Here is a 288,358-nt window from a genome sequence, read left to right on the forward strand (position 1 = left end):
ATCCCACATGGTCCCCTGAACATCGTCAGGAGTAATTCCTGAATGCATGAGCCAGGAGTCATCCCTGTGCATTGCCGAGTATGCCCCAAAATGCAAAAAAAAACCCCAAAAAACAAAAAATCTCCCCCAAAAAAGTGAAAAAAGTATTTTCCCTTTCCCTGTATTTCTTGGGATTTCCTTTAATTATTTAATTAATTATGTTTGAAGTCAAGTCCATATATCACATATCTACTTAAAATTTTCTATTGCCTGGTAGAGTGGAAACCCTTCATGCATGAGGTACAAAATTCAATCACTGTCACCAACCCCCCCCCCCCAACTAGTGACACTTCCACTATCATGGTTGGATCTCCAGCACCCCTAGGAGCAATGCTCTTAGCACAGAGCCAGAGAGCCAGGAGTAAGTCCTCAAGTCCTGAGTACCGCTTGGTGTACTCTTCTGCAAAAAAAAAAAAAAGTGCACTTCCCCAAAACTAAACTTTACATCTCTAAGAAGAGTTGGTTCTTTGACCGTTATGTTGGTGATATTATCTGGGCGCTTGCAGGCACCTAATTGTCATTGAATGAATGCACTATAGAAAGATGCCAAGAGGTTGAAGAGAATTCAGTGGGCTGGAGTGCATGCTTTGCATGTCAAAATCCAGGTTCAAGCCCTAGAACCACCTGTGATTAGATAATCCTGACTATAACCTGAGCAGAGTTAAACATAACCCCTGAGCACCACAATGTGTAGCCCCCCAAAAAACAACATACACACACACTCAAACTAAAGCTGCTGCCTCTCTTCTCCCCACTTCATATAAGTCACCCGGGTTCTAAAATTTGTGGTTTGTAGAACCATAAGTTTCTGAAAAACTTTGTAGTGTATTCTAGTGCTATAGACATAATACAGAGGTTAAGGTTAAGGGTTGAATAGACTCCCAGCACCACCAGGAACCACCCCTGGTTTTATGTAACCCCCACACAAAAAGTTCTATATTTTATTATTTTAATTATTACTAAATCACAATGAACTAAAACCCCCGAAGTTACATATTTGATCAGATTTTTTGTTTGTTTATTTTGTTTTTGGGAACATACCCAGTTGTGCTCAGGGCTTATTCCTGGTGGTGTTCAGGGGACCCTGTGCAGTGCCAAGAACTGAACCAGGGTCAGCTGCAAGGGAGGCAAGCACCTTAACCCCTGGGCTATCTTTCGAGCCCAACCCACAAGCGGTGAGGATGCCCCACATCCATCCTGTCCTGGCATTCTGCCCCACCTGCAGCCACCATGTGTCTGACTCAGACTAAAGAGTTCAAGGAAAGTGGGAGGAAAAAGTTGGTGAGGGCAACAACAATCATTCAGCTACTTTCTGGGGCAAGCTCACAGGGATACGGACATTGACAGTGATGCCAGTGACATCCCCGGGTGACATGTGAAATGAGGAGGAGAGAACAGTAGCCTCAAGAAGGGAATCTGCGATTTTCTCTCTTTCTACCTCTGCCACCAAGGAACAGCTGGGGAAATCTGGGACTGTGAGCCTTGCTCCTTGCAGGAAAGGAAAGTCAGTCCAAGACCTTGCTGGGTTCTTCGCCTTTCCCTCAAAGAAAATAATTTCAGGAGATGAGCGATGAAGTTACAACAGGATCTTTCAGACGTTCTGAGGAAGGCAAGGGGGGGAGGGAAAGGGAAAGGGAGAGAAAGAGAGAGAGAGAGAGAGAGAGAGAGAGAGAGAGAGAGAGAGAGAGAGAGAGAATAACTTGCTCAAGAGAGACGTGGCTTCTCTAGAATGGAGAGGGAGCCCCACTACACATCCCAGCTTTAGATATGAAAGTACCCATCTCAAGAGTGGACATGCGGGCCACACATGTGCTCAGACACCACATGCACTCAGCAGCAACACAGGGGCACAGGTATCACATGGGCTCTGGCAGCATATGTGCGCACATCCCTGCTTAATGTTGGCTTTTAAAGAGTTTCTCCCAAGCTGCCCCACATGGGGCTTCTGACCTAAGTCAGAGCCTATTGCTAGGGTGGTTGACAAGGAAGTAGAGTAGTGGGTGGTCTTTGATATTACGTTCCTGGGCTTTGTTCCTACTGGAGTTCTTTTGGAGGGGGCGACCAGCCTTCTCTGTGCTGGCTTCAGATAAATGTATTATCTGGCCTCAGTTCCAGTGCTCACAAGGTGAATTTTTGCAGCCTTGGGGTTAGTTGGTTTTATTTCTTCCCTGGAATTCATTGCCAGGGGGCTGGACAGGGCTTCACTACCTGCTTCCACAGTGTCTGTGAACGCTGCCACTCAGAACCATAACATTCTCCCTGCTGCCACTGATTTGGAAAAAAAAGAAAAGAAAAGAGAAGAGAAGAGAAGAGAAGAGAAGAGAAGAGAAGAGAAGAGAAGAGAAGAGAAGAGAAGAGAAAAGAAAAGAAAAGAAAAGAAAAGAAAAAAAAGATGTTTCTGACTTGAGCCTGAAATAAAATCTGGGTCAGTGCATGCTCTTAGATCTTGCAGACTTTGCATGGAGAGGAAGGACAGCCCGTCTCCCATGTCTGCGAGGAGAGGTGTGAGCCTGGCAGCTGCTACATTTTCAGTCTCGTGGAAGCAGCTGACCTGACAGAATGAGGCTGATACAAAGACAAGAGTAGAGAAAAATGAGGAAGAATCCAGCCCCGCAAGTCTCTGGTTTGGGGGGTCTTTGAGGCTCATTTCCCCCCCAAGCTTTTACTTGACACACACCAGTCAATTAATTTCTTCTCCCTGTCCCTCCTCCCTGCTGTGTGGGAGACCAGGAGCTCACACACTAGGTCAAGGTACTCGTGTCTGCTCTGATTGCAGGACTCGCTGTGGTGCACAGACACATGTTTGCAGGGTGCTCGCAAGCCCGGCTGAGGAGGCAGTGGGGCTGGGGGTGGGGCTACACATTTCTGTTGTGATGCTCAAACATGCATCCAGGGCTGTGTTGCGGAGATTGCACGTTTCTGTCTAAAGTCAATCAGATTGGCAATTTCGACCTTGTGTGGGTCTCAGAGAATGAGACAAATAGAAACATAAGGAGACAAACACACAAGGACCATCCCAGCCTTAGGGTCTCCTGGGCATCACCAGGGAGCTCACAGGCTGGCCAGTGGTTCATTATGATAGCTATGAGGCATCGTTTAGTTGACTGAAGCACTAAGCAAAGTTAGGAAACACATCAACATTCAACACGCATCTGAAGAGCAGAGGATGGGGCATTTCCCAGAGCCAATCAGTGGGCACCCTTAAAGTATAAAGGTGTAAAATTTTCCTATTCTGTTTTTGCCTATGTTGCCCTCTACTGCATAGTTTTATTCGCTTCTATCCTGGGTGCATTTTTGCTTGCCTGGATTATATTCTAAAAGACCTACCTGTTTTGCCCAAAGGACTATCTCAACCTTGGGGTTGTGGTGAGGAGGACCATCTCCCACCGTTTCAGACAGTAGGGCTGCCCGTACAGTGCTCAGTTGCTGTGGATGGCACTTAGAATTAAACTCATGGCTTCAGGCTTCCTAGGCAGGTGCTTCTAGCCATTGAGACATCTCTGGGAAACCCCAATTTTGTTAGGTTGGTTTTTGGTTTGGTTGGTTTTTGGTTTCTGGGTCACACCAGCTGATGCTCGGGGCAACTCCAAGCTCGTTGCTCTGTACTCCCAATAGTGTTCAGGGGCTGGAGATCCAATCCACAGAGCATTCAGTCTATTGAGTTACCTCTCAAACTGTTAGAAGGATATTATGGAGGACCAGAGAGATAGTATAGTATGTAAGGAACTTACCTGGAATGTGGCAGACTCTGATTCGATACCCAGCACTCCATATGCTTCCCTGAGCCCTGAGTCCTGCCAGGAATGATCCTGAGTGCAGAGCCTGGAGTAAGCCCTGAACACTGCTGGGTGTGTGGCCCAAAATTGTGTGTGTGTGTGATGATGATGATGATTTATCATATTAAATTAGGCTTTTATCATAAATAAAAGGAATTCAGGCTGTCACTTCTCTGGAAGTTGGTTTGATAGGAACACAGCTGCACCCACTTGTTTACAAACTTTCAATGCCTCCTTTTGTGTTTTAACCTATCACTTGACTCTTTACAGAATTTTATCCAACCATGGTAATATATTGACCTTTAGAAAACTTGTGTCTGTTGCCTTAAATTATGTTCTAAGAATGTTCTACTAGGTGTTAATGCCCAATTAATTTAAACAAGATTTTCTTCATATTATGTATTATGCTACTTAACATAATTATTTTCCATTAGAAGTTGAATTCTCTTCCATCTTTTTTTGTTTGGGGGGGTGTTGGGGTCACACCTGGCAGTGCTGGGGGCATTATTTCCTCTCTGTGCTCAGGAATGACCCGTGGCAGTGCTTGGGGGGCCAGACGCAGTGCTAAGGATTGCACAGACATGAGCTTCATGCAAGGCAAGTCCCTTACCCCTTGTACTATCTCTCTGTCCTCAATTCCCTTACATCTGATAGAAAATTATTGCTGAAATTTCCTTTCTATATTTATTGATTTCTATAAATTACAGGAAAATATATTAAAATACAAACTAAATAAACTGTAAGTTCAAAAATGACTTTCATGTGGTTAAGCAGGAAAAAAATTGATTCACAGACATTAAAATCATATATAGCTAAACCTTGGAGAGGAGAGTTTTTTTTTAACTTTTTAGCTTGCACCATCTAGAGGTGAAAAAAATAATTCCTCATGAAACTCAAAAGTAGTTCATCCCCATTGATAGTTGGAAATGATCACTACGGACAAGAACTGCGTGCTGAAAATAGGTAAAGGAATATTCACAATAACTTTTCAGCACCTGTATTGCAAACCACAGTGCCCAGAAGGGGAGAGAGAGAGAGAGAGAGAGAGAGAGAGAGAGAGAGAGAGAGAGAGAGAGAGAGAGAGAGTTAAGAAAAGTGCCTGCCATAGAGACAGGCTAGGAAGGAGCCACTGATGAGGGAAACTGGGGACTTTGGTGGTGGGAAGTGAAATGAATGTACACTGGTGAAGTGATGGATGGATGTTGGTACATTGTATGATTGAAAGCCAATCATGGACAACTTTGTAACTGTGTATCTAATGGTGAGTCAATTAAAAAATTATTTTTTAAATGTTCATATCCTCCTTTAATAGTGCAGGAGGTGACTAAGTCCTTGATAAATGGGATATTAGAGATATACTCTTCTCCCACAAGTGTTGGGATCAGACCCCTGCCTCTCACATACCCAGCATTTAGTCAGGAGCACCTGTCTTTCTGCTGTGTGGGGTCCTCTGAGAGCCTTATCAGTGGATCACTGCAGTATGGTGCCTCATTCATTTGACCTCTGCTTTGCATCTGCTAAAAAGGATTGGAGAGCAAGTGATGTTTAAGAATAAAGGTTTCAAGGCTGGAGCGATAGCACAGCAGGGTAGGGCGTTTGCCTTGCATGCGGCTCGACCCGGGTTCGATTCCCAGCACCCCATATGGTCCCCCAAGCACCGCCAGGAGTAATTCCTGAGTGAATGAGCCAGGAGTAACCCCTGAGCATCTCTGGGTGTGACCCAAAAAGCAAAAAATAAATAAATAAAAATAAAGTTTTCAGGGCTGGAGCAATAGCACAGCAGGTAGGGTATTTGCCTTGCACATGGCCAACCCAGGTTCGATTCCCAGCATCCCATATGGTCTCCCGAGCACTGCCAGGAGTGATTTCTGAGTGTATGAACCAGGACTAACTCCTGTGCATTGCCAGGTGTGACCCAAAAAAGAAAAATAAGTAAATAAATAAAGTTTTCTCTTTTCTGTATATATAAACCAAACATCTTTTAAAAGTTAACACAGGCCACGGGGGGGGGGGGGGGGGGGCTCCACAGCTCCCTCAGAAGGCACCAGGTCCCAAAAAGAGCCGAGATCACCGGGAAGTCCCAGCTGGGGTAGGTGCCGCATCCCGCCTCCTCCAGATGGAACCCCGGTGACCAGAAGCCTCTACAAGCATAGCTCGAGTATGCGGGAACTAGGACTTTTCCTCCAAACCGCGCTGCCGCTTATGTGGCCGCGCAACATCTCCGTATATACAAAGTGATCAATGGGAAGTAAATCATCCAACGTTTCTCCCTGAAAATCAGGCTTAACTCTTATACAAACCACAACACCCAATAGGAGAGAGAGAACAAAAGGGAATGCCCTGCCACAGAGACAAGGTGGGTTGGGGGGGTGGGGGTGGGAGGGATACTGGGATCCGCGGTGGTGGGAAATGGTCGCTGGTGGAGGGATGGGTATTCAAAATAAATAAATAAATTATTTTTTAAAAATTTAAAAAAAATAAAAGTTAACACAAACACAAAAATTAAATAAATAATGCATTCTTTAAAATAACAATATAAAGTTTCTTTTACTTGAATTTCTCCTTTTAGCTCATTGGAGGCTATAAGTTTTAGTCAGCTTATTAATTTTTATCTTACTTTTACGAAGGAACTATAATTTACGTTACAGAATTGCAGAATTACAGCATTAGTCTATTTGGGGGGGATTCTTAGGCATCCCTGGGTTTCTGCATGTGGACGTGCTAGTCTAACCTTCACCAGCACCCTCAATCTGACATGTCACTTGTGTTTGCCTTCGCCAAATTAATCAGTATTTGAATCTTCCCTTTGTTAATATATCTCTACACAAATAGGAAGATCATTACTACAATTAAAAAGATCAACCATCTCTGTAAACTACCTTAAACTTTCTTTGTGACTTCATTGACAATCAAAAGAAAATTTTGAAAATATTCAATTTTATTGTTTTAAACTTATTTCCTTATTTATACAACTAAGAAGCAAATTCAAATCTTATGTTATATTAGATTATTTTCCTTTAATTTCCTTGGTTTTTATTACACAATTTTAAGTGCAAAGCAAGAAACAAAACACTCTAGATACCCTCCCTAGTTGTTATTGTATTATCATTATTACTATTCTTTTTCTAATATACTACTGTTATTCTCCTATAATACTGAAATATCTCTGACTTTGCTTTGCTTTTGTTATTGTATATTATTTTTTGTACCAAATATATATTGTGTAAAGTGAATTTTGTAGAGGAAAAACTTTTTTCTCTTTTCTAGATTCCTCGGGTGTGTGTGTGAGTGTGTGGGTGTGTGTATGTGTGTTTGATGGGTTTACCCCTTATAGGTCTATTAATTGGTCTATTAATAATACTTACACAAGGGCTGGAGAGATAGTACAGCAGGTAAAGCATATGACTGAGCATGGCTCAATCTCTGGCATTCCACTGGATCCGCTGAGTCCTACCAGGAGTGATCCCTGAGCACAGCCAAGTGTGATCTCATACCTAACCCCCAAATAATGATAGTAATGCTTACACAAGACAAACAGGAGCAAAAAAAAATTATTTCTTCCTTGTAAAGGTCTCCCCCACAAAAACAGCACTTTTAAAAATACTAGAGTATTTTATGTCCTTTTAGATAAAGAAGAGCTAAGAAGGAAAAGGCTAGTAGATTAGTAAAAAAGTAACAGAGGGCTGGAGACATGGGGTGGGATGACTTTCTTGCACATGGCCAACCTGGGTTCCATCCCAGACACGCCATTTGGTCCCCAAGGTTTCACCAGGAATGATCCCTATACACTGAGCCAGGAGTAAGTCATGAGCACGGCCAGATGTGCACTCCTCCCCACAAAAAAAATAAATGTACTTCTCAAACTCTTTGGTAAAAATACGTTATTTCCCATGAAGGAATGTATCTGAAGCTGAACAGTCACAAGTTCACTTTCAGTTTTAAATGAAGATTTTTTTTCTCTATATAAAAGTTATAATATTCATTTAAGTGTATTGGGCTGGAGCGATAGCACAGCGGGTAGGGCATTTGCCTTGCACGCAGCCGACATGGCTAACCCGAGTTTGATTCCTCCACCCCTCTCGGAGAGCCCAGCAAGCTACCAAGAATATCTTGCCCGCACGGCAAAGCCTGGCAAGCTCTCCGTGAGGTATTTGATATGACAAGCACAGTAACAAGTCTCACGATGTTACTGGCCCCACTCGAGCAAATCGATGAACAACGGGAGGACAGTGACAGTGGTTATTAATACCGTGAGACTCAGACCAAGCCAGAGTGCAGCCATGACAGGCAGCAGAAATGAGAAAAATCAGATGGGCCTCAGTTTCGGTTATGGGAACTAAAACAGCTTCAATTTCCCAGCAATGAAACAATATGTAACTAACCAACCTGAACCTGCCTGGGAAAGTTCCTGGGCTCAGCAACTGGGCTCAATCAATCAATTCTCACAATGCCCCAGAAGTTGTTTTTTGTTAACCCTAAAAGAATGAGTAGCCTATGTAATCATAGAACTGGTAATGTTACTGGAAAGTTATTGTTTACCTGACCAATGTTACCCTAGATGCTTGCCAAAACACCTTTGTTCAGTAACTAAGATTCTTTTTTCTTTTTTATGTAGGAGTACTGCTATTTATCCAGCCATTGATTAGGCTGATTGAATTGGGCATGAACTCCACCTTACTTTTTCCCCCCTCTTTTTATAATTTTATTTATTGAATCACTTTGTAATTGTGAGAGCAATTACAAAGCTTTCAGGTTTAAATCTCGGTCATATCCAATGGAACAGGGTTGAATATACTGACATCTCCTTCAAACATATGATCATCTAATCTTTGACAAGGGAGCAAGAAATGTGAAGTGGAGTAAGGAAAGCCTCTTTAACAAATTGTGCTGGCATCACTGGACGGCTACATGCAAAAAAATGGGCTTAGATCTCTTCCTAACCCCATGTACAAAAGTAAGATCAAAATGGATTAAAGACCTCAACATCAGACAGGAATCCATAAGGTACATTGAAGACAAAGTTGGCAAAACCCTCCATGACTTTGAAGCTAATGGTATCTTCAAACATGTCACGCCACTGGCCAAGCAAGTGAAAACAGAGATAGACAAATGGGACTATCTTAAACTAAGAAGCTTCTGCAACTCAAAAGAAACAGTGACCAAAACACAAAGACAGTCTACAGAATGGGGAAGGATATTCGCCCAATACACATCTGACAAGGGGTTGATATCAAGGATATACAAAGTACTGGTTGAACTCCACAAGAAGAAAACATCCAACCCCATCAAAAAATGGGGCGACAAAATGAAAAGAAGCTTTCTCAAAGAAGAAATCTGAATGGCAAAAAGGCACATGAGAAAATGCTCTACATCACTAATAATCAGGGAAATGCAGATCAAAACCAAAATGAGATATCATCTCACACCACAGAGACTGACCCACATCCAAAAAAACAAAAGCATCTGGTGTTGGCACAGATGTGGTGAGAAAGGGACCCTCCTTCACTGCTGGTGGGAATGCCGACTGGTTCAGCCCTTTTGGAAAACAGTATGGTCGATTCTCAAAAAAATTAGAAATTGAGCTCCCATATGACCCAGCAATACCACTCCTGGGAATATACCCCAGAGAGGCAAAAAAGTATAGTCGAAGTGACATCTGCACTTGTTTGTTCGTTGCAGCACTGTTTACAATAACCTGAATCTGGAAAAAACCTGAGTGCCCGAGAACAGATGACTGGTTAAAGAAACTTTGTTACATCTACACAATAGAGTACTATGTAGCCGTTAGAAAAGATGAAGTCATGATATTTACATATAAGTGGTACTACATAGAAAGTATCATGCTAAGCGAAATGAGTCAGAGCGGAACAGACAGAAAGATTGCATTCATCTGGGGGACATAAAGTAACAAAATAGGAGATTAATACCCAAGAATAGCCGAGATAAGTACCAGGAGGATCACTCCATGCTGGAGGCCAGCTGCACATGCTAAAGGAAAAGGCAGCTCAGATAGAGAAGGGAGCACCAAATAAAGGGAGTTGGGAGGATCCTTCCAGGATGGAAGATGCATGCTGAAAGTAGACTATGGACTGAACATGTTTGCCACTCAATGCCTCTTTTGCAAACCACAGCACACAAAAGGAGAGAGAGAACAAAAAGGAATGCCCTGCCACAGAGGCAGGGTGGGATGGGGGCATTGGGTGGTGGGATGGATACTTGGATCAGTGGTGGCAGAGAATGGGCACTACTGTAGGGATGGGTACTCAATCATTGTATAATTGAAACCCAAGCACAAAAATTTGTAAGTCTATAACTGTACCTCATGGTGTTTCACTAATAAAAATTTTTTTAAAAAATCTTGGTCATGCAATGAAACACCCGTCCCTTCACCAGTGCCCATTTTCTACCACCCAAACCCCCAGTATACCCCCATCCCACACCCTCCCCTACCTGTGGGGCAGATGATTACTCTTCCACATTACTCTCTCTCTACTTTGATTACATTTAATATTTTGATACCAGACCCACCATTTGGGATTTTACCCCAACACTCAGATCTGTCAAAAAGGCAATGGTAGACAATTTGTTTTCTATTGCTGGTTATGAATAACATATGATATTGAGCGGCTTCAGTAGTGAGCATGCGATTTTGAAATCTTAACAATTAAATCTGGAGGGATTTCTGCCAAAACCTGCTGGGTTCCAAGATTTGTTCTTGAGTCTCTTGGATCATGGCTGTTAAGCAGCTTGATCAGGAGCTAGAGAGGCCGTTCATGGGCGGTGACTCGGGATCTTGTTGGGGCGGGGAGGAAAGGGCCAGCTCCACCCCCACCCCATAAGGCCCCACGTGTCACTGCAGGCCCAAACCTGACTGCCCAATGGCTTCTGGAGGATGGAGGCCAACGAGCCGCCAAGGGGGAGCAGGTGGGGAGACAACCCCTTTCCCTTCTGGGGTGGTCCAGCGGTGGTAACCCATTGCAGGGACTGGACGTGTCTGCCAAAAGCCGCTGGGTTCCGAGATTTGTCTCTGAGTCTGTGGGATCATGGACGTTAAGCAATTCAATCAGGAACCAGAGAGGACTTGCCTCCAATTATATAGCTGAGCCGGAGGTGGTTTGTGGGTGTGTCTCCCACATACCTAACTTTTGGCCATTTACTTTCTTGGTAAACTTTGCCCCAAGTGTTTGGGGTCTGGCCAAAGTCACAGCAGCAATTTGGGGGTATCTGGAAATCTGAAGGTACCATCAGGCTGCTGATGCACTCGCCTCACAGGTACAGATTGACCTGCTGGCAGCACCCAGCAACTAAGATTCCCAGTAACTAAGATTCTTTTCTGAAACAGTAAGGCATATACTGCTTATGTAATCAAACCTTATATAAACTGCTTGCACTTGAAGGTTGGGGTCGCTATCAAGAGACCACTCTATGGATGAGACAGTTGACTCCAGTATACTGGAATAAAACTCCTATTGCTTTTGCATTATTGAGTGTGTCTATCCGTCTTGCTGCTTGGGAACCCATAGTCCCGGGCTTAACAGAACTATACTAACATAAAAATATTTCCAAAACATGCAATTAAAACAAGCTAGTTTCATTTATTTATTTTAGGGGGTTATTATTATTATTTTAAACTCTGTTTTATTTTACTTTAGGCACGGTGATTTGCTGTACTATTAATAATAACACAATGTTCTAACTCCACACCCTCCACCAGAGCATCCCTCATCAACTTACCCGCCCCATTTTGTCCCCCTACTCTGATTTGTTCATTTCTGTAGACCAAAAAGACTAGTTTTACAAATATGTATATAAAATTTGTGGTTGCAAGCTTAAGATATAAAGATTAAAGTATTGTTTTACAATTAAAAATATATTCATACTACTTTAAAAATGGGCTGGAGCGATAGCACAGCGGGTAGGGCGTTCGCCTTACAAGCGGCCAACATGGCCGACCCGAGTTCGATTCCTCCGCCCCTCTCGGAGAGCCCGGCAAGCTACTGAGAGTATTTGATATGCCAGACACAGTAACAACAGTAACAGTAACTTTAAAAATAATGGTCATTTGGGGCTGGAGAGATAGCACAGCGGGTAAGGCGTTCGCCTTGCACGCGGCCGACCCGGGTTCGACTCCCAGCATCCCATGTGGTCCCCTGAGCACCGCCAGGAGTAACTCCTGAGTGCAAAGCCAGGAGTAACCCCTGTGCATCGCCAGGTGTGACCCAAAAAGCAAAAAAAAAAAATGGTCATTGTCTAAATTTGATAAATAAAAGTTAATGAAGGAAAATTGAAAATGAATCTTAATATTTCCCCACAGAAATAATTTCCTTTACCATTTGATAGATTTTCTTACACCATCTCCCTTTCCTTCCTTCCTTTCTTTCTCATTTGATAGTTTTCTTTCTTTTTCACTTTATTTCTCTCATTTGTCTGCTATGTGTACATGTGTGTTATTAAATTTTTAATTTTACTGTACTCTCAATATTGTATTCTTTCAGTTAAATGAAATTTGACCAAAGAAGATATACAGATGGTAGATAGACATATGAAAACCATTTCTCATATCACTTATTATCAGAGTAATATAAATTAAGGCTACAGTAGAAATTACTTAATAGCACTAGTTTCTGTTCACAAAAGTGCTCATGTTCATTAATGCCTTATGTATAATCCTACTAAGCCTATGGAAATGCCTATTTCCTTCATCTCAAAGCTGGGTATAACATTTTTTAAAATCTCCTTTAATTTAAATGTTTTTCATTACTACATTTTATACATTTAAAACATTTTTAGTTTAACTTAAATACATTTAATTTAAATGTATCTCATTACATACACATCTTTGAATTGTATTTAATTACAAGAAATATTTTAAATGTTTTTTACAAAAGAGAAAAGAGCTGTATTTTACATTTTAGATATTCAACGTTGGTCCTTTTGCCCCCAAAACAAAAACAAGTATTACAGTCCTGAGAATGTGTGTCCATTTGATTTCTAGGTGTTGAGCGAGTAGATAACAGATAACCACAAGAGGTCGCTAGCACATAGATTATAGCTCAACTGACAGCCACTAGGAGCCTCACTAGATTTGCTAATTCTGATTTTAAGAGCTTCAGAATATTGTTGGCCAGAGGGAAGTTGATGAAAAGGCCCACTTAGACAGAACATTATAATGAATATAAAAAGGAGACAAAGCAAATTTCTTCTATAGGGAGGAGAGGTGTCAACAGAATCTCTGTTGTTGGGAACAGATTTGCATGCCAGTCAGCAAAAATCACTGGTTGTTCATGGTTTTTAGCACTTCGGGTAATTTTTTTTTTAAGTTTTAACTTATATTTTATTTATTTATTTATTTTTTGTTATATTTATTTATTGAATCACTGTGGGAAAAGTTACAAAGCTTTCAGATTTAAGTCTCGTTCATACAATGTTCAAACACCTTTGCCTTCACCAGTACTCATTTTTCACCACCAAGAATCCCAAAATATCCCCCCTACCACCCCTCCCAATTCCTGTGAGGCAGATGATTTCTACTTAACTCTCTCTCTACTTTGATTACATTCATCATTTCGACAAAAGATGTACCATTATTGTTTAGAATTTCCACCCAACAATCGAACTGCTGAAAAGGCATTGTGAAATAATTTATTTTCTGTAGCTGGTTATGAGATCCATATGATGTTGCACAGCCTCAATAGTGGTCATGTGATTTTGGATTTCTGATGTTTTACTAATTAAGTCTGGAGGGATTTCTGCCAAGAGCCAGATAAGTACGAGATTGGTTTCTGTGCATCTGGAGCCATGGCCGGGCTGGAGAGCTGCTCGTGGGGGGCAACTCATGGCCTCGGTAGGGCGTGAAGGATGAGCCGTTCTGCCCCCCTTCCCATGAGGCTGCAGTTGCCCCGTCACTGCTGGCTCATACCTGGCTTTCCAAAAAGCTTGCTGCCGGGGGGGGGGGGGGGGGGGGGGGGGGGGGATGCGGAAGGGAGAGACACTCTTTCCCTCCCTGGGAGGCATGGCACTGTAGTTTAACTCATAGTTCATTCACTTTTCTGCCACAAGCTGCCGGGCTAAAGTTTAAGTCCTTGTGCCTCTGGAGCCATGGCCGGGCTGGAGAACCACTCATGGGGGGCAACTCGTGGACTCGGTAGGGTGTGAAGGAGATGGGTATTTTTTAAAGCCTTTTTATGCATTGTGAAGGCTCTCCCATAGAGTCAGCAACAAAAGCTGGAAGGATGTGCTATGGTTAGCTACGGAAGCTCATACTTTCGCTACACACACACACACACACACACACACACACACACTGAAGTGGTTTGGTTCCACAATATGAATCTACTTTGTCTGCACAGTCCTTGGTTTGGTTCTGCTTGGACTGCATCATCAGGTAGAGGCCCGATGTTTCTTTTCATCTTTTTCCAGTATACTGGCATACAACTCCTATTGCTTTTGCGGGGAGTGGGGGTGGGGGACACCCAGCTATGCTCAGGGGTTATTCTTTTTTTTATTGAATCGCCATGAGAAACAGTTACAGACTTACAAACTTTCATGATTACATTTTAGTCATAAAATGTTTGAGCATCCTTCCCTCCACCAGTGCCCATTCTCCATCACCAATGTTCCCAGTATATCTCCTGCCACTCCCACCCCTTCCCACCCCCTGCCTGTGTGGAAAGCACATTCTCTCTTACTCTCTCTCTCCTTTTGGGTGTTGTGGTTTGCAACATAGGTACTAAGAGGCCATCATGTTTGGTCCAAAGTGTACTTTCAGCACATATCTCTCAAGGGTTACCCTTATCTCCGAACTAAGGAATTACTTCTGGCATTGCATATGGGCCCATATAGGATGCTGGGTTGGGAACATGCAAGGCAAGAGCCTTACCCGCTGTACTCTACTGAAACATCATACTCACCTATTGGCAGTAGCACGATACAAAATGCCTTTTCTAGGACTTTCTGTTTTATTTAAACAGCTACTGAGGAAGAACCTGATTACTTGTTTTAAGGATACAATTTAGTGATGGGAGTAAGTTTACAAAGCTGGGCATCCATCACTGTGGTCCAGCTTTAGAATATTGTTGTGAACCCAAAGAGAACCATCATGTTCATTTGTAGGTCATTCCTCTTCCCATTCCAGCCCTGAGAAATCACAAGGAAACATATGACCCTGCAAGTCTGTCCTATCTAGACATTTCTGTCCAAAAAATCCAGGAGCCACAACCATTGTATAACAGGGAGGGTGCTTGCCTTGCATGTGGCCAACTTGAGTTCAACCCCCAGCACCCCATATGGTCCCAGAGCCCCCTCAGGAGGAATCCCTAAGCACAGAGCCAGGAGTAAGCCCTTGAGCACTACCAGGCGTGGCCCTAAAACAAAGTAAGTGAATTTTCTAGAACTAATAAGGGAAAACTTGAACTCATTATTAGTGAATTAGTCTAATCATGTTTTGAATCGGTTTTGCTTAACTGATGTTGCTGTTGTCCCAAAATTCCAAACGGGATCAGACCACCGTCTTCTTCGTGCAAAATTCTACCTCACAGAACGAGGAGAAAAGAATGCAAGGTTTAAGAAGAGGACTCCCAGAACGACCACCAACTGGGAGCTCTTTGGCTCTGATGTGGCAACATGGGAAGATGCCGTCACTGACAACATTGATGAGGAATACGATCGAATGATTCAGCACCTCCATGATTGTGTGAGGAATGCCAAGAGAGAGATAACCACAAAAAACCACCTTTCTTCGAACACTCTTGAACTTATTCGCCAACGTGGCTTGTCACATGCCTCAGGCAACCACAAGCGAACATCCGAACTGGCAAAACAGTGCAGAGAAGCCATCAAGGATGACCTCAAAAACAGGAGAGCAGCAGTACTGGTAGATGCGGCAGAAGCTGGGAAAAGCATTCGTAATGCCCACCTGTCCTTCACCAACTACAAAACCAAGATGACTGCCCTCCGACATCATGATGGATCTATCACATCTTCCAGAAGGGCAATGGAGAAGATTATTCATGACTTCTACTCAGATCTCTTTAATAGCCACGTCCACTTGCCCACATACCACATACCACATGATGAATATGTCGTTCCCAATGTTCTCCCTTCCGAAATCCAACATGCCATCTCGTCAGTAAAGAAACAAAGAGCACCTGACCCAGACAAGATCAGACCTGAACACCTGAAGAACTTACCATCAGTACTCATCAATACTTTGGCTCGGCTCTTCACACGCTACCTGTCTGAATGCAAGGTTCCATCCCAATGGAAAACCAGCAAGACTGTACTACTATACAAGAAGGAAGACATCCACGACATTGGCAACTATCGCCCAATCTGCCTATTGTCTGTCATCTACAAACTGTTCACTCAAGTCATCCTGAATAGGATTAGCAGAACACTAGATGAAGGACAACCATGTGAACAAGCCGGATTCCGAAAAGGATTCAGTACCATCGACCATATCCACACGATTACTAAGCTCATTGAGGTTTCTCGGGAGTTCAAGATGCCGCTCTGTCTAACATTCATTGATTTAAAGAAGGCCTTTGATTCTGTTGAGATGGAAGCAGTCATGGAAGCCCTAGCCAATCAGGGCGTACAAACTCAATACATCAGGATCCTTCGTGAACTCTATTGCGGATTCACTACCAAGATCTCACCATTCTACAAAGAAGTAATCATCCATATCAAGAGAGGGGTTCGGCAGGGTGATACCATTTCACCAAAACTCTTCAGTGCCACCCTCGAGAACATCATGCGATGACTGGAATGGGAAAGCATGGGAGTGAGGATAGATGGTCGGCAACTACACCACCTCCGCTTTGCTGATGACATCGTTCTAATAACACCAAACATCAGCCAAGCGGCACAAATGCTGAACGACTTTGACCGTGAATGTGGAAAGGTCGGACTACAGCTGAATCTTACGAAGACAATGTTTATGACAAACAGCCTTGTTCCTGACGCTCCATTTGCTCTCAACGGAACCACCATCTCCGAATGCAACAGTTATATATACCTAGGTCGAGAAATCAACATGATGAATGACCTGGCACCTGAGTTGCACAGGAGGAAGAGAGCGGCTTGGAATGCCTTCAAGAACGTTGAAGAAATAGCTAAAAGGACAAAGAATCTCCAGCTACGAGCACATCTCTTTGATTCCACTGTTCTTCCTGCATTAACATATGCCTCAGAGACCTGGACCCTAGGAAAACAGGATGAGAATGCTATTCGGGTCTCTCAAAGAGGAATCGAAAGAGCTATGCTTGGAATATCACGATTCACTCAAATGAGAGATAGAATCTGGAGTTCTGATCTTCGTCAATGCTCAAGAATCAGGGACGCTGTCTCATTTGCCAAGACATCAAAAATCAGATGGGCTGGACACGTAATGAGGTTTACAGACAACCGCTGGACTAGAGCCAATACTGATTGGATTCCACGGGACATCAAAAGATCACGTGGACACCCACCTACAAGATGGTCAGACTTCTTCGTCAAGACCCTGAATGATCGGTTTGAGGCTCTGCATGTTCCTAGAACGAACAGATACCATTGGGCTACGCTAGCAGGCAACCGGGATGAATGAAGACGTTACTGGCACCCGCACGAGTAAATCGATGAATAACAGGGATTAAGTGATTAAGTAAATGATTAAGTGATGTTTTGAAAAAAACATAACCTTTTATTGACTCTTTTAAATTTGTTGTATTAAGAAGTTAGGAGATGGCTCAGTGGCTTAAGCACCTGCCTTGTAAGCACAAGACTGAGAGTTTGAGTTCCAGTGCCACCCACATGAGCAGAGCAATCTGAGCAAACGCAACACACAAACACAATCTGCAGTCCCTGCTTCCAGGTGGAGCCACAAGTGAACTCTGGCTGCATTTTGCAACTGAACTAATTAATCTTAAATAAAGTCTTCTTCTTAAATAAAAACTCCCTCAGGCTGGAGCAATAGCACAGTGGGTAGGGTGTTTGCCTTGCACGCAACCAACCCGGGTTCGATTCCTCCATCCTTCTCAGAAAGCCCAGCAAGCTACCGAGAGTATCCCGCCCACATGGCAGAGCCTGGCAAGCTCCCTGTGGTGTATTCGATATGCCAAAAACAGTAACAACAAGTCTCACAGTGGAGACGTTACTGGTGTCCACTCAAGCAAATTGATGAACAACAGGAGGACAGTGCTACAGTGCTAGAGTCTCCTTAATTAATAAAGTTATGTTATTTTTCATGTGAAAAATGAAAAATGGGGGAGGTACATGGTGGTGCTTGAGGATCTCTCAGTTTGGGAAACCCATATGGTGCTGGGGAATGAACCCTGGGCTCCAGCATGCAAAGTACATGCTCTCTCACTTCCTCCTCCCTCCCCTTTTTCTTACCCTCCTCCCTCTCCTCCTCCCCCACTCCCCTCTAGCCCACTAAACTCTTATCTGATAGAACTTCATCCAGTCAAAAGTTCCCTCAAACAAAACAATAAAAACAAAATTAGTGACAACATTACTAACATTATTAATTATATATTGGTAAAAATCTATTTCTTTTTTAATTAATCATTTTTTAAAAGTCTGTGCTCTGTGGACCCATCTTAAATGTTTTCCCAAATAGTCCATCTGTTCTGCCAAATATTCTCAGCAGATTTTTTTTCTTTAAAGGAATCACGTGTATTGGCCCATCTATCCAATTACTTCTGTTATTTTTCCCTTGGAGGCGCCTTTCTACAGCCATCCACCCTCTCTGTGTACTCTGGACATGCTGTCTTCAAGTCTGCCTGCATAGGGCCCGGCAATGCTCAGAGGACTGGCTGCAGCACATGCTTGGCACATGGGGAACATACAATCCTGAGCATCATTGGGGACATGCAGCCCCCAAACCAAAATACAGCAGCCCTACTGCACAGCTGCCATTCTGAGAATTTTCCTCCCTGTCTAACATTTCTCTTTTTCATTTGCATGCTGTTGCCCCTGTTAGGATGTAGGGTACACACTGAGGTAGTCATGGGTCCTAGATACCTGAGCCCCAGGACTTTACACACGAAAGATCCCTGTTCTAGACCTTGATCCAGACCCTCACACCCCAGTCCCAAACTCTTTCTGTGTCCCACTTTCCTTTCCCTGAATCCAGCAATGAATGATTCTGACCTTGGCTACTTGTCTGTTTGCTGAAGCACAGCTCCTAATAAGTACTAAAACAGGAGACTGTCCTCATCTACCTGTCCAATGATTCATGGTTTGGCAGAATAAGTTTTATCTTATATTTATTTCTTAAAGGGTAGCATTAATATTCTATTTTCCCTTATAATCAATAGCAGCTGGATCTTGATCCATGAACCAGGACAGAGCCATAAGTGCATAGTCAAAAACATTGACTTGCTTTGGTCCTGAACTTTTATCCTGGAGGAGAAGGAGAAAGGGAGTGGGAGGGAGAAATGAAACAGAACTAACCTTCATCTTCTTAAGAGGAAGTAATGATTTCAAATGAAAGGATTAAGAAATATCAGGGAATATATGTCACTAAAAACATAAAGACAGGACCAGAGAGACAGCTCCAAAGAGTGAACAGTTGCCTGGACTGTCAGGGCACTGAGTTTAATCTCTGGTACTTCATGCCCCCCTTACCCCAGCATGCCAGAGGTGACCCTGTTGGCTCCCAACACTGGCATTCCCAAGCAACACATCTCCTTCCCAACACCAAACTGTCCACTCATTGCTAAGATGAGCATTGCCGTAAATTGAGTGGCACAATAAATTCCCCAGCACCCCTTCAACAAGAATCCAACACCCAGCCCAATTATAAAGGTAAATGTCAAGTTGGGTGTGGGAGCTAAATTACTTGAAAACTGTTACCTCTAGATAATGAGGATATATCTATTCATTAGCACAATTTCAGGGTTGTGAGAGCAGCTCAATGATAAAGCACCTTCTTTGAGTGTGTGAGGCTCTGGATTTGATCCCAGACACTGGAAGGGAAAATGAGAGACCTTTTAACACTTTGCTCACAGCCTATTCTATTCCAGAATTATATTTCTTTATATTCAAGACCCCCACTTGAGGCCAGAAAGATACCTCAGGGAATAAAGGCTTATGACCCAGGTAATCCCCAGTACCTCAGGGCCTAACCAATACCACATATTTGTGTGGTGGTATTGAACCATTAGCCTGTTTGGTCAAGAATCACTGGAAGTGGCCCCTAGATTTCCTAAGCACCACTTGGGAGCCCCCCACTCCTACAAAGACTTCAATCTGCTCTCTCTCCAAGAGCCATATGGGGGCTCATTAATTTTCACCCCAAGACCCTAGTTCCAGCTATTACTGTTTCTTTCATTCCCATCATCTGTCGATCTTTCCCTTGCCACTGGCTTTTTTCCTTTTGCTTATAACTGTGTCCAAGAACTTCTAGCTTGGCAGGCAGACTGACCAATGTTGGCTTTATTCCCTGGATCCTGATCTCATTTCTTGGCACACAATGCTGCTGGAATGATATCTGCTACTAATGAGCTTTCATTGGGCCCAGCTCCAGGACCTCCCACATATAAGTACTTATCAGGTACTCTGCAGACTGTGGGTTGGATCACGTACAGCCAGTCCCACCAGCAGTGGTGGACATTTAGAAACCAGGATTGCAATCACTGGAAATAACTGGAAATAAAGGAGAAAAAGAAGAGTCAAGGTGATCCCCTCAAATTACAGATCCTTTACTGATGCTGGGAACTCAAGAACAGGATATTTGGGGAGGGGAAAAAGGAAGAGAAGAAATCCAACTTTTAAATAATCAAATTTGAAGCTCAAAGAGTTGGATAGTCATCAGGATAAAGTTGACAGATTAATTTCAATTCAGACATTAAGAGTTAATATATCCTAGATTCAAATGTCTTCTGGCTTCACATGCTACTAGGTAAAAGACCACTGCCAACATGTTTACCTTCTCTTGACCTCCGTTTTCTCATCTGCAATATGGTGACTGTTTCATTTGGGAGTGGGGAAGCACATATGGTGGTGCTTACTCCTGACTCTGTGCTCAAGGATTGCTCCTGGTGAGGCTCAGGGGACCTTATGGGGTGCCAGGGATGAAACCCAGGTTGACTGCACGTGTACAAGGCCAACACCCTCCCTGCTGTGCTGTCTCACCTGTTCTCAGGGACTGTTTTTTGATCAGAAAGTCAGCATGACAAGTCAGAGATGTGGCTAGAGTAGAGATATCCTGGCCTTCATTCTTATCTGATGGCAACGGTGCAGAGAGTCATGGGAACCCTGAGAACAGGGGCAGAGAGAAAGTAGATAATGTAGAAAATACTTGGCAGAGAGAACAGTGGGAAGCTGTGGTTCCTTGGTTTGGGGGCTGTGACCATGGATGCCCTCATGCCCCCTGTCTGCATACCTCTAGATCCTTTTGCCACTCTCCTGCTCTACCTTCACTTCCAGCAGACAACAGGGAGAGCCCCCAAACCTGGGGTGTCCATCTTTCTGGGGAGAGCCCAAGAAAACATCTCCTGGAGCAGGAGCATTGGTACTGCAGCTTCCTTGCCTGGTGACACTGCCCTGAGGTATGACTAGCTCCAGAGTTCCATGGAGGGGCTATAGCTGGTACAGAGGGTAGTGTCCTTGTCTTCACACTGCTGACCTGGGTTCGATTCCGGGCACCACAGAGAGTCTCCAAGCCCCACCCAGAGTGACCCCAGAACACAGAAGCAGGACTAAGCCCTGAGCACAGTTGAATGTGGCCCCTCCAACACACACACACACACAAAGACAACCAGAATCTTTTTTTTTTAATTTTTATTAGTGAAACACCATGAGGTACAGTTGTAGACTTACAAATTTTTGTGCTTGGGTTTTGATTATACAATGATCAAGTACCCATCCCTCCACCAGTGCCCATTTTCCATCACCATGGATCCCAGCATCCCTCCCACCCCCATCCCCCCATCCCACCCTGCCTCTGTGGCAGGGCATTCCCTTTTGTTCTCTCTCTCCTTTTGGGTGTTGTGGTCTGCAAAAGAGGCATTGAGTGGCAATCATGTTCAGTCCATAGTCTACTTTCAACATGTATCTCCCCTCCTAGGAGGGTCCTCCAAACACCCTTTATTTGGTGCTCCCTTCTCTATCTGAGCTGCCCTTTCCCCTAGAGTGCCCGGCTGGCCTCTAAGCCATGGAGTAATCCTCCTGGTACTGATCTCAGCTATTCTTGGGTATTAATCTCCTATTTTGTTACTTTATGTTCCCCAGATGAATGCAATCTTTCTATGTCTAGCCCTCTCTTTCTGACTCATTTCGCTTAGCATGATACTTTCCATGTTGTACCACTTGTATGTAAATTTCATGACTTCATCTTTTCTAACTGCTACATAGTACTCCATTGTGTAGATGTACCAACGTTTCTTTAACCAGTCATCTGTTCTTGGGCACTCAGGTTTTTTCCAGATTCTGGCTATTGTAAAGAGTGCTGCAATGAACAAACAAGTGCAGATGTCACTTCGACTATACATTTTTGCCTCTCTGGGGTATATTCCCAGGAGTGGTATTGCTGGGTCAAATGGGAGCTCAATTTCTAATTTCTTGAGAATGGTCCATACTGTTTTCCAAAAGGGCTGAGCCAGTAGACATTCCCATCAGCAGTGAAGGAGTGTCCCTTTCTCGCCACATCTGCGACAGCATCGGTTGCTTTTGGACAACCAGAATCTTGATGCAATTGAGCCTTTCTTTTCATGCAGGGGACTTTGACATGGGATCCTTGCTTCTCTTCCCAGTTGTCCTAACTCTCTCCCCCAGATCCGTACTGTCTTTTTCTGGCAGCACTTTCCAATTTATCATTTTGCATGAACCTCATCTGAGGGTCTGCTTGGAGGGAATCCATCCTAGAACAGTGTAGGAGGGGCTGAAGAAATAGTACAGCAGGTAGGATATTTGCCTTGCATGCATTCTATTGGGTTTGATCCCCGGCATGGTCCCCTGATCATTGCCAGGAGGGATTCCTGAGTGTATAACCAGGAGTAGCCCCTGAGCATCACCAGGTATAGCCCAAACACAAATAAAAATGATGGTGTTGGAGTCTTTAATGTTGCTTGTTCATTTTGCTACTCACTGTCTTCTATGTGGTATGTTTATACTTCCTGGCTTCCCTGTGAGTGGGTGATGGACCAAATTATCGGCTCTAGAAGAGGGGTTGGGTGTGGCTTCTAGGCTGAGGATCAAAGGGAGTTGGGGAGGGATAGGGAAATAGCTCAAAGTCAGGATCACGTCTTGCACATGCAAGGCCCTGAGTTTTATCCCTGGATACCACATGAATCCTCACCCGCTCCCACCTTTAGCACCACCAGGTATAACCTTCAAGGCCTCCCTGAGCATCTCTGGGTTTGAGCAGTATTACATCACAGCCAGAGCACTGAACTAGATGATCCTCATTCACTGAGTATTGTTGAAAGTGACCCCGGAGCTCCTTGAGTATTGACTGGGAGCCCCCCCCCCCCCGCCAAATTGCCAGTATGAAGCTCTTCAGACTTTCTTTCTCTGTGTCATAGTGACCGAGTAGTGCCCAACAGTGACTACTCCGTCAACCTGTAAGGGGAACCAAGCCCAAGCTCTACCCAGTAGGAGCAGGAAATAAACTTTTGTTTGTTAGATCACTGGGACTTGGGGGTCCATTTGATCTATGGCAATATAACCTTGCATATTCTGATAGATGTAAGGGATGAGGAAAAGAGAAGAAGTATGAATAATTAAGGTTTCTGACTTGGACTTTGTATTGATGGGGTTAAAGGGGGTTTAACCCTATTTGGAGGTGGGAAAAGGCAAAGAGAAGGATGTTTTTGGGTTTTTAGATGGGGGATGAAGCAGCTGTGGACACTTTGGGCTAGAGATTCTTTATTTGAAATCCAAGTTGGGAGGTTGAAAAGACAGTTGGATTTGAATCTCTGGAAAGTGATTTGTACTTGAGACGGGTAACTTGACACTTACCTAGGAAATCAGGACCAGAAAACCAAGTGATCCTGCCATGTGGATCCTTAACCCACCCCAGGGTCACCCCAGCCACTGCCTGGACTCCTCACTTCTGATCTCATAGGACATGATTTGGGAAAAACTCATTTTTACAGAAGAAATCAAGGTTGAATCTTGTTGCCGATTTTGTGTTTACAGACTAGATTTCATTTTTAAAGGCCTTTCCCGAAGAATTTATTGATCTGTGCTGATTAATCTGTGTTTCAGTCATTGGAATAGTCCTTATTTTCTGTGTTTTCAAAATCTGTAAGAAAGGCAGAATTTGATCAACATTTTGAAGTCAGGGATTGTGTAAAACCCTACCCGCAGGGCTGTGTAAATCCCATGCTCGGGCTGTATAAGCCCCTCACTCACGCGGGGATTACACATGAAAGGGTGCTTTCGGGCTCTCCAAGTGACTTTCTCTTTCAGCCCACATTCAGTGCTCTGGAGCCGCTTCTCCACCCGGGACGACTTGTTGCCTTGGATGGACGAAGGAAGAACGAGGGCCAAACTGATTGCTGATTAATTGCCGTTTATCAACCAATCCATTCCTTTCTCCCCACAGCCTCTCTTTTTTATCCTCTCACCACACCTCCCCACCATACTTCCCCACGGGAAGCATAATCAAAAATGTTTTTCCCGTCTTCCCAACCACCTTCAGCCCACGGAGGCAAAACAGCCCCCCTTTTTTTTTGGCTTTTTGGGTCACACCTGGCAATGCACAGGGGTTAGTCCTGGCTCTGCACTCAGGAATTACTCCTGGCGGTGCTCAGGGGACCATATGGGATGCTGGGAATTGAACCCGGGTTGGCTGCGTGCAAGGCAAACGCCCTACCCGCTGTGCTATCACTCCAGCCCCCAAAACAGCCCTTTTTAAGGTGTGTTTCTTCTCTCCTTAGACCTGCAACTTAATTAACATCTTTAATTTCCTAATATTTACCATTCTGTATGGACACAGTAATATACACCTTTCCGCTTGTAGGGTGACTCTCCTGGGGACATCTCACCACAGACTCAGACTATAGTGCTCAGGCTGCATCAATCATTCCTAACTCCAGCAGGGTTCAAATCTAGTTATTAGATTTGAATCATGATAGAATTTGTCCATAATCATGCTCTTAATGTATAGTTAAGCATTATGGCACTTTGGCCAGGCCTATTTCGATGCCAGGGTAGCCTAGCTCACCACTTGCGGTGGGCTCATCCAGCCCCTCATCGGGATCCTGCTTTTGGGAATTTAGGAAGTAAGGGCAACTGAGGCTTAAGTTGAGAGAGTAGATGTCCAGGAGGTAATATTATCTGGAGTCAATCAACTCCCAAGCCAACAGGTTTGTCTTTTTAACTGTCTTCCTGCATCCGTACAAAAAGCAATTGCTCTGAAATAGTTAACCATGCAAAGGACAGTAAGGAGAAGAGAAAGACAATATTTACAAGTCAGAGCCTGATCAAGAAAAACAGGTAATTGACAGGTTGAGAGGCAATCAACAAACACAAGCTCCCAGTGGCCAGGGAGGAAGGGCAAACCACATTATCCTACAAGGAATAACCCAAATTGTGTTCTTTGCAAGAATGGAAGAATCCTGGGGCTGGAGCAATCGCACAGTGGGCAGGGTGTTTGCCTTGCCCGCGGCCAACCCGGGTTCGATTCCCAGCATCCCATATGGTCCCCCGAGCACCACCAGGAGTAATTCCTGAGTGCAGAGCCAGGAATAGCCCCTGTGCACTGCCAGGTGTGACCCAAAAAGAAAAAAAAATGGAAGAATCCTGAAGGGAAAAAAAAAAGCATCCAGTTTTCCTCTTGTTGGAGCAGTCATAAACTGAATAAAAGAGGAAAGAAAGAAAGGAAGGAAGGAAGGAAGGAAGGAAGGAAGGAAGGAAGGAAGGAAGAAAAAAAGAAAGAAAGAAAGAGAAAGGAAAAAATACAAGTGAAAAAACAGGAGGCATATATTAACACAGATAGTAGCACTGTCCTCCCGTTGTTCATCAATTTGCTCAAGCGGGCACCAGTAACGTCTCCATTGTGAGACTTGTTGTTACTGTGTTTGGCATATAGAATACGCCACAGGCAGCTTGCCAGGCTTTGCCGTGCGGGCATTTGCCTTGCACGGGGCCGACCCGGTCTTCCACCCCTCTCGGAGAACCCGGCAAGCTACCAAGAGTATCTCGCCTGCAACACAGATAGTTTCATTTCATTTCATCATCCTGTTATTCGTCGATTGCCTCGAGCAGGCCCCAGTAACGTCTCTTTCATCCTAGCCCTGAGATTATATTCAAGGCTCTTTAGGAGAATGAGACCCATCATTGTTACTGGTATTTGGCATATTTGGTACGCCACAGGGAGTTTGCCAGACTCTGCCCTGTGGGCAGGCTACATTCGATAGCCTGCCAGTTTGTCCAAAGTAGGAATGAGATAATAAGATGTCATAAAAAGATGTCCTGATAAGATGTCGCGCGGCCGCAAATGCAGCCGCGCAGTTCCAGGAGCTGGATTTTATAGTCTCTGAGTCTTGGCCGTTGATGGGATTACACGGCGCCAGGGGGCCAGGTGGTGGGTGTGACCCCCGCCTACTGGAATTTGGAGGATCTGGGTGGAAGATGCTCGACTCCAATCCGATTAGGCTTGGAGATCTCGGCCCCGGAACCTGCGTGGCTTTGTCCCTCTGCCAGTACCTTCATGTGTGCGGAGAGTGGTCTCAGCATGGTGGTGGCTGGTCCTGGAGGTCTTCGGCTGCCGTAGCCCTGGTCGGGGCGGAGAGGAAAGCTCAACCCGCTCCCCTCCAAGGGGCCCCAGTGAGGAACAGCCAGGCGCGGGGGCAGCAGACTGCACTGTTCTCGTCCGGGAGCTGGATTTTATTGTCTCTGAGTCTTGGCCGTTGATGGGATTACACGGCGCCAGGGGGCCAGGTGGTGAGTGTGACCCCCGCCTACTGAATTTGGAGGATCTGGGTGGAAGATGCTCGACTCCAATCCGAGTAGGCTTGGAGATCTCGGCCCCGGAACCCGCGTGGCTTTGTCCCTCTGCCAGTACATTCATGTGTGCGGAGAGTGGTCTCAGCATGGTGGTGGCTGGTCCTGGAGGTCTTCGGCTGCCGGAGCCCTGGTCGGGGCGGGGAGGAAAGCTCAACCCGCTTCCCTCCAAGGGGCCTCAGCAAGGAACAGCCAGGCGCAGGGGCAGAAGACTGATAGTATGATCAGAATTTAAATTGGGTGTAAAGCTTCTTGAAAGGAGAAAGAGGCGCATAGGCATATGGCTCTTACCATTGGAAGGAAGGAAATATATGGTTCAAGTAACAAAAGTTCCCAGTAGGTAGGGCACTTGCCTTGCAAACAGCCAACCCTGGTTCAATCCCCAGCACCCCATATGGTTCCCTAGGAGTGATCCCTAGGAGAGAGCCAGGAGCAATCCCTGTATACTGCAGAGTGTGGTCCAAAAACAGAGGGGAAAAGGAAACTAAAGTTCTAAATGTCCCCTTTTTCCCTTCAACCAGAGTAGATTCTGAATAGAACTGTCTAGAGAAAGAATTTCACGACTCCAAGCTCCTTGAACATTTTTAGTGGCCCTCCTTGAGTAACACTTTGGCTAGGTGAATCTGATACAAACTGAATGGCAGAAAATCCTATCTATATTCTTGGGGGAACTACTGATGGAAGAGACTCCCAGGGGGATCCTGGAATTTTGCCCAGGAAGAAGCTTTGGAGGTTCCCAGAATTAACTTTAGTTACCTAGGTGGTTGTGTGGAGTTGAACTTTGTAGTTTACAGCCTGTCATGAGCTCTCGGAAGATGGACAGTAGAGCTTTGTATTTGCTATAATACCCACTGAATAGGGACTGTGGCTGTTTTTATAGCCAGGAAACTTTCCCAAGTATCATGATGTCTTCAATAGAGCAGGGAAAAAATAACCCACTGCAGAGGGGTCTAAAAGTGATTTTAAAGTAAAGTAAAAGTAAAGTAAAGGCCCTCCCGTTGATCATCGATTTGCTCGAGCGGGCCCAGTAACGTCTCCATTGGAGACTTTGTTGTTACTGTGTCTGGCATATCCAATACGTCACGGGGAGCTTGCCAGGCTCTGCCATGCGGGTGAGATACTCTCGGTAGCTTGCCGGGCTCTCCGAGAGGGGCGGAGGAATTGAACTCGGGTCGGCCATGTTGGCTGCGTGCAAGGCAAACTTTTAATCTCAAGGAATGACAGGGCAAGAGAACCACAATATTTACCTAATGTGACATATCACATTTATTTCACACAGTAACATAACTACATCAGTGGCCTGAACAGCCGTGATCTTAAGTAAATATGCACTTGTGGGGTCTAAAAAGTTGTATAAGACTGAAAGAACAATTGGCTCAGGAACATATTGCAGAGGAAGGGATCAAATCTGGGGCCTCCAGTAAGCTAATTTACTCTATCGGCTGTTGGACTAACTCTCTGTTTAGTGGAGATTTTTAATTCTTCATTCACATACTTAGGCACAATGGCTTATATTTCCTTCTCCAGTAGGTTTCTGACCCATGGTGCATGTGGTTTGCTTGTTTCACTCAGCAGTCTTGCATGTGTCTGGCTCTGGTTGGTCCCTGGCACTAAATCTAGCCCCTGAGAACCTTTGGGTATGCCCAACACCACCCCCCCCTTAAAAAAAATGGAAATGAAAGCAAAAAAGCAAAAAGGAAATGAAAGAACTTTCTGAGGAACTCCATAAACTCTTTTTAACACTATTAAAAGAATGAGGGGCTGGAGCGATAGCACAGTGGGTAGGGCGTTTGCCTTGCATGCGGCCAACCTGGGTTCGATGCCCAGCATCCCATATGGTCCCCTGAGCACCACCAGGAGTAACTCCTGAGTGCAGAGCCAGGAGTAACCCCTGTGCATCACCTGGTGTGACCCAAAAAGAAAAAAAAAGAATGAAACTACAGACTAGTAAAAGGCATTTGCAACAATGTTGCCCTCAAAGGACTTGTATTTAAACTATATAAAGAACAACCAACCAAAAAGGAAAAGGTAGGGCTGAAGGATAGTACAGCAGGTAGAGCATTTGCCTTGCATGCAGCAGACCTGGTTTGATCCTCAGCATTCCATATGGTCCCCTGAGCAATCCAGAAGTGATTTTTGAGTGCAGAGCCAGGAATAACCCCTGAGCGTTACAGGGTGTGATCCAAAAAGATTAAAAAAGGAAAATAAAAATAACACATAGACAAAGACTTGGACAGACACAGAAAAGTACATTCAAGTGACATATATATATATGTATATATATTCACCAAAGACAACTAGGTTTGTTTAGTGTTGCCACTGTTTCATTTTATAAGAGTGTGATATATTTTGGTCAATGCCAGGGTGTAGCTTTAGCAACATCTGGTGCTTGACTGCTTCAGCCGAACAGCGACCTGTCATCATATAAAATTATTTTATCAGTATACTTTTCTATTTAAATTATTATATATTTACTACGTATAATTAAAATTATATTTTCACCACTATACATAATTACCAACTGGGTTTCTCCAAAAGATAGCAAGATGTGTTCAATAAAGGAAAATCACAGAGGCATATCAATAGATGGAGAAAATATTTGCCAAAGTCCCAATTGATTGTAAATTGATTATAAATGCTAATAAAATAGGATAGAAAAGAACTTCCTCAATCATATACAAGATACCATGAAAAACACACAACTAAAATCTTATTTAATGATAAAAGACTGAAAATTATTTCACTGAGATTAGGGATATGACACAGGTACTTGATCACTTGACATCCCTTTACTCATCAATTTGCTTGAGCGGGCACCAGTAACGTCTCCATTCATCCCTGTTGCATGCTAGTGTAGCCCAATGGCGTCTGCTCGTTCTACGAACACGAAGAGCCTCAAACCGAACGTTCAGGGTCTTGACGAAGAAGTCTGACCATCTCGTAAGATGGGCGGCCATGCACTCTTTTGACGTCCCGTGGAATCCAGTCGGTAACAGCTCTAGTCCAGCGGTCATCTCCAAATCTCATTATGTGTCTAGCCCATCTGATTTTTGAAGCTTTGGCAAACGAGAAAGCATCCCTGATTCTTGATCATCGACGGAGGTCGGAACTCTTGATACTTTCTCTCATTTGAGTGAAGTGGGTTACTCCAAGCATAGCTCTTTTGATTCCTCTTTGGGAGACCCGAATAGCGTTCTCATCCTGTTTTCTCATCCTGTTTGTAGGGCCAAGCTCTCTGAGGCATATGTTAGTGCAGGAAGAACAGTGGAATCGAAGAGATGTGCCCAGAGCTGGAGGTTCTTCATCCTCTTAGCTATTTCTTCGACGCTTTTGAAGGCGTTCCAAGCTGCTCTCTTCTTACTGCGTAACTCAGGTGCCAGATCATTCATCATGTTCACTTTTCGACCTAAGTACACATAACTGGTGCATTCGGAGATGTTTGTCCCATTGAGAGCGAATGGAACGTCAAGAACAGAACAGTTTCTCATAAACATTGTCTTCATGAGATTCAGCTACAGTCCGACCTTTCAATACTCATGGTCAAAGTCGGCCAGCATTTGTGTCACTTGGCTAATGTTTGGTGTTATTAGAATGATGTCATCAGCAAAGTGGAGGTGGTGTAGTTGCCAACCGTCTATCTTCACTCCCATTCCTTCCCATTCTAGTCCTTGCATGACGTTCTCGAGGGTGGCACTGAAGAGTTTCGGTGAAATGGTATTGCCCTGCCGAACTCCTCTCTTGATGTCAATGATCACTTCCCTGTAGAATGGTGAGATCTTGGTAGTGAATCCGTAATACAGCATTGAGGATTACGGAGGATCCTGATGTATTGAGTTTGAACGCCCTGTTTGGCTAGAGCTTCAGTGACTGCTTCCATCTTAACAGAATCAAAGGTCTTCTTTAAATCAATAAATGTTAGACAGAGCGGCATCTTGAACTCCCGAGAAACCTCAATGAGCTTGGTTATCGTGTGGATATGGTTGATGTTGCTGAATCCTTTGCAGAACCCACCTTGCTCGCATGGTTGTCCTTCATCTAGTGTTCTGCCAATCCTATTCAGGATGACTTGAGTGAACAGCTTATAGATGACAGACAACAGGCAGATCGGGCGATAGTTGCCAATGTCATGAATGTCTCCCTTCTTGTACAGTAGTACAGTCCTGCTGATTTTCCACTGGAACAGAACCTTACATTCAGACAGGTAGTATGTGAAGATGAAAAGACGAGCCACTGTATTGATGAGTACTGACGGTAGGTTCTTCAGGTGTTCAAGTCTGACCTTCTCTGGGCCTGGTGCTTTTCACTTCTTTACCAACAAAATGGCATGTCAGATTTCAGAAGGGAGAACATTGGAAATGATATATCCATCCTGCGGAATTTGGTATGTGGGCAGGTGGAAATGGCTATTGAAGAGATCCGAGTAGAAGTCATGGGTAATCTTCTCCGTTGCCCTTCTGGAAGATGTGATGGATCCATCAGGACATCGGAGGGCAGTCATCTTGGTCTTGTAGTTGGTGAAGGACAGGCGGGTGTTGCGAATGCTTTTCCCGGCTTTTGCGCATCTGCCAGCACTTCTGCTCTTCTCTGTTTGAGGTCTTCCTTTATCGCTTCTCTGCACTGTTTTGCGAGTTCAGATGTTTGCCTGTGGTTGCCTGAGGCTTGTGCCAAGCCACATTGCCGAATAAGCTCAAGAATTTTCAAAGACAGGCGTCTTTTTGTGTCTATCTCTCTCTTGGCGTTCTTTGCACAATCTTGGAGGTGCTGAACCAGTCGACCGTATTCCTCGTCAATGCTGTCAACCAACAATGGCATCTTCCCATGTTGCCGCAATAGTGCCAAAAAGCTCCCAGTTGGTGGTAATTCTGGGAGTTCTCTTCTTAAACTTTGCAGCCCTTTCTCCCCGTTCCGAGAAGTAGAATTTTGCACGAAGGAGACGGTGATCCGATCCCTTTTGGAATTTTGGGACAACAGCAACATCAGTCAGGCAAAACCGTCAATTGAATATGATGTGGTCAATTTCATTGTGGAACGGTCCACCGGGAGACTCCCATGTCTAACGTTTAGATTCGGTCTTCTGGAATCTTGAATTACCATGGATGGTCTTGGTCGACATGATGAACTCAGACAGTCTTTCACCCTGTTGGTTCCATTGTATGCCATGGGTCCCAATGTGAAGTTCTTCGGCTGATCTTCTCGGTCCTATCTTGGCATTAAAATCACCAACAATGATCTTGTAGAAGGTGTGGTCTTTATAGAACTTCTCCAGCTCCATGTAGAACTTCTCAATTTCTCCTTCATTATAATTGGATGTTGGTGCGTAGACAACGAAGATAGAAACTGCCGGCAGTGAGCCACATCTATTCAAGTGTAATCATCTGACTCGGGTTGTTAGGCATTCTAATGAATGAATGCTTATGGCCAAGTTCGTGTTGACAAGGACACTGACACCACCGACGTCTCTTCTGTTGCATGTTCCGAGGAACAGTTCTTCTCCAGTGTCAAAAATGGCATGATGTGATTAATGCCTTCCTGTCTTGGTCAGATCAATGATGTCGTACTTGATTTCTCGTATTTGTACCATCAGGTTCTCAATGGATGCATCCAATGCCAGCGTACGTGCATTGAAAGTACAGACAGTCATTTTTGTCTTTCTTCTTTTTGGCAGACTAGTTAGGCCTTGAGATTTTATCAGCCTCTCCTTTCTCATGCTTCTTAATGCTGCCGTATTGGTAGCTCTTTCAGGTCAGGGGAATGAGACCCATTGTAATTACTGGTTTTGGCATATCGAATACACCACGAATAGCTTGCCAGGCTCTGCCGTGCGGGTGGGATACTCTCGGTAGCTTGCCATGCTCTCCGAGAGGGATAGAGGCTTTTAGGGTGACCTCTAATTGCCCTTGCAGGTGTTCCCCTGGTTTAAATCATATTTGAACCCTATCAAATATGGTACTGCAAGATGGGTATTAACTGTCTTATGATGTGTCGCACGGCCGAGAAGCACAGGTACATAAGTGTCTATTTTTACAACTTCTATTCAACATAGTAATGGAGGTTTTAGTTAGAGCATAAAGGCAAGAAAAAGGAACCAAGACTGAAAGGAGTGCAACTATTTTTATTTGTTGATGATCTGATCTTGTATACAGAAATTACTAAAGAATACACCAAAAAAACTAGTAGACCTGACAAATAAATAAATCCATGTATCAAGAATACAAGTACTACTAAAAATAAATAAAAATAAAAATAATAATTAATAAATAAAATGATAATACATTAATTAAAATACATTAAAAAATAAAGAATACAACAAGTATTATTAAAAAAGTTAGTTGAATTTTCTATAGACTGAATAATCTGACATGTTAATTAAGAAAATGATTTCCCAGATGATAGCTCAGATAGAATAAAATAGAAATAGTTCCCATATGATAGTATCATATCACTTATCACTTAATCACTTAATCCCCGTTTTTCATCGATTTACTCGAGTGGGTGCCAGTAACGTCTCCATTCATCCCGGTTACGTGCTAGCATAGCCCAGTGGTATCTGTTCGTTCTAGGAACATGCAGAGCCTCAAACCGATCATTCAGGGTCTTGACGAAGAAGTCTGACCATCTTGTAGGTGGGCGTCCACGTGATCTTTTGATGTCCCGTGGAATCCAATCAGTAATGGCTCTAGTCCAGAGGTTGTCTGTAAACCTCATTACGTGTCCAGCCCATCTGATTTTTGATGTCTTGGCAAATGAGACAGCGTCCCTGATTCTTGAGTGTTGACGAAGATCAGAACTCCGGATTCTATCTCTCATTTGAGTGAATCGTGATATTCCAAGCATAGCTCTTTCGATTCCTCTTTGAGAGACCCGAATAGCGTTCTCATCCTGTTTTCGTTGGGCCCAGGTCTCTGAGGTATATGTTAATGCAGGAAGAACAGTGGAATCAAAGAGATGTGCTCGTAGCTGGAGGTTCTTTGTCCTTTTAGTTATTTCTTCAACGTTCTTGAAGGCATTCCAAGCCGCTCTCTTCCTCCTGCGCAACTCAGGTGCCAGGTCATTCATCATGTTGATTTCTCGACCTAGGTATATATAACTGTTGCATTCGGAGATGGTGGTTTCCATTGAGAGCGAATGGAGCGTCAGGAACAAGGCTCATAAACATTGTCTTCGTAAGATTCAGCTGTAGTCCGACCTTTCCACATTCACGGTCAAAGTCATTCAGCATTTGTGCCGCTTGGCTGATGTTTGGTGTTATTAGAACGATGTCATCAGCAAAGCGAAGGTGGTGTAGTTGCCGACCATCTATCTTCACTCCCATGCTTTCCCATTCCAGTGGTCACATGATGTTCTCGAGGGTGGCACTGAAGAGTTTTGGTGAAATGGTATCACCCTGCCGAACCCCTCTCTTGATATGGATGATTACTTCTTTGTAGAATGGTGAGATCTTGGTAGTGAATCCGCAATAGAGCTCACGAAGGATCCTGATGTATTGAGTTTGTACGCCCTGATTGGCTAGGGCTTCTATGACCGCTTCCATCTCAACAAAATCAAAGGCCTTCTTTAAATCAATGAAAGTTAGACAGAGCGGCAACTTGAACTCCCGAGAAACCTCAATGAGCTTAGTAATCGTGTGGATATGGTCGATGGTACTGAATCCTTTTCGGAATCCGGCTTGTTCACATGGTTGTCCTTCATCTAGTGTTCTGCTAATCCTATTCAGGATGACTCGAGTGAACAGTTTGTAGATGACAGACAATAGGCAGATTGGGCGATAGTTGCCAATGTCGTGGATGTCTCCCTTCTTGTATAGTAGTACAGTCCTGCTGGTTTTCCACTGGGATGGAACCTTGCATTCAGACAGGTAGCGTGTGAAAAGCTGAGCCAATGTATTGATGAGTACTGATGGTAAGTTCTTCAGGTGTTCAGGTCTGATCTTGTCTGGGTCAGGTGCTCTTTGTTTCTTTACCAACGAGATGGCATGTTGGATTTCGGAAGGGATAACATTGGGAACGACATATCCATCATGTGGTATGTGGTATGTGGGCAAGTGGACGTGGCTATTAAAGAGATCTGAGTAGAAGTCATGAATAATCTTCTCCATTGCCCTTCTGGAAGATGTGATAGATCCATCATGATGTCGGAGGGCAGTCATCTTGGTTTTGTAGTTGCTGAAGGACAGGCGGGCATTACGAATGCTTTTCCCAGCTTCTGCCGCATCTACCAGTACTGCTGCTCTCCTGTTTTTGTGGTCATCCTTGATGGCTTCTCTGCACTGTTTTGCCAGTTCGGATGTTCACTTGTGGATGCCTGAGGCATGTGCCAAGCCACGTTGGCGAATAAGTTCAAGAGTGCTCGAAGAAAGGCGGTTTTTTGTGGTTATCTCTCTCTTGGCATTCCTCACACAATCATGGAGGTGCTGAATCATTCTATCGTATTCCTCATCAATGTTGTCAATGACGGCATCTTCCCATGTTGCCGCAACAGAGCCAAAGAGCTCCCAGTTGGTGGTTGTTCTGGGAGTCCTCTTCTTAAACCTTGCATTCTTTTCTCCTCGTTCTGTGAGGTAGAATTTTGCACGAAGAAGACGGTGGTCTGATCCCGTTTGGAATTTTGGGACAACAGCAACATCGGTTAGGCAAAACCGCCGATTGAATATGATGTGGTCTATTTCATTGTGGAACTGTCCATCGGGAGACTCCCATGTCCAACGTTTAGATTCAGCCTTTTGGAACTGTGAGTTACCATGGAAGGTTTTGGTTGACATGATGAACTCAGACAGTCTGTCACCCTGTTCGTTCCATTCTAGGCCATGGGTCCCGATGTGGAGTTCATCGACCGATCTTCTTGGTCCTATCTTGGCATTAAAATCACCAACAATGATCTTGTAGAAGGTGTGATCTTCTTTATAGAACTTCTCCAGCTCCATGTAGAACTTCTCAGTTTCTCTTTCACCATAACTGGATGTTGGTGCATAGACAACAAAGATAGAAACTGCCGGTAGTGAGCCACATCTATTCAAGTGTAATCGTCCGATTCGGGTTGTTAGACATTTGAATGAATCAATGCTCGTGGCTAAGTTTGTGTTAACAAGGATACCGACACCGACGCCTCTTTTATCACATGTTCCAAGGAACAATTCTTCTCCAGTGTCGAAAACGGCATGATGTGATTGATGTCTTCTCGTTTCGGTCAGACCAATGATGTCGTACTTGATCTTTCACGCTTGTACCATAAGGTCTTCAATGGATGCAGCAGATGCCAGCGTAAGAGCATTATAGTATTCTATAGTATCATATAGAATAAATAAATGTATCTAAGAAAATAATTAAACTTGCATGTGGAAAATTACAATATGTTTTAAAAAGTAAAAATTGAAATAAATGAGACTTCAGAGTTTATGTATTAGAAGACATTATGTTAGGCTGTTATGATTATAATAGAACCCAAATTGTTATGATTATAATAGAACCCAAATTGTTTCACAGAACTAAGGGAATTCATACAAGAATAGCACTGCACTGCACTGCACTGTCCTCCCTTGGTTATCGATTTCCTCAAGCGGGCACCAGAAACGTCTCCATTGTGAGAATTGTTGTTACTGTTTTGGGCATATTGAATAGGTCATGGGTAGTTTGCCAGGCTTTGCTGTGCGGGTGGGATACTCTCGGTGGCTTGCCGGGCTCTCCAAGAGGCGTGGAAAAATCGAACCCAGGTCGGCTCCATGCAAGGCAAATACTCTACCCGCTGTGCTATCACTTCAGCCCCATACAAGAATACACACAAAAAAACTACTAGACCTGACAAATAAAAAAATTCATGTATCAAGAATACAACAATACTACTAAAAATAAATTTAAAAAATTAAAAAATAATAAATAAATAAATAAAAATAAATACATAGAATACACAGTCTTTTTTGCAGAAATGAAGAGCTTTTCTTAAAATTCATGTGGAGATGCTTAAAAATATTGAAATTACTAATTTTCATGAATTGAAGAAGAGAAAAATAAATTGTGACAGTTTTACAATGGAATATTACACAGCAATAAAAAGGAATAAGCTACATCCACACTGAGCACCATGGATGAGTATTACATAATATTGAGTAAAAGAAGCCAGATGCAAAAGAGTTATTACCATGTAACCTCATTTCCATGAAGTTCAAAAACAGGTACACGTGTGTTGTTAGATGTCAGAAGGTTACCTCTGGTCAAGACAGTCACTGGGAAGGGAAGCAAGGGAAGCTGTATTCTTGTTTGGAAATGCTCCACATCTTGATTTGGGTGATAGTTATCCCAGTGTCTATCTAATACAATTTACAAATCACTTTATTTAACAAACAATTTAATTGTGTCTAATAAAATTGAACTGTATATTTAATGCCAAATATCATCCACACTTTTCTGTAAGTGTTAGATCTTGTTCCAAAGTTAAATACCAGATTTTAGATGGCAGAGAGATAATGCAGCAGGTAAGGTGCTTGCCTTGTACTCGACCAACCTGGGTTCTATTTCCAACATCCCACATGGTCCCCTAAGCCCACCAGGAGTGGCAAAACGAGGAGTAATTCTGAGCAACACCAGGTATGGCCCCAAAACAACAACAACAAAAAACAACAACAACAACAACAAACCAAACACTTACATTTCACTTGGCCACAGACTGGGCATTCTGCCTCAGATCCCTTTCTTTATTGTCCTCGCTGTGTGCCGCTCTCTAATTTGGATGAAAACAGTGCGTGTGGTCCTTACTTTAAATGCAGGTTCTTTGGTCTCTCTGCAGATATACCGGATTAGAGTCTCTCAAGGGAAGATACTCAGGAGGACTCTGCATTTTCCACTGTGAAACTCAAGATCTACCCCAATATGGGGAGAACAAGAGAGCCCGCCTGGCATTGAAGGTCTAGTTCCGCCCCACCCCGGGCTGGGGGACGGGCGCTAATCAGTTTCACTGTAGCATTTTGAAAGCAAGGCCGGGCTGAAAAATTGAGAGACATTGTGTATTGTTTCCGCCTTGATGTGGGGGAAGCAGAAGACTGTCTCTCTTTTAAGCTTTGACAGGACATGCCTTTCCCAGCTCCATGTGTCTTTGTTTGAGTTGAAAGTTCATCGGTTTTTGTTGTTGTTCCTTTCCAATAGAAAAGAATTCGAATCTTTTGCTTGATCTGTTCCTCCCCTGGTAATGAAGCTTAGCTAGAGTACACGGTTTCACAGGTCTTTTCATTTGATGCTTGGTTTTGAATTTGGAGTAAAAGAATCTTTTAAGTATTTCTTGATTATATCATCCACTGCTTCGATAAGCAGTTCTTTCATTTGACTTTTCCCCCATTTTTTCCTTTTCTTTCTACATTTTTTAATCAAAGTGCCACGACTTACAAAGCTGAGTTTCAGACATACAATACTGCTGCACGGATCCCACCATCAGTGCCAACTTCCCTCCTCCAATGTTCCCAGGTTCCCTCCCATACCCATATCCTCTTCCCCACTCCCAGCCCCACCCGACCACCTCTACCCCCCGCCTGCCCTCTTGGCAGGTGTCTTTCTAAGTTTGGTTGTTAAAGTTTGATCTCTTGATTTCAATTCGGTTTGGATATGTGGCTCTGTCATTCTTCAAAAACATCTTAACACTCCCCTGTCCTGACCCCTGTTGCTTCTCATCTGTCTCTTCTTCCCCTGCCCTCCACTCCTTTCTTCTCTTCTCCTTTTCTTGGAACATTTATTTAAAATTTTAGAAAACAGGGGGCTGGAGAGATAGCACAGTTCGTAGGGTGTTTGCCTTGCACGCGGCCAACCTGGGTTCGATTCCCAGCATCCCATATGGCCCCCTGAGCACTGCCAGGAGTAACTTCTGAGTACAGAGCCAGGAGTAATACCTGTACATCCCCAGGTGTGACCCAAAAAAGCAAAAAAAAAAAAAATTAAATAAATAAAAAATAAAAAAAAAATTTTAGAAAACAAAACAAAAAACCTTGGAGCCAGAGAGATAGTACAGCGGGTAGGGCACTTGCCAAGCATGTGGACTACCCAGGTTCAATCTCCAGCACTGTATATGGTCCCTGGGGTCCTGCAAGGGGTGACCCCTGAGTGCAGAGCAAAAAGCTAGCCCTGAGCACCACTTTGGGTGTGATCCAAAGACAAACAAAACTAAACCAAACCAAACCCTCATAATTGTAAATCCTTTCTCTCTTCTAGTTAGATATATCAATGTACCTCCTTCAACTCAGAAGTGTCTTTTTCAAAGATGAAAAACCTTTCCCTTAGAATACAATCTTCAATTAGAATAAGGCCAATGCCCGCAGTCACAGAACGGTAGAAGCCTCTCTCGAAAGTCAGTGAACAGACACATACAACCTAACTACATTGACATCAATACACCTTTCGTAACTTCACTTCTCTCATTCTGCTGAAGCCTCTTACACCTTGCACTCTCTCATTCTCTTTTTATATTCTCCAGAGTTTCTACATCAATCAGAATTGAGCCCATACTTTTCTCTCTTGCAGCAGTTGCTGAATGAAACCTGTCTTAACCTTCTTTAACTAGTATATGATTTTTATCTAGGACAGTTCTACCCATTTCTTTAAGTTGCTTCTCTCTATACAAGTAATCTAATTTGTTATAGCATTGATTTAGCACACATAGTTTAAGGCTGATACTACAAGTATATTTAATCACTGCATATTATAAATTATAAGTTATGGGCTATAATTCAATTTCTTTCTTTCTTCCTCTTTCTTTTCTTTTTTTCCTTTCTTTCTTTTTTTCTTTCTCTCCTTGCTTTTTGGGTCACACCCAGTGATGCTGAGGTGTTACTCCTGGTTCTGTACTCAGGAATTACTCCTGGTGGTGCTCGAGGGTCCATATGGGATGCTAGAGACCAAACCTGGGTTGGCCACATGCAAGGCAAATGCCTATTGTGCTGTGGTGAGTATTAACCTTAATTGTTTTAGGCTTCATCAGTGAATTGCCCCTTTTCCTCCTTCTAGAGAAGCTTACCATGCTCTTGCTAGTATCCCTAACTTAGTTAAAGTTTATCTTTAGCCTTTTCTTTGTGTTTTACCTCTGTCTTAGCTCCCCAAGTCAATCTTGATTACTTATAAGCCCAACTTTCTGGTAATTCTGAACTTTGTATTTGTAATGCTTTGTATTTGAAGTGCTATTTATTTGTACCTGCTTTTCTATTTCCCCTGTAACTTTTTTATATTTTACTATAGAGCAATATTCTTTGGTTAAACACAGAAAGACCACTAATGCTATACTCAATATTTGGGAGTTGATTGACTCTGAAATATATCTATTCCTGGGAATTGGTCGCTCCTGGAGCGATAGCACAGCGGGTAGGGCGTTCGCCTTACAAGCGGCCAACATGGCCAACCCAAGTTCGATTCCTCCGCCCCTCTCGGAGAGCCCGGCAAGCTACCAAGAGTATTGGATATGCCAGACACAGTAACAACAAAGTCTCCAATGGAGACGTTACTGGGCCCGCTCGAGCAAATCGACGATCAACGGGAGGGCCTTTACCTTTAGGGCTGGAGCGATAGCACAGCCGGTAGGGCGTTCGCCTTACACGCGGCCAACATGGCCGACCCGAGTTCGATTCCTCCGCCCCTCTCGGAGAGCCCGGCAAGCTACCGAGAGTATTCGATATGCCAGACACAGTAACACCAAAGTCTCCAATGGAGACGTTACTGGGCCCGCTCGAGCAAATCGACGATCAACGGGAGGGCCTGGGAATTGGTCAAAATTACTGAACTACAAGCTTCAGTTGCTGTGGTTCCTAACACCCCAAAAGGGAAGTTCCCCCCGTGGGACTGGGATGGACTGTATTGGCACAAAAATGGGTGGTACAAAGGACTACTTCCGGCAGTACTTGAGGACCATATATGGTGTCAGGGATAGAAATGGGGTTAGCCACATGCAAGTTAAGCACCTTAATCCCTATACTAATCTCTCTGGCCCCATTTCTTAATATAAAAGGAATCTATAGATAGCACGAGATAGCACAGAAAATGAGAAAAATATTGTCAGCAGACTAAAATTCACCAGTAATCCTCCTAACCTGGTTTGCTTCTTTCTAAGCCATTTTTCGATTTGGGGTATTAACATTTGTTGTTGTTGGGTTTTTGGATATTTTTTTTGCAGGAAAACTTTTTACAAGATCTAATGTTTATTTGTGATAAAAATTCCCAACTAACCGAAATAGATAACATACAAGTAAATGTAATAAAGGCCAAACACAAAATGCATATTCAATATCAACAAAATGAAAACTTTCCTCTGGATCAGGCACAAAGCAAAGGTGTTCACTTTTTCCACTATTATTCAACATCATATTGAAAGTCCTTACAAATAGCAGTGAGGCATTATAATGCTCAGGACATTTAGTACTCCGGGGCTAACAGGGTCATATGTGGCAGAATTCTCGGGACAATGCAATTCTAGAAACCAAATGCATTATCTCAGACATACTAAAAAGACATGTGCTCTACTAATTGAGCTACTTCTCTGGCCTGAACATTTGGATATTTATTTGAAGGCCTATGTATTCTCTGACTATTAATCATACTTTTTAAAGAAAATAGAATAATCTTTTTAAACAGATATGTAGCATTTTTACTTAACATTTCTCCATGTATTAAAATATTCCTCAGATCTGTCATCTTTAGGAATGGGATACAACATCCCAATGTTGCACCAACAATTTTCTTTTGTTTTGTGATGTTGTGACACCTGCAAGAAAACCAGCAAACATGATTTTTTCATCAGTGATACCAAAAACATTATTTCTAACTAAATTTAGGAAATATTATTTTTTAAATTATTTAATTTTGTGGCTTTTTTTTTCTTTTTGGGACACACCTGGTGATACTCAGGGGTTACTCCTGGCTCTGCACTCAGGAATCACCCCTGGCGGTGCTCAGGGGACCACATGGGATGCTGGGAATAGATCCCGGCCACGTGCAAGGCAAACTCCCTACCCACTGTGCTATTGCTCCAGCCCCAATTTAGGAAATATTCTGTCCTTAAACTTTCATCTCCTATTAGACCAAATTAGAAGAAACAATTGCAACAGTCCTTCTCAAACCTGTTACTCTCTTGTTCTTCAGGTTCTTCTTCTTTCTTTTAATACATGGTATCACTCAGGAATTTGAAATATGCAGAGAGTAGTAATGTTTGACAAAGAAAGGGTCATTAGGATATTTGCTTTTTTGAAAAGTTAAATTACCAACATACAATTGCAAAGTTGTTCATGATTGATTTCAATCATGCAATGCTCCAACTGCCACATTTCCCACCACCAATGTCCCCAGTCTCCCATCCCCCACCCTCTGCCTTGTCCCCCACCCCCTGCCTCCTCCCCTACAGTGGGCCCTGATGGGCACATTTCTCCTCCTCCTCCTCCTCCTCCTCCTCCTCCTCCTCCTCCTCCTCCTCCTCCTCTTTCTCCTTCTCCTTCTTCTCCTCCTCCTCCTCCTTTCTCTCTCTCTCTCTCTCTCTCTCTCTCTCTCTCTCTCCCCCCTTCTCTCTCTCTGTCTTTCTCTCTCTCTCTCTTCTTTCACTCCTGAAAACACTCCTGCGACACATTTTCTATACCTGGGGGAAAAATAATTAGGTGTTTGTTTTACTTCCAGTCTCAGTAAGAAAAACCACTTCTCCTTTGTCATTGCCATGTCTTACATTATTAGAAACTAGTTAAAGACTAATGTTTGAGATCTGAAAATCGCTATTCTCTGCAAGTTATAAAAACTTTCTCACTATGATTGTATGAACTTAAAACATCTATAATGGATTCTGATTCTACCCAGTTCGGTCATAATGGAGGGCCAATGATGGCAAGGAATGCTTTGAGGACATATTTTATTGATTCACTGAATAAAACTTAAAAATGTGCTCTCCAATCTGAAAACATTTGAAGAACATTACCTTTTAATCATGTTAAGAAAAAGAATAAAGAAATTTTCAAAAATGAACTGATTATGCAATTTAGTAAAATGTTCAGATACATTTTGAAACTTTTCCTTCTTATTACGAGTAGATGTATATATCTCCGGGCAGCCAGGGAGAGGCCTCCTTGGCTCTTCCCCTAGCTGCCCAGGATGGGGGCGGGGGGGGGGGGCCAGGGACACTTGCCCAGCCAGGATAGCCTGGGTCATGGGGTAGACGGTGGACGAAGTGAGGGCCAAGCCGGTTGATTGATCAGATGCCGTTTACCCCATTCTCCCCACGCGCCTGTCCGAGTCTCTCTGAGCCCCCCATTCTAGTCCTACACTGCTCCTCATGTTAGGACCCACTTAGCCGGAGAACTGCCATGACAGGCTCTGAATGGCTTAGGCCTCTTTCAGGAACAAGAAAAGCAGAAACAACAGATGCTTTTGTCAAAGATTACAGATCTTCAGAATAAGATTAGTTCTTTGGAATGTGACTGTCAGAGAGTTGGGCTGGATGTTGCGGTCCAAAACAACAAAATATGTGTAGGTAACAGAAAATTGCTAAGTAATGCTGACTTGACAAAATGAAAGTATAAGAACATGCTGAACCTAGTGCTCGGGGTCCGGGGTCCTTCTTGAAACCCACCGCATCAGATAGATACTTGGACCCCATCTAGGTGGAACAATAAACCTCGCTATGTGATTTGCATTTTCAGCTCTGTTCTTTGTCCTTGAGGAGTGGTTGACCCCCACACACTCTAACACTCATTCGGGTCTCCTCCTGTCTCTCCTGCTCATCTCTCCGTGCTCCATCTCGCAGCCTGGGCTCTCTCTCTCCACGCGACTGCTCCTGTATTGTTCTACATTCTTCTCCCTCCGTCCCCCTTGCTAGTCTCTGGGCAATCTCGCCGCCCTGCTCTCTCTATCACCTCTCCAGCTCTCTTGATTCCCCAACTCCCCAGCACACTAGGCTGACACTGCATCCAGTCAGGTAGCAAAATCAACATAAGAAAGCCCTTCCTGACTACCAGGCTACTTAGTAATAAGTTGTATTGAATTAGGCTCAGATGTCAGCCTGACAATTTGAAGCCATAGCATTGCTTGTCTAGTGCTTGAAAGTGCATGCTATTATTTTGATAATTTTATTTTATGCCAAGCTTTATCTCCAGGTATCAACCTAGCCCTGACCTGAGATGCTTTCTGTTTCATGGTAATATATGAGTGTTTTAATCTTTTTGTATTTTTGTTTTCCTGTAAATCAGAATTTTAAGATGTCTCCTGGTTAATTTCTAATGTAAAGTGATCTTTTGCCCAGTGGATATACCTTGTAAAAGCTTTAATTGTGAGCATTTTTAAGGCATTTTGAATATCTATGGAACTGATCTAATGCTTTTGAAATAGTACTGCAGAGTACAGTTTTGTCATGTTAAGTAAGATGGTTGGTAACTTGTGTCTAAATTTGGGAGATCACATTGTACATTGTACTACTATAGATGTATGCCATAAATCAGAAAGATAATGGATGGAGATATCGTCAGTGGGAAGAAAGGAAAGGAATTCTGTTAAAATGAAGTTGATTTTTAAATGAATGAAAGTTACAGAATGTATGTAAAGGAATGTGTAGAAGGTTTGAGGTTCTAAAGAAAAGGAATTGGTCAAACTGTTATAAGAAACGCTTTAAATCACATGCAGAATTCTTCTAGCACCTTTGTGGTAAGATCTATGGAAAAGATGATTGATGGATTATCTGGACTCCTGTTACAGTGCTCTTAAGATCATTGAATTTTTCGAAAGTTGCAGGAAATCAAGGGTTTTGACATGGGATTAAAAACATGTTAAACGGTATGCTTTATCTCTACAGATTTTAGCTTCTCTGACTAGGACCCACAGCAAACAGGTGTATTACATCTCTGTGAGTAAAGTGAAATGCTTGCTTTTCTCTTCTTTTTTACCTTCAGATGTTTTTGATGCATCATGGCACTACGTTGGTTTGCATAAATACAGACAAGTCTTTCCTCTCTGTAATAGGGTCTACCCCTCATGCAGACAGGAAAAAACCAGCCATGGGACCCCAAAGCCCTCTTCCAGGGAAATAGTCAGGGGATCTGTCTAAATGACAGGAGCAGGGATTTAACAGGTACTGTTTCAAGAACCCTACAAACCTCAGGGCGACCCTAGAGGCAGGCTGGCTCGAGAAAAGACTGGAAACCATCACTGCTATGGAGAATGAGGAATCTAGGACTCTGCAATGACTATCTCAGTCTGGGTCTACTCTCAGTGTCAAGGAAAAACCTGGAAATCAGGATTTCTCCCAGCCCTGAAGAAGGGATGGGATGGATTCCTTTCTGCCAGGACATCTCTGTGGAAAACGAGGACCAAAGCCACAACCCGAAGGCTCGAGGCCATCCATACAGTTCATCGCGGGACATCTTCTGGCGAGGCCTGGGTAGCTCTGACGTGCCAGATAAGATTAATGCCACTTTTGGTGTGTCTCCTGTCTTTAGCCGATCCCCAGGACTTCTCAGTAAATAATGGGGTATCCCAAAAGGAGAGTTCTCCAATCTTACTGTGTTTATGCAAAAGAACAAGCCAGGTTTGTTAAACTATCTTGCAAAGTTTTAAAATGAAGGTGGAGAGAAAACCATGTTTCTGCAACTCGTTTTTTGTAAGAACCAGATTCTAATTCTACAGAGGTGATTGAATAAATGTATTTAATCTTGATCTAAAAGGTACCCCTCTTTGGGAAATTTAGATAAAAACTTGGTTTACTGACTATAGGTAAACAGCCTAATCTATAAAGGAACTCAATGTTATACATGCTGTCACTAGTCTGATATGAGCATTGAAAGCCAGAGCTTTACTAGGGTGAAGCTCATCTCAAAGTGCAGAATTGCTTTCCCCCGGTCTGAATTGGCCAAAGTGTCGAGAAAGGCATCTAAACTGGTTAAATTAGAGTAGATTAATATCTAGTTCTAAAATACTGTGAATTTTCTTTCTATACTTTATTGCATCTCATTTTCTGTGAACAGTCATTTGGAGAGAACAAGAATATTATCAGCTCTTAATTTCTGTTTATCATGGGATTAACAACTCCTGGACCAATGCAATGGAATATTATTAAAGGGTTATGTTTTAACACTAGTGAGAACCATCTTCCATGGGGAGGAACTGAACAGCAAGTAAGATAGAAGTAATTCAGAACTGTACTTTCTGTGCCATTAATGAACCTAGTGGAAATCCTGAGCCTCCTTTCCTAACACCTGTTCAGCATCAAGGAACTTAGAGGTGAATCGGCAGCTTGACCTTATACAAATGATCAAATGTTCATATGTTCAAGGTATAAATATCTGTTGGTTCTCATTGATAGCTTCAGTGTATGGGCAGAAGCTTTTCCAATCTGTACTGAGAAAGCCAGAGAAGGGTTTGGTGTTTCTGTGTCCATTAGAAAAATCTGAACACAGGAAGTTATATTATCAACCAAACCTGTTTGTAGAGTTAATCCTTTTCATTGTTTTAATGATAGTGATGGGTATGGCATTATGTTGCTTTGGTTTCTGTTGCTTTAACTCTTTTTAAGACCTCATCGAGAAATCTCTCACATCCCTGTTCAAGATAGTCTCCCAAAACCTGAGAGGACTCGGCCTTTGACCTGTTGTTCCTCAAGAAAAGAGGGCTCTGCTCTGATCTGGTGGAGGGAGACTGTTTCTACGCAGACCACACTGAGGTTGTCAGAGACTCTATGGCCAAGCAACGGGAAGGCCTTGAACGACGTCGGAGAAGCCTGGGAGAATTGGTTTGAGTCTTGAAGATCCTCCTAATTCGGGGCAACAATACCAGACTCTACCCACTGAGGGAAGCTACTCTTAACCACGGGTCCTTGAATTAGGCCCCGACCCCCCCACGATCTCTAGGATTAGAGATGCTCATTAAAAGAAGTGGGGAATGAAAGAATCCATATTAGGGCATCAAATTTTTGTGTACTTCAGCTAACTTGCAACATTGCTTTCTGTAAAACTGCTTGGCTGCTTTGCACCTGGGGGAGAGGGGACTTGGAAAGTGAACAGGGCATAACTTCTTTCTAAACCAAGTGTGACAGGATTCAGGTGTATTTACTGTTCCTGAAATGTATTGTCTCAGTAAAGCACCCTGCAGATTTGGGTAAAGGATAACTCAGGATGCTGGTGGTTGGGGGAAATATATATAATATATTCAAATATAGATTCAAAGATCAGCATTTACGTATATCGATTGTCAGCACAAGCAAGGTTATAGCTGGAATCATTAAGCCTTAGGTAATCTCCCTTGACCATCCTCGTTTTGTGTTACCCAAGTCTGCAGGGTGCTTTAGTGAGACAATACATTCCAGGAAAGGGCAATTTCCCCCAACCACCAGCATCCTGAGTTAGCCTTTACCCAAATCTGCAGGGTGCTTTACTGAGACAATACATTTCAGGGACAGTAAATACACCTGAATCTTGTAGAAAGAAGTTATGCCCTGTTCACTTTGCAAGTCCCCTCTCCCCCAGGTGCAAAGCAGCCAAGCAGTTTTACAGAAAGCAATGTTGCAAGTTAGCTAAAGTACACAAAAATTTGATGCCCTAATATGGATTCTTTCATTCCCCACTTCTTTTCATGAGCATCTCTAATCCTAGAGATCGTGGGGGGGTCGGGGCCTAATTCAAGGACCCGTGGTTAAGAGTAGCTTCCCTCAGTGGGTAGAGTCCGGTATTGTTGCCCCGAATTAGGAGGATCTTCAAGACTCAAACCAATTCTCCCAGGCTTCTCCGACGTCGTTCAAGGCCTTCCCGTAGCTTGGCTATAGAGTCTCTGACAACCTCAGTGTGGTCTGCGTAGAAACAGCATCCCTCCACCAGATCAGAGCAAAGCCCTCTGTTCTTGAGGAACAACAGGTCGAAGGTCGAGTCCTCTCAGGTTTTGGGAGACTATCTCGAACAGGGATGTGAGAGATTTCTCGATGAGGTCTTAAAAAGAGTTAAAGCAACAGAAACCAAAGCAACATAATGCCATACCCATCTCTATCATTAAAACAATGAAAAGGATTAACTCTACAAACAGGTTTGGTTGATAATATAACTTCCTGTGTTCAGATTTTTCTAATGGTCACAGAAACACCAAGCCATTCTCTGGCTTTCTCAGTACAGACTGGAAAAGCTTCTGCCCATATACTGAAGCTATCAATGAGAACCAACATATATTTATACCTTGAACATATGAACATTTGATCATTTGTATAAGGTCAAGCTGCCGATTCACCTCTAAGTTCCTTGATGCTGAACAGGTGTTAGGAGAGGAGGCTCAGGATTTCCACTAGGTTCATTAATGGCACAGAAAGCACAGTTCTGAATTACTTCTATCTTACTTGCTGTTCAGTTCCTCCCCATGGAAGATGGTTCTCACTAGTGTTAAAACATAACCCTTTAATAATATTCCATTGCATTGGTTCAGGAGTTGTTAATCCCATGATGCAACAGAAATTAAGAGCTGATAATATTCTTGTTCTCTCCAAATGACTGTTCACAGAAAATGAGATGCAATAAAGTATAGAAAGAAAATTCACAGTATTTTAGAACTAGATATTAATCTACTCTAATTTGACCAGTTTAGATGCCTTTCTCGACACTTTGGCCAATTCAGACCGGGGGAAAGCAATTCTGCACTTTGAGATGAGCTTCACCCTAGTAAAGCTCTGGCTTTCAATGCTCGTATCAGACTAGTGACAGCATGTATAATATTGAGTTCCCTTTACAGATTAGGCTGTTTTACCTACAGACAGTAAACTAAGTTTTATCTAAATTTCCCCAAAGGGGGTACCTTTTAGATCAAGATTAGAATACATTTATTCAATCACCTCTGTAGAATTAGAATCTGATTCTTACAAAAAGCAAGTTACAGAAACATGGTTTTCTCTCCACCTTCATTTTAAAACGTTGCAAGATAGTTTAACAAACCTGGCTTGTTCTTTTGCATAAACACAGTAAGATTAGAGAACTCTCCATTTGGGATATCCAATTATTTACTGAGAAGTCCTGGGGATCAGCTAAAGACAGGAGACACAACAATAGTGGCATTAATCTTCATTAATCTTATCTGGCACGTCAGAGCTACCCAGGCCTGGCCAGAAGATGTCCCGCGATGTCTCGAGCCCTTGGGTTGTGACTTTGGTCCTCGTTTTCCACAGAGATGTCCTGGCAGAAAGGAATCCATCCCATCCCTTCTTCAGGGCTGGGAGAAATCCTGGTTTCCAGGTTTTTCCTTGACGCTGAGAGTAGGCCCAGACTGAGTTAGTCATTGCAGAGTCCTAGATTCCTCATTCTCCATAGCAGTGATGGTTTCCAGTCTTTTCTCGAGCCAGCCTGCCTCTAGGGTCGCTCTGAGGTTTGTAGGGTTCTTGAAACAGTACCTGTTAAATCCCTGCTCCTGTCATTTAGACAGATCCCCTGACTGTTCCCTGGAAGAGGGCTTTGGGGTCCCATAGTTGGTTTTTCCTGTCTGCATGAGGGGTAGACCCTATTACAGAGAGGAAAGACTTATCTGGATTTATGCAAACCAACATAGTGCCATGAAACATCAAAAAACATACTGAAGGTACAAAAGAAGAGAAAAGCAAGTATTTCACTTTACTCACAGAGATGTAATACACCTGTTTGCTGTGGGTCCTAGTCAGAGAAGCTAAAATCTGTAGAGATAAAGCATACCGTTTAACATGTTTTTAATCCCATGTCAAAACCCTTGATTTCTGCAACTTTTGAAAAATTCAATGATCTTAAGAGCACTGTAACAGGAGTCCAGATAATCCATCAATCATCTTTACCATAGATCTTACCACAAAGGTGCTAGAAGAATTCTGCATGTGATTTAAAGCGTTTCTTATAACAGTTTGACCAGTTCCTTTTCTTTAGAACAACCTCAAACCTTCTACACATTCCTTTACATACATTCTGTAACTTTCATTCATTTAAAAATCAATTTCACTTTAACAGAATTCCTTTCCTTTCTTCCCACTGACGATATCTCCATCCATTATCTTTCTGACTTATGGCATACATCTATAGTAGTACAATGTACAATGTGATCTCCCAAATTTAGACACAAGTTACCAACCATCTCACTTAACATGACAAAACTGTACTCTGCAGTACTATTTCAAAAGCATTAGATCAGTTCCATAGATATTCAAAATGCTTAAAAATGCTCACAATTAAAGCTTTTACAAGGTATATCCACTGGGCAAAAGATCACTTTACATTAGAAACTAACCAGGAGACATCTTAAAATTCTGATTTAGAGGAAAACACAAATACAAAAAGATTAAAACACTCATATATTACCATGAAACAGAAAGCATCTCAGGTCAGGGCTAGGTTGATACCTGGAGACAAACCTTGGCATAAAATAAAATTATCAAAATAATAGCATGCACTTTCAAGCACTAGACAAGCAATGCTATGGCTTCAAATTGTCAGGCTGACATCTGAGACTAATTCAATACAACTTATTACTAAGTAGCCCTAGAAATTTTAGTTACCAAGAGTCTCAGAGATCAGATAGAGCACTGGTAGGACAAACTTTGTAACCAATTTTATAACTCTAGAAACTCATGATTAAACTAAACCATTACTTTTAAACCAGTTTTAATGTGTCATAGTTATTTTAACTCTTTCTAGGTCAAATATTCTAATCCAATGCAGATACAAATATGTACATTAACATAACAGCATAAGACCTATAAACAATCAATTTTTATAAAACATGATAAAACCTTCTTTGGCTTAATTTCAATAGTTCTTGTACCTTAATTATTTAAAATCATGAGCTTTCTACACCAGATACTTTTTAACAATTCCACAGAAATACAAACATGCTTTCAGACACAGAAAAAGCCCTTTGGATTTTTTTTTAACCAAACTTTGATATCAGCATAAGAAAATATTTGAATTGTTGTGTGAGCACAAAAAGGATGGCAACAATCTATCTTTCCCACCGCCAGCGTTCTGTAGTTTCCCCCACTCCAGGGAGGTAGATGGAGATGGGCAGGAAAAGGAAGGAAACCTTATGGCCAGGCTGCTTGATCTTAGTTGCAGTTTATTCCAATCCTCTCTCCACTCTCGTACCAAAGACTAGCCTGCCTAGAGCTGGGAATCTGCAACCCAAAGATCAGGCCTGGCTAGCACCTGAGATTTCCGTATCTAAGACCTGCTAGGTTCTGTGAGAAAAAGGGAAACTGCCTCTTACAAATTTTTCATAAAAGTTAGCTGAGGCTTGTAAGACAAGTTCTTGCTTTCTCTGAACTCTTATTTCACTTTAGTTTCAGGCTCTAGTTCCATAGCTCTTCTAGACAGTACAAGATTCTTAAGTTCAAAAAGGATTTCAACTATTAATAATATAATCAATGTTCTTCTAACAAGAAATTTAGATTGAGAATTCTGCTTTCTCTGTAGGCTCAACCTTCTGATAAGGTTAACCCTTGTCTAACAGGTTCCTAAAACAACTGCATTTCTTAAATCACTGGGTTGCATGTCACTAACTTCTCTAAAATTTCTACTTCTGATTTCAGCCTGGTTCCAACACTCAAGTGTTCCACACAGACACAGAGACAGACAGACAGTCAGACACAGACAGACGGACACAGACAGACAGACAGTGAACTGACGAAAACACCACACGTACATGTGCACATATCTGTAGTTGATCGATCAATCTGACCCTTCAAAAAAATGGCAGGGAGAAACTGATGGACTGAGAAAGGAAGGGACAGCTCCCAGGGCGGCTGATTGGGAACTCTGCTCCTCATTTCCCAGCCTAACTAGTCAGTCTCCCACTTGTTAAAAATGGGTCAAGAAAGCGCTTTTGTTGATATAAGCCGGCAAAATAAACTATGACAAAGATGTTACCATATTTTCGCCAAGGCTAATTCTGAGGCAGGGAACTAGTACCTTCCTATCAGACATGGGGATAGGCTTCTTTGTTTCTGATGTCAAACAGTTAATCATAAGATCTCGCATTTTCCTGCCTCCTCTGCTTTGATACTCTCCTATTTCTTTTGTTACCTGCAAAGATCTGACTGCAAAATGATCTGGTAATGCAAACTGCCATTCACTGGCTATCTTTCCCCAATATACTCAGGCCACATGGTGTTACAGAGGTCAATAAGATCTCCTTATCTAAAACTACCTAGTTGGAAGCTCCTCAGATGATTTCCTAATTGCAAGCAATAATCTATGAAAAGGGATGGTTCCTTGGCAAAACTTTTCTCCAGGTCTATCACTTTTGCCTCTCCTAAGGGGACTCTAACCTCCCTTAAATTGGCCTTTATTCAGAGGCTCATCTCTACCTGGGTGGGCCTGGCTTTGGGCAGACCCACAGCTGTGTGCCTGAGCCGAACTTAGTGCTGTGGTCTTAAAAACTCTGCTCCTTAAAAAAAAACAGTTCTGCCTTCTCTCAGCTTGCTACATCTTCCCTGCTTTTGCTGGCTTGCTGCTTTTCTTAGGCTTCTTACCTGCCTTTTACCCCTTTTTTTTTCTTTCTGCCTTACATCTGGACTGCCTTCATTAGCATTTGAATTGACCTCTAGCTGAGACTGGGTGGGGAAAAGGATTTTCTGCCTGTAAATTGATCTGCCTTAGTTTCCCAGAATCTTCTCACTAGTGGGCTTTCCTCCCATCCCCCCCATAGTGGATGGTGACGCAAGACAGACAAAGGAGGGGTGCCTCTTTGCAGAGACTATTCAGATGCTTGCCTGGAGGAGAACTTCACAGCAGATCTTCCACAGATTACCTCCTTTATCTGAGCCACAAGGTTTGGAGAGAAGGAACCTCGTGGGGGCCAATCCACACCGAAGGAAGGTCATTCTGATGAACAATAAGTGTCATCAAGCCCAGATCCTGAGCTTTCCTGTGGATCTCAGAGAAGTGATCAATTCTGACCCGTATTAAACAATCTTAATAAACAGAATTAGGAGAAAGATAATAAATACACACACTATGGATACACGCACAGATCACACTTAGGCACTCGCTCGGACCGGTCCACTCTTTCACACGGGTGTGCACCACACTCACCAGTCACCCTGGGACTCCCAAATATGCCCAAAGGGCATGCACATGATTTTTCACCTCCAGAGGGTTTAGTTCTTCCAAGTGAAGAGATCGGAAGTAGGGAAAGGCCAGTGCTGGCCCGGGAGTGGCAATAGAGAGTTCGGGGTTCAGGGGCAGAGGAGGAGCAGAGTAAGTGGGGGCCCCTTCTCCCCCCGGCCTGGCACTCCTGCCTAAGGCTCCTGGTCCGGGTACCCCCGGGGAGCAGGCTGGTAGATGACTCCCTTGACCTGGAAGATAAGCGGCAAGTGGAACGATCCCTCGGGGGGCCAACCAATCTGGAACGTCGGCCATCCTGCTGAGCAAAAGGTCTGCCATTTAGGCTTTTTAACAATCAGAAAAAGATTCTGAGCACGAGAGCAGACCTCTGACCAGTGGGAGAGAGTGAGTGAGAGGAGTGGACGGAGATTGTCCCATGGTTCCAAAGATGGTGTCTCGGTAGAGAAAAAGGACGAGCGTGATCCAACCTACAAAAAAGAATGACGCAAGCGCAAGGCCTTTTGGAGAGGAAAGAAGAATAGAGAAGTAATAGAGCGGCCGATGATTCCTGACACACCAGATGTAGCCTCTCCGAGGCTACCACAAAAGAGGCCTCCAGGCGTCCCTGGCCCTCATCCACCTCCGGGGCGTCCCCCAGGGCTGCGGCCCGTGTCTATTCCCGACACGTCTGTCAGACACAAGGCTCGCACACACAACAGTGTGCTGCACACCTCTGTCACTGTGCTGCACACCACTGTGCTTGTGTCACCGATCGGTAACTACAGTAAAACGGTACCGGAGAAACAAAGAGAGAGAAAGAGGCGCCTTAACTTACCCCGCGGCTCAATCCTGCGTCCCTGGGGCAGGGTCCTCGGTGGTCTCGGTGGAACCTCCAAATGTTGGGATCGGGAGTTCCCTGGCCCTGGGAGGCGCGGAGAGACCAGATAGACACAATTCCTGCAGGAGTAAAAACGGGGTTTATTTAGACCAGCATGCTGGGGCTCCGCAGCATACCCCAAAAATGGGCAGTGGCTGAGAGCCCCGAACTTCTTCAAAGGGGATCTTATATAGGCCTTCACTGGCCGTTACAGCAAAGCCCGCGCATTTCATAGCCAATAGATTTGTAACAACATATACTTTCTTAACCAATCCATTTAAAAGTACCTCACTCCTTAGCCTATAGATTCAAAGATCAGCATTTACGTATATCGATTGTCAGCACAAGCAAGGTTATAGCTGGAATCATTAAGCCTTAGGTAATCTCCCTTGACCATCCTCGTTTTGTGTTACCCAAGTCTGCAGGGTGCTTTAGTGAGACAATACATTCCAGGAAAGGGCAATTTCCCCCAACCACCAGCATCCTGAGTTAGCCTTTACCCAAATCTGCAGGGTGCTTTACTGAGACAATACATTTCAGGGACAGTAAATACACCTGAATCTTGTAGAAAGAAGTTATGCCCTGTTCACTTTGCAAGTCCCCTCTCCCCCAGGTGCAAAGCAGCCAAGCAGTTTTACAGAAAGCAATGTTGCAAGTTAGCTAAAGTACACAAAAATTTGATGCCCTAATATGGATTCTTTCAAGGATATAGACCTCCCCATGAAATTCCTCTTTTTGGACCTCCCTGGTAACCTCCTTAGCAACGAACTTTTACCTGGAAAGAAGCCCCACGTGGGGGCAGGTTGGAGAAAGCCACCTGGAACAAAGGAAGGGCGCGCATATGCTGCCTGAGCCCATGGGTGCTTACGTTCACATGGCTGAGCACATGTGTCGCCCGCATCTCCCCTCTTGAGATGTGTACTTTCATGCTTTCGTGTCTAACTTTACTCTCTCACTCTCTCTCCCTCCCTCCATACCTAAAAAGCCTCCAAATAAAACCTGTTACTTCACTGCTCGTCTACTCCTGAAATTCCTTTCTGCGAGGCGAGACAAGAACCCAGCAACCCTGGGTCCCGAGTGGCAGAGGCGGGTGGGGAGAAAGTGACTGTCTTTCTTCTCCTCGCTTCACATAAGTCACCCGTGGGGCCCACCGACATCACTAGTAGCGTTGGGGGGGGGGGTATGAGTATGAGCCTCAAAAGAAAAACCCACTCATTTGGCATAGGATTCTGTATGTGGTGGTACAGAAAACTGGTTGAGAGTGTATAGGCAGGTAGACAGGGAGGGCCCCCTCCCGAGGCAACGACAAAAAGCCAGCCCTGCAGAAAATAGGAAAACAGGAACTAAGGCTTGATAAGACCCTCACCTGGCTCCAGCAACAGACCCAAAGAAACTTCTCTAGGAACAAAAGGCCAGGAAAGGAATTTCAAAGAAGACCATCACCACTCCCATCCTCCCTGGTAACCTCCTTAGCAACGGGACATTTACCTGGGAAGAAGCCCCACGTGGGGGCAGGTTGGAAAAACCCTATAAAGGCCACCTTGAACAAAGGAAGGGCGCGCATTTGCTGCCCCAGCCCATGTGCTGCTTGTGCCCACGTGGCTGAGCACATGTGGTTCCCGAGCACGTGTGTCACCTGCATCTCCCCTCTTGAGATGTGTACTTTCATGCTTTCGTGTCTAACTTTACTCTCTCACTCTCTCTCCCTCCCTCCATACCTAAAAAGCCTCCAAATAAAATCTATTTACTTCACTGCTTGTCTACTCCTGAAATTCCTTTCTGCGAGGCGAGACAAGAACCCAGCAACCCTGGGTCCCGAGTGGCAGAGGCGGGTGGGGAGAAAGTGACTGTCTTTCTCCTCCCCGCTTCACATAAGTCACCCGTGGGGCCCACCGACATCAAAGTGATATATATATGTGTATATATATACATATATATATAATAGAATACTATGCAACTGTAAGAAAGGAAAAAATATGAATTTGCCATAATGTGGATGGAACTAGAGAGTATTTATTGTGTTGAGTGGTCAGAGGAAAGATTAGATACAAAATGATCTTTCCCATATGTAGGATTTAAAGATACACAGTAAGGGAGCAAAAAAGAGTCAATGGCAAGAAAACTGGAGAGTTGGTCCACAGCCCCAAGCTGGAAAGTAGTGGGTGTTTAAAATCTTGGCGGATGGATGTGGGCACTCTTCAGGGAAGTGAAGAAGTGAGGAAGTGGTGGCAGGTATAGTGTTAGAATGATGTAAGTAGAAAATCATCATTAGCAACATTGTAAACCACAGTAACTCAATAAAGATTTAAAGAACAAACAAAAATGCAGTGAAAACTCAAGATGTCTCCTTTTTCTGTTAATACATTAACAACATAGCACTGTTACAAGAAAAGACAATATAATCATCCTTTGACTCTGCAAAACTTTTGAGAAAAAAAGCCTCAAAGCTTATTTTGGTAATGATTTACAGAGTGTAAATCTGATAAGAACTCAGTTTTTAGCTGCTTTCCCAGAAAAGGCTTCATGGACCCTAGACTATCAACATATGCACAGTAAGATTTATTGCAATTCTGTCAATGAAAGAAGTAAAGGGTGATTTAAAAGAAAAACAAAACAAAACAAAACTCTCAAAGCTGCGTGCATCATGTTACAATTAGAGAAAAGAAAATCAAGTTCTGCTGGGACACTCCTTTATGTGGGAGATTATGTTTTCAGTATGTCTCAGCAGATAGCATTGCTGAGAGAGAAAGACGGTATTGGCTGCTTTGGACCTTTTGATGAGGTTGGTTGGGACTAGTTCTGGTTCCTACCAGAGTACCAAGACCTCTGGGAGACAAGGATCTCAGGCATAGGACCCAATCCTTATCCTATCTTAGGATAATTGCTCAAAGTAAATCATACTCATGCTCTTCATTTCAAACATTCTGAATGTGTTGAAGGCTGGTTTTATGTTAACCCTTGAGGCTTCAACACTTGTAGATGCAGGTAGGAAAACAAAACCAAAAAACATCTTCCCTGAAGTGGCAACTGTTTTGAATTATCCTGAAAACTCTTGCCTACACAGCTCTAGAAACAGAAATTAAGCCATCAAATAATTTTATTCATTCATTTGAGGTTGGCCATGGCTATTCAAAACATTTGAATAAAATATGGTTCCTTGTTAGAAATATAAATGTTCAATGTATAATATTTACAATATCACCTGTTTTACAAATGAAACTGATGCGAGGTTGATTGCTACAAATAATGGGGCAGAAAACCCTATTTAACTTTTAAAAAGGGAGTCAAACATAGCTCATCAACAAATACACTCTCAATATTTCTTGATCTCGCCGACCATTAGTAAATCCTGGAAGGTCTGGAGTTGTGATTACTAAATATTTTCTTGTAGACGAAAGATGCGAGTTCAAATTTATCTCCCTCAACTGAAGACACTGCCTCTGCTTTTGGATGGGCTTATTTGCCAGAGTTGATGGATAAAAGAAACTCTTAAAATGAGCCACACGACTATTGTTCAACACATTTATTCAATATACTTAAGTCACCGCATTCAGTCAGGGCTTTGAAGAAAACCTACCACGCTTTGCAGGGCAGAGAACCTGATCTTTTCTTCTTTTTTTTACCCCACCCCCACCCCACCCCCAGCGAGTGAAATTAGCAAGAGGACCCTGACAGCTAGGGCGGAAAGCGTCTGAGTGGGCAAAGGAAGGGGGAGGGAAGCAGGGTGGAGCCCGCGGTCCTTCTGGATTAGTCGGCGCGTGCTAGATTCTGAAAGAAGAACGAACGGTCCACGCAGCAATCGGGAGGCTCCGTGCTCTCCCGGGATGCAAGTACGGACTCTCGGCCGTGTGCAGCCTTGTGAACCGAGAGCCCTGGACCGCCCGTTCCCCCTCGCATCCTCCGCGGTGGCCGTGCGCGCAGGAGGACGAGCGGGCTGGAGGCATCATCCTCATCATCCTCAGCATCCGCGTCCACGGCCCGCGCGGCCTCCCGCGCCCGGGGCTTCCTCCCGGCCGGAGGAGAAAGTTCCGTGGGGGTGTGCCCTAGCGATCCTGCAGCTGCGGACGGGAAAGGCGCAGGCCAAGGCCGCGAGCCCGTCCCCGCAGCTTACCCGCACCGATTCGTAGCGCTCGGCCCCGGGTCACTCCGGGAGAGCCGGCCAGGCCCGGAGCTGGGGCGCCGCGGCCAGAGAGGGGTGGGCAGGGGCGCGCGGGCGCGGAAGGGCGCCCCCCGGCTGGCCGAGCCCGCACCTGCCGGCAGGCCCCGGGGAGGCGGCGCCCGGGCGGGGCGGCGCGGCGGGGGGCGCGGGCGCGGCGGCACGGCTGGAGGCGCTGCGGCGCCAGTGCGTCACGCCGGCGGAGGGCACGGTGGGCTGCGCTGGACCCGGGCCGGCGTGCGGGGCGAGGGGCAGGCACCGCGCCCGCCCTGGGAGAGCCGGGATCGGCCGGCTCGGTGGCTCCCAGCCTGCGTTCATTCATTCCTCCCCGCGGCTCCGCCTCCCGGCCCCGGCCCCGCGGCCTCCGGGGGCGCGTCCGAGGTGAGTGCGCCGCGCGGCCGGGCGCGGGTGGGGCAGCCGGGGCTCGGGCTGGCCCCGCGGGGGGCTGCCGGCTCCCAGGACCCCCCCTCCGTGCTCCCCGCTGCAGGCGGCGGCGCGGGCCCGGGCCCCGGGGGGCGTGCGGCCCGCATCCTAGGGCACCCGCGGCGGCCGGCCGGAGCCCCCGGAGGGCGTGGGGCGCGCCCCCAGGTGCGCTAGCCGCCGGGGGAGCGCCTCCATCTTGTGTGCGGGAATGCGCCCCCGTGCTGGCCTTCCGCCTCGCCGAAGCTGGCCGAGCCCCTTCCCCGTGCACCCCGCTTTTCTGCTGCCGCCTTGGACGGAGGGGCGTGGGGCGGCCGTGGCGTGTGCGTGCGAGTGTGTGTGTGTGTCCCTAGGGCCTTTTACACGCGGCTTTCGCCTCCCCTCCCCCCACCCAGGTGCTTCCCGGAGGCATCCCGACCACCTCCCCCACCCCGCCAGCTCCTGTTCCGCCTCAGCATTGTACTAGATTCTCTTCTAGAATGCAGGCCATTGCAGTTTTATTCCAATTCCGAACTGTCCGTGCTGCCAAAGAAAGAAATTTCGAGGCCCGCGTCCCCGGGATGGATGCGTGAAGCCTGGGATTGTCTGCGGCTCCGGGATCCGGAGTCCATTTACTCCCGTTATTTTCCAATGGGAGAAAGGATGAGGCATCTTCCCTGCCGCTCAGCTTCTGGAAATGGGCGTGGGTAGCTTTCTCCCAGGTAGATGGTACCTAAACACCTGAGGCAGGTCTCTCCTACCCCCCCACCCCCCACTTTGCGAGATCCCTTTTAAAACCTTAAAGATAACTCTGAGAATTTTTAAGGGGGTTGGAAAGGTTGAAAAGGGGGGCGGGGGGAGGGGAACTGGTTGCTTAAAGGAAAAGTTTGATTTGTGAACCTCTGAAACCGACCACGCAATTGGTTCTTTCGGAGATTCCTGGGAATTATCTCTACCCCTACCCCCTCCTGGCCCCCGCCCCCTCCTTGCACCTAAGGTACAGATGTAGTGGATTTTATTTATTTTTGGTGTTTTATTTCTGCATCGCAGATAGGGATTAAAATCTTGGGACACGGAGGTTGCATAATGTACATTTGGGTCCCCAGGTGCATCTGGCTTGGTTGGATAAACCTTATCTGCCTTACATTCCACCCTCCCCAAAGAGCTACAGATTTTAGTTACAAACTGTATTTTGTTTTCCTCTCAGAAGAACAAAGATGTTTGATGATCTGGCCCAGACTTAGATCAAGTTTCTTCTGTTTTTAAGGTTTGCTTAGTTTATAATTTGGGGGCGAGGGATGAGCCAGGGAAGGAGAAGAACTTTTTGTTATAAGACTGCCAGTTACAAAGAAGAAAGGCAAAGTAACAGATCTTTTCACTGGAAGCTTGTAGCACTTATAATGGAATCCATTCTTTGGATGTATGTTGAGCATGGGTTTAGGGCATTTAGAACTAGCTTTTATGGGTAGCAAAATTGACCCACAGAGTGAGTGATTAGCAACCTAAGATGCTTTAGGTTCTAAGAGATTCCATATTCGTCTAATCCTCTGAAGGATTTGGATCTTGGATCGTTACAAAGGGTATCCTTTCGCTACTAAAGGCACAGAGGGTATCAAACAAAGGGCTTAATTCTGGTTCAGAGAAAAATATTACAGTGTATTATTTGGAGGGAGGGCCAGAGAAGAGACATGGTAAGAGTTTATTAGGGCAAAAAATTATATTGGAGAGATAAATATATACTATAAATATTATATTGGAGAGATAAATATATTTACAATATAAATATATTGGAGAGACAGCCAACCTAGATCACATAGGAAGGGTAGAAAATGACTTTTATGGCCAGAAGGGTGGTAACCAGAAGTTTTTCTGGTGGTGGAGAAAGTGGGGGAGGGAGAGGAGAAAGGAATTAGTTTGCAAGACTACTTTCCTGGAGGGCATGTTACCTAGGCATTTAACCTCTCTGGGGCTGGCCAGCTAGTTCCTCCTGATCAACCAACCGATTTCATTCTGGGAGCACGGAAATGTTCAGTTTGGTGACCAGAAACTTAGCATAAATGATACCATTTGGGTCTTTTGCTTCTCCATAAATATTTTTGAGGTTAAAATTTCAGTATCAGATATGCTGTGTCTTCATTAATGACATGCCCTGTGGAGAGAATTACAAGGGAGAAATGAACGTTGGTTGTTGAAAGATGACTTTTGTTTTAGGGACTTTTAAATTGGCAAAGATTTCCTGCTAGGGATGGCAGATGCCCAGACTGTACCTTTTCTAGTATCTTGGGATTGCCAGATAGTTTTTCTAGCAAGTTCCAGTCAGACACATTTCCTGTACCTGTACACTGATTGTGTTGTGGAAGTGTCGGGAGGCTCTGTAAATTGAGTAGGGGTTTGTTTGCTTGTTTCTGTTTGGGGGCCCACCACTGTGCTCAGGACACAGAGAGAGATCTTCAGGGGGTCTCAGAGTAAGAATTAGTCTTAAAATTTTAAATCTTGCCCAGTTTCTGTTACTCACACTTGCTAGTAGAAAAGGGATGAATGTAGCAAAAGGTGACTACTACTTGATATTTGAATTTGAAATACATTAAGTACTTGAAATTGATTTATTTTTATTGATGTTGGTGGGCCCCATTGGGTGGCTTATGTGAAGCAGGGAAGCAGAAAGATGGTTACTTTCTCCCGATCCACCTCTGCCACCTGGGACCCAGGGTTACTGGTTTCTTGTCTTGCCTCACTGTCACTGTCCTCCCATTGTTTATCGATTTGCTTGAGTGGGCCCAGTAACGTCTCTATTGTGAGACTTGTTGTTACTGTGTTTGGCATATCGAATATGTCACAGGGAATTTGCCAGGCTTTGCCTTGCAGGTGAGATACTCTCACAGAAAAGAATTTCATTGTACCACTGTCTTCCCGGTCATCGATTTATGCGAGTGGGTGCCAGTAATGTCTGCATTCGTCCTAGCCCTGAGATTTTAGCAGCCTCTCCTTACTTGTCTTTCCCAGCGAAACTGCTGTATTGGAGTCTCTTTCAGGGTCAGGGGAATGAGACCCATGACTGTTACTGTTTCTTGCATATCGAATACGCCATGGGTAGCTTGCCAGGCTCTGCCGTGCGGGCAGGATACTATTGGTAGCTTGCCAGGCTCTCCGAGGGAATTACATATATATATATATATATATATATATATACACACACATACACATATATGTATATATATATATATTTCCCTCTGTGATTTGTTACCTACTGTCTGAACCCCATCAAATATGGTGTGGTAATTATGGAAAATGAGTAGGGAGTGTCTTATGATGTGTCCAGGAATATGTTTACTTACTCATATGTGAGGCTCAGGCTGAGCATGTGGAAAGCAGCCTGGAGTGTGGTGGCGGGTGGGTAGTAGAGGTCAGCGGTTGGTTGGGTAGTGGAGGTCGGCTGCTGGGGTTGGGTCCTTTGGGGCAGGGAGGGCTCTCATCCACCCGCTCTGGGGCACCTCGAGTGAAAACAGAAAAGAATTTCAGGAGTAGACAAGCAGTGAAGCAAAACAGATATATTTTTTTTTTTAGATTTTGAAGGGAAGGAAGAAGAGAAAGTGGGAGAGAGTGGAGAGTTAAGTGCTCAAGAGAGAACCTGGGGTTCTCCAAGGGTGGAGAGAGCACCTACACACATCCCAGCATTAGACATGAAAGAATTCAAGAGGGGAGATGTGAGTGCCTTGGCCACTGGGCTCGGACAGTGTATGCATGCCCTTCCTTTGTTCAGGGTGGCTTATTAGGATTTTTTCCAACCTGCACTCAGGTGAGGCTTCTACCTAGGTAAAAGTTTGTTGCTAAGGAGGTTTCCAAAGTGGGTAGGGCTGGGAGTGGTGATGGTCTTCTTTGAAATTCCTTTCCTGGTCTTTTGTTTCTGCTGGAGCTTCTCTGGGTCTGTTGCTGGTGACAGATAAGGGTCTTATTAGGCCTTAGGTTGGCTTTTACAACTTCAGGGATATTATGTCCCAGGAAATTTACTGTCATTGCCTTGGGAGGGGGCTATCTGCCTGCCTGCCAACATCATTATCTGGGGATTGAACCCAGGGTCTCACACATGCAAGGCAGAAGCTCTTGAATCACATCCTTGGCCTCAGGTTAACTTTAAGCTCCATTCGTTGGTGTGTTTTCAAACTATGAAAAAAATTAGAGGTGGTTCTGAATAAATTTTATTTGGAGAAAACTTTTATACCTGAACAGATAAAAAGAAAAAAAAAGGAGGAAGTAGGTTTTTTAAATGCCCCATGTAGTTTTCTAATTTCAGATGTATAACTACTCATCTGAAGAGTGGAAATTGTGCTTGCTCTTCCGTCTTCTTTTTCAGAATTCTTTTACTGATTTTGAATGGAGATCAGGAGATCAGGGAAGTGCTTGTACCTTTACAGCTTTGGGCAGAGAAAGATGTTCTTCCTGGAATTGGAAGGGTCAGTTGTAATTAAGAATGCTTTTTCAGTCTGGTCTGTATTTTTATGTGGGATTATTCATAGGTAGAATTTTTGGTTTGAAATTCCCACTTTTCAAAACTTAGAAGTTTTATTTAGAGAAACGTGAGTGTGTGTGTGTGTGTGTGTGTGTGTGTGTGTGTGTGTGAGAGAGAGAGAGAGAGAGAGAGAGAGAGAGAGAGAGAGAGAGAGAGAGAGAATTTTGTCTTGTCTGCCATTCCCCATTCCCAACAGGACTTCATTTACTAATTTTCCTCAATTGTATTCCCCATCTACCATACTACAGTTTCCAGGTCCTTGACTATCCTAGTGGCTCTCTACTGAAAGCATTCCAGTTATTCCATGTAATAGTTCTAAAACACGACTTTCTTTTTTCCATTAAAATTTTTTTAAAAATTTTATAAAATAGTTCACAGTATTTCATTACATTCAGTATTCAAACACCAATCCCACCACCATTACACCTTCCCACCACCCTATTTTGGATGTTTTCTTTTTTATTTGTTTGTTTATTTATTTATTTTTGGCTTTTGGGGTCACACCTGGTGATGCACACGGGTTACTCCTGGCTCTGCACTCAGGAATTACCCCTGGCAGTGCTCAGGGGACCATATGTGATGCTGGGCATCGAACCTGGGTTGGCCAAGCGCCCTACATGCTGTGCTATTGCTCCAGCCACTGATGTTTCCGTTTTGAACCCAAATCCCTGCCTCAAGGCAGAACTGAAAGAATGCATTTTGTATTGTTTGTTATGAAAAATCGCTGAGAATGCTGCAAAAATATATCCTTAGAGGAAAGAGTGTAGAGATTGTTGTATTTCACCCAGGGGCCACTAAGCCCTTCAATAAGTAAGTGATCATTAACATGTTGTGTAATATATATATATATGGGCTGGAGCGATAGTACAGTGGGTAAGGCATTTACCTTGCATGTGGCCGACCCTGGTTCCATTCCTCCACTCCTCGCAGAGAGCCTGGCAAGCTACCGAGAGTATCTCACCTGCACGGCAAAGCCTGGCAAGCTACCCATGACGTATTCGATATGCCATAAAACAGTAAGTCTCACAATTTGTTGTGAGATGTTACTGGTGCCCGCTCGAGCAAATCGATGAACAACGGGAGGACAGTGCTACAGTGCTATATATCCTTGTATCACTGTCCTCCCCTTGATCAACTATTTACTCTAGCGGGTGCCAGTAACATCTCCATTCCTCCCAGCCCTGAGATTTTAGCAGCCTCTTCTTACTCGTCTTTTCCCAATGATTAGAGGCTCTTTCAGGGTCAGGGGAATGAAACCTATTGTCGTTACTGTATTTGACATATCGAATACACCACGGGGAGCTTGCCAGGCTCTGCCTGTGCCGGTGGGATACTCTTGGTAGCTTGTTGGGCTCTCCAAGAGGCATGCGTTAGTGGTATAGTGGTGTGTGTGTGTGTGTGTATGTATATATATGTATACATATATATGTATATATGTTATAAATTTCAAAAAATGTGTATTTCACTCGAGGGTTGTTGTTTCCTACTTCAAACCTTATCAAATGTGGTGCGGTAGTCTTGGAGTATGGTTTGGGTATTTGGTGTGAAGTCCGCGCAATTTAGGAATATATTCACTCGTGTGTGATGCTCAGCCCAAGCTTGTGGAGAGGGGCTGTGAGCATGGCGGTGGCTGAGCTGTGGAGGTTTTTGGCTGCTGGGGCTGGGTCTGTTGGGGCGGGGAGGGGGTCTCACCCACCCCCCTCCAGGGCGCCCCAAGTGAAACAGCCTGGTGTAGGTCCAGTGGCATAAAACATGACTTTTAGAATGGAATAAAAAACTGCAGATACTGTTTTACCTGTGACGAGTGCAGGAATACTTTCCATCTCTGAAGTTGGATTGTTATAAGCCTAATAATCATGAAGCCCTCTCTGGCATTAAATTCAAAAGAAAAGAAAATAACTTGCCCACGATTCATTTTTAGTCTCGTATATAAATCTCAGCATTTTATTTATTTTTTGTTTGGTTTGGTTTTGGGGCCAAAAACGGTGGTGCTCAGGGCTTATTACTCCTGCCCTCCTTGCTTCTCCTCTGGGATTACTCGATGCTGCTTGTGAGATTGAACCCACATTAGCCAGTGCAAGGCAAGTGCTATTTTATTTTTATTTATTTATTTATTTTGCTTTTTGGGTCACACCCGGCGCTGCACAAGGGTTATTCCAGGCTCATGCACTCAGGAATTACTCCTGGTGGTGCTGGGGGACCATATGGGGTGCTGGGAATTGAACCCTGATCAGCTGTGTGCAGGGAAACACCCTACTTGCTGTGCTATTTCTCCAGCCCTGGCAAGTGCTTTAATCCCTGTTCTACCCCTCTGGCCCCAATAGCCTGCTTCTGTGCTTACTCTAGAGAAGAATTAGTGAATAAATTAATGGATAATTTAAAACTATACTGCCACATTTTGTTTTCTCTTTTCGGGTCACAGCCGGTGACACTCAGGGTTACTTCTGGCTCTGCACTCAGGAATTAGACCTGGCAGTGCTCAGCCAGCTATATGAATGCTGGGGATTGAACCCCGGTCAGCCCTGTGCAAGGCAACCCCTCTGCACGCTGTACTGTTGCTCTGGCTCCTATACTGCCACCTTGTAAATATCACTTTCTTAGTGCTATTTTGTAGTAGCATATTAAATGTATTGTAGTTGTATTATTTTGTTTCCCTTTTATTTTTTAAAAAAATAGCTGGTTACGTATTTACTGGAGTAGTGACCATGCCAAAATTCAGATGCTGGATCATAGTAATTAGTACAGTCACCTAACAGTGAGAGGGAGGATTTTTATAATTTAAAAAAATCTAAGGAGTAATTGAATAATATGACTTATGATATATTTTCTATTGTAACTGTATAAACAAACATCCTGCCTGTTTTGACCTTTTGTCTCAACCTGGCCACTTGATCACATCTCCCTGGAGACCAGTAGCGTAGATTTACAGTCTTGACTCTGCCCCTTGCTACTTGTTGAACTTGGACAGTTTACTGTTGTGTAAAATAAGACAGCTTAACAGCTCCACACTTGAGGCTCCTCATTAGGACTTTGTACATAAAAATAACCTAGGGTCATTTTTCTTGTTTTAGGGTAATACCTGGAAGTGCTTGGGCATCATTCCTGGTGTTGCTAGGGGCTATGTGGGGTGCCTCGAATCAAACCATGCAAGGCAAGTGCTTTGTCTGTGGTTCTGCCTTTGATCTCTCCATCCTGGGGTCATTTTGAGGCATAAGTGAGATTGCAGATAGGGTGGTAAGCATGATGCCTGGTTATAGTGGTTCTCTTGTCGTAACATACGACGAGAGCATAACCAAATGCTCGTCCTCTGCCCCTAGCACTGCCCGGTGTAGCCTGCCAAATCCGGAGCCAGTACCACTTTGATTGAACTGTCAGGCTCCCACTACTGCAAAGACCACTAAAAGAAAATTGTAAGTGATTTTTCAGTGATATATCTCTCTCTAAATTAAGATCCTCTTATGCTCATCTTTCTTCCAGTAATCAAGTGTAGACACTTAAGTTACTAGTTACAAGAGACATCAGAGATCATTTTATCCAACCCCACTTTTTGCCTAGCTCTGTTTGGTGTGTGTGTGTGGGAAGGAGGGGCGGGGGGAAGGGGGCAGGGAGTTCTGAGTTGTTCCCTGTAGTTCTGAGCTTGATAAGACCGTTAAAGAAAAAATAAGTCACAGTGCCATTTGAAGAATTATGCACTTGGTACTCAAAAGTCTGTCAGTGAACCTTCTTTTAGTTCTGTTAACCCACCTTAAACGTAGCTGTTGTATAAATTGTCTTAAAGTACACACTTTAATATCTTGCGAAGGTCCTTAAGTACCTTCCTATTTGTGTATTGAATTATGTCCAGAGTCTTCCTGTGGCCTTTTATCTTCTGTATTAACTTTCCTACCACTGCCCATTAAACATGGAAATTCCCCTGGTGAACCCAGTTCCTTTATTTCCTAGCTTGCTTTCTGGGCTTCCATTTCTGCATTCTCTTTCTGGAAGACCTTGCTCTCTCCCTGCCTGTGGAAGGACCACCTGTTGCTTTTCATCAGGTTGCAAAACTACCTAGATAGGTAGCAACTCTTCTTAGTATCCATGCCTGGCTTATTGCTACAAGCTTGAGCTAGTAACTATGTAATGAAGTTAGAGAAAGACTGTGCTTATTTTTCTGCATGCCTGTTGCCAATGATAGTTAAAACAACAAAATAACCTGGAAAAGTAGCTGCACCTGGATTTACAGGGGGGTTGCACAAGCATGTGTCTGGGGCCATGAAAGTGCAGAATTGGAGAAGCTGGAAAGGGGAAAAAGGAACTACGGTCTATGGATCAGAGACTGGGGGTGGGGGTGGGGTGTCCCAGTCCCGGTGATTTCTCTTGCAAATACTGGCAGCCTTTGCTTTTGTTGCTTGGAGAACTGTGCTTTTGTTGCTTGGAGAACTGCGAGGATCTCCTGTCTGAGGTGGTGCTGAATCTTCCAGTGATGCTGCTGGTGGGATTGTGACTCAGCAGAATAGTTCACAAACCGTTATTAGCCAAAACAACGTGTCTGCTTTTGTTTGTGTTGTGAAATTTCTTCTAAATGAAAACAACTTTCACTGTTCTAAATGTAGCAAGCATCTGACATTTTCTTAAAAAAAAAATAGGTAAAGCAATGTTGGTGTTTGATTTATTGATTAATTTTTTTTTTTTTGCTTTTTGGGTCACACCTGGCGATGCACAGGAGTTACTCCTGGTTCATGCACTCAGGAATTACGCCTGGCGGTGCTTGGGGGACCATATGGGATGCTGGGAATCGGACCTAGGTCGGCTGGGTGCAAGGCAAACACTCTACCCGCTGTGCTATTGCTCCAGCCCCTAGTTTCTATTCTTAAGAGTTGCCTATATCCTGGAGATTTTCTGTGCTAAACCCCTGCTTATTAATGTGGTAAGGAGACCAGGTAAAAAAAATACAAAGAATTTTGCATTGTCTAAGCTTGCAGTGGAAGGTAATGTTTCGTAGAATTTTCATGTAAACAATTCCTGATCTGTCTTTTCTGGGTTTTGATAACTGCTGGTTTTTAGATTATAAAGTGTTGGTTAATCTGGTATTGAGGTGGCTCTTTACAAGAGCCTATAGATAGACGATAAGTGAGGATTTGATATCCTGGAGTTGCTGATGTATTCTGCAGTCAGTCAGTGGCATTATTTTCAGTCAAATGGAAGTTTAATTTATAAGCACATTTCTGTTTCTTGTAAACATCTTCAATTAATTTATTCTTAAATTTGACATATGTATGCCAGCAGTGTAAGTAGCTCTCTCTGTATTCTGCTCATGGTGTAGAGTTAGTAAAATGAGTATTTAGCATTCATTCCTTTGTGGTCGCTTAACGTGCGTTGTCACATTTTGCTAAAGTCTTATAAGTCTCATGTATTCCTCTTTACCTTCGCAAGGTAGAAGCCCCTGTCCCCCTCAAAATCACATTCTTTCTCTGTTGGGCATCCCATGCAGGAATGTGATCTAAACTTTGCTTTAGATGCATCCTGGAGTGACAGTGCACCCAGGTGAGCATCTGAGGAAGGAGCCCAGAATGGAGCCCCCCCTCCATGTGCCTTCTCTTTGAGTCTTCCTCCCACATCTGGGGTAACTGCTGTTAACAATATGGCGTATGATCTTTATTACATGTTTTTTTATGGTTATTTTTGGAGGGTGGTGGTGAGGTGGGGGACATACTGGGCAGTGCTCAGGGCTTACTCCTGGCTCTGTGCTCAGGGCCACTCCTGACAGCACTCAGGGGACCATATATGGTGCCGGGGATGGAACCTGGGTCAGCTATGAGCAAGGCCAGTGCCTATGTGCCATTTTCTCTCCAGCACTCATGTCATTTTCTGTACGTGTGAACATATTCTAATACTTGAATGAATTAATTTTATTTATTGTTAAATTGGTTTTGCACCATACTGTGCAGTGCTCAGGGGCTTTTCCAGTGGTGTTCTGAGGACCATATGGTGCTGGGAATCAAACCCTCCTATGTGCTCCTATGTGCAAAGTATGTGTTCAGCCATTGACCCATCTCTCTGACCCAATTAATTGGTTTGAGAAGACTTTGTGCAGGTAGGTTTTTTAAAAGTAGAAGTAAAGCAATTTTTTTTTTTACCTTTGATACTAAGTAAAGCTTTTTTTTTTTTTTTTTTTTTTTTTTTTTTTTGCTTTTTGGGTCATACCTGGCGATGCACAGGGATTACTCCTGGCTCTGCACTCAGGAGTTACTCCTGGCGGTGCTCAGGGGACCATATGGGATGCTGGGAATCGAACCTTGGTCGGCCGCATGCAAGGCAAACGCCCTACCCGCTGTGCTATCTCTCCAGCCCCAGCAAAGCATTTTTGATACTAGTTTTTCTTGTTTTATGAGTTGACTCTTCTTCTTGTGGCATATTTGCCTCTTAGTTTAAAAATACATTTTATTAAGGATCTCAACTCTTGGGGACATACTGGTTATAGTTTGGATGTCATATCTTTCAGACTGCAGATGTGACTCAGGGATAGAATATTTACCTGCTGCATGTGAGACTCTGCCTTTGATTCCCAACACTGCAAAAAACAAGATCTTTGATCTTTGTATTGACTTGTGTTACTGGTTTAAAGTCAAATGGAATTTCAGGGAAAGCCCTGTGTGTGCCATGCGTGTATGTAATTGTCATGACTGTATGTAACTGTCACCGTTCTGACCACCAAAACTGAAGTGCCATTGCACCACAGGAATGTGCCTTCTTGTCTTTCTTAACCTCCCTTGTCTTTTTTTCTTGAGTTTTCACTGAGTCTAGAAGTTAATATTGTTAGATTCGTTGTTTGCTCTAGTAGTTCGTAGTCCACACATGCATGAAAACATATGGTCATTGGCTCTTGCTTCCTTATTCCATTTGGCCTAATCACCTTGAATTCCATCCATTTTCTTTTAAAGGGCCATTTCATCTTTCATAACTGCAGAGGGGTATTCCATTGGGTACTTATACCATGGCTTCTTTGCCCAGTTTTGACTGTCTGTGGATAGACATTTAACGACTCCACGTTCCGGCTGTTGTGAATAATACTGCTCTGAATGTATGGGTCCTTTCACACCTTTTACATTACTCTTTCGCTATCCTTTTTATCTAAAGTTCCTTTCCTATGTCTGGAAGTGGTGTCACTGTAACACATGAAGTTCTTTCCCTTCCTCTCTCCCTGCTTCCCTCCTTTCATTTTTTACTCCCTCCCTCCCTCCCTCCCTCCCTCCCTCCCTCCCTCCCATCCTCATTCCTTCCTTTTTCCCTCAACTTATTTATGTCGTTCTTCTCCCTCTGTTGTATTGTTGCAGTGACCAGGGGCTGCGCATGCTTGTTTAAGGTGCTTACCAAGTTCCCACACTTGGTGGTGGTGCTCAGACACTTTTGGTTGTGTTACTTGCTGCCGGATCAGTGAAGGGTTGTACTGGTCGCGCACTAGGCTGCAACATGCTGGAAAATACATTCCCCGTGATGACTTCTAGAATCACAAGAGACCATGCTCCTGGCATCACACTGGGCTAGGGGTTGAACTTGCAGCCCTATGCGCACCTGCACGCCTTGTGGGTGCTGTACCACTGGGTATCCTGGACCACTTCTTGCTCCTGTTTTCTTAAGGAATTTCTATGCTGTTTTCCACAGAGGTGCTGTTTGCATCACCAGTAGTGTGCTTGGGTTCCTTTCCTCCCACCTGCTCTCCAAAACTTGTTTCCTGTCATTTTGATATGGGCCATTCTCACCCGTGTGCTGTGGACACATTACAGTTTAGATTTGTATTTCTTAAATAATAAGTGACATTGAGCATTTTTCCTGTGTCTGTGGAACATCTCTATGTTTTCTTTGGAGAAATATCTGTTGAGGTCTTTGCCCCCCACCCTTGTTTTGGTTGGGCTGCTTTTTGTTGTGAACTTATGTGAGTTGTGTGTGTGTGTGTGAGTGTGTTTATACACTAATTTATCCGGCATATGTACAAATACCTTTTCCAGTGCTTGGTTGCCATTTTTTATTTGGGGAGTAGCTTCTTTTGCTCTAAAAATGCTTTAAGGGGCTGGAGCAGTAGCACAGCGGGTAGGGCATTTGCCTTGCATGCGGCCAACCCAGGTTCAATTCTCAGCATCCCATATGGTCCCCTGAGCACCGCCAGGGGTAATTCCTGAGCACAGAGCCAGGAGTAACCCCTGTGCATTGCCGGGTGTGACCCAAAAAGCAAAAAAAAAAAGAGCTTTAAAATTTGATGTGATCCTTGGGTAAGGTGCCCACATGATCATCTAGGGCAGGGAGGACCCCTGCAGTATCAGAAGGGTGCCAGAAGTAGAACTCTAATCCAGGACTGGCACCAACACGTTCCCCTCCCCCACATAGGTATAGCGGCGGTGGAGAATGTGGCTGCAGTTATTTTCCCCTTTCATAGCTCTTTGGACTCATATCTCAACCTTCATAATTCTTACGAGAATAGCATGGCTATCACAAACACATTAAGCCAATAGTCCACTAGCCTATTCCTGTCAGAATACTCCCAAAACTTACCAAAATAACAGTGAACACAAGAATCTGAACAAGCCTAATGAAAAAGAACACATCCCCTGAAGCTGCACTAGAGGTTCCACATGTGTCATAGAGGAGCACCAAAGAGGAAGTTGATATTCTTGACGGGGCAAAAGGAGACCACCGTCGACCGAGCTCATCTAGAATCCTCCCTCACAGAGAGTGGGACACACTGATCGTGAACTGGAGGGATCCACCCCCATACCACTACAGCAACATGAAGAAACAGCACATATTCCCACCATAAAGAGTAGATGAAGAAAAGAGTCCAGAAGCCTCAAGAGGGAATGCCCAGAAATACAATCTCTCTGATAAGAATTCAGAGGTGAAATGTTGAGGATGTTCGATGAGCTCAAAGAAATGGTGAAACAGGCATCCAGTAAATTAAAGGAAGATATGAAAGAAACAGTGGGACAGACAGCCAGTAAAATACAGGAAGAAATGAGAGCATAAATAAGAAAGCTACAAACAGAAGTGACACCAATAAAGAATTGATAGATGATGGGGCTGGAGTGATAGTACAGTGGGTAGGGTGTTTGCCTTGCATGCGGCAGACCCTGCTTCGATTCCCAGCATCCCATATGGTCCCCCGAGCACTGCCAGGAGTAATTCCTGAGCGCGAAGCCAGGAGTAACCCCTGTGAATTGCCCGGTGTGACCCCAAAAGCAAAAAAATAAAGAATTGGTAGGTGAAATAAAAAACTCAGTGGGTGCCCTCAACAGTAGGGTGACAATTAGCCTACAGAATCAGAGAGCTTGAAGATGAGCTGCAGAAAACATATAGGCAACAACAAATAATGGAAAAAGACCTCAGAATAGTTCAGGGGCAAAAAAGAGATCTAGGGGATGATGAATTCAAGAGGAACAACATAAGAATCTTTGGAATACCAGAAGGACAGGGAGGTAACCCCAATGAAGTACTAGTAGTAGTTAAAGATATCATTGCTGAGAAGTTCTCAGAATGCAGGCATCCAGGCCCAAGAAGCCCAAAGAGTACCAGCTAATAGAGACCCTAATAAAAAGACTCCAATACATCATAATCAGAATGACGAATATCAAATAAAATTTGATGTAGTTCTGTTTATTCTGAATGTTGGTTCTCTTGCCAGTACACTTGGCAAATGTCTCATCCGTGGCTTTTTTCTTTAATACATTTTATAATTTTGGATGTAATATCTAAGTCTTCAGTTCATTTTGAATTAATTGGTGTGTCTAAAGTTAAATAGAGGTCAAGTTGTATACTTTTTGCATGTGGCCATCCACTTTCCCCAGCAGTATTTGTAGGAGAGGCTTTTCTCACCCCGTTATGTTTACTTCTTGGTTTTGGGGTCATACCCAGTGGTGCTCAGGAGTTACTCCTAGCAGTGCTCTGGGGACTACATGGGGTGCTGGTAATTAAACCTAGGTTCGTCATGTGCATTCCTTACCCTCTCCACTGTCTCACCAGCCCCTTCCCCCTCATTGTGGATTTTGGCATCTTTATTGATGTCCACATTTGTGTATTTTTTTCTGTGTTCTCTAGTCAGTTTCATCAGACTCTGTGTCTGTTTTTGTTCCAGGACCTCATTATTTTAATTTGCATTGTTTGAAGTCAAAGAGTGTTGCCTTCATTTTTCCTTCTTTTCTCTTAGAATTGCTTTCGTTAATTGGTATCTTTTGGGGTTCCACACAAATCTTACAGTTGCTTATTCTGTTTCTTTGAAAAGTACTACTAATGTTCTGATAGAGATTGGATTCTGTAGATTGTTTTAGGTAAGATGGCCACATTTAATAGTTTCTACCTTCCAGCCCATATATATATAGTATATGGGATGTCTTTTTATTTCTTTGCATCTTCTATTTTTCTTTTAGTAATGTATTATAATTTTCACTGTGTGAATTCAGAGATGAATTCCTTTACTACATTTGCTACTAGGTATTTTAAGTCTCTTATGATAGAGTTTAAAGGGTACTGTTTTTTTGTTTAATTTTTGTTTTTTATTTTAATGTGGGAGTTTTGCTATTTATTCAGCCATTGATTAGGCTGATTGAATTGGGCAAGAACTCCACTAAAAGGTACTTTTTTTTAACTCCCTTTTTAAATTCATTGTATAAAGAAATGGAATTGATTTCTTCATTTTTTTTTAGTTTTTTAATTGAATCACTGTGAGATACAGTTACAAGCTTTCATGTTTGAGTTTCAGTCATACGATGATCGAATACCCAACCCTCCACCAGTGCACATCTCCCACCACCAGTGTCCCCAGTATCCCCCTCTCATCCCTCTCCCTAACTCTATGGCAGACAATCTCCCCCATACTCTCTTTAACATGTCACATGGTCGTGGGGGTGGCATGGGGTGGGGTGGGGGGCTGAGAAGGACCGGCTCATCCCCTATCCCTTGAGGCTTGGAGTTTGTTGTTACTGAACCTGTGTACCTGCACTTCTCACTGGTTTCTGGAAGTTGGCAACTGCCGGGGTCCTTGGCGGGCAGGTGGAGGCATGACGCCTGCCCCTTTCTGAGACACCCTGGTGAAGTCGGCCTAGCTTAAAGTTTGGAGGCATCTCTGCAGCGAGCTGCTCGGTTTGGAGATTCTTTTGTATGTCTTTTTCTCCTATTCTTTAGTTGTGTGTGTGTGTGTGTAGTCTATTTCTCCTATTCTTAAGTTGGGTGTGTGTGTGTGTATGTGTCTGTGTGTAGGTGTGTGTGTGTGTGTGTGTGTGTGTGTGTGTGTGTGTGTAGATCATCTCTGGCAGGCCTTGGTCCAGCCTGATGGTTCAGTGCTAGGGCCCACTGATGCTGTGTGCAGAATCCCAGCAGTGCTGGGGGCTGCCAAGGTCACCTCAGCAGTTCCTGAGGCCACAAGGCTGTACCTGGAAGGGCTCAGAGACTACCCAAGCCACACCTGACATTGTTCCGCCATGTGGTGCTAGGGATCGAACTCAGACTTTAGCATGTGGCAAAGTAAGCCTTGGTAAGCCTCATGAGGGTTTATCAGTTTTATTGATTTAGGAAATCAGCTCCTATTGTCATTGTCACCTTTGGTTTTGTTAGTTTACCCAATTGTTATTCAGAAGTATTTTTCTGTTTTGGGTTTGTTTGTTTTTTTGCCACACCAGGTGGTGCTTCCTGACTCTGGTGTGATCCCTGGTAGTGCATGGGGGACCATCTGTGGTTGCAAGTATTGGAGCTGGTTGCTTGTGTGCATGACAAACACCTTACCTCCTGTACCACTTTGGACCCCCAAAAGCTTGTTGTTTAGTGTACTTACTTGTCTTTTGTCTTTTTTTTTTTTAAGTCTCAGATCATTGGGCTAGAAAAGATCCTTGGTATGATTTGAATCTTCACATATTACAATCTTTTCTGCATCCCAAGACTGTAATCTCTTCACAGTGCTGTCAGAATGGGGGGGGGGGGGGAAGGGAACAGACCAGAGGGAACCAGACAGCCTCAGTGACCTCTATCATTCTCCATTCCCAGCCAGAGGTCTGATTTACAAACACTCTCAGGGCTGGGCTTGGATGGCAGTGCTGTTTTATTCCCTTGCAGAGGAGAGAGGGAAGGAACTTGCAGGTCCAACACTGGGGCCATTTTGTTTCATTCACTCCAAGAGCTTGATGTTGACCAGCAACTCAGTCTTTCACCTCTGTCTGAAAGGTGTTCTGTTGCTTCTGTTTTCTTGATTCTCTTTACCCATTGTCCAAACCTGAGTTTATTCATTGCTGCGATTATGCACCTCCAGACATATGGATGCACGTGTCTCTTGGGCAGAGCGGGCTTTGAGTGGATGAGGCTTAATTTTGGTGATAAGTAGTCGATTTGGGATTATGTTTTAGCAGAGAGCTTTGTCTGGGTTTATTCCACCACATTGCTCAAGTTTCTTTTGCTCTTATATATAAAAAAAGTAATATTCCAAGTGACTAGTTTTTTACCCATATGATGCTTTTTCTTTCTTATCCAGAGATCCTTTTCCTCTGTATGTTCAAGTAATTTGCTCACACAGCAAGTAATCCTGCAATCTGGTTCCAGAGCACATTCCTTTCACTGGTAGCTGGCATATGCCACATTTTACATGCACAAAGCTTGAGCCATATGACTGGGTTTTGCTTCTGCAAGCCCCCAAATCTGTCAGATACCCAGTACTGTCACATTTAAACGGTTTTTAAAAAGATTTTGGATCATTTTCATGAACATCAAGAAGGAATTAGACTCTCACAGAGAAATAGAATTTGTAAGATTTCCTCTTCATAGAAGTGGTCTTTAACTGTTTTAGGGCTCCAAGGTGTTATTCTTTCAGATTGGGCTTGTGATTGACAGAACAGGCATCAGAGTGAACTGTCTGGATTTAAATACTAGCTATTTAAGCAGCAGTTTGGCCACTAATACCATGTGTCTGGAATGAGTTTACTTTGTCTTTTACCTTTCCTCATCTACTAGAGTGGGGCTAAGTAAACCAGTCACTTTGAGGGCGGTTATAAAACCTTTGTCAAAGGAATTCATTTGGGGGCTGGAGAGACAGGCACTGGCCTTGCATGCTGCTGCTTCAGATGACCTGCTTTGGTCCTGGTCCACATACGATCCCCTGAGCAATGCTAGGGTTCATTTCTGAGGACAGAGCCAGGAATAGCCCCTGAGTACCACTGAGTGTTGACTAACCCCCACAGATAAACCCCAGTACCAGAAACACCCTTTAAAAAGAGAACCCATGTGTAGTGTTTTGAATAGAACCAGGTACACAGTCTCCATTGATGATTCAGTGGTTGCTTCAAAAAGACATTCTTGCTTCTTACTGAAATAAAAAGAGTCAGCCGGTGAACGCCATTAAATTGCTGGCACAATACCCATAAGGTATTACAGGCAGTCTGACCTCTATTTGAGTGCTTTTCCATTCGCCAGTCATATGAAAGGATACTTATTTGGGCCTTGCAGCTTTCTGTTGCTCAGTGGTTTAATTTTTGTTGTATTTAAACTCCATACAAAGAAGAGTTAATCTGGGGCTGGAGCGATAGCACAACGGGTAGGGCGTTTGCCTTGCACGCGGTTGACCTGGGTTCGATTCCCAGTATTCCATATGGTTCCCCAAGCATTGCTAGGAGTAATTCCTGAGTGCATGAGCCAGGAGTGACCCCTGTGCATCACTGGGTGTGACCCAAAAAGAAAAAAAAGAAAAAAGAAAAGAAGCAAAAAAAAGAGTTAATGTAGTAAATGATAGAAGAATAAAGACAAGATAGCAAGACAGTAAGACCAGTTGAGTTGCTGTATTAGTATGAAGGAAGTGATATTGGAGAGAAAAGATAGAAAGGAAGAATCAAGAGAAGAACCATAATAATCTTGGGGGGGGGGCAGGTGTGTTTGGGTCATGGAGACCCTTTGTGGTGCAGGGGATGGAACCAAGATAGGCTACATTTAAGACCACCACCTTAACCCCCCTCTACTTTCTCTTTGGCCCCCATAATATTCTTAAACAAGCTGTTTAAAATCATTGTGTTTGTGTTTGTGTGTGTGTGTATGTGTATAAAAGATTGAACACATGCCTCAAGTACATTACCTAATATAGGTGTTAGGGAGAAATCAGGAGAGAATGATGTCTTGGATTGGTTGATAGGATTTTTTTTCTCCAAAAAACTCTTTCAGTTGCAAATATTTTATTCTCTGTTCCCCTTGATCTTTCTAAAAGCTCCCAAATAATAGAAACTACCTATAGAATCTCTTATTTAGGAACTGTACTTAGGAATTATGGTCCCTTTTTTCTTAAGAACAGAGTTAACAGTAATTAGAATTTAGGAAAAAAATCATAATAGGAATTTGTTTTTTAATTCTTGTTCATATTTTATTTTTTTTATTTAGAGCTTTCGTTTTTTAAAAGAGTATATTTTTCCAGAAAACTAGTTATGAAAGAGGCATGAAATAGGTTTTGGGAATTTTAGAGCTCTTAGGTAAAGTCTAAATATTAGGTTTTTGTACAAGGTAGCCAGGATTAATGAGTATACCATTTGTTTAATATATAAATTGATTTGGACATATTTTACACTTCCATATCCATTCTGTGTAAAATTTTTGATGAATTAGTTCACTTAAGACAAGGTTAAGCTTCTCATTTGTATAAAATCTAGTTAGGCCTTTATGTTCATTCCATGGGCAGTGTGTCAAGTATTTGACAGGATTTGGTCTGACAGCTTTCCAGTTATGTAACATAGAAGAGGCTTTAAAACAACAGTAACGGGGGAGAAGCACAAGATTCATCATAGCAGCCTGTGTTGCTCTCCAGAGTTTGAACATTCCTGCCTCTCTGAATTGTGGCAGAGCCTCTGTAAGTAAACTGGTCGTTTACAGAATTTTAAGTTAGTTTAGGTATATTTTAAGGCAAACTATCATAGATGTTTAGAGGTGAAAAGTCCTCAGGAATAACCTGTCCAGTTGTATCATGTTGCTGATGAGAACACAGAAGTCTAAAGAGGGCAAGTAATTGCTTTGGGTCACAGAGCTTATTCATTGTAGAGCTGACTCAGGAACCCAGGTCATGGAATTCCAGCCTCGGTGTTCTTTCTGGTGTAAAAGATGTGATTAGAGTATTAAGTCACAGGATGATTATGGCAATACCATAAAAAGAACTCTTTCTTAACCATGACACTAACAGTGATGTCTAATTTTGCATATTGAGTATCAGTAATTATACAGAAAAGTACATTTTATTGTCCTGTTTCTAACTTTCTAGCCCCAAGAGTGGTGTGATGTTGGCCCAGTTTTTTAAATCAGCCCTAAAACTGTTTCTTCATCTATAGAATGGGATGATGAAGTACCTCCTTGTATTTTAATGTGAAGGCCTATAACGGCTGGTATATTGTCACTTCTCCATACAAAACTGCTTACAGAATTTTCTGATGCGTAATGATTTCTGGCTCTTTTCTCTTTTAAGTAGGTGATCACTTAGCCAATAAAATTGATCATTGAAAGTGATTAGTAATAAAAATTCAAGGACAGATTAGCCAGCTATTTTAGAAGGGACATATATGTGAGTATTGGGAATTATGGAAATATTTCTCATGTTTTTCACATTACTAGTACAGTTATGATGCCATAGTTTATTTTAATTTTTTTGGTTTGAGAGTCATACCTGGTAATACTGTTTAGAAAAATGTTTAATCTAGTATATCAGATGGGGCGTTTTATATATTTGATATCGGTGAATAAAATGTTTCTAAGTAGTGAGTTGAGATTATAATAATGTCACGTAGATGTACCTTGAAACCATTATTATGCTAAGTGAAATAAACCAGATGTGAAAGAATAATTACTGAATAATTACACTTCAAAAATTCCTAGAATAGGCAAATTCCTAGAAAGGAAAATGGTGTTTATCAGGGACTGAGAGAAATAGGCAGAGGGTATTGCTCTTTAATGCTTAGTTTTTATTTTGATAATTAAAAAATCCTGAAAATGTAGAGTAGTAATGATTGGACAGTGTTTTGGATATATTAACTGCCACTAAATTGTACACTTAAAAACAATTGAAAAATATAATTTTTTGTTAATGTGTACCTAGTCAAATTGTGTGTGTGTGTGTGTGTGTGTGTGTGTGTGTGTGTGTAGCATTTAAAATCCACTAAAACCACTAAGCTCTATCCTATTACTGTAACCGTGGATGGAAAAGAAAAACCACCCACAAACGTTGCTTTTTGTTTGTGTTACAAACAAGAGAGAGAGACAGAGAGAGAGAGAGAGAGATTGAGATTTTTAGATGTGAATTGAGAAATAGCTATAGAGGTGCTTGGCAGGCTGCAACAAAGTGTTGATGGTGATGTATAAAATATTAGCAATCTGACAGCGCCAAAAGAAGGATAATGGCACAGGGAAGCTGGGCCTGAGTGATCAGGGAGGACCTCCACATTCCTCTTAAGCGTGGCAGGGGAAAGCCCGGGTATCTGAGGTAGCTTCTCTGCTAAAGTCCTCTGAATCTGAGCTATGCCAATAAGTTCTTGACTCAGGGAAATCAGTTTTCTTAATTAACAGGTCTTTTTCTTTCCTTTTCTTTTTGTTTTGTTTTTGGCCACACCAAGTGGTCCTCAGGGTTTACTCTGTGCTCAGGGGACTATTTGGGATACTGGGGATCAACCCATCTCAGCTGTATGCATGGCACTGTACTTTAGCCCCAGGACTTTTTTTTTTTAGTAATTAAACTAAAAAAGAAGAAAGTGCATTTTATTTTCTTGATTATTTTGAGAGTAAATGGGCCTTACCCAGTGTTGCTTGGGCAGGGCAGGAAGTGCCTGCTCTGTGCTTAGGGATTGCTTCTGGTGGTGCTGGGGATTGAACCAGGGTTGGCCACATGCAAAGCAAGTGCTTTAACCACCTGCACTCTCCGTTCCAGCCTCAGAAGAGTGCATTTTGTTTGTTTTGTTTATTTTTTTGGGTCATATACAGCTATGCTTATGGAAATTTGGTGATGCTTAAGGGACAGTTTGTATTTCTGGGGTTCAAACCGGGTCCATTGTGTATAAGGCAAGTGTCCTAAGTCCTGTACTATCTCTCCAGCTATAGAGTGCATTTTAAACATGACATTAGCATTTAAAAGCCACTAAAACCACTAAGCTCTATCCTATTACTGTAACCGTGGATGGAAAAGAAAAACCACCCACAAACGTTGCTTATTGTTTGTGTTACCACCTTTGTCTAAATGCTCATATTATTTTTAAGTGATAGTAATTATGCTTTTACTCTTTTGGCGGAATTTTTCAGATATTTATATTTTGTTCTTTCCAGCATGGTTAGAAAAATTTCAAAACTCGTGTGTGTGCCCGCGCATGCGCGCACGTGCGCATATATTTGGCGGTGATGAAGTTACTCTTGGCGGTGCTGGGATAGGGGTGAGGAAGCATGTGGTGCTGGAGATTGAAGCCCCGCCTCTTGCACTTGAGGCATGCACTCAGCCCATAGAACTATTTCTCCTGCCCATAAATCAAAATTTAAAAAATCAAGGTACTGTGATTTACAGTGCTACTAAGGATAGAGTTTTTTGATCCCTGAGTGTAAAGCCAGGAGTGATTCCTGAGCACTGCCAAGTGATCCCAAGCACCCCTCTCCCGCCACTCCCCAAATAATTCTCCTTAAAATAAAAGATTGTTTTCTATGAGTTAGGGAAGATAGCATTTTTAGTTGAAATATTTTGTTCATGTTGTTTGGTAAAGAGCATGGCATTCCCCGTGGACATGCTGGATAACTGCAGTCATGAAGAATTGGAAAGTTCTGCTGAAGATTACTTGTCAGATCTTCGGTGTGGCGATCCTGAAAATCCTGAGTGCTTTTCTTTTCTCAACATTACGGTAAGGTGCTTTTATCTATTTTTTTTCAGTTGCATTCATCTATGAGGCCAATATCTTCACATATTTTTATCTTTAAAAATGAACCATTTTGAAATTTGAAAGATTATTTAGATAAGCTGAGTATTCACTTATTAGAACACTATTCATAACATTATGGATAAATGTTGTTTGACTCCAAGGACAGTGATTGAGTTTTAAAAGAATGAGGTTACCACTTAATGTCACTATTGTGTCTTTAAAAGTATAAGTAGTATACTTATCATAATTGAGGTAATCTGATTTATATTTGAAATTTGTGTGATTAGCATGGCAGGGCCTGGGAAGCTACCTGTGACATATTCGATATGCCAAAACACAGTAACAAGTCTCACAATGGAGATGTTACTGGTGCCTGCTCGAGAAGATTGATGAACAATGGGAGGACACTGTGCTACAGTGATTAGAAATTTTTTTTAAAAGTTTTATTGGATCACCGTGAGATACAGTTACAGACTTGCATGATTACGCTTCAGTCAAACAATGCTCGAGCACCCATCCCTCCACCAGTGTACATTTTCCACCACCATTGTTGCCAGTGTCCTTTCCACCACCCCCTCCCCATCCCACTCCCTGCCTCTGTGGCAGGTACAATCCTTCTCACTCTCTCTCTAATTTTGGACATTATGATTTGCAATACAGATACTAAGAGGTTTGGTCCTTGGTCTACTTTCAGCAAACATCTCCCATCCTAGGCAATCCCTCCAATGATCATTTACTACTTAGTGGTTCCTTCTTTGTACCAACTGCCTTTTCCCCCAGCACATGGGGCTGGTTCCAAACCATGGCATGATCCCCCTGACCTTTGAGTTAGAAATTTTTAATTTGTTTTATTTTATTTTATTTTGCTTTTTGGGTAACACCTGGAGATGCACAGGGATTACTCCTGGCTTTGCACTCAGGAATCACTCCTGGCGGTGCTCGGGGGGGGACCATATGGGATGCTGGGAATCGAACCCAGGTCGGCCACAGGCAAGGCAAATGCCCTATCTGCTGTACTATTGCTCCAACCCTGAGATTAGAATTTTTCTAAATCAGCAAATTACTACGTTTTTCGTATCATGAGTCTTTTACTAAAATCTTAAAGTAAAAATTTACAACAAGTAAGCTGCAGTATATTGTGATAGGAAGAATATTAGATTTGGCACCATCAGAATTACAGTGCAGGTTGGAGAGTTGCTCAGAGGACTGCAGCCTACAGCAACCCAGGGGTTGATTCTCAGCGCTATATGCTGCCCCAGGAGCGATCCTCACTCAGCACCATCAACAAAGCATAAGAGACAATGCTACGTGAACCAGAGTGTAGACAAATTTTATAATTCTCTAGATGCCAAATTTTCCTTCTGGAAAAAGGCACGAATTTCAATGATTCTACATATACAGTCTTCTCCGCACCCATTTTCCATAATGCTCCAAATTGTAGCATTGTTCTGTAAGAGAACAGTGTCGGACTAAGAAAGGCAGAAAAAAATTATTTGCATGTATCTCATACATTAAATACATTTGTCTGGTGTCTTCTGCTGGAAGATGGAATTTTTCTTTATCAGGTGGACTAAATCAGTGTTTCTCACCTTTTTTTTTGTTTTCACTAAGCATGTTCCCTTCAGACCTTGTTTCCTGGCTGTGGCCCCTTTGTCGTGCAAGTTGGCCCCTTAACTTAGATGTATGTTGTGGTCTCTCATTTATGCAGTTTTCACATGTAGCTCCCTTGGAACGTTCTGGGGACGCATACATATCCCCTCCCCCTTTGAGAAATGATAGACTTAATAGATGAAAATTATAATTATTTTGTAATGACTTTATGGACCATGTTATACTTTTTATTTATTGTATTTATTTTTGCTTTTTGGGTCACACCTGGCGATGCACAGGGGTTCCTCCTGGCTCTGCACTCAGGAGTTACTCCTAGCGGTGCTCAGGGGACCATATGGGTTGCTGGGAATCGAACCCAGGTCGGCCGCGTGCAAGGCAAACGCCCTACCCGCTGTGCTATCTCTCCAGCACCAATGTTATACTTTTTAAACATTTTTTTTATAGATGACCCTGTGCTCAGGCTAGCAGTGCTCAGAGACCTGCAAGACCACACATGGAGTCATGGTGGGGGTTGGCAGTTGTGCAGGCAATCAGACTCAGGGCCTCACACATGCCAGGCATGCGCTCTACCACTCCAGCTACTGCTCTGGCCCTAGGTTTCTGTTTTGACTCAAAGGTATAACTAGCATGCAGCAATATTAAGTGAAATAAATGTTTTCCTCCCCAAAGATAATAAAAAGTCTTTCTTTTGCATACTAGAAACACTTCTATGGAATGTAACTAGCATTAGTCTAGGACATTTGATATATTGATAAATGATGATGTTTCATCCTGTATTTTCTTCCAGCTCTTCACTGATCTTTCATCAATTGTCGTTTCAGATTCCCATTAGCCTGTCAAATGTAGGCTTCGTACCTCTTTATGGTGGCGATCAGACCCAGAAAATCCTCGCTCTTTTTGCTCCTGAGGACTCACTCACAGGTCTCTCTTTCTCTCCTCCCTGCTTTTTTTTTTTTTGCATTTAGCCTTTGTGTGTGAGTGTGTGTGTGCACGCGCACATGTGCGTTTGCGCATGTGTATATCTATACATCTTGATAAAATATTCTTTATTGCTTATGATTAAATATTTAATGGGTGAAATAGCGTAAAAATAGTAGAAATGAGGCTGTATGGGTATAACTAAGGGCACCTATGTAAATCTTAGCAAATGATAATTGGTCAAGCTTTAGACCTCTATCTTATTAGCCTTCTATTCTGTTCCAGCTGTGGCACTTTATCTTGCTGATCAGTGGTGGGCTATTGATGATATTGTGAAAACATCTGTTCCTTCCAGAGAGGGGCTGAAGCAGGTAACAAGATCCTGTCACTTTAAAACTCTTTCCTATGTGGCTATTACAATGTGTTTCCCAGAAACAACAGTTTTGGAAGTCTTTGAGTCTTTGTTCATTTGGGAGGATTTACTAGCTTATATTAAGCCCCCGAAGTTTATTCTTAAGAAACTGGCACTCATACTGGCACGGAGGTGGGCTCTCTTCAATTTGAATGTGGTTTCGAAAGCACCTGGCAGTTGGATGAGGGGAGTGCACAGTAGCTCTTTTCCTGTCAGCTTCAGCTTCTGATTATTTTGTGGGCTATGAACACACGTGTTTTCTCTGTGTGGCTGCTTCGCTTCTCTGACTCCAGGAGATTCTGACCAGCACTTGCCCCTCAGAGGGGCCATCTCTGCAGTGGTGAGTCTAGAGGCTACAGCCCTGTGTGAGTAGGGTGCAGGGCGGGCTTCGGTCCTATACCACACAGCTTCCTTTCTCTGTCCCTGCCACCATTTTATAGGGTACTTAGAGGAACCTGTGTGTGCCTGCTGGTGTTGCATTTTATAGTGCTAAACGGGAGAAGGAATCTGTGAAAGTCAATTAAGAAACAAAGAGAAGGATCTGACATGATGAAAATAGGGATAATATATAAAGTACCACCCAAAGGGCAAAACTAAGTGAATTGTACATGTACACCATGAAGATCAAACCAAGTTGGCTGCATATACATATATGTATATATACACATACATATATACACACACATATATATATATATACACATGTATATATACAAACATATATACATGTATATGCTGCCAACTTTAATTATATACATTATATATACTAGATTTAAAGAAATAGGGGCTTTCAGTTAAGTTAGAAGTAAAATCATGGTTAAAATCTCCTATAACAACCTTAAGGTTATACAGAAAAGCCCCATTGTCTTAGCAGTATCTTCACTGTTTATGCCTGGACTACTTGCTTACCTGAGGTGAGGAGAGGTGTGAGAAACCTGAAGCAGAGTCGAGGAAGCAGACCAGTGCCATAGTGCCCCAGCCGAAGGAAGCGGTCTTTCCCTTCCTTTGCACTTAGGCTTAGCTTTGGTGTCAAAATGATGGGAATACTTTGGCTGCCTTCAGATTTTTGTGTAGGTTTTGTCTTCAGAATATCAAGGTACAATCTTTGTACCTTTGCTCAGCATGAGGATGAATTTTTTTGTGTTGGTGAGAGCTGTCCAAGAAAGCCAGTTAGCTTTGCCTTTTCATGTTTTATTTGTTAGAAACCTTGCTAGAAATCTAGCAAGGGACGTTTCTGAGAGTAGTAAGTATGTGATTAGTGCTTTTGTTTTCTCCTCACCTTGGGTAGGGCAGCGTTACTTTTAAGTAGACTTGTAGGAAAATAGACCTTACAGGCAGAATTCTTACTTAAGCAAAATAAAGATGTCCATGGAGAAAAGGTCTCCATTTGCTGTCAGGATGTAGCTGAGGTAGGAAGGGTTGCTCTCTTTCCATCTAGAGAGTGCTCCAAGAGTGTTTTCACTAGGCTTCCCCAATGCATTGCCCTCATTGGATCCGGAAAGATGACAGCAAGCGGTGGAGCAGCAGAGGAAGAGAGGGGGAGAAGGGAGATAAAAGAGAGAGGAGACAGAGAGAGACAGACAGACTGACTTATATAGCAAAGCCTGATTGTTAAAAGAGCATTTTACCTGAAAAAGATGAGGGAGATTCCTTTTCTCTTCTTGGGCAGGAGTGGGGGGGGGGGGGTCTTTGGGCCACAGCCAGTGGTGCTCAGGGCTTACTCCTGGATCTGTACTCAGTTGGCTCAGTCTGCTACGTGTGAGGCAAGCACCCTACCCCCTGTACTATTGTTCCTGCCCCAAGACATATTTCTTTTCTAAGAACATTGTTATGACTTTACTCAGCAAATGAAGGATTCGTCCCTAAAGACTTTAGGGGATAACACAAAACCATCCCCCATCTTTTTTTTTTTTAATTTAAATGTGGAAACTGGAATGGCCTAATAAAGAACTGAAGCACTAGCGATAGGGAGTACTGATTAGAGTAGGGCAGACCCCTGGGGTACTGGAGACAGAAAGAACACCCCAGGCACTAAACAGGAGATGCTGGGGGTTGATTCCTTGGGAACCCATTTTGCCTTTTTTTAGAGTTTTGCTGACAGGCAGTATTCTGTGTGTACTGACAGGCAGTATCCATGTGTCCATAGAAATGGATCACTACTGATAAGAACGATCAGTCTCATTTCTGTGTTTTATTAAATGTATGTGAATAATTTTGGATGTGTTCAAAGTGTTTTCGATGCCCATGTCAGGTGAGCAGCGCCTCAGAATGGATACACGTTGTAGTTACTCCCGGTGTTTGACTCTCTTTGTAGGTGAGAACTCTTGGGGAGAGAGTGGTTCTGTATGTTCTGAATCGAATTATTTATAGAAAACAGGAAATGGAGAGAAACGAGATCCCATTCCTGTGTCATAGCAGTTCTGATTATGCTAAAATTCTTTGGACGAAAGGAGAGGCCATTGGGTTTTATTCAGTTAAGCCTACAGGTGAGTCTTCAAAATTTATTTGAACTATACTTTATGAAAACCTTTTTAGATCTCAATTACTATCTCTAGAGTTAATATTGAGATGAGTTTACCTAGTATTAGAGAGGGGGATACTTTTAAGTCTACCATTCTCTGCAAATGAGAATTGATAGAAAAGTCTCTTGAGGAAAACCAAAATACAAATAAAAAATGGACAGATTCCCCCCCCCGCCCCAGTATGTCCACAGGACTTGTAAGTCTTGACTCTAGTCTCTTTTTCTCCCTACCATTTCCTTCCCATATTTAAAGGTTGTTGTTGACTTGAATTTTTACTGTTATCAACAGTACGTATTCCTTCTGTACACCTAAAGGTCAAATGCATTGCATTTTTCTGTTTAGTGTAGCTGATTCAACCTGACCTATTAAAGATAGATGTGTTAATTACGTGAAAAACTTCAGATACTCCAAACAGCCTTGAATTCATCAGTTTTCTGAAATTTGTATGTCTGATCCTCAGACCTAACTATCTGTACCATATTTCTTCAAGACTGGCTCAGCCTTACCTTCCTTTCCCAGTTTCTCTGTTTTGTCCAGTGTTCCGGAGCTACTGGGCAGAAAGATCTGACCTAGTTACTTCATATAGACACCCCCACCCACCCCACACCTTATAACACCCAGTTAGTTACACAGCTGGTCTAGTCTGGTTTCATTGAGAAGGCTCACATTGTTTTTATGTCTTTTCACATTTTAAACCTCCCCAACTTAGATCTTCTTATCTAATCTGGCTGAAAGATAATAGTACATGATTTGAAGAACAGTTATGAAACCTGACTCACATTACTGGTTCCATACCAGTGTTGAGAATTAATTCATGTAGGTCAACAAGAAATGTCTTTTTTTTATCCTTAAGAATAAACACTGGTCTATAGTCTACAGTGATTTTGTTCTTTAGGAAACACTTTGGTTCCCCTTTTACATGCTATTTTCTTGTATAAATTTGAAATGGAATAATACAAATTTCAAATGTAAACTTGAAAAGCAGTAATTTTATAACTTTAGAATGACAGCATTATACATAGAGAGGAAAGTGATGTTTTTTAAATAAAAGCTTTTCGGTGTGTTGTATAAGAGACATCATTTAATGGTTTTAAGACTTTCAGAAATAAGTTTAGTTCAATGATGTGATTTAATTAATTGCCTTATGGTTCATTTTACTGTGGATAATTCCTATGGTAACTGGAGACTTTTTGCTTCTTTCACCGATTCCTTGGGGATTTCTTACTGAAACTAGCTCATAGACACTGGAGCACAGAGAAGTTTATACTTTTAAATTTAGATCTTGTTATAGATCAGTGTTTCTTAAAGTGGGTGATGACTGGAAGAATTGAACTAAGGTGATGATAGTAGCCCCAGGTGCTATTGGGGACACTTTCCCCTTTTCTTTTTTTTTTTCAGGGGACAGTTAGGCCATACCTGCTGGTGCTTAGATTGTACTCCTGGCTCTGTGCTCAGGGATCACTCCAAGTGGTGCTTGGGAACCATATGAATTGAATCAGTGTTGGGTTTGTACAAGGCAAATATTATCTCTCATTTTCTGTCTGTATACTGGTAGAAGATAGATTTCCAGGAGACACTGGGTACTTTTTTTTTCTTCCTGCAAAGGGGAAAGTAGTTCAAATAAGTTTGGAGCCTTTGTTTCAGATAACACTCCCATTAAATTTTCAGATAACACTTTCTTCTAGCACTTCTGATTAGAATTTGGTTTTAGGGGCATACTCATGTTTGTTTTTTGTGCATCTGAGGACTCTCGGGTCCTCCTCTGGGGGTCAGCCTTGGTTTTCACTTCTGGCCGTTAAATCATTTTTTATTCTCTAAGTTCAGATGTTTTTTTCCTACCCCTTTTATCACCTTCCATGATTATTGATCGCCTTACAACATTACTATTGTTTTAGCTCTTCTCTGCTTAGAGCACTAATTTTCATCTGCCAGTAACACTATCATTAGACATACCCTGTATTAACTTTTGAATCAATAGGAATTAACTGTGGAAATATCTTTAATTTATAAAAAAAAAAATGCAGGTTTTAAAAAAGTGGTAAAATTGTTCAAAACAGGTAGCAAAAAACTCTGTGATAGAAATATACCTAATACACTTATTGAAAAGAATACTGGGTTTAGAAAGTTAATACAGTGGATAGGATGCTTGCCTTAAGTGTGGCCAACTTGGTTCAAATACTGGACCAGTATCAAAAGATAAAATATTTATCAGATAACTTTGTAAGCATTGAACTAGTGCTTCATGAAGTCACACTTGTGATTTTGATTGAACAACAGATTGATACAATGAGATAAAAATAACCTTTATATAGTTAAAGGGGGCTCTTGTTTATGAAGTTTAGGCTCTTCCAGCTAAATGACATTCAAGACACTAATTTTTTTTCTTTTCTTTGAGGACACATCTGGCTGTGGTAGGGCTTACTTGTGGCTATGCACTCAGGGATCATGCTGGACAGGGTACAGAGAACCATATATAATGCCAGGGGTTGAACCCAAGTCAGCCCTGTGCAAGGCGAACAAACTCCTTACCTACTGTACTATCTGATAGCAGAAGTTTGTGTTGAAGAACTGGGGTTTTAAGGTATGTTTTTTTTTTTGAGGGATCAGCCACACCCTGTAGTGCTTGGGGCCTTTTGTCCTAGCCCTGTGCTAGCTGATCGCTATAGCAGTACTTGGGGGACGGACCATAGGCAGTTCTGGTGATAGAACCAGGGTTAAGCACTTGCAAGGCCAACACAACACCTGTACTATCTCTTCCCTCTCAAGAATTGAGGTTTTGGGGCCTGAGCAATAGTACAGCGGGTAGGGCATTCACACTGTTGACCTGGGTTTAATCCCCATCATCCCATATAGTCCCCTGAGAACTGCCAAGTGCAGATCTAGGATTAGTCCCTGAGCATTGCTGGGTGTGGCCCAAAAGTTAAAAAAAAGATTTGAGGTTTTGTTTTTAGGCTTGGGTCTCTGTAGGTAAATCCCTTTCTTAAATGAGCAAATACATGGGGCCACCCAGGTTACTCTGTGGCTATCCGAAGTGTAGCATTGGGAAATGAGGCGGCTATTTTGCTTCTAGCTATTGTTTTGACCATTTATAAAACTAAATGTTTTTCGGGTTTGAGGATGTAGCTCAGTGGTAGAGCACTTTCCATGTATATGTATATCCATGAGGCTCTGGGTTCAATTGCTGACATCTCAAAATGCTTTTCAAGGGGGCTGGAGGGATAGCACAGCGGGTTGGGCGTTTGCCTTGCACGGGTCCCAGGGGCCACCAGGGTTCGATTCCCAGCATCCCATATGGTACTGCGAGCACCGCCAGGGGTAATTCCTGAGTGCAAGAGCCAGGAGTAACCCCTGTGCATTGCTGGGTGTGACCCGAAAAGCAAAAAAAAAAAAGTCTTTTCAATAAGAGTTCTGTTTATTCGGGTTGCGGGATGTAGGGTTGCCTCTATTCTGTGGAAATACTGGTCATGAGATAAGCTCATACATCAGCAAAAGTTCAGTGGAAGAGACAGAGAACTGTACACAGCAAACAACTAATCATAGCTCATTGAGCAATTGATTTTGTCTAAAGGAAAGTGTTTTAAGAGAGTGAAGTTTATTTAGAAGTGGCTTTGAAGGCTGTCAGGCAGAGAGAGGAAGAAAAACAATTCTTTTTTGGGGGGAGGGGGTCACACCCAGTGATGCTCAGGGGTTACTCCTGGCTTTGCACCTAGGAATTACTCCTAGCGGTGCTCAGGGGACCATATGGGATGCTGGGAATCGTACCTGAATTGGCTGTGTGCAAGGCAAATGCCCTATCCACTGTATTATCACTCCAGCCCTGGAAAGACAATTCTTAATAAAGACAGGAAGAGATTTTCTGTATGAAAGAAGGCAAAAAGTTGTGAAGACTGAAGTTGTGTTTGGAGCTCCCTGTGCCCTGAATTAGCTGGTGGAGACTGTGGGGTGAAGAGAGATGAAGATGGAGCTTCCACTTCATCAGAAATCCATTGTGAGGGGATGTTTATTATTCAAGAATTCTAAAATTTTAAGTAGGGTGATACAGCTGGAGTTAAATTTTTAACCGGATGGTGATTTTAGGGTTGAGTGGCACCTCTGAAGCATGTTGCTATTGTCAGAGATTTATTTGTGAGTCTCTGGATCATGGCTGTTAATGAGTTTATATGGTGCCAGAGACAGTTCATGGGCATGACCAGTAGGCTCCCAGAGGAACAGGGAGAAGCAGAGGTTGCCCATCCCCAACTCCGTGAGAGCCTGGAGATTTCAGTCACAAAACCCATATACCTGAGTTTTTCAGCAGATTGAATATTTTGCTATGTAAGGTATTGGATATTTTTCAACAGATTCATTCTCATGGGTGAGGCTTGTCCTGAGCCTGTCAAGATAAGCCGTGAGCATAGTGGCGATTGGGTTCTGGAGGTTTTCAGATGCTGGGGCTCAGTTTAGGAGAGTGGAAGAAGCATGCACCCGCCTTGGGGGCACTTCTAAATTCCATAAATTCTCCATTTTGACACAGAGGATGGTTTCCATTTTTGGTACAGGATGGCAGGATGGAATGTTTATATGGAAAAATTATTTATGGATTTTTTTTTCACATAATTAGTGTTATATGCCAAACACAGTAATAACAAGTCTCATGATGGAGACGTTACTGGGCCCGCTTGAGCAAATTGATGAACAATGGGAGGACAGTGCTACAGTGCTACAGTGTTATCCTAAAGCACACAGAGTAGTAAACAGCCCAAGACTTTCTGTTGAGAACTAGAAATTCATAGTGCTTTCCGTTATCATTTTTGCTTTGTATTTAAACCACTACTTCAAGGTCATGTATTTTAATTTTACAATAACTTCTAGCAGTTGCCAAGGAGCACTGCTTTCAAGGCCGTGAAAAATGTAAATGGTCATATTTACTTGTTGGGAAGATTGTTAGATTTACATAATAAATTAATGAAGTAAAGCTTTATAAGTTTAATTCACAACTAAAAGTATATGTATATATATTTAAGTTGTACTGCTTAATAATTTCATATTCATTGTGAAATGCTTACCACAATCAAGCGAAAAAAGAAATCTACTGCCTTGCACAGCTTCCATTTTTTTGTTGGGGTGATAACACTTAAAATCTACCTTCTTAACATATTTCAGGCATCAATATTTTTACCTATAGGGCTGGAGCGATAGCACAGCGGGTAGGGCGTTCGCCTTACAAGCGGCCAACATGGCCGACCCGAGTTCGATTCCTCCGCCCCTCTCGGAGAGCCCGGCAAGCTACCGAGAGTATTCGATATGCCAGACACAGTAACAACAAAGTCTCCAATGGAGACGTTACTGGGCCCGCTCGAGCAAATCGGTGATCAACGGGAGGGCCTTTACCTTTACCTTTACCTATAGTTGCTCCATAAAAAGTTTTCACCCTTGGAAATACCCTAATGGAATATCAGCAATCAAAAGCTAAATTCGGGGCCTGAGTGATAGTATGGAGGGTAAGGCTCTTGCCTTGTATGCGGCCCACCTGGGTTCAATCCCTCTCCCTCCCTATACTTTATGGTCCCCTGATCCATGCCAAGAGTGATCCCTCAGCACAGAGCCAGGAGTAAGTCATGTGACTGCTGGGTGTGACCTAAAATTCATAAGAAAAAAAAGGGCTAAAATTATTTATTTATTATTTATTTTTTTATTAGTGAAACACCATGAGGTACAGTTGTAGACTTACAAACTTTCGTGCTTGGGTTTCAGTTATACAATGATCGAGTACCCACCCGTCTACCATTGCCCATTCATTCTTCACCACCAGTGATCCAAGTAGCCCTCCCACCCCCGCCTCCATCCCCCATATCCCACCCCGCCTCAATGGCAGGGCATTCAAAAAGGGCTAAATTTAGAAGGTTCTTGAATAATGTTTCAGTGTTATTTTATTATAAATTGCTGAAAAAGGGGCTGGAGCAATAGCACAGTGGGTAAGGCATTTGCCTTGCATGTGGCCGACCCAGGTTCAATTCCCAGCATCCCATATGGTCCCCTGAGCACTGCCAGGAGTAATTCCTGAGTGCAGAGCCAGGAGTAACCTCTGTACATTACCCAGTGTGACCCAAAAAACAAACAAAAAAATTTTTGCTGAGAAAAAGGGAATCCCGGTCAAAGTGAAGTGATTAAAGGACCTTATTTTGTTGTTATTTGGCTTAAAGCTGCAGTTTCCAAGAACCTATCAATGATGTTAAGTGAGCCATTGCAGCAGTGTGGTGTATAGCACCTAATCTAAGTTTAAATTAGTTGATAATCTTGGAGACTGTTGTTTTTCAATAATCCTTTTTGGTGATTGAAAGTTTTCAGGTTATCATGAACATTTCAAGTTATTTAGTTAAACTAAAAGTCTCGTTAAATTGATCAACACATCAAATGAATTGATTGGTAAAAGTCGGTTTGTGAGATGTTACCTGAAGTTTTGTTTCTTCATATTAGAATTTCCCCAAATCATGTGAATACTCTAACTTATAATAATAGATTCATTTATCTGACATTAAAAAGTATAATATTGACTGATAATGCTGAATTAATATTAAAATGAATAGAATCCCAGTGTGATGCTGTCAATTTATACATGATCTGAAAATATATCAAAGATGATAATAACATCTTTTGGGGAGGATCAGAGCCAAAATGAGGGTTTTTAAAAGACAAATCAGTAGAGAGTCACAGTTTGTGTCAGACTGTTTTCTCTAATTTAAATTTGCAAAATATACTTTAAAGTGTGTTCTCAGTACAGAGATTGTTGACTTAGCCATTTTCATGGCAATATCTCCAGTTAGTCTTTATCATCCTTAAACATTGGAGACCGAATTCATTTCTTTGACATCATTAAATTGAGATACAGTAGGGAAGATGAATATTTAGGTTTGAGGGTTAGAATGAGACATTTCATATATAAGCTATATAGAGTCATTGAAAATCTTGACTTGAAAATACAATGGTGAATTTTAAAGTTACACATGTCAGTAGGCTGATTACATAGTCAGGCTTATTACTCATAAAATATCACTATTTGTCCTGCTTTAAATGATATTATTAGCAGACATAATACATAGCTTAATAGTGGCTTGTATATATTAATAGTGGCTTGAAGCATTTTGTATTATAAAACTTGCATTCAGGGGCTGGGGTGATAGTATAGTGAGTGGGGCATTGCTTGTAGTTGACCCAGGTTCAATTCCTTATGGACCCTCAAGCACCACCAGGAGTAATTCCTGAATACAGAGCCAGCTGTAACCTCTGCACATTTCTGCGTGTGACCCCAAAACATGTATTCACTTATATGTATATACATATATGGGCTTTTTAATGTGAAAAATTTTGGGGTTTCTGTTCCTATGATTGCAGGAAGTATATGTGCCTCATTTCTCACTCAAAGCTACCAACTACCAGTTCTTGACACAATGTTTGTAAGAAAGAAATACCGAGGCATAGAATTTGGGCTTCATATACTGGAGGACTTTGTTGATTCTTTTACAGAAGATGCACTTGGCTTACGGTATCCACTATCCTCTCTCATGTATACAGGTAAATAAATGGTTGTTAAAAATGTTGTACTTGTGGGGCTGGAGCAATAGCACAGCAGATAGGGCGTTTGCCTTGCATGCGGCTGACCTGGGTTCGATTCCCAGCATCCCATATGGTTCCCTGAGCACCGCCAGGAGTAATTCCTGAGTGCATGAGCTAGGAGTAATGCCTGTGCATCACCGGGCATCACCCCCCAAAAAAAACATTTTAAAAAAATGTTGTACTTGGTGGCATTTCTGACTTGTTTCTACAGAATATTATAGGTCTGCACATAGCAATATTTAAGGGTTTTGTATTCCGGTCTGCCTAGGACCTAATTCCAGAGATGAACCCTTATGTATATAATTTGTTAGATGTCTGGTGGCATTTAAAAAGACATTGAGAATATAACTCATGCCATAAAATTTATCCTCTTATGCCACCAGACATGTACAGTTCAGTGGCAATGGGTATATTTGCAGTGTTCAAACCATAGCTCATATCTAATTCCAGAACATTTTCCTCTGAGCACCATATAGGAAAGCTCTCACAATAAAGGAATGAATAAATAAATGTGTACTTAATTTATCACAGTTTTCAACTGTTGTTTTACTATTAAATATGTATTTTTTCCCCCTGTGTTGTCCCTTCTGCTATTGGTTTCATGTATTTTAGTTCATTGTCTATTATAAACCCCCACCGCATGTATGTTTCAGGCAATTATATTTTATATGATTTAGTATTTTTTGGGGGGAAGGGGTATTGAACATAGCTTCTTCTTACCTGCAAGGCTTACTTTCTACCGTTCATCTCATCCCAACCTTAAGACAAATTTTAAATGAGAAGGGGACAGTCCCTCTGATTACCCCTCATGTTGATTATTTTTTGCCTCTTCATTTTTGTTATAATCCAGATTTCCACCTGATGTGATTTTCCTCTCTTTGAGGAATGTCCTTTAACAAGTCTTCAATTATTGTAGTATTTATTTGAAAACTTTTTATTTTCCCTTTCAGTTTGAGGAAATTTTCATAAAATAATTTGGAAGTATTTTGCTGCTTACAAGATTCAACATTAACTGCTTTTCCCCAACCATGTATTTTTTTATATTTGGTTTGCATAGTTTCAAATACTATTTTTTATTAAATTACATCTCTTATCTGTTTAAGCCTAAACACTTCTACTGCATTTTGTTAATTGTATCTTTTTATTTTGTTTATTTATTTGGGGGACCACTCTGGGTAGTAGCAGTGCTCAGGGTGCCCTGCCATGCTGGTGATTGAACCCAGAGCCCTCACATGCAAATAAAGCACATGTCTCTGTTCTATGAGCTGTCATTCATGTCCTGGTTTTTAAATAATTTATTATTTTTTCAGTATCTGGAAATAATCATCTTCTCTTGGTTTAATTTTCTAACTTTTCCTGCTTATCTTGTGTGGGCTTAAGAAACTACTGTCTGCACTTAAAATGAAATTCTCGAGATTTTTGTGGAATCACTTTTAAACTTCCATATTTAATATTTCTAGAAAATTGACATAATATTTTTCTGTTCAGCAGTGTTATTTTATAACATGGATAATTGTATAATTTTCTTCAAATCATCACTTACATTCTCTCCATATCGTTCTTAAAGTTAAAAATATTGTTATGGGAATTTTATCTTCATAGTATCTATTGTGAAGAATGTCTCAATGTTTTTTTCTCACTGGTTGTTTATTACGTGTTTGAGAGGTATTGTCTTACATGTGTGTTGATTTTATATCCAACCACGTAACTAAATACATACATAGTGGTTTCTCGAGTGTTTCAGAGTCTGCCTCTGCTCCTGGCCAGCCTCAAAGCCTTGCTTGATGGCTGCCCAGTAAAAACCATTTCTTCCACATCTTGTACTTTCCCTGAGTTCTTGTGCTTCTAACCAATTTTTCACCTTATATCTCCTGTCTCTTTTGGTTTTCTTTTTAATGCCACTATAAGATTCTTTAGTGCCTGGTGGATAAAATCTAATGACTATTTCTTCTGTAGTAAAGTCGCAGGGACTGGAGTGATAGGTAGGGCACTCACCTTGCATTTGAGTCAGAGTTCCATATTGGTCCCCTGATCATGGCCAGGATTAATTCCCAAATGGGGAGCCAGGAGTAGTCTCTTAGCATCGCAAGGTGTGGCACCCAAACCAAAAAAAAAAAAACCACAAAAAAATACCAAGTTTTTATTTAGAAGCTTCAATTATAGTCACCTTAATTTTATAGTTTTCATTTTGAATTTGGGATTAAGTTTTTGCAGGTTCCATTTAAAAAATATATTGTTGGATTTTTAAAATATTTTATGCAATTTATAGAATTTTTGGTGAGAATTGGTGTTTTTATCCTGTTGACTGACGCTAGCAATCATTTTGTTCTGTTCTATTATGTTTATCATAACATTTTATAGTAATTTTTATTTATTGGTACTTGGGCCGTACTGCCAGGTCCAGGGACTATTTCTGGTTCTCTGCGTAAGAGTGACCCCTGGTGGTGCTCAGAGACCATTTGTGGTCCCCTACACGCACATCAGGCGCTTGAACCGTTATAATATCTCTTCAGCCCTAGGAATTTTCTCTTTAAAGATAAAAAACTTAAAATTTTTTTCTTTTTGGGTCACACCTGGCGATGCACAGGGGTTCCTCCTGGCTCTGCACTCAGGAGTTACTCCTGGCGGTGCTCAGGGGACCATATGAGATGCTGGAAATCGAACCCGGGTTGGCCGCATGCAAGGCAAATGCCCTACCCGCTGTACTATCTCTCCAGTCCCAAAAACTTAAATTTTTTATTGCTTGGTCATGTTAAACTTTTAATTTTAGATTTTATTTAGGATTATCACTCATAAATAAGACTCTATAAGTTTCTTCAATTGTCTTTGTGTTTTTCATTTCACGTGTTATTTTTTATTTCCCTTGATGTTAGTTCCATTAAGGGAACAAGGCAGCTTGCTTTTCAGAACTTCTTTATGTTTTCTAAAACAATATTTGCCATTTCCAGAAAATTCTAAATGTATTTTCCAGCTTGCAAACAGTACTTTGAAAAATACCCAGGAGACCATGAACTTCTTTGGGAAGTTGAAGGTGTTGGACACTGGTACCAGCGAAAACCAATCAGCAGAGCATTACAAAGAGAAACCCTCAAAATTAAAGGTAAGTTCTCAGTTTAGGGGGCTGAAGAGATAGTTCAGGATAAGGCAACAGGCCTTGCATGTAGATGACCTGTGTTAGTATTCAACACCATTAGGAGTGATCCCTGAGCAGTGAGAATTGAGTCAGGAGTAGTGCCCCTAAGCACTGCCAGCAGTTTTGCTGGCAGTTTTCCTGTTATTTCTCAGGTCATGAAAAAACACCTGTTTCAACTCATACTTGGAGCAGTCACCTAAAGTGTCCAAAGATTGAGAAGCGGTTTCTGGATTCAGAGTTTAATTCTCAAGGTGAAGGTGAAAAAACTTCCCAGACTTCACCTGCAGCCAGATGTGACCCCAAAAAGTCGTAAAATATATATTTTTTTCATTTTGAATACAAACCCACCTTTAAAAAGCACTATGTTCTAGTGAAGGGATGAGTGTTGGAATATTATATGACTGTAACCAATCATGAATAAGTTTGTGACTGTGTACTTTGTCCTGATTCAAAGCAGTGTGTAAGGACTGGAGAGAGAACTCAAGGGACTGAGTGCATGCTTTACTGCAGAAGCCCTGGGTTCTATCCTCCCTCAGCATGGCCTGGTCTCCTGAGCTCAGAGCCAGGAGTTGCCCCCGGGTACCATCATTGGGTGTTGCCCAGAAATTGGTGGAAAAAGAAAGAAAACCTATCTAAGAATGGCTGTGTCTTTTACTTTTCAGCCACAACCAGACGCTTGATTTCTTGTAATATGTCTCTAGAAACAGACCTTCTATTCAAGTTTGAATTGTCTTTTCACACTTCAATTAGTGTAAATGGGGATTGTAATTACTGCCCAGCAAAGTAATAGTTCAGTAGGAATTTATGGGTAAGAAATAAACAAAAAATACTACAGCAGCATAGAATAGGCATCAGAAAATCAAAGGTGATATAGACTCATGCATCGCTCTTCAAAGTCACTAGATTTGATAATTTTAAAAGACTTACTCTGTAAGGTTTCAGTGTAAAATTTTCGTGAACAGGACGTCTCACACCTAAATTTTTAGCAGCTTTCTGTCTAGGTAGTTCTTCAAGGATTTTGTGAAAATCACTATAAACAATATTATAGGTACTGGCTTACTTACAGTTTTTGCAATTCTTCTACAACAGCTGTTTCTCAGAATGAAGCTAAAAGATCTATATCTGGAAATTATGGTCTTGCCTGTGTTCCAGAATATGAAGCAGGAACTGAAGACAATCAGTCTAGTGATATGCAACTGACTGTAAGTACACAGTGTATTTATTGTAGGAAACAATAAATTCTGTTTTTTTTAAGGTAGATTCAACTGTTACTTTAGTTTTTCTTATAGATTATTAAACAAGCTTGTATAATTTCTGCTGTGGTAATTTTATTGACATCTTCTGATAACTTAAGAGTTTCTGGGATCACAACTAGCTGCAGGTGAAATCTGGGAAGTTTTTTTACCTTCACCTTGAGAGTTTGTTTTCTGTGAAAAAAAGCAATTTTAATAAAGTTACTAGTATGGTGAGCTAATAGGAATTTGGGAAAACAATAACATAAAAGAAAATAAAAGTCTGTAATAGCAAATATACCTCAAATATAGTAACAATTAGAATTTATAAAACATGTATCTGTTTTACATTAGTTTTATTCCTTTGTGCTATTTCCAACTGCCTTTCTCCATAAACATAATAGAGCAAGCATTTACCATGGCATTAATGCTTTAGAATGATTGTTACATGGTAGCATGCTGTTTATCATACATAAATACTATCATTTATTTATTTTTAACATTGTATGTAAGTTTTTTACTTACAATTGATCTAGCAGTGAGCATTTGCATGCTTCTTCATGTATGTATAATTATATCCTTGCAACTATAAATTTGTATAAGTGTAAGTAGTTGTAGGTGATAGGAGATAGAGTCATGTGGAAACTGAGAGCCTATGTATACCAAAGTACATATACTATGTACTTTGCAAATATTTGATCACCTGAAATTTGATCATCTCCTATTATTGAACTCCAGAAGACTTACTAGCTCCTTTTCTAGAACTCCCTTAATATTGCTTAAAATATCAGTACAGAACATTGTATAACTGAAAGCCAAGCACAAAAATTCATGAGTCTACAACTGTACCTCATGGTGTTTCACTAATAAAAATTTAAAAAAAAATTAAAAAATAAAATAAAATCACTGCCACTGGAAAAAAATAAAAATGTCGGTAAATTGGTAAAAATTCTAGATTCTATTTTTATTATGATTTTTATTATAGTCATAATTTTATACATGGATATACACATATATTTTTAATGAGTGTCGACTATATCACATTTCAGAGACAAGCACTTCGGGAAATTTTCTATTCTTTTTTTCCTGTCTTAATTAGCATGATAATTGAGTGAAAAATCTGAAATATTTTCAAGGCTAATTTAAATAATTTTAAAAAAGTCTAACTACACAGATTGAAGGCTTGTGCTGACTTGTTAGGGAAGAATAAGCAGTGATTTATGATCTAGCTTTATGGCCAAATAACTGATTTTAAAATTTTTTAAATTTTTATTTTTTTTTATAATTTATTTATTTATTGAATCACTGTGGGGAAAGTTACAAAGCTTTCAGGTTTAGGTCTCGGTCATGCAAATATCAAACACATTTCCCTTTACCAATACTTATTTTTCACCACGAAGAACCCCAATAAACCCCCACCCCCCACCCCTCCCAATACCTGTGAAGCAGATGAATTCTAGTTAATACTCTATCTACTTTGACTAGACTTATTGTTTTCGATAAAAGATGCACCATTATTATTTAGAGTTTACACCCCAAATCAGACCTGCTGAAAAAGCATTGTGAAATGATTTGCTTTCTACAGCTGGGTTCAAGAATTAAATGATGTCGCGGGGCCACGATCGCGATTTTGGATTTCTGCTCTTTTACTTATTAACACTGGAAGTATTTCTACTGAGAGTCAGATAATTAAGAGATTGGTTTCTGTGCTCTGGAGTCATGGCCGTGCCGGAGAGACGCTCATGGGGGGCAACTGGTGACCTCGGTAGGGCGTGAAGAACGAGCCAGGAACGCCCCCCCTTCCCATGAGGTTTTAGTCGCCCCTTTACCCCTGGCTCATACCTGCTCTCCACAAGGCTCCCATGTGGCTGCCGTCTTTCTTTCCAGAGAGGAGAGGGCAGAAGGGAGCAACACCCTTTCCCCTCCGGGCAGACATGGTGGCGTGGATTAACGCATAGTCCATTCACTTTTTTGCTCCAAGCTGCTGGACTCTGCATTAAGTCCTTGTGCTTCGGGGCCGTGGCCGTGCCGGAGAGCCGCTCGTGGGGAGCAACTGGTGACCTCGGTAGGGCGTGAAGGACGAGCCGGGAACGCCCCCTTCCCATGAGGTTTTAGTCGCCCCATAACTGATTTTTTTAAATTGCCATTAAGACGGGATTATTTTCAGGAAATAATTCAGTTTGGGATAGGGTGGTTATGAACTTGTTCATTAGGGAGATGTTTAATTGAGAATAAAGCTCTGGAAATTTGAAAAGGTACTTAAATTTGGATATATCAGCAAACAGATGTTGAAGTGTTTAGTAGATGGGAAGCAGGGAAAACACATGGATTGTGAAGAAAGAATAGCTGATCACTGAATACTAGAAAATTACAGAGTACAGCACTCTAGGTAGTATATGTTTTGATGAGGTATTCAGCTTGTAGTAATCTAGCTACAATCTAGCCTTTTTATTGCTTAAATAGATTTTTTCCGTTATTCAGAAATGCTATTTGGAAAATGTTTTTTAAAAAATTTCTTTAATACTGTGAAAGAGATCCATAGGGCGAATAGTTTTTTAAATCGTTTTTTAACCTGTGATCTGTTTTTAGATTGGTTCTCTAAAAGATGCCTTTGCAAGCACTCCTGAAGGTAAGTTTACCTTCTATGTTAGTGTGAAACACTTAAAAATTAGTCTGTGTGAGTGTTTAAAGTGAAGACGTGTCCGTCTGTAAAATCTCTATGGATTCTTTTGTTGTTCCTGCCACTAATTCTGCTGTATAAGTAGAGTAAAATTCTATTTTCTTTCCTCCTTTAAGTAGGGACTTGAATCTCTGCCTCTACCAAGATCATTGAGCAAGAATATAAGTGAAAAACGACATTTTTTTTTAAAAAAAAACTTCAGAGTAACTTAGAATTGTGTGGAATGAATGTTGACAAAGTTGGTTTTTCTTTTCTTTTTGGGTCACACCTGGCAATGCACAGGGGTTACTCCTGGCTCTGCACTCAGGAATTACTCCTGGCAGTGCTCAGTGGACCATACAGGATGCTTGGAATCAAACCCGGGTCGGCCACATGCAAAGCAAACGTCCTATCTGCTGTGCTATAGCTCCAACCCCTGACAAAGTTACTTCTTAATTTAAAGGAAGATACTGACATTGTTGCATTGCCTGGTGTATGTGAGAGAAGGGAAGTATATATAGTTTATGCCGGGGATATATGTAAACTTTCAGAGTTCTTACATTTTAAAGATGCTTTAATAGGCAATCCTTTGAATATGTGCTTAATAGCAGTTTTGCTGTTATTTCTCAGGTCATGAAAAAACACCTGTTTCCACTCGTACTCGAAGTAGTCATCTAAAGCGGCCAAAGATTGGGAAACGGTTTCTAGATTCAGAGTTTAATTCTCAAGGTGAAGGTGAAAAAACTTCCCAGACTTCACCTACAGCAAACAAGTAAAATATTGCTTATTTTATTTTTGCTACTTTATTATTTCCAAATCAGCATTTAGTATTAAATACAACTGTTTTGTTTACAAATGATATGGGTATAGGAATTTGTATTTGAATTCTTCTGCAAGATAATTGATTGTATTTAATAGTGGGAAATGTCACTTTGAAGTAGTATAGGGAGAAGTTACTAGTATGAGAGTGCAATAAACTTGCATTTAATCTTTTCTTGTGTAAAAATTCAGAAGAATGTTCAGGTTATATTCTCCCAAGTCATTATCACTAAGTTTTAATTTTCCAGTAACTATAGTTACCGCTGACATTAGCTAATTAAAAAAACCCTCAAATTTACTTTATAATAATCATTATACTGGATTATTGGATTTAATTTAAAAATTACTGAAAACTATTGACAGTAGTCAATTCTTCCTGAAATTTATTTATTTATTTTTTGCTTTTTGGGTCACACCTGGCAATGCACAGGGGTTCCTCCTGGCTCTGCGCTCAGGAATTACCCCTGGTGGTACTCAGGGGACCATATGGGATGCTGGAAATCAAACCCTGGTTGGCTGCGTGCAAGGCAAATGCCCTACCAGCTGTGCTATTGCTCCAGCCCCTCTTCCTGAAATTTAATAGTCAACTGAATCAACAGAATACTTGTGTCGAAACTCTTACCTCCTTTTGTATTTTTCAATAATAACTTTAAATAACTTGGCCATTTTAATTTATCTCATTTTATTTGGGTTTTTTGTTTGTTTTCTTTCTGATTTTGGGTCACACCTAGGAAAACTCAGGGCTTTGTACCTTGGAATCACTCCTGGCAGTAGTCGATGGGTGAGAGGGTGGCAAGGGGAGGGGGAACCATATGGAATGCCAAGAATTGAACCTGGGTCTGCCGCATGCAAGGCAAGTGCCCTACCTGTTGTATTACCACTCGGGTACCATAGCTTGACCATTTTATTTATTTATTTTTTCTCTTTTCAACTTCTGAAGTCACTTTATTTTAATTTTTTTAAATGAATCACCATGAGATACAATTATAGACTTAGAAACTTTCGTGATTACTTTTCATACAGTGATCAAGTACTCATCCCTCCACCAGTACCCATTCTCTACCACCAATGTTCTCAGTATCCCTCCTGCCACCCCCACCTCTTCCACCCACTGCCTTGCTCCTGATTCCATGTTTAGAAATCACTAATGGCAGTGCTCAAGGGACCAACCATATGTAGTGCCAGGATCACACTGGGACCAGCTGTGTGCATGACAAGTGCCTTCCCCCTCTTACTATCTCTTTAGCCCTGCCTAGTGGTTTCCAATATATATATAATTTATGCTATGACACAAATCCCGCACGGCAGAGCCTGGTAAGCTCCCCGTGACGTATTCGACATGCCAAAAACAGTAACAAGAAGTCTCACAATGTAGACGTTACTGGTGCCCACTTGAGCAAATCAATGAACAATGGTAGGACAGTGCTACAGTGCTATGACACAAATTAAGAGCACTGCAAAGAGGGCCGTGAGGATATAAAAGAAGCCATAATGTTGTGGACTCGAGGGTGAGGCAGATTCTTGTGCTTGTGTTTCAGTTATACAATGATCAGATACCCATCCTTCCACCAGTGTCCATTTTCCATCACCACGGATCCAGTATCCCTCCCATTCCCCCATCCCTCCCATCCCACCCTGCCTTTGTGGCAGGGCATTCCCTTTTGTTCTCTCTCTCCTTTTGGGTGCTCTGGTTTGTGAAAGAGGCATTGAGTGGCAATCATGTTCAGTCTGTAGTCTACTTTCAGCATGCATCTCCCATCCTGGGAGAATCCTCCCAATACCCTTTATTTGGTGCTCCCTTCTCTCTCTGAGCTGCCTTTTCCCCTAGGATGTGCAGCTGGCCTCCAAACCATGGAGTAAACCTCCTGCTACTTATCTCGGCTATTCTTGGGTGTTAGTCTCCGAATTTGTTATTTTATGTTCCCCAGATGAATGCAATCTTTCTATGTCTGTCCATCTCTTTCTGACTTATTTCACTAATAAAAACTAAAAAAAAAAAAAAAAAAGGTGAGGCAGTGGGAAAAAATGTCATTTTTGGCCAGGGCCTTCAAGAATAAGTAGAAACTCAACAAGGAAAGTTTTAAAAGATAATTTTTCTAGTCTGAAGGACTACAAGCTATAGTCTAAATGCCAAATTTAGCTGAGACTATTATTATCATTAAAGTTTTATTGTAAGACAACCTGTTATTATATAAAGTTTTATTTTTAACTCATTCACACAAGTTAGTTTACATGTCAGTTTTGGTTGCTTTTTATTATAGTAATGAAGGTGAGTTAGTTTCACAGTGACTATATGGTTTGTAAAGCAAAAAAAATTTTATTAACTCCTAATCAACCCTAGTAATTTAATTTACATGATAAGACATTTACAGACTTCATATGGTAAAATTTGAAGTCATTGAGTGAACAATACTTAGTTGATTCTCTAAAGTGTTACGTTGGTTATAGAGACCATAAAATTTTGTGTTCATCCTTAGTAATGGAAGTAAGAATGATTTTCTTTTGTTTTCTAGATTGGAATTCACTACTCGTATATCAGAGAGCTCAGAAGAAATCATAGAAGAAGAATTCCAAGAGAGCATGGTTGAATTTGAGGATGGAAGCGTTAATAAAGAAGCTTTGCAAACACCGGAAACCCAGGCACACCTGGAGAAGCAAGCAGACGAGAAGGTATGAGGTCCTTAAGAAATCACCTGAGTGAAAATAAAGTCAGTTGTAACTTTCTTAATCGTGTATTAAGAAAAATGTAATATCTGTTTTAGAGAAAACTGCAACTGTTGCCCAAAAACATGCATCTTTTACTAAGATCAGGTATACCATTTTGGGGAGAGAATACAATTAAAAATTTCATTCTGTATTTCAAATGAGATTTATAAAATTTTATTTATATTGAAAAAGAAGAGTGGATTTTATTTTAGTAAGGTGACTTAGTTTATTTTAAAATTTAAAATAATAAATTATGCATAAATGACAAAGAATGTGATTGTTAAACCCTCATATTACTTTATAACATATTCATTATACTGGATTATTGGATTTAATTTATAAATTATTGATGACTATTGACAGTAGCCAGCGAACAATAAGACATTTAGTCTTACTGTTTTATTTATGAAAAGCAAACAAAATTGCACAATAATTTTAGGACATTCAATTTTAAATGCATTTACATTCCCTTGTCAAAAGTAGTATATGAAAATATTGGTGAGTGAAAAAAATCACAATTATCTAAACTCTTTACAAATTATTAAATACTTCTATTATCCTTCCCATGAAGGTTTTTTGTTTTGTTTTGTTTTGGGGTCCACACTGGATTTGAGTTTGTAAGGTTGATGGACTAGAGAGATAGTATAGGGGTTAAGGGCACTTGCCTTGTACCTTGGTTTGATTCCTAGGCATCACATATGTTCCCAGAGCACCACCAGGAGTGATCCCTGAGCACAGAGCCAGGAGTAAGCCCTGAGCACTGCAGGGTGTGACCCGACCTTCTTCCCACCAAAAAACTACTATTATGTTCTGTGTACTTAATGTGACCTATTTCATCTAACAATTCAATATGAACACATATTCTCCGGATCACTAGTGATACCTCCATTCAGTTCCAGTGACTTTTTTTTTTACCTATCTGGACTTGCTCTCCATTCTTCAAGATTGTTTCTATGGTCCCCTGGCTTTAGGTCACAGCCATCCTGGGTTCTTTGCATGTCTGTGAACTTTTGGTCTTATTTATTTTCTTGTCTCTTCTCCTTCCTGTCTTCTTACCTTTACTGTGGACATTCTAGAAGAGTTAGGTCTTTACTTTCTGCTCTCAATCCAAAATGCATCCAGTCTACAGGCCCAGCTTCCCTTTCTCTGCCAGTAGCCAGTAACTCCTGACTTCTGACCTCTGACCTCTTTGTCCAGCCTGTCTTCTTGGGTCTGAGCCTTCCTTGCGTTCTCAAATCTAAAGCAAGAGAACTGAATTTTTTCAGTTGCAGCTTAATTTCAGTTAAAAAATTAATTTTTAAAAGTGTTTGCTATATCTTTCTGATTTCTTTCCTTTCATTATTTATGAGTTTTATTATACGTCCCTTGGGAATGTAATCTTTTCAGTATACTGCATGGCCAGATTATAGGTCTCAGATCTCAGTATAACTTTGGTGGTAGGTAAGTGAAATGGATATTATATACATAGGTATGAAGCAAGACTCCTCAGATTCATGTAAACCAGTGATGAATCAACGCCATCTAAAATTTTTGCAAAACCGGGTTTTCACATACCTTTGAAATACCGTTTTTACATGATTTTTTGGGTTTTTTTTAAAAATTAATTCAGTTAATGAATCACAGTGAGATACAGTTACAAAGTTGTTCATGATTGGGTCTCAGTCATATAATGTTACAACACCCGTCCCTTTACATGGTTTTAGAGGTACCATGTTACCCTGACAAATCTGTTTCTGAGCACTTGAGTGACTAATTTTTCTGATTTTTATTTGGTAATAAAACAGTGATTACACGCTCTCTAATTATGAGACTGTCACTAGGAATAATTAGAACTATTAGATGTCACCTGTTGGGTTCCAGTACTCGCCCTTGGTTTTTGATTGTGTGCGCAATTTACACTCCCTTTGCAGCCATGTTAGAGAGCAGTTGGTGCTTCATGGGCCTGCGGGGGCCATCTGATCCCTCAGGCCAGCCGAGGTCTTGGGACCTGTCTAGGCCCGAGCTGTACCATGGCCCTTCACATTGCCACACTTCTTTCCTCTGCCCTATTCCTGTCCCAGAACCAACACTCATTCTCTCTCTCTCTCTCTCTCTGTCTCTCTCTCTCTGTCTCTCTCTCTCTCTCCCCTCGTCTCCTCTCCCACCCATTTCCCCCTTTTCTCACATATACAATTAAACATTAAATATAAGTCTTATGACTTGATAAGCTTTGGAAGCAGAGTTTCAGAAATTGAGGATATGTGCTATTAGGTTTCGTTTTCATATTTTATGTATTGTAAGGAGCAGGATTGTTCGGAGCTGACATGGGCTGAATGGAGCTCTCTTCTTTCATCCAGAAACTGGACCCAACTCAGCTTCTCAGAGAACTGTTAGACTTTCCTTTGCTTGGCAAGGTCAACTCTTCCCAGTGATTGCAAGTGTCAAACAGCTGATATTCCAGTTCTCTGAAGAGCTGACACCAAACCTAGGCTCTTTCTGGTGCCTTTTTACTCAGAAGGTTCCTTCCACGATGGTCCTATCAGAAAGAAGAACAAGAAGGGGGCAGCATCTCCTCACTGAGCCTTAGACCCACACTTTCTCTTCCATACTGCCCTGTTTCTCCAGGAGCTGACAGCTCTAGGGGCTTCTTAGGAATCCTTTTTTTTTTTTTGCCTGACCTGCCTTGCGAGGTCCTCCTTTCCCCCTGTAAGACTATTCCTTAACCTATGCTGTAGAACGTGGGTTGTGTCTTGAGTCCTGGTGCATGGCAAACAAGGACTGAGAATGATCCCACCTTGTTTGGACCACCTGGTAGTCTGTCGCTGTGTCCTGGTTGATTTTGTTCTTCTCTGATGATATAGGAGTCTGAGTTAGAACCTCTGAACGGTGAGGTGGTGGATGATACACTAAAGACTTCGCTTGTAACTGAAGAGGAAGACTCTGCTAGTGAAGTGTTAGAAGAGTTAAAATTGCAGTCTTTAAATTCCAATGAAGACTCCGCAAATCTTGTTCCCTCGGTGATAGAATCTGCAAAACCTCCTGAAGCTATTGCACAGGATAAGGTAAGGGGCGGGGGAAAACCACATTTTTTTGTAGTTGAAGAAGTCGGGGAAGATGGTACACATATCCCTATTCTTCCATCCCTCACCCCCCTTTAGCATGTATAGTCAGTCCTTCAGTGGGGGGAAAAATCTATTTTTGAGCCATTTAGGCTAGGCCCAGGGAGTCTGGGACCCACTCCCTGATATCAGGCCTGAGGACAGGATGCTTCTGGGGCCCAGTGGTTCCAGGGTACAACCAGGGCCACACCGGCTGTGCTCAAGGGCCTCCAGAGTATACTTGGGGGTGCTCAGATTGCCGTGTGGTGGCCAGGATTCAATTTAGGTCCTTGTATATGCCCCTGACCCAAGCTATGCCCCAGGCCTCTCTCATGAAAAATGTTCACAGTAATTTGATATCTTAAGAAAATTCATTTAGGCGCCAGAGAGATAGCACAGGGGTTAAGGTACTTGATTGTGCGTGGCTGACCCTGGTTTGATCCACAGTACTTCAGGACCCCTAAGTACTGCCAATTATAACACCTGAGGAAACAGCCAAGAGTAGCCCCTGGACACCACCAACTGTGCCTTAATATCCCCAAAAAAAGAAAAGAAAAAAAGAAAAAGAAAATGACAGAATGACTCAGTAAAATTCCATAAGCCTTCTTCAGTTGTCTGTCATATGTAGTAATAAAATGACGTTTACTTGGTAGAGTTAGGGGAAAGCTTAGAAAAAGTGGATAAAAATATCTATTTTCCAAACATTTAAATTCCTTATGCTTAGTATATAGCCAATATAGTAATTATATTTTGTTCTCAGTATACAGATTACTAGAGGGAAAATACTTTTTTTTTCTTTTTGGGTCACAGCCGGCGATGCTCAGGGGTTACTCCTGGCTCTGCACTTAGGAATCACTCCTGGCGGTGCTCAGGGGACCATATGGGATGTTGAGAATCGAACCTGGATTGGCTGCGTGCAAGGCAGACGCCCTACCCGCTGTGCTCTAGCCCCTTGTTTTCTTTTTTTAAATCAAAAATTTTTAAACATTACATTATAAGATTAAAAAAACTTTAGTTGGGCCAGAGCAATAGTACACTGGATAGGTCATTCACCTTTACACAGCCACCCCATGTTCCATCCCTGGTGCCCCAAGTTGTCCCCGAGGCCACCACAAGTGATCCCTGAGTACAGAACCAGGGAGTAAGTCCTGAGCACTGCTGTGTGAGGCCCAAAAGCAAAAATTATTATATAGTATCATATCAGTGTCATATGTAAATCAATCACATTTCTGTTGCCTCACATATCATGTAATGAAATACACAAACAGACTTAAGGGTGACACATTATCAGGTCCCAGGGAGTCCTGGCATTTGTCTCCAGTGACACCAAGAAACTAATAACTTTGAACTGATTCATGGTTTTTTTTTCTTTCTTTTTGGGTCACACCCGGCGATGCAAAGGGGGGTTACTCCTGGCTCTACACTCAGGAATTATCCCTGGTGGTGCTCAGGGGACCATATGGGATGCTAAGAATCGAACCCGGGTTGGCCGCATGCAAGGCAAACGCCCTACCCACTGTGCTATCACTCCAGCCCCCAATTCATGGTTTTAGAGAAACTTGATATGAATCTGAAGATGTCTTTAGCATGAAATATCATTCTTTTTTTTTCCATTTTTTATAATTTTATTTATTGAATCACCGTGAGAGCAGTTACAAAGCTTTTGGATCTAAGTCTCAGTCATACAATGAAACACCCGTAACCTTCACCAGTGCCCATTCTCCACCACCAAAAATCCCAGTATACCCCCATCCCACACCCTCCCCCTGCCTGTGGGGCAGATGATTTCTACATTACTCTCTCTCTACTTTGATCACATTCACTATTTCAACACCAGACCCACCATTATTTGAGATTTTACCCCAACACTCAGATCTGCTGAAAAGGCAACAATAGACAATTTGTGTTCTATTGCTGGTTATGAATAACATATGATGTCGTGTGGCTGCAGTAGGGCCATGTGGTTTTGAAATTCTGAAATTTTAACACTTAAATCTGGAGGGATTTCTGCCAAAAGCCACTGGGTTTAGAGATTTGCTCCTGAGTCTCTGGGATCATGGCCGTTGAGCAGCTTGATGAGGAGCCAAAGAGGCCATTCGTGGGCAATGACTTGGGGTCTCGTTAAGGTGGGGAGGACAGGCCCGGCTCCACCTCCCCCTCCCCGCCCCCCCCCATCCCATGAGACCCAACAAGTTCCGTCACTGCGGGCCCAAGCCTGACTGTCCAATGGCCTCTGGAGGATGACAGCCACCAAGTCGCCAAGAGGGAGCAGGCGGAGGGACAGCACCCATTTCCCCCTGGGGTGGCCCGGCGACAGTAACCTACTGCGGGGTCCGGACACATTTCTGACAAAAGCCGCTGGGTTTCGAGATTTCTTTCTGAGTCTCTGGGATCAAGGCCATTAAGCAGCTTGATGAGAAGCCAGAGAGGCCGTTCGTGGGCGATGACTTGGGGTCTCGTTGGGGTGGGGAGGACAGGCCCGGCTCCACCTCCCCCACCCCCCCCCCCCCCCATCCCGTGAGACCCAACAAGTTTCGTCACTGTGGGCCCAAGCCTGACTGTCCAATGGCCTCTGGAGGATGACAGCCACCAAGTTGCCAAGAGGGAGCAGGCGGAGGGACAGCACCCATTCCCCCCTGGGGTGGCCCAGCGACAGTAACCTACTGCGGGGTCCGGACACATTTCTGCCAAATGCCACTGGGTTTTGAGATTTGTTTCTGAGTCTCTGGGATCATGGCCGTTAAGCAGCTTGATCAGGAGCCAGAGAGGCCGTTCATGGGCGATGACTTGGGGTCTCGTTGGGGTGGGGAGGACAAGCCCGGCTCTACCCTCATCCCGTGAGGCCCTGTGTGTCTCGTCACTGGGGACCCAAATGTGACTATCCAGTGGCCTCAGACGGATGGCGGCCACTGGGCTGCCAGGGGGAACAGGCCAAGGCACGAAACCTATTCCCACCTGGGTTGGCCCAGCACCGGTAGCCTACTGCAGAGACCAGACATATTTCTACCTAAAGCCACTGGGTTCTGAGATTGTTTCTGAGTCTCTGGGATCATGTCCATTAAGCAGTTCGATCGGGAACCAAAGAGGCCTTGCCTCCAATTATATAGCTGAGCCGGAGGTGGTTTGTGGGTGTGTTTCCCACATACCTAACTTTTGGCCGTTTACTTTCTTGGTAAACTTTGCCCCAAGTTTTTGGGGTCTGGCCAAAGGCACACAGCAATTTTGGGGTATCTGGAAGTCTGAAGGCGCCATGAGGCTGCTGATGGAATTATCATTCTTATATCCTTTTAAAACAAGTATGTCATGTATCAGAAGCAGCAAGAGAGAATTTTTAAGAAATTGGGTTGTATTTGAAGTATGTACTCGAAGAACAGAAGTAATGAGTCAAGTTCTTTAGGTTGCACTTCACTGTTCTTGCCTGCTAATATCTTAGGGTAACTTATGTAAGAATCATTTTGCAATGGTTTTATTTGTTCACCAGGTTTCTTATTTTCAGGTTTCCCCTACAACTGGCTCAGAAACGTTGCTAGATGAAAACCTGTCCGAAGAAAAGGGACACAACGAAGAAAAAACGCCACTAGTCTCCAGAAAGAAAGTGCAATCGGGGGGTTCAGACAGCGTTGCTTCTGTCCCAAATGAAGAGCGAGCTGATGGTGGCCTTCCAAGCTCTGTCACAGCTGAATTTCCTGAGGAACCAGTCTCTGAAAACGTTGCCCTCAAGACCAGCTCCTCATTGGAAGACCAGGGTGAGGAGGCAGTGCCTGAGCCCCAGGAAACACCAGCTGCCCTTCCTCAGGGTTCTTTGATAGAGGTGGAACTTGAAGACGTGCCATTTTCACAGAGTGCGGGACAGAAGAGCCAGTCTGAGGAGCAGTCTGAAGCGTCTTCTGAGCAACTGGATCAGTTTGCACAGTCAGCAGAAAAAGTTGTGGATAGCAGCTCAGAGGAGATAGAAGTGGAAATACCTATAGTAGATAGGCGGAATTTAAGAAGAAAGGCGAAAGGACACAAAGGACCCGCTAAGAAGAAAGCCAAGCTGATCTGAGTGGGAAAACACACACGATAAATCTTTGTAACATAATTGTTGTTTTTAAAATATGGCAATTAATAAATAGCATGGGGCACAGGACAAAAAGTTCCAGAATTTCAATTGAACTTATTTATGATACAGTTTTCCTCTTCCCCTAGGACCTAGGAGTCACCATTCTTTTTTTTCAGGCTATTTTGTGTAAATACAATTTTTTAATTTTTATTAGCCATGTTTCAATTTTGGGAAACCAGATCATACTATATATTTTTTCTTCAGTAGATATATAACCATTGATATTTCAAAAAATAAAAATTTAATAAAACCATGGAGGTAATAGACTTTCCAATAATTATAGGGATCATTGAATTCTTTTATACTAAAGGTTTTAATAGTAAACTTGGTGAGGGTTCTAGATGTTTTATCTTAAATATCAAAATTAGTCACCTTTCTAAAATATGTAGACACGCCTAAGCAAAAAGTCAGGCAAGTGGAATAAATATAACTTTAATAAATGAGAGCACAGATTCAGAAATTTGTGGTCAAAGGTTCAGTGATGATACAGTAGATGGAGTTTCTTGCTTCAGCCTCATGTTGAAGGAATATGGACAAGTAAGCATAAAATCTATTTCCAATTCAATTTTTATGTGAACAAGTAAGCATACAATCTACTTCCAGCTCACTCTTTATTACATCTGAGAGTACTGCTAAGGATTTAATTCGGGCATGTAGGCATTGATAGGAAAAAATTGCATTTTCATTGAAAACTGTTGCTATCATTTTTTGGGGGGGATTTGGGTGTCTGTGTAATTACAGATATAAGCTTGAGGAGTATCCTTTTCTCCGTAATTAGGCGAACGTTACAGCTTCATAATACAGTTTAACTTGGTCTGTATGGTTTGTAATGGGAAAGATAAAACTGGGGCTTGCTGTGAACTTTCAGGTGTCTAAGACCTTTTCCTAAGGCTTGTCTTTGAAATTCTCACTGCCTTTTAGAATCTTCCAGCTTTAGATTCCATTCACTGCCTTAACTCATGGAAAGATTCCTATCAAAAGATCTGCCTACCTGCCAGCTTAAACCCTGACATCCATTTTTAGGGTAGGTTTGGAACTGTACTCCACCATGTGAGCAGAAATCAACCTGCTTCTAGGAGCTATAGTCATTAAATGTTTACATCAGAGAGGCTATAGTTGTCCCTTTGATCTTGTTCAGTCTTGACTGTTCTGGAAGAACTGGTTGGTTATAAGCTAGCCTGTGTCTGTGCATTGTTCTGCCTTAGTAAAGGCCTTTTTGCCTAAGGGGGGAAAACATTATTTTTTTTATAATAATTTACTTTAAAAATGGCTATTAGACTCCAAAGAGAACCTCAAATCAGAACTCCTCTTTGGAAGTATTATGTGTACTTAAATTTGCACTTATGTGGAGAATGCTTTGAGAGACCGTTGAGATTGTTTCAGAAACAGCTTGGTCCTTACATGGAAAAAAAAATGTGTTACGACTTTGTCTCATGATTTAAGGAGTTAAGGATTGATGTTGAAAGTTTATTATTTAGTCAGGTGATGTCGTTAAACTTGTGCATAGGAGAGGGATGGATGTTGGTAATTTAGAAACATCTAATTGGTTGAGTTATAAATCTTTAAGCAGGCAAAAAATAGCAGGCCCTCCTGTTCATGTAAAATTCTGAATACTTTTACTCCCTTGTATTTTCCTTATCACTCAGGCTATTTGGTTTAATATGAAAAGTGAAGCACTTTTACCATTTCCCCCCCAACAACTGCAATTAAGTGAAATAATGACTAAAACTAGTGTATCTAGCAAATGTTTGACTTTCTTTTCTACATTTGTGAGAAACTTAATTTCATAATTGAAGAGATAGAGCAAGCTTTAGTAAGTCTTCGCCATTCCATTTTTAATTTCCTGAAATTGGAAAAAAATCCTAAAATTTATTCACTATTTACTTGAATAGGTCTCTTTAAAAAATTTCTTAAAAAGGTGAAGTTTAAGAATGAACTCACAATTCCTCATGCATGAAGACAGTTGTTGAGTTTATGAGAGAAATGTTCAGTTATTCATATATGTGTGATAACCAAGGACAAACAATATAAAGTCATACCGTTAGACTTTTTTGGCTTGTTTTTTAGCCCTTTCAGAACTTATTGTTCAACACATAACCTTTAGTCAGGTGTTCTGACAGAAAATGCTACCTTGGAGTTTATAATAGTAAAGAAAAAGGTTGCATGAAGGACCATAATTTTCATCTTTAATGAGTTCCTTACTCAGTATATAGAAAATTTGTAAAACAAAATTCACCTCAAAAAGGAATCTAAAATTTAATCAGTGTGTACAGTATTAGAGAAATTTTCAGAACTCAAATCTGACTTCCACCAGCTCACCTATGTGTTGAATGTCTAGTCACATTCTATCCTTTGTGAACTGCCTTTTTTGAAGTCTGTGGAGAAAGTTTAGTTTATGTATATAGTATTTTTTTCCCGTGTGTGTAATATAAAGCAGTTATTAGGAAACTTTTAGTTCCTTTAAAAAAGGAACTAAATGTTTCTCTTGATTATTCAATTCTTAGATATCACAGCAACAAATATATTTAAGAATTTATTATTAAAAGCTCCTCTACAGCTTTTAAAGTGGGAGATCTAATAATTTTTAAAACAAAATCAAATAGAATGCCATTTGTCTCCTTAAAATGTGTCTCAAGGGGCTGAAGGGATAGTACCGTGGGCAAGGCGGTTGCCTTGCATGCTGCTGAACAAGGTTCAATCTCTGGCACCACATACCACCTCCTGAGCAACTCCAGGAGTGATCCCTGAGCACAGAGCCAGAAGCCCTGAGCACTGCTGGATGTGACCTCCGCCTAAAGCAAAAATGTCTACTCGTGGCATTTCTGTTAAGTGCAGAAAATTATCAAGGCAAAGAAATTACTAATAATGTTTAACTTTTAACTACCTGAAATGATTCTAGACAAGTATCTTGGAAGTTTTTGATTAATTCAAATTGAGTCTTTAAGTTTCTGCTCTTATGTATCTGCTTCACCCTTGGGAATTACCTTCTAAGGTTTGGTCACACCAGCAAACTGAAACATCTTAATGTAAATAAAGGATTGCTACCAACATTACTCATCTGTATCACAGTATTTTAGAAATTTTTGCTCTTTATGTCCATTAGAGCAACATGGTGTTTTAAGGCGTTACCCAGATTTTCCTGAGTGTGATTACAAGTGTGCTCCCAGTTGCGTGCTTTCTCTGTACAAAACAGTAATTTACTTCATTTTTGGTCTTAAGAAAATAAGCAAACTTCAGTTCTGTAGTGTATCCAGTGCTTTAGTCCACTCTTTTAACCTTTAGAAATTTAAGTCAACCACACATTTCAATTAGAGCAGAATCATTTGGTAAAATCTCATTGTAACAATGGTCTGCTGTCATCCTGAATTGTATCATACTGGATTGTCATTTCGAAGGAACTAGCTTTTCTTAAGTGTCTCTGTGTTTTAAAACTTCTGTTTATAGAACTTAGGAAAGATGTTACCGTATTCAGAAAAGCGAGTTTTACTGAGGTAATTATTTGTTTTCTTATTTTTTTTCTTTTGAGTTTAAAAGTAGCCATTAAACCTATATTTTGTGATTGTTTCCTGGTATGTGTTTTGAAATTTTTTTCTTTTCCCTGAATTTCATGGATGAAGATATGTTTAGATACTAAGTTTGTCTAGATAATGAATAACTGTAAAAGCACAATCACACTGGTTTCAATTCACTTAAAAATTTTAAACACTACAATTATAGATGTGTAATATCAGAAACTATAAAATTCAGTCATAAATATATACATAATTCAGAAAAGTACTTTGACAACTGACAATTCTAAAAGAATTACATCTACTTAATATTATACAAGTTATTGCAAGTAAATTTCTTTTTAAAAGCTTCAGCAGTCTTTCATTAAAAATGAAACTTGTAAAAAAACTTGTATTTGAACAATTTTTGTGGGGGCGGGGAGTTTGGCCTCCCCAGGTGGTGCTCAGCCTGTTCCTCCCTGTGCTCTGGAGTGACCTCTGGTGGTATTTATGTGGTCTGTGGTGTTGTGTTTATGTGGTTACATGGTGGACTAGAGCCACAGTTGCAGCCACCGTAGTCACATGGAAGGCAAGTGCCTTGCCTCCTGTATTAGCTCTCCAGCTCCTTAAACTAATTTTACCATTCAAAAATTACAAATATATGTCACTCTTTAAAATGGAGAAAAGCGTAACCATTTTGGGACAGAGCTATACATTTGTTGTTGCAGTGTCATGAATCAAATTCTGAGCAAGGCATACATTTCATAGTCAGCCACTTTCTGGCCCCTATTTGGGTTTTTCTTTTTTGAAGTTCCAAGTAGAAAATATTATTCCAACTAGGTATTATATATGTCACAAATGAGAGGGGGGGAAAACCAATAGGAGTACCTGACGTTCTATCAAGAAATGAAGATGAAATGATTCAAATTCTCCCGAAATCCCGTGCCTGGTATGGTAAGAACTTTATGATATAAAATGATACTTTGTGATGCTGTAATTATTAAAATTAATGTTTAGCAATGAGGTGGCAACCTCGGGACAAACCCATATTTATGTTGTGGTTTTTTTTGTTTTGTTTTGTTTTGCTTTTTGGGTCATACCTGGCGATGCACAGGCGTTACTCCTGGCTCTGCAGTCAGGAATTACCCCTAGCGGTGGGATGTTGGGAATCAAACCCGGGTTGGCCATGTGCAAGGCAAACGCCCTACCCACTGTGCTATTGCTCCAGCCCCAACAAACCAATTTTTAAACTAAACATAATCTTTACAAAAAGGTAATTAAGTACACTGGCTTTACAGTAATGACAGATCTGCATTGCTGAGTATCCACTCGTGAATGTAGACTGATGAAGCAGACAATTTCTGTAAATTGCATTTAGAATCACTCTGTCTTAGGAACTACGCTAAGCAAACCCAAAACAAAGATAACTTTAAGACAACTAGGCCTAGGCCACTTTAATGTTTTGTGCAGTATCATATGCTTTTTTTCCTTTGATGACTGCAGATATCAGCTTGGCCGTGGTCACCGGTGGATTCCCTGACTGAGATGTAGTCTTCGTGAGTATAAGGAGTTACTTGTATAAGCAGCTGTCAAACCAGTAAGACTGCATTGATGCACCCATCATTTTCAGGATTATTGGTAACCTGGGCATATTTTCCTGAGGAGAACAAAACAAAATGGAAAAAATGGGAGAGAGATTAGATAATACAAAATATCTTCTAAGAATTATCATCTTGGCCTAAATTATCACCCTATTAGGGGAAAAATGAGGGATAGGAGAAAATATGATTTTACAAAACTACTCAAGACCAAACCAGCTCTGATCATTTTTATTTTTTCCTTTAGTTTTTGTTTTCTGGGATAAACTAGCGGTGGTCATGGATGTGCATGCTTGGTGCTCTGAAAACTATGCATGTTGGGCATCAAACCCAGTCCCCCACCCCCCATCATATGTAATGCATGTGCTCAGCCTGCTGCACTTTCTCTGACCCCTCAAATTTTATTTTTGTATATTGTTTTTACCAATTGTCATCTTTAGAGCACTATACAAAAAGTACATTTGTGGATATACCTGTATTGCTTATTTTCCCCATAAATTCTAACTAGAAAATGCATCAATTTTTCCTAGAGGCTAAGGGATATACTCTGGGAGGTGCACAGGAGGGAATCATGTGGTGCCTGGCATCAAAGCCAGGCTCCCACAAGCAATGCGCATGCCCTAGTCCTTTGCTCCCCAAATCCATCATTTTAAATGAGTTTCAAGTCAGTAAACTGTTCTTAAATTGAGATTAGTCAATATAAAGTAGGAGGATACCCATTAAAACGATAGGTGTGTTCTTTTTTTTGCGTTTTGGGTCACACCCAGCAATGCTCAGGGGTTTTCCCTGGCAGTACTAGGGGACCATATGGGATGCCGGGGATCAAAGCCGGGTCAGCCGCATGCAAGGCAAATGCCCTGCCCAGTGTACTATTTCTCTGGCCACTGTTCTTCCCTTTCAAAGAATATTAAAAATTCAGAGGTTCTCTTTATAAAACTAATAGCAATGCACTAACAGAAAACTAAAGAGAACAGAACATAAAATTGTGACATAATTTCAGTTTCAGTCATTAAAATAACATGACTAATGTTTCATATATGCATCGTTTACCACACCCCATTCATAGTTCAAATTTTCTTCCAGTATTTTTATCTTCAACTATAACTTCAAGTTAACTTTAATTCTTTATCTTTTCCTCTCATAATATGCCTTAATAAAAGCACTAAAATCTAGCTATAGGGCTGGAGTGATAGTACAGCTGGTAGGGCGTTTGCTTTGCACATGGCTGACCCAACCAAGTGCAAGCCATGGCTTCCCACATGGTCCCCCGAGCACCACCAGGAGTGATCCCTGGTGTTCCGTCAGGAGATCCAGGAGTCCGTCATGAGCATCACCCAGTGCAAAAAAAAAAAAAAAATTCTAGCTATAACTGAAACATGCTAAAATTAAAGAGCACTAGTTTTTCTACCAAAAAAATCCTTCCTATAGATTTCAATCAGATTTATAATTAAGTATTCAACATTCGTAACTAAATTTATTGTGTACTTTCTATCAACTTGAAAGGCATTTTCCTATTAGGACTGTAAATTACTAGCAGCCTTCTAGAACAAATTTACTTACCCCAAATAACTTTGCCTCCCTGTGTGACAAGGCCCAACTCGCTGACGTTCACCTCGATGACAGTACCTTTGGTGATAACACCCAGAGTAGTATAGAGTGGAGATGAGGGATTCTTCTTTACACCAAGTATTGACAAGCAAAAAGTGGCTTTCAGGTCAGGATGTGTTACATGGGCTTTTTTGAAACGTAAACCCTAGTAAGTAGAACAATGTTTAGAGTCCAAAATAGTATACATTTTGAGTAATAATACATTTTTACTTATCATTTCCAGGTATTTTGAAGAAACAAGGGATAAACGTTAAATCTAAAATGGCAAATAAAATACAGCTAATTCTGTTAAGCCTCAAAACCTGAGTTATGGAATAAGTATCTGGGGGAAATAAAACCAAGCATGTCTTTCTGAGAAGTTTGTGCTAGCAGGTTTAATACTTTGATTTGTCCAGTTATTACTCTGAATGCTATGACATCCCTTTTAGACATGATAATCTTTCAAAGCTCCCCGTGGCATATTCGATAAGCCAAAAACAGTAACAAGAAGTCTCACAATGAAGACATTACTGGTGCCTGCTTGAGCAAATCGATGAACAACGGGATGGCAGTGCTACAGTGACAGTGCTAATCTTTCAAAACCCTGTTTGATTTTTACTCTGCAGTAGAAGAGGCAACTTCAATCTGAAGTTAATCAAGTTCTATCACTTCAGTTACTTTAAAAAACTTGGCTTCACTCAATTCTGCAACATCCCGTAGAGTTAGTGATCAAGTTTGTACATATCCTGTATTTGTTAAAATGATAAAACAGGGTCCAGCAGGCTAATGAGTTATTCCCAAATTAAGTGGTATGAATGAAATCAAAGTGAATATTTCTAAGTCTATACTTCCATGACGGGGACAGATGGTCAGCTCTGTTTTAATAGTACTTTAATTACAAAAGATTGCTTTGTAATTTTATAAGATACAAAAGAAGTTTCTACATTGTAAAAAGACTGTAACACTGATCACAGATTAGAAAGAACCGAGAGGTCTCTGTGATAGAAATCAGAGTCACCCAGTCACCCAGAAGCAGTGTTTGGTGTTTCTTAATTCTTACTGGGAGTGAGGGTCGAATGATATGCCAGGTTCCTAGTAACAGGCTCATTAATCAGGCTTGTAATCTTTCAGAATCCGATTAACAATTTCACTAGTACATTATCTCTCTGTAGAACTATAAGGCTACTAAATGTATTCAAAACAAACTTTAATTAAAAAAAAACAGGGCCCATTAAAGTAAAAAATGTGTAAACACCAGAAAATAAATGTTTTTGCAGTTCATGTGGTCTCCGCTGAAACTAAATTCTGCAGGAAAAAATATGCTATGCGAATGAAGAGGCATGGCTTATTTCAAAAGCACTTCATAGAAACAAGCTACTTCACATTTTCAGATGAAAATACTTAATGGAGAACTGGAATAACACTGCAAGCTTCCTCTGGATTATTTTTCTCAGCAGACTAATATCCACTTGGAAGAGTATCCTATTCTCTTTCTCTGTTTTGTTTCGGGGTCACCTAGCAATGCTTAGGGGTTACTCCTGTCTCTGAACTCAGGAATTATTCCTGGCAGTGTTCAGGGAACAATTTGGGACGCGGGGGATGGAACCCAGACTGCCCAAGTGCAAGGCAAATGCTCTATCTGTTGCACTATCACTCTGGCCCAGGAAAAGCATTCAAGCCTCTTTAAAGGGTTATTGCAAATAAACATTTTCAAATATTTGGTTTTCTGACCACTACTGCTATTCACAGAAATTAATGTCCTCTTTTTATTCTTTGATGATTGCTGCATACTGAATATTTCCTAACACATTATGATACTACTAACTTTACTGAGCTGGAATTTAGCGTTTTTTTAAACTTGTTTGTTTTTTCAGCCATACCTGGGGTACTCCCAGCTGTGTGCTGGGGCATGCTTCTGGTCATGCTCAGGAAACCACAGTGCCAGGGGATCAAACCCTGGGCCTCCAGCATGCACTCAGCCATCTCTCTAGCCTTAGAATTGATTCCTACAATTGCTCCTGCCCAAATTTTCTGATGGTTCTTAAAGATAACAGGTTTCAGGCATATACTGGATAACTTGCTGAATAATTAATTGGAAAATTAAGTACAATGTCATGTTTGCAAGTCAAGATTAACAATGTATGTTAGCAAATTCTTTGTCATTTCAGATCTCTTAAGTTGAAGGATACTTGATGGCAGTAGAAAACTGGAAGCAATTTTTACAAGTATTTAAAATAACAAAAATAGCCTAAAAAACGCCTTCAACCTGTTTTTGTGGTATCTTCGCAACCAGAACTTATAACTCTACTGAGTCTCACAACTTGGAGCTGACACTTGAGCAGCCATACTTTTGCAAGGGATTTACCATTGGTCTAATGAATCTTTCATATTTAGGTGGTTTTCGTGTAAAGCCATCTCCAACAAAGCAGACTTTAGTAACCATCCTCTTCCATGCTTTCTTCTTTCTCTTTCCTGTTCGAATAACTTTTAATACTTCTGTTTCTCCCTGGGCACGAACTTTGGGTAGAGGAACTTCCCATTTTCCCTAAAAAAGATCGCAGTTAAAATGAATATTGTTAGTAAATGATATGGGAATAGCATCAATATGTTCATTTGTATAAAGTAGTAGACTCACCTTCTTCCTTAACTACTCAAGTTTTTGGCCCAACTGTTTTCTAGAACCCAACACCTCATAAGCCCAAAAGTACCTGCAACTAGTTAAGTTCATGTTGTACCTGGAGAAACTTCACACTATTGTTATGGGCAAAAACTATTACCATAGTAGACCTTTCCCCCTAAGCAATGTACATGCTTACTACTAAAGAGTTTTTTGGGTTTTATTTTTGCTTTTTTGGGTCATATCAAGCGATGCTCAGGGGTTACTCCTGGCTCAACACTCAGGAATTATTTCTGGCAGTACTCGGGGGACTATGGGATGCCAAGAATTGAACCCGGTCCAGCTGATAATACAGTGAATAAAGGCAAACACTTTATTCACTGTATTATCTCTCCAGCCCCATTACTAAAGAATTAATAGTTAAAACTCAGAGTGTCTCCATAGTTTTTTTTTTCTAGGAGTTTGGGGGGGGGGGGGACCCACAGGGCAGGCCAGCTGGGACTGAGAGGAGGGTGTGGGGCAACCATACCCAGCAATGCTCAGGCTCACCCCTGGCAATGCTGAGAGTGGATGGTATATGGTGCCGGCAATGGAAGAGAGGTTAGCAATGAACAAGGCTAATGTCTTAACCTCTGTACTATCTCTCTGGTCCCTAATAAAGATTTGTTCTGCCATCCTGAATGGATTTTCAAATAATACCAATTGTAAAAAAGAAAGAATTAAAGGTGTTCGGTGTCTTTCTATAATGTAAAAATAGTAGCAGTGCAAGGCAGCAGAAAGAATTCTGGACTCATCCCTAAGACTCAGGTTCTAGAAACAACTCCACAATTTCACAGATATGTAACTAACCATGAACTATGACTTGACGCCTCATGGATTCGACTCTTTATCACTACGAGTGGCTAAGCAACCAATCCCTAAAATTTCTTTGAATGTCTTACCATTCTGATTGAGTAGTTATCACTCCATATTCCTAGGAAATGGGGGAAACTAGAGGGTTTTAAAAAAACATCTGGAAACTACTATAGCACTGTCCTCCCCTTGTTCATCGATTTGCTCAAGTGGGCACCAGTAATGTCTCCATTGTGAGACTTGTTACTGTTTTTTGGCATATCGATTACATCACGGGTAGCTTGCCAGGCTTTGCTTGTGCGGGCGGGATACTCTTGGTAGCTTGCCGGGCTCACCAAGAGGGGTGGAAAAATTGAACCCGGGTCAGCCGGGTACAAGGCAAACGCCCTACCCCGCTGTGCTATCGCTCCAGCCCATCTGGAAACTACAAGTTCTTTAAGTATACCACACATTATGCTATTTGGATTTGTCAGTCTATCCACAAGTGTGTGGGTTTTGTGGTTTGTTTGTTTTTTTTTTTTTGCCCCAATAGTGCCCATGTGTTTCTGTTTTGAGAAACTAGATCTACATTAGAATTAACCTAATTTGACACCAAGTGCTGAGGGTTTTGTTTGTTTAAATCAAAACACTTAGAATGTTTTTCAGTATTCAATTTTTAGCCAGTTCTGGCACTGTAGGGCAGCAAAAGAACTGTTGTATCTTCATTACATAAGCTATGAAGCACAGCCCCATAAGTTCTCAAATATGGGGAGCTGTTAAAATTATTGAATTTGAAATTCATTTGTTATTTTTGGTTTTCTTGAAATATTCTAATAAAATATTCTGGTGATGAAACAGCAAATTTTAAATTTATTTTATATTAAATGAAACTTACAAAGACATCTAAGTAATGGATATAACAATAACAGCCAACTTCAACAAAAGAAAATATAAAGACGTCAAAATCTAAATGTAAGTAATTTTCCTAAAAAGAGAACAACAACTTCAATTTTATTACTTACTGCTTTCTCTTTTCGTTTCTGTTTAATCATATTGGAAAGTACTTTAGCTCGGGATTGTCTCTCTCTGTCCAGCAGATACTCAGGCATTGCTCCTTGTGGAGTCTTTTCATCATTCTTTTGCTTGGTGTTTCTCTTTTCATGCATCTTAATACTACCAAAAAGGGAGAAAATATTAGGATGACTTAGTAACAATTACTTTAAAATGTTAATTCATTATAAAGAATAAGACAGGGTTACTTACGTCTTTTTCATTTGTATTTTCTCAGCATGGCGCTGTTTATGGTAAAGCTTAGCCTTCAAACCAATCATCTTTTTTGCTTTCTTTGAACGTTCGTGAGCCTCTCGACCTTCTTTCTTTCTCTTCTTCTCATGGTAATCCAAACGATACCCATAGCGCTTACGGTGTAACTCAATATATTCATTCTGTGGCTATAATGAGACAAGAAATTTTATGATTGTTAAAATTAGTAAGTTATTCTAAAATAACTTTTCTAGTAGTACTTACAGAAAACCCTGCATCATCTAAATGTCCCCTTGCTTAAACATTGTTTGCACTATAAAAAAAAAAATCTAGTCACATGGTATACATTAAATTTTAATTGTGGATCATATGAGGATCTAGGGTTTATATTTGTAGTAACCTCAATGAAAATTGTTCATTCAAGGGGACTTTAATATAATCCAATCCACTTGACCACAAAAGGTATGATATGGTTACCAAATAATCTTTTTTTTCCTGGATATCAGAACCACCTAAGTAGGTTATACTAGTGGTCTTAAACCATCAGGTCATGGACCATTGCTGGTATGTAGGTGGAGAAAAGTTGAGACTCACTGGTCTACTGCCTTGGTTCTAACTGCTGATTGGTACGCAGAGATGCAGGCCAGGGACTGGTCTGCAGGAGTGAAAGGTTGAAAATGCTGGGTTATATCATACATTGTAGGCACCGTGTGGTCTATACCCATGTCTCAACCTTTTCACAACTGTGGATGTCCTTCCGACCTTGTTTCCTTCCTGTAGCCCTCCTGTCTACCAGCTGGCCTCCTACTCTCATGATGTTGGCCACCATTTATTCAATTTTTCACCAGTGCCGCCACCTGGAATATCCTGGGGGCCACAGGTGACCGTATGATCCCGGATTGCAAAACGTTGGTCTACACCACCACGATTTTGCCTTTACCATTCTCAATCACATGCAGACAGCTCCATTCTCTATCTGCAAGGCACGAAGGAGTAATAAAACATGTCTTAGGACGTACTCTTCTCCTTAAGCCACGTAGGGCTATCGATACCGTAATGTAGACAGGCAGGTCTAGGTTTTGGGAAACGATTCGGTTCTAAAACGCCTGAAATTATGAGGGATTATTTTCGCTCTCCCAGAAAGCTCTCTCCTTGGCCAATCTGAAGTCAACCCTTGCCTCCTACCTAATTCGTTACTCCTTTCTACAGTTTCCCCTTTTCTCAGAATGAAAAGTAAACTTAGCGAATGATGCGCAGCCTCAGAAGGCTCTTGCGATTCGGCTGCGGCGTACATCAGCACTTAGATCTTTTCTTCTTTTTTATTTATTTATTTATTTATTGAATCACTGTGGGAAAGGTTACAAAGCTTTCAGGTTTAGGTCTCAGTCATGCAAATATCAAACACATTTCCCTTTACCAATACTTATTTTTTACCATGAAGAACCCCAATAAAACCCCACCCCCCCACCCCTCCCAGTCCCTGTGAGGCAGATGAATTCTAGTTAACACTCTAAGCACTTAGATCTTTTCCCTCGAATACGTTTTACTGGATAATCCACCATCGTTCTCCTCCTGTGACCACCTACCGCAGATACACCATTCGTTTATCCGCGGGCTGGTCGATGACAATGAGCAGAAGCATCTGCCAGATGCAGGGCACAAGCCGGCTCTGCGAGTCACCAACAGCGCCGTCTGACCGGTGCCCAAGCTTGCCTTCGGTTTCTCCATTATTAAAGACGGAGTAACGGGAATGAAGAATGCCTGGGCTTAAAAATCTGCCTTCTACACCCCTGTGCTCTGGGAAAGCCCTCACTGTTGCGAAGCCAAGTTCCACTCACCCCACGCACAGAACCCGATGGAGGCAGGAGGTGCGTCCAGCCTCGTTCCCTCCAACTTCCGCCTCCTCCTCCTCCAGCATCCCCAGACCACCCCAAACGCTACACGCTCCAGGGACCGGTGCCCAAGGCAAACTCCTCACCATGGTGGCGGCGTCAGGGCCGCCTCGAGCAGCCGCCCGGACGTCAAGAAGTTCGGGACTTGTCGGCGCTCAGGAGACTCGCCAGCAACACGCACGCAGCGGCCGGCAGGAAAGGGTGGCCTCCTCACGGGCCGGGTGCAAGAGGGAGCTGAATGCATTGGTTCCGGGCCCGTTTCGCGGGGTTTCATGTTCGGAGCGGAAGTTGCCGGCAGGCGACATTTGACTGACGGACCGCCGGAAGTAGTTTGCCACGGCGCTCCGGAAGCGGCCCAGCGAGCTCACTGCGGGTCCATGCCTGGCGTAGGAGGGCTCGCGGCTAAGCAGTGCTCCAGACTCGGGGGCGTCTCTGCAGATTTGAGGTGCCGGCTTGCACCGCGCAGCCGCCGCGTACGCTGGTCCCCACTATTTGCAGAACAGTCGCCGACCTTTTTGCATGCAGGTACCGACCAGCCGGCCCTCAGTGCCCTGTCCCGCCGCGTCCTCCCTCTCAAGAACTTGGATCTATGAGCCTCGTCCTTGTGTCTTCCTGGAGCGTGAAACTTGCAAACTGCTCGCTTGGAAAGGATGCGGAAGACCGCAAACTTAAAACCGTAGAAAGTAGAAAAGGACGCTGTCAGACCGAGTCCTGTTTCCCCAGACATAATTTCTGAAATCCCCGAGGTGTTTTGATGCTCTGGGCACAGTGTAGAGTGCATCCGTGTTTAGTGGTCAGCAGGGCCCTGCAGGACGTCATTGCCTTACGTGCGGGCAAGTACTAGTTGGGAGAGACCTTGGATGGTTTCAACTCCGTTTACAGCAGTGCCTTAACTGTCCCGTGGTTTGGAATGGCATCATTCCCGTTTTGAGTAGATACGTTGACGTGTTTTGCTTAGTGAGATGGATGTTAAGTGTCGTCACTTTCGGAGATTTTTAATAGGTTTCCTTGATGAACGCATCACTGTTTTTGAATTTATAAATTTTTTAGAGTTACTGCAGTCTCGGAGCTGGATTAATAGCACAACGGGTAGGGTGTTTGCCTTGCACGTGGCCCACCCGGGTTCAATTCCTCCGTCCTTCTCAGAGAGCCTGGCAAGCTCCCCATGATGTATTCGATATGCCAAAACAGTAACAAGTCTCACAATTTGTTGTGAGACGTTACTGGTGCCCGCTGGAGCAAATCGATGAACAACGGGAGGACAGTGCTGCAGTGCTACTGCAATCTCGGAAGTTTTATCGTTATAAGCAATGGTCATGTCTTGATTTCTGTAAAATAGAGGGAGCAAACTGGCAGTGTTTTATCATTTGTCTTAGATCGCAGCTGTGATTTCGGATTTTAAAATGATGAAACATAAATGTCAGCAAAAACCTATCTTAAAATACTCTGGCTGTAGTTAGACTGGGTATTATCACTACTGTGTTGTGTCTGCCAAAGTTATATACTAGATCATCTGGTGGTATGTTTTTGTGATTTCAGTTTGTCTTTTTCTGCACTTTTGCATCTTTCTCTAAAGATACTGAGAAAAGCATTTCTCCTGCACAGAGTTTTCTTTTTCTGAAGGATGTATTGAGTTTCTATAGCACTGTCCTGCCGTTTTTCATCGATTTGCTCGAAGGGGCACCAGTACCGTCACAATTGCGAGACTTCTTATTACTGTTTTTGGCATATCAAATACACCGGTAACTTGCCACGCTTTGCTGTGGGGGCGGGGTACTCTTGGTAGCTTGCCAGGCTCTCAGAGAAGGGTGGAGGAATGGAACCCCTGTCGGCCTCGTGCAAGGCAACAGCCCTACCGGCTGTGCTATTGCTCCAGCGTTGAGTTTCTAATAGTTAAGAATTTTTTTCTTTTTTTCTTCTTTTTTTTTTGCTTTTTGGGGTCACACCCAGTGATGCTCAGGGGTTACTCCTGGCTCATGCACTCAGGAATCACTCCTGGCGGTGCTCGGGGACCATATGGGATGCTGGGAATCGAACCTGTGTTGGCCATGTTGGCTGCGTGCAAGGCAAACGCCCTACCCGCTGTGCTATCGCTCCAGCCCCAAGAATATTTTTAAGGTCCTTTTTAACATAATACGTAGGCCTTAATGTCTTACATGTAATATCTGGCATAGATTTACAGTTTTTCTGTTTCTTTTTCAGAGACTCAAAGTTTAGAAGGCCAGGATGTTCAACTCAAGGGTACTTGCTGTGAATCATAAGAAAATATCCAGTATGCACTTTAATGTAAGCTTTCCTTCTAATGTGAACTCCAACAACTTAAGTGACTTCCCAAATGCCTAGTTTCTTATTAGAACATATGAAGTAATCTTAACCAAGAAAAAGCACGCCTTCTTGGTTTTTAAAAAAAATGTGTGGGTTCATTTTTACTTTAAAATCATCTTTGTAGCACTTTGAAGAATCTCCCATCCCTTGGAGTTAGTTTTCTTCAGAGTTTCAATTGCTGACACTTTCATACTATCTGTCCTGAAAGTTGGAAACTGCCCTAGTCATTGTGCATAGGAAATTTAGGTAGCTATGAATTCTCTTCTCTTGAATTTTTCCTTTGGGATAATGGTATTTTAATGCCAGAAACTTGGTAATACAGAAAAACAAAACAAAACCTAGAAAACCCAGGCATGCATTTAACTGGTATCATAAAAGACAGTGCAGTAGCCCCAGACCATTATAAACATTAGGTGTATATTTGAGTATACTGGAAGCCATCATTGTTTGGTGGTTTAGAGATTAATTGGGATGGACAATATTCAGCTTCTGTGTGGGAACATAGAAGAAGGCGCCTGGGGAACATTTTCCTCACTCTCCCTTTATTGTTTTTGCAGTGACTGGGAGGTCACACACTCTCTAGACTGTGGGGTGAAGGGGTGGGGTGCTGGGAGTTGTGCAATTTAGATAAGGTGATGGGACACAAGTGCTGGCGGGGGTTGTGCTTTTGTATGCTCTGCTTGTTGGTGCTCACGTGTTGTGTTTCCCAGGAGCAGGGGCTGTGCTGCATGCAATGTGATGGTGCCGGGGTCAAACTCTGGCTTTTAGGGCTCAGTACCCCGTCTGGAGGATTGAGGATTTTAGCTTTTTTTTCTTTCTCTGGTCCATTGAGCCACATCCACAGCCCCTTCTTGAGGACCTTTTAAGAAAATGTCCCAACTTCACTTCCCCGACTTGATGTGCTTAAAAAGCATTCTAGTGGAGTTCATGCACAATTCAATCAGCCTAATCAGTGGCTGACTAAATAGCAATACTTGTACATTTAAAAAAAAAAAAGCTTTTTAGGTAATTCTACATAACCACTGTTAATGCTGCCCCCGGCAAGCCCCTCGCTCCTCTTGGTTGTAGATGTGAACCAGTGAGTATTGAGTATTCAGGTAAGAAACCATGTATGACCATCTTAATTCTCTACAAACTTGAGGATCAAGATTCTCAAAGTATAGCTGTTAAAGATTCACCTGGCAGGCTTTGTTAAACACAGGTCATTTGGCCTTATCCCCAGTCTTAAAGGTTCTCTTGTCTGAAATGGGTCTTGAGAATGTGTCTTTCAAAGAGGTATGCAAAATAACATTAATGTCATGTCTTTCTCTCCTCACTAGAATATGTGTTTGATTAAAATAAAAGCAAGTTTAAAAAGATTGAAACTACATGTGCCTCTTGAAAGAAATTACAGTTCCCTACCAGGTACAGATTCTCAATTTTTAAAAATCTGCTTGCTTTGGAAACTAGTGCTTAGCAACTTTACCTGTTTCGCTTGTTTGTTTTGCTCTGGGGGCCACCTCCAGCTACGCTTCGGGCTTACTCCTGGCTTTGTGCTCGTGAGTCACTTCTGTTGGTCCTAGGGGAACCAAGTGCAGTGCCAGGTTTCAACCAGGTGTCGACTGTGTGCAAGGCAAGCACCTTAACCTTTTACTCTCTCTTCAGTGCCTTTTTCTGGTTTTCTCATTTGTCACCCTTTCGTAAGTGACTGCATAGGAAAATTAATTACAAAGGAGAGGTTATTTTAGCTTGGGTTTTATTTTAATTGGAATTAAAGAATTTGCTTTAAGTTATCTTGGTTTTGTTGATTTGTAATTAAAGGAAAATTTCTTATTTTAAAGTTTAATTTTTATTATGTTTACTAGGAAATGATACCAAATCACTTCATTCTATCATCAGTCCTCCTATAGATAAGTAAGTTCTTTCATTGTTCTGTTTTCATAGCATTGTTAGTGAATGCTTTAATTTCTGGGATTTTTTTGCCCCAACTAATTACAAATAGATGTTGGTATGTATCTTAAAAGATAATTTTTAGCATTGTTGGTGAATATTTTAATTTCTATGGTTTTTTGCCCTGATTATAATGTGACTTTTTTTTTTTTTTGCTTTTTGGGTCACACCCGGCGATGCTCAGGGGTTACTCCTGGCTCATGCACTCAGGAATTACTCCTGGCGGTGCTCAGGGGACCATATGGGATGCTGGGAATCGAACCTGGGTCTGCCATGTTGGCTGTGTGCAAGGCAAATGCCCTACCCGCTGTGCTATCGCTCCAGCCCCCACAATGTGTCATTATTTTTAAAGATAATTTTTTTCTCAGTTCAGTGCTGAAATTTTGTAAAACAGCAACAAAACACGCTTCAGAGAAATGTCAGATAAGTTGTTAAATCTTTGATTATTAGCTTTTTAGACAGAATAATGTTGTAGGGATAATGTTTGTTTTTCTGGTTTTTACAAATTATTAAATATTTATACTAATATATTTATAAAATTACTAAAATATTATCCAGCTTTGAAATTTGCACAGAATAGCTAATTTTGGTAATGTCACCTTATAATATGTTTTTTTTCTTTTCAAACAGAATTCGTAATATTGGAATCATGGCTCATATTGATGCAGGCAAAACTACCACCACAGAAAGAATTTTGTACTATTCTGGATACACAAGATCACTGGGAGGTTAGAATGGATTTTTTCTCTCCCCAAGCCCCCATTAGTAATACGATGAGTGGGAAATATTTGATTAGGAAGACAACCTAGAGCTCTAGAGTGTGGCATGGAGGCCCCGATGTCTAAATTACAGCTTAAAGATAAGAGGTAGTTGTGACACTTACCAGAGGGTCTGTGGTTCCTCTGGACTCGGGTTCACAGAACCATGTTAGTCAAAGTGGCTCTGGCTTAGAAAGCTACAGACCAGGAGCCAGAGTGTGCCAGCCGACCAGCAGCAGACTTCTCCCTCTATAGGAGGAGTTGCAACAGTTCACAGAAGTGCATGAGAACTGTCTCCTTTAGCCACCCAAAGTGATAGCCAGATCAAAAGATAAGATGTACTGCAGCTATTCTGGCTTAGAAGATTCATGCTGTATATTTAGAGAGGAAGAGAGAGAAGAGAAAGTGCTAGAAAGCGCTTCTCAGTTTCCCACTAATGACATGCCACGCCCCCTCAGGGAAACCTAACTCTGTGACTCACCATCAGGCATTTATAATACATTTATAGTTCTTCCCAATTTAAAGGTAACTAATAGATTTTCTTTGCCCATAACATATTTTGCATGTAACATAGATTATCTGTGATTAGATATACAAAAGATGTATCTTTTCTGATTTCTAGAGAAAATGAACTAGAAAGTTAATCAGAGTTCAGATTCTCATATAGAAGAAGAAAGAACTTATTAATTATATATTTCTAAGTTTGGAATACATTCCTCCACCCCTCTTGGTGGGCTGGAGCAATAGCACAGTGGGTAGGGTGTTTGCCTTGCACACAGCCAACCCGGGCCGACCCACGTTCGATTCCTCCGTCCCTTTCGGAGAGACCGGCAAGCTACCAAGAGTATCATGCCTGCACAGCAAAGCCTAGCAAGCTACCTGTGAGGTATTCGATACGCCAAAAACAGTAACAAGAAGTCTCACAATGGAGACGTTACTGGTGCCCGCTTGAGCAAATCAATGAACAATGGGACAATGCTATAGTGCTACCCCTCTCAGAGAGCCCGGCAGGCTACTGAGACTATCTCGCCCACATGGCAAAGCCTGGCAAGCTCCCTGTGGCATATTCGATATGCCAAAAAACAGTACCAAGTCTCACAATGGAGACGTTACTGGTGCCCGCTCGAGCAAATCGATGAACAATGGGAGGACAGTGCTACAGTGCTACAATGCCAAGAACTATGGTCCATGACTCTTGGTACACATTTGAATCCCCATGCAACTTTTTAATTATTTTTATTTTCTTTTGAAGCACAGTAGTTTTATTTACAGAAATATGGGGTGGGGGGCGGAGAGAATGCGCCGCCGCCTTCTTTTTGCAGTTTTGTTAATTTTTTCTAGTAGGGGCCACACTTAGTGGTGCTGGGGGTGTGGAAGGCAGAGCTGCTCCTGCCAGTGCTCTGCCAGTGATGCAGGCCTGACAGTTTGGGTCTCCCCTCCCCTCCTCAGTGCTGGGGACCTGCGTGCCTAGGCATGTTTCCTACCACTTGAGCTCTCTTCCCAGCCCTTACTTTTTTAAATGAGGATGCCCTATCTCTACCATGGAAATTAATATTTGGCAGATCTGCTATGGGCTGGAGCGATAGCACAGCGGGTAGGGCGTTCGCCTTACAAGCGGCCAACATGGCCGACCCGAGTTCGATTACTCCGCCCCTCTCGGAGAGCCCGGCAAGCTACCGAGAGTATTCGATATGCCAGACACAGTAACAACCAAGTCTCCAATGGAGACGTTACTGGGCCCGCTTGAGCAAATCGACGATCAATGGGAGGGCCTTTACCTTTACCTCGAGCTATGGCCTGGCTGGATGGCTGGATTTTTGCCGTTTGAAACACTGTTTTACTCATGCACTGTAATCTCTCTCTCTTTTTTTTAAATCAAACATTTTTTAGTTCATTGTACTTTTTATTATTGCCAGTAAATGAATTTATTTCAGAATTTGAGGAGGAGGTCATTGGATCCATAAATACCAGAAGTAGAAATCATCTTTTTCAAAAGCTCCACAGTGTTTATGAAATGCGTTGCATGAAGAATCATTTTTCTAGACTTTTGGAATTGGTTGGCTGGGTTAGGTACTTTGCTCAGAATTATAAACTAGTGGTAAGGTAAGTAGTTAAGTTTAGCACTGTCTGTGCCTCTTACACAGCATTAATCACCCTTCTATCAGGGGATCAAGTATGAGGAATATTAAGAAATTCTGAAAGTTAAACTGGGAAGAAAGTATACAGTTCAGCAAAATCAAGATATTTAAACAGATTTTAATTGTGGTTATTATGAAATTTTTTTACCGGAAAAATTGTTAACCTTGCTAAAAAGCTTTTTCTACAATGAGGATTTATTTGAGGGAGGGGGGAATAAGGGCTCTAAATATTAAACCAAATATCTTATGATTGTTTTTTGGTGGAAGGGATGGTGTTTGGGCCACATCCAGTGTTGCTCAGGGCTTCCTCCTGGCTCTGTACTCATGGATCACTTCTGGCAGTGCTCAGGGAACCATATGCAATGCCAGGGATTGAATAGGGGTTGACTGCATGCAAAGCAAGTAATTCTCTTACCTCTGTATAATCTCTCCAACCCCTGAACAATATTTTCTTAAAGCAAATCAAACTATGTCAGGTAGATATCAAGTACAATAAAACATACTTGCCATTATGCTTGTATCATCTTTTTCCTATTAGATGTTGATGATGGAGACACAGTAACAGATTTCATGGCTCAAGAAAGAGAAAGAGGCATTACAATTCAATCAGCGGCTGTTACATTTGATTGGAAGGGGCATAGAGTCAATTTAATTGATACACCAGGTATGGATTTTGTCCCAGCAATGCACAGATAATGCATCGTTTTGCTTGTATTTGCTTTTTTTAATTGTGATATTTTAAAAACATGAATTCTTACATCTTTGCCAGTTTTAAGTGTACTGTTCCGTGATGCTAAGTGCATATTTGCTCTTGGGATCCGAGGGATCGAACCCCAGTTGTCTGCATGCAAGGGAAATGCCCTACCTACTGTACCATTGCTCTGGCCCCATCCTTTTCCTTCTAAGGCTGCGTAATACTTTCATTGTGTACCAATAACGCATTTTGTATATATGCATGATTTTCATTCTCTTCCTTTCTTTGATGGAAATTTGAATAGCTTCTAATCCTTGGCTATTATGAGTGGTGCTACTATAAAGTTAGGTGTGCAAATACCTCTTTAATACCTCTTATTACTTTTGAATATATACCCTAAGTGGGATTTCTATCTTATGGTTATTTTAGCTTTGCAGAAATATTATGAGTTTTTTTATTTTTTTTCTAGGTCATGTGGACTTTACCTTGGAAGTTGAACGTTGCCTGAGGGTGTTAGATGGTGCGGTGGCTGTATTTGATGCCTCTGCTGGTGTAGAGGTAAAAAATATTTCTAAAATAAAGTGAATATAGACTAGAATTATTTTTAAAAAGTAATATATCAGATTTAGTGAACTGTAGCCTTTTATTTGCAAATTTGTGTTTATCAAATTATGATGAATAATTTAATATTTTTAATATAATTCCTATATTTTTTGTATATAATTCTCATCGCATATCATAGAGTTAAAAGAAAGTTCTGTGGGACATAGAAAAGGTAGTGTTGAGAACTATAAAGGGACTTCAATTTTTACTCGACTTCCAAGTTAACAGGTTCATCCTCCAGAATCTACATAAGACTTTGGTAGAAGACAGAAAACCCCTGAGTCAGAGTTTAGCATTTTCTTGTGCCCATCCAGGTCCTGATTTGTCTAGAGTGACATGAGGGGAGTCAGGTGGTGGCTGTACCGGCACATTTAGTGGAACCCTCTGCTTAAAGAATGTAGTTAGCACTGTAGTAGCACTGTCCTCCCATTGTTCACCGATTTGCTTGAGCAGGCACCAGTAACATCTCCATTGTGAGACTTGTTGTTACTGTTTTTGGCATATTGAATACATCATGGGTAGCTTGATAGGCTTTCCCATGCCAGGCTCTCCGAGAGGGGTGGAGGAATTGAACCCTGGTCAGCTATGTGCAAGGCAAATGCCCTACCCACTGTGCTATAGCTCCAGCCCCGTGCTTAAAGAATACCAGTATTTTATCATGGACAGTAAGCATGCTGGCTCTGTGCTATGGAGGGAAATATTTTCTTTCAGTTGTAAGCAACTTAGTAATCAGAGTGTTTATAGCAGCTAAATTCTTACTGACATTGAACTAGGAACAAGCCACATAACATACGTATCCCCAGATGAATGGGGGGAAAATGATACATTTTTTTAAAAACCACCTCAGCAGTTCTAAGAGCCACCAAGGCCACAGCTGGTGGTACCCAGGAAGCTATGTAATGCTAGGAATCAAACATGGGGCCACATGCATGATAGACCGTAGGCTTTAGCTTTGAGCTGGCCCTGACCCCAAACTAACAACATTTAAAAGGGAATATAACAGTAAAAGTAAATGACCCGTATTCCTAACGTCTTGAGTTCAAATGTTACTTTGAACTGAAGTAATCATGGTCTTTATGAACTTAAGAATATACCAGAATTGGGGGCTGGAGCAATAGTATAGTAGGGAGGGCATTTTCCTTGCATGCAGCTGACCCACTTTTGATTCTTGCTATCCCATATGGTCCCCCAGGCACCCGCAGGAGTAATTCCTGAGTGCAGAGCCAGGAGGAACCCCCGAACATCATCAGGTGTGACACCCCCCTCAAAAAAATGATGCTCTCTTAGAGGCATTATATTGTAAATATTGTGACCCAAAAAGCCAGAAAAGAAAAAAGGAACCCTTTTAAAAAAAAATAAAAAAAGAATAAACTAGAATGAAGCCAGGATGTCAGGAATCACAACAGGTTCCTTATGGGTGGTAGAATTTAAATGTTTCTAGAATGATCAAATATTCTGCATTTTGATTGGAAAAGTTGTGCAAGTGTATACCTTTCATTCTCATTGGGCTGTACAGTTGTTATGCATGTTATATATAAATGTTACTTTGAATTAACAAATTATGAACTGTTTTCTATTTTAAGTAAAGTCAGCACATTAGGCTTTCATCCTTCGAAGCTATTGGACTTCACAAAGTTTATTATGATAGATTCCAAACTATATATAATGTCTACTATATATGGAATTACTAGAAGTCAGATGCAAGGAAGGAATATGAGAATTGCAGCTTACAGGTGCAAGGATTGACTTCTTTCCTCCTTAAATCCTTTTTGGTTTTAAATCCAACTATTCACCATAAAAATACAATTTTTTTAATACAACAAACAGTGTTTGTTTTATAGTAATTTTTATTTGCTCCTTTAGCATCACAACTAAATTAAGACAAAAGTCTCTATGCCAGAAATTAGAAAATTGACGTCAAGTGAGTTTAGTATCATGTAATCTGTTGTAGGGTAAGGTGAAGTCAAGCAGAAAAAGAAGTAGTGGTCTTCTAATCTTGGTTAAATCTTTTTTCGATGCCTCAGTACTAAGAGGTTTTGTTTCACTCCATGTAGTGATTTTTCACCCAGTGTAACTGTTTTCCTCTTTAGGCACAAACTCTCACTGTATGGAGACAAGCTGATAAACACAAGATACCTCGAATCTGTTTTTTAAACAAGATGGATAAAGCTGGAGCAAGGTATTTTTTTCATTTACTGACGTGAGACTTCAATTTGAGCTTTCAGTGAACCATAACTTAAATGTAGGAGAGAATAAATATTCCATGAAATCTCATGATGTACATACCTATTTCAGAAAGACCTTTAAGTAGTCACTCCTTAAGGCCAAGTTGTAGTGTGGGATTAATAGCGAACTGATGGATCACAAATCTCCAGAGTCTAATGTACAGAAGCTGTGTCCTATTTTCCAGAATTCTGACAGTGGAGTCCTACTGATTCCATCACTCTTTTTAGTCTCTCTATTGCCGAAGGATATGGTACTCCCTACCATTGTTACTGCAAGAAGGTAGAAATGATTTCCTGTAATCTCCTCAGAAAGTGATGTTTTTCCTTGTCCTTTGAAATTATTTAGTTACTGATAATAGTTTCTCAGTAAAGGGAACTAGCTGTGAGAATAGAACATAACCCTTTTAAGACCTGCACAAGAGTTAACACTGAGGTATAATAATGGTTGTGCTGCTCAGAATGGAAACCTGAGGACAGTTATTGAGTGGTGAACGTCAGGGAGAATAAAAAGGATTCTGCTACTGAGCTTTCTTAAACCTATTTTCAGAATCTTACTATTTTTTAAAGTATGATTATTTTGCTTTCCACAGTTTTAACTATGCAGTTGAAAGCATCAGAGAGAAGTTGAAAGCCAAACCTTTGCTCTTACAGGTAATTTGGTTAATAGCAAGAGCTATTAAAACACAAGTGTTTTATTGTTTTATTATACATATTTTTGACACATTTTAGCATTCTACAATATACATTTTTTTAAATTGGTCAGATTCTATTTTGAAGCTGGGATATAAATAGAATTGTTATGTGTTAATAATCACAGTGACATATTGGGGAAAGTGGCACAATTAAACAACTTTTATCACCATTGCTGCTCTAAATGAGTTAGTCATTAATGTTAATCTCTTTCTGACTTATAGTTACCAATTGGTGAAGCCAAAACATTCAAAGGAGTGGTGGATGTAATAAATAAAGAAAAACTTCTTTGGAATCCCAATTCAGCTGATGGAAAAGACTTTGAGAGAAAACCCCTCTTGGCACAGAATGATCCTGAATTGCTGAAGGAGACAACTGAAGCAAGGAATGCCTTAATTGAACAAGTAAAAGACATACTTTGAATTTGAAATTGCATGAGCATTTACACATTTAAGAAATTGTTGTGAAATCATACCCAAATTTACGTGGGGAGCATGATGGTCATTTTCAGGCAGCAGCTGCAGGAGCTGATACCAGCTACCACATTTTCTGCTCTTTAGGTAGATGGTTGGGTATGTTTCTGCTACAGTTAGCTCTATTCAAGCATGATTTTTTCACATGATTAAATGTTGTGGTCCCTGTTATAAATTCTTTTTGAAAAATTTTTAAGATTTTATTAAAGCATTGTGATTTACAAAGTTATTCATAGTTGAATTTTGAGGCCAGAGCAGGTACAGCAGGTAGGTCTTGCCTTGCAGGTTCAATCCCCAGCAGCCCAGATTATCTCCTGAACCTTCTAGAACTGATTCCAGAGCCAGAGCCAGGAATAAACTCTGACCACTGCCGCCATCAGGTGTGACCCAGTAAAAAAAAAAAAGGATAGTTGGGTTTTAAACATACAATATTGTGGTAGTGATCCCACCATTACCACCTGTTATAAACTTTTTAAAGTATGAACTTTTTTTTTTTTTTCTTTTTGGGTCACACCTGGCGACGCACAGGGGTTACTCCTGGTTCTGCACTCAGGAATCAGCCCTGGCAGTGCTCAGGGGACCATATGGGATGCTGGGAATCGAACCTGGGTTGGCCGCGTGCAAGGCAAACGCCCTACCCGCTGTGCTATTGCTCCAGCCCCTAAAGTATGAACTTTTGTAACTATTTCTCGGTGTTTCAATAAAATTTTTTAAAAAATGTTAACTTTTTTTGTCAGCTGAAATGTACTTTATATGGGTAGAGAATATGAAAAGGACATGACCTTGATCATTGTATTTTAATTATTAAAGTGTTCCCTTTGCTCCTATCTTAACTTTATCCTCATGTTACAGGATTACAATTTTGAATGCTTCTTTTAGTTTTAGAGTCTTAAAAAATCTGGTGAACATTCACAGTATTAAAGGAATACACATAGGTGGTTTTTGTTTGTTTGCTTGTTTGTTTTTAGTACCCCCTAAGTTTATTGTTAAAAAGTGGTGCTCACAGCGGGTAAGGCAGCCGACCTGGGTTCAATCCCATCATCCCATATGAACCCCTGCACACCGCCAGGAATAATTTCTGAGTGCAGAGCCAGGAGTAATCCCTGAACATCACTGGATATGTCCAAAGGGAAAAAAATGATACTCTCTTATATGTATTATATTGTAAATTTTGTGTTTTGATCACTGAATGATAAACACTTTGTTAGTATGCTTTATCAGGTTTTGACTTCCTATGAATCAGTTTATCTCTGTTTTCAATTTTCTTTCTCTTGAAAGAAAAACTTTAGAAGATGTAGAGTTTCTTGGCCTGGATAAGGTTGATGATGTAACTATTATGAAATACTTGGATAATATATCTTACGATGTTTAGACTTATAAATTATGACACGTGCAAGTTGCTGAGCTAAATTCTTTTTCTCTGTAGGTTGCAGATTTGGATGATGAATTTGCTGACTTGGTTCTAGGAGAGTTTAGTGAAAATTTTGATTTGCTACCAGCTGAAAAGGTAAATTTTATTTTAGGTTTCTCTTTCAGTTTTTTGGACATTGTCTTTTAAACTTTGCATTCTGTTAGTAAATGTTGGCTTAAGCAAAAAAATAAGATAACGTAAGTTACTATTAATACAGCAATTTGAATAATGGTAGTGATTTTCAAATATACTTGGCAAAATCAGAAATTTAATCTTTTTTTGCATATATTAAATCAGTTTATTACTCATGCTCACATCTCTTCATTCTGATAATTTGTCTAAATACGGAAATCATAGGTAAAAATTTGGTTAGTTGGAGTGGGTGAAGGGGCCCTCCAGGCAGTTCTGGACTAGCCTGGTCTGGCTGTGGGAGGCAGGAGTGAGGCTTGAGGATGAGGTGCTGCTTGGATCGTGTGGTGTTGGAGGAATCTGCCCTGTGCAAACCCGTACTACCTCTCAGGCTTCCAGAGGTAGAAATTTTGGGATCAGAGTGATAGTACAGCAAATAGGGTGCTTGCCTTCATGCAGCTGGCCCAGGTTCAGTCTCCAGCACCCCATATGGTCCTTCCTGTGCCCTGCCAGCAGCGATTCCTGAGCACAGAGGCAGGAATAACCACTGAGCACAGCCAGGTGGCCTCCTACATCCCACCCCACCCCCCCAAATAAAAGGGAGGAGGGAGAACAGAGGCAGACATTTCACATTTAAAATTTATTGAGATCAAGGATTGCTATATTTAGAATTTTTTTTCTCAAAAATTTTTTTGACTCAGTTTTAATGGAAAGTAATAGGTCTCTCAGTCCAAAGCGATAGCACAGCGGCAGGGCATTTGCCTTGCACGCAGCCAACATGGCCGACCCGAGTTCGATTCCTCCTCCCCTCTCGGAGAGCCCGGCAAGCTACCGAGAGTATCTCGCCCACACGGCAAAGCCTGGCAAGCTCCCCATGACGTATTCGATATGCCAGACACAGTAACAACAAAGTCTCCAATGGAGACGTTACTGGGCCCGCTCGAGCAAATCGACGAGCAACGGGAGGACAGTGACAGTGACATTTCTTTTAAAATATATTAAGCTAATCCATAGGTAGGTAGTTCTGTAGCCACAGACTGAACATACAGCACTGTACTCAGTCCTGCCATTGTTCATCGATTTTCTCAAGTGGGCACCAGTAACATCTCCATCATGAGACTTGTTACTGTTTTTGGCATATTGAATACGTCACAGGGAGCTTGCCAGGCTCTGCCATGCGGGCACTCTCAGTAGCTTGCCGGGCTCTCCAGGAGGGAAAGAGGAATCGAACCCGGGTCGGCCATGTGCAAGGCAAATGCTCTACCCACTTTGCTATCGCTCCAACCCCCATAGATAGGTAAAATATTTTTCTCGAATTTTCTTCGAATTTTCCTCAAAAGGTGTGCCTAGAGAAAGTTCAAGGCACATCCTACCATGTTTAAGGCCCCGGCTCAGTGCTCAACACTGCATAGCCTTCCTCTTCCCACAGTGCCGAATGAACACTGAGCCAGCTAGTCAGCCTCCTAGAATGGCTGTTGCCTCATCCCCAGCAACACTGGGGCAGGGTGTCCCAGGGTCCCATTTTACTAAAAAAAAAAAAAAGATTCTTAAAGATTTTTTCTTTCGTTTTGAGGCCATGTGTGGCTCAGTGCCCGACTTTATTCCTGGTGATGCTCAATTGGTGCCACAGACTGAACGTACAGACATACCTGCATTCCAGCCCTTTGGGTTTTATCTCTGACCCCTCTTAAATGTTGTTAAATTTGATTTCTTTGGGATATCATTGGGGGTAGGAAAGTTACCTTGCCTGTGCCTGCCCTGGGATCAATCCTTAACCTCCTAAGTGGTATCCCAAGCACTGCCAGGAGTGATGCCTGAGCACAGAGCCAGGAGTAGCCCCAGAGAATTACCAAGTGTAACCAGAAAAACACACACCGAAATCCCAAAAAAACAGAGCTTGACTTCTATTTGTGTGTGTGTGTGTGTGTGTGTGTGTGTTGGGGGGAGGGGGGGCTCACACCTGGCGATGCTCAGGAGTTACTCCTGGCTCTCACTCAGGAATCACTCCTGGTGGTGCTCAGAGCACCCTGTGGGATGCTGGGGATTGAACTTGGGTTGGCCGCATGCAAGGCAAATGCCCTCCCTGTTGTACTATCGCTCTGGCCCCCAAAACTTGATTTCTTAAAGATATTTCTTGTATTTCTGTGTCCTGTTGGAGACAGACCGTTATTTTCTTCTTAAAGAATTAAGTAGGGGCTGGAGGGATAGCACAGCAGGTATGGCATTTGCCTTGCACGTGGCCGACCTGGGTTCGATTCCCAGCATCCCATATGGCCCCTCGAGCACCACCAGGAGTAATTCCTCAGTGCAGAGCCAGGAGTACCCCTCTGCATTGTCAGGTGTGACCCAAAAAGCAAAAAAAAAAAATTATTAAGTGTTTCTAAGTGGTAGTATGTAAAATGGGCCCTGAAATGAGCCCAGCAATTCACTTAGTATGTACATAAATGGTTAAAAATACAGGGTCTCTTATTTTTGAGCTACTTGAAGTTAAAAGTGGAAAAAGTGATTTTTTTTCTTTTGAATGAAACGATTCAATTATTTGAATATTTTTAAATGTTTTTGTTATTTTGTACTTGAATGCTTATGTGTAATGTTTATTAAGGGCATCATTTATTATGTTCTGAGTTACCCCACATGATTTCTGTTTCCATAGAGCTCACAAAGTGAGCTAAAGTGGAATAACCCGTTTCTCATATCAGTAGCTTGTACGCACATCCAAGCTTTCGTTGGCTTTTGAGATCTTTCAAAATCTTTTCCTACCTTCTTTGATTTCTCATTTTCATTTTATTTTAATGTCACTTTAATTCATTTGAAGAAATTATAACCCACTTATATTTGTTACGAATCAGTTTTTGTATTAGACCAGCAGGGTTAAATCACATGTTTATTTGTTTGAAAAATATTTTGGGTACTTTAAGTTCTTTTCTAGTGTCTGGGGATTTAGCATTGTTTTCATAAGACTTAAGCATGGCTGTGGCTGGAACCGGAGGTCTTCAGCTGCAGGGGCTCTGCTCGGGATCGGGGAGGGAAACTCAACCCACCCTCCTCCAAGGGGCCCCGGTGGGGACAGCCAAGCCTGGAGGCAGGAGACTCTGAGCTGTTCTCTTCTGGGAGCTGGGTTTTATGGTGGACGAGCCTCATGCATAAAGGAACCAGGAGAGGAACCCAGGTGTGTGGGACCCGGGGCGTAGATCTCCAAGCCTGCTCAGATCGGGACTGGGCCTCCTCCATCTAGATGCTCCATCTTCCAGTATGTAGGCGTTACACCCACCAACTGCGTGTGTGTCCCCCCCCCCCCCACACACACACACACACACACGCCATGTAATCCCATCAACTGCCAAGACCCAGAGACTATAAAACCCAGCTCCTGGAAGCATCTTATTATCTAGTTCTTACTCTGGAAACATGGCAGGCTACCAAAAGTATCCTGCCCACACAGCAGAGTCTGGCAAACTTCCAGTGGCGTATTCAATATGCCAAAAACCAACAACAATGATGGGTCTCATTCTCCTGATCCTGAAAGAGCCTCGAATGTGGCACTTTCTAAAATCTCGGGCCTGGGACGAAGGAGACGTTACTGGTGCCTGCTCGAGGAAATCGATGAACAACAGGATGACAGTGACAGTGACATTCATAAGACTTACTGCGGTGCACACATGGAGTTTGCATTCTAGCATGTGAGAAGACAGTAGACCAAAAAATATTTGGTATTCTAGCTAGTATTAATGTTTTGAAGGAAAGTAAAGAAAAATGCCATAAAGTGATGTAAGCATATTTTAAAAGTGCTGCTTTACATTTTTGCTTAGAGAAGGCATATAGTTACAAGATATTTTGGCCGAGACCAGTAAGCTGCATACACAAAATAATTCCCTTTTTTCTTTTTAGCTGCAGACTGCGATACACAGAGTAACTCTGGCTCAGACAGCAGTGCCTGTGCTCTGTGGAAGTGCCCTGAAGAACAAAGGTGTTCAGCCTTTGTTAGATGCTATTACTGTATATTTGCCTTCACCTGGAGAGCGCAACTATGACTTTCTGTAAGTATGCAAGTATGTAAAAGTAAAACCTTGAAAAAAATAAGTAGGTAAACAGGTCCTATTTCATAAAGAGTAGTCAGATCACCATATTTTGAATAACTTTGGTCGGGGGCGGGGAAGAATATCATTATAAATAACATATGGGACAGGGGAGATAGCACATTTGGTAAGGTATATGCCTGGCGTGTGGCCTACTCAGGTTCAATCTGGCACCGCCTATGGTCCCTGCAGCCTTGCCAGGACTGATCCCTGAGCACAGAGCCAGGAGTAAGTCCTGAGTAAGTTGGGTGGAAGTAGGGAGAGTTTGAGAACTTTCTTCAAAAAAATATACCTCTGTGTAAGATCTGGCAATTTCAAAGGGATTCATGCTTCCTGAAATCTGGTAGAGAATGCAATTCAAGGACATCATTCATAAAAACACTGCCTTTGTAAACAAATTGAACTTTAGAGTAAAGTGTGGATTCATATGATTAAGCAATTGGGAAGTAGAAAGAGGGTGAAAGCAATAATTGGAAAGTATTCTATACAGTATACAGGCTTTTGAGAAGTGGTATAATGTTCCTCAGTATATACGCTTTGCAGTAGTACTGTGTGTGAATAGAGGTCAGTTTGGGAAACAAACAAACAAACAAACACTGTCCTCCCATTGTTCATCGATTTGCTTGAGCGGGCCCAGTAACGGCTCCATTTTGAGACTTGTTACTGTGTTTGGCATATTGAATACGTCACGGGTAGCTTGCCAGGCTTTACCATGCAGGCGAGATACTCTCGGTAGCTTGCCGGGCTCTCCGAGAGGGGCAGAGGAATCGAACCCCGGTTGGCCGGACTGACTGCAACGCAAGGTAAACACCCTACCGCTAGTTCTTTGTCTTTAGTTTTGAGGTATTAGTGGTGATGTTACCACTAAGTAATTTAGTCCAGTAAGAAAAAAAAGCAAAAACCAGCTCAGAGAAAGTTTCACAGTGTGTTTACAAGATGAAGTACACTATTTAAAAATAAACAGGGGCTCGAGTGATAGTACAACAAGTAGGGTGTTTGTTTGCCTTGCATGCAGCCATCCTGGGTTCAATCCCTGGGCCCTGTGTGGTCTCTAGGAGTGATGCCTGAGTGCAGAGCCAGGGGTAAGTCCTGAGCACTGCGGGTTGTGGCCCCAAAACAAACACACAAACGAATGAATAAATTGGGCTGAAATAATAGTACAGTGGTAGGGCATTTGTCTCGCATGTGGCTGACCTGAGTTCAATCCTTGGCTCACCACATGGCCCCCTACCCCACAAGGATTTATCCCTGAGCTCAGAGCCAGGTGTAAGCCCTGAACACCACTGGATGTTGCCAACAAAAATTAAAAAATCAAAAGAAAAAAAAACTCAAAATACAAAGTAATCAAAATGGAGGAAGACACTGGCAGTATTTAGTCAATGTAGGTAATTAAGCTAAAATCTATAGAATCTTTAGAGGGCATCTGAGTGATTTGTGTAATGCTACTGATCTGACTTAAATATAGACAGATACATTGGAAAAATCTTTAAATACTTTTCTGGACTATCTCCTTAATTTTTTAGGCAGTGGTATAAGGGTGACTTATGTGCTTTGGCATTTAAAGTTCTCCATGATAAACAGCGAGGACCACTGGTGTTTATGAGAATTTACTCGGGCACAATAAAACCCCAATCGGCTGTTCATAATATTAATGGAAACTGCACGTAAGTAGGTGCTTATAACTTTCTAAAACTGCATTCATTTTTATAGGAGTACATTTATTAAAATAGATCTCGGTTTTATAGGGAGAGAATAAGTCGCCTGCTTTTGCCATTCGCTGACCAACATATCGAAATCCCGTCACTCACTGCTGGTAACATTGCTTTGACTGTTGGGCTTAAACAAGTAAGTGACCAAGTGTTTTCTCTGGGAGTTAATAGCGTAAATGTTCAGGTGTTTGAAATAGAAACCCCCTCCCCCCCCCGCAATCCAAATACCCATCAATGGAATAGTTTATACATTTAATTGAAAGCAAAATGAATTATGTAAGGCTGTAAACAGTCTGAATTACATTTATAGAAAGGTAAAATGCAGGTCAGGTAAAGTAATTTATTATTATTTATACATAGGCTTAAGTTGATATAAAATATATTCCTAGGAGTGGAGAAGTAAAACAGGAGGTAAAGCACTTGCCTTGCATATAGCTGTGGTGGCCCACAACCCTGGTTAGCACCATGTATAGTCCCCTGAACACTGCCAGGACTGACCACTCCTGAACACCAATGGGCATAGCCCCAAACCTCACCCCCTCCCTGTTGTATTCCTGTAGAATTTTTTTAAATTGTTGTAGAAACACTGACTTCTCAGATTATAGGTTTCTGGTGTACGTCATGAGAAAGCAACATCTGGATGTAATACTTTATTTTCACTGAAAACTTGATTCCATCCTTTAGCATATGGTTGGCATCTTTAATCCTCCCACCCCACTCTTAAGATTCTCTTCTTATCGCCACTAACTTTGGAATTCATTTGTTGATGTCTGTTTGTGGTACTGGGTATCAAACCGAGTCCTTACATATAAAGGCATTTGCCTTGCCTATGGGGCACATCCCTGGCCCTGTTGACTCATTTGTTTCTTAATGTACCACACATCAGTGAACTGATCTACATTTGCCTTTCTTTGTCTGGTGAATTTTAGTAAGTATAATGCCCTCTTAAGTTTTCCCAGGAGCTGCAAAAGAAAGGATCTTTATCTTACATTGTGGCTCCTGAGTGGGCTTCCGGGACCTCAGAGTCACTTCCTGTGATGCTTTGCCGGGCTATGTGTGCTGGACTGCTCAGTGCATGAGTCCCAGAAGTGTGGTGCTGTCGGGCCCCACAAGGGCCACACGTGGTGGTGCTGAGGATCAAACTCAGGCCCCTTTGAGATATCTCTCCTGCCTTTGGACTTCATCCTCTTTGTCATAGCTGAGTAGTAGTTTCCCCGTGTGGGTAGATAGATGAGTGGATAAGTAGATAACAGCTTCTTTATTCAGATATGTGTTGATGGGCATTTTAGTACCTTGGCTATTAGAAATCACACTGTAGTAAACCTGGGGTCAATAGATATTGAGTAAATAATCAAATGGAGGTTGGGGAGGGGGAACTTACTATGCCTGCAGATGGAGGAGGGGGCATGGTGAGAACTAGCTGCTGCTGTGGCCGTGATGGTTCCAGTTTGTGGCTCACAGAGGTGGATGCCTCCTCTGTAGGGTTCCCGATACAAGATTCGGCACTCTGGCCACGTTGCCCACACAGATCTCCAGCGGGTGGAGGGAAAAACTGTCGTCTGGATAGTAACCTCTGCTATCCTCCTTGCGGGGGTTCTGGCTAGTGGGGAGAACTATGTTACCTGCCACTTGGGCCACATAAATGCACGGATCTCCCCGGTCCTTTCTGTGCAAGTCTGTCCAGTGCCCAGGATGCAGCCAACCTGCCTCTATGGCAGGCATTTTTTTCTCCCTCTCTCTCCCCCTCTCCCCCGCTCCCCGTCTTCCTCTCATTCTCCCTCCCCCCTCTGTCTCTCCTTCTCTCTCCTTCTCTCTTCCTATCCCCTACCCTACCCTACCCCCCCCCCCCCATCCTTCTCTCCCTCCCTTTCTCTCCCACCCTCCCTCCCTCTCTCCCTCTCCTTTTGGGCATTGTGGTTTGCAGTACAGATACTGAAAGGTTATTAGGACTATCCCTTTACCTGCTTTTAATGTTCAATTCTTGTCCAGTGTGATCATTCCACCTATTGTCATCCGGTCCCTTCTCTCTCGTATCTACCCACTACCTTTATACACTTGTGGTTGTGGTTGATTCCAACCATTTACCAGTCCTCCTATATCCTGTTTTCCCTGGCCATGGATATGTCTTCTAATAATACATATATATATATATATATGTGTATATATATCTGCACGGCAGAGCCTGGCAAGCTCCCCTTGGCATATTCGATATGCCAAAAAACAGTAACAACTTAATCACTTAATCACTTAACTTCCCGTTAGTCGGCGATTTGCTCGAGCGGGCACCAGTAACGTCTCCATTTGTCCCTGTCGCGTGCTAGTGTAGCCCAATGGCATCTGTTCGCTCCGGGAACATGAAGGGCCTCAAACCGATCGTTCATGATCTTGACGAAGAAGTCTGACCATCTGGTAGGTGGGCGGCCACGCGGTCTTTTGACATCCCGTGGAATCCAGTCGGTAACAGCTCTAGTCCAGCGGTCGTCTTTAAATCTCATTACGTGACTAGCCCATCTGATTTTCGACACCTTGGCAAATGAGAAAGCGTCCCTGATTCTTGATCGTCGACGGATGTCAGAACTCCGGATTCGTTCTCTCATTTGAGTGAAACGTGATATTCCAAGCATAAAGTAAAGTAAAGTAAACGTAAAGGCCCTCCCGTTGATCGTCGATTTGCTCGAGCGGGCCCAGTAACGTCTCCATTGGAGACTTTGTTGTTACTGTGTCTGGCATATCGAATACTCTTGGTAGCTTGCCGGGCTCTCCGAGAGGGGCGGAGGAATCGAACTCGGGTCGGCCATGTTGGCTGCTTGTAAGGCGAACGCCCTACCCGCTGTGCTATCGCTCAGCCCAAGCATAGCTCTTTCTATTCTTTCTATTCTTTCTATTCTTCTTTGGGAGACCTGAATAGCGTTCTCATCTTGTTTGCGTAGGGCCCAGGTCTCTGAGGCATATGTTAATTCTTTCTATTCTTTCTATTCTTTCTATTCTTCTTTGGGAGACCTGAATAGCATTCTCATCTTGTTTGCGTAGGGCCCAGGTCTCTGAGGCATATGTTAATGCAGGAAGAACAGTGGAATCAAAGAGATGTGCCCGGAGCCGGAGGTTCTTCGTCCTCTTAGCTATTTCTTCGACATTCTTGAAGGTGTTCCAAGCCGCTCTCTTCCTCCTGCGCAGCTCGGGTGCCAGGTCATTTGTCATGTTGACCTCTCGACCTAGGTACACATAGCTGTTGCATTCGGAGATGGTCGTTCTGTTGAGAGCGAATGGGGCGTCAGGAACGAGGCTGTTTCTCATAAACATTGTCTTCGTAAGATTCAGCTGTAGTCCTACCTTTCCACACTCACGGTCAAAGTCGGCCAGCATTTGTGCCGCTTGGCTGATGTTTGGTGTTATTAAAACAATGTCATCAGCAAAGCGGAGGTGGTGTAGTTGCCGACCATCTATCTTCACTCCCATTCCTTCCCATTCCAGTCGTCGCATGATGTTCTCGAGGGTGGCACTGAAGAGTTTCGGTGAAATGGTATCGCCCTGCCGAACTCCTCTCTTGACATCAATGATTACTTCTTTGTAGAATGGTGAGATCCTGGTAGTGAATCCGCAATACAGCTCACGGAGAATCCTGTTGTATTGAGTTTGAATGCCCTGATTGGCTAGGGCTTCAATGACCGCTTCCGTCTCAACAGAATCAAAGGCCTTCTTTAAATCAATGAACGTTAAACAGAGCAGCATCTTGAACTCCCGAGAAACCTCAATGAGCTTGGTTATCGTGTGGATGTGGTCGATGGTGCTGAATCCTTTGCGGAACCCGGCTTGCTCGCATGGTTGTCCTTCATCTAGTGTTCTGCCAATCCTATTTAGGATGACTCGAGTGAACAACTTGTAGATGACAGACAATAGGCAAGTCTCACAATGGAAACATTGACTAAATCGATGAACAACGGGAGTACAGTGCTACAGTGCTATATATATGTATGTATACACACACACACACACACACACACATATATATTATATTCCACAAAGGAATGCAGTCTTTCAATACCTGTCCCTCTCTTTCTCACTCATTTCATTCAGCATAATACTCTTCCAAGACCATCTGGCCTTGCACTTTTTTTTTTTTTTTTTTTTTGCTTTTTGAGGCACACCCAGCTGATGCTCAGAGGTTACTCCTGGATTTGCACTCAGAAATCACTCCTGGCTGGGAATCGAACCCAGGGTTGGCCGCATGCAAGGCAAACGCCCTACCCGCTGTGCTATTGTTCCAGCCCCTGGCCTTGCACTTTTATTTACTTTTTTATGCCCTCCCTCCTATTCATTTGTCATTGTTGGCATCTGTTGTTGACTGTATTGGCACAGTCACGGGGCTACACGCATTCGTGCCTTCAGAATTCCTGGCTGGGACCATGCATGAGGTGTGGTGGTCACACACACAGCCAAGGTCCTGACTGAGCCTTGCCTCCTCTCATGGCGGTGCTTGTGGCGAGCTAGCTGAGCCTGCAGTCTTAGTTGAGGCACACAAGTCAAGGTCACACTTGCCAGGGTCAGGTGCGTAGTCCACCTGTGAGTGCCTGGAGGTCATAGTAGCAGATGCTCTGCCTAATCTGTCTTGCCATGACTGATTGGGAAAATCGAGAAAGGTGTATTTGTTCCTGTCAAATGAATTTTAGACCTGTATGATCTGTTTGATTATTTATTAGAATATTTTGGATAAAATTCTTTTTTTTTTTTTTGTGCTTGGGGCACACCTGGAATGCTCCAGACTTACTCCTGGCTTTGTGCTCAGGAGTCACTTCTGGCATTGCTCACGGGACCATACAAGGTTTTGAGGGTCAACCACCTGCAGGCCAAGTGCAGCCCTGGATAGAACTCTTAAGCAATAAAAAATAAGTTTATCTGTCCAAAGGCATAATTTTATAAGTTTCTTAAACTGCTGAAAATAGATGTGCTGCATTAAAATGTCTTTTACTTTATAGTTCTTGAAGGAAGCTGAGATTTACCAACAATCTTCTTTTTTTTTTTTTAAGCTCTCTTATTTGCTTGCAGACTGCCACTGGAGACACCATTGTTTCATCCAAGTCCAGTGCATTAGCTGCAGCTCGGCGAGCCGAAAGAGTTGGAGAAAAGAAGCATAGACAAAGCAGTGAGATAGAGAGACTGGTGCTGGCTGGAGTGGAGGTTCCGGAGCCTGTTTTCTTCTGTACCATAGAACCCCCTTCAGTGGCTAAGCAGCCAGGTACAAACAAGTCATAGTGTCTCAATTAGTGTGCTGACTTTGATAAAATAGTCCCATTAGAGCCTCAACAGATATCTGATTTATTTCAGCTTTATCTGAGTTTATTGATATTTTATGTGCTTAGTCTAGCTTTTGTTTTATTTTATTTTGCCTCCACTTTACTTAAAACACCAGGTTTACGAAGTTGTTCGTGATATTTTGTTACGGGCATTCAGTATTCCAATACCAGACTCACCACCACTGTGAACTTTTCCTCCATTCTTGTCTCCATTTTCCCAGCCACCCCTCAAGTCTGCCCTCCATGGCAGGCCCAGAATAATTTATTTTATATTGCATGTTACCATTAAGTGGTTAATGGAATGATCAAAAATTAGTAAAAGAAACTATGAAAATTGCATCTCACCTGGGGATGTTAAGCAAGCCTTGTTTGAGGACTTACTAAGTGGTTGTTGCTAGTTAAGCCTTCTGTGTCAGTTGGGGTCAGTTGGCTTCTATGTTACATCTCATCCAATCTGGTGGCTCTTACTGGGATGTTAGTATTGTAGAGTTTGGAGGTGTCGTTCCAGAAAATCCAGAATATTTCATTGGGCAGTCTGGCCAGAGGCATGGCGACAGCTGCTGGAGCTGTGGTAGGGCAGAGACTAGGTGTGACCCCCTCCTGAGATCACCCCGGAGGTTTCAGCTGGGAATGGGTATTCGAGAAAATTTTGTGGCTACTTGATCTCTTTTGAGATTTAATTATGAATCTTTAGAACAGGACCTAGGTGAGCTTACAGGGTGGTGGCAGTAGGGTGTATGTCTAGCTGCCAGGGTGTCTGGAAGTATGGGGAGGTGTGGGGAGGTCGCCCATTTTAACTGTGAGAAGGCCTGGAGTTTTCAGCTAGAAAAACCGAGGGAACCTGAAGTGGTGAAGTAGTAAAGTCTGACTGGAGGCATGATGGCAGCTGTTCTGTTATTTATCTTTTTCTTTTGTACATTACAAACTCATTTTTTCCTTTTCTTCCTTGGCCAATTTTCTCCTATCATATTCTTCCTCATTGTTCTTATGGTGCTGTCAGTGAGATTAAGGTCATTGTCTTCAGGATTGCAGCAAAGCACTTACAGTGGTTTGAATTTTTCTTTTCAAAATTTGCCCGTTATTTTCCCTCACTAAAAGGTAGGGTAGGGGGTATGGTGCCACCAGCAGGTCAATCTGTGTCTGTGAGGTGAGTGCATCAGCAGCCTGATGGCAACGTCAGACTTTCAGATACCCCAAAATTGCTGCTGTGCCTTTGACCAGACCCAAAAAACTTGGGGCAATGTTTACCAAGAAAGTAAACGGCCAAAAGTTGGTATGTGGAAAACACACCCACAAACCATCTCCGGCTCAGCTATATAATTGGAAGCATGGCCTCTGTGGTTCCTGATCGAAGTGCTTAATGGCCATGATCCCAGAGACTCAGAAACGAATCTCTGAACCCAAAGGTTTTTGGGAGAAATGCGTCCTGTTCCTGCAGTAGGTTACTGGCACTGGGCCACTGCAGGTGGGAATAGGTTTTGTGCCTTGGCCTGTTCCCCCTGGCGGCCTGGTGACCATCCTCCAGAGGCCACTGGACAGTCAGGTTTGGGCCTGCAGTGATGAGACACACGGCCTCACCAGATGGGGGTGGAGCCAACCCTTTTCTCCCCATCCCAATGAGACCCCAAGTTGCCACCTACAAATGGCCTCTCTGGCTCCTGATCAAGCTGATTAATGGCCATGATCCCAGAGACTCAGAAACAAATCTCAAAACCCAACGGCTTTTGGCAGAAATGCATCTGGACCGCATACAAGGTGGCCTCCAGCTCAGAGCTTATTGGAAAGTCAGGTATGAGCTGGTGGTGACAGGGTAACTGCAGTCTCATGGGAAGGGGGGCGGTACCGCCTCGTCCTTCACGCCTTACCAAGGTCATGAGTTGCCCCCCATGAGCAGCTCTCTGGCATGGCTATGGCTCCAGAGGCAAAAGAACTTAATCCAGAGTCTGGCAGCTTGCGGCAGAAAAGTGAATGGACCATGCATTAAACTACAGCACCATGCCTCCCTGGGAGGGAAAGGGTGTTGCTCCCTTCCGCCTTTTTTCCCCCTGGCAGCAAGGTGGCCGCCACCTCAGAGCTTATAGGAAAGTCAGGTATGAGCCGGCGGTGACGGGGCAACTGCAGTCTCATGGGAAGGAGGGCGGTAGGGGCTCGTCCTTCATGCCCTACCGAGGTCATGAGTTGCCCCCCACGAGCGGCTCTCCAGCACGACCATAACACCAGACACACAGAAACCAATCTCGTAATTATCTGACTCTCTGCAGAAATCCAAAATCCTGGCCATGTGACATTATATGATTCTCATAACCAGCTATAGAAAATAAAGTATTTCACAATGCCTTTTTAGCAATTCTGATTGTTGGGGGGGAAATTCTAAACAATAATGGTGCATCTTTTGTCAAAATAATGAATGTAATCAATGTAGAGAAGAGTTCAGTGGAAATCATCTGCCTCACAGGCATTGGGAGGGGTGGGAGGGAGGTATAGTGGGGTTCTTGGTGGTGAAAAATGAGTACTGGTGAACGGAAAGGTGTTTGATCGTTATATGCCAAGACTTAAACCTGAAAGCTTAGTAACTTTTCCCACAGTGATTGAATAAATAAATATAAGAAGAAAAAAAATAAAAGGTAGGGTACTGGTACATTATATCAAAAGTGAAGTGTAAAGTTAGCAGTCACTGTTTATTCTCTAGATTTGGACCATGCATTGAAATGCCTTCAGCGTGAAGACCCCAGTTTAAAAGTGAGACAGGATCCTGACTCTGGACAGGTAGGTATATTACTACTGCACCCATGGGTCAGGGTCGAGGGGATAAGAGAGAGAAAGAGAGGAGGGGTGGGAGAGGGAAGACAGGAGAAGAGGTTCCATTTTGGTTTTCTTACATGAATTTATAATTCTTTACAGAAGTTATATAATTATAGCCTGTCAAACCGACAATGTAAATTTCTCCTTAATTTTTTTTTTTTTTTTTTTTTTTTTTTACTTTTTGAGTCACACCCAGTGATGCTCAGGGGTTACTCCTGGCTCTGCACTCAGGAATTACTCCTGGCAGTGCTGGGGGACGGAGACCATATGGGATGCTGGGAATCGAACTCGGGTCAGCTGCGTGCAAGGCAAACGCCCTACCCACTGTGCTATCGCTCCAGCCACACATTTCTCCTTTATTTCTTATATTCCACTTATAGAAACCACTTTGTAACATTTCAGCTTTTCAGAAGTCAGCCCTTTATGAAATTTTGAAATAAAACTTAGTCTGAAGACAAAGCCTTAAACCTCTTCTGATAGAACTTGGAGATGCAACACACCAGAAGGAGGATACAAAGGCTTTTACTTAGAGTAATGAACATAAAATGGGGGAAAAGTGATAGATTACAACCTGTATTGCATCGGCCAGGGGGAATTTTTCCCAGAGTGCAAACCAAACATTTATTGGAGAAAATGAAAGTAAAGAGAAATGAAAAGTAACAGGCACTGTCTGGAGTGAGAGAGGGTGTTCAAGAGAAGAGCACCTGGGAAATGGATTTTAAAGTAGATCCAGAACCGTGCTGTATTATAGCACATAACAAAACAGATGTTCATCCTCTCTCTTCCTTGTAAGGCACAATAAAATTTATGTGAGGTTTTGGGGGGAAAAAATCTCGAGAAGATTGTAAATTTGTCTTAAAGGATAATTTTATTTAATCTGAAAAACACAGAATAAAAAAAATTCTAGCTGAAGTAATAATTTTTCTCCCAGAAGTTTAATTGTACTTAAATCAGACTTTTTAATGTTAAAATACTTTTATATTTAAAATACCGACGGTTATATTTTTAAAAGCATACAAATGTACAAAGGGAAAAATTAAAAGTCTACCCTTTTCTTTGAATTTGATTCTATTTAGGTCACCACTGAATATTTGCTGTATAGCCTTTTACACTTTTCCAAATCTCTTCTGCTAAGCTAGTTTTTAAAGCACAGTATATTTTTTTCTCAGATGTGTCTACAGATTAATATTATAAAAAGATGTTCTATTATTCTGCAGCTTGCTTCTTCCCCAGTAATTAATTTCTTTAACTCCTTTAAAGTTTTGCAATCATAAACCAAATAATTTTTGTGTGTGTGCTTCATCTTCTAACTAGTTTTATTACAGTGAAATGTCACAAATTAAAACCAGGCAGCAAAAGAAACACAAAGCAGATCTGGGTAAGATGTAAGAAATACTGATTCCTTGCACTAATTATTGTTATTTCTCAAACACAGTTTTCGGGGATCACCTTTTTTTCAATCATGTCTAGTGGCTGAAGTGATGGTACAGTGGGTAGAGCACTTGTCTTGCATACAGTTGGCCTGGGTTAGATCCCTGGCACCCCACCTGGTACCCTGCGCCCCCTAAGAGTGACCCCTTAGTGCAGACCTGGGGTGAGCTCTGAGCACTGCCAGATGTGGCCCAAAACTAAAAATCTGTTTCCTTTGTTTTTTTTTTTTTTGGTCTTTGATACAGATTTGATGCTTCTAATAAGAGGCACCAAGTAACATTGGTTCAAAGAAGGTAAAGGTCAGATTGTCGTGTAAAAGTCCATGTTAATATGGATCTTGTTTGTTCCTTTATTTTTGACCCACCTCCACGACTGACCTGATAAGTGCTCAGGAGGTAGCTCCTAGTCAGGCCTGAGGATGCAGTGCTGCTTGGGCCTTGCCTTATGTATCACCTGGGCGCACCCCAGCCATGTTTAAGGGTCTCCAGAGCCATACCTAGTGTGGTGCTGAGGATCACTCCAGGCCTTTGCACGTGCCCTAACTCCTGTAGTATCTCTGTGACCCTAGAGGAAAGGTTTACACCCTCTGCAAAGCTGTCGGATACCCCCAATGGTCGGAAATAGCCATTGGCTGGGAATGTTTGACAGAAAGAATTTCCATTCCCAAGAATATTGCCCTCATCAGCATATTGAAGAAAATTGCCTATGTCTTCCATGAGGGCTTTCCCCTTCCCTTAAAAAGTATTTAGTGAAAGTACAGCAGGTAGGGCATTTGCCTTGCATGCGGCCAACCCGGGTATGATTTCCAGCATCCCATATGGTCCCCCCAGCACCGCCAGGAGTAATTCCTGAGTGCATGAGCCAGGAGTAACCCCTGTGCATCACTGGGTGTGACCCCCTCCCCCCCAAAAAAATTTAATGTAGGAGCCCCCAAAATTGCAAAATACACTCATTTGCCATTAATGAAAAATTACAGTCATACCTTTTTATATAGTATTTTGTGACAAATACCATTTTCCTTTCGATCTTTCAAACTTCCTTTTTTTTTTTTTCCAGACTATCCTTTGTGGAATGGGAGAGTTACATATCGAGATTATTCATGACCGAATCAAGAGGGAATATGGACTGGAAACCTATCTAGGGCCTCTCCAGGTGGCATACCGAGAGACCATCTTAAATTCAGTTTGTGCCACAGGTAAAAAAATGTAGTGGCCTGGAGCAGTAGTACAGGGGCAGGGTGCTTGCCTTATATGCAGCCAACCAGAGTTCAGTCCCTGGCACCCCATATGGTCACCCGAGCCCCGCCAGGAGCAATCCCTCAGCATAGCCAGGAGTAAGCCCCGAACACCACTGGTTGTGGGCCCCCCCAAAAAAATAGTATAATCAATATGTCAAAATTTGTGTAATTTCTGTCCCCCATATATTTCATAACATTACAGTATTTTAAAAATAAACATGAAAGCACAGGTATTTTCATGGTTAGACTCCTCTCATTTTTAATGTTGTATTTTGTGCCATTCTTAATATTTTCTCCCCCTTTGTCTAGGGAACCTGTAACAAGAGGTGCCAGTTGTGGCACCTAGGCACCTTTGCCAGACAAATCTCTGAGGTTCTCTATTCCATTTGTTTACAGATACATTAGACAGAACTTTGGGAGACAAACGGCATCTTGTGACTGTAGAACTGGAAGCAAAGCCAGCTGAAACTCCCTCTGCTCTACCAGTTATTGAGTATGCTGAGAGTGTCAGTGAAGACCTTCTGAAGGCTTCCCAAGAGGCCATTGAAAATGGAATTCACAGTGCCTGCCTCCAAGGTAATACTCAAGTGAGACTAACTATTAGTATCATGCCCAACCATTTAATCACTCCTAACGTTAGTTTATTTTTGTGCCATTTCCTAACCGTGGTAGGGTTTTCTCCCTGTTGCTCACATCAGAGATGTCATTTCTTTTATAGCTGTTCCATTCCTGGGACACTCTAGACTGGTTTGTTCCTGTCTTCTTCCTTTTCCAACCCCACAATCTTTTGCTGATTATGCTTTTCAGTTTTGGAGGTTTCTACTGATATTTTCTCAAATTCAGAGACTCTTTTCTCAGTCATGTCCACGGAACTTAAGTTCATCAAAAGATATTTTTCATTTTTGGTATGTTTTTTATCTCAAGCATGTCCTTATTTTACTACACGAAGGTGTTTCTCAGGTTTTATTGTCTATTTGTTCTTGTATGCGGTCTACTTTATTAGATCTTTTGAAATATTCTTCATGCCAGTATAGTCTTGATTTGATTATTCCAACATCACGTTTGATGCTTGTTGTCTATTCAAACTGTGCTTCTTGCAATATATAGTAAATCTTAGCTTTTTCTTGATAGTTGGATATAATGTGTCACGTAAAAGAAGCAATTGTAGACAGCCTTCAGTTAAAAGATGAGTGAACAGAGAAGCCTTCTTCATTTCCATTCTCAGGCTTCTACTCTTGAAACTGCAGTGTAGTAGCAGAAATTGGCTTTCTTCCCTACTGAGGTGGACCAGGGGACAGGAGTTGGGCATTGTTCCCAGATCAGGCAGAATCTAATCGGCAGGAAATGCTGATAAATTAGATCCCCGAGGGCAGGCAGAGGACTCTGAAGCATCGCAGAACGGCTTCTTTTCCCTTTTCTGTTGGAGCATGCTGTTTTTCTCTTACATTTACTGTGAGAACCTGCTTGGTCTCTGGCGGTGAATCTCAATACATTTTAGGGCCTCCTTTGACCGGATTCCCCTGACGTAGGTCTGGAACTCTGAACCTCCAGCAGTTCACCAATCACAGATGGATTTTCCTACGTGTTTCTCTAGGGACTACTACTACTTCAACTACTGGTCCAATCAGTGCATGTCTGCAGGTGTAGAAAGAATGAAAGGCCCTGGTCCGCAACCTCTGTTGTAACTGCTGGGCTGCGGGCCTGATGGAGGACAGGTTCTAAGAAAGCTGGAGAATGCTCATTTCAGGGGTTTCTGATTTTGCTTCTCTGTTCTAGGAAGCACAAGCTGCCTATGTTCACCCATATCCGTCCAGTCCTGGAATAGTGGCTTGCCCTTTGCTCTCCTCTCACAGATGTAGGGAGAGTTGGTTTTCAGGGCTGTGGTAGTTCAGTAGTAGAGCACATCCCCTACAGTTTGAGACCCTGGCCCAGGGGAGGCTGCTGGGAAGACCCACCTTGACCCCCACTGACGGCAGTAGTACCAAGGAAGATGATTGGAAGCAAAGGGTGGTCACTTAGCTGACGCCACATTTCAGCACAGCACAAGTCATGTTTTATGGAGGACCAGAAACCAGCCCCCACACCAATGCCACCCCCAGCCTGTTCCCCTCATTGAAAGCCCTAAGTCCTGACTGTTCCTGTGGCGGAAACGTACTATGAAATCTAAACAAATCTTCAGTTTGCGGCCCTGGGTTCTGTAAGGAGTAGGAGCAGGGAATAAGGGGAGAAAGAGTTTAGGAAGGAGGAAGAATGGGAACCCCCCCCCCCAAAAAAAAAGGGGGCGGGAGAAAGTATGAGAGGAAAAGAAAAAAAAAGGAAGAATTAACTTTTAGTCTGTTCTACTTTGTACTTCCTAGATCAGAGTGATGACTTTCAAGCTCCTTCCAAGCTTTTTGAAAGCAGAAGTCCACTCTTACCTCCTTAGATTTTTCAGTGACTCCTCCCTGCATAGTAATTTTTTTTTTTTTTTTTTGCTTTTTGGGTCACACCCGGCTATGCACAGGGGCTACTCCTGGCTCATGCACTCAGGAATTACTCCTGGTGATGCTCGAGGAACCATATGGGATGCTGGGACTCGAACCCTGGTCGGTTGCGTGCAAGACAAACGCCATACCCCACTGTGCTATTGCTCCAGCCCCTGCATAGTGATTCTAAATACAGTTTTTTCATCTTGTAGGACCATTGCTTGGATCCCCAGTTCAAGATATGGGAATTACTGTACGTTCTCTGACCATTCATCCTGGTACCTCCACCACTATGATTTCTGCTTGTGTCTCAAGATGTGTACAGAAGGTATAGAACTAGTCTCACCCTTTTCGCTTTAAGCATCTCTTGGACAGCCGTGTAGGAGCTGATCCTGCAGACAGATTTGACTTCGCAGTGCCTGTGTCTCGAACCCTTGAGGTCAAAAGGAATTTTTACAGAGGAGAACGTCTGGTTCTCCTTGGTAAAGTGGTTATTTGGGACGACCTAAGAAATTGCTATATAATAAATTGTCTGGGTTTTGTTTTTCGTTCTTGTCACACTCTTTGGTGCTCAGGGCTTACTCCTGGCTCTACACTCACAAAACACTCCTGTTGGATTGAACCTGGGTCTGCTACATGCAGAGAAGTTACACTACCCGCAATACTATGTCTCCAACCCAGATCGCCTCTGGTTTTGGCAAAATAAACAAACTTCTTTGAGTGGCATTTCTGCTTTCCCTATCCCAGACATAGACCCATTGTAAGCTTTGAGGCAAAGATGTTCCTGGGATCATATTGGCCCAAGAATTGACTATAAAGAACATTAAAACCTATTGTATTCTAATGTTTGTTTGATCCCCAGCACCATCTATAGTTTGCAGAACCCCTCCAGGGCTCCAGGAGTGCAGACCCCAGAGCAAGACCTGAGCACAGTTGGAGGCGGTTCAGGAACAAAAAAATTTAACTTATACCCTAGGAAATAGGGATTTACGTTCTTTTTTCTCTAGGCTCTGAAAAAGGCTGATAAACAAGTTTTAGAGCCCTTGATGAAGCTGGAGGTTACAGTAGCTGGAGATTATCTCAGCCCTGTCTTGGCAGACTTGGCACAAAGAAGAGGGAACATTCAGGAGATCCAGACACGTCAAGATAACAAAGTTGTGACTGGGTTTGTTCCCTTAGCAGAAACTATGGTAAGTACTTGGGACTGGAACACATTCAGTGCTACTACCAGAGGGGTATTTACCAAGAAAACAGCAGCGATTCAGAGAAGCAGCAGTGATTTGTTTAGGTTTCACAGTACATTTCCGCCACAGGGATAGACAGGGGGTGGCATTTGTGTTGGGCCTGGTTTCCGGTCCTCCATAAAGCATGACTCGTGCTGTGCTGAATGGGGTGCCAGCTAAGTGACCACCCTTTGCTTCCAAGCATCTCTCCTGATTGTACTGCTATCGGTGGCGGTCAGGGTGGGTCTCCTCAGCAGCCTTCCCGGCCGCAGAGCAGCACTGCGCAGAGGCACGGAAGGGCTAGGGCATCTTTCAGAGGTTGGGCCAGGGAACACCCTGAGGCACACGCACACGACCCCCTCCCGCGCTCCTCCACACTGTATGATCACTGCTCCTTGGAAACACGGTTAAGTGATGGGCTGGAAAGCAGTGATATGGTTACAGGATATCTTTCCCTAATAACAGTAAAAGATAAACAGTGTAATGAGAAACCTGACCAAGTATCTGATGGGCTAACAGATTTATTTTTATTAGGGCTATTCAACTGTGCTCCGAACACTAACCTCAGGCTCAGCTACTTTTGCCTTAGAACTATCTAATTATCAAGCCATGAACCCTCAAGAGCAAAAGGTTCTGCTTAACCAGAGAAGCGGCTTGAGCTAAAATCTCAGGTCCTTGAGAATGAAGAGAAATTCAGGAGTACCTGCATATTTCATTTTGAGTAAGAACATTTTTTACTGCTTTACTGATTATCGAAGATACTATTATTCAGCTTATCCAAAAGACTACATAAAAAAATATAACTTGAACATGGACAATGGCACTGGGGCTTTTTGTTCTGTATTTATAAAGTGGTGTTAAAAGTTACTGTATCTGAATCAGTAATAAAAATTTAGCCCACTGTATGATATCAGAATGTTGTTTCTTTTAATGAATCTCTCAAAACAGGATGCTGAGACTGCTTATGAAATAGACAAAAATTTAAACTTTCAATAAGCTTTTATTCCAAAGTACATAATTGCAAAAATTGTTTATAGTAGAGATTGCTATTGGTATTTTTCCCCTGATACTGTTCCTTTTCAAACTTTTTTTTTCTTTTTTGGGCTACACCCAGTGATGCTCAGGGATTACTCCTGGCTTTGTACTCAGAATTACTCCTGGCGGTGCTCAGGAGACTGTATGAGATCACACCTGGGTCGGCCGCATGCAAGACAAGTGCTACCCACTGGCCCCCAATTTCTCTCTATTTTTACTCGTTGAGCTGATGGTCACAATATCCAACAGAAACAGGTTGTGCAGCAATTCCACGTCTGAAAAAAATTGAAAGAAACCAGTGTGAATTAAAAATGTTTTAGATTAATAAAACTCATCTCCATGTTAATCATTCAGAATCACTGAGCCATAGCATTAATTATCCAGAAGAGATTCAGGGAAGAATTCAAAAGATCTATTGTATTAAAGCCGTATTGTATAGAAAATTTTTTGTATAAAGAAACATATAACTTTTCCACAAAATAAAAGATTGTTCTTGATTTATTTAAATCACTACTTGGATATACTTAAATGTTAATTGCAAAACCCAAAACGCCTAAGAAGCTTGCATATACTAAAGGAGAAGATTAAAAATAATCTGCAATTTTACAGTGTCTCAGCTTGAAAAAGACTTATTTGTCTTACCTGACCATTCTGCAGCGGTGAGTGGTCAATCTCTTAGAAGCATCAAGTAGATCATGGACCTGTTTTTGACTCCAGAGTCTCTCACCAACTGCACTTGCCCGAGGCCTAAAATTAAAACCACACATTCCTAAAGAAGTTTGACTTCATGTTTTCTAGGGACAGGTCTAAGTTATAAACCCAAAGCAAATTCTAGTGCTCTCCTACTTGGATAGAAAAAGAAAATTACCTAAATTCCGTTAATATCAAACACATACCATAATGTCGGCGTGAGGTTAGTTCCATCCACGTATTCCCCCCATAGACAGGCTTCTCCGCCAATGACAAGCTGTTTCTGTTTCTGAGAACCTGCATAAAAATCATTAAATTGATGTCAGTTAAGAAGCTGCAGCTCAAGATGATTTATACAGAGGCAACAGGAACTGCTTCTATTGTCATCCCAGGCAGTATTTCTCTCCTGGAGTCAGCAGGAAGGACCTGAGTGATGATGTTCACAGCTGAGCACAATAAAAGGAGCATGAAATCTTTTCCTGTCCCTGAGCCCATGGATCACACAGTGCTTAGTAATAAAATGTTGACTAAGGGACAGGCATTCCAAGTCTACAGATGAAATTTATCACATGTACCACCCAAATACCACTTCTCCATGTGTTCCTTCCATCATGACATCCCTTTCCCTCCAGTAACCAGCATGGATTTCAGTAAGTCTAGGACTTAATTCTATTATGTTTTGCCAGTTGGTTGGCTTTAGATATTTATAAACCACATGTGGTGAAACTTTGGCCTTTCACTTCTTTCCTGCTTTCATTTCATCTATTTTATCTCAGATGACACAATGTCATCTTTCCAGCAGCAGAGTAGTATTCCACTGAGTGTATGCATCACCATCTTCTCCACCCAGTCACTGTCAGTGGCCATTTGGGTTGAGTCCATGCTTCGGTTATTGTGAATAGTTCAGAAGTGGACAAAAGGATACGAGTACCTGTTTGTTCCAGCCTTCGGAACCATATCCAGCTCTTTTCACCAGCATGTTCTTTTTCTCTGAGTGAGCCTAGCCATGGGCTGGAGCGATAGCACAGCGGGTAGGGCGTTTGCCTTGCACGCGGCCAACATGGCTGACCCGAGTTCAGTTCCTCTGCCCCTCTCGGAGAGCCCGGCAAGCTACCGAGAGTATCTCGCCTGTGCGGCAAGCTCCCTATGACATACTCGATATGCCAAACATAGTTACAAGTCTCACAATGTTACTGGTGGGCCTGCTGGAGCAAATTGATGAACAACGGGAGGACAGTGACAGTGACAGTGAGCCTAGCCACATGTTTATCAACCAGCCAGCATCTGGATGATGTGTGCATTTGTACTGCCTAAGTCAGATTAACAGCGCTTCTTGTCACTTTTGATCTGCTTGCTCTTTTTATTTCTGTTTCATTTATTTTTGCTCAGCTTTTTATTATTTGTTTTAGAAATCCTGACATTTGGTTCTGTTTACTCCTTGTTTTTCTAGCTGCTTCAGATATACAGTTGATGAATTTGAGAATTTTCTGGTTTATTTATTGTGTAGGCTGCATGCTACCTACTCTGCTGTCTTTCCAGCCCATGAATTTTCATCTTACTGCTGTTTTTAATATATCCCTTAAAGTGTGATTTATCATGTTTTAGTTTTCATTTTTTCTAATTTTTTTCTTTTGATTTCTTGACTCAAGAGTTACTCAGAAGTGTATTGATCAGTGTCTATGTGGTAGAAAATCTATCCATCTTTTTATTGTTTCCTTTTTGCTTCATGCTATTATAGTTAGAAATAATACTTTATATGATTTTGATTTCAATGTATTGGATCAAAAACGAAGTCTTTGACATGGTGGCCTGCATCTTTTAGACCTAATGAACAGCCAGGAATGAGACTGCATTGATGAAGCACGTGGGGCTTCATGGGATGGGGGTGGAATCGCCCCATGCTCCCCGTTGCCATCCTCAAAACACCTCCTCCGGCTTCTGACCGACCATGATCCCAGAGGCACACATACCAATCTTGGAACCCAGGAGCTTCTGGCAGTAATCCCTCTAGGTTTATTACTAAAATATCAGAAATCCAAATTCACGTGGCCACTATTGTGGCCACACGACATCATATGCTCTTATAATCAGCAACAGAAAACAAACTTTCTAATGGTATCTTTGTGGCAGATCTGAATGTTGGGGGAAATTCCAAATAACAATGTTGGGTCTTTTGTCGTAATATTGAATGTGATCAACATAGAGAGTAAAGTGGAAATCTGCCACGCAGGCAGAGGGTGGGTGGGATGGGGGGTATACTGGGGTTCTTGGTGGTGGAAAATGTGCACTGTTGAAGGGACAGGTGTTTGATCATTGTATGACTGACTGAGACTCGAACTGAAAGGCTTTGTGACTGTTCTCACAGTGATTCAATAAATAGAAAAAAAAGAAGTCTTTGAAAACATGATCTGGTGGAGTTCATGCCCAATTCAATCAGCTAATCAGTGGTTGAATAAATAGCAGTACTACTACATTAAAAAAAAAACATGATATGTCTCAGAAAATATTTAATTATACTTGAAAACATGATCTGTTCCAGAAAATAATTATACTGGTAAGTGTGATATTTCTGTCTTATTTTTTAAAATGTATTTAAGAATACATTTTTTAAAATTTAAATTAAAAAATATAAAGATATTTTAGCTACATGCTGGAGCGATAGCTCGGCGGTAGGGCATTCGCCTTACAAGTGGCCAACATGGCCGATCCGAGTTCGATTCCTCTGCCCCTCTCGGAGAGCCCGGCAAGCTGCCGAGTGTATTCAATATGCCAAACACAGTAACAACAAAGTCTCCAATGAAGACGTTACTGGGCCTGCTCGAGCAAATCGACGATCAACGGGAGGGCCTTTACCTTTACCTTTACCTTTAGCTACATGATTTATAATACAATCAGTGACAAGTTTCACGCATACAACAATTCAGCAGTACACCTCCCACCAGAGTGTATGCAGTGTATGCATCCCTCTGCCACTCTCTCAGGGTCACCCCACAAGACACCCAGCGCCTCCACCCTCTCACCGCCAGGGTAACTTCATTTCTGTAGATCAGTTTGCAGATTTTTGTTTGGGAAAGCTGTTCTTGCCTTAATATGTTTCTTTATATCCCGCATAAGAGAGGTCATTCTGTATCTCTCCTCTTTCTTGCTGACTTCACTTAGCATGATACCCTTCGTTTCCATCCATGTAGTGGCAAGTTGTGTGAGTTTATCTTTTATAGCTAAGTAGTATTCCATTGTGTATATACCATAGTTTCTTTATCTAGTGATCTGTTCTTGGATACTAAGAACAGATACTAATATCAAGTTGTTTCTTGATATTTGGCTATTGTGAATAGTGCTTAAAAGAACATAGGACGGGACCAGAGTGATAGTACAGTGTAGGGCATTTGCCTTGCACACAGCTGACCTGAATTTGATCTCTGTCTGCCATCCCCTGTTGTTCCCTGAACACCACTGGGTGGGCCTACTGCCACCACCACCTCCACCAAAAAAAAAATAAATAAGACAGCAGATACCTTTTTTGAGTAGTTGTGTTTTGGGTTTTTTTTTTTTTTTTTTTTTTTTTTTTTGCTTTTTGGGTCACACCCAGTGATGCACAGGGGTTACTCCTGGCTCTGCACTCAGGACTCACTCCTGGTGGTGCTCAGGGGACCATATGGGATGCTGGGAATCAACCGGGTCGGCCACATGCAAGGCAAATGCCCTACCCGCAGTGCTATCTCTCCAGCATCTTTTCTGAGTAGTTATTGGACCCTTGTGGAGCGATAGCACAGGGGTAGGGCGTTCGCCTTACAAGCGGCCAACATGGCCGACCCGAGTTCGATTCCTCCGCCCCTCTCGGAGAGCCCGGCAAGCTACCGAGAGTATTCGATATGCCAAACACAGTAACAACAAAGTCTCCAATGGAGACGTTACTGGGCCCGCTCGAGCAAATCGACGATCAACGGGAGGGCCTTTATCTTTATCTTTATCTTTATTGGACCCTTAGGGTAGATGCCTAGAAATAGAATTGCTAGGTCCTACACACGAAAGCTTGAATCTTAGTTGTTTTTTTCTTAAGAAGTGTCATATTGTTTTCCAGAAGGGTTGAATGAGGTGACATTCCCACCCATAGTAGATGCTGGTTCCTTTTTCCCCCCACATTCACACCTACATTTTTCTGGTCTAATGGATGTGTGCCAAACCACTGGGGTGAGGTGATACCACATTTTTGTTTTGATTTGCATTTCCTTGGTGACCAGTGATGCCGAGCACTTTTTCATATACCTGTTGGCCAACCATAATGTCTTCCTTGAAGTTTTCACTCATCTCTTCTCCCATTTGGGGGTGCAGTTGATTTTTTTTCCTTAAATTTTACAAATGTTTTGTTTTGGTTATTAATCCTTTGTTAGAGGAGTGGTGAGCAAATATTTTCTTCCACTCTGTGGGTGTCTTTTTATTCTGTCATTATCTTTTTGTGAGATAGAAGCTTAATTTGATATAATCTCACTTGTTTATTTTTGTTTGTTTGCTTAGCCAATGGCATTGAATCATTGAATCACTGAATCATCGAAGGCTTTAGATTCATTGTCCTGAAGGATTCATTCTTTCTGTGTTTTCCTCAATATAATTTATTGCTTTAGTTCTAGTATTGAGGTCTTTAGTTGAACTTTAAAAAAATATTTAAATGGAACATTAATTCATTGTTTTAAAAGTATAAAACCTTAAGCTAGGAGTAAATAGACTTTTTTTAAATTTTTATTAATGAGACACCATTAGGTACAGTTGTAGACTTACATATTTTTGTGCTTGGGTTTCAGTTATACAATGATCGAATACCCATTCCTCCACCAGTGCCCAATTCTCCACCACCACCACCAGTCACAGTATCCCTCCTACCCCCCCTCCCCCCATCCCTCCCTACCACTGTGGCAGGGCATTCCCTTTTGTTATCTCTCTCCTTTTGAATGCTGTGGTTTGCAAAAGAGACATTGAGTAGCAATCTTGTTCGGACTATAGTCTACTCTCATCATGCATTTACCATCCTGAGAGGAATCTCCAAACACCCTTTATTTGGTACTCCCTTCTCTATCTGAGCTGCCCTTTCCCCTAGAATGCCCGGCTGGCCTCTAAGCCATGGAGTAATCCTCCTGGTACTTATCTCGGCTATTCTTGGGTGTTAGTCTCCTATTTTGTTACTTTATGTTCCCCAGATGAATGCAATCTTTCTATGTCTATCCCTCTCTTTCTAACTCATTTCACTTAGCATGATACTTTCCATGTAGTACCACTTGTATGTAAATTTCATATCTTCATCCTTTCTGACAGCTACATAGTATTCCATTGTGTAGATATACCAAAGCTTCTTTAACCAGTCATCTGTTCTTGGGCACTCAGGTTTTTTCCAGATTCTGGCTATTGTAAACAGTGCTGCAATGAACAGACAACTGCAGATGTCACTTCAACTATACTTTTTTGCCTCTCCGGGGTATATTCCCAGGAGTGGAATTTCTGGGTCAAATGGGAGCTCAATTTCTAGTTTTTTGAGAATCGTCCATACTGTTTTCCAGAAGTGCTGAACCTGTCGGCATTCCCAGCAGCAGTGAAGGAGGGTCCCTTTCTCACTACATCTGCGCCAACACTGGTTGCTTTTGTTCTTTTGGATGTGGGCCAGTCTCTGTGGCGTGTGATGATATCTCATTGTTTTGATCTGCATCTGTGTGATGATATCTCATTGTTTTGATCTGCATCTCCCTGATGATTAATGATGTAGAACATTTTCTCATGTGTCTTTTAGCCATTCGAATTTCATCTTTGATGAAGTTTCTGTTCATTTTGTCGCCCCATTTTCTGATAGGGTTGGATGTTTTCTTCTTGTGGAGTTCAACCAGTACTTTGTATATCCTTGATATCAACCCCTTGTAAATAGACATTTCTTTTGTGTGTGTGTGTGTGTGTGTGTGTGTGTGTGTGTGTGTGTGTGTTTTCACACTTTTTTTTCTTTTTTTGTAGATTTACAATTTTTTGTGCTTGGGTTTCGATTATACAATGATCAGATACCCATCCCTCCACCAGTGCCCATTTTCCACCACCATGGATAATATCCCCCCACCCCCATCCCCCCATCCCCCCCTGCCTCTGTGGCAGGGCAATCCCCTGTGTTCTCTCTCTCCTTTTGGGTGTTGTGGTCTGCAAAAGAGGCATTGAGTGGCAAACATGTTCAGTCCATAGTCTACTTTCGACATGCATCTCCCCTCCTGGGAGGATCCTCCAAACACCCTTTATTTGGTGCTCCCTTCTCTGTCTGAACTGCCCTTTCCTCTAGGATACCCGGCTGGCCTCTAAGTTATGGAGTAATCCTCCTGGTGCTGATCTCAGCTATTCTTGGGTATTAATCTCATACTTTGTTACTTTATATCTCCCAGATGAATGCAATCTTTCTATATCTATCCCTCTCTTTCTGACTCGTAAATAGACATTTCTTAATCCAGTAGAGGGCAACCATAAATGCCATGAAAAAAATGCCAAACTCTGGAAAAGTGCTGAGAAATTTGTTTTGTCTTCTAAGAAAACTTTTACAATGCTTCTTGCAAAACTGGTTTCAGGGCTATAAATTCTTGGCTAAACTATTGACTGTCCATGGAGCTTTAGATTATTTCTTTAAATCTAAATGATAATCTAGCTGGATAGAGTATTCTTGGTGAGGTGTTCCGTTCATTAAGGTTTTTTTTTTTGTTTTGTTCTACATCCCACCATTCTCTGTGACCTGCTGAGTCTCATTGGTGGAGATCTGTGAGACCCATCGAATCAAAGGAACTTACTGGAGTTCCTTTGTAAGTTCATTTTTTGATCTTGCTTCCAAAATAATCTTTTGTCATCCTGAGTATTGTTTCTTGGCAGTTTTCTATTTGGATCTTTTTTCACTGGAATTCTTTGGGCATCATGGATCTGGATGTTATTTTTTGAGCATGGAAATATCTCTCTCTATATAATTCCTTAAGTCTACCCATCAGTTACTATGTTACTGCCATTATATCCTTGTTAAGTCTTGTCTGAAAAGTGTGTCATGGTAAGTGCCATATAAAGGTCACCTGTAGTTATCATGTAACTTTCCACGTGTCCCTTGAGGTCTGTTAATAATTGTTTGTGTATCTAGTTTGTTATTGATTCACTCAGCAAGGAGGGGGATTACTATCTTATGTTTCTTGGTTGTTTCTATTTCTGTTAAATTTTCCACTTACTTTTACCTGAATTTTCCTTTGGATTTTTCCCTGGTATTTCTTTCAGTTTCATTTTTCTATGCCATTGACGGATTACTCTGATGGATTTCCAATAAAGCAGGAAGAGGTCTCAGCCTTCTAACCATTAGCAGATCTTCCTCGAGGGTCTGGGCTGCAGGGTGGGTTTTTGTCACCAAGGTTCAGATGGTTACAGTTGTTTATCACTGCTGACTTCAAGGGAGGATTCTTCACCTACCATGTTTTGTCCGACTATGTCTCTTTTTTTCTTGTTGAGTTCTATTCCTCCATATTTGTGGATTTAGAAGTTCTTATAAAGAAATATGGTTTTCTTTATTGTTGCTTTTTTTCCCACACAAAATTCAAAATGACACCAAACCAATAGTTTCTACACACATATAATCTGGGTTCAAAGTAAAAGGTGGTGACCTGATGTAATGCCTCGGTAAAATTTCACTGGGGTGGGGAACAAGTAGGGAGTAAGACTACAAACTAAGGTAAAGAATGTTACTTCACTTACCGGAAAAATCAAGAGGCTCCACTTCATAGTACTTTATCCAGTCTTCTCCATAACTTATGTGATCTAAGTCCCATGGACCAGAGAGGATCACCTGGAAGCCAGCGTCTGTGATCATAGTTTGATAAGTGGAATACAGTTCCCTTCTCCATATTTGGACCACTGTTCCCGAATGAAGCTATGTAGTTACAAATTACAGTTAACATTATTTTTAACAAATAAAGCTAAAGGCTTTAGGTCTCAGAACATAACTTTTCTATGAATTTTCACAAAATTCATTCTATTTTTTGGCCCCCTTCCTCCAAGTTATTTCAGAGAGATAAGCAGGTAAGGCATTTGCCTTACACTTACGTAACCTGGGGTCTTTCCCTGGCACCACACAGGAGTGATCATGACCAGGAGTGATCGCTGAACACAGAGCCAGGAATAAACCCTGAGCACTGCCAGGTATGGCCAAAAACCAAAAAAGAAAACAAAATATGTGATCACCAATATTTATTCATGTTAGGGACTTAAAATTAGAAGAGCCATCAACCTTACTACTGGATTTTCAGCTCTGCCAACCTGACACTAGGAGTGATGGACGGAAAGGGTTTAATCCATTTCTCCCACTGTACTGTTTTATTCATTTGGAATCTGGGAAAATGTCATCTACCTTTTGGGAAGATTAATGGGAGTAACTAGAAAACAAATTTTTAGTTGCCCCATAGGAAAATAATAGATTCTTGTCATGTCAGAGATAAATGTCAAGTAACATTAAAAGTGTACATCGATAGTTTTGTTTATAACAAAACTACCATGATGCAATGTAACCCATTCATTTTATTCATTTTGGCCTGTGAAGTTAATTACACAGTTTAAGTACATGATTCTAGTCCCTCTCCAATATCTGGGCTGGAGCGATAGCACAGCGGTAGGGCGTTCGCCTTACAAGCGGCCAACATGGCCGACCCAAGTTCGATTCCTCCGCCCCTCTCGGAGACCCCGGCAAGCTACCGAGAGTATCTCGCCCGCACGGCAGGGCCTGGCAAGCTCCCCGTGACGTATTCGATATGCCAGACACAGTAACAACAAAGTCTCCAATGGAGACGTTACTGGGCCCGCTCGAGCAAATCGACGATCAACGGGAGGGCCTCCAATATCTAGGTCTCTTTTAAAAATTATGTAAAATCACCATGAGATAAACAATTCCAGAGGTGTCCATGATTGGACTTCAGTTATACAATGTTCCAACACCCATTCCTTCACCAGTATACATTTCCCACCAACAGGATCCCCAGTTTCCCTCCTTCCACCCCTCAGTTAGCCTCCATGGTAGGCACTTCTCTCTCTCTCTCTCTCTCTCTCTCTCTCTCTCTCTCTCTCTCTCTCTCTCTCTCTTCTCTCTGCCTCTGTCTCTCCCTCCACCCCCACCCCCGATTTGATCATTATGGTTTATGGTTTGTGGTACAGGTACTGAAAGGTTATCATGTATATATCCCTTTACCTACTTTTAGCCCTCATTTCTTGTCCAGAGTGATCATTTCCAATTGTCTTTGTCACAGTAGTCCCTTCTCTATACCAGGTCTGGAGCGATAGCACAGTGGCAGGGCATTTGCCTTGCACGCAGCCAACATGGCCGACCCGAGTTCGATTCCCCCGCCCCTCTCGGAGAGCCCTGCAAGCTACCGAGAGTATTCGATATGCCAGACACAGTAACAACAAAGTCTCCAATGGAGACGTTACTGGGCCCGCTCGAGCAAATCGATGATCAACGGGAGGGCCTTTACCTTATACCAGGTCTCTCTTTTGACCCATGTACATTAACTTGGTCCTATCTGTCCACTTGCATTCATTGTACTTTGGCCTCATCCTGTCCCTTGCAGCTCTTGGTCCACTGTGTGTTCCATGTCCGCAGCCTGACTGGAGCCCTGTAATCTATGCCCCCTGCTGTTCTGGGGCTTGTTCTCTGTGGTCTGTGGCTAGACCTCTTTGTAGTCCTGCAGCTTCCTGGCCCTCAGCTTTCCTTAGTCTTGGGCCATAGCCACGTGCCTGTGGCAAGAACAGCCACAGTCCTGCAGAGTTGGACATAGGTGAGGGGGCAAAGAGGATGCATTCATTCTTCATTACTCAGTTCTGGGGAAGGAACTTCTTTCAGAGTAAGTCCATATGTGATTAATAATAACAGTAAAGAGTGAAGTAAGTGGAGGAAAGGAAATAAGCAGCAATATTACTAGTCAGTTTACAGTCGTTATCTGACAACACTTTAAAAGTAAAGAAAAGGTAATATAATTACAAGGAAAGCTTCATCAGGGTTCCTGTCATCCAAGATGTTATAGCATTAATTCTCATATTATAAAATCCAGTAAGTGTCTCCCTTTTCTTTTTTCTTTTTTTTAAAATTTTTTTTTAAATGAATCACCTTGAGGCACAGTTACAGACTTACAAACTTCCATGCTTACGTTTCAGTCATACAATGATCTAGTACCCATCCCTCCACAAGTGCCCATTCTCCACCACCAATGATCCCAGTATCCCTAGTTCCTCACCTTTTCTTTCTTATTGAAAACATCTTGCCAAACTATGGCTTTTTTCCTTAGATATAAAACAACGTTCAAAAGCCTGCCATTGAAGAAGATACCAGTTATTTCAGATAGCACAGTTAACACTATATATAGTTATATATAAATATAATAAAAATAATAGATATTTTAATATAAAATATAATATGACTATATATTATATAAGGAGCGATAGCACAGCAGGTAGGGCGTTTACCTTGCACGCAACCAACATGGCCAACCGGAATTCGATTCCTCTGCCCCTCTCCGAGAGCCCAGCAAGCTACCGAGAGTATCTCACCTGCATGACAAAGCCTGGCAAGCTACCCGTGATGTATTCAATATGCCAAACACAGTAACAAGTCTCATGATGGAGACGTTACTGGGCCCGCTGGAGCAAATTGATGAACAATGGGAGGACCGTGACCGTGACCGTGATATATATTATGTAATATAACTATATATTATATAATATATCATCTATTATATTAAGTATTATATATGATATATAAAATATAGATCATATATAATACATAATATATAAATATATTTTTTCATATGTATATATAAAATGCATGTTTTCATATCAAGAATTAAATCCATGGGGCCGGACCAATAGTACAGTGGGTAGGGCATTTATTGCCTTGCATGTGGTTGACCTGGCTTTAATCCCCAGCATCTCATGTTCCCCAAGCACCACCAGGAGTAATTCCAGAGTTCAGAGCTAAAGTAACCCCTGAGCATTGCCAGGTGTGACCGTCCCCCCCAAAAAGAATTAAAACCATGAGGGATTAGCAGGTAGGATGCTTGCCTTGCATTTGGCTGACCTGGGTTCAATCCAGGCATCCCAAATGGTCCCTCCGAGCACTGCCAGAGGTGATTGCTGATTGCAGAATAACCCCTGAGCATCACTAGATGTGATCCAAAATCACAAAAGAATTAAAACCAAGTGCTTTTGCTGGAACATCTGAAATTGGGAACTAATAACTCCTTCTTATATGGGACTCAAAACTTGACTCAGCAACCACTTTAAAAGTCTTTTGCTGAGTGACTGAGCTGCATAACTCATTCACAAAGAAACTCAGAAATGTGCAAACACCAACCTCAACTAATTTCGTAGTTGTCTTAGAAGAAAATGTAATCTAGACTGTGATAGCACCTTAGTGACATTCAACACTTGCCACAATTAGTCAAAAAAATATTTCTTGATTTTTATTTATGATTATTATTTTGGGGGAGGTTGGGGGTCACACCTGGCAAGGTTCACAGGTTACTTCTGGCTCTGCACTCAGGAATTATTTCTGGAGGTCCTCGGGGGAACCATATGGGATGCCAGAGATCGAACCCCAGTCAGCCACATGCAAGGCAAATGCCCTACCTGCTGTACTATCACTCCAGCCCCTATTTCTTGATTTTTAAACAATGCCTGCAGTCTCCAGCCCCCGCGCCTGGCTGCCCTCGCCGGAGCCCCTTGGAGGGGAGCGGGTCGAGCTTTCCTCCGCGCCCCGACCAGGGCTCCGGCAGCCAAAGACCTCCAGGACCAGCCACCACCATGCTGAGACCACTCTCCGCACACATGAAGGTACTGGCAGAGGGACAAAGCCACGCGGGTTCCGGGGCCGAGATCTCCAAGCCTACTCGGATTGGGGCCAGGCATCCTCCACCCAGATTCTCCAAACTCCAGTAGGCGGGGGTCACACCCACCAACTGGCCCCCTCATCAACGGCCAAGACCCAGAGACTATAAAAACCAGCTCCCGGAACCGCGCACCCACGAATGCCTACTTTGGACATTCGGTAGCCTGCCCACACGGCAGAGTCTGGCAAACTCCCCGTGGCGTACCCAATATGCCAAATACCAGTAACAATGATGGGTCTCATTCTCCTAAAGAGCCTTGAATATAATCTCAGGGCTAGGATGAAAGAGACGTTACTGGGGCCTGCTTGAGGCAATCGACGAAACAATGCCTAGAGAATGCTGGTGATGTGGCACAGTGGTAGAGACATGCCAACTAGTATGTGTGAGGTTCTGGGTTCTACTCATGGTACCGAGAAATAAACCAAAAGTGCTAGGTTTTTCGGAAGATTAAAGCAATAAAATATGTAACCCACAAAAGATAAAGGAAAAGGTGTGTTTTGGTTTTGTTCAGTAAAGTGGGCCACCTGTTTTAGTATGGCTCATGAACTGATGGTGGTTTTCACATTTATAGTGTTGCTCAAAAGCAAAAATTTGAATCATTATCCTTTTGTGGACCCATGTAGCCTTGAATATTGATCCTCTGACCCTTTATTTAAATCATTTATAGAATCCTCTACTGGAACAGAATGTTGCATTAAAACTTTGCAATGATGGAACTCTTTTTTATCTCCACTTTTCAATTTGTACCACTAGCCTCCCCTGTCTGCTGGACACTTAAAGTGTCACAGATGTGACTGAGAAACTGAAAACAAGTTTTCATCTTTTTCACTGTTCTTCCCAAACCAGCAGTCAAAGGGGAAACTCTTCCAGACCAATAGAGTGGTTACCAGAGAGGAAACAGGAAGAAGGAGCATGATATAAGTCAGAGGGGTCACTTGTATGGGGACAGATTGAAGCTAATCTCTTGGGGTTGATCATCCTGTCATTTATTTAGATGTAGTATAATGCCGTAGGCCATTGTTAACACAGTAAAATAATTTAAATACATAGAGTCATGGAGCTGGAGCTATAGTTCAACTGTTGAGGTGTTTGCCTTGCACAGAGCAGATGTGGGTTCGATCCTTGGCAGCCTATATGGTCCCTCAAACTTGCCAGGAGTTATCCCTAAGTGTAGAGCCAGGAGTGACTTCAAAACAAACAAAATTATATAGACACATGTGGTTGTGGTGTCCTACTGACCAGTCCAGGTAGAAAGTATAAGAAGTTCTCCAGGAAGGGATCCCAACACTGGATGGTGAGTGAGGAAGACACTGCAGAGTTATCAGGGCTTGGGCTGAGTTCTTAGAACTGCTCTCCCATTGCTCAGCACTGAATGCCACAGTACTCTCCTGTGGTATTCAGTGTAATCAAGTAGTAGATATTGCTTTCTTCTTTTATCATTTTCATCTACACTTTGTACCACCATCAGCACTTTGGCAAAGGGCAAAGAGAAAATGGAAAAAAACCAAAATGGTATCAAACCTTCGGTTTTTTGTTTTTTTCTAAAAGGCATTGAAGGAAAAAACAGAAGCAGGCATTCAGATAACTTACTTTTTAATATAGAAAGATTGTAGTAAATTTAATTCCTTAAAGCCAGTGCTTTTCATGAGAGCTTGAATTTCTGGATTGGACGCCCTACAGCAAAAATGGATTAAAATTACATTTGAAATTTTGATATGCCCCATCTGTATAAAGCAAAAGAAAACTATCCCTATCATCAGTAATGTGGAATGAAAACTATTACATTAGTATAGACTTAAGCCTAAAAACTGAAACGTATCTTGGAAGCATCTTATCTAAACTATCAATTATTTTTTAAAATATAGGCCCAGAGCGCATATGGTGCCCAAGCCCATGTGCTGCTTGCGCCCACGTGGCTGAGCCCATGTGGCCGAGCACATATGGTGCCCGAGCACATGTGTCACCCACATCTCCCTTCTTGAGATGTGTGCTTTCATGCTTTTGTGTCTAATGCTAGCATGTGTGTAGGGGCTCTCTCCAACCTTGGAGAAGCCCGTGTTCTCTCTCGAGTGTTTCTCTCTCTCTCTCTCTCTCTCTCTCTCTCTCTTTCTCTCTCTCTCTGTCTCTCTCTCTCTCCCCCCCCAACAGACCTTAAAAACCCTCCAAATATATTTATTTAAAAAAATAGGTCCAGAGAGACAGTATAGGGGTTTAAGTCCTGGCCTAGCATACAGCTAACTCTAGTTCAGCCGTAAACATATGGTTCCCATTGCCAGGAATAACCCCTGAGTCCAGAACTCCACTGGGTGCTTATACCATTCATATATCTGGTGCTTATGCCTATGTAGTGATTATATACTGCCTATATATATGCTCCGCAGAAGTACACAACCTTCCAAATTGTTTTGCCAAGTAAATCTCACAAGTGAAGTAGAAATGTTTTTGGAAATCTGTTCTTTCCACAGGAGACAGATTTGAAATTCCTTCTCTGATATGGGATATAATTAAAGATTTGAATTAAATCTGTTTTAAATAATTATCATACCAACAATAGAATGGTACTTCATCTCCTCCCAAATGAATAAATTTATCTGGAAACACTTGACTAATTTCTTCCAAAAACTTAGACATGAAGATGTAAGTTGACTGTGGGACAGGGTTTATAATGGCAAAAGTCCCATTTTGCAGCTTTTGATTATAGCATGGAGTCATGAGATCTTTTTGACCTGCAAGAAAATGTAGAGAAATTTTTTTTATAAAAATATACTTTCAGGGGCTGGAGCGATAGCACAGCGGGTAGGGCATTTGCCTTGCATGCAGCCAACATGGCTGACCCAGGTTCGATTCCTAGCATCCCATATGGTCCCCCGAGCACTGCCAGGAGTAATTCCTGAGTGCATGAGCCAGGAGTAACCCCTGAGCATCGCTGGGTGTGACCTAAAAAATAAAATACATATATATAATATAACAGCGGGTAGGGCGTTCGCCTTACAAGCAGCCAACATGGCCGACCCGAGTTCGATTCCTCCGCCCCTCTCGGAGAGCCCGGCAAGCTACCGAGAGTATTCGATATGCCAGACACAGTAACAACAAAGTCTCCAATGGAGACGTTACTGGGCCCGCTCGAGCAAATCGACGATCAACGGGAGGGCCTTTACCTTTACCTTACTTTCATTTCAAAACATAATATTGTATATATTTTTTCTTTCTTTCCTTTTTTTGGTATTGCCTCATCAGGAAAATGCAGTCTTAAGTTCATCATGTTCTACTTCTGCAACCATGTTTTTTTTCTTTTATCCCTACGTTAGGCACTGCCTTGATACAGTGACTTACTCAAAACACAGACAAAAGAGTTAAATCACACTGAATAGTTTTTAACTGTGTTAGTGATGGTAGAAATCACAATACAGACAGATTGAGCATGCACCATTTATAAATCAGAGATGTAGAACTGTAGATTTTCCTCTTTTGTTCCTTCTTACCTTTCCCCCAAGATTTTGTGTGTCCAGGGGTGTTAAATTCTGGTATGACTCGAATTCCTCGTAACCGAGCATATTCAATCACCTTATAGACATCTTTTGGAGTATACACATGGGCCGGTGAATAGCGCCCCTTGAAAAAGTCACACACAGAAACATACATTTCAAAAGAGCATTTGGGGCTGGAGTGATAGATAGCACAGTGGGTAAGGCGTTTGCCTTGCATGTTGCCCGACCTGGGTTCGATTCCCAGCATCCCATATGGTCCTTCGAGCACTTCTAGGAGTAATTCCTGAGTGCATGAACCAGGAGTAACCCCTGTGCATCGCTGGGTGTGACCCAAAAAGAAAAAAAAAAAAGAGCATTTGTCTTAGAAACTAGTGTTCATACTTCTGTTTATCTGAGAACTGACTCTTCCAATATCATAATGTATGAAATAGTTCCATGTTATGTTTAGTCAGCATACCCGGGGTCACTGTAGATTTACCTGGAGAATTCTTCTTACAGGACTTTTTCTATCTCAGTCTAACATACCTGTACATCCTTGGAAGTGAAGTTCTCATGATATAAAGATTCACAAGGGAGGAACAAATAGCCAAGGGTTTCAGAACTGGAGAGCCTTTCCACAGAACTGGGCTTGTGGGTACGGGAGGCAAGTATCAAGCAGGAGGGGTCTTTGGGGCAATGGGGGAGGGAAGTGGGTACTCGTGTCGTGTGGTATTGGATTGTGTATATGAAACATCATTGGCAGTTTTATAAATCACTTCAATACAATTACTTCAATACAAATTCTGTGTCTCCTGCCCCCGCGCCTGGCTGTCCTCGCCGGGGCCCCTTGGAGGGGAGTGGGTTGAGCTTTCCTCCCCGCCCCGACCAGGGCTCCGGCAGCTGAAGACCTCCAGGACCAGCCACCACCATGCTGAGACCACTCTCCGCACACATGAAGGTACTGGCAGAGGGACAAAGCCACGCGGGTTCCGGGGCCGAGATCTCCAAGCCTACTCGGATTGGGGCCGAGCATCCTCCAACCAGATCCTCCAAATTCCAGTAGGCGGGGGTCACACCCACCAACTGGCCCCCTGGCACCGTGTAATCCCATCAACGGCCAAGACTCAGAGACTATAAAAACCAGCTCCCGGAACCGTGCGGCCGCATTTGCAACATCTTATTATGACATCTTATTATTTCATTCCTACTTTGGACAAACTGGCAGGCTACCGAATGTAACCTGCCCACACAGCAGAGTCTGGCAAACTCCCCGTGGCATGCCCAATATGCCAAATACCAGTAACAATGATGGGTCTCATTCTCCTAAAGAGCCTTGAATATAATCTCAGGGCTAGGATGAAAGAGACGTTACTGGGGCCTGCTCGAGGCAATCGACGAATAACAAATTTTGTCAATAATAATAAAGTTACTGTGGGAAGAGCGGCTGGGGAACCACTTAAAATGGGATCTCCTGCATCTGTCAGTTACAGAACAACCACATTCGCATGTCTTACAAGGCATAGCTCTTTTTCTTTCAAAGTCTTCTGAATTACCATTAGCTGTATAAATCTCAGGAGCTAAGTGACAAGATTTTCTTTAACATTTCAGTCCCCTCCCCTGAAAATGTAGAACTCAGTATTGGTTGTAACTAAAGATAAAAAAGCACTCAGAATGTAGCCTCTCTGAAGGTGGAGTATGGATGTTTGTGACCTAAAACGAAATCAATCTAGCTGCAAGTTCAAATTTGTATCTAATCAAGTCTGTTTAACTACCTCCTTGAAGTAAATTATAGGATACAGAAGACATGTGACTCTTGCACTATGGAAATTCAGTTAGCAAAACCCAAACTGTGATATTATTAGACAAATATCTAGATTTAGCAGAAATAAAAATTTTAGGAAAAAAAGTGTAGTCTGTAGCTTAAAGAATAAACATATTAACAGATTTGTGTATATGCACTATATTTGCATACAATGCAAGTTATATAAATTTGTAATGAAAATAACACTGAGAAGTGTGAAAAATTACTGTTGTTTGTGTTAATATTTTTGCCATGATATTATGGCTCTTTTAAATAGGATTGTCACAAATCTGATATGAGCTCTGAGATTTAATTCAAAATAGTGCTATTGTCAAAATTTGTAAGTCTACTTCTGTACCTCATGGTGTCTCACTAATAAAAATTTTAAAAAATAATGGTGCTATTGAGGGTTAGGTAAAACACAAGCCTCGCATGGGTGAGTCCTTGGATTTAATCTTTACATCATACACATGCAAAATATAATAGTATTTAATATATAAGTAATCTGATTTGATAAGGCATTAATTTATAAAGTTGGGTGATGAGTACATGGAATTACAACATCATTCTATATGTGTTTGAAGTTTTCCCTAATAAAAGCATAACAAGCAAAAAATGTGAGTGCAGCTAACATTTCAGAGTCTACTACATGGCAGCTTTGGTGAAAGCTTTGGATTTATGTACAGAGACCAATTTTTAGAATCCTGGCTCTGACCCTTGCGATCTGTAACTTTAATCCATGCATCAAGTTTTACTGACTATCATCTGCTGTTTTTTCTCATTACACAGTGATTACAGTACTAGCTCATACCAAGACATGCACAGACTCCTCTGGCCTATGAATTTAAACTCTTCATAATAAGAGTATCCAGTATTTTCTCATTTTTTTGCATTTTGAGGGGGGGTGGTTAGTTTTTGGTTTTGGCTCACATCCAGTGATGCTCAGGGACTACTCTTGGCTCAGCTCTCAGAAATTAATTACTCTTGGAGGTGCTCCAGGGACTATATGGGATGTTTAGGATGGCGCTGTACCATCACTCTAGCCCTAAGACTATCCAGTATTTTCTAAGGAATTCTCACATCTAACAATACCTGTCACAAGTTTTCAGAAAGAAAAGAGATCACTTAAATAATTCAAAACAGTTTTGTTTAAAATGAACACAGCTGAAGTGGGAGACAGGGACACTAAGATAATGGTGGGTGGGAGCAGACATTCTGGAGTTGGAAACTGTACCAGTAACTGTTGTCAACCATGGTGCCTCAAATAAAATTTAAGTATAAAAAACCATTATAGTTTGGATACTTCATAATCACTGATCCTCATGTTACTGTTTCAGATCTCCTACATTTGAATTTTTTTTCATGTGTAGAAACTCCAGAGGTTTATATTTTACGGTAACATAAAAAGTTATGCTAGCAGGGAGGCATAGCAGTAGTACAGCAGGTAGAGTGTGTGCCTTGCATACAGCCAACCTCGTTTAATCTCAGGCACCCCTTAAAGTCGCGTGAGCTCACCAGGAGTGATCCCTGGGAGCAGAGCCAGGAGTAAGCCCTGAGTACCAAAAACAAAAAAAAATTATGGCAACATTTATAAGATATCAGTGTTGGGGTTGGAGTGATAGCACCACGGGTAGGGCATTTGCCTTGCACACTGCCGACCCAGGTTTGATTCTCAGCATTCCATATGGTCCCCCAAGCACTGTCAGGAGTAATTCCTGAGTGCATGAGCCAGGAGTAACCCCTGTGCAATGCCAGTGTGACCCAAAAAGAAAAAGAAATGTTACTTACCTTATATTCATTTAAAATACAATTAGAAAACATTAGTTATATGTATCTAAATGTGAAGACAGAAATTTTTTTCAAATGCTTGATTTTTTTTTACACATTTCAATCCATAGAAGGTAATATTTAAGCTACAAACTTCTAATGAAACTCTCAAGCAAACAACTGTCTACACAGAATCCAATAACAGGCATACTCACTTGATTGCTCAACTCAGGGAAAGTGGTGCTCTCGTACGGGAAAGACTGGTCATCAACTATGTGCCAGTGGAGAACATTGAACTTGTTAAAAGCCATGGCATCCTGCAAGCCAAGGTGTTAAGCAGTTAACAACAGATTTAATACACAATCCAATTTACATTTCTACAATCAGGATTGCTGCCAATGTGTCAGCATCCATTAACATTTCTTTTCCAGCTAACATAGCTGTGGAAGTATAAATCCTTCATCTTAGCTAATTTACATGGCCTGTCAATTTTAAATCGCCTATACAGGAAAATCAGGGATAGAACCGAGGAAGTCGTCATTTCAACTTATGGTTATTAGAGAGTTAAGTACCAGGGATGAATGAAATTTGTGAATAAAAGTCAGCATTATGATATAACAAGTTTGTTAATTTGTGATTTTTTGTTTGTTTGGTTTGGTTTTGGACTTACTTCTGTCCTCAGTTATCACTGCTGGCATTGCTCAGGGGACCATATGTGTTGCTGGGGATCAAATCTAATCACCCTTTGTACAAGGCAAGTGTGCTATCCACTGTACTATGCAGCTCCAAGATTACGAGCAGAAACACCACAGTACTGTATTGATATATTTCTTTTAACAAGAACAAAGAACAGGGTCTGGAGTGATAGTACAGCCAGTAGGATACTTGCCTTCCATGCAGTCCACCTGGGTTCGATTCCTGGTATCCCATATAATCCTCTGAGCCCACCAGGAGTATTTCCTGAATGCAGAACCAGTAGTAACCCCTGAGCACCACCAGGTGTGGCCTCAAAACAAACAAAACCCATAAAGCAAAAATTAGGAATAGATAGAGAATTTTTTAACCAATAAAATAGAATGAGACAAAACATCAAAAGAAGTAGTACAAAAATATGTTTAACGTGAAGAATGAATTCAGTGTCAGCAAAAAAGAAAAGAACTATTGGATTTAGAAATATCCGTATGATAAGCCAAAAAAAAGAAAAAAAAACCACATCTGAGGCAGAGATATTTTGAACAAAAATAAACTAGTAGAATCTCCCATAAAACTATCCAAATGAAAAGGAGATAAAATATTCATAGCAACAAGATATCAGAAATGAAACACAATCAGAAAACAAACCAGAATGGTATTAATTTAGTTCTTTCTTATGTCAATAGTATAAATGAGAGTCATCGGAACTCACTAATCAAAAGAGACAGAGAGGGCCCTGGAGAGAAAATACAAAATACAGGGGTAAGGCATCTGTCTTGTATGTGGTGCACTAGAATTCAATCCCCAGCACCCCATATGGCTGCCACCCACCCACCCACCAGGAGTGATCCCTGAAGGGCAAAGGAGGGAGGGAGGGAGAGAGGGAGGAAGAACTTCCCATTCAAAGCAACTTTTGTTTGAGAGTCCTCCCTCTGCTGATCACTGAGATGCACAGGCCACTTCTCACCAGCATCTCCCCTCACCTGCTAGCTAACAATTGGCTCAAGAGCCATGTAGGGTGCCGGGGATCAAACCCAAGTCAGCTACTTGCAAGGCAAGCACCCTGCTTGTTCTGTCACCCTGGTCCCTCCCCTGAGCTCTTAAATGTAAAAGTTTCACCCCTTTGGGAGAGCCTGGTCTTGGATACCCCCTTTGGTACATGGAACTTCTTTTGTAAGATCTCCCTTAAACTCTAGCACCTAATACATCCCCAACAAATATTGTGGGGGATTTTAAGACCTCTTGGCAATTTCTTTTGTTTGAGAGCCCCAAAACCAAAGAGCCCATTGTACTTATATTGGTATGACAGCCAAAGAAGAAAATCTGAATAGATCTTGACAGACCAAAATTTCCATAATGCCAAATACCAGTAACAATGGTGGGTCTCATTCCCCTAATCCTGAAAGAGCCTTGAATATGGCACTTTTTTAAAAAAGCTCAGGGTTAGGACGAAGGAGACGTTATTGGGGCCTGCTCGAGGCAATCGACGAACAATAGGATGGTCGTGATTGTGAATTTCCTTGGGCACACAGCATCCATGCTCTCTGACTACTGTCTATTACTTCTGCAATCACTGAATACTCCTAACCAAATGTATAGAGGTTCTCAAACTTTTCTGTCCTACTACCTCCTTTTCAGAAAAAGAAATTGTGATCCCCTCTAAATATACAACCTTTAAGAGAACAAGAGAAAAATGTCCCTCAGTTGCACCCACAGATACAAAAGCCATTCTGGATTTTCTAGTACACTTAAGCAAGCAGTACTGACCACTTTGGGAAATATTCACTAGACCAATAATTTGGCACCTTCGGAGTATACACAGAACTCCAATGGGCAGTAATTTTGTTTGTTTGAGCACTACACCCAATGGTACTTAGAGCTTACTCCTGGCTCTGTGCTCAGGAATCACTCCTGGCAGGCTTGGGGGACCATATGGGATGCAGGAAATTTAATCTGTGAGTTGGCTATGTGCAAGGCAATTGCCCTACACACTGTAGTATCTCTGGCCCCACAGTGAACAGTATTAAAATTATATACTTCTCTTAACGTTGCCTAAATATTACAAACATAGTGCCTGCACCACCATGAAAAGTAAATGGTCTCTTTGCTAGGAGACCTTCCACCTCTCTGCTGAGGAAATGAAATTCCCAAGGGAGAAGAAATGAAAGCCCAATGTTTCTACTTAGTACATGAAAAAGCAAACTCCCTGTTCAAACCTGCACAGTGGTCTGTAAGTTCTAGCATTAATAATAGCATAAAACAGAGCAGCTTCAGAACAATGGATTGAAATAATCACCTACCAGAGTTTCTAAAATGCACTTAAGAGGCAGGTAGTGTCTGGCTGTATCAATTAAAATGCCTCTATGAGGAAATCTTGGAGAATCTATAATTCTGGATTCATTGATGGTGATCTATAAAGAAAAATTAATTTTTGATTTATCTCTAGAATTTTCTCTTGACTAAGTATCAGTGAAGATTACTTGTGCAAAAGTATTGCATATAAGACAAATTTGGTTTAAAAAATTGACATTTTCCAGCTAATTGAAATGTTTAAAGAGGAAAAAAAAACTTTAAGAAGCAATAAACAGGGTTCTGGGGGAGGACATAAGGATGCAGGGCACGTGATTTGCACGTAGGAACCCTGGGTGATCCATGGGACTGCATGAGCCTCTGAAAATTGCTTGGTGTAGCTTTGGTGGCTCCCCAGATGACTGTGGTGACCCTAGTGGTCCCTAGCACCACAGTGCCTCATCCTTGGGCCCAAGTATTGAACCATCTTGGCTTGATTTTTTGAATATCACTAGAGCGGCCCCCATGGTCCCTGACAATTACTTAGAAGGCCTCCCCTGGCTCCCAAAATAAGAATCAATAAAGAGTAAAATCCTATATTTTTCTAGTAGTAATAGATTTATTTAACATTTCAGGTAACATATAATAACCACACTTACCACCCCATAAGAATCTTGCTGAATTAACTGGCTAAAAGTCTCTAAACCTGAGAAAATAAAATGAATATTACATCAATTTATAAAATGAAGAAATGAAGGTTATTTTATTCAAACAAACCCCCCAGAATCAGATATGGCTAAAACAACTAAATATAGTGTTATACCTACCTTTACCCTTGAATGTATTTTCTATAATCAAAACAGAATTAAAAATAAATTCATTGTCATCTAATAAAAATGAGAAGTTCTGTTGATAACCACCATCATTTCCATTGCCACAGATAACTGTAATAAAACATGAAGAAAGGAAAACATTCCTAAGAGAGGAGTGGCGTGCTAAGGAGTATCGTCATCAATTCAGGTGCCAGGAGAGAGGATGAGAAATAAGGATTTTGTAGAAATCCTTGTGCTTCTTAATAGGTAAAACAATGACTCTGGGAGTCAGATGCAGCAGCTTAGAAGCAGAGAGAGAGAGAAGTAGGACACTGCATGTAGCCTGAAGGCTGCATGGATGGACAAGCAAAAAAAAACAGGCTTTTGCAAACATTTTCTTCCTTGAGAGGAGTGGACGCCTATCTTGGGTGTGGACACCAATCTGCGGCCATCTGCTCTCTAATGCCACAGGCATTTTTCACCTTTGAGGCCCACGTACCCCAGGCAGAAATCAGGGACTCTTTTCCCAGATTTTGCTGCAGGCAGAGATGACCACTGACTCAGACGAACATGGCCTGGAGGCATCCAGGAGAAGGCCTGGGGCTATGAGGGAGGCCCCTGTCAGCATGTCTGGTTAATGTTCAGTGGGGATACAAGCTAGTCTTTAATCCAGAGTTGACAGTAGCCATTGATACTATAATAACTTATAGTGTATTCATAATCAAATAGCCATTTGATAATAGCCATTTCTAACAGGCAGGAGATGAATCTCATTGGGGGATAGAGTCGTATTTTCCCAGTGATGAAAGAGTTGAATGTCTCTTCATCTATCTGTTGGACTGGAGATTTCATTCCCCTGAGCCCCACACTGGTATCTCCAACTGCCTCTTTTATCAACAAATTATTATAATATATTATTATCAGTAGTTTAAACAGGTTAGGGTTTACCTAATATCTTTCAAGTGCCCCAGGTGCATATTTTTTATTGAAATTTCTAGTTTGAAATGTCAGTAACTAAAAAATCACGGATAAAAAACAGGTCCAGAGGGCTGGAACAATAGCACAGAGGGTAAATGCAATTGCCTTGCATGTGGCCAACCCGGGTTCAATTCCCAGCATCCCATATGGTCCCCTGAGCACCACCAGGAGTAATTCCTGAGTACATGACTGAGGAGTAACCCCTGTGCATCACCGGGTGTGACCCACAAAGCAAAACAAAAACAAAACAAAAAAACAAATCCAGTCCAGAAGAGCATATCTGAGGGTTACACAGGGGCCACTGGCTGCCACTGAATATCTTCACTGTGATCTAGTGGGGTGGGTGTAGGGCTGTTGTCCTTCTGTGGTAGGGGATGCACTCTCCATCCTCCCCTCTGTTTCCTCTTGATCAGTGTGTCTGTCTTCTGACTGAGTTTTGCGATTTAGTTCAGAGAGTAATAACATGCTCAGTGACCTTAAACTCCAGTCACTTGTCAAAACTAATCTCAACATTTTTTTCTAGAAAACATCTGTCAGAGATCAGTTGTTCCCAATTAGAAAATCTGCTTATTTTTAGGATGTAATCAGAAAGAATTATAGCTATTGTTTGACTAAAGTACATCAGAGTCCTCAGAAAACTGCCAGAAGTGATCTCTGAGCATCGCTGGATGTAGCCTAAAACAATCTGAGTATAAATCTGAAAGTAAGATTCTCTCTGTATGCAAATCCTTACTCATGTTTTGACACTGTCGTACTAAGTTCCCTGTTTCTCTATGAAAGTGGGGGAAAGAGCAAACACCTTTTGAACTAATGAAAGTGGATTGAACTCCAAGAGGTCATTCAGTTCTCATTCTGGGATCTCAACATTTTAATCTCTTATTTTTGTTTTGGAGCTATACCTAGCAGAATGCAGGGCTCACTCCTGGCTCTGTAATCAGTGATCATACCTGTGATGCTTGTGGGACCATATATGGTGCCAGGGTTTGAACCTAGGTAAACTGTGGGCAAGGCAAGCACCTCACCTACTGTATTATCTCTTGGACCTAATCTTTTTAAAAAATTTTTATCAGAGTAGCCCTGTGGCCAGAAAATGTATCCTTAAATGGGATTAGTACATGAGGTACAGATTAAAAGGTTCCCCGCCCCCTGCCCTACCAAAATGTGGTAAGATTGGCAGTGTTCTAAGTAAACAAAGGAATTTTTGAAAAAAACTTTTCTTCAGATGATAGTGAAGGTGATTTACACATGATCATGTTCTTTCATTACTTCCTTCGTAAGTTAATGAAAGAATGAATGTTGCTGTTTCTGACTTTTCAAAAGACCAGCTGAAAATATTTATTGACTAGAAAATAACAATGAAAGTTTATAGAACTTACCTCGCAAAGCTCCCCAGACACTTTTGGCGTTGAGGGAAGCCACTGGTCCTTGTACCTTCAAGTTATCTTGAATTGTTAAAAAGCAAATGAATTATGAATGTTAATCCCTCAGCAACTCACAGTAAATTTCCTAAGCACAGAGCTTATATTTCTGAACTGTTCCGTTTTAAAATTGAGAGATAACTGACATTTTTCATTCTATTAATCTGGTGTATAGCATAATGCTTTGATGTTTTATGTGTTACAAAAATGATTACCACAATAAAGCTAATAACATTTTTCTTGTGGTAAAATTAAGATTTATCCTCTTAGCCACATTCAAAAATGCATGCAGGTTTTTAAATTATAAACGCCAAGTTGTACATTGCTTAACTAGGACATTTATTTCATAACTGAAATTTGTCTTCGCTCTTTCACTCCCTCCCGCCACCTTCACAACCCTCTGGCAACAACCAATCTGTTACCTGTAAACAGACTTTAGGCTCTTCTGTTTTTGTGTTTTGGGGCCACACCCAGTCAGGACACTCCTGGCTCTGTGCTCAGGAGTCACTCCTGCATGGGATTGGGGAACCGTATGTGGAGCTGGGGATCAAACCCAGGGCAGCCATGTGCAAGGCAAACTCCCTATCCCGATAGTATCTCTCCACACCCAGGTTCAGGATGTTTTAAATTATGTTCAGATCCCATATATCGATGGGATCATATTGTATGTTTTACTCTGTCTGACTTATTACACTTGGCTTAATGCTATCAGTTTTCATTCATATTGCCCCAGTGACTACATTTTGTTCATTTTTATGACTGAATAATGTGTGTGTACGTGTGTGTGTTTTATGGAGAGGGCTTTGTGCCATCTCTAGTGTGCTTAGAAGCTGCTTCCACTAAAGTAACCAGGTGATGCCAGAAATTGAATGTGGTACTCCAACATGTCCTGTCAAACACTGTCCTCCAACAATCGATGTTGTTCATCGATTTGCTCGAGCGGGCCCAGTAACGTCTCCATCATGAGACTTGTTGTTACTGTGTTTGGCATATCGAATACATCCTGGGGAGCTTGCCAGGCTTTGCCGTGTGGGCTAGATACTCTCTGTAGCTTGCCAGGCTCTCTGAAAGGGGCAGAGGAATTGAACCCGGCTCTGTAGGGCTGGCTGTGCGCAAGGCAAATGCCCTACCACTGTGCTAACTCTTCAACCCGTCCTCCTCCCACATGTAATACCCATTAATTTGTAATTGTATAGAACAATTATCTTTTCTCTATACAATTGTCAGCATGATTTATTGCTTCTGTTTGATAAGAGCCATTCGGACAGGTAGGAGATGAATCTCATTGGGGGTGTGAGTTGCATTCCCCCAGTGATGAAAGAGTTGAATGCCTCTTCATTTATATGTTGCATTGGAAATTTCATTCCCCCTGAACTCCACACTGGTATCTACAACTACTTTCTATCTCACTTCCCTTCAGTGTTCTGTACCTCCCATGAGTTCACACCCCACAACTTAATTCCTTCATCTTACATGCCCTACCCCAGACCTTAGGTTAAATTATTCAGGTCAGGTGTTATCTCAAGATCCCCCATTTTCAGTAGGTGGAGAGTTATTCCTTCCTTGGACCCTAGGCAGAGAAGAATCCTGAGTCTGGTCAGATGTCAAGTGAAAGGTAAGCATACACCTTGGTAACCACTATTCCTATACAAAGACTTAGAATCACTCATCTTGAAGACTGATTTGTCAGCACCATCTATAGTAGTCCAAACAGTGTGGTACTGAAACAAGGACAGTTCTCACACCAATGGAATAGAATTCAAAGTCCAGAAATAAGATTTCCAGGTATATGGCTAGTTAATTTTCAATAAAGGATCAAAGCTATAAAGTGGAGTAAAGAAAGCCTCTTCAAAAATGTGCTGGGAAAGCTGGCTGGTCATATGCAGAAAAAAATTAATCCAGACCACTTTCTAACACCATGCACAAAAGCCAAGTAAAATGTATTAAGGAATTTGCTACGGGACTTGAATCTATAAGTTATATTGAAGAAAACATAGGTAGAACACATTGAAGCTAGAGGAATCTTTGAGGATTCAATGCCATTAGCTAAGCTTAGTGAAAGCTGTGTCTCATTCACAGAATGAAGTCTATTTTCAGGACTAAGGTGTGTAAGGAGAAGCTGAATGGGTAGTTCACATTGGACAAATACTCACAGGATTCATCTGAAGAAATATTGGGGTAAATGTCACACTCTGAGTCGTGGACCACAGAGACCACGAGTTGCTGTAACCACTTTCCATTCTGAAATGTAGCAGGGCCTTGCAGCCTCCTTTTGTCATAAAAAATATACATATTGTACCTGAATGAAAAATAAATGGAAAAATAATTTCAAAGCACAGTAGTCAAGTTTGAACTAGACATGTGATCGCTCAAATTAATTCATGCTCCCCATATTGGTCCAGCAGGAGGCTTGAATCTGGCTGCACTTCACAGTCATCTGAGGCTGGAGGGAATACACTGATACCAGAACTTCAGAGGCCGAATCTCTGAGAGATCCAACTATGGGAGTCTTAAAACTTTCCCCCCACACTCCCAAGTAATACCTAGGTTCTTAAAAGTTAGTGACAAATAATGGTGATCCCATCACTGTTGGGGGTGTAAGTTAGTTCTGACCTGTGATGCAGGAGTCAGGTACAGTGCATGATGATAGGAAGTCTCCACTACCAGGTGATCCATGAGACAAAATCTTTGTCTCTGTGTGACAACATGAACCAGTGATAGCCATGCTAAAGATCCTAGGCAGAGATGGAACAAATATCCCTGCTTTGGACCTCCTGACTGCATGTGAGAGATAATAGTTTTTTCTTGGCTGAAACTAGCTTGAGTCTAGGTTTTTGTTACCTTTCAACAAAGACATACTAATACATACACAAACTCCCCTGTTCCTCTGCCCCACCCCTCCACCCCAAAAATCACCAGCACACAATTTCATTAAGGTCTTGAAAAATTACCTTTCATAGGTCTCCGAACATTCCAGGATGTAAATAAACATTTAAAGGTGTTAATAAGGAGTGGATACAAAAAATTACCTATTTTGTAGATTTTTTTAAAGTCAGAAATTGTATGTGTTATTTGTGTGTAAGAATGTTTTGCATTTTTCCAAAAAGGTATAGAGGATGATTCATCAATTCTAATGAATGTGGAAGGATCTCAGATTTCTCAATGAAGAACAGACAAGATAAACTAAATGTACTGAGACCTTATTTTCAAAGGAGAATCTCCATAGATCAAAAGAAAATCAAGTTCATTGATGTTGTACTTTAAAACTCTTGAGAGGGCTGTGGATGTAACTCCTCCAGAGAGCACTTGCCCTGCATGTGTCAGGCCCTGGATTCGCTTCCCCATTTCCCCAGAAACTGAAGATGGTGAACTTAAGTAATCTCTATTTCACCACAATTAAATTTCATTTTTAAATAAATGGTAAAGATAGCATCCACTTTGATATCTGAGTTTGGTGCTGACTTGTCAATAATAGAATAAATGTCCCCCCTGGGATAATGGGCCAGGAGGACTGGTCAGTGGTTGGAAATTACCACAAGGATGTGGGGGGTGGGGGGTAATTAAGGTAGATGAGGGTTCATTATGACAACATTAGTTGGAAAATGATCACTTTGGACAAGAAGTGAGTGTTGAAAGTAGGTAAAGGGATATACATGATAACCTTTCAGCATCTTGCATTGCAAAATGCCTAAAATGAAAGAGATAAGGAGAGAGAGGGAGGTGAGAGGCAGGCTGGGGTGGGGGTAGTTTGGGGGTGTGGGAAGGAAACTGGGGACTTTAGTACAGGGAAGTTACACTGGTGGAGGGATGGGTGTTGGAACATTGTATGACTGAAACTAAAACTTTGTATCTCTATCTCACGGTGATTCAATAAAAATAAAAATTAATATAAAAATGTTCCCCCTGGATAGGCAACCTCCTCTGAGAACACAGAGTTCAGAGATAGTGGTGTAAAATGTATTAGGGTTAGTTTAGCAATTCACAGCTGAAGGCACAAAGCATTTTGTTCCTTTAAAGAAAATGAGCAGTAGTCAAATGATGGACCTTGTCTGAGAAATTGAGAAAGCAGCTCTGAATCAAACAGACCAAACTAGTTGCGCGCCAAAAAGATAGCTTCACAGCAAGTTTGGGACAGATGCTCAGCTCTTCACAGAAAAGAATCAGAGGATTCTGAACAATGCAGGGTGTGGCCTCTTAGTGCTCTGGACCACTTTGTGTTCTGGGCACTCCCCATCATATCCAAATCCCGTCAACATCAGCAAGCTTTTAATCTGAAATAGATGTCACTTCTCTTGAGGCCTTGCAATGCTCACCTGAGAGTACTCAAGTCTAGCCCTGAAAAAATCTTTTATCTGCTTCCAAAGAAGCAGTTGCTTCCCACAGCAGCTGTTTTCCACACAAAGCCTGACACAGGCAAACGCTTCCGTCATCATCTGGCTGCCTTGGAAACAACCTGGAATGGTTGTTCTTAAACCATGCCACAGCTGATTCAAGTGTTTGTTTGCTAAATGTGTTAACCATCTTATTCTCTTGTCATCCTCCTGTGATTCAGCATATTACCCAGTCCTTGTTTGTTTGTCAGCACTATAGCACAAAAATCAAATTTTACAACTAAAATCTTAAGGCAAACCTTCTGTTATATTGGTGGGAGTACATTTCCAGGCCATGATCTGCCTGTCCTTGACTTTTAGGTCCTTTTGGCTTCTCTGTATCTGAAGCAACCAACAGACCGGGTATTTCTTCTTTACCCCAGTGAATCATTCTGACCCACTGACACCAAGGTTCCCTAGGGTATGTGTCTGAGATGAGGGTAAAAGTGTTCATTTACTACACAACAGGTGGCCTCTGCCCACAACATCTCAGGCCTCTTCATCCAGCCTACAGTCTTTGCCATCGACACACCTGGTCTTATTAAGCTGGTTTTGCATTCCCCAGCTCTTGCCTAGGCCTGCTGGCACAGTTAGTCTGTGTCGCCCACCAGGGCAAAAACAAACCTTTGGGGAAGAAGGAGATAGAAAGTACTTCCCGCACCAGTGAGTTCCAGCCTCTCAGAGCACATGCATCACAGGGCAGTTCTGCCTACACAGCACCCCACGGAGGGAACAGTATGTAGCTCCCCAAGTGTGTCTGCCTTGGGTAGGGGATGTTGCACTGTGGGTTGACACCAACTGGCTGAGGCAAAGGGGAAGCAGACAGGAAAGAGCCCTGCAAAATGGGGCTCAGGCATGGAACAGGAAGGAACCAGCGAGACAGGACAGGGGTTATGGCACTTGGTTTGCATGGTGCTGACCTGGGTTTGATTCCTAGCATCCTGTATACTCTCCTGAGTCCCTCCAGGAGTGATCCCTGAGCACAGAGCCTGGAGTAGGCCCCGGGCACTGTCAGGTGTGACCTCACAACCCTCACCCTCTAAAAAAGGTAGATGAAGGGCAACAGCAGAAGTAGCTCTGGGGAGCAGGAAGAAAAGGAGAAACGACCTCTGCAAGGACCCTGTCAAGCAGCTGGGTGGCAATAGACAGGCGGTTTGTAAGGAACAGATTTGGGGAGAGGTCCAAGCAGCACCCCAGTCTTTGCACCTGAGTGGTGGCATGGCTGGCCCTTTCCTCTCCCTCACCCCATCTGCCCTCAGAAGGAGCAAGGCCAGCCTGGGAGCAGTCTCCTCTTTCTCCTCCCCTCAGTGTCCGTCAGTCTGAGGGGCTTAGGCCAGGAAGCTGGGAGAGTCGAAAGGGAGAGAGCTGGGGTGTCTGTCCACCGGGCTAGAGCGAGGTCTTCCATACTCGGGGCGACTCTGATTTCTGCAGATTTAGACACTTGCGAGGGGCTGAAATGGGGATCAGAGTCCCAGGTGGTGGGGCAGAGTGACTCCAGGCGACAAGAGGCGCTCCGGTGTGATCCCCTTGGTCCCCAGCTCGCAAGTGTCCTTGGTGGGGCAGTCGTTCCCAGGCTCAGGTTCCCTGGGGTGCGCTCACCGCCTAAAGGCTTCTTGCAGAATAATGCACGAAGGGCCAATTTTGGAAGAGCTGCCGTAGTTGATCCTGAACTCTTGGCGGGACAGGTGCAGCTGCCGTGAGTATATCTCCACTGAACGCGGCAGGGGCCAAAGTCTCGGTACCGTTTCGACACTGGCCTGTGTCGCCAGCAGCGGTAAGAGCATCCAGGGCAGCGCCAGCTCGTGCAGCTCCATGCCCGTTCGCCCGCTCTTGCCCAGCAAGTAGATATGAATGGAGCTGGCGTGGCACCCGGAGCACCAGAGGAATTGAGGGTACCCGAGTTACCCAATCAGAGGACGGCGCAGCCTGCCACTGGGACCGCTCCCAGGGGCAGGCCTCGCCTCGCTCTTCCCGCAGGACCGTCCCCCTGGCGAAGGCCCCGCCCCTCTCTTCCCGCGGGACCGCCCCCCGGGCGAAGGCCCCGCCCCGCCCTCGCCTCCCGCGGGACCGCCCCCCCTGGCGAAGGCCCCGCCCCACTCTTTCAGAGGCCCCGACCCCGGGCGAAGGCCCCGCTCCGCCTCCCCACGGGACCGCCCCTCTGGCGAAGTCCCCGCCCTGCCTCCTCCTTCTGGGATTGCGTATGGCTCGGGCCCCGCCCGGCTTCCGACGAATTGGACCCGCCCTGGAACAGGCCCCGCTCATTGTTCCGCGGCTGGGACCGCCTCCGGCTTAGACTCCGCCCCGCCCCCTCCCGCTGGGACCGCCTCCTGGCGCAGGCTCCGCCCCTCCCGCAGAGCCGGACTCAGCCTGCAGAGCCCTCTTCTTGCAGGAGCAGAAGGCAACAGTACGTTTGCTGTAGGGGCCCACCAGGCTAGGGAGGCGGCCCCTATCAGCTTCTTCAGCTGCCCCACTGGGCTCACCCTTGGCTTCTGCCTTAATGAAAAAACAGAACAAAGTCTAGGGTCACCCCATTTCTGCCAACCCTCAGAACAAAGACTGAGATTACCCCGTTTCTCTCGACCCCCAAGCTTCTGATAGCTGATGCGTCATTCGCTTATTGATTCTTAAGTCTGTTCTTGGATATAGCGACTTTTCCTCTTAATCAGTGAGGCCCTCCCATCAGAATTCCCTGAGGTAGAGTTTTCAGAGGGCAGGGGTTAGAACTTAGGCATCAGACGTTCTCTCGGAGAACGGAGTATCTTGACTCAGGAGAGGTAGGCCAAGTTAATAGGTACAAAGTATAAAGAGGTTGTGTACCTGTGTTCAGGGGTTAAAAATGCCCAAGTCAAATTAAAAAAATTGAAACCTTGACTACTGAAAAATATAATAAAAAACGACACAGACTATGGAACTTATTAATGAGTTAGTTTATGAATGAACAGCTGTACTATTCCTTCTGAGACAATTTAGTGATTAAGAATGCTGAATACTGGGGCCGGAGTGATAGCACAGTGGAGAGGGCGTTTGCCTTGCACACAACCAAACTGGGTTCCATCACTGGCTTCCCATATGATCCCCTGAGCACCACCAGGAGTGATTCCTGAGTGCAGAGCCAGGAGTAACCCCTGAGCATCGCCGGGTGTGACCCCAAAAAAGCAAAAAAAAAAAAGATTGCTAAATACTGTTAAAATTTTCTCTCCAAGTGTAAAAAAATATATCTGCACCCTATTTCCAGTGAGACTGGATAGACTAATGATCATGAGACATAGTAGCAGGAAAAAGTAGAAAAGTACAGCATATGAGCTGGAGATTTCACAGGGCTGCAATTGTTAAGGGGAAAAAGGATAGAGCTTGGCTATTTATCAAGCACCAGGGACTGGAGGCATCCAGGCAAAGCCAGGTAGATTCCACTTCCATGTAGAATAACCTCATCTTCTCTGAGAGTAAAAAGCTGAAATTCCTAGACAGGTTGTGATCACAGATAAACTAGCACCTGGATAATAACCCCCAAACTACATTCTTTTCTAGTTCATTCATAAATGGGGAAACAGTGTATTTGTTTATTTTTTTTTCAAAAAGGTTAAGGGTGAAGCACTGAAATGAGGCAGGAGCTGCTTCTTGGCCTCTAAGGCCTTCACTGCTCTTCACTGAAAATAAAGGCCCTCCCGTTGATCGTCGATTTGCTCGAGCGGGCCCAGTAACGTCTCCATTGGAGACTTTGTTGTTACTGTGTTTGGCATATCGAATACTCTCGGTAGCTTGCCGGGCTCTCCGAGAGGGGCGGAGGAATCGAACTCGGGTCGGCCATGTTGGCCGCTTGTAAGGCGAACGCCCTACCCACTGTGCTATCGCTCCAGCTCACTGAAAATAACCTGCATAAAATAAGCTGTTACAAGTAACGCTAACAGTGTCTTCCAGGCAGTGGGCAGTGACTTGACCTTTTGCTCCTCCTTCCAAGGTGGCACCTCTCAGAAGAGGCCTTTGGGCACACTGAGAAAAGAGTATTTGACTCTTTCGCAGACAATTAACCCACAGTATCTCACTGTGTTTCAGTATCTGGGCTTCGGAAGCTCAGCCCTATTCAAGAAAATAATATCTTCAATTTAATGTATAATTGTGGCAGGCCTCAGTCTATACATACTTGTAGAGTTGAAGTAACGTGAGTTTGTAACAGAGGTTTCACATGTGTCTGTCCCTTAAAATCAGCATGTGTCTACACTTATTTTAGTTGCCTGAAACAATCTAATTTCCACCATCATAAAATTAACAACTTTTGACTAAATTACCCAGTCCTCTTCCCTTCTGACAACCATTAATATTTTATCAAGGTATACATTTTCATAGTTTTTTTTTTTGAGGGGGGGGCATACCCAGCGATGCTCAGGAATTGCTCCTGACTCTGCACTCAGGAATCAATCCTGGCAGTGCTTGGAGAACATATGATATGCCAGGGATTGAATCTGGGTTAGCCACAAGCAAAACAAGCAACTTATGCACTATACTATCGCTCCAGCCCATAATTTTCATAAATTTATTTAGTTCATTTGTTTTGTTTCTGTATCTACTGCTTGAGTGAAATTTCAGGTGTTTGTGATTATCATTTCTCTAATGATAATGAGGCAGGACTTAGAAAGCAGCAATCTTAGTGGGGAGCCCTAAAGACAGTATAGGCCAAATATGAAAAGGTCCTTTTCAACCTGACTGTACTCCTTGTATCCTATGTGATTTGGGGGCCAGGTGGGGTTGGGATGGAGCAGAGGTCCAGCATGGGCATAAGAGTTCATGTGAGCAGCATTTGACCTCCCATTTTTAGGCAGAATCTGTGACTGCACGAGCCCTCTGGCTTCCATTCAGGGAGAGGAATTGTGAGTGTCCGATTCCCAAGAAAAGCTAAAGAACCCTGACCAAAGTAGAAAGCGGGGATCCTGCTCCTCGGAGGAATAAACTGCTTGCTCCTCTCATCAGCATACTCTTAGATCTTCCTGTTGCTTTATTAGATTCCCTCTCACTGTTTTCTCTTGTTCTCTCTGGCATGTTCAAGGGCTGCTGAGGCACCATGCCTCCTGTGCTCTTTATAAAAAAAAATATATATATATATACAAATTAAATATATATATTTTAACATTATTTTTTCTTAGGCAGGCCATAAACAATGATGCACAGGGGTTACTCCTAACTCTGCAGGGATCACACCTGGGAAGCTCGTGGACCATATAGGATGTGGGGAATCAAAGCAAGGCAGCTCTCTACTTGCTGTACTATCTCTCCAGCCGTCCTGCACTGACTCTGTAGCCTGCAAGAGACAGGAAGCAAGAATTTTAGCAATTCTGATTCTTCAACTAATGAGAGTAACACTTTTTTAGTCCACCCAGGTATTGCAAATACAGGGTTTTACCTTTTTATATACAGCTGAGTTTTAATTTGAATTTTTTGAGGAATTTCCATATTGACCTCTATACTGCCTACACCAGTACCCATAGGCAGTATACTTTTCTTCCAGACATGTCTCAGGGCTATAAAGCTGTGACTGGATTTGTTTTCTTAGCAGAAATTATGGGAAGTACCTGGGACTCAAACATGTTCAGTGCTACTACCAGAGGTGTATTTACCAAGAAAACAGCAACGATTCAGAGAAGTAGCAGTGATTTGTTTAGATTTTACAGTATGTTTCCGCTACAGGAACAGTCAGGACTTAGGGCTTTAAATGTGGGAAACAGGCAGGGGTGGAATGGTGCGGGGGCTGGTTTCTGGTCCTCCATAAAGCATGACTTGTGCTGTGCTGAAATGTGGCGCCAGCTAAGTGACCACCCTTTGCTTCCAAGCATCTCTCCTACTCCTACTGATGTCCCTGGGGTCCGGGTGGGTCTTCCCAGCAGCCTGTTCGGCCGCAGAGCAGCACTGAGCAGAGGTGCGGAATCAACACCCCAAGGCACGCCCACACGGCCACTTCCTACACTCCACACTGTATGACCACTGCTCCTTGGAAACATGGTTAAGTGCTGGGCTGGAAAGCAGTAATATGGTTATGGGATATCATCTTTCCTGATAAGTCAAAGATAAACTGTATAATGAGAAATCTGGCCAAGTATCTGATGGGCTAACAGATGTATTTTTATTAGGATTATTCAACTGTGCTCCGAACACTAACCTCAGGCTCAGCTACTTTTGCCTCAGAACTGTCTAATTATCAAGCCATAAACCCTCAAGAGCAAAGGGCTCTGCTCAACCAGAGAAGCGGCTTCAGTTAAAATCCCAGGTCCTTGAGAATGAAGAGAAATTCAGGAGTACCTGCGTTTTTCATTTTGAATAGGAACAATCTTTATTTATTGTTGGACAAAGAAATACATTATTCAGTCCATCCAAAGAAACAGATAGAACATATAACTTGAAAACTGACTTTGGCACTGAGACCGTCCATTCTACTTTATGTAGCAGTGTTGAAAGTGTTTTTACTTGAAGTACATTGTGTTTCTACATATTTGGTTTTGTTAATTATATATACCTAGCCTTCTGTTTGGTATCAAAACATTATGAAAAAGTTACTAAGAAAGACTACATGTGAAATGGACAAAAGGATTTAATCAATAAGCTTTTATTCAAAAGCAGTTAACATGATTTCAAAATGACATCCATTGCAATAGAGACTGCTGTGGGTAGTTTTTCACATTATTTTCTTTTGGATTCCTCTCATTTTTACACACTGAGCTGATGGTCACAATATCCAACAAAAAGAGGCTGTGCAGCGATTCCCCGTCTGAAGGAATAAGAGAAACCAGTGGGAATAAAAGATGTTTTAGGTTGATAAAACTCATCTCCATGTTAAAATATTTCAGACTCACTAAATCATAGTGCTAATCAGAAAAAATCAGGAAGATATTATAAACATATTGTATAAGAATGAATGATATTAATGTATTAACTTTGGTATGATTACAAATACATCACAGATATTTTAGATCTACCAAAAAAAAAAAGACGCTTTTCAATTTTAAACATTCAAATCACTATTTCTTAGGTGACATACTTTCTATAGGTAGTAAAATTTAAAAAAGGTCCAAGAAACTTGCCAATACTAAAGAAGAAGCAGCTTCAATTTCATAGTGTTTTAGCTTGAAATATCCATGTTTTCCTACCTGACCATCCTGCAGCGGTGAACTGTCAGTCTCTCATAGGCATCCTCCAGATCACGGACCTTTTCGTGACTCCAGAGTCTCTCACCAACTGCACTTGCCCGAGGCCTAAAATCAAAACCACACATTCCCAAACAAGTTGGAATGTTTTCTTAGAGAAGTATGTAAGTCATATGCCCGAGGCAAATTCTGGTACTTTCCTACTTGAATAGAAAAAAATCCCCAAAAACCAGAAAAAAAGAAAAGGAAAGTTTGGGCCAGAGAGATAGTACAGTGGGTATAGCATTTGCCTCCCATGCATTCAACCTGGGTTTGATCCCTTGTACCCCAATGGTTCCCCAGAATCTATCAGGAATGATTCCTGAGCGCAGAGCCAGGAGTTAGCCCTTAGCACCACCAGATGTAGCACCAAAACAAAACAAAACAAAACAAAAAAAGCAAAGAAAAATCAAGACATTTAAGTTCAATTACTATCGAACACATACCATAATCTTGGCGTAAGGTTAGTTCCATCCACAAATTCTGCCCATAGACAGGCTTCTCCGCCAATGACAAGCTGTTTCTGTTTCTGAGAACCTGCATAAAAATCATTAAATTGATGTCAGTTAAGAAGCCGCAGCTCAAGATGATTTATACAGAGGCAACAGGAACTGCTTCTATTGTCATCCCAGGCAGTATTTCTCTCCTGGAGTCAGCAGGAAGGACCTGAGTGATGATGTTCACAGCTGAGCACAATAAAAGGAGCATGAAATTATTTTCCCACCCCTGAGCCCATGGATCACACAGTGCTTAGTAGTAAATGCTGACTAAGGGACAGGCATTCCAAGTCTGTAGATGAAACTGATCACAGGTACCACCCAAACATTACTCGTCCATGTGTTCCTTCCACCATGACATCCCTTTCCCTCTCGTAACCAGCATGGGTTTCGGTAAGTCTAGGACTTAATTCTATTATGTTTTGCCAGTTGGTTGGCTTTAGATATTTATAAACCACATGTGGTGAAACCCTGTGATAATCTTTCACTTCCTTCCTGCTTTTAATTAGCAGAATCACCTCATTTCATCTATTTTATCCCAGACGATACAATGTCATCATTCCAACAGCAGAGTAGTATTCCACTGAGTATAAGCATCACCGTCTTCTCCACCCAGTCAGTGGAGCTTTTTTTCCCAATTTGAGCACACACCATCCCCACCACCCCTTACCTTGTCATTTTCCAAGCTTAAATCATTAAGGAACGCTTTTAACCTCACACCTAAGTTAGGTTTGGAGAACTGGCTTGTCACACACAGATTTCTCTGGCAGGAGGCAATGTTCGTACAGAAGTATACAGTAGTTCTAGTTTGTTGTTCCGAGTTTGTACAACACGCAGCACTGCTGTATCAGGTAAACATGTGCACGGGGGAAGATGAGGCGTGGGCTCATAGAAAGCAGCCAAATGGAAATCAAAAGGACTTTGTCTTTCAGAGTTCCCCTATCTTTTATTTGTAGAGGTTATCCAATAATTTCTTTAATTGCATTGCATACTTGTGAGTCCATTTCCGAGCTATTCTGTTGTACTTTTCTCTATCTGTTTTGTAGATCCGAGCAATCTCAATTAAAGGATCATCTGGTTTGGGATCACACAACAGAGAACAGATGGACAAGAATACTTTTGAAATAGTGCTGGAAACCACTGTGATCGTAGAATATCAAGACAAATGCTGCCATTACTGTTAATATTTGGATGATAGATTCTTGTTGTAAATGCGACCTTAGGTGGTTTGAAGGGGTAATCTGTTGGGAAATGAATTGTCAAGAAAAATACTCCACCCTGATAGGGACTGTCATTTGGCCCCATTATTGTAGCCTGCCAATGGAACGTATCATCTTCAACAGGACCTGCTGAACTCTGTGCTGGGGGGTCCCGTGCCAGATCATTCAATTTGTTATGGATTCTCTTCAGAGCCTTCGTGGGAGGCGGGTGGCAGCAGCCCCCGGGCGGGGTAGGGGGCAGTGAAGGGATGGGGAAGGGGCAAGGGGGTGCGAGGCCTACTCATGGCGATCGCGGGTCGGCCAGAGAAGATGGGAGAGTTCTGGAGCGCGGCTCTGACGGGACTGATGGAGGGCTGGGGCCTGCTCGGCTCCTGAGCTTGCAGTGGTCACCGCATCACCTGGCGGCGGCCCCTTTATGTGCCGCAGCCGCCGCTTCTTCTCATCATTATTTTTGTAAGTGTCTCTGTTCCAGATTTTTGTTTGAGTTTTTCCTAAGGATCGTATCAGTCTTCCTGTATCCTGTATCTTTTTCTGCTGGTATGGAGGGTCGTATTTAGACTAAGTACATTATCTTATACTCCTTGAAGTTTTGTTGCTAACTCATATTCTTGCATTTTTGCTTCTGAAGGTTATTTATGAATTGCTGTTTGTTTCCATGCTCAAGTCATAGTGTTGTTTTTTCTTCCCATGAAGCCTCCTTTCAGCATTTAAATCTTTTAAAATTTCCTTTCAGCATTTCTTGTAATTAGTACTGAAGATTTGTTGATGACAAATTTCACTCACTTGTATTTGAGAAAGGTTTTCTTCTCCATAATCCTTGTGTTAAATTATGACTATTTTCTTTCATTCTCCTAGCCTGGAGGTTCCTGCTGACAACTCTGTGTGTGTGTGTGTGTGTGTGTGTGTGTGTGTGTGTGTGTGTGTGTGTGTGTATCTTTGGGCCTCACCTTGAAGTGGTCAGGGCTCACTCCTGACTCTGTGTGTACAGGGATCACTCCTGGCAGACCATAAGGGGGGACCATAAGGGATTTGGGGATTCATCTTGGGTTGGTTGTGTGCAAAGCAGACAGTCTACATGCTGTAGTATGACTCCTGCTCCCCAAGAGGATAACGTAACAAAAGTGATTTTTCTGTTGTTTGTCCTTACCAGCATTAAATATTTTTTATCATTCATTGTTGATGATTAACCTGTGTTTTTGTAAAACTGAATTCTGAATGTTCTCTTAGCTTTTGTAATTTTCTTAGGGTTAGAAAGGTTTTAGCAAGCAGGTAAAGGGATATGATATGTTAACTGTACTGCAGTACAGTACCTGTACTGCAAACCATAATGCCCTAAGAGACAGGGTGGGGGGGAGAAGGGAGAGGGGGGCAATGCCTGTGGGGGAGAGGGAGGGAAACCCGGGACATTAGTGGGGGAAATGTACACTGGAGAAGGATTGGGTGTTGGAACATTGTATGAGTAAAACCCAATCATAATCACCTTTGTAACTGTGTATCTCATGATTTAATTTTCTAAAAAAAGCGGAACACGCAAGCAAAGCAACAAAACAATAATAATACATAGACATAGGTACAGCTTCATATAAAGATTTAACAGATATAATCTGTACTAGGATGTATAACAAAACCAGTCCTTGGCAGTTTGTGTATGTCTACCATCTTATTAAACACACTATATGCAAAAAAGTTTTCAACTACTTTTTCTTTTACTAGGCTCTCGCTCTTCACTTTTTGGTATCCCTGTTATCCTAAAAATGGAGTCTGAATACTTGCATGGTTTCTTAATTTTTCTTAAAGCATATCTCTTTTTTCTAATTGATTTGGTTCATTCCTGGAGTTTTATCTTCAAGTTCACTTATTTTCTTCTCTGCAATTTAGACTCACCATTAAATTTTCCTTTTTCCATTTTCTTTCCACATCCACGATCTGGACTATTTTTATAGTTTTTTTTTTTTTTTTGCTTTTATAGTTTTGTTCCTTTGGCAAAAATTCCCTCAGCTCTTAAATTTTCTTTATTTCATTAATCTTTTGTTCTGTGCTATTGTGCATTTGGCATATTTTATTTTTTTCATAATAATTTTAATTGTGTATTGAGACTATCTGTATCTATCTATAACATTCAGGTTCACTGCTGAAGGGATTTTTTTTTCTTATTCATTATCACTGGATTTAACTTTTTTTTTTTTGGATTTAACTTTTTGGCAATTACTTTTTCTTTTTTTTTTTTTTTTGGCTTTCTGGGTTACACCTGGTGATGCTCAGGGGTTACTCCTGGCGGTGCTCAGGGGACCATATGGGATACCAGGGGTGGAACCCAGGTTGGTCATGTGCAAGGCAAGCACCCTTCCCACTGTACTATCACTCTGGCCCTGGCAATTACTTTTTAAATTAACAAGTGCTGCTGTAGCTTTTGGCTTGGTTTGTCTTTTTTTTTTCCCCAGAACCTCAGATATGAGTGGGGACAGATATATACAAGGGTTGATTCTTTGATATTTCATTTAATCACAGCTCTAGGTGAAAAGAACTAGATGGGGGTATGAAATGTTCTGATATTCTCTTTTCTACTGTGACCCTATTGTTCTTTGAATGAGCTCAATAGAACTTTCCTCCACGCCCAGTCCAAGTTTCTGCGCTATTGCTGGGGTACCCTAGGGACAATTATGCATGGGTTTCCTACAGAGTGGGGAGAGATCTGAGTGTTGAAATTATCAGTAAATCTTCCTCAGGAGTCTCAGCTACAGGGTGGGTTTTTGTCACCTAAGGCTCTGATGGCTATTGGTGCTTAACGATAGCCTCAGGGAAGGACTCTTTTTGTGTCATGGTTTTTCTTACTACACCTATTTGTTTTGCTCTGTTGAATATTAATCCACCATGTTTGTAGGCCTAGAGCTTCTTTCTTTTTGTATAAGAATACTGTTTATTTGACAAAGTTAAGAATGACACAAGGCATCAAATTAAGGAACAATGACTATTAGATAATACCTTGGTAAAATTTCAAGATGGGGATTGGCAGGGAAGAAAAGGAATGAATCACAGTAGCGAATGTTATTTTACTCACCTTCAAAATTAAGAGGTTCCGCTTGATAATATTTTCTCCAATCTTGTCCATAACTGATATAATCTAAGTACCAGGGGCTAGAAAGGATTACCGGGAAGCCAGCTGCTGTAACATCTGCTTCACGAAAGGCATATTTCTCCGTTTTCCATATTTGAACCACTGTGCCAGGTTGAAGCTATGAAGTTACAAATTATAATTAATATTAGATATAACAAGTATAGTATAGGAAAAAAAAACCTGTACACTCAGAATATGGTTTTCTATGATTCTTCACAACTACTTTTGTTTTCCCTTTTCCTTCCGATCATTTCCAAAGGCTGTTCACTGTAAGGACTAACAATCATAAGAAACATCAATCTTATAGTTAGATTTTTAAATTTTTTCTTCATATGTAGATGTGACATACAAAAGCATAAAATCCATTTTTACCACACTACTGTTTTCACGATCACGACCATCCTGTTGTTCGTCGATTGCCTCGAGCAGGCTCCAGTAACGTCTCCTTCGTCCTAGTCCTGAGATTTTTTTTTTTTAAAGTGCCATATTCAAGGCTCTTTCAGGGTTAGGAGAATGAGACCCATCATTGTTACTGGTACTTGGCATATTGGGTATACCACGGGGAGTTTGCCAGACTCTGCCGTGTGTGCAGGTTACATTTGGTAGCCTGCCAGTTTGTCCAAAGTAGGAATGAGATGGTAAGATGTCGCACGGCCGCAAATGCGGCCGCACACTTCCGGGAGCTGGGTTTTATAGTCTCTGAGTCTTGGCCGTTGATGGGATTACACGGCTCCAGGGGGCCAGTTGGTGGGTGTGAACCCTGCCTACTGGAATTTGGAGGATCTGGGTGGCGGATGCTCAGCCCCGATCCAAGCAGGCTTGGAGATCTCAGCCCCGGGACCGCATGCCTTTGTTCCTCTGCTGGTACCTTCATGCGTGTGGAGAGTGGTCTCAGCATGGTGGTGGCTGGTTCTGGGGGTCTTTGGCTGCTAGAGCCCTGGTCGGGGCGGGGAGGAAAACTCAATATGCTCCCCTCCAAGGGGCCCCAGCGAGGACAGGAGTGGGGGCAGGAGACTGCGCTGTTCTCTTCCGGGAGCTGGGTTTTATAGTCTCTGAGTCTTGGCCATTGATGGGATTACATAGCTCCAGGGGGCCACTACTGTTTTACACTTTAGAAAATTGAGAAAATGTCATCTAGCTTTTAGGAAGACTGATAGTAACAGTTAGAAAAATAAATTCTCAGTTGTCCTCTTGCCTAAAAAACAAAAGGATTCTTGCCATGTCCACAAGAGATGTCATATAATATTGAAAGTGAAGACTGATATATTTATTTACAAAAACAAAAACCAAAAAACTGCGTTAATAGCAATGAAGACTCATTCATTCTGAACTGATAACTTAGCTGTACTGGGAAAGAAACTTAAAGCAAGTCAACTTGTGATCAATAATGACACTAAAGAGTGAAGTAACTGAAGGAAAGATGGTGCAGGATCACTGGTAAGTTTACAGCTTTCACTTAACAACACTTTAAAAGGAAAGGAAAGGTAATCTCCATAACTACAAGAAAAGCTTCATCAGGGTTCCTGCCATCCAAGATGTTATAACATTAATTCTCTTTTATAACATTAAATCTGATAAATTCCTTACCTTATCTTTGTTATCAAAAACATCTTGCCAGACTATAGTTCTTTTCTTTGTATTTGAAACAATCTTCAAAAGTCTGCAGTTGAAGAAAATATCAGTTATTTCAGATGATGCAGTTAACACTAATGTTTAAAGTATGCATGTTTTCTATTAGGAATTAGAACCATGGGAAGTGCTTTTGCTGAAACAAGTGTTGGGAGTTACTGAAAAGGAAGGAGTTACTGGGTAGGACAAATAACTCTTTCCTATCATGTGACTCAAAAATCTGACTCAACAGACAGTTTAAAAGTCTTTTGCTGAGTAACTGAGCTGCATATCCCATTCACATGGAAACTCAGACATGTGCAAACATCAACTTCTACTAATTCCATGGCAGTCTTAGAAGAAACTCTAATCTAGCCTGCGACAGCACCTTAGTACCATTCTACAGTTGCCACAATTAGTCCAAAATATTTCTTGATGGGCTGGAGCGATAGCACAGCGGGTAGGGCATTTGCCTTGCAAGCGGCCAACATGGCCAACCCGAGTTCGATTCCTTCGCCCTGGCAAAGGAGAGCCGGCAAGCTACTGAGAGTATCTTGCCCACACGGCAAAGACTGGCTAACTACCGGTGATGTATTCGATATGCCAAACACAGTAATAATTGTCACAATGGAGACTTTACTGGGCCCGTTTGAGCAAATCGATGAACAATGGGAGGACAGTGACAGTGATTTCTTGATGGTTAAACAATGCCTGGGAAGTGCAGGTGATGTGGCATAGTACGGTAGAGCTGTGCCTTCTAGAATGGGTGCCATCCTAGGTTCTACCCTTGGCATCGAGGAAAAAACAAAAATGCCAGGTGTTCAGAAGATTAAAGAAATGGGCCTTTATGCAAATCATTTGTAGAGTCCCCCACTGGGTAGAATGTTGCATTAGAATTTTCTGCATAGGTAGAATGTTGCATTAGAACTTTCTGCACAGATGGAACTCTTTTTATCTCTACTTTCCAATTTTCACCCACTAGCCTCCCCTGTCTGCTGGACACTTAAAATGTGACAACTGTGACTGAAACTGAAAACAAGTTTTCATCTTTTTCACTGTACTTCCCAAACTAACAAGGGGAAACTCTTTCAGACCAGAAAGATGGTTACCAGAGAGGAAGCAGGAAGAGGGAGCATGATATAGGTCAGAGGGATCACTTGTTTGGGGATAGATTGAAGCTAATCTCTTGGAGTTGATCATCCTATAATTTATAGAGATGCAGTATAAAGCTGTATGTAGGCCATTGTTAACACAGTAACATACTTTTAATATATATAGTCACATGTGGTTGTGATGTCCTACTGGCCAGTTCAGGTAGAGAGTATAAGACGTGCTCCAGGAAGGAATTCCAGCACTAGACGATGAGTGAGGAAGACACTGCAGAGTAACCAGGGCTTAGGGCTGAGAGTGTTTGTGTTTTTGTTTTGGGGAGGTTTGGGGGGACACAATTGTGCACAGGACTGCATTCAGGGGTCACTCATAGCAGGCTTGAAGGACCATATGGGGTACCAGGGATGGAATCCAGGTGGACTGTGTACAAGGCATGCTCACCCTCCACACTATAGCTCTGGTGCTGAGCTGAGTTCTTAGCATTGTTATCCCACCACTCAGCAGTTATTTCAAAAGGCTTTATTCCACCGTGTATGGTAAAATAAAAAAATGGCTCCTCCTCCTTTTTTTTTTAAACCACTATCAATACTTTTTACCACCATCTACTTTTGATGGAGAAAAATAAATAAAACAATAACAAAATCACACCAAAATAATCAAAAAGACTTTTTTTCTAAAAGGCACTAAAGTAAAAATTGAAGAACACATTCAAGTAACTTACTTTTCAAGATAGAAAGATTCTAATTTTTTAAAATCTTCGCCAAAGCCGCTGCGTTTCATGAAAGCTTGAATTTCTGGATTGGACTGCCTGTAGCAAAAAACAGAGGTTAAAATTACATATGTGTTATCTAAACTATAATGACTATTTAAAAATTATTAAAAAAAAGAGATAACACAGGATGAATGAGAACTGCCACGAGTGACCCCAGAGCACAGAGTCAGATTAGTCCCAGAGTACCACAGGGTTTGGCCCAGAAACAAAAAAAAATTTGTTTTTGGGGACCTCACTCAGATACTCAGGGGTTATTCCTGGCTCTGCACTCAGAAATTACTCCTTGGCGGTGCTTGTGGGACTACATGGGATGTCAGGTACTGAACCCAGGTTAACTGCACTCAAGGAAAACATCCTATCCACTGTGCTCCAGCCCCAAGAAACAGACTTTTTTTAAAAAAAAAACCTGAATTATGCTAATATTATCCCAAATAACTTTTCCAAAAGCTAATGTACTGATAATCTTTCATTTCCTGTCTTTTTTTCCCACATTTCAACACCACTTACTAAGAGTCAAACCACTGTTTTATGCTAGACAGAAGCCGCCTCTAGGCAATAGCTTGGTGGTGGTAATTCAAGTGGCCTCTGAATTACTTTCCTCAAACTTTCTCCAGAGTATCAGACGATTTGGAAATGGATTTGTAAATCTCCCCCATTTAATCCTTGCTGTATCTCAGTAAAGCTGTCTTGTTGCTACAGGCTTTTCAATTTCATTTTACATCTTGTTTGTTTTATTACCCATATGCACATTCTACAAAAGTACACCACTTCCAAACAGTTTTGCCATGTTGAACTCTACAAGTAGAAATGTTACCCAAAATCTTTCCTTTCCACTGGAGACCGCTAGACCCACTTTGAAATGGAATAGAATTATAAATTTATAAATTTGAGAAAGAAGTTTTGATGAATTGTCATACCAACAACTGAACTCTACTTCATCTCCTCCCACATGAATAAATTCATCTGGAAACACTTTACTAATTTCAGCAAAAAAATCTGACAAGAAGCTGTAAGTTGAATTCCAGATAGGATTTATCGGTCCAAATGTCCCAGATGGCAGTTCTTTATCATAGCATGGAGTCAAGAGGTCTTTCTGACCTGTAAGAAAACATGGAGAATCTTTTCTAAAAACGCATTTTCATTACAAACACCTGATGTTCCACATGTTTTTCTATCAGCTTAATTGAACGAAGCTATATTTTGCACAGAAAACGAGAAGCATGTCTACAAAGAGTGAATAATGCATCTTCTTCCAAATATCACGAGGAGGAATTCTTTGCTGAATCCTATCTATCTCTGTACCTCGCTATTTCCATTTTTCACCAATGACTTCTCTGAGATTACCTGGGCCTCTGTGAGACATTATCTCACAGGAACAGATATCCTAGGTGCACTTCGAATAAGATTCAACAAAACGCAAATTCTCAAGATGGGATGTTTGCTCTTATGCAAGATGTACGGAAACAAAGACCAGACAATTCTCAGTGGAAATACAGAATGAACGGTGATCAGTACTACTGGGAGCTGAGGTGGCTAACTGGTTTGAGAGGTGCTCAGTCGGAGGACAGTGTTGGAAGGTCCTTGGCACCGATGGAGCGGAGGGCTGTAGCAGTGCTGCACGGATGAAACAATGACTTCAACTCTACTGTAAACAGTGACCGCTCATTGAAAACAAATTTCTAATGTCTCGATTTCCATTTTCCCTGAGGTCCTTCTATAGCTTCTCTTCATTTTTATATTCTGATTAGGTCGCAGGGTCCTACCAGCCTGCAGCCCTTCTCCCATTGACAACCCATCTCAGAGGTCTCTGGATCTTACTCTCAGAATGTCTCTCAGCTCTGTACACTGTCTTCTATGCCTGCTCATCATTCTGGTCTAGGACTTCAGTCTGTTTCCCCTGCCAACCCACTGTCGCTGTCATGTGGGCTTTCCTGCAGCTCAGCCCCTGCCATGTCACCTTCTTTTCAGGAATGGTTTCCGTGGTTCCTGGTGAGCCCAAGCACATGCAGGGCCCTCATGTGCTTCCAGACTTCGCCCCCAGGGATCTCTACTTCGGCCCTCACAGTAACACTTACTGGACAATGGTAAATGCACCTGTTGTGCTTTGTCCATTTAATCCTCAAAAACATTTAGTGATGGCTACTAATACAACTGTCTCCAACTAAATGATGGAAAAGGAATATGAGATTTTATAACTAGTCTAGGCTGGTCATTACATTTAAAATGGCAAAAGGAATGTTGGAACCCAAGCTCGTCTCTTATATTACCCATCACCAATACCCCCCCTTTTTTGTCACACACTGGGGTGCTTTGGGGCTAACCTGGCTCTGTTCTCTGTGAGACCCTGGTGGTCCTCGAGGTACCACCCGTGGTGCTGGGGATTGGATGGGGATTGGCTGTACGCAAGGCAGATTACCATAATTCCTGTACTAGTTCTCTGACCCCAAAACAAGATAATCTTGATTTACACTTTGCTGCTATATATTCCACATAAATGCTTTCACTTTACCAGAAATTGGAATATATTCCTTATTAATGCTCAGAAACACTGTAAGCAGTACTTCATCAAGAAAGCATAGTCTTAAGTCCATTGTGTTCTATTTCAGCAAACATGTCTTTTTCCCCCCATTTTAACCCTCAGTTGTATACTTAAGCCTGGACACAGTGACATACATATAAGAATTACTGAATTACAGTGAATTCTGTTAGTGATGGTAGAAGTCACAATAAGAATAGACTAAGCATAATCTTTCATAAATCAGAGATGCAGAACTGCACATGTTCCCTTTTTTGCAATTATAAAACATTCCTTCTTCCTCCTTCTTACCTTTTCCCCAAGACTCTGTGTGTCCTGGGGTGTCAAATTCTGGTATGACTCGAATCCCTCGTAACCGGGCATATTCAATCACCATATGGACATCCTTTGGAGTATACACATGAACCGGGGAATAGCGCCCCTTGAAGAAGTCACACATAAAAACATGAATATCAAAAGAGTATTTGTCCTGGAAAGTGTTCATATTTCTGTTTGCACTCAGTACCTGAGAACTGACTCTTCCAATATCATAATGTATGAAATAACCCCACATGATGTTTACTCAGCACTCTTTGGAATTTACCTTGAGAACTCTCATTCCCAGAAGGGCTTCCGTTTCAGGGACCTCTGCCATGTCAATCTAACATACCCACGTAGAACTGAACTGCTTGACTCCAAAGTGAAACCACTTAAAATGAAATCCACTGCATTTATCAGTGATAGAATCAGATGTAAAAATCTTCTAAGGCATACCTATTCTTTTTTCAAAGTCCCCTGAACTACAATCAGATTTACAAATCTCAGGAATTCTCTGACATTTTGAGCATGGCCAGGCAAGTACCTTTCCCGTCACTGCATAATCTCACAGGCCTCCACATGATTTTCTTTTCGATTACCCCCAGTCCCTTGAAAACTGAGAATTCAGGTTTGATTTTCACTGAAGATAAAGGTTTACTCATGGTGTCACTGTAGTCTATTTCTAAAGGTTATGGAATATAATTTTTTATGTCCTGGAAAGAAATCTGTATATGGCTACAATGTCAAATTTCCCTGAGGGTAAATACAGGGGCCAGAAGACATATTAATTGACATTATAAAAATACAATTACTAAAACCCAAACTGAGATATTATTAGACAAAGATCTAGAAGAAAAAAAAAGTCACCAATAGCTTGAAAATACACATATCAACAGATTGGGTGTATGTCTATATTTCCAACAATAAATGTTATAAAATTTTTCATGAAAGGTAACAGAAACTTGAAAATATTATTGTCTGTCTGTGTGAGTTCCTGAACTTAATCCTCAAACTAGACACACAAACAAACAGTTTAATTATAATGGTGTTGGGTATTTAAGCAATCTAATTGAAAAGGTACTGATTAATAAAGTTGGGTGATAAATATATATAAATCATTAAATTGTTCAATAAAAACATTTTTGTTCAATAAGAAAAACTTTTAAAAAATCATTAAATTGTTCTGTCTATGTTATTTGAAATTTTTCCTTAATAAAAGCACAACCAGCAAAAACACTGAGTGAAGCTAGCATTTCAGAGTATATTACGTGAAAGCATTAGTCAAAGTTTTGAAATTATGGAAAGTAAATAAAATTTAGAATCCTGGTTCTGACTCTTACTACTTGCAACATTGAACTGCACATCAAGTTTTACTAAATTTTAGCTGCTATCTTTGTATTACAGGTAGATTACACCAACAGTTCATACCAATGCCTGACCAACTCTCCTCTAGTCTATGAAGGTCAATTTAAACATGTTCAAGTTGAGATTACCACTATTTATTAAGAAGTTCTCATGTCTAACAACACCTATTGCATGTTTTCAGAGAGGAAAAAAGGTCATGTAGAGAATTCAAAATAATTTCATTTAAAACTAATATAGTTTGGCTCATTAATCATTATTAAACCTTATGTTGACAACGAACACTTTGGGTCTCCTACATTTGAGTTTTAAAATTTTTAAGTGTAGAGCCTCTATAGATTTATATTTTACAGGATCATAACAAATTACAGTAGCATTTATAATATGCTGTTTATGTTATGTACTATGTAGTCAATAAATGAGTGGCGTGGATTCTCTCCCTCACATGCATTCGGTGGCCATGAGCTGCTTCCCCCCGCCCTGCCCCCGGCCTGCAGCCACCTCAAGAGATGCATGAGGGGGTAAACAGGAACGCCAGGCTGGTTGGTGATCAGTTGCCATTTATTCCAATCTCTGTCCTGCTGTTTATTTCATTCTCCCTGTGCACCTACCCCAGTCTCACTGAGCGCGCCATTCCAGTCTCACAATGCCCCTCACTCCCATCTCCTACTTTCCCCCATGCTACTCTCCCAGCACCCTTACTCTAGGGCCCCACCTCCAAGCGCTGGGGGTAGCAACTATGCCCAGGTGAGATAGCACAATCAACATATGACAGCCCTTCCCTTCCTTCAAAGGTGGAATTTCATCTAAGGACATACTTCTCTTTTCCTCAGTCCGCAAATAATCATCTTAGATTTACTTACTTCTTAATAATCTTTCTAGTCATTTTGTATGGACACAGTAAGAGATATATTAATCTTACAGGACAGGGTGGCTCTCCTGGGGATATCTCATTATAGATCCCAGACCACAAATCTCAGGCCAGATTAGTCTTTCCTAACCCTAGTAGGGTTCTTGTCTAGTCACTTTTCTTTGGTTCATGAGAGTTCATCCATGACCGTGCTCTTAAATTATAAGTTTTATGGCACTTGGCCTGTCCTGTTTCAATGCCAGGATAGCTTACAGCTTGCCCAGGGTTCATTCAGTCCCTTTGTCAGAACCCTGCTTTGGGGGTGCTAGGAACTAAGGGCAACTGAGGGTTAAGCTGAGTAAATATGACAGATGTCCAGGGGTAAATATTACTTGAAGTCAATGAACTCCCATGTTACAAAAGCATAGCATTCACTGCCTTACTGTGTCTTATACAAAAGGACATTGCTCTAAAGTAAACTATGCAAAGGACATAAGGGAAAGAGAAAAGTAATATTTCACTTACAAGTACAAAATCCAGAGTCCTTAGAAGGATCTGACCTAACAAGTCACAGAGTCTAATTTGGGTATACAGGTGGTCAGAGGGGGGAAGCAGAGCACAGAGAAGTGAAAGATAATCACAGAGGAGTGGGAGTGCCTCAAAAGCGCCCTGATGGGTGTAACCCAAACCCAAGCTCCCTGCAGGAAGGGAGAAAGGACAAACCAATGGTATCCTACAGCGTACATTAAAAAGAAACTCAAAAAACATAATAATTACATGGATCTAAAATATGAAGGAAAACATGTTAAGTTTCAAGTGCCTACTTTTATACAACATTTCTACCCCCAAAGAATGCAACATTTAAGCTACAGCTGTGTAATTATATGCCACCAAACAACTTGACTTCAATAACCCAGATTTCAATAATGCAAAATACTCACTTGATTGCTTAACTCTGGAAAAGTGATACTCTGGTACGGGAAAGACTGGTCATCAACTATGTGCCAGTGGAGAACATTGAACTTGTTAAAAGCCATGGCATCCTGCAAGACAAGGTGTTGAACAGTTACACACAACGGATTTAATACACAATCCAATTTACAACATTCAGGATCGTTTTCAATGTGTCTGCTTCTCAATATGTCTATACATAAACAGAATTTAACATTCCTTTTTCAGCTAACAAAGATTTAGACATATAAGGATGTTTCTGAAAAATACCAAAAGTAGCTGTATTAAAGTTATAGACAGCCTTCTCTCACCAACCTGGGCTAAACGTTACGAGCTCTTCTCAGCACCATCATGAAAAACAAATGGGTGCTGAGGAAATAAACTTCCGAGGAGAGGAAGAAATGAAAGCTCAGTATTTCCACTTAGTACATGAAAAGCAAATGCACAGACCTGCACAGGAGGATTTGAGTCTGTAACTTCCAGTGTAAAAAACAGCATAAAACAGAGCAGCTTCAGAATAGATAATAGCTTGAAAGAATCACCTACCAGAGTTTCTAAAATACGCTTAACAGGCAGGTAGTGTCTGGCTGTATCAATTAAAATGCCTCTATGAGGAAATCTTGGAGAATCAGTAATAGTGGATTCATTGATGGTGATCTAAAAGACAAAATTAATTTTTAAATTATTTTTAGAATCCCTTCTTGACTAAGTATCAAGGAAGAATACACATGTAAAAGTACTGAATAAACTATTTGGGAACAAACAACACAATTTACACCTTTCAGCTAAGTTAAATGTTTAGAGAGGAATAACAACTTTAAGAAGCACTAAAGCAATAAAGAGAGCAAAATCCGCAAAGAGCAATAAAGAAATAAACCTCAAGAAGCAGTAAAGGAATAGGTCCTCTTCTTTATGTCGCGGGAGCAGACAAAAGGATCAGGGGCACATGGTCTGTATGTATGAACCCCAGTTCAATTCATGGAACTCCATGTCCTCTCTGAGGATTGCTGGGTGTAGCTCTGGGGGTCCCCAAGATGGCTGAGGGAAGCCTGGTGGTTCCTGGCACTACGACACCATATCCTTGGGTCAAAATATCCAATCATCCCATTTAATTGGCTGGATATTATTAGAATAGCCCCTGAATAGCCCCTGATTCCGCTGACTGTTGTTGGGTGGGGGAAAGTGGGGGAGCGCTCTGCTCTCAGCCCCCTCAAGAGCTGAAAATCCTATTTTCCCCCAACAAATATATTTATTTATTATTTTTGCTTTTTGGGTCACACCCAGTGATGTTTAGGGGTTACTCCTGGTTCTACACTCAGGATTTACTCCTGGTGGTGCTCGGGGGACCATATAGGATTCTGGGAATCAAACCTGGGTCTGCCACGTGCAAGGCAAACACCCTACCCGCTGTGCTATCGCTCCAGCCCCTCCCCCAACAAATATATTTATAAAATATTTCAGTAACATATAATTATACTTACTGTTCCATAAGGATCTTGATAAATTAATTGGCTAAATGTCTCTAAACCTAGAGTATATAAAATGATGTTGTATCAATTTATAAAATAGAGAAATGAGGTTTATATTACCCAAATAGACATCCAAACAAAAAATGGCTAATAAATATCATGTTATACCTATACCCTCTGATGTATTTTCTATAATCAAAACTGAACTGAAAAAAATCCACTAACATCTAATAAATCACTGTCACTGTCCTCCCGTTGTTCGTCGATTTGCTCGAGCGGGCCCAGTAACCTCTCCAATGTAACACTTGTTACTGTGTTTGGCATATCGAATATGTCATGGGTAGCTTGCCAGGCTTTGCCATGCAGGCGAGATACTCTTGGTAGATTGCCGGGCTCTCTGAGAGGGGCAGAGGAATCAAACCTGGGTTGGCTGGGTGGGCTGCATGCAAGGCAAATGCCCTACTTGCTGTGCTACTGCTCCAGCCCTAATAAATATCTAATAAAAATACTTTACTTCACTATATCTCAGTGGCAACTTTTTGTCAAATGATAAACATTAAAAAAGCAATTTTAGTACCATAATACCAGTTGCTTGTTCACTGTCCACTGTCCTCCCATTGTTCATCGATTTGCTCGAGTGGGCACCAGTAACATCTCCATTGTGAGACTTGCTGGTACTGTTTTTGGCATATCGAATACGCCAAGGGGAGCTTGCCAGGCTCTGCTGTGTGAGCGGGATGCTCTCAGTAGCTTGCCGGGTTCTCCAAGAGCGATGAAGGAATTGAACCCAGGTCGGCTCTGTGCAAAGCAAACGCCATACCCGCTGTGCTATCACTTTGGCAGTTGATTAATAAAGATATATTATTATGAGAAAAATAACTTCCTAATAGTATTATTAGACAAAAGTGTCTTGATAAAATAACAAAGCTTTATTAGGCGCCAAAATGTTACAGAAGGAATACAGTCAAAGTGGCAACATGAAATTATAAAGGCCCAACTCAGGACAGTGTTTTACTCGTAGTTGCAAAGTGAATTGTTCTCATCACTGGTCATTACCTGTAATTGGCCTTGTTTTACAAAAAGTGATTATTCTAGCAGAGAGCTGTATAATAAGAGAAAATTTCAATTTAAGAGTAAATCAAAATCATTTTCTATAGATCTTTCCACCTCTCCCCCAAATACAACTCAGAAAAAAAATGACTGGCACTTATGCTTAAGTTTAAGAAAACACTCAATTTTCTTGTAGGCCAGTTTGTGCTAAAGTCTGACAGTACACAAAGATAGCGAATTCCTGGACTAAATTCCAGCCACTTCATACTATCAAAGGTCTTAATCTAGATATGGATCACGTCAAACATCAGTAAGGTTCTGCCCTCTTATAAACCTATAAACAGCCCAAGGAAACAAATTCTATTGTGGCTTGACTTCCCAAAGCACCATCAACACACAGTTCCTTACTAGAAACTAATAATGAAAGTGCATAGAACTTACCTCTCAACACTCCCCATACACTGTGCGCACTGAGGGAAGCCACTGGTCCTTGTACCTTCAAGTTATCTTGAATTGTTAAAAAGAAAATGAATTCTGAATGTTAATCTCTCAGTGATTCACAGTAAACTTCCTAAACACAGAGTTGGTATTTCTGAACCATTCTATTTCAAAATTGAGATACAGTAGACATTTTCCATTCTATTAATTCAGGTGTGAACATACTGATTTGATGTGTATATTGCAAAATGATCACAATATAGCTCATAATATTGTCAGATACATAGTTACAATATTTTTTCTGGTGATGAGAATACTTAAGATCTACTCTTTCAGCAACTTTCAAATTTGCATACAGGATTTTTTAACTACAAACACCAGGCTGTACCTTACTTCCCTAGGACATTTATTTCACAACTGAAATTTATGTCTGTGAACTTCAACCCCCTTTCCATATCTTCTCAACCCTCTAACAACAATTAACCTGTTATCTGTATATATGGACTCAGGCTTTTTTTTCATTACCCTTAGATTCCATGCTTAAATGAGATCATATGATATGGTATATCTTACTGTCTGACTTATTACACTTGGTATAGTACTATTAGATTTCATGTGCAGCGAATGGCAATATAATGTTCTTTTCATAGCTGAGTCATATTCCATTTTGTGTGCATGTGTTTTCTGTGGGGAGAGGGGACTTCGTGCCACACACAGTGGTGCTTAGGGGCTGTTTCTGCCAGTACTACGGAGACTATGCAATGCAAGGGACCAAATCTGGGACTCCCACAGACAATGCATATGTTCAGCCTGTTACTCTATACCTCCAGCCCTGTGTGTGCATGTTTATGAACAAATGTATATATACCTAGTCATATATGCTACTCAGTAGCATTCTGGCTGATGAACACTGCTCACAAGACTTGCTCATCTGGGGCGTGCCATTCACAGTCGAGGTCTGTGTAACTCTCTACTATGGTTCAGCATGTCAAATCAGCCCACAGCATGTTGAGAACCTATCCCCACCAGAAAGGGACATGTGCCTGGTCACTGTATATCCTTCAACCATCAAAAGACACTTAGCTTATTTCGGTATCTTGATGACTATAAATAATGCTGCATTGAAGATGGTGGCGCAGTTAACTTTTCCAGCTAGTATTTTGGTTTTCTTGGATGAATATCAGGAGAGGAAATGCTGGATCAGATGCTAATTCTATTTTTAAATTTTTGAGGAACCTCCTATTGCTAAGTGACTGACACAAAGTTGCAGTCACCACTAGGATAGAACAGTTTTTCTTTTCTCTACATACTTATCAGCAATGTGTTTCCTGGTTCAATATTTTAGTAATAACCACTCTATAAGGTGGGGTGTGAGTCTCACTGGGGCGATAGTGAATGTCTCTTCGTTTATCTGTTGAATTGAAGATTTCATTCCCCGAGCTCCACGGCTGTTTCTCCACATGACTCATTCCCTTCTTCCCTTCCATGTCCTTCCTTCAGCTTCCATGCCTCCCTTCAGCTCACACCCCACAACTGAATTCCTTGCCCCTGCATGCCCCACACATTTCACAGCCTCTCCGGTGCTCATTCTCTTGGCTTCCTGCTCGAGACCTTTGGTGTTATTCAGGTCAGATCAAGATCCCTCATTTTCCCTCCTTTGACCCTAGACAGAGAAGAGTCCTGAGCATGGGCAGATGTGAACTGAGCGGTAAACATATTTCTCAGTACCCACTATTCCTACAAAAAGCCTCAGTTTCATTTAGACACTCCACAAATCTTTAAAGCAGAGTTATCAGCACCATCTATCTTCTCTTGCTGTGTTTCCTGACTTACCCTGCACCCACCTTCCCTTAAAATCGTCCAAAGTTGGCCATAAACCTTCTATCTTGGGTTAGGAAGATGGCCCAAAGGTCTCCAGCACATGCTTTGCATGCAAGAACTCTGGGTTTGAAACCCAGCAGGAGTGTCACTCCCCATCCCTGCAAAAACTCTTTCTGAACTCATGGGTTACTTGAGCTTTGCCCACTCAGTAAAAAGTCACCAACTATCTGGTACAAGACACCAGTTGGCCACATCTGGACATACAGGGATAGTGACTAAAGACAGGAGGCTCAATTTTTAACCTTTCAAATCAGAATCTTAGGAAGGAAGGAAGCTTAGGTTGGCCCAGAAGTACTGTTATGCTTTTAGAAGTTTGGGGCAGAATCAACCACAAATGAAGTAAAATACCAGACTATATAGAGAAATTGAAAGCTAAAGATTATGAAAGATGTGGACTCTGTCACAATAAAGATAATGATTTCAAGTCAATCTCAGCTTCAAATCATCATGACCCTCCACATGTCACATCATATTTGGCTGCAGATAAGGAAGACTTCAGCAGGAATTAATAATCACGTGAACTTCTCAGGTGACAGTCAGCTGACAAGAAATCCTTTTCCATCCAGAGACCACTATATCAAATAAGCTAAACGCCAGGCTAGAAATTTTTTTGCTATGATGAATACAAGCGAATCAATCTTGCTTCCCCTCTGTCAATATCAAATTCTGAGTTAACTACCCAGGGTAGATCATTTCACTGGTCACTGTTTAAAAATAATTATTTCATCTTACAGTTTTTAGATACTCAGCACAAGTAGTCATATAAAAACAATACTGTACAACCTGTATTTGATAATGATAATCTCCTGTAGCTAAAGTTGGCAGATAGTAAAATGGATGATGATTCAACTCAGTGCAAAACCAGAAATATAAAGCACTTAGGAGATTTTGCTACACATAGACCCATAAACTGCAGAACTTACACTTTTATTTCTAAACCAGATCACTCGCACTCTTGAGATTGGATGGAGGTCACCTTCATTTTTCGGTTATTGCTGTACTCCTTTTCAAGCAAAAGTCTTTTGTTTTAGGGGCTGTAGTGATAGTACAGCAGGTAGGGTGCTTGCCTTGCACACGACCAACCTGGGTTCGATCCATGGCACCACATATGGTCCACTGAACACCTCTAGTAGTTATCCCTGAGTTAGAGCCAGGAGTAAGCCCTGAGCACAGCCAGGTGTAGCCCCCAAAGAAAACGAACTAAAAAAAAACTTGTTTTATAGGTTTATGTACTAATGACATCAATATATTTATCATTGAACATATTATAGATAGGAATAAACTTCTCTTATTTTATTTATTGAATCACCATGAATTACAAAGCTACAAAAACCATTCATGACTGAGTTTCAGGCATAAAATAATTAAGCAATAATCCCTTCTCCAGGGCACTAACATTCTCTTTAAGAGGTCCACTCAACTCTCCAATCTCCCTCAAAATAAACACTAGCCATTTCCTTTCACGGACATTTTCAGACACATGTAAAATAAGAACATATACTACTGATTTTCCTGAGTGGTCCTGTGTGTGCACTGATGTATAAACGTGGCCATACAGAACACAGAGACATCAGTTCCTTTTTCTGACTCAGTAGTCTATCTGAGCATTTTATCCATGTTTGCTCTTTATAACTTGGCATCTTTATTCCTACCTATTCTATAATTTGCTCGAGCGGGCCCAGTAACGTCTCCATTGGAGACTTGGTTGTTACTGTGTCTGGCATATCGAATACTCTCGGTAGCTTGCTGGGCTCTCCGAGAGGGGCGGAGGAATCGAACCTGGGTCGGCCTTGTTGGCCGTTTGTAAGGCGAACGCCCTACCCGCTGTGCTATCTATCCTTCAGTGTGAATTGATCAGATAAACTTACTCTTGTGTATGTAAATGTATAGTTTTGTTTGCAATTCTCTTCACTATTACAGGAAAATTGCATCAAACATCCCTGATATATCTTCCTAGCTACCTACAATAGAATTTAGTCTAGTTCTGGTTTGGAGATATATGTATTGTTGTTTTTTATAGATAATGATAATATATTTGCAAATTTCTCCACCATTTCTTTAGTTCTGGAACATCAGTGGATGATTTGCTATTTCCATTTGTAGGTATTACTTTCATATTGCAACTTGTAAAAACATTAAAAGTTATTTAGTCTTAAAACAGAATATTTCATAGTCAGCTTGTTTCAAAAAGTATTCTTTTCTAAGAAAAAGGGATTACAAACCTAAATGAAGACCAGCTTTGACTTTGCAGTCTTTACACATTCCATTTTCTGGAATGTCTAATAAATCATCTGTATTGATAGCAAAGATTCCTTGGCAACTTAATGATCATGCCTATCTCAACTCAGATTGCAAAACCTAATTCAGAGAATCTGAGAGCTGTTAACTTAAATCATGTGGCTGATAATATCAAGCTACTGGGTTTCTCTTCTAAGAATAGCTATAGAATTGAAAAGAAATGAAGTTTTTTTCCCAAAATGATGTTGAAACTCTCTCTAGCCAGCAGATGAAGAAATGTACCCACTTCTTTCTGAGAGAGAGAAGTCATTCTTGCAAGGTATGTGGTAGTCTTTCTGTCATCTTTATACCCAAGTCACCAGTTTGCACTAATCTTATATCATGATGTCCTCATGGTGTTTAACTTGATTCCTTTTCCACGTTATTTCCTGTCAGGATCCCCTATGAAAGGCCTGCCCAGTTATGCATTCCTTCCAAAATAATTCAGAAACAGTCCCTGGAGTATAATGTTTTAGACAGCAATACAAAATCATACACTAAATGTTGGAAATAATATCAACCAAATGATAGTTACTTTCCACCTGCTCTACATTAGGCTTATGTCAAATTAGATCCTAGGAATCAGGGGAGAGAGTGACAGCATAGCAGGCAGGCTTTTTGCCTTGCATGTGGTAGACCCTGATTTGATCCCTGACATCCCACATAGTCCCTGAGCATCACCAGGAAGAATTCCTGAGTGTGGAGCCAGGAATAATTCCTGAGCATCACCAGATGTGGCCCCAAAACAAACAAAAAAAGATTCTAGGAATCATAGATTAATTTTTCAAAATACAAGAAATTATCTAGTACAACATAGGGGATTGCTAAGTGAGTAATGTTTAATCTGCATTATGTAGAACAACATTCTATAAAAATGTCGAACATTATTCGTCCATTAAAATATCACAGAGAAGCCAAAGAGATAGTATAAAGGCTGATCTTTGCATGTGGCTGATCTGGGTCTAGTCCCTGGCATTGCATATAGTCTTCCAAGCATTGCTAGGAGTGATTCTTGAACACAGGGCCAGGAGTAACACCTGAGCATCGCTAGCAAGGCCCAGAACAAAAAATACCACACAAAAGTATTTCACTTATAGTAAATTTACACATTAAAGAGCCAGAATATAAAAACTGTAAGGACAGAATTACTACATTTTCATGTTATTGTTTATCATGTGCCTACTTCGTGTAAATTTTTAAAAAATTATCTACTTTTAGTGAGGGGGGTTTGAGCCACACCTGGTGGTGCTCAGGGCTTACTTCTAGCTCTGTGCTCGTGGGCTTGGGGGACCATATAGGGTGTTAGAGATTGAACCCAGGTTGGCTGGGTGCAAGGCAAGCACGCTACCTGCTGTACAACTGCGCAGGCCCTACTTTATGTAATTAAAAAAATATAATTTTGGAAAAAAAAACTAACTGTGTAGAGGGGTTGGAGAGATAGTACTTGCCTTGCAAGTGGTTGATATGGGTTCAATTCCTGGCACCTCATGTGGTCCCCTGTGCATGCCAGAAATGAGCCTTAAAAGCAGAGCTAGGAGTAAGTCCTGAGTATCACTGGGTGTGACCCAAAAACCAAAAACCAAAAAGAACCCCCAAACCTACAAATAAGCCAGTATAGATTAGCAGTAACTGACTGAACATTGAAATGATGAGTCCCTTCTCTCCTCCTTTTCACTTGCTATAAAAATTTTCTACAACAGTAATGCACTACTTTTTTTTTTTGGTAGTGAATCAATTTTACTTTATTTATTTATTTATTTTTTTATTAGTGGGCAATGCATTACTTTTATGATTACATTTTAATGGTACACTTGATAGGCCAGGAACTACCAAGTCACTGGCCAAGAACTCACAGTATTTTGCAGAATAGTTCCCAGGATTAATGTTTGTAAGGATCAGCTGAGTGTGCTAGTTCATACCGAACCAATACTCACAGGATTCATCTGAAGAGATATTGGGGTAAGAGTCACACTCTGAGTCATCAACCACTGAGACCAGGAGTTGCTGTAACTGTGTTCTGTTTTCAAATTTAGCAGGTTCTTGAAGCTTCTTGTTGTCATAAAAAATATACAAATAGTATCTGCATGAAAAATAAAATTGAAACAAAAATTGAAAGCACAGTAGTAAAGTTTGAACAACATATGATCTCTCAAATCCTTGCTTCCCATATTAGTCTGGTTAGAGGATTACTACGCCTACACATCAGAGTCATCTGGGGCCTGAGGGAATATACTAATGTCCAGACCTTAGAGGCCGAATTTCTGAATGTGAGATCCAACCATGGGCACTTAAATTTTTCTTGAAATTCCCAAGTAACACCTAGGAAGTCCTAAAAGTCAGTAATTAAATCAATAACAATAATCCCATCGCTTTGGGGGTGCAAGTTAGTTACGATCTATGATGTGGGGGATTAAGATTAGTGGGTTGTGATACGAAGTCACTTCTGCAGGGTGACACTTGAGAAAAAAACTGTCTCTATGTGATAACCAAAACCATCCGGTGCCACACTGCAGATGGCAGGCAGAGATGTAACAAAAAGATTTGCAAACAATTCTGTTGAGTCAGTCAACTACCCTGAAATATCTCTGCATTGGACTGTCTAGATGTGTGAGAGATAACTTGTTTCCTCATTGCTTAAACCAAACTAAATATGGGTATCTGTTTCATCACAGGTATCCTAATACAGGAACCTGAAAAAGCTCACCATCACACAGAATTTCTCTTGGGTTTCTAAAATTTACCTTATGCAGATTCCCAAATATCACATGTTATTTAAAGGTTTTAAAGATATAAAGGTTTTAATAGATAAAGATCAGGTATCATACTAAGACATTGTTTATTTTATAGATTTTAAAAGTCAGAAAATTGAATGTGCTACTCATGAAAAAATGTCTCATTAAAAAAAAAGAGCAAGAGAGATCTGATGACTCATTAATTCCAATGAACGTGGAAAGATCTGGAGAATTAGTGAAGAGCAGAACAGATAAAGTTAATATACTGAGGGCTATTTTCTCTCTCTCCCTCTTTCTTTCTTTCTTTCTTTCTTTCTTTCTTTCTTTCTTTCTTTCTTTCTTCCCATTCTCGCCCCTTCTTCTTCCTTCCCTCCTTCCTTCCTTCCTTCCTTCCTTCCTTCCTTCCTTTTTCTTTCTTTCTCTCTCCCTCTTTCTTTTTTGGTAACTTTCTTTCTCCTTCCTTCCTCTTCATTTTTCTTTCTTCTTTTGGTTTTTGGGCCACACCCAGCAATATTCAGGGCCTACTTCTGGCTCTGTGCTCAGGAATCACTCCTGGCAGGCTCAGGAACCATATGGGATGCCAGGGATGGAACCCAGGTCTGCCATGTGCAAGGCAAGTATCTTGCCTACTGTACAATCACTCTGGTGAAGGCAATTTTCAAAGAAAAACCTCAAGAGAGTAAAAGGGAATTAAGCTCAATAACCACAGTGGGAAGGGTATTTGCCTTGCATGTGGTCGATTCCGCCATTCCTCTCAGAGAGCCCGGCAAGCTACCAAGAGTATCCCACCCATACCTGGCAAGATACCTGTGGTGTATTCGATATGCCAAAAACAGTAACAACAAATCTCACTATGGAGACTTGTATTGGTGCCCACTGGAGCAAATGATGAACAACGGGACAACAAGTGCTACAGTACAACCGTTTACTGAAAAATATTAAAAGATTAGGGGCCAGAGTGATAGTACGGTGGGTAGAGTGTTGGCCTTGCACGCGGCTGACCAGGGTTCAATCCCTGGCATCCCATATTGTGCCCCTGACCTTGCCTTCCACCTCCCCCCAGCACTGTCAGAAGAAATTCCTCAGTGCAGAGACAGGAGTAACCTGAGTACTGCTGGGTGTGACCCAACCCCCCCCCCCAAAAAAAACCTCCAAAGAAACTAAAGATTAGGGCTGGAGAGATAGTGTGGCTAATAAGGCTCTTCTACCTGGACGACCAGCAGCACATGCCGTCTCCAGAACCCAGCCAGGACCAAGAGTAAGCCCTGAGCACAGTCCCTACTCCCTTCATTTCAAGATAGGGCTGTAGACGTAATGCCCATAGAGCACTTGCTTTGCATATATAATAGGTTTGCTCTCTCCTTCCCCACAAAACTTAAGAAGGTAACTTAAAAAAATCTTCATTTTACCACAATCAATTAAAAAAAAACATAAATGGAAATTAAAGGCCCAGCCACTTTGATTCCAGCATTAGGTGCTGGCTTGTGACAAACAAGGCAATTCTTGCCCCTGGTAGGTTAAGCACTACTGGAAAGAGTCCTGAGTCAATGTTGTGCAATGTATTGGGGTTAATTTGGCATTTCAAGACTGAAAGCGCGGCAATTCATTTATTTAAAAATAAAATGAGCAAATGGCAAGTGACTGCCTAGAAACAGAAGAAGCAGCTCTCAACAAAACAGACCAAACTATCCTGCAAAACATACAGCTTGGGACAAAAGCTTGGGACAAAAGCTGGGCTCTTGACAGATAGGAGTGAGAGGAATCTGAGTGATTTAGGGCTAGGCCACTGCGTGTTCCAGATCTTTTAGAGCTCTTAGAACTCCCCACATCATGTCCAAATCCTGCTACTGTTGTCTTGGGGTAGAAGTGGGGGAGAGGGTTTAGGTTACAGGCACCTATGCTCAGAGATCACTCCAGATGGTGCTCTGGTGACCACATGGGGTACTGGAGATCGAACCCCGTTTGTCCGCATGGAAGGCGAGAGCCTTACCAGTTATCTCTCCAGCCTCTTATCTTGCTTTTAATCTGACACAGAAACTGCTTCTCTTGAGACCTTGCAATGCTTGCCAGAGTGCTTTCAAATTTTAGCCATAAGGATGAATGTTTTATCTGCTTCCTAACAATGCAGTCATCCTTAACAGCTGCTTCTCATCAAAAGCCTGACTTGGCAAACTCTTGTCATCACCTGCACTGCATGGGAACAAAAGGATTTGTTTCTGAACCATCCCACAGCTAATTCAAGTGCTGGTTTGGGGTTGTACAGGAGTTAAGGCATTTGCCTTGTTCAGTTTTTATCCCTGGCACTGTGTATGATACCCCAGGAATGAACAGTGAGCAGAGTCAAGCAAGAGTAAACCCTGAGCATAGCTTTTGCTCCACCAAAACTTCTTCCAAATCAATTGCTGGCTCTCTAGCTTTGTTAAATATATCATATATTATCTAGCTCTCTTGACATCCTCCTGCCATTCATTCAGAAGAGCACCCAGTTTATGATCTGAGCAGAAAACACCATGTACTTGGCTTCCCAAGTGCACCTGGCTTGGGTAGTGGGGGTCCTGCGGGCTGTCTCCTGACACCGCTGACCCCAGCTGAGGCAAAGGGGGAGATAAACATGACAAGGCCCTGCAAAACGGGCTCAAGAACAAAACAAGCAGCTGGGAGGCAACAGGTAGCATTTAAGGAACAGAGATTTGAGGAGAGCATCCCAGCAGCACCCCAGCCTCGGGGCTTCTCAGCGCCTGAACGGTGGCATGGCTGGCCTCTTCCTCTCCCTCACCCCATCTCTGCTCAGAAGGACCAAGGCCAGCCTGGGAGCAGCCTCCTCCTCCCCCCCTCAGTGTCCGGCAGGCTGGCGGGGCTCAGGCCAAGAGGCTGGGGGAGTGGAAAGGTGTGGGGAGAGCTGGAGTGTTTGTCCACGTGGGTTCCAGGAGCCGCCGGAGTTTTCCACACCGGGCACTGGGTCTGCTGGTGTCCCCTGTGGCTTGGAGTCACTTAACAGGATCAGAAATAGGAATCAAGAGTCCCTGGGGGATGGGGGGGTGGGGTGGGGGAGCGTGGCTACGTGACTGCAGGTGACAACAGGAGCTCAGGTGAGTTCGCCTTGGTCCCCAGCCTGCAGAGTCCCTGGTATTACCTCCCCCCTCCCCCCAAGGATCCTCTTTAACTGACCGCCCAGTGGGGTGTGCTCACCGCCTAAATGCTTCCTGCAGAAGGTCGCAGGACTGGCCGGTCTTGGAAGAGGGGTCGTGGTCGATGCTGAACTGCTGCGGGGACAGATGTAACAGGCGCGGGGATATCTCCACGGAGAGCGGCAGGGGCCACAGTCCTAGGTTCGGTGCGGCGCGGGCCTGTGTCGCCAACGCCGCTAGCAGCGTTAACAGGAAGCAGGCCCGCCCCAGCCCGTGCCGCTCCATGTCGCTCGCCGGCTCCGCTCTAGGGTCCCAGGGTTGAACCTAGGAGCGCCCAGGTCATAAGACTTCCCGCCGGGCCCCGGAGGAGGAAGCGGGGGGCAAGAGCCACCCAATCAGAGGACGGCGCAGCGCAGCCCGGCGCACCCCGCCTCCTCCCGCTGGGACCGCCCCTGGAGCAGGCCCCGCCCCTCACCCCTCCCACTGGGACCGCCCCTGGAGCAGGTCCCGCCCTGCCTCCTTTCTCTGAGACCGCCCCCAGCTCAGGCTCCGCCCCGCCTCCTCCCGCTGGGACCGCCCCTGGAGCAGGCCCCGCCCCGCCCCTCCCTCTGGGACCGCCCCTGGAGCAGGCCCCGCCCCTCACCCCTCCCACTGGGACCGCCCCCGGCGCAGGTCCCGCCCTGCCTCCTTTCTCTGAGACCGCCCCCAGCTCAGGCTCCGCCCCGCCTCCTCCCGCTGGGACCGCCCCCCCCGGCGCAGACTCCGCCCTTCCCGCCGAGCTGTACTCAGCCTGCAGAGCGCTCCTCCTGCTGGTTTCAACACCAAGTTCTCTGTAGAACTCTGGGACCTAGCCGAGCTGCCCACCAACCTGGGAAGGCGGCGCTTATCAGATTCTTCTTCTTCAGAGTCCTCACTGGGCTCACCCTTGGCCTCTGTCACAGTGAAAAAGCAAAGCAAATTCTGGGAGTACCCCATTTCGCCCACACACAAACATCTTCTTGGGAAGTTCTACGAAACACTCAGTCCTTGAAAATATACTGAGGGACATAGCAAAAGGTTGTTGTTGTCACCTCCCAGAAAAGACTACTAAAACCTACATATGAAATGGATTAAAAGCTAGAAGTTTAGGGCCACGCTGATAGTACAGTAGTAGGGCTCTTGCCTTACACAAATCTTACTTGGGATAGACCCTAGAACCGCATATGGTCCAGGAGCCTTGGCACGAGTGATCCCTGAGTGCACAGCCAAGGAGTAAGCCCAGAGCACCATAGTGTGCCCCAAAACCAAAACGAAACACAAAAAGAGATTTAATCAATAAGGCTTTATTCAAAAGTAGTTTGCATGATTTTGAGATAAAATTGATTATATTTGATTGTAGTGGAGATTGCTCTGAGTATTTTGCTCTCCTATAGTTCCATTCTATTTCATTTTTACATATTGAACTCACGTTCACAGTATCCAACAGAAATAGGTTGTGCAGCTATTCCACGTCTAATGGAATATAAGAAACCAGTATGAATAAAAGCAGTGTCTTAGATTGATATAACTATTTTTATAAAACATAGCATTATTTAAAAAAGATTCAGGGAGGAATTCTAAATATTGATTTATAAAAATGTATTATTACAGGGAGAGAGAGAGATGGCATGGAGGGTAAGGCACTTGCCTTGCATGCAGCCTACCCAGGTTAGACCCCCAGAACCACATACGGGTACTGAGCCTTGCCAGGAGTGATCCCTCAGCACAGAGCCAGAAGTAAGCCCTGAGCATAGTTGGATGTGATCCCCAAAGCAATAAAATGTATCATATGTAAATTTTGATATAATTACTATGTTTCAGAGATATTTACTACCTATTAAATGTTTACCAATATCAAATATTTAAATCACTACCTCTTAGGTGGCATACTGTCTATAAGTAGCAAAATCCTCCAAGTCCAAGAAGTTTGCTAATACTTAAGAAGTCTGTTAAAAAAAACCATCTCTCAAAATCATTCACAGTGTCTTAGCTTGAAATGCTCATATTTTCCTACCTGACCATTCTGCAGCGGTGAATTGTTAGTCTGTGATAGGCGTCCTGCAGGTCACGAACCTCTTGATGACTCCATAGTCTCTCACCAACCGCACTTGCCCGGGGCCTAAAATTCCCCCAACCAAAAACAAAATTAAGTTCATATTTTGTTAAGAAAATATTTAAATCATATGCTTGGGAGAATTCCTAGTGTTTTCTGACTTGGGTAGAAAAACAAAGATATCTAAATTCAAACATCCCAATACACATACCATAATCTTGGCGTGAGGTTAGTTTCATCCACATATTCTCCCCATAGACAGGCTTCTCCACCAAGGACAAGCTGTTTCTGTTTCTGAGAACCTACATTAAAATCATTAAATTGTTGTTAGTTAATTAGTGACAGCTCAAGATTTATAAACAGAGGCAACAGTGATTGCTTCTATCTTCATTGTTGAGCAATTCTCTCCTGGAGTCAGCAGGATCTTGAGTCATGTTCATGGAAGTAGCATAATAAAATAGGTACTGAAATTTATTCCCACCCCAGAGACTATGGTTCATACAGTGCTTATTAGCAAATTTTGACTGAGGTGGTTATGTACTGAAGATCCCCTTTTACTTCTGTCTTATGGAAATGTATGTGGAAATCAACATTTCCCCCTTAAGCTCCAATAACAGTGTATCCAGGGAATACAAACTACTCATGACACCCCTTCTAACCATCTATCTCTTGGCATCAGAAATTAAAGTATTTAATCCTTTCTTTTACAGTCATTAAAACTTTTGGTGGGACACACCCAGTGATACTCAGAGGTTATTCCCCACTCTGCATTCAGAAACTATTCCTGGTGATGCTTGGTAGACCATATGGGATGCCTGGATGTGCCTTACCCACTGTACTATCTCTCCAGCCCCCATAACTTTTTGATTGTTAGAAAAAGTTGTGTAAATTTATGACCCATATAAAGTTTAGAAAGTTTTTAACAGCTAAATTTTCTTTTCAGAGGAAACTTTGGTACAAAACAATACAAAGTAGACATGTTCTTAATGAAGGGGGTCTGAGATCCTAAAACTCCACCATCAAGATATTCCCTACTGTTATCCATCTTTTCCTCGATTACAGATCTTTAAATGTACATATCCTATAATCCACTGAACAGGACTAAAACACAATTCAGTGTCTTATTGGAGAGACAGTTTAGAAGAGGAACTTAATTTAATTTAATGCATTCCAACATCTCTTAAAACATATCTTAATTTAATTTAATGCATTCCAACATCTCTTAAAACATATCAGAAATAAAGGAGATGTGTTATACATACACAATGCAAGACTAGCTGACTATCAGCAAAGATAAAATGCTGTTATTTGTGATAACATGCATAGAACTACAGATTATAGGCTCAGTAAAATATATCAAAGATAAATGTATTGTTTTGCTCTGTGTGGTTGCTGAACAAATGAACAGGCAAAAAGGTAAAAATTTTAAATTCTATGAACAAAATGGCTGTTACCAAAAGGGAGTGAGGGGAATCAATTCAGTTTAAGTGATACATTGTATGGTGATAAAAAAAAATCTACAGAGTACAGGAGGCTGTGCAGGACTGGGCTGAAGGTAAGTGTCTCGGTCTTCATACTTCCGAAAAGATCAGTAGCTAGCAATGAGATCAGAAGTGTCATGAAGCAGTATGCAACAGTCCATTCAGGCACAGGACCTTTTGGACGTACTTTCCAGCAAAAGGGAATTGTGCTGAAAAAAGCTAGAATTGAGGTCAAACAGCCAAATTCTGTTATTAGGAACTGTGTTCAAGTTCAGATGATTATGAATGATTGAAAGAAAAGCACAGATTTTGTACACAATTTGCTTAAATCTTCTTGAGGAAAACCATGAAATTCTAGTTGCCGGATTTGGTCACAAAGGATGTGCTGTTGGTGACATTCTCAGAGTCCACTTTAAGGCTGTCAACGAAACCATCTCATTTGGCCTTATACAAAAGCAAGAAAGAAAAACCAAGATCATAAGTGTTGATATAATCACAGTAGTAATAAATTTTCACATACTCACCCTGCACCAATTATCTAGTGAACAATGAAAATGAAGAAATGAACAATGAGGCTTGAGAGGATGCAGAAAAAATTGTTAGGAGGGAAATGCATAGCAATACAAGTTCACATATATATAAGTCAGAAAATTCTCACATGAATCATCTAACCTCAAACCTGAAGCAAATATAAAAAGAGGGGTAAGCAGAACCTAGCATATTGTTTATTCTTCCAATCTTTACCAGAACGCTCTCTACAACTTCTGGGGTTGAAAGGAGTTGGTAGTTGTCACCCGAGGTTCTGATGGTCACCAGTATATATCAGTGATGGCCTCAGGGAGGATTCCTGTCCTGTCAAGTTGGTTTAACAACAGCTCCATTTGCCTGTTGAACTAGATTTCTCCATGATGCTAGGCGTAGAAAATTCTTTTATTTAAGAATATGTTTTCTATTAGTGCTTAACATTACTTGAAGGCTTTTTCCCCTAAGCACACACATGAATCAAAGATCAAAGTAAGTGACAGTAATTAGGTAACACTTCAGTAAATATTTCATGATGATGGTAGTAGGGGGTGGTAGTAGAGAGAAGACTAACAAACCAAGGCAAAGAAATGTTTCACTTACCAGGAAAGTCAAGAGGTTCTACTAAATAATATTTTTTCCAGTCTTCTCCGTAACTGATCCCATCTAAATACCAAGGAGCAGAAAGTATGATATGGAATCCAGCTGCTGAGACTTTTGCTTCTTCAATGGCATATCTATCAGATTTCCATATTTGAATGACTGTGCCTGGATAAAGCTATGAAGTTACAAGTTGTGATGGATATTAGGTCTAGCAAGTATAATGGAGGAGAGCATATCTCAAGGCATCAAAGCTTGGAAAACGTAATTTCCTGATTCTTTAAAAATAATTCTTTTCTTTGTCTTTTCCCTCAAAGTTCCTTCTAAGGGCAATTCATTGTAGGAACTTAAAATTTAAAGATTCTTTAAACATAAGGTTGGATTTTTAACTTTTGCCAACATATGATACTACAAAGATGTAACAAACAAAAAGATCAGATTCATTTATACCACACTAAAGCTTTGCTCACTTGAAAGCTTTAAAAAGTCATCTATCGGGCTGGAGAGATAGCACAGCAGGTAGGGCATTTGCCTTGCACGCGGATGACCTGGGTTCGATTCCCAGCATCCCATGTGGTCCCCTGAGCACCGTCGGGGTGATTCCTGAGTGCAGAGCCAGGAGTAACCCCTGAGAATCACCAGGTATGACCCAAAAAAGCAAAAAAAATAAAAATAAAAAATAAAATATCATCTATCTGACTGGTTAAAGAAACTTTGGTACATCTATACAATGGAGTACTATGCAGCTGTTAGAAAAGATGAAGTCATGAAATTTACATACAAGTGGTACTACATGGAAAGTATTATTCTAAGCGAAATTAGTCAGAAAGAGAGGGACAGACATAGAAATATTGCATTCATCTGGTGAACATAAAGTAACAAAATGGGAGACTAACACCCAAGAGTAGCTCAGATAAGTACCAGGAGGTTTACCCCATGGCTTGGAGGCCAGGCACACATGCTAAAGGAAAAGGCAGCTTAGATAGAGAAGGGAGAACCAAATAAAGGGTGTTGGGAGGATCCTCCCAGGAGGGGAGAAGCATGCTGAAAGTAGACTATAGACCAAACATGATTGCCACTCAATGCCTATTCTGCAAACCACAGCACCCAAAAGGAGAGAGAGAACAAAAGGGAATGCCCTGCCACAGAGGCAGGGTGGGATAGGGGTGGAGTGGGGGGTGGGAGGGATACTGGGATCCGTTGTGGTGGAAAATGGGCACTGGTGGAGGGATGGGTACTTGATCATTGTATAATTTAAACCCAAGCACAAAAATTTGTAAGTCTTCAACCGTACCTCATGGTGTTTCACTAATAAAATTTTTTTTAAAAAATGTAATCTATCTTGTAGAAAGACATTAATACAGATCCTCAGTTGTCACAAAAGAAAGAATTCTGGATAGGTCAGAGAGAAATGTCAAAAACAAAATTAAAAGTATACATTGATGGTTTTATTTATAATAAAACTACCTTAGCAGAAAGGCATTGGTAGAGGCTCTTGGGTACTTTGGTGTCAATGGGGTTCAGTAACCTTGTATACCACTATCATAAACATTAATATAACTGTAACTGTGTTTTCTAAATATAATAAAGTAAATAAATAGCATAAAGATTGACGTCATTGAAATTTCTGGTTTGTATGCTAGAGATATGACTCAGTTTAAGTAATCACAAATCTGGTTTCTAAGTGAACTCTTGATTGTCAATTTTCATTATTGCCATCATTTATGATATTTCCTATTGTCCTTCACTGAATATGGTTCAGTCATCTCTGAATATAGTTCATTAAAAGAAACCTTTATAACATTAAAAATAGCAATAGAGACTACCTTATTCTTATAATTCAGCTGTTCTGGGAAAGGACCTTACTTAAAAGCAAGTCAATATGTGATTGAGAATGACATAAAAGAGATAAGTAAGTGAGGGAAAATAAACAAGTTTCCCATCTAAGTTTACAACTTTTGCGCAACAAGAGTTTAAAAGGAAAGCTAATTTCCCTCATAATGTTGAAGAAAACTTCATGAGGATTCCTGCCATGTGAGATGATATACAATTATGTCTTTTGTATCTTATGTGTCTCAGGTAGACCTCACCTTAATTTCATCATCAAAAACGTCTTGCCAGACTATGACTCTTCTCTTTAGATTTGCAATAATACTCAAAAGTCTGCCATTGGGGAAAAAAATCACAGTTATCTCAGATCACAAATTTAACAATTTTTTTTAGTACACATGATTTCTACCATAGATTATAACCATAAGAGATGTCATTTCTGAAACAGCTAGAGTTGGATGGGAACCCATAACTCCTTTCTCTCACACGACTCAGAATTGACTTAGTAGGTCAGTTTAAAACTTGTTTGCTGCATGAATGAGCTCATAACCCATTCACATAGGAATTCACAGGAGGGTGCACATAAAGAAGTCTTTTCTAATTCTATGACAATCTTAAAAGGAACTAACCTAGCTTGTAGTGTCTTCTAAATTACAAATCACACTTGCAACTGTCAATCTAAAATATTTCTTATTTTAATGAATTAAGAATACATATAAGAGCTGGGCTGTGACACAGTGGATGAGACCTGCCTAATATTTGTGATGTCTGGGGCTGAATCTCTGGAACAAAAACAGTACAAAACAAAAACCTATCACAATGATATCAGGTGTCCTGAAAAATAAAAAATATAATATTTCTTACAAAAAAAGAATAAAGGAAATTTGAATATATTTTAGCTTGCTAATACAATGGGGGCTTCCATCATTTATGATATTGTTTTAGTGTGGTTCATAAACTGCGAGTAGCACTGTAGCACTGTCCTCCCATTGTTCATCGATTTGCTCGAGCAGGCACCAGTAACATTTCCATGGTGAGACTTGTTACTGTTTTTGGCATATCAAATAGGCTCTGCCGAGCAGGTGGGATACTCTCGGTAGCTTGCCAGGCTCTCTGAGAGGGGTGGAGGAATTGAACGCGGGTCGGCCGTATGCAAGGCAAATGCCCTACCCATTGTGCTATGGCTCCAGCCAAGCCCAAATTAATGTGAGTAATTTTTATATTTATAAAGTATTGCTGAAAGTGACAACCATTTGTGGCCCATGTAGCCCCAAAATGCTCTTCTGACCCTTTATGGAGATAGTTTGCAGATCTCTCCAGTGGGGGTAGAACTATTTATTCATCTTTCTGCAATGATAAAACCGTTTCATATCTTCATTTTGCAGAATGTACCACTAGGCACATCTTCCTGGTGGGTACTTAGAATGTGACAAATAAGACAGAAATTTTCATTTGTTTTCATTGCATTTTACATACTAATAGTCACAGTAAATTCTCTCTGAGAGCATAAGAGTGATTAGCAGAGAGGAAGTGGGATGAGGGAGCATATGACAAGTAAAAGGGATCAGCTGTATGGTGGTGGATGGAAGTTAGACTCTTGGGATTGATTATAATGAAGTCCATACAAATGTCGGAATACTGTAAGTCATTGTTACCAGAATAAAACACATTGAATAAACATCAACAGTCACATGTGGCTGTGGAAGTCATACCAACAAGCCCAGGTATTAGAAATGTTCCAGAAGATGACAAGGGGAAGGAATTCCAGCACAGGATGATAAGTGAGGAAGACATTACAGGGTAACCAGTTCTTTGGGATAAGTTCTCATAACTGCTGTCTCACTGTTCAGCTGTTTCTGTCAAAGGCTTCATTCCACTGTATAATTAGTGATATCAAGCAATTGGATACTATTTCCTTCTTTATGGATTTTCATCTACAGTTTGCACTACCATCTACACTTTGGCAAAGGGTGGAAAATAATACTGCAAAGTAAAAAAATGAACCAAAATGATAGCAAAAGTGTTTATAAGGGGAACTGAAATAAAACAGAAGGCATTCACGTAACTTACTTTTGAATATGGTAAGATTCCTGTTTTTTAAAATCATTGTAAGAGTTGCTGCGTTTCACAAAAGCCTTAATTTCTGAATTGGACATCCTTTGGCAAAAACAGATGTTAAAATTACATTTAAAAGTTTGATATAGTTCATCTCTAAAAAGTGTAAAATATTCCTAACATTAATTATGCAAATTTAAAACTATTACTTTTTTTAGAAGTAAGCCTTAAACTGAACAATATAATGTAAACATGTTACTTAAGGCATGGTTAATATTAAAACATAAATCACTTGTATCACTTGTCATTTCATTAATCTTCGATTTGCTCGAGCAAGCGCCAGTAATGTTAAAATATAAAATTTATATAACTATAAAATTGAAATTATAGATAAATTTATATTATATAAACATATTATAATTTATATTTATAAAATACAAAATTTATATAAAAATAAAATATAAAATTTATATTAAAATATAAAATAAAATTTAATATTAACATTAAAATTATTTTTAATTTTAAAATTTAAAATATTTTTAATTTTAATATTAATTTAAAACAAGGAATTATGTGTTAGTTTTATATCCCAAAGAACTCTTCCAGAAGCTGATGTCCTGATGTGCTTAGTTTTCTCAAAGTGCATTCTTGTTTGTTTGTTTTGGACCACACTCAGTGGTGCTCAGGGATTTCTCCCAACTATGTGCTCAGGATCACTCCTGGTGTTTGCTCAGGGGGCCATACATATCTTCTGGTTCCTCAAAGTATATTTATTTTTATGGGTAATTAAAAAATGTAGTCACCATGAAATTACAAATTCATAACTGAGTTTCAGGCATACTATGTTTCAACACCTCTTACTTCACCAGTGTCCACTTCCGGCCACCCATGGTCACCCAACTCCATTTGCCTCCTACCCACCAGTCCGCTTCTATGAGAGGTCCTTTTTAAAAAATAAGTTTATACACTATGGTTTGCAGTACTGTTGTTGATAGAGTTTCATACATAACACTCTCCCGCTTTTCAGCACCACATTCTCTAGGGGTTGAACGATTCCCTCCTTTAAAGACATTGGCCCCTTCCTGCAAAAATCCTCCCTCAGTTAATCTTGCTCTCTTTCACTAAAGCTGTCTTTTCTTAAGCTTAATTTTTTTCTGCATATTTAGTCTTCTGAGAGGTTTTGGTTGGCTTGGTTTTGGACCACACCTGTACCTAGGGCTTTCTTATGGGCTCTATGCTCAGGAATCACTCCTTGTGTTCTTGGGATTATATGTCATGCTGGGTACTGAATCAACACCAGCTGTGTACAAGGCAAGGCAGATACTTTAACATCTATACTATTTCTCCAGCCCACAATTTTAAGATCTTTTACTTTATTATGCCACCCATATGCACCTTCAACAAAAGTATACCATCTGAACTATTTTGACAAGTTAAATCTCACAAGTAGAAACATTGCCAAAAATCTGTCATTTCGGGGCTGGAACAATAGCACAGCGGGTAGGGCGTTTGCCTTGCACGCAGCCAAAATGGCCAACACAGGTTCGATTCCCAGCATCCCATATGGTCCCCAGAGCACCGCCAGGAGCAATTCCTGAGTGCATGAGCCAGGAGTAACCCCTGAGCATCGCCGGGTGTGACCCAAAAAAGAAAAAAAAATCTGTCATTTCCACTGAAAACCTCTATATCTACTCTGAAATGGAATATAATTATATATTGAAAAAACAAAGGTTTATTGTCATACCAACAATTGAATCCGACTTCATCTCCTCCCAAATGAATATATTTATCTGAAAACACCTTATAAACCTCTGTGAAAAATTTAGACATGAAGACGTAAGTTGAATTCTGTACAGGATTTAGAGGTAGAAATGGTGTAGATGGCCATTCTTGTTTTAAGCAGAAAGTTAGGAAGTTGCTCTGACCTGCAAGGAAAACATGAAAAGAGGGGCTGGGCAATAATATAGTGGGTAAGGCATTGGTCTTGCATGCAGCCAACTCAGGTTCAATCCCTAGCATTTCATGTGGTCCCAGAGGTCATCAGGATTGATCCCTGAGCTCAGAGCCAAGAGTAAACCTTGAAACGACTGGTGTGACCCAAAAACAGAAACAAAAAAAGAAACCATGAAAAGGTATTTTTATTTCAAATATATGATGATATACAAATCTAATTATACTAATTGTACTAGCTTATTTGAAACATTTTGTAACACTTCATTTAAAAAAGATAATCATGTTTACTGGGGCTGGAGCGATAGCACAGCGGTAGGGCGCTTGCCTTGCACGCAGCCAACATGGCCGACCCGAGTTCGATTCCTCTGCCCCTCTCGGAGAGCCCGGCAAGCTACCAGGAGTATCTTGCCCGCAAAGCAGAGCCTGGCAAGCTACCTGTGACATATTCGATATGCCAAACACAGTAACAACAAGTCTCATGATGGAGACGTTACTGGGCCCGCTCGAGCAAATTGATGAACAACAGGAGGACTGTGACTGTGAATCATGTTTACTAAGTGACTAATATAATCTATTCCAAATTATTTGAGGGAGAATTCTTTCAAGAATATTTTCCTGATATCTCACTATTTCCATTTTCACCAGTCTCTGAGATGATCTGAGCCAATCTGAGATATTAATTTCCCAAAACAGATATACTAGCTATACTTCAGATGAGAGCTAACAAAATCCAAATTCCCAAACTAAGAGACAAATACCTGATGATCTTCCTAAAAGGTAAAGGTAAAGGCCCTCCCGTTGATCGTCGATTTGCTCGAGCGGGTCCAGTAACGTCTCCATTGGAGACTTTGTTGTTACTGTGTCTGGCATATCGAATACTCTCGGTAGCTTGCCGGGCTCTCCGAGAGGGGCGGAGGAATCGAACTCGGGTCGGCCATGTTGGCCGCTTGTAAGGCGAACGCCCTACCGCTGTGCTATCGCTCTAGCCATATGCTAATATAAAGAAACAAAGAAAGGGATTAGACAATCCCCAGTGGAAACAGTGGGACATGATGAATAGAATTGGGATCTGAGGTGGCTAAAAATGGAGATAGGGGAGCCAGGGGACAATGATTGGAGAGAAGCTGACACTGTCAGAGTGATTGGTGCAGCAGCACTGCAAATATAAAACAATGCTTTTAACACTCTTGTAAACTGTGATAAATCAATAAAAAAGAATTCAAAGAGTCCAGATGCTGTTTCCTAAGCTCCTTTTGTAGATTCTCTTGACTTTCATATTCTAATATGGAACCACTACCAACCCAGTCTTTAACTCTTCTCTGTCTTCCATAGTCAGTGGGAAAGATTTCTGGATTTTATTTCCAGCATGTCTCTCAAATCTGTGCATTGTCCTTTTGCCTGCTCACTATTTTGGTCTTGGACTTCAATCTCTTTCCCCTGTCAATCTGTCACTGTTGCCTAGGCTTTTCTTCACACTATCCCCAGTATGTCAGTCTTCTTTTCAGTAATGTTTCCTGGTTTTGGTGAATCAGGGTGATCTTACTCCATATCCAGGACCAAACTCTATATCCTTCCAGACTTACCTCCCTGTGTTCTCCACTTCCACCTTAATAATAATACTGTAGCACTGCCCTATCCACCCGTTGTTCATCAATTTGCTCAAGCAGGCACCAGTAATGTCTCACAACAAATCGCGAGACATGTTGATACTGTTTTTGGCATATTGAATATGTCACAGGGAGTTTGCCAGGCTTTGCCATGCAGGAGAGATACTTTCAGTAGCTTGCTGGGCTCTTCAAGAGGGGCGGAGGAATCGAACCCGGGTTGACCATGTCGGCTGCATGCAAGGCAAATGCCTTACCCGCTGTGCTATTGCTCCAGCCAATAATAATACTATGTACATGAAATTCACTATTTAACCTTCAAAACAGTTTGTAATACCACTATTATGACTATCCCCAAAACATTTCATTTACTATATTTATAAATGTCAGAAAAAAATATTTAAACTCAGGTCAACTTGATTGATACCAATTCTCAATAGCACTGTAGCACTGTCATCCTGTTGTTCATCGATTTCCTCGAGCAGGCACCAGTAACGTCTCCTTCGTCCTAGCCCTGAGATTTTAGAAAGTGCCACATTCAAGGCTCTTTCAGGGTCAGGAGAATGAGACTCATCATTGTTACTGGGTTTTGGCATATTTAATATGCCACAGAGAGTTTGCTAGACTCTGCCGTGTGGGCAGGATACTTTTGGTAGCCTGCCATGTTCTCCAGAGTAAGAACTAGATAATAAGATGTCTATGTCTTCCGGGAGCAGGGTTTTATAATCTCTGAGTCTTGGCCATTGATGGGATTACATGGCGCTGGGGGTAGTTGGTGGGTGTAACACCTACATACTGGAAGATGGGGGATCTGGGTGAAGGAGGCTCAGTCCTAATCCGAGCAGAGTTGGAGATCTACGCCCCGGGTCCCGCACACTTGGGTTCCTCTGCCAGTTCCTTCAGGCGTGAGGCTCATCCAAACGTGTGGAGAGTGGTCTTAAGCATGGCTGTGGCTGGAACTGGAGGTCTTTAGCTGCCGGGGCTCTGCTCGGGGTGGGGAGGGAAACTCAACCCACCCTCCTCCAAGGGGCCCCAGTGAGGACAGCCAGGCGCGGAGGCAGGAGACTCTGCCAATTCTCAATAATTTTACAAAAAATCCCATTTTTTTGTTGCAGTATATTTCAAGGAAATGCCTTTACTCTAACCAGAAATGTAAATATATTCCTTCACTTTTGAAAGCATTGTAGTCATTACCACATCATGAAAAAATATTCTCTTGAGGTGGGGTGGGTGAGCTGAGTGATGCTAGAGGTGGTATTTCTGACTGTGCTAAGGGGCTATTCCTAGGTGTGATTTGGGGGATCATATCTGGTGCTGACAATCAAACTGGGATTGGCCACGTGTAAGAAAGTCACATTACCCCCTGTACTATGTCTCTGACCCCAAGCATATTTTTAAATTCACTATTAGGTTCTGCTTTGTAAGCATATTACTGTTTTCTTTAATTCCTTGGCTTTACATTTTCAGAAGTGCCTTGCTCACAAAAACACATAATAGTTACTGAATTGCTTTGAATAATTATGGAATTACATCAGTGGTGCTTAAATGATCACAATTAAGGACAAAACACTGAGCATACATCATTCATAAAAAAAAAACAGTGAGATGCAGAACGTTAGGTGTTCCCTTTCTGAAATTAACAAAACACACTTCTTACCTTTTTCTGAATATTTTATATGCATAGGGGTATCAAATTCTGGTATGACTCGAATCCCTCGTAGCCGAGCATATTCAATCACCTTATGGACATCGAGTGGAGTATACACATGAAATGGGGAATAGCCTCCCTGGAGAGGCACATATGAAAAGGTAAAGATATGAAGAGCATTGATTAATACAGAAATTAATCTGCTTGCACTCGATATCTGAAAACTAACATTTCCAATAACATGAGTCCTTTGTGATGTTTGATTACTCATTTAATGTTTTCAGCACACCTCGGGCTCATTTCAGATTTACTGAGAAATCTCTCACTCCAACCAGCAAATCTTGTTTCAGGGATACCTACCACCACACTGTTTCAATCTCACAGGGCAATACAGCCCCAGAAGTGACATGCTTCACTCCAAATTGAAACAACTTAAAACACAATTCATTGCATTTGTTAGTTACAGAACCAAGTTTAAAAATCATACCAGGCACTGCTCTTGTCTTTCAAAGTCACTTGAATTAGTAGCACTGTAGCATTGTCCTCCCGTTATTCATTGATTTGCTCAAATGGGTACCAGTAATGTCTCCATTATGAGACTTGTTGTTACTGTGTTTGGCATAACGAATATGCCAGGGGGAGCATGCCAGGCTCTGCCAAGCAGGTGGGATATTCTGGGTAGCTTGCCGGGCTCTCTGAGAAGGACGAGAAGAATCAAACCTGGGTTGATTCGTGCAAGGGAAACGCCCTACCCACCAGGGACTCTTTATCTGACACGATTTTCTTGAAAATTAACCTTAGCTGCTTGACACTTGAAAATTTAGAAGTCAATATTGGTTTTAATGAAATATAAAGGTGCACTGATGGTGTTGCTATAACTCATTTCTCAAAGTATAGACTATAAATGTTATAGTTTCAAGAGAAATCTGGATCCAGTTCCAGTGTCAATTTTTTCTTTTATCTAATCAAGACTGTTTTGCAACCTCCTTAAATAAAGTTAAGGGACAGAAAAACATGCTAATTAACATGACAGAAATGGAATCAGCACACCCAGCCTGGACAATTTTTAGACAGCTAACAGATTCTTTAATAAAAATAGCAAAGATTTATAAGAAAACTAAAAATTGAAGGCAAGTTGCATTTATAACTTACAAAAATGTTAACACACATACTAACAGATTGCTTTGTATGGGCTCCATTTGCTTCCAATTCCATTTTTTTATTATTATATATATAGCAGACATTTGGGAAATGTGAACAATGATTGATTATCTAGATTAGTGTTAAATTATCAGCAGTTATAAGATTTATGGGTGTTTTCTTTTTAAGAATAACAAATTTACAAGTTTAATCTGATGTGAGATTTAATTCAAAGTATGATGGTAGTGTAGGTAGGGCCCTTGCCTTGCACATTGCTGACCCATATTCTATCCCTGGCATCCCATATGGTTCTTCAAGCCCCACTAGGAGTAATTCCTGAGTGCAGAGCCAGGATTACTACTAGGTGGGACTCCCAAACAAACAAAAATAAAAAAATAAAACCCCAAAGTTATGGTATTGAGGGTCAGGAATTTAGGTCAATGACAGAGCATACAACTTAGAGAGTTGAGTTCCTGGATTCAATCCCTTTACCACCACAAATAATAATAATGGTGTTGGGAATCTTAGTATCTGATAGTCCAGTATTGATTAGTAAAGGTGGGTGATAAGTACATGAAAATCATCAATTGTACTTCTGTGTAAGTGTGAAAAGTTTTGCTAATAAAAGTATAACAAACCAAACCATAAGAGGAGTTAGCATTTCAAATTACAATGTATGAACACTGGAAAAAATTTTGAAATTATGCTTCAGAACAAAGTTTAGAATCCTGACTCCATGCCTTGCTACCTGCAACTTTGAACCAGACATCTACGTTACTAAACATCAGTTGCTTCCCTTGTTAGACAGGATTACACTGCTGACTCATACTAAGGCTTGTTCATAGTTACTCTGGTCTAAGAAAGTCAATTTCAACACTACAAAGTGAGACTGCCATTTTTTTTCTGAAACAGAGTTCTCATATCTAATATTTACCATCTTATGTTTCTCAGAGAGTAAATAGAAAATGTACATAATTTAAAACAATTCAGTTTCAAACTAATATACTTGAGCTGCCTCATAATGACTAAACCTTATATTAATTATGAATGTGTCAGGTCTCCCACCAGAGTTAACAAATTTTATGTGTGTAGACTCTAGATACAGTTTACATTTACAATAACTTAACAATGATAAAAAACACAGCAGTTATATGAACTTAAAATGAAAGAATATGTGTATTAATTTTTTTTCTAAATATCTCATTGTAGACGTTATTCCTACTTATAGAAAGAAATATTTAAGCTACAGTCTTTGAATGAAACTCCACCAATCAATTTGACTTCAATAATGCAGATTCCAATCACAAGAATACTCACTTTAGTGCTTAGCTCTGGAAAAGTGACACTCTGATACGGGAAAGACTGTTCATCAACTACATGCCAGTGGAGAACATTGAACTTGTTAAAAGCCATGGCATCCTGCAAGCCAACACGTTAATATACAACAGATTAGGTTCACAAACCAGTTAATATTTCTGTATTCAGGATATTTCCAATGTGCCTGCTTCTATTTACAATTTCTGTCTCAGCAAAAAAAAAAAAAAGGTGTGAAAGTAAAAATCCTTTGCCTTAGATTCTTTACCTGGCCTGTCATATTCAAAACACCTACTGGGGAATGGTGGACGGAAACTGAGGAAGGTAGCCAGATGTTACAAACTTTTGATTATCAGAAGTGCTAGAAATGATGTACACTGAAATTTCCAGGCTTTCACTGAGTTAGGGATGGGCTACCACCCCCATTTACCTGTACTTCTGGAAGCGCCAGCAGTTGTACCCATGAAACACCTCTGGCACCAAGTAAGTTCATTCACTGGCCATGATCCAAAGCCCCACAAATAAATCTCAAGAGAAAACAATAAGTTTCAGAGATTCTTCCAGACGCTGCACAAGGCTGAGTAATCTGAGGCATGCCGGGGGGGGGGGGGGTGGTGGATGATCCTAGAGCCCACCTAAACAGAGCCCCAGCAGCTGAAAACCTTCACACTTCATAATCACCGTCATGCTCCTGGCCAGATTCCACAGCTCAGGACAAGCCTCATCCAGAAATTAATCTGTTGAAAAGTTTTGTTACTGAAATCTCCAGACTTTCATGGAGTCAAGGATGGGCTACCTCCCCCCACCTCCCTGTACTTCTGGAAGCCTCAGCAGTCACACACATGCCTCAAAGCTGCCAGCCAGTTAAAAATTTAACTCCAGCTGTATCACGCCCCTTATAAATTTTGAACTTCCTGGAGCACGCAGTTGTGACATCTCAAACTCTACAACACTAATAAACCAGTAGTAGCACACCAGAATGGATGGTATGTAATCTAGAAAGCAACCAATCTTGATTAACAAAATTTAAACACAGAAGGCTTAACCTATAAAAAATATCTTAATAATACCTTATACAAGGCTTAAATGGCTCCATGGTGAGATACAACAATCTTCACTAGCTTTCATTTAAGGAAACTTTTTGATTGTTTTTATCAAATTACAACAAGCAATGTAAATTAAATTACTGAGGGCTTGCTAAGGGGGCAGTCTTAAGGGGTGGTTAGGGTAAGCAGAGAAATTGTAGTGGGAAGGTACAATGGTGGTGGCATTGGTGTTGGAATATTGAATGTCTATAACAAATCATCATGAACAACTTTGTAAATCACAAATCACAAACTTTGTAAATCATGTTTATATAAAGTGTAAGGGGGAAAATAATTTTTTTAAAAAATCATGTTGTCATGATTTGACAACATGATGTCAAATCAATATGATATATGGGAAAGTTGTTAAGAGAGAAGATCCTAAGAGTTCTAATCACAAAAAATCTTTCCCTCCCTGGTTTTTGGATGCTAACAGACTTACTGTGGTAAGCATTTTAACATATTTGCAGAGCATACCATTATGCTGTACACCCTAATCAAATACAGTGATGCAAGTCAATTATGTCACAAATAAAATAACTGAGAAAAATTCTGGGAATGGATATATTAAATTTAAAATAAAGATGGTATATTTTAAAGTTTATGTAAGACTTGAATTTATTCTAAACTCTGAATTATAATTTGATTCATTGGGATGGAACTAGTTCATGAATTTTCAATGTTTGGAGATAGTTGGAAATAGTCTGTGGGAAATAGTTCTGGGGAGATTTTTCTACTATTACTATTGTGTTTAGAAATGAAGCATAGAAAAATAGGGCATTCGTTTATGGGTTTTACTATTCCCATAATTCTGAGAACTAATCATCAAATATTTATTAAAAATAAAATAAATTTTGTACAAACAAAATGAATTCTAATAAAAAAATCCCTTCAGTCAGGCTTGGGAAATGGATCATTATTTTAAAGAACGTGCCTATGTGAGGCCATGAATTCAAATACCAGTGTTGCAACATATACTAGGGACAATGGTGTAGGTATATTTGCACTTTGTCATTGGGTATTTGACAATAACATTGTAGTAGAGAACATGAATATTAATACTATCACAAATCATACTCTCAAAAATTTTAATAAGAAACAAAGTGCAAATGGAACAGTATCAAAGATACAGGACATACTGAAACACAAAATTACCCTTAACGAATATATGCAGATCAAAATTATATTGACCATCCACCTGATCACAACATTATATTCAAAGAAAATACTCAGCTCAATTAAAATTTTTCCAAAGGTCTTGGGTGGAGAAGCCCCATAAATAGTTTATGAGTTCAGCATTGCTCTAATACCAAGCAGACAATGATAGTGCAAGAAAATTCTATAGAGCAATATAACTGATGAATAGATATTAAATAAAGCTGAACAAAATACATGGAAAATTTAATCCTGTTAGTCATCAAAAGAATTATGCACCATGATCAAGGAAGATATATTCCAGGGATTCAAAGAGGGGGAAATATGTGCAAATCTGTTGTAATGCACACATCACCAAAAGGAAAATTCAGTCTGTTAATTATCTCAATACACACAAAAACTCACCTGACAAGTTTCAACACTTATTTATGATTTTTTTAAAAAATTAAAAATAGATTTTTAAATTTAAGGAACTTGCCTCAACATAAGACAAGCCATATTTGACAAATACCCAGAGAACATATTCAGTGTTGTTTGCAGTGTGGTAGGTATACCCCCATACCACCACACACATACACACACACATCACATCACATCACTCACAGAATTTGAATAACACCCTCATCTTCTCCAAGATTGAAAAACTGGAAAAGTGGCTTCTTATAAAAGCCTTTTCAATATTGCTTAATGTTCCTCCCTCCTTTAGTCACAGAGACACACAGGCAACTTACAAACCAAACCTCCCCTCACCTACTGTCTATAGTCACACCAGACCCCAACCCCTAAACTCCGAATGGTGCAACTTTCACCACATCCGGAGAATCTAATCTTGGATACCTCCATTATGAGATCTCTCTTGAATACTTGCATAAGCCCTGATAAATCATGTCTGGGAAATCTTGTCTCATCGATTTCTACTGTCTGAAAGTAAAGGGGCTAATGGTACATATGCTGGTATGGCCACTGTCCAAGGAAGCCTTGCATATTTTGATAAACAGTTCAAGAAACCTTTGAACCATCTCCTTGGATGCACAGAAGCTTTACCTTTCCATGTCACTTTAATGAAGGCAAGTGAAATTTACAAAATTAAAGAACACTGTGAGGTCACTATACATTCCCAGCTGTATATCTAGTCTAGAGTTTCCCAAAATGATTTGGCCTGCCATCTCCTTTTCAGGAAAACAAAGAAGAAAACGAAAAAAAAAAAGTCATTTAGTCATTTAATATCAACTTGTAAATCAACAGGGGGGTGGGAAGTGGTGACATATCCAGTGATGTTTAGGGCTTCTGGCTCTGCCCTCGGGGATTAATCTGGCAGTGCTCAGGAGACCATCTGGGGTGTCAAGGATTAAACCTATGTCTGCCACTTGCAAGGCACATGCCTTACCTGCTGGACTAAAGTTCCAGTCCTTAAAGCTACATTTTTCAAGGGAACAATCATTCCATCATCCACAAGGGAACAGTACAACCTGTTGGGAAAGACTGGATAAACCAATAGTTTTCTATTTTAACATATACAAGTCCAATGGGTAGTATTAAAACTATACGTTTCTCTGGGACTATGGTTCCGCCAGCAGGTCAACCTGTACCTGTGGGGCGAGTGCATCAGCAGCCTGATGGTGCCTTCAGGTTTCCTGATACCCCAAAATTGTCACTGTGTTTTTGGCTGAACCCCAAAAACTTGGGACTAAGTTTACCAAGAAATCAAACAACCAAAAGTTACGTATATGGGAGCCACATCCACAAACCACCTCAGGCTCAGCTGTACAAGATCATTTATTGCCCTTATTTCAGAGATCCATAGATAAATCTCAAAAGAGATCAAAAGCTGCTGTTACAATACTACTCCTGGGAATATATCCCGGAGAGGCAAAAAAGTACAGTCGAAATGACATCTGCACTTCTATGTTCATTGCTATACTATTCACAATAGCCAAAAACTGGAAAAAACCCGAGTGCCTGAGAACAGACGACTGGTTAAAGAAACTTTGGTACATCTATACAATGGAGGACTATGCAGCTGTTAGAAAAGATTAAGTCATAAAATTTACATTCAAGTGGTACTACATGGAAAGTATCATGCTAAGCAAAATGAGTCAGAAAGAGTGGGACAGACATAGAAAGATTGCATTCATCTGGGGAACATAAGGTAACAAAATAGGAGACTAACACCCAAGAATAGCCAAGATAAGTACCAGGAGTTTCACTCCATGGCTTGGAGGCCAGCCGCACATGCTAGGGGAAAAGGCAGCTCAGATAGAGAAGGGAGCACCAAGTAAAGTGTGTTGGGAGAATCCTCCCAGGATGAGAGATGCATGCTGAAAGTAGACTATAGACCAAACATGACTGCCACTCAATGCCTCTTTTACAAACCACAGCACCCAAAAGGAGAGAGAACAAAAGGGAATGCCCTGCCACAGGGGTGGGGTGGGATGGGGGGATGGGGAGTGGGAAGGATACTGGGATCCATGGTGGTGGAAAATGAGCACTGGTGGAGGGATGGGTACTTGATCATTGTATAACTGAAACCCAAACACAAAAATTTGTAAGTCTACAACTGTACCTCATGGTGTTTCACTAATAAAAACTTAAATAAATAAATAAAGAAAAATAATCACGAGGAATCAAAGACCAGGGGATCAAAGAAGTAAAGAGTATTCCATTCATTTCATAATTATATACATATTAATTTTACAAAAAAAGCTGCTGCACTGTTTACAATAGCTAGAATCTGGAAAAAACCTGAGTGCCTGAGAACAGATGACTGGTTAAAGAAACTGGTACATCTACACAATGGAGTACATGAAATATACATTCAAGTGGTACTACATGGAAAGTATCATGCTAAGTGAAATGAGTCGGAAAGAGAGGGACAGAAATAGAAAGATTGCATTCATCTGGGGAACACAAAGTAACAAAATAGGAGACTAACACTCAAGAATAGCCAAGATAAATACCAGGAGGTTTACTACATGGCTTGGAGGCCAGCCGCACACTCTAGGGGTAAAGGCAGCTCAGATAGAGAAGGGAGCACCAAATAAAGGTATTGGGAAGGTCTGCCCAGGATGGGAGATGCATGCTGAAAGTAGACTATAGACCGAACATGAGTGCCTCTCAATGCCTCTTTTGCAAACCACAGCGCCCAAAAGGAGAAAGAGAGAGAGAGAGAGAGAGAGAGAGAGAGAGAGAGAGAGAGAGAGAGAGAGAGAGAGAGAGAGAACAAAAGGGAGTGCCCTGCCACAGAGGCAGGGTGGGATGGATACCGGGATTAGTGATGGTGGAGAATGGGCACTAGTGTAGGGATGGGTACTCGATCACTGTATAACTGAAACCCAAGCACAAAAATTTGTAAGTCTACAACTGTACCTCATGGTTTTTCACTAATAAAAATTTAAAAAGAAAGAAAGAAAGAAAGACAGACAGACAGACAGACAGACAGACAGAAAGAAAGAAAGAAAGAAAGAGAGTAAAAAAAAAACAAAAAAGCTGCTGTTAATCTTGGACCCATGCATGACTGAACAGACTGGGGATAATCGAAGGAGGGTGGGTTGGCCTGTGCCCAACCAAGCAGAGTCCCCAGCAGCTGCTTGCTTCCACAACCCAAAATCACTGTCATACACTGACTGACTCTACCATCTCAGGACAGACCTCATCAAGATATAATCTGATGAAAACTTAGGTATGCGGGTTTTGTGACTGAAATTTCCAGGCTTTCTTGGGGGTCGGGTTGGGCTACCTCCCACACCTCCCTGTACTTCCAGAAGCCTCAGCAGTCACATCCACACCCAAAAACTGAAACTCAGTTGAAAAGCTATTCCAGCCTTACTGTCCCTATGAAAATACCGAATGCCCTGAACAAACACCATGACCTTTTAGCACCTTTATTGCAAACCATAATGCACAAAAGGAAAAGGAGAAAAAGAGCAAGAAGCAAAGTGCCTCCCATAGAGGGCGTCTGGGGGTAGTTGGGTGGGAGGGTTGGGGGTGGAGGTGGGGAAACAGGAGACATTGGTGGGAAATGTACACTGGTGGAGGGATGGGTGCTGGATGATTGTATGACTGAAACCCAACAATGAACAGCTTTGTAATGGCCTATCTCATGAATACCCAATTTAAAACAAAAATTTAAAAAAAATTGGGAGTTTGTGCCCAATTCAATCAGTATAATCAATGGCCGAATAAATAGCAGTTCTTCTACATTAGAAAAATAAAATAAAACTATATGTTTCTCTTAACAAACCCTGGTTAAATATTATAAGCCCATTTCTCCCCATCACCAAGAAAAACAAGAATGACTCTCTAGTAGACCTGCACTTCTCAACCGAAAAAAAATAAACTTTTCAGGGGAAGAAATCAAAACTTTGTGTTTTGACTTAGTACATGAATCTCTTGGCATAAGCCTGCACAGTGATTTCTAAGTTCCAGTGTAACATGATAGCATAAAACACAGTAGCTACAGAATAGATGATGAATTGAAATGACCACCTACCAGAGTTTCTAAAATGCTCTTAACTGGTAGGAAGTGTCTGCCTGTATCGATTAAAATGCCTCTATGAGGAAATCGTGGAGAATCAATAATGTTGCATTCATTGATGGTGAACTAAAAGACAAAATTGTTTTGATCTATTTTTAGAATTTGATCTTTATTAAAGACCAGTTAATCTATGTATGCAAGTGCTGAATGCAAGATTCATTTCAAATAAAATTATGCAAGAAACATGTAGATATTCACAGAGAAAAATCTTCAAGAAGCAAGCAAACCTAAATGGTTTACATTTTTTTCTGATAGGGATATGTCTATAACAATAATTTTTAATAACATAATCATACTTACAGTATTAGGAGTATTTCTAATAATTAACTGGCTAAAGGTTTCTAAACCTAGAAAAAATGAAACAAATAATTGCATTATTTCATATCAAAGCAATAAAGTTGTGTTTTCCAATGATCCACAACAATATAAGGCTAATATAATTAAATGTACTGCAAAAACAATGTCTGCAAATGTGTTTTATAAAGCCAAAATCAATTTTAAAAGTCACTGTTATCATAGGAAGGAACTAAACAACAGTCTACGTTAGTAGCCCCTGATAGTATAGACTGATTCTGCTAAGTTAGGGAGCTAAGCAATGAACAAGGAGTCAATGGTTAAGGTATGTTGACATTCTGGTAGTAGGTGTGGTACAGTGACATTGTGTTTCTAAAACATTAATATAAACACAATTGTAAAAGAGAATAAGTACAAGATACTTGGTAAGCAGGAGGCCTTGAGTTGGATCCTCAGCACCACAAAGCCCCCAGCGCATGCAGATGTGGACCTGATGAGTTCAGTCCACTGTACCTGAGCATTGAAGTTTCCAACAAGAATAATGGGCATTGCCACTGCCCCCAGGCTGGGAGACATAAGATAAAACTTTATATGTAAATGACCCAGATGCTAATGGTTATATTTGTACTCAGTATATATAGATATTTTTGTATTCTGCTTTGAAATAAGATTATAAAATAGATAATGACTATAGAACATAATGAGGATATTTAATTTTATATGACCTCAATCTAACCACATTCAAAAATTTAATTGTTTTTAATTGCTAATGCTTTGATTAGATAGCTCACATTAGAGAAAATTATTCTCTCCAAAATCCCTGCCTTGGGGCTGGAGAGATAGCATAAATGACCAGAGCACACACTTGTCATACAGGAGCCCTTGTTTACATCCAGGGCAATAAACGGTACTTCGTGCACTGCTAGAACAAACTCCAAGCACACTTTGGGAGAACTGCTGGAGGTGGCCCCAGATCCAAAACAATTAAAAACAAAAGAACAGAAAAGATAGAAAACCAAATACACCCTATTACTTGCAGAGAAGATGAGCTCAGAGACCTGCCTTACAAGGGTGAGATCACAGGGTCACATTCCAGATGGACCACAAATGATGAAGATGATTGTAGCTGCTCTTCTGCCTGCCACCATGGACACTGCGAGTGATTTCCAGTGCAGAGCCCCTGCTGAGTGTGAACCCCCCCAAACTGCATGTACAATTAAAACTGTGCATGAGTGCCATGGCCAGAAAATGCAAGGTGACCATGTGTTGAGCACAATGGACTCCCTGGTGAGTGTTAAATAAGCCATACCTTATATAGTTTAAGAATGCAACCCCAGTGAGCACAGATGTGAGCACTGTACCTACAGGAGCACAAACCTCAGTAAGTACCAACGCCAAGTGTGTGAGCACCACAGCATGTTGTGGGGCCACCGGGAGAGCACCACAGTTAAAAACGTGGGAGCACCATAACCAGGTGGTCATAACACCAGCATGAACAGCAGCAAAAAAGAGAAGGGAAGTGGGAGGGAATAAAAACAACCAACCAGGCTATTTATAAGTCAATGCAACAATAAACTTTCTACTTAGAAGAGGTGAAAGAGATTTTGGAAGAGCAGAAGTCAAAGTCCCACCACTGAATCTTTGCACATTAGCTCTCTTCATGGCAGCATGTTTTACTGGGGAAATTACTTCATTCTGGTTTCTGTGCCTCAGCAGAAATAGGCTGGTTCAGTAGCAGGAGAAATTGGCATGAATAAAAGACACAGAAGTATTAACAAACTCAACGAGGGATGGGAGATGGTATCTTATGAAGCAGCAAGAAGTGGGCATAAAAACAAACAGAAATCAAATTGCTGGGCTATTGAAGACGCTACAAGTCAGCATCAAGATTAATTACAGCACTATAGGAAGGAAAAACTTTAATTTTTTAGTTAAAAAATATTGAGGAAAAATTGGTTTACAACAGGATAAGTGTTTGATATCTTTCTCGCTCTCTCTCTCTCTTTTTTTTTTACTTTTTGGGTCACACCTGCAAGGAAAATGTCCTACCCACTGTGCTATTGCTCCAGCCCAAGTGTTTGATATCTTTTAGACGTACAATGTCATTGTACAATGCCCACAGCCACAGTATCCATATTCCCCAATCACAGTCCACACCAAGCTTTCTTTCCACTCATTGCCCCACTTCAGGTTAATGTGCTCTGGTCATTTCTGCTATCTCCCCAGCCCCAAGGCAGGGATTTTGGAGAGAATTTCCTGGCACTGTCCTGGCACTGGCACCGTCCTCCCTTTGTTCATCAATTTGCTTGAGCGGGCCCAGTAACGTCTCCATCGTGAGACTTATTGTTACTGTGTTTAGCATATCAAATATGTCACGGGGAGTTTGCCAGGCTTTGCCTTGTGGGCGAGATACTCTCGGTAGCTTGCCGGGCTCTCTGAGAGGGGTGGAGGAATAGAACCCGGCTCGGCCATGCCGGCTGCATGCAAGGCAAACACCCTACCAGTGTGCTATTGCTTCACTCTTGGAGAGAATAATTTTCTTTACTGTGAGTTATCTAATCAAAGCATTAGCAACTAAAATCAATTAATTCTTCAGATGTGGTTAGGTTGAGTTCATATAAAATTAAATGTTATTAGAGTCTAAGAGTTTGGATTCTTTATGGCTCTGAGCTCAGGGATCACTGGGGAGGGGAGAGGGTCTCAAGGGGAACTTATGCCACATGCAAGGTACCAGCTCCATGGACATTGTCTATTATCTTGCTTCTGTTTGTTTATATTTCACCCATGAGAAAGATAATTTGACATTTGTTTTACACTTTCTGACTTTCTGAACTTAGCATTTAGCCTTCAAATGAGTATGATTAGTGCTTCCATGTGACCCAGATATACCACATCTTGGTATCTAGCTTTCAAATGCAAAAATATTGAGTTTGGGGAGATATCTGCAGACTTATGTTCATTTCAATATTGAGCATAATTGACAAGATTTGGAAACAACCCAAATGTCCAATGACAGTAAAACGGATAAATATACCCAATATTTAGATACCAATTTATATGTACCAATTTCTAAACATTTATAATTATATAAATGTTTATTTATATTTCATATTTACATACCAATATTCACTGAAATTTGTTTGAAACTGGAAGACATCTTGTTAAGTGAAGTATGTCAGAGAGAAAAGGACAACTATTGGATGATCTCACTTATATCTGTGGTATACAGAGTAATAAGACTAGTGAATGGAACGTATCAGATGATGTCAAACCCTTGAATCAAATTATCTTTCTCTCAGTAGTGTAAGAGATCACTCCTTGTGATGCTTGGGGGACCATATGTAGTAAAAGGAATCAGGGTTTGCCGGTACAAAGCAAGGATCTTAATCCCTGTCCTATCTTGTTGTCTTCCTTCCTTCAGTGTTTGAAGTGACATATGTTTAATGGAAGTTATTCTGGAAATATTTAAGAATCCAATCCTAACATGTCCAAAGAAGAAAAATTTTCTATTTTTGATTTTCGAAAGCAGCGGCTAAAAAGATTTCACTACTAGAAAATAACAATAAAATCATACAGAACTTACCCCTCAACACTCCCCAAATACTACTGGAACTGAGGTAAGCCGTCTGTTCTTTTACAGTCAACGTATCTTGAATCATTCAAGTAAAATATACACCATGCCAGCAAAAGAAAAGATAACAATCATATGATCATATCAACTGAGGTACAGAAACTTTTGACAAAATTCAGTCATCCTATGCACTCTTTGCAAACAAGAGTAAGGTTTTTTGCTTTCATAGGCTTATGTCAAGTGTCATCAATATGTCAAATGTCAAATTACAAATGTCATTAAAAATAATATTACAGGGCTGGAGCGATAGCACAGCGGGTAGGGCGTTTGCCTTGCATGCGGCCAACCCGGGTTCGATTCCCAGCATCCCATATGGTCCCCTGAGCACCGCCAGGAGTAACTCCTGAGTGCAGAGTCAGGAGTAATCCCTGTGCATCGCCAGGTGTGACCCAAAAAGCAAAATAATAATAATAATAATAATAATAATAATAATACAGATGGGGCTAAAATCCTCTTTGAGAAACTCACTCAATTCCTCTACTTCCTTCAGAGGAAACGTTAATCAGGCTCTTTCTTAGGTATTTGCATACACACGCATGGCAAAACATACATCAGTGCTTTCCCTCGTGTTATTGTGTATACTGATGTATAAAAACTGCCCTGAAGAACACTTTGAGACTTTACTTTCCTTTGTCTGACTTGATGTCTGTTCTTTATAATATTGTTTCTTTATTATTACCTCTTATATAAAATTTCTCGTGTTAATTGAACAGAAACACTCTTGTGTTGATGAGGATTCAGTTTTGTTCATAATTCATCACTATTGTAAGTAAGTTGAATCAAACATCCCTGATTTATCTATTTTCCTACAATAAAAATGAGTCTACTTCTAATTTGAAGGTTTATACATTGTTATTTTGTGGATTTTTTTTTGTTCATTTGTTTTAGGTTTTGATTTTTGGGAGGGGACATCCCCAGATGGAGCTCAGGGCTTAATTCTGGCTCTGTGCTTCTGGAAGTCCTGGGGGATCATATAGGGTACCAGGAGTTGAATCCCAGTCAGCTGCATGCAAGGCAAGCGCTCAGCCTGCTGTACTATCTCTCCAGTCCCTGCAATGTTGTTTCTGATAGATAATAACAGACTTAACAAATTCTCTGCTTCCTTAGATTCTGGAACATCAATTGATAGTTCGCTATTTCCACTTGCAGGTGTTCTTTTCATCATCAATGCCATGTAGGTCTAAACTTAAACTTTAGTCTTCAAACAAAAATAAATATTCATAATCAGGAAGTATTCTTTTCATAAGTGAAAGGGTTTACAAAGCAAATCAGACAACAAGTTTTGTTGTTGTTGGTTTTTTGCTTTTTGGGTGTTTTTTTTTTTTTTTTTGCTTTTAGGTCACAACCGGATGCACAGAGATTACATTGTATTATTGCTCCAGCTCTGGAAGACAAGTTTTAAACCTCCAGTCTTGATATACACCATCTTCTGGTATTTCTGTATTCATGAAAGAAAAAATTCCTTGGCAACTTAATGACCACGTCTATCGCAACTCATATTGCAAAACTAAAAACTGTCTGGAAGCTTCTACTGAAATGGATAATTTGGTCACTTGACATCCCGTTACTCGTCGATTTGCTCGAGCCGGTGCCAGTAACATCTCCATTTGTCCCTGTCGCGTGCTAGTGTAGCCCAATGGCATCTGTTCATTCTAGGAACACGAAGAGCCTCAAATCGATCATTCAGGGTCTTGACAAAGAAGTCTGACCATCTCGTATGTAGGTGGGCGGCCACGCGATCCTCTGACATCCCGCGGAATCCAGTTGGTAATGGCTCTAGTCCAGTGGTCATCTCAAAATCTCATAACGTGTCCAGCCCATCTGATTTTTGATGTCTTGGCAAACAAGACAGCGTCCCTGATTCTTGATCATCAACAAAGGTCAGAACTCCGGATTCTTTTTCTCATTTGAGTAAGCGTGATACTCCAAGCATAGCTCTTTTGATTCCTCTTTGGGAGACCCGCATAGTGTTCTCATCCTGTTTTTGTAGGCCCAGGTCTCTGAGGTGTATGTTAATGCAGGAAGAACAGTGGAATCAAAGAGATGTGCCCAGAGCCGGAGGCTTTTCATCCTCTTAGCTATTTCTTTGACGCTCTTGAAGGCGTTCCAAGCTGCTCTCTTCTTCCTGCACAACTCAGTTGCCAGGTCATTCATCATGTTGACTTCTCGACCTAGGTACACATAACTGTTGCGTTCGTAGATGTTCATTCCATTGAGAGTGAATGGAATGTCAGGAACGAGACCATTTCTCATAAACATGGTCTTCGTGAGATTCAGCTGTAGTACGACCTTTCCAAACTCACAGTTGAAGTCGGCCAGCATTTGTGCTGCTTGGCTAATGTTTGGTGTTATTAGAATGATGTTATCAGCAAACCGGAGCTGGTGTAGTTGTAGACTGTCTATCTTTACTCCCATTCCTTCACATTCCAGTCATCCATGACATTCTTGAGGGTGGCACTGAAGAGTTTTGGTGAATGGTATCATCCTACCGACCCCTCTCTTGACATGGATGATCACTTCCTTGTAGAATGGTAAGATTCTGGTAGTGAATCCATAATACAGCTCACGGAGGATCCTGATGTATTAAGTTTGAACACCCTGTTTGGCTAGGGCTTCGATGACAGAACAAAGGCCTTCTTTAAATCAATGAACGTTAGACAGAGTGGCATCTTGAACTCCTGAGAAACTTCAATGAGCTTGGTTATTGTGTGGATATGGTCAATCATGCTGAATCCTTTTCAGAACCTGGCTTGCTCGCATGGTTGTCCTTCATCTAGTGTTCTGCCAATCCTATTCAGGATGACTCGAATAAACAGCTTGTAGATGACAGATAACACGCAGATGGGGCGATAGTTGCCAATGTCATGGATGCCTCCCTGTTGGTTTTCCACTGGGATGGAACCTTGCATTCAGACAGGTAGCGTGTGAAGAGCCGAGCCAGTGTATTGATGAGTACTGATGGCAGGTTCTTCAGGTGTTCGGGTCTGACCTTGTCTGGGCCAGGTGCTGTTTGCTTCTTTACCAATGAAACGGCGTGTCGGATTTAGGATGGGAGAACATTGGGAACAACATATCCCTCCTGCGGAATTTGATATGTGGGCAGATAGACATGGCTATCAAAGAGATCCGAGTAGAAGTCATGGATAATCTTCTCCATTGCCCTTCTGGAAGATGTGATAGATCCATCAGGATGTCGTTGGGCAGTCATCTTGGTCTTGTAGTTGGCGAAGGACAGGTGGGCATTGCGAATGCTTTTCCCGGCTTCTGCCCCATCTGCCAGCACTGCTGCTCTTTTCCCTTTGAGGTCTTCCTTTATCACTTCTCTGCACTGCTTTGCGAGCTCGGACATTCACTTGTGGTTGCCTGAGGCTCGTGCAAAGCCACGTTGGCAAAGGAGCTCGAGAGTTTTTGAAGACAGGCATCTTTTTGTGGCTACCTCTCTCAGCGTTCCTCGCACAACTATGAAGGTACTGAATCAGTCAATCATATTCTTCGTCAATGTTGTCAATGACAGCATCTTCCCATGTTGCCACAATAGTGTCAAAGAGCTCCCAGTTGGTGGTCATTCTTGGAGTTCTCTTCTTAAACTTTGCAGCCCTTTCTCCCCGCTCCGTGTAGTAGAATTTTGCACGAAGGAGATGGTGGTTTGATCCCGTTTGGAATTTTGGGACAACAGCAACATCGGTCAGGGAAAACCGTCTATTGAATATGATGTGCCAAAACCAGTAAATACAATGGGTCTCATTCCCCTGAACATACTGAAATTACATGATGATAACAACAAATTATCTGTTCCTCTTAGAAGAATGGTTAGAGAAATAAAATTCTTTTTCCAAAGTGATGTTTAAAATCTCTCTACCTAGAAGATGAAGAAATGTACTTAATTTTTCCCAGACAGTCTGAGAACAAGTCATTCTTGTAAGATATGTGGTATCCTTACTCTCATCTTTATACCCAACTCATCAGTCTGCACTAATCTTATATCATGATATCCTCACAGTACTCAATTTGATTCCTTGGTGCAATTGTACAATATTTCCTCTTAGGACTCTTCCTAGAAAGACATGCTCAGTAATGCAACTCCTTACAAAGAACCTGAAAAGTCCCTAGAGAATGATGTTTTAGGCAACCATATAAAACCACGTTGCTAAATGCTATAAATAATACCAAACAAATGATAAAGTTACAATCTCTTTTAACCAAGTATACATTATCTTTATGTCAAATTAGATTATAAGGATAGGAAGTTAGTTGTCAAAATACAAGTACTGACCTACAAAGTACGAGATTGCCAAATGTTTGATGGTAATGTACACATGATAGAGCACTATAAAATGTGGTAAAAGATTATTCAACCATAAAAATATCATACAGAAATTATAAACTCATTGAATGGAGCCTGTTTCTGTCACTAAGGTTTGTAAAGAGCAGCTAGACAGGCAAGTTCATGTTGTACTCACAGGATTCATTTGAAGAGATACTGGGGAAAGAGTCACACTTTGATTCATGAACCACTGAAACCAGGAGTTTCTGCAACTTTGCTTGATGTTCAGGTTGAGCAGGGACTTGATAGCTTATGTTGTTACCAAAAATATCCTTATGGTACCTGCATGATAAATAAATTAAAACAAAATTTGAAAGCACAGTAGTCAACTTGGAATAAATACGTGGTGATGTCTGAGAAGCATCCTACCCATATTAGTCCAGCAAGAGGCTCTCAATCAAACTGCACAGTAGTGTCATCTGGGAATGGTTTGAACCTAATGCTGTCCAGACCTCAGGAGGCTGGAGAGTGAGATTCAAACATAACACTCCAAAGTAAGTCCTAAAAATCAGTAATCAAATCCCTAAGGATACTCCCATTACTTCTTCGGGTACACCTGACTTCTCACCAGAGATTCAGAGGGTTGGGTGTGTGGCTGGTGTTAGGAAGACTTCCAGGTGAACGATGAAAACAAAACTTTCTCTTCTATATGGAGGGCCTCTGAAGTAGTACTCATGAGAGCCAGGGTCTCTTCCTGCAATTCTTGGCCAACAAGACCAATCAGAGAACAATTGGGCCCTGTGGTGACTCAGGCTACCTCACCAGCGCTCAGGATCTTTAGGACCAAACCTGGTGTTTCTCAGTGGACTATGTGGTTGGCCTATGTGGGAATCAAACTGAGCTTGGTCACAAGCAGATCTTTTTAAAAAAGGTAAAGGTAAAAGGTAAAAGGCCCTCCCGTTGATCGTCGATTTGCTCGAGCAGGCCCAGTAACGTCTCCATTGGAGACTTTGTTGTTACTGTGTCTGGCATATCGAATACTCTCGGTAGCTTGCCGGGCTCTCCGAGAGGGGCGGAGGAATCGAACTCGGGTCGGCCATGTTGGCTGCGTGCAAGGCGAACGCCCTACCCGCTGTGCTATCGCTCCAGGCCTCGAGCTTTTTAAAAAAATTTTAATTAAATATTAAGGCATCATTATTTATATAACTACTCATAGTTTAGTTTCAGGAGTACAATGTTCAAGCACTAATCCCACCACCAGTGTCTGTTTCCCTCCACCAATGTCTCCAGGTTCCTTCCCAGGCAGAATTTTATTATTATCATTATTATTTTTTATTAGTGAATCACCATGGGGCACAGTTACAAACTTATGAACTTTCGTTTTTGCATTACAATCATACAATGGTCGTTTACCCATCCCTCCATTAGTGCCCATTCTCCCCCACCAATGTTCCCAGCATCCTCCCACCACCCCCACCCCAATCCCTACCACCTTACCCCGCCTCAGCGGCAGGGCTTTGATTATTGCAGTTTAGATCTCAAGCTTGCAATTTTGTTGTCTCTGTAGTTTATATATGTATACCTATACCATATGTGTCCATGTATATGTTTATACCATACCTCTATACCACAAATGAGCTCAAGGGATCTCACCCCTACACTATTACCTCCCATCCATCTCTTCTTAATTCTCCCAACTCAGTTTCTTTCCTTCCCTTTTCATTTCTATGACCAAAGGTCAAGGGTAAACTGGGTATGCCTCCTTTGCACAAACACCAGGTGAGTTCAAACCTGGTCTTTTAAAACTGGTTTTTGCATTCTCCAGCTCTGCCTGGGGCCTACAGGTGCAGTGAGTCTATAACGCCCATCTGGGCAAAAATGTACCTTTGGGGAGGAAGGAGACAGTAAGTACGTCCCGCACCAGAGAGTTTCAGCCCCTCAGAACATAGGCGCCTCAGGGCAGCTATGCCTACACAGCTATGCCCACACAGCTATGCCTACACAGTTCCGGGGGAGGGAACAGTGTGTGGCTCCCCAGGTGCATCTGCCTTTAGAAGGGGGGTCGCTGTGGGATAGACACCAGAGGAGGCAAAAGGAGACAGACAAGAAAGGTCCCTGAAAAGGGAGGCTCGGGAACTGAACAAGGAGGAGCCAGATAGAAAGGACAGGGGTTATGGCTCTTGGTTTGAGCTTGGCCAGCGTGGGTTCGATTCCTGGCACCCAATGTCTCCGGAGTCCCGCCAGTAGGGATCCCTGAGCACAGAGCCAGGAGTAAGCCCCGAGTACTGCCAGCTGTGGCCCCACAACCCTCACCCTCTAAAAAAGATAGCTGGAGAGCAAGGACAGGAGTGGCTCTTGGGGAGCAGGAAGAAAAGGGGAAACCGGCCTTTGCACTGATCCTGTGAAGCAGCTGGGTGGAAACAGGCATATTGTAAGGAACAGAGATTTGGGGACAGCGTCCCAGCAGCACCCCAGCCTCGGGGCTTCTCTGCACCTGAACGGTGGCACGGCTGACCTCTTCCTCTCCCTGACCCCATCTGCTCTCAGAAGGAGCAAGGGCAGCCTGGGAGCAACCTCCTCCTCCTCCCCTCAGTGTCCGGCAGGCTGGCGCGGCTCGGGCCAGGAGACTGGGGTGTGGAAAGGTGTGGGGAGAGCTGGGGTGTCTGTCCACCTGGGTTCCAGGAGGCGGTGCAGTGCCCAGACCCATGACTGCTCGGGTCTCTGGTCTCTCAGAGACACTTTCCAGTGACTGAAATTCAGAAGAGTCCAAAGGAGGTTTGGCTGCGTGACTGTGGCCAGGAGTGGTCTCCGTGGTTCTGCAGCTCTTTTCTGCCCTCGAGTCCCCTCCACACCCAGCCTGGGGTCGGGGGGAGGAGGGGGTTGCTCACCGAATGAAAGCTTCCTGAAGGATGGAACAGGTGGGGCCGACTCTGGAAAAGTGCTCGTGCCTGATCTGGAAGGTCTTGGGGGACAGGTGCAACAGGCGCGGAGATACCTTCACAGAGAGCGGCAGGGGCCACAGTCCCAGGTTCAGGGTGGCACCGGCACATGGAGCTTGCAAAGCCAGCGCCGCCAGGAGGGACAACAGCTGGGGCATGCAGGGCCGCCGCTGCAAGTGCTGTTCCATGGAAACTTGGAGGATCTTGGTCCAGTCGAGCTGGGGTTGTACAGGAGGGGCACCTGGGACCCGACTTCCAGGGAACTGGGATGAGGCGTGAGAGCGCCCGAGTCACTCACTCAGAAGGCTGCGCTCGTCCAGACTGCAGAAAGTCCCTGAGCCAAGGCCTGGCTCCTCCGCCCCGCCTCCAGGCCCAGTGGGACCGGCCCCTGAGCTCAAGCCCCGCCCCACCCAATTCCAGGCCCAGTGGGACCCGCCCCCTGGCCTCAAGCCCCGCCCCCAGACCAGATGAGATCAGACCCACCCTTGAGAACAGACCCCCGCCCCTAGCTCCGCCTCCAGGTCTTGTGAGACCGCCCCCGAGCACACACCCGGCCCCTTTCGCATCTTGATCTCAACCTTCTAGAGTGTGCCCCAATGAAACCACATTCAACCTCTGATGGGGTTCCGATGAGGAATTATTGACCGAGTATTATTTTCCACAAAGGTTTAAAACGTGTCAGATACGTGTTTCCTATGCGTAGACCCATCTACTAAATGTGAATGGATTATTTATCAAAGGAGCAACTGCATCTTCAGCAATGTGTAGTGAGGACAGACGGCCTAAAACTACATCTTGTCAAGCAACTTGGTTCTTGGAAAACCACTGGATAGAGTGACATACTTAATAAAAGTTATGCCTGTCCTCTAAAATAAAAAGAGACATCTCTGTTGCAAGGTAGAATATAAATATCTACGATTTCATTGAATTCATTAAGTAGACAATTACTACATTGGTGAGTCTAGGTCAAAGAAAAGTTAAATGAGGATGGGATGAGTTGGTTGAAGAGTTTAATGGTTTGTATACTGCAGTGAATTTTACACTGTAACTGAGCCTGGGTATGCGATGGAAAAAATAATTCTTGACAACAATTTGTACTATTTGTTCCAGGGCCTCTGTCTACACATAATTTGGATATTTGAAGTAGCATTAGTTTGTCACAACATATAGGCCTCATTATTATGACCATACGATTCAAGTAGATTCTATACTCCATTGTTTGTCCAAAAATGTTGGATGCGCAGAATAATTTCTTCACACTACAGGTGATGATAATGGCCCCATGGAAGGATAGAGTAATGAGGAGTGTGGTGGGATGGGAGCAGAAACTTTATCAGAAAAATACATACAAAAGTGAGGGCACCTTGCTGAGTCCTAGTTTTTATTTTTATTAATTTTATTAAAGGCACCATGATTTTAAAATGTTGTTAATTATAGGGTTTCATGCATAGAACACTCAACACCACACCCTCCACCGGTGTCCACTTTTGCGTCCCTCCACCATTGTCCCAGTGCCCCCTCCCCCGCCTCTAAACTCTCTGCTCCTCTCTGTGGTTAAGCTCACGTCTGTGGACTGGTTACCAGGTTCCATTGCCCTTGGTCATTTATTATTCACCTACTATGTTTCTCTACATCCCACATGTGAGGGACCATTCTGTACCTGAACCACTCCTTCTGACTGACTTCACTCATTCTCAGTACGATACTCTTTAGATCCATCCATGTAGCAGCAATTGCATAATTTTATCTGGTTCTTATTGCTAAATCAAATTTTAGCTTATCCCACCTGATAATAAAACAAGGCTTAGAATACAGGATATTGTATTGCTATATGCTTGAACTCTGATGAACTGGAGAAATGGGCTAGCTTCAGCTTACCTTTCCTGTGGGTTCCATCCAGATACCATTTACTGGCTGATTTGATTATTCAGATGTAGTTTTAAAATTTACATTGATGTAAAACTAATAAGGAAGGTGACTGACCAGAATGCTAGTGAATTTTTTTTTACATTGCCACTAACTCCCAGGATTGTCCTCTTTATTATGTCATGTCATTTTTTTTCAGCCCGTGTTTCTTTATGAGGTTTCTATAATTGTGAATTGGGCAGGAGAGATAGCATAATGAGGAGCACATGCTGTGCATGAAGAAGGCCTGGGTCCATCCTCAACGCCACACGGTCCTCCAAACACCTCAGAGAGGTACCCCAGCACCTTTCATAAGTTCATTATTTAATTTCCCTCCTGAGTGTTACTGTTCAGTGGTATGGACTGAACTACATGTTTCAGAAATAAATCAGGAGGTTTGAAAATGAAAAAAATAAGTCATTGACTTGAGGGTAAAGCCACCTTCCTTTGCTATCTCTTTCATCAAGTCTCCAGAGATTCTGTATAATCACCTTTCCACAAACAACCATGCAGCAGGATACAAAAGATTTCAGACACACTGTTGTCACAATTGTGCAGACAAATAGTGAAGTTTGGGGCTTTGTTTAAACAAAGAACAAACACTAAGGCTCTAAGCATTTGAGTAGTATTTTAACGAATCTCACTTTTTGTTCTGATCTGGATTCAAATTCCAATTTAGGGAACAGAGGTTCATATTATTTGACTGTTTGGGCTCTGAAGAGTTTAGAAGCACACTTTAGAGCTCATGATGAAATCTAAAGTTACAGTGATTGGAGGTTATCACAGTGTTATCCTGGTTTATTTGGCACTAAGAAAAGGGAACATCCAGGCCTATCTCAGGACGACAAACTGTCTAATTATGAAGCCATTAATCTTCAAGATCAAAGTTCACTGTTCAGAGGAGTGTCTTGGGCTAAGAACATTGGGTCCTTGCAAATGGAGAGAAATTTAGGAGTAGCAATGATTCGTCTCGCTTTATTGATTGGACAGATATTATTATTCAGTCCATCCAAGGAGCTGAAAAAGGAGATGTAGTTTTTTTTGTTTAGTTTTGTTTTGTTTGTTTGTTTGTTTAGGAGATGTAGTTTTAAAATTTACATTGGTACTGGGGTTGCCCATTTCTCTTTGAATAGTGGTATTGAAAATAATTACACATGAGTTATGTTATGTGTATTCAGACTTACTACTATAATAATAAAGACTCAGGTTAGGAAGACAGAACTAGAACTAGCAACACAGGCTTTTCTTGCCAGGGACATTGGTGACCCTGAGCATCAATGTGCACAGCTCCAGAGACTCCCAGTATCATCAAACTTTAGCCCACGAAAGCTTTACCTGTGCACTGTTGGGTGCCCTTTGGTGTTCCTGGGCAACTCAGCACCCTCAGGAAGCTCACAGGCCCACTTGCCTTAGATTCACCAGGATTGTCACCAAGGCCTCCTGAGCTCTGCTTGCGAGACTCCCCCACTCTCACTCCCCAATCAATAAGAAAATAAATAATATGGAAATATAATGAGTGATAACATGTTATTTTAAAAATCTAATTCTCAGAAAAAAATAGCTCATTTGTGAAATGGATAAAAAAAAGCTACAGGTTCAAAGATTAAGATTTTATTCAAAAGCAATTTACATGATTTCAAAATTAAGTTATTGAAGGTGATCATAATAATGAACGCTGTGGGATTTTCCCCTCCTACAATCTCACTTTTTTCACATTTTTTGTTTAAACTCATGATCACAATATCCAGGAGAAAGGGGTTGTGCAGCTATTCCACGTCTAAAGGGGAGGAAAAAGAGGCAGTGTGAATAAAAGTTATCTTAGATTTTTATAAGTGATTTCCATGATAACATATTTCAAGAATCACTGAAAGCATGCATAGTATTAATCATTCAAAAAGGACTCAGGAAGGAACTATAAACAGTTATTGCATACAGATCTGTTTTATAGATAGTGTTTATATAATCCCAAGTGTATCATAGGCATTTCTTTGGTCCCTGTAGTTTTTCTCATGGAGTGGGGGGTCAAACTAGGGGCTCAGGGCTTACTCCTGGCTCTGTTAGGGACCACTCAGGAGGAGCATATGGATGGTGGGAAATCAAACTCAGGTCAGCTCTGTGCAAGGCAAGTGCCCTACTGGCTGTACTATCTCTCTGGCCCTTCGTAAGTATTTCTTACCTACAAAACAAAGATAGTACCCAATTTATTTTTCTCTTTTCTTTACAGGGGGAAGCACAAATGCAGTACCCTACTACCACAAATTCTGCAGTCGAGTTGGGGAAGCATAGGGGTCAGCACTTTTGAAGGGCAATGGATAACCTGACCCTGGGAAAACCACCTTCGTGATCATGGTATCTCCCCAGCCAGGTAACTATAATAGTACCTAATTTCCATTTAAATCACTACCTCTAAAATGACATCAACATTTTTATTAATAGCAGAAATCAAAAACAGCCTAAGAAGCTTACCCATATTAAAGAAGGCTGTTAAAAAATCATGCTTGATTTCAGTGTCTTAGCTTAAAATACTTGTGTTTTCATACCTGACCATTCTGCAGCGATGAATAGTCAGTCTCTCATGAGCATCGAACAGATCATGGACCTTTTGGTGACTCCAGAGTCTCTCACCAACTGCACTTGCCCGAGGCCTAAAATCAAAACCACACATCCCCAAAGAAGCTTGAATGCATGTTTTCTTAGGGAAGTATCTAAGTTATATGTTTGAGGCAAATTCTGGTGTTTTGGAAAGAGAAGGAAATGAAAACTGGGACATGTAAATTTAAACGTGGCCAAACTCGTACCATAATCTTGGCATGAAGTTAGTTTCATCCACATATTCTCCCCATAGACAGGCTTCTCCACCAATCACACGTTGTCTCTGTTCCTCAGAACCTGCATAAAAATGACTGAATTAATGTCAGTTAAGTAACAGCAGCTCAAGGTTTACACAGAGGCAACAGTGATTACTTCTATCTTCATCCTAAGACAGTATTTCTCTCCTGGTGTCATCAGTAGGACCTCAGTGATGATGTTCAGGGTTGTAGCCCAATAGAGAGATATTGAAAAATATTCCCACCCTGAGCCGTGGTTCACACATGCTTAGTAGCAAATGTTGGCTAATAGAGTGGGATCTTAAGGATACCCTCATACTTTTGTTTTATGCAAACTGATGTGAAAATCAGTGTTCATCCTAAGTAACTATAAAAGTCTACCCAAGGAATGCAAGATAGGATACAAGTGATGTCCTTCCTGCTTTGTATTAAAAACCTGACTACCTCAATGTTTTCTCTTACATCAACATTAAGTTTTGATATTCAGAAAACGCTCTTCATGATATATAAAGTTCAGAAACTTTTTAAGGGGGACTGGAGTCATAGTATGGTGGGTAGGGCACTTGCTTGGTATGTAGCCAGTACAATCCCCAGCACCCCTGAGTACACCCAGGAGTGATCCTTAGTACAGAGCCAGGAGTAAGTACTGCCCAGTATGGTTCCCCAAAACAAATAAAACAAAGCAAATAGAAACTTTTTAAGAAGCAGAACATTTTTCTAAAGGAAACTGTGGGATACACAAACATTTGGGAAAAAAGTATTTTGTAACCAAATGTACTAAAGTAAACTTGATCTTAATGCAGGGGTCTGAAATGGTAAATTTCTACCACTGAGATATTCCCTTCTATCTCTCCCATTATATCTTCTCCTCACCAATGCTCATTCTTCAGATCCCTAAGACTATACAGTCTATAATCTATTGAATGAGGCTAAAGCCCACTTGGGTGTCTTCTATTGGTTAAGCAGTTTAGATGATGAAATACAAGGTTAATGCAGTCAGACATCTTTAAAAATGTACTAAATGAGATGTGGTATACACACACATTGCAAGACTAATGCACCCTAGCCAAAGATGAAATGCTATTATTTACAACAACACAGACTGGACTAGAGTACAATAGGTTAACAACAAAATCTTTCACTCACATCTGGTCAATAATCAAACAAACGATGAAATCAACTCTTTCAAAATGGTGATTACCAAAACTGTTATTTCTGCATCTGTCTCACTTTTGGTATTTTAATTGGTCTTTTAAGCTACTGAAGCTGATTTAATCTTGGAATGTATTAAGCTCAAACAATTTATAAAACTAGCGATAGCACAGTGGTAGGGCGTTCACCTTACAAGCGGCCAACATGGCCGACCCGAGTTCGATTCCTCCGCCCCTCTCGGAGAGCCCGGCAAGCTACCGAGAGTATTCGATATGCCAGACACAGTAACAACAAAGTCTCCAATGGAGACGTTACTGGGCCCGCTCGAGCAAATCGACAATCAACGGGAGGGCCTTTACCTTTACCTTTACCTTACAAAATGTATAAACTATGTATATTTTATATATTTATTTATTTATTTATTGCTTTTTGGGTCACACCTGGCGATGCACAGGGGTTACTCCTGGCTCTTCATTCAGAAATTACTCCTGGCAGTGCTCGGCGGACCATATGGGATGCTGGGAATCGAACCCAGGTCGGCCGTGTGCAAGGCAAACGCCCTACCTGATGTGCTATCTCTCCAGCCCCAATCATTTTATATATTTATATGTAAACTATAACATACATTTCTTCTAGGTTGTCCAATTTGTTTTCATATGAATGATCATCTTGGTCTCCTCCAAAACTTAGGATCCTGTATTTCTACAGCATCAGTGTTACCTTACCTCTTTCATTTGTGATTTGGGGGTGTTGAGTCTCTTGCATTCCCCATGCTCAGAGGACCATGTGGTGCTGAAGTGGAACCCAGATGTCTACGGCAAAGCATGTGCTCCAGCCTTAGAGTCACTCCCCAGACCCATTTCTCATTCTTTTCATCAGCATTTTCTCTCTTTCTGTCAGAGGGAGTCTAGCATGGTGATTATAAACCAGCCAGGCCTCTGAATGATATTATCGATAATCAGAACATCTCAAATGATCAGCTTTTGGTTTCATTGATCTTCTACATGCTTTTTAAAATTTATTTATGTTCTAATTTTCATTATTTCCTTTGTACTGCTGACTTTTCAGTTTTGTTTGTTTCTTCTTCTAGTTTGTTCCCCTTCTAGTTTCTTCAGGTGTTAGATGGTTTACTTGAGAATTTTCTGGTTTATTTATATGATCTCTATTCCTATCAACTTCTTTCTTAATAAATCAACTTCTTTATATTTCTTCCTTTGAGTCTGATCGCTCATCTCTGCATTTTAATTTTTCTCCAGGTAATTTTATTTCTTCTTCATGTTTTTGTGGTAGAGTCTTCCAAGGATGTCTCAGGAGTCCTGAGACCCTCACATAAATATTCTAGAAAACATTCAATATATTTGAGAATCATAGATAGTGATTTTTAAAAAATACACATTTCTGTATATGACTCAAGTCTATGCCATCCATTACTTTGTTCATTTGTTTTTGGACCTTATCTGGCAGTGCTCTGGGATTAATTCTTGCTCTGCACTCAGGAGTCAGTCCTGGTAGGCTTGGGGGATCATTTGGGATAATGGAGATCTGACATAGGTGGCCATGTGTAAGGCAAAAGCTCTACTCGATATACTATCTCTTTAGCCCCATAAATTACTTTGTTAATGTCATTATATTCTTGTTAATTATTTGGGGGAGGGAGATAGGCTATGTCCAGAAGTGCTTATTAGGCATTAGGGGGTATCTCTGCTCAGGAGTGACCCCGGAGGAGATGGAGACCATATGTGCACCCAGAATTGAACTGGGTCAACCATATGCAGAGTAAGTGCCTTACCCCCTGCACTATCTCTCTGATCCTCTTGCTAATTCTTATGTGTTCTATTGTGGTAAATGCCATACCATGTTCATATTTTCTGAAATTATCATGTTTTTGCTCATATCCCTTGAAGTCTATTAATTATTTTATGTATCAGTGATTATAATTCAGGAAGGCTGACTATATTTTGTTTTATGTTTGCTTTATATTTCTGTCTCATTTTTCAATGGTTTCCATTTTAATTTTCTTTTGGATGATTTTCCCCTAGTGATTCTTTCAGCATCCTCATTTTTCCTCTGAGTGTCTCTGCTTCAGATTTCTATTTTGTGTTTTTCCCAAGGACACTATCAGTCTCTTGTATCTAATAATCCTTTTCTGTTGGCCTTGCTCATGTTTAGACGGAAGACATTGTCTTACATTCACTCTCTCTTGATGTTTTGTTGAAGGTTCATATTTTTAATTTTTGCATCCATAGGGCCGGAGCTATAGCACAGCATTAGGGCATTTGCTTTGCACACAGTCAACCCCACCGACCTGGGTTCAATTCCTCTACCCCTCTTGTAGAGCTCAGCAAGCTACCAAGAGTATCTCACACGCATATGCCAAACATAGTAACAACAAGTCTCACAATGGAGAAGTTACTGGGCCCGCTTGAGCAAATTGATGAACAACGGGAGGACAGTGACAGTGACAGTTATATTACTATAAGGTAAAGGTAAAGGCCCTCCCGTTGTTCATCGATTTGCTCGAGTGGGCCCAGTAACGTCTCCATTGGAGACTTTGTTGTTACTGTGTCTGGCATATCGAATACTCTCGGTAGCTTGCCGGGCTCTCCGAGAGGGGCGGAGGAATCGAACTCGGGTCGGCCATGTTGGCTGCGTGCAAGGCAAATGCCCTACCGCTGTGCTATCGCTCCAGCCCTTATATTACTATATATTTATAAATTTCTATTTACCACTATGCTCAAGGTTTAGAATTTGGCTCTTTCCATATACAAGATTTCTTTCAGCATTTCTTATAGTGAAGATTTGATTATTTACTAAAAAACATTCACTCATTTATTTGTGCAATGTTTTGTCCTCTGTAATTCTTTTGGCTGGGATTTTTTATATTTTGAATGATAATATGTCATTTCACTCTCCTAGCCTGGAAGGTTTTTGTTGAGAATTATGATTGAATCCTGAATAAGGTGCATTTTCGTTGTTGATCTGACTAGAATTAAATATTTATTGCTCACTTTTTTTTTTAGGAATAAGTTTTTATTTTTATTTATTTATTTTTTTATCATTTTTTATTAGTGAAACACCATGAGGTACAGTTATAGACTTATAAATTTTTGTGCTTGATCAAGTACCCAAGTACAATGATCAAGTACCCACCCCTCCACCAGTGCCCATCCTCCCCCACCACGGGTTCTAGCATCCCTCCCACCCCCCATCCCTCCCCCCCCCCCCCCCCGTCCCACCCTGCTGCTGTGGCAGGGCATTCCCCCTTGTTCTCTCTCTCTTCTTTTGGGTACTGTGTTTTGCCAGAGAGGCATTGAGTGGCAATCATGTTTGGTCTATAGACTACTTTTAGCATGTCTCTCCCACCCTGGGAGGGTCTTCACAACACCCTTTATTTGGTGCTCTCTTCTCTATCTGAGCTTCCTTTTCACCTAGCACATGTGGCTGGCCTTCAAGTCATGGTTATTGCTCACTTTTGATAATTAACCGCGTCTTGGCGTGTGAGATTTTTTGTCTTTGAATTAGAAATTTTAATGTTCTCTTAGCCTTTCATCTTTCCTTAGGTTTGGGAAGTTCTTGGCTATAATTTCTTTAATTAAACACTGTCTTCTTTCGTTTCACCTTCTGGTATTTCCATTATCCTGATATCTTATCAAATGGAGTCTAATATTATCACATGGTGTCTTCATTTGTTTCAAGTCTTAATTCTCCCTCCTCTTCAATTGGTTCTTTTTATAAATGTTATATTTAATTTCACTTCATGTGAGCTCTGCAATTGCAACTCTTTGTTGTGTTTTCCATGAACTTTTTTTATTTCATTCACATATTCAAGTCCTCTATCTGGCATATTTTATATATATTTTATTTTTCTATCAATTAATAGAAAAAGATCTCCTTAAAAAGGGCCAACCCCTCCCTCACCACCAAAGAAAAGGGAACTGAAAGATTGCACAGTCATTAAGAAACATTCCTGGTATGCTTGTATGTGGTCAATCCTGATCTGATTCCCAGTACCATGTGCTCTCCCATCCCCAACACACAAGCCTTGTCTGATCCTACACTGGAGGCCTTCAAGCATCAGGATAGCCCAGGTGATGCCCAACACGTCTGGCCCAAGCATTACTGCACCCTGGGTGTCAGTAGTGACTCCTCTGGTCCATTTAGCTGAGAATTGCTAGGGTAGGGGCCCCAAGCTCCTGGGCACCTCTTAGAAGGCTCCTCCTCAAAAGAGGAATTTTCTCAACTCTTGCATTTTCTATGCTTGTGTTAATGTTTTGTGTGTGGTAGAGTGTATTTAGCACATTTCATTGATTATCTTCATAATAACTAATTTAAATAATTCAATTATATCTGCTACACTAACCATTCTATGATATTCATCTTGACCTTTGAAGAGGTTTCTTTTCTATTCATTCTATCACAGAATTTACTTTTGAGGGGCGTACTTTCTTTTCCACTAACAGCTTAAAATCTGAAGTTCTATTCCCACCCCTCTTCCGAACTCCCCACCCAGAACCTCAGATGTGAGGGGGCAAGGGTTGATTCATCCGGGCTATCCTTCAGTCAGTGCCCTGGGTATGAGGAAGAGATGGGGTTATGAAATATTCTGATGCTCCTTCTCCTATGGAGATCAGATCAGACTTGATCCCTGTCTGAGCTCAACAGACCTCTCCTTAGCTTCATACAGGTGCCTGCTTCCAATGGTGGAATACTCTGGGGACTGACTTTCAATAAACTGAAAGGAGTTTCAGTCTTCCAACTTTTATCAAATATTCCTCTGCAGAGCCAAAGCTTCTGGGGTTAGAGATTGGAGGTGGTAGTTGTCACCTGAAGTTCCAATGGCTACTGGAACTTATCAGTGACGGCCGCAGGGGAGGACTCCTCACCAGCCATACTTTGTCTTATGATAGCTCTATTTGTTTCTTGAGCTCTATTTATTTATAATTGTGGACAGAAATTCTTTTTTTTTTTTTTAGTAAAAATATGGTTCCCATCACAAAGTTTAAAACGACTTGGAGGCATTTCTAAGTTCACATTTGTCAAGGATCAAATTAGGTGGCAGTAACTAGGTAATATGCAAATATTCCATGATGGCAGGGGTGGGAGATGGGGGTGGTGATAGTGAGAAAGCTAGAAAACCAAGGCAAAAGTTATTGTTTCACTCACCAAGAAAATCAATAGGCTCTGCCACATAGTACTTTTCCCAGTCTTCTCCATAACTGATGTAATTCAAGTACCAGGGGGAAGAAAGGATGATCTGGAAGCCAGCTGCTGAGACTCGTGCCTGTTCAGCAGGATAGTCTGTTTGTTTCCATATTTGAACTATTGTGTCTGGATGAAGCTACGAAGTTACAAGTTGTAATGTATATTAGGTCTAGCAAGCACAATAGAGGAAAGTTAAATCTCAAGCGTTTTAGCTAAGAACATAATTTTATTTTTGCTTTTCCCCCTCAAAGTTATTTTCCAAAGGTTATTTATTATAGGGACTTAAAATTTAAATGTTTTCAAACATAAGGTTAGATTTTTAACTTTTGCGAACATGTGGCATGTGGTAGGTGTCATAAACAGAAAGTATCGACTCCACTTATACCATCCCAGAGTTTTGATCAACTGAAAGTTTAAAAATCTTATCTACCTTTCAGAAAGACTAATATTTAGTAACTAGACATGCAGGTTCTCAGTTATCACAAAAGAAAATAAAACACTCTGCCTATATTAGAGAGAAATGCCAAGTAAAATTAAATGGATACATTTATAGTTTTATTTCCAATAAAACTACCTTAACAAGAGGACAGTGGTAGAGGCTATTGGGCACACTGATGCTGTTGGATTCTGTAACCTTGTATACCAATATCATGAATGTTAATACAATTGTACTCATGCCTTTTAAATATAATAAAGTGAAAATTTAAAACACCATAAAAGAAACCTCCAGTGGAATTTTTGATTTATATGCCAGAGCTAAGATTTTTCACTTTAACCACAAATAAGGTTTCCATACAAATGTCTGATTGCCAGTTTTCTTTATCACCAATCATTTAAGATATTTCCTATTTTCCTCTGTTCAATCATTTCTGGACATGGTGCATTTTTAAATTAAAGCTTTTAAACAACAAAGACTCACTTAATTACCTCTTTTCTTTTTCTTTAATATTGAGTGACCATGAACTACAAAGCTATTTATCATTTTCAGGTGTACAATGTTCCAGTACCAATCAGTAGTGCCCTCTTCCTCCCACAAATGACCCCAGTTTCCCTCCTACTCCTCTGCCTGCCTTGGTGGTAGGTACATTTCCCAAATTCTTTTAGGCTCTGAAGCCTCACTTATTTGTATTATTCAGCTCTTCTTGGAAAGGACCTTACTTAAAACTATGTGATTGAGAATGACATGAAAGAGTGAAGGAAAACTCTTTCATGTCATTCTCAGTGAAATCAGTGATGACATGAAGGAAAACAAACAAGTTTCCTGTCTAAATTTACAGTTTTTGCCTAATGAAAGTTTAGAGGAAAAGAAAGCTAATTTCCCCAAAATGTTGAGGAAACCTATATGAGGGTTCCTGCCATACAAGATGATACAATACTATGTCTTTTATATTTTTTATATTAGTTCTGGTATAGTCCTCACCTTTATTTTATCATCAAAAACGTCCTGCCAGACGATGGCTTTTTTCTTTAGCTTTGAAACAATATTCAAAAGTCTGCCATTGAAAAAAAAATCACAGTTATTTCAGATCACAAGTTTAACAATTTGTTTTCAGTATTCATGATTTCTAACCGCACAAATTGCCTTTTGAAACAACTAAAGTTGGGTGAGGACCCACATGCCTTTCTCTCCCATGATTCAGAACTGACTCAGCAGGACAGCTAAAAAGTCCTTTACGGTGTTAATGAGCGCATACCCATTCATATGGAAACTCACATATGTGTGCACATAGCAGCCTCTGTTAATTCTATGACAATCTTAGAAGAAACTATGATCTAAGCCTGTGAAGTACCTAAATTATGTTCAACCCTTGGAATAATCAGCCCAAAACATATCTTGATGGTAAAATAATGCGTGCTAAGGGTCCAGATTGTGGCAGAGTAGCAGAGACATGTCCAACAGGTTTCAGATCCTGGACATGAAACCTGACATTGGAAACAAATGCCAGGAATTTGGGAAGATTAAAGAAATGTAATCTATCAGGGCCAGAGAGATAGCATAGCAAATAAGGTACATGCCTTGCACATCGCTGCTGGTTTAGTCCCTGGCACTGCATATGGTCCCCAGAGCACTTCCAAGTGTGATCTCTGAGCACAAAGGTCTGAGCACAGCCAGATGTTGCCCAAACTTTCCATTCCACTAAAGTAGAGGACACTATTATGTCAAAAGTAAAACCTCTTCGAGCATGGAAGAATGGTTATCTGAGAGGAAGCAAAATGAGGGAGTAAAAGAAAGGTAAAAAGGTATCAATTGTATGGTGATCAAGGAAACTCAACTCTGTTGATTATAATGTAGTCTATACTGATGTCATAGTGTAATTCTATAAGCCAAGTGTCCAGAATAAAGTGTATTTAACATATACAAATAAGTATGTGTGGTTGTAGTAGCTACACTGGCCAGATGAGGTATAAAGCATTAGAAGTGCTCCAGCAGATGATTATGGGGATCCAGCATTGGATATGAGTGAGGAAAGCACTGCAAAGTAACCAGGGCTTGGAGCCTAGTTCTTTGAACTGCTGTTCAGTTCTTAGAACTGTTCAGTTATTGTGAAAAGCTTTATCCCACGATGGTCTTCAGTGAAATCAAGCAGTGTCCACTGACACTGTTTTCTTCTTTATGCTTTTTCATCTATACTCTCTACCACAATGTACACCATGGCAAAGAATGGAAATAAAATGAAAAAAAAAACTATCACAATAATACAAATAACTTTTATGAAAGGCATTAAAATAAAATATGAGTTGGCATACAAACAACTTACTTGTCAAAATAGATAGAGCCTACTTTATATATATCTTGCTTCAACCCATTGCGCTTCATGAAACTTTGAATTTCTGGATTTTCCATCCTTTGGTAAAGACAGAGGTTAAAATTACATTTGAAAGTTTGAAAGAGTCCATATGTATTAAGCAGAAAATATCCCTAAGATAAATTGTTCAGATTTAAGACTGTTCAGCTATATATGAAATAAAATACGCCTAAAACCTGAATTCTATATTGAAGCATGCTACCAAAACTATATTTATTTTAAAATAAATTAAAATTAAAACAAAAACTCAACTGTGTTATCTTAATTTTAGATCCCTAATGACTTTTCCAGGGCTAACGTCCCGATACCTTTCATGTCTTCAGCCTCTCTTTCTTAATCTCAGGCTATTTTCAAGGTATATTTTTTTGTTTGGGGCCACACCCTGCTGTGTACAGAACTTGCTCCTTGCTCTGTGCTCTGAAGTCACTCCTGATGGTGGTTGGGGGTGACATACAATGCCAGATATCAAATCTGAGTCAGATGCATGCAAGGCAAGCACTATATCTCTATAGTTCACAAATTTGGGGGAGATAGGGGGCAGGGGACACTCCTGGCAACGCTCAGGGGTTACTCCTGGCTCTGCTCTAAACTCAGGAATTACTCCTGGCAATGCTCAGGGGACAATATGGGATGCTGGGGGAACAAATCCAGGTTGGCTGCGTGCAAGGCAAATGCCCTATCCATTTTACTATCACTCCGGCCCCCGAACTGGATTTTTTTTAAACCTTTAATCACTTCATTTTATTTTATTTTTTTAATTAAAAAGTTGACCCAGCAATACCACTCCTGGGAATATATCCCAGAGAGGCAAAAAAGTATAGTTGAAGTGACATCTGGCACTTGTTTGTTCATTGTTTGTTCATTGCAGCACTCTTTACAATAGCCAGAATCTGGAAAAAACCTGAGTGCCCAAGAACAGATGACTGGTTAAAGAAAACCTGGTACATTTACACAATGGAGTACTATGTAGCTGTTAGAAAAGATGAAGTCATGAAATTGACATACAAGTGGTACTTAATCCCTGTGCTCCTTTGCTAAAGCTATTTTGCTCAGTCTTTTATTAAACCTAATTTTCTTTCACCTCATGACTCTTACAAGATATTTTACCTTTTCGATTCCTCCGCCCCTCTTGGAGAGCCCAGTAAGCTACCGAGAGTATCTTGCCTGCACGGCAAAGCCTGGCAAACTACCTGTGACGTATTCAAGATGCCAAACACAGTAACAACAAGTCTCAAAATGGAGACGTTACTGGGCCCACTCGAGCAAATCGATGAACAAAGGGAGGAAAGTGTTTTGTCTGTTCTGTGTTAAAACAATATTTATGTTCTACAAAAGTGCACAATCTCCCACACTGTTTTGACAAGTTAAACTTTGCAGTAGAAATATCACTGAAAATCTGGGGCTGGAAGGATAGCACAGTGGGTAGGGCGTTTGCACGCGGCTGAACTGGTGTTCGATTCCCAGCATCCCATATGGTCCCCTGAGCACCTCCAGGAGTAATTCCTGAGTGCAGAGTCAGGAGTAACCCCTGTGCATCGCCAGGTATGACCCAAAAAGAAAAAAAAAAGAAATATCACTAAAAATCTGTCTTTTTCGCAACCAATGCTGGCGTGGATGTGGCGAGAAAGGGACACTCCTTCACTGTTGGTGGGAATGTCCACTGGTTCAGCCCTTCTGGACAACAGTATGGACGATTCTCAAAAAATTAGAAATTGAGCTCCCATTTGACCCAGCAATACCACTCCTGGGAATATATCCCAGAGAGGCAAAAATGTATAGTTGAAGTGACATCTGCACTTGTTTGTTCATTGCAGCACTCTTTACAATAGCCAGAAACTGGAAGAAACCTGAATGCCCAAGAACAGATGACTGGTTAAAGAAACTTTGGTACATCTACACAATGGAGTACTATGTAGCTGTCAGAAAAGATGAAGTCATGAAATTTACATACAAGTGGTACTACATGGAAAGTATCATGCTAAGCGAAATGAGTCAGAAAGAGAGGGATAGACATAGAAAGATTGCATTCATCTGGGGGATATAAAGTAACAAAGTATGAGATTAATACCCAAGAATAGCTGAGATCAGCACCAGGATGATTACTCCATAACTTAGAGGCCAGCCGGGTATCCTAGAGGAAAGGGCAGTTCAGATAGAGAAGGGAGCACCAAATAAAGGATGTTTGGAGGATCCTCCCAGGAGGGGAGATGCATGTTGAAAGTAGACTATGGACTGAACATGTTTGCCACTCAATGCCTCTTTTGCAGACCACAACACCCAAACGGAGAGAGAGAACACAGGGGATTGCCCTGCCACAGAGGCGGGGGGGATGGGGGGATGGGGGTGGGAGGGATATTATCCATGGTGGTGAAAAACGGGCACTGGTGGAGGGATGGGTATCTGATCATTGTATAATTGAAACCCAAGCACAAAACATTGTAAATCTACAACTGTAAAAAAATTTTTTTTAAAAGTAATAAATAAATAAATAAATAATAAAAATACAATTTAAACATGAAAAAAAAATCTGTCTTTTTCCTGATGGTTTTCAAAATGTAATGTACGTGGGGAAAAGTTTTATCATTAGTATTTTTTTATTTATTATAATTTAGATGACATAAAAGTAAAGTAAGTAAAGATGACATAGTTTCATCTAAATGACTGGTGCGATAGCACAGCAGTAGGGCATTTGCCTTGCATGCAGCCAACATGGTCGACCCGAGTTCGATTCCTCCGCCCCTCTCGGAGAGCCCGGCAAGCTACCGAGAGTATCTTGCCCGCACGGCAGAGCCTGGCAAGCTCCCCGTGACGTATTCGATATGCCAGACACAGTAACAACAAAGTCTCCAATGGAGACGTTACTGGGCCCGCTCGAGCAAATCGATGATCAACAGGAGGGCCTTTACCTTTTACCGTTAGATGACACAGTTATAATACTTAAATTTTATGGTATCAACGTACAAAGCACAGCATCCAGCACCATCAAAATGTCCAAAACCCTTCACCGCTGTCCCTGTGTCATCTCTGGTCAGATCTTAACCACTGTCACTCCATCCCCCCACCACTAATGCCCTACTGTCAATAAGTTTATATTCTAAGACCAAGGGTTCATAATTGTTTGGTAATGTATATTTCCTTATTTTGTTTTCCTACATTCCACAGATGAGTGATAGTACCCAGCTTTTGTTCTCCTTCTGACTTAGGAAAAGAAATGTAAATTTTAAAAGAGGGCGTTTTAAAGAATTGTCATACCAACAATTAAGTTCCACTTCATCTCCTCCCAAATGAATATGTTTGTCTGGGAACACTTTACTAATTTCAGTGAAAAGTTTAGACATGAAGCTGTAAGTTGAATTCCGTACAGGGTTCACAGGCCCAAACATTGAAGTCTGCCAGTTTTCACTATAGCAGGGAGTTAGAAGGTCTTTCTGACCTGCAAGAAAACATGAAGATTCTTTTATTAAAAAAATATTTTCATTACAAATGCATGATTTTGCACAAGGTTGAGATTTTATTTTGTATAGAAAAAGAGAAGCATGTTAATTATGAGCGACTAATATAATTTCTTTCAAATAAGACTAAGGAGAATTCTTTCTTGAATACTATCCTATACCTCAAGAATTCCATTTCTACCAGCTTCTCTAAGATAATCTGAGCCTATTTGAAATATTATCTCCTAAAAACAGATATTCTAGCTGTTCCTCAAATAAAATCTAACAAAATCCAAATTCTAAAACTAAAAGACATGATGATCTTCCCCACATGCTAGTATAAAGAAACAAAAAATGGATTAGACAATCTCCAGCGGAAATCAATAGTGAGATGTAATCAATTGAACTGGGATCTGAGGTAGCTATAGTTTGTGGGTGGAGGAATGAAGTTGGGGAGAACAATGTTGGATAATCTTGAACTCTTCCTTTTCTTCCCATAGTTGTACTCTAAACAAGATCTCTAGATCTTACTCTCAGAATGTCTCTTAACTCTGTCCACTTTTCTTCTATGCCTGCTTCTCATTCTGGTCTAGGACTTCAATCTGTTCTCCCTGACAATCTTTCACAGTGACATAGGGTTTCCTGCAGTAAGGGTCTCATCATGTCTCTCTTCTTTTAAGAAAATATTTGATGGTTTCTCAGTGCCATGTTGAAACAGCTGCATGCCAAGTACCCTTCTACCATACATATTTCCAAATTTACTTTCCAGTATTCTTCCCTTCTATCCTAACAACATTTATTGAACAACTACAAATGCAAGGTGCTATGCTATGCACACTCAATTAATTACATAATGTTCAAAAATATTATATGATAGCTACCACTCAACTATCCCCAATTTAGTGGTGCACAATGCAGATTAGATTCTTCAATTTGCCCTGATTGGTTGCTACATTTATGAATGGCAAAGGAGTATTCATACCCAGGGAGTCTTGATAAATACATGTTTTGAACAATCCCAAAGAAACTCCTACTCTCCGCTGCACTATATTATAACTTAATGCCTTCAGTCTAACAGAAACATGAATATAATGCTTTCATTATGAAAGCATATTCTTAAATTTACCACCAAATTTTGCTATTGTTACCATGTTTTCGTTTTCTTTTTCTCTTGGTTTTATATTTCAGGTAGCACCTGAAAACAGTGATTTTCTCACAAAAGACGTAAAGTTATTCAATGTATTACACTGAATAGCTATTGAATTACATATGGTGGTAGAAATCACAATAAGAAGAAACTGAGCAAACGCAATTCCCAAGTCAAACACATAGAACTGTACAGAATTTTTATAACATTCGCAACTATAAAACATTTCTTTTAAAACAAGTATATACATTTCTTCTTACCTTTCCCCCAAGACTGTGTATGTCCAGGGGTGTCAAATTCTGGTATGACTCGAATCCCCCGTAACCGAGCATATTCAATCACTTTATGGACATCCCTTGGAGTATAAACATGAGCTGGGGAATAGCGTCCCTATAGAAGCCATATGAGAAAATGTAAGTGTACAGATAGGTCATGTCACTAGAAAAGTGTTAGTATAACTGAGACTGACATTTCCAATATCCTAATATATAAAATTGTCCCAAGTAACGCTTGATTATTCACTTAAAGTTCTCAGCACTTCTTTGGCTCACGTTAGATTTACTGAGAGAATATGTATTCCTACCAGCAACTAGTTTCAAGTACATCTACCATTATGCTGTTTCAATGTTATGTAACCATACAACCTCAGAAGTGAAATATTTAACTTCAAAGTGAAACTACTTACAACATAATTCACTGCACTCGTCCATCATAACCAATTTCACAAATCTTACAAGGCATAGCTGTTTCTTTCAAAGACACTTGAATTACATTACAATCAGCTTTAAAAATCTGATTTTTGAACCAACATAATTTTCTTGAAGATTATCCTTCACTCCTTGACAGTTTATTTGAAAATTTAGAATTTATTAAAGTTGATTCTAAGTAAAGATAAAGGTGCACTGATGGTGTTACTATAGGTTATTTCTTAAGTTATAAATTATAAATGTACATGTCCTGGAAAGAAATCTGGTTCAAGCTCCAATGTCAAATTTCTATCTACTCAAGAGTGTTAAACTACTTCCTTATATAAATTTAAAGAACAAAAATATGCTAATCAACACTAATTGAAATACGATCAGCAAACCCGGTGTGGAAAGTTATTAGACATTAGACTTAGTTTCTTTCTTCCTTTTTTTTTTCTTTTTGGGTCACACCAGTGATGCACAAAGGTTACCCCTGGCTCTGCACTCAAGAATTACTCATGCTGGTGCTCAGGGGACCATATGGGATGCCGGGAATCCAATTTCGATTGGCCACATGCAAGGCAAATGCCCTACCTGCTGTGCTATCACTCCAGCCCCAAATTAGTTTCTTTAACAAAGATAATCAAGATTTACAAGGGGAAAAAGGGACAGGAGGGATTCATCTCTAACTTACGAGAAATAACACACATATTAACAGGTTGCTATGTTAATATTTGTATATAAGTTATAAAAATTTTTATTAAAGGTAATAGGCCCTTGGAAAATGAACTTAGTAACAAGGTATCTGGATTAGTGTTAGTTTTTACCATTTCTATGATAGTACAGGCCCCTCCCCTTTTTTTTGCTTTTTTTGGGGGGGTCACATCTGGCGATGCACAGGGATTACTCCTGGCTCTGCACTCAGGAGTTACTCCTGGCGGTGCTCAGGGAACCATATAGGATGCTGGGAATCGAACCCGAGTCGGCCGCATGCAAGACAAATGTCCTACCCGCTGTGCTATCTCTCCAGCCCCTTATTTATTTTTTAAAAATAAATTTTTAAAATAGAATGTTTACAAATGTGATGTGATCTATGAAATTTCATTCAAAAGGATGGAATTGAGAGCCAGGAATGTTACTCAGTGGTAGAGCACATGTCTCACATTGTGAATCTCTGGGTTCAATTCCACACCACACTCATACAAAGTATAACTGGAATAGTTCTGGGGAGATAAGTGATCTTATTGGTCAAGTACTAACTGATGAAGGTATATAAGTACATGGAAATTCATTATTTTGTCCTATTTCTATTTGTGTTTGAAATTTTCCCCAATAGAGCATAACATGAGTATAGGTAGCATTTCAGACTATGCTACACAATATTGATAAAAACTTTGAAATTAGTCCTGACTCCATTCCTTGCCATCTACAACTTTGAACCATGAAAGTTTTACTGAATTTCAGCTGCTGTCTTTACATCACAGAGAGATTGCACTTCTAGTTTACACTAAGACTTGTTCCCAGCTCCTGTGGTCTCTGAAAGTCAACTTAAACTCTTCAAAGTGAAACTAGTTAGTATTTTTTGCAAGGGATTTCTCATATCTAACAATATATATTTTATGTATTTTAGAGAGGAAAACAGTCATTTAAAGAACCCAAAATAATTATATTCAAAACTAATATAGCTGGTCTACATCATTATTATTTAATTGCATGGTAATAATAAATCTTTCAGGTCTCCACATTTATAGTTTTTCAATTTTACATGTATAGACTCTAACAGAAGTTGACAACATTTAGAGTAACATAACATTGTCATTCATGATATATAATTTAAAATATGATTATGAAAATGTAAGAGTTAAGTTGACATATGAAGACAAACATATTAACATTTTTCTAATGTCTTATTTTATATCTTATTTTTATCCAGAGGGAGAAACTCCACCAACCGTCAACACATATTTTCAATAATATGAATACTCACTTGATTGCTTAACTCTGGGAAAGTGGTGCTCTGGTACGGGAAAGACTGATCATCAACTATGTGCCAGTGGAGAACATTGAACTTGTTAAAAGCCATGGCATCCTGCAAGCCAAGGTGTTAAACAGTTACACACAACATATTTAATACACAATTCAATTTATATTTCTACATTCAGGATTATTCCCAATGTGTCTGCTTCCATTTATAATTTTTTAAAGCAAAAACAAAGAAATAGATAGCCTTCATCTTACATACTGTACACAACCTGTCACTTTTAAAATGCCTATACAGGGATATTGATCAAAATGCTGTGGGTCCTGGAATAAAGCCAGACTCCCAAACCAATGGCTCAGAATTAAATGCCCAGAGACAAACCCTTGGTTATACAGAAAGTTAATTTCTTTTTTTTTTTTTTCCCTTTATTTTATTTTATTTTTTTTAAAGTTGTAGATTTACAATTTTTTGTGCTTTGGTTTCAATTATACAATGATCAGATACCCATCCCTCCACCAGTGCCCATTTTCCACCACCATGGATAATATCCCTCCCACCCCCATCCCCCCATCCCCCCGTCTCTGTGGCAGGGCAATCCCCTGTGTTCTCTCTCTCCTTTTGGGTGTTGTGGTCTGCAAAAGAGGCATTGAGTGGCAAACATGTTCAGTCCATAGTCTACTTTCGACATGCATCTCCCCTCCTGGGAGGATCCTCCAAACATCCTTTATTTGGTGCTCCCTTCTCTATCTGAATAGCCCTTTCCTCTAGGATACCCGGCTGGCCTCTAAGTTATGGAGTAATCCTCCTGGTGCTGATCTCAGCTATTCTTGGGTATTAATCTCATACTTTGTTACTTTATATCCCCCAGATGAATGCAATCTTTCTATGTCTATCCCTCTCTTTCTGACTCATTTCGCTTAGCATGATAGAAAGTTAATTTCTGATAATGAGAGAGGAACATCAAGTGGAGTAGTACAGCATCTACAATACTGTGTTGGGTAACTGGTTAGCTAAATGCAAAAAAAAAAAAAGAACCTATCTTATACATGCATGAAGGTTAATTAAAAAAATGGCTGATGACTCCAATATTGGTGAACATTAATCCATAAAATACAGAAAGAAAACACAGACAAAACAATTTACAAAGTTGACTTCAGAAGAGAATTCAATGATTCAACCCTGTCTGAACAGAAAACTAAAACAAAAGGAGTTACAAAGATTAAGCAATTTATGTACTGCAAAAGAAAAAAATGGCTAAAATTAAAAGATACAATACCCAATGGGAAAAATTGTGCACATTGTGTATTGGGAAAAATCTATCATTTAAAATAAATGAAGCACTCAGAAATAACAAAATAAAACACAATTATTTTTTTAAAAATGGGGAATACAGTTGAATAGAAGCTTCCTCAAAGAGGGCAAACACAAGGCATATGAAAAAGTGGTCATCATCACTGATTATCAGGAAAACACAAATCAAAATGGCAGTGTGGTATCACTCACACTAGTGAAAATAATCTCTGTTAGACAGGCCAAAAACAGCAAGCAGAGGTAGCGATACAGTGAAAAATGAACATTCATTCACTATTGTTGTTTTGTCATCAGTTCAACCTAGAATAGAATATGGAGACTTACCAAAAAAATTTAAAATAGAGCTATCATATGACCCAATAATTCCACTTCTTTTAATTTCTTTCTTTTCCTGGTTTTCAGGTCTCACCCAGCATTACTCAGGGCTTATTCCTGGGTCTGTGCTCCAGGATCACTCCAGAAGGGCTCAGGGACCATATCAGGTGCCGGATGTTGGGGATCAAACCTGGTTTGGCCGCATGCAAGGCAAAGTGCCCTACCTTCTGTACTATCTCTCCAGCTCCTGATATCCCAAGGACATGAAAATAATAGTTTGTGAATCTATGTGTACTCCTGTTTTCATTGCAGAGCTATTTATCATAGGTAAGAATTATAAAGAATCCAAGCACATTCAACATATGAGAGAATAAAGAAATCATGGTGCATTTATATATAATGAAAGAATGTTCAGATTTTACAAAAGATGAAACCTTGTGTTTAATTGTGACTTGGATGGAACTGGAGGACATAAGGCTATGAGAAATGAGTCAGGACAAAGAACACTGGAGAAAGAAATCTTAACAGATTTTGACAAACCAAAGTCCAATAATAATCTTTTGGATCATCTCCTGAGGAACACAGCTCTCAGACTCCTGTCTATGCTACTTTCAAGAACGTCAGTGAAAGTCAGAAAATTCAAGTCTACTTGTGAACTATACAGTCACTATCTATTTCTAACCAAATGTCTAGCCTACAGAGTTCCAAATTTATCTGATCTACCACCGCTTTTCAGGAAAAAAAAAAAACTCATTCTACATTCTCCTGGAAATTGATCTTAAGGGAACAAACAAGAAGTATCCCCTGCTCCCTACACACCAATTGCCTCTACAGTGACTCTGGCCTCCTTAGATTATTATTCCAACACCACACAGTGGGGCAGTATCCTTACTTGGGGAAACACTGGCTAGACTTGCAATCTTGGAGTGTACATAGCCAATGGGTGGTATTAAAACTATAGTCTTCTCTTAACAACGGGCTAAATTTAAATTTAATGGGCTAAATACAAGCCCCTTCTCTCTACCACCATGGAAAGCAGGCTAGGACACCTTCCACTTCCCAGCTAAAGAAAGAAATTTCCCACAGGAGGATGCAATAAAAGCTCAGTGTTTCTATTTGGTACACGAGAAACAGATGACTGTTCAAACCTGCACAGTGGTCTATAAGTTCCCATGTAACATACAGAATAAAACAGTACAGCTTCAGAACAGACAATAGATTGAAATAAATTACTCACAAGATTTTGAAGAATAAGATCAACTGACAGGTAGTGTCTGGATGTATCAATTAAAATGCCTCTGTGAGGAAACCTTGGTACATCAACAATGCTGGATTCATTGATGGTGACCTATAAGACAAAATTGATTTTTAATTTTATTTTAGAATTTTCTCTTGATCAGATATCAGTGAAGATTGTGTGTGTGTAAAAGGGTCAAATAAAACATGAATCTCAAAATGGGTTTTTTTCTGTGGTATTTATTTATTTATTAAATTTTTAATAGTGAGATATCATGAGGTACAGATGCAGACTTACACTTTTAAAAAATGTTTTTTAAAAAAACATGCATCTGGAGGAAAGTATACAATTTACATTTTCCAGCTAAGTTAAATATATGGAGGAGAAATAAACTTCAAACAGGTTGGTACAGAGGGGCCTGTGACAGAAGACATGGGTCAGAGGTATGTAAATGATTTGCATGTATGGAATCCTGGTTGATCCCTGAAACAGCATTGTCCTCTGAGAACTGCTTGGTGCAGCCCTGCTGGCTGCTCAGTCAGACAGAGTTAGTCTGGTAATTCCTGGTACTGCAGCACCATTTTCCTGGGCCCAAGCACTGAATCATCCACCTGGGTATTGCTGGAGTGACCCCCAAGATCATAGGTCAATTCTATACTTGAGAGGCCCTGACCCAAGTACCACAGGAAAAAAAAAGTAATAAAGAGCTAGAAAGCTTGAATTTTTCTAGTACTACTAATAGGTTTATTCAACCATTTTTAGTAACATGGTTATTTAATAGGAATAACTAATTTAATTAATAGTAACAATTATACTTACAGTCCCATAAGAATCTTGATAAATTAACTGGCTAAAGGTCTCTAAGCCTAGGAAAAGTAAAATAAATAACATTGCATTAATGTATAAAATAAATGAAGACAATAAAAGTTATATTATCCAAATAGAAACCCAAACTAGAAATAAATAAAAGAATATAGTGTTTATATCTATACCCTCTAACATAGCATCTGCCATCAAAACTAAAATTAAAAAATTCCATTTCCATTATCACCTAACAAAAATGCCTCACTTAACTGAACTCTTGCTCTTGATTCTGTTCAAATAATAAACACTAAAAAGAGTCATTTAATAATAAAATGACAGTTCCTTAGTAAACCTACACTATTTTGAGAAAAAAAATTTATGCTAAAATATCGACACCTTACTAGTATCAAATGTAACAGAGGGACTCAAGGGGAATTATGAAATTATAAAGGCCTAACTCAGGACAGTGTTTTTACACATAGCTGCAAAGTGGTTTGTTCTCATTATATCACAAATAACTTTCTGTAATTCGACTTGACTTTACCAAAATGACTATTCTATCAGACAGCAGTATAAGCTGAGAAAGTTTCACATGACTGAAACAACTCTATTACGAATAATTTTGTAAATCATGTTGTCTTAATAAAAAAAGTAATCAATATTTTAAAATCTGAGAAAATATCAACCTAAAAATATAGCAAAATCATTTTTGATAGACCTTTTCTAATCTTCTCCAGGTATGGTTCATAGTAAGAAAGCACCTTTTGAATATGCTGTTCAAGTGGTAAAATACTCAACTTTCATGCAGAGTATGTGGCTTTGAAACACAGTAAACAGAAAATCTAGTACTTGTGCTAGGTTCCAGCCACTTCATGCTCAGATCAGAATCAGGGAGAATCAGAGACAGGCAGATCAGAATCAGGGAGAGCGCAAAGGGCTGCAGCATGCACCTGATAACGCATGAGGCCCAGGGTTGGCTCCCTGGCACCTGAGCAGTGCCAGGTATGGCTATGGAACACTAAATCCATGGGGCCAGAGTACTGAATCTTCCATCGGGCACAACCAGGCCCCAGGACTCCCAAAGTCACCTGCCCCCACCAAAAAAAAAATACGCATGTAAATTATCCCAATGATAACGGTGCAGTTACCTCATACTCAACATCTCTAAATAATTTTTATTCTATTTTGAAATAAGAGTATAAATATATAAAATAGAGAACATGACAATGATTATTTTGTTTTACATAATAAGCAAACAAGTCAAATCCAAAATATTATTCACCTTAGTTACTTATGTAATTATTTAGGTTAGATAGCTCAACTTAAAAAAAGTTATTCTCCTTTTCCAAAACCCTGCCCTCAGGTTAAGGAGATAGCTCAAAAAGGTGGAGAGAGAGGGGCTGGAGCGATAGCACAGCGGGTAGGGCATTTGCCTTGCATGAAGCCAACCCGGGTTCGAGTCCCAGCATCCCATTCTGTTTGAAACACAAACAGAAATCAAATCCCCAAGCATCGCCAGGAGTAATTCCTGATTGCATAAGCCAGGTGTGACCGCCCCCCCCCAAAAAAAAGGCTGAAGAGCATGCTTCCCACGTGGGAACACTGAGTAAGATTGCGAGCTCCAGAGTCCCTTGAGCACCACTGGAGTAAACCCAAACCACTGTGTCAGAACTAGTACCTGAGGACCGCTGGGAATGGCCCCAAACACAAAAACCAAAAGATAAACAAAGAAACATAACAAAGAAACATGAGAGCCACAGTTTTAGTACAGCTGATAGGACAGTTGCCTTACACCCGGACAACCCAGGTTCGATCCCTGGTGCCCCATATGATATCCTGAGCCTGCCAGGAGTGATTCCTAAGTGCAGAACTAGGAGTAAGCCCTGAGAACTGCTGGATGTGGCCCAAAAACATGAAATTAAAAAGAAAAAGAAAACAAAAAAGAAACAAAAATCATCCTGCTCCTAGACCAGAAGACTAGTGCAGGGGTCCTAAACCTGCCTTTCAAGGACACAATCAAGGTCAAAACCCAGATAGACCCTACATGAAGAGTTTGATTCTGACTGCTCTGTTACCTGCCATCCCTGACAGTGTAGGTCATCGCACCACACCAGGTGAACATGAGCACCCCAAAAAGAAGTGCATCCTTTCTCCCATCCTCTACAATAAAAGCTGCTTGGATGAAACACAAACAGCAATCAAATCCCCTGAAACAAAATGAACCAGTGAAGACTCACAAAGGAAGCAATGTCAAGAACAGCACCCTAGGAAGGAAGCTCTCAAGCATTTTCTAAAACATTAGATGATCTTTCTCCAGTGTTCTAAATGAGCTATATTTCACAGAAATCACTAATAGTCAATAAACCAATTCGGTAAAGGATCCAAGGAAGAAAATTTTTGCTGTGGCTGACTTCCCAAAGCACCAGTTAAGCTTTTTTTTTTTTAATCAAAAATAACAATGAAAGTGCATAGAACTTACCTCTCAACACTCCCCAGATACTGTTGGCACTGAGGGAAGCCACTGGTCCTTGGACCTTCAAGTTATCTTGATTGTTGAAAAACAAAGGAATTTCTTGTGATGAGAATGCTCATGAGCTATTCTTTTAGCAATCTTATTTATCAGAATTTTTAACTATAATCACCAAACTTTACCTTACTTCTCTAGGATATTTATTTTACAATTTTATAATTAAAACTTGTCTTTTGACTTTTTCACTAGTGTAGGGAGACTTCATCAAATATCAATAATATATTGAACAAACTGCCTACAATAGAAATTTGTTTACTTCTGGTTTGGAGGTATATGCACTATTGTTCTTAATAGATAATGATAATACATTTGTTACTTTCCCCACATTTTCATTTGTAGCTGTTCCTTTTATAATCAATATAAGTAGATTAAACAAAATTTCATCTTCAACCAGAAAATTTCAAAATCAGATAGTCTCAGAAATTTTTTTCACAATAAAGAGAGTTTACAAAGATACATGGAAGACGAACTTTAAGTCTCCAGTCCTTAAAAATTTCATCTGGACTTTACAATATTTCATCTGTATTGATAACAAATAACAAAACTTCATTGGCAACTTAAATGATCTTGTCTATGTTAAACCCTACTGCAAAACCTAATTCTGAGAGATAGTACAGCAGGTAGGGCCCTTGCTTTCTTTACATGCAGCTCACCCAGGTTTAATCATTGGCATTCCATATGGCCCTCAGACCCCACCAGGAGTAAGCGGTGAACACAGTTCCACCCCATCAGTTGTCAGGGAGCTGTCAACTGAAATCACACACAGCTGATAATAACAAACTATCCTGTTCTTCTTCTCAGAGCAGCTACAGAACTGAAGAGGAATGAAGCTATTCTTTCAAAGTGATGTTATAATCTCTCTGCTCAGCAAAGAAAGAGGGGCCAAAGAGAAAGTATAGGGTCTTACACATGGCCGGCCCTGTTTTTTCCCCCCTGGACTGTAAATGGTCCCTTGAACTCCACCATGAGTGATGTCTAAGAACAGAACCAGAAATAGGAGTAAAACCAAATCCCTAAATTTGGCCCAAAAACTAAAACTGACAAAACAAAAAGGAAGAGACATACTTAAGAGATTTACGAGTCATTCTTATGAGATATGTGGTATTCTTCCTATCATCTTTAGACCAGTCACCAGTCTGCAATAATCTTCTATCACAAAATCCTCATATTGTTCAACTTGATTCCTTGGTGCAATTTCATATTATTTTCTGTAAATACCCCCTGTAGAAATTATCTACTATAAAATTTGAGGTTGCCAAGTGAGTGATGTAAATTCACATATGGTGGAAGATTATTGTATAAAAATGTGGTTGAGCATTGGGCCAGAAAGATTATCGAAGGGCCGCACTTGACGTCAGGTAGTCAGACGTGAGTTCAAAGTCAGCACCACATATGGTCCCCGAGCACCAGCAAAGGTCGCTCCTAAGCACAGAGCCAGAATAGTTTCCTAGCATCACCAAGTGTGGCCCCCTCCCATACCAGAACAAAACTGTGGTAGCATATTATTCAGTCATTAAAATGTCATATAAAATAGCTAGTTAAATGCAAGTTTCTGTGTACTTTACACACACAAAAATGCTGAATTGAAGAACAGAATCATGTTTACTTTAAATAAATTTTGGGGGGTTGTTATTCATTTTTACAGTGCCTGCTGTACTATCACTCTGGCCCTGTATAAAAAAGAAATTGTAGAAGAGAAGGAACACATGGAGGGTGCGGGATCCCGGAGGAAAAGAAAAAAGAAAAAACAGGTTCCAAAAAGAGCCGAGAGCACCGGCAAGTTCCAGCTGGAGTAGGCGCCGCATCCCGCCTCCCCCAGATGGAACCCTGGTGACCAGAAGCCTCTACAAACACAGCTCGAGTATGCGGGAACGAGGACTTTTTCTCAAATCTGCCGGACTACACCTCCCAGGTAACCTCTGATTCCGGAAGTCACGCCCACAGCCCGCCCCCCAGCGCCATCTTTGAAGCGTTCAGAATAAGAGAAGGAACACATGGAGGGTGCGGGATCCCGGAGGAAAAGAAAAAAGAAAAAACAGGTTCCAAAAAGAGCCGAGAGCACCGGCAAGTTCCAGATGGAGTAGGCGCCGCATCCCGCCTCCCCCAGATGGAACCCTGGTGACCAGAAGCCTCTACAAACACAGCTCGAGTATGCGGGAACGAGGACTTTTTCTCAAAACCGCGCGGCCGCGCGACATCTCTCTATATACAAACTGATTAATGAGAAGTAAACCACCCAATCTTTCTCCCTGAAAATCAGAGTTAAGTTTGGAGCATGGCCACAGCCCCAGAAACACAAGGACTTAATGCAGAAACCAGCAGCTTAGAGCAGAAAAGTGAACGGACGATGAGTTAACCCAGGCCATCATTTCTGCCCAGAGGGGAAAGGGTGTTGCCCCATTCGCCCTCTCTTCTCTGGAAAGAAGGATGACGGCCGCATGGGAGCCTTGTGGACAGCAGGTATGAGCCGGGGGTGTGGGGGGCGACTAAAACTTCACGAGAAGGGGGGCATTCCGGTCCGTCCTTCACGCCCTACCGAGGTCAACAGTTGCCCCCCACGAGCGGCTCCCCAGCACGGCCACAGTCCCAGAAGCACAAGGACTTAATGCAGAACCCAACAGCTTGGAGCAGAAAAGTGAAAGGACTATGCGTTAATCCAGGCCATCAAGTCTGCCGGAGGGGAAAGGGTGTTGCCCCATTCGCCCTCTCTTCTCTGGAAAGAAGGATGGCGGCCGCATGGGAGCCATGTGGACAGCAGGTATGAGCCGGGGGTGTGGGGGCGACTAAAACCTCATGGGAAGGGGGGCGTTCTGGTCCGTCCTTCACGCCCTACCGAGGTCACCAGTTGCCCCCCACGAGCGGCTCTCCAGCACGGCCACAGCCCCAGAAGCACAAGGGCTTAATGCAGAACCCAGCAGCTTGGAGCAGAAAAGTGAAAGGACTATGCGTTAATCCAGGCAATCATTTCTGCCCAGAGG

General features: G+C 41.6%; 5 protein-coding genes, 1 non-coding gene and 4 pseudogenes across 14 annotated transcripts in view; 3 read left to right on the forward strand and 7 right to left on the reverse strand.

Moving 5' to 3' along the window:
• The first annotated feature begins 57,286 nt into the window (after nt 1-57,286).
• On the forward strand, nt 57,287-111,495 carry FAM169A (family with sequence similarity 169 member A). 5 transcript variants are annotated; one of them, XM_056112450.1, is made up of 13 exons: nt 57,287-57,778; nt 80,409-80,543; nt 82,994-83,093; nt 83,376-83,461; nt 85,817-85,988; nt 93,396-93,575; nt 96,589-96,717; nt 97,840-97,952; nt 100,572-100,611; nt 101,272-101,413; nt 103,974-104,130; nt 107,007-107,207; nt 110,740-111,495. In XM_056112450.1, the coding sequence occupies exons 2-13, from the start codon at nt 80,412-80,414 to the stop codon at nt 111,286-111,288; spliced, it is 2,001 nt and encodes a 666-aa protein (XP_055968425.1). In that variant the 5' UTR covers nt 57,287-57,778; nt 80,409-80,411; the 3' UTR covers nt 111,289-111,495. The 5 variants fall into 5 exon arrangements, with proteins under 5 accessions (XP_055968425.1, XP_055968427.1, XP_055968428.1 ...); XM_056112452.1 differs by having other exon boundaries at nt 57,289-57,778; nt 82,960-83,093; XM_056112453.1 differs by lacking the exon at nt 57,287-57,778 and adding an exon at nt 58,155-58,175 and having other exon boundaries at nt 82,960-83,093.
• A 4,766-nt stretch (nt 111,496-116,261) lies between these two features.
• Nucleotides 116,262-124,822, reverse strand: NSA2 (NSA2 ribosome biogenesis factor). The gene is made up of 6 exons (XM_056112504.1): nt 124,708-124,822; nt 122,730-122,917; nt 122,489-122,639; nt 120,384-120,563; nt 117,992-118,184; nt 116,262-116,490 (listed from the first exon to the last, which is right to left on the reverse strand). Exons 1-6 carry the CDS (start codon nt 124,708-124,710, stop codon nt 116,423-116,425), a joined length of 783 nt encoding a protein of 260 aa, XP_055968479.1. The 5' UTR covers nt 124,711-124,822; the 3' UTR covers nt 116,262-116,422.
• Nucleotides 118,632-118,759, reverse strand: LOC130021861 (small nucleolar RNA SNORA66). Its single transcript, XR_008792210.1, has one exon. It is a non-coding gene; the product is annotated as a small nucleolar RNA SNORA66 (small nucleolar RNA).
• Nucleotides 124,823-125,015: 193 nt separating the features above from the next.
• Nucleotides 125,016-159,311, forward strand: GFM2 (GTP dependent ribosome recycling factor mitochondrial 2). 2 transcript variants are annotated; one of them, XM_056112480.1, is made up of 21 exons: nt 125,016-125,146; nt 126,824-126,907; nt 128,266-128,350; nt 128,791-128,839; nt 129,506-129,603; nt 132,310-132,435; nt 132,935-133,023; nt 135,159-135,247; nt 135,884-135,944; nt 136,208-136,387; nt 137,883-137,963; nt 141,885-142,033; nt 143,596-143,736; nt 143,818-143,917; nt 148,825-149,014; nt 151,762-151,838; nt 154,362-154,500; nt 154,939-155,118; nt 157,220-157,335; nt 158,015-158,197; nt 158,765-159,311. In XM_056112480.1, the coding sequence occupies exons 2-21, from the start codon at nt 126,848-126,850 to the stop codon at nt 158,891-158,893; spliced, it is 2,322 nt and encodes a 773-aa protein (XP_055968455.1). In that variant the 5' UTR covers nt 125,016-125,146; nt 126,824-126,847; the 3' UTR covers nt 158,894-159,311. The 2 variants fall into 2 exon arrangements, with proteins under 2 accessions (XP_055968455.1, XP_055968456.1); XM_056112481.1 differs by having other exon boundaries at nt 158,106-158,197; nt 158,765-158,880.
• Nucleotides 159,312-159,359: 48 nt separating this feature from the next.
• LOC130021708 (beta-hexosaminidase subunit beta-like) lies at nt 159,360-179,285 on the reverse strand. Its single transcript, XM_056112483.1, has 9 exons — nt 179,118-179,285; nt 175,350-175,479; nt 174,413-174,593; nt 173,458-173,541; nt 170,218-170,290; nt 167,693-167,867; nt 160,162-160,252; nt 159,908-160,012; nt 159,360-159,540 (listed from the first exon to the last, which is right to left on the reverse strand). The coding sequence occupies exons 1-9, from the start codon at nt 179,211-179,213 to the stop codon at nt 159,480-159,482; spliced, it is 996 nt and encodes a 331-aa protein (XP_055968458.1). The 5' UTR covers nt 179,214-179,285; the 3' UTR covers nt 159,360-159,479.
• A 16,748-nt stretch (nt 179,286-196,033) lies between these two features.
• LOC130021695 (beta-hexosaminidase subunit beta-like) overlaps nt 196,034-288,358 on the reverse strand; it is a 98,758-nt gene continuing 6,433 nt past the window's right edge. Inside the window, exons 1-14 of one of the 4 annotated variants that reach the window (XM_056112465.1) lie at nt 223,986-224,306; nt 219,999-220,144; nt 213,910-213,975; nt 212,431-212,477; nt 211,496-211,606; nt 210,940-211,041; nt 207,781-207,910; nt 205,871-206,051; nt 204,903-204,989; nt 203,051-203,123; nt 201,407-201,581; nt 197,078-197,168; nt 196,596-196,700; nt 196,034-196,216 (exon numbers count right to left, since the gene is read on the reverse strand). In XM_056112465.1, coding sequence (XP_055968440.1) covers nt 196,156-196,216; nt 196,596-196,700; nt 197,078-197,168; nt 201,407-201,581; nt 203,051-203,123; nt 204,903-204,989; nt 205,871-206,051; nt 207,781-207,910; nt 210,940-211,041; nt 211,496-211,606; nt 212,431-212,477; nt 213,910-213,975; nt 219,999-220,144; nt 223,986-224,209 — 1,599 coding nt within the window. In that variant the 5' untranslated portion in view covers nt 224,210-224,306 and the 3' untranslated portion in view covers nt 196,034-196,155. Of the gene's footprint in view, nt 196,217-196,595; nt 196,701-197,077; nt 197,169-201,406; nt 201,582-203,050; nt 203,124-204,902; nt 204,990-205,870; nt 206,052-207,780; nt 207,911-210,939; nt 211,042-211,495; nt 211,607-212,430; nt 212,478-213,909; nt 213,976-219,998; nt 220,145-223,985; nt 224,307-261,538; nt 261,727-262,489; nt 262,595-262,747; nt 262,839-269,092; nt 269,268-270,551; nt 270,625-271,890; nt 271,978-275,190; nt 275,372-276,776; nt 276,907-279,189; nt 279,292-282,046; nt 282,158-282,865; nt 282,913-285,329; nt 285,396-288,358 lie in introns of those variants that run through there. The other 3 variants (XM_056112466.1, XM_056112467.1, XM_056112464.1) reach the window with 3 other exon arrangements.
• LOC130021633 (ubiquitin-conjugating enzyme E2 D2-like) lies at nt 198,046-199,522 on the reverse strand (annotated as a pseudogene).
• On the forward strand, nt 227,439-227,957 carry LOC130021634 (40S ribosomal protein S23-like; annotated as a pseudogene).
• Nucleotides 228,734-255,320, reverse strand: LOC130021696 (beta-hexosaminidase subunit beta-like; annotated as a pseudogene).
• Nucleotides 262,171-262,322, reverse strand: LOC130021886 (uncharacterized; annotated as a pseudogene).

This window comes from Sorex fumeus, unplaced genomic scaffold (genome assembly GCF_029834395.1).
Source record: "Sorex fumeus unplaced genomic scaffold, SorFum_2.1 ptg000018l, whole genome shotgun sequence".
Classification (NCBI taxonomy): domain Eukaryota; kingdom Metazoa; phylum Chordata; class Mammalia; order Eulipotyphla; family Soricidae; genus Sorex; species Sorex fumeus.

Bases quoted from the DNA above. Each gene is read 5' to 3' on its own strand.
- LOC130021708 (XM_056112483.1), bottom strand. From the start codon at position 179,213: ATGGCTTTTAACAAGTTCAATGTTCTCCACTGGCACATAGTTGATGAC. The intron at 160,013-160,161 runs GTATGTGTTTGA...TTTTAATTTTAG, and splicing joins AACCTCACGCCGACATTATG to GCCTCGGGCAAGTGCAGTTG. The intron at 159,541-159,907 runs GTAAGACAAATA...AATTTTTTTCAG, and splicing joins CACCGCTGCAGAATGGTCAG to ACGTGGAATTGCTGCACAAC.
- NSA2 (XM_056112504.1), bottom strand. The intron at 122,640-122,729 runs GTAAGTAACCCT...CCTTTTTGGTAG, and splicing joins AAAATACAAATGAAAAAGAC to TATTAAGATGCATGAAAAGA. The intron at 118,185-120,383 runs GTAAATCCCTTG...TCTACTTACTAG, and splicing joins AAAGATTCATTAGACCAATG to GGTTTACGTTTCAAAAAAGC.
- GFM2 (XM_056112480.1), top strand. From the start codon at position 126,848: ATGTTCAACTCAAGGGTACTTGCTGTGAATCATAAGAAAATATCCAGT. The intron at 129,604-132,309 runs GTTAGAATGGAT...TTTTCCTATTAG, and splicing joins ATACACAAGATCACTGGGAG to ATGTTGATGATGGAGACACA. The intron at 135,945-136,207 runs GTAATTTGGTTA...TCTGACTTATAG, and splicing joins CCAAACCTTTGCTCTTACAG to TTACCAATTGGTGAAGCCAA.
- FAM169A (XM_056112450.1), top strand. From the start codon at position 80,412: ATGGCATTCCCCGTGGACATGCTGGATAACTGCAGTCATGAAGAATTG. The intron at 100,612-101,271 runs GTAAGTTTACCT...GTTATTTCTCAG, and splicing joins CTTTGCAAGCACTCCTGAAG to GTCATGAAAAAACACCTGTT. The intron at 104,131-107,006 runs GTATGAGGTCCT...CTGATGATATAG, and splicing joins AGAAGCAAGCAGACGAGAAG to GAGTCTGAGTTAGAACCTCT.